We start from the raw sequence: 288,358 nt of genomic DNA on the forward strand, positions 1-288,358 counted from the left end.
GTACAGCACAGATATTACCAGTGCAGCACAGATATTACCAGTACAGTACATGTGTTAGCAGTGTACAGTACAGATATTACCAGTACAGTACAGATATTACCAGTACAGCACAGATATTACCAGTACAGTACATGTGTTAGCAGTGTACAGCACAGATATTACCAGTACAGCACAGATATTACCAGTACAGTACATGTGTTTGCAGTGTACAGCACAGATATTACCAGTACAGCACAGATATTACCAGTGCAGTACATGTGTTAGCAGTGTACAGCACAGATATTACCAGTACAGCACATATATTACCAGTGTACAGCAGATATTACCAGTGTACAGCACAGATATTACCAGTACAGTACATGTGTTAGCAGTGTACAGTACAGATATTACCAGTACAGCACAGATATTACCAGTACAGTACATGTGTTAGCAGTGTACAGCACAGATATTACCAGTACAGAACAGATATTACCAGTGTACAGTACAGATATTACCAGTGTACAGCACAGATATTACCAGTGCAGCACAGATATTACCAGTACAGTACATGTGTTAGCAGTGTACAGTACAGATATTACCAGTACAGCACAGATATTACCAGTACAGCACAGGTGTTAGCAGTGTACAGCACAGATATTACCAGTACAGCACAGATATTACCAGTGTACAGCAGATATTACCAGTGTACAGCATAGATATTACCAGTGCAGCACAGATATTACCAGTACAGTACATGTGTTAGCAGTGTACAGCAGATATTACCAGTGTACAGCACAGATATTACCAGTACAGTACATGTGTTAGCAGTGTACAGCAGATATTACCAGTGTACAGCACAGATATTACCAGTACAGTACATGTGTTAGCAGTGTACAGTACAGATATTACCAGTGTACAGCACAGATATTACCAGTACAGTACATGTGTTAGCAGTGTACAGCACAGATGTTACCAGTGTACAGCACAGATGTTACCAGTACAGTACATGTGTTAGCAGTGTACAGCATAGATATTACCAGTGCAGCACAGATATTACCAGTACAGTACATGTGTTAGCAGTGTACAGTACAGATATTACCAGTACAGTACAGATATTACCAGTACAGCACAGATATTACCAGTACAGCACAGATATTACCAGTACAGTACATGTGTTAGCAGTGTACAGCAGATATTACCAGTGTACAGCACAGATATTACCAGTACAGTACATGTGTTAGCAGTGTACAGTACAGATATTACCAGTACAGCACAGATATTACCAGTACAGTACATGTGTTAGCAGTGTACAGCACAGATATTACCAGTACAGAACAGATATTACCAGTGTACAGTACAGATATTACCAGTGTACAGCACAGATATTACCAGTGTACAGCACAGATATTACCAGTACAGTACATGTGTTAGCAGTGTACAGTACAGATATTACCAGTACAGCACAGATATTACCAGTACAGCACAGGTGTTAGCAGTGTACAGCACAGATATTACCAGTACAGCACAGATATTACCAGTGTACAGCAGATATTACCAGTGTACAGCACAGATATTACCAGTACAGTACATGTGTTAGCAGTGTACAGCACAGATGTTACCAGTGTACAGCACAGATATTACCAGTACAGTACATGTGTTAGCAGTGTACAGCATAGATATTACCAGTACAGAACAGATATTACCAGTGTACAGCACAGATATTACCAGTACAGTACATGTGTTAGCAGTGTACAGTACAGATATTACCAGTACAGTACAGATATTACCAGTACAGCACAGATATTACCAGTACAGTACATGTGTTAGCAGTGTACAGCACAGATATTACCAGTACAGTACATGTGTTAGCAGTGTACAGTACAGATATTACCAGTACAGCACAGATATTACCAGTACAGTACATGTGTTAGCAGTGTACAGCACAGATATTACCAGTACAGAACAGATATTACCAGTGTACAGCAGATATTACCAGTGTACAGCATAGATATTACCAGTGCAGCACAGATATTACCAGTACAGTACATGTGTTAGCAGTGTACAGTACAGATATTACCAGTACAGCACAGATATTACCAGTACAGCACAGATATTACCAGTACAGTACATGTGTTAGCAGTGTACAGCAGATATTACCAGTGTACAGCACAGTTATTACCAGTACAGTACATGTGTTAGCAGTGTACAGTACAGATATTACCAGTGTACAGCACAGATATTACCAGTACAGTACATGTGTTAGCAGTGTACAGCACAGATGTTACCAGTGTACAGCACAGATGTTACCAGTACAGTACATGTGTTAGCAGTGTACAGCATAGATATTACCAGTGCAGCACAGATATTACCAGTACAGTACATGTGTTAGCAGTGTACAGTACAGATATTACCAGTACAGCACAGATATTACCAGTACAGCACAGATATTACCAGTACAGTACATGTGTTAGCAGTGTACAGCAGATATTACCAGTGTACAGCACAGATATTACCAGTACAGTACATGTGTTAGCAGTGTACAGCACAGATATTACCAGTACAGCACAGATATTACCAGTACAGTACATGTGTTAGCAGTGTACAGTACAGATATTACCAGTACAGCACAGATATTACCAGTACAGTACATGTGTTAGCAGTGTACAGCACAGATATTACCAGTACAGAACAGATATTACCAGTGTACAGTACAGATATTACCAGTGTACAGCACAGATATTACCAGTACAGTACATGTGTTAGCAGTGTACAGCACAGATATTACCAGTACAGAACAGATATTACCAGTGTACAGTACAGATATTACCAGTGTACAGCACAGATATTACCAGTACAGTACATGTGTTAGCAGTGTACAGCACAGATATTACCAGTACAGCACAGATATTACCAGTACAGTACATGTGTTAGCAGTGTACAGTACAGATATTACCAGTACAGCACAGATATTACCAGTACAGCACAGGTGTTAGCAGTGTACAGCACAGATATTACCAGTACAGCACAGATATTACCAGTGTACAGCAGATATTACCAGTGTACAGCACAGATATTACCAGTACAGTACATGTGTTAGCAGTGTACAGCACAGATGTTACCAGTGTACAGCACAGATATTACCAGTACAGTACATGTGTTAGCAGTGTACAGCATAGATATTACCAGTACAGAACAGATATTACCAGTGTACAGCACAGATATTACCAGTACAGTACATGTGTTAGCAGTGTACAGTACAGATATTACCAGTACAGTACAGATATTACCAGTACAGCACAGATATTACCAGTACAGTACATGTGTTAGCAGTGTACAGCACAGATATTACCAGTACAGCACAGATATTACCAGTACAGTACATGTGTTAGCAGTGTACAGCACAGATATTACCAGTACAGTACATGTGTTAGCAGTGTACAGTACAGATATTACCAGTACAGCACAGATATTACCAGTACAGTACATGTGTTAGCAGTGTACAGCACAGATATTACCAGTACAGAACAGATATTACCAGTGTACAGTACAGATATTACCAGTGTACAGCACAGATATTACCAGTACAGTACATGTGTTAGCAGTGTACAGTACAGATATTACCAGTACAGCACAGATATTACCAGTACAGTACATGTGTTAGCAGTGTACAGCACAGATATTACCAGTACAGCACAGATATTACCAGTACAGTACATGTGTTAGCAGTGTACAGTACAGATATTACCAGTACAGTACATGTGTTAGCAGTGTACAGCACAGATATTACCAGTACAAAACAGATATTACCTGTACAGCACATGTGTTAGCAGTGTACAGTACAGATATTACCAGTACAGCACAGATATTACCAGTACAGTACATGTGTTAGCAGTGTACAGTACAGATATTACCAGTACAGCACAGATATTACCAGTACAGTACATGTGTTAGCAGTGTACAGCACAGATATTACCAGTACAGAACAGATATTACCAGTGTACAGTACAGATATTACCAGTGTACAGCACAGATATTACCAGTGTACAGCACAGATATTACCAGTACAGTACATGTGTTAGCAGTGTACAGTACAGATGTTACCAGTACAGCACAGATATTACCAGTACAGCACAGGTGTTAGCAGTGTACAGCACAGATATTACCAGTACAGCACAGATATTACCAGTGTACAGCACAGATATTACCAGTGTACAGCACAGATATTACCAGTACAGTACATGTGTTAGCAGTGTACAGCACAGATGTTACCAGTGTACAGCACAGATATTACCAGTACAGTACATGTGTTAGCAGTGTACAGCATAGATATTACCAGTACAGAACAGATATTACCAGTGTACAGCACAGATATTACCAGTACAGTACATGTGTTAGCAGTGTACAGTACAGATATTACCAGTACAGTACAGATATTACCAGTACAGCACAGATATTACCAGTACAGTACATGTGTTAGCAGTGTACAGCACAGATATTACCAGTACAGCACAGATATTACCAGTACAGTACATGTGTTAGCAGTGTACAGCACAGATATTACCAGTACAGTACATGTGTTAGCAGTGTACAGTACAGATATTACCAGTACAGCACAGATATTACCAGTACAGTACATGTGTTAGCAGTGTACAGCACAGATATTACCAGTACAGAACAGATATTACCAGTGTACAGCAGATATTACCAGTGTACAGCATAGATATTACCAGTGCAGCACAGATATTACCAGTACAGTACATGTGTTAGCAGTGTACAGTACAGATATTACCAGTACAGCACAGATATTACCAGTACAGCACAGATATTACCAGTACGTACATGTGTTAGCAGTGTACAGCAGATATTACCAGTGTACAGCACAGTTATTACCAGTACAGTACATGTGTTAGCAGTGTACAGTACAGATATTACCAGTGTACAGCACAGATATTACCAGTACAGTACATGTGTTAGCAGTGTACAGCACAGATGTTACCAGTGTACAGCACAGATGTTACCAGTACAGTACATGTGTTAGCAGTGTACAGCATAGATATTACCAGTACAGCACAGATATTACCAGTACAGTACATGTGTTAGCAGTGTACAGTACAGATATTACCAGTACAGTACAGATATTACCAGTACAGCACAGATATTACCAGTACAGCACAGATATTACCAGTACAGTACATGTGTTAGCAGTGTACAGCAGATATTACCAGTGTACAGCACAGATATTACCAGTACAGTACATGTGTTAGCAGTGTACAGTACAGATATTACCAGTACAGCACAGATATTACCAGTACAGTACATGTGTTAGCAGTGTACAGCACAGATATTACCAGTACAGAACAGATATTACCAGTGTACAGTACAGATATTACCAGTGTACAGCACAGATATTACCAGTGTACAGCACAGATATTACCAGTACAGTACATGTGTTAGCAGTGTACAGTACAGATATTACCAGTACAGCACAGATATTACCAGTACAGCACAGGTGTTAGCAGTGTACAGCACAGATATTACCAGTACAGCACAGATATTACCAGTGTACAGCAGATATTACCAGTGTACAGCACAGATATTACCAGTACAGTACATGTGTTAGCAGTGTACAGTACAGATATTACCAGTACAGTACAGATATTACCAGTACAGCACAGATATTACCAGTACAGTACATGTGTTAGCAGTGTACAGCACAGATATTACCAGTACAGTACATGTGTTAGCAGTGTACAGTACAGATATTACCAGTACAGCACAGATATTACCAGTACAGTACATGTGTTAGCAGTGTACAGCACAGATATTACCAGTACAGAACAGATATTACCAGTGTACAGCACAGATATTACCAGTACAGTACATGTGTTAGCAGTGTACAGTACAGATATTACCAGTACAGCACAGATATTACCAGTACAGTACATGTGTTAGCAGTGTACAGTACAGATATTACCAGTACAGTACATGTGTTAGCAGTGTACAGCACAGATATTACCAGTACAAAACAGATATTACCTGTACAGCACATGTGTTAGCAGTGTACAGCACAGATATTACCAGTACAGCACAGATATTACCAATGTACAGCACAGATATTACCAGTACAGTACATGTGTTAGCAGTGTACAGCACAGATATTACCAGTGTACAGCACAGATGTTAGCAGTGTACACCACAGATGTTAGCAGTGTACACCACAGATGTTAGCAGTACAGTACATGTGTTAGCAGTGTACAGCACAGATATTACCAGTACAGAACAGATATTACCAGTGTACAGCACAGATATTACCAGTACAGTACATGTGTTAGCAGTGTACAGCACAGATATTACCAGTACAGCACAGATATTACCAGTACAGTACAGATATTACCAGTACAGTACAGATATTACCAGTACAGAACAGATATTACCAGTGTACAGCACAGATATTACCAGTACAGCACATGTGTTAGCAGTGTACAGTACAGATATTACCAGTACAGCACAGATATTACCAGTACAGCACATGTGTTAGCAGTGTACAGTACAGATATTACCAGTACAGCACAGATATTACCAGTACAGCACAGATATTAGCAGTGTACAGTACAGATATTACCAGTACAGCACATGTGTTAGCAGTGTACAGTACAGATATTACCAGTACAGCACAGATATTACCAGTACAGCACAGATATTACCAGTACAGTACATGTGTTAGCAGTGTACAGCACAGATATTACCAGTACAGCACAGATATTACCAGTACAATACATGTGTTAGCAGTGTACAGCACAGATATTACCAGTACAGTACAGATATTACCAGTACATGTGTTAGCAGTGTACAGCACAGATATTACCAGTACAGCACAGATATTACCAGTACAGTACAGATATTACCAGTGTACAGTACATGTGTTAGCAGTGTACAGTACAGATATTACCAGTACAGCACAGATATTACCAGTACAGTACATGTGTTAGCAATGTACAGTACAGATATTACCAGTACAGAACAGATATTACCAGTGTACAGCACAGATATTACCAGTACAGTACATGTGTTAGTGTACAGTACAGATATTACCAGTACAGCACATATATTACCAGTACAGCACAGATATTACCAGTACAGCAGATATTACCAGTACAGCACAGATATTACCAGTACAGTACATGTGTTAGCAGTGTACAGCACAGATATTACCAGTACAGAACAGATATTACCAGTGTACAGTACAGATATTACCAGTGTACAGCACAGATATTACCAGTACAGTACATGTGTTAGCAGTGTACAGTTCAGATATTACCAGTACAGAACAGATATTACCAGTACAGCACATGTGTTAGCAGTGTACAGTACAGATATTACCAGTACAGCACAGATATTACCAGTACAGTACAGATATTACCAGTACAGTACATGTGTTAGCAGTGTACAGCACAGATATTACCAGTACAGCACAGATATTACCAGTGTACAGCACAGATATTACCAGTACAGTACATGTGTTAGCAGTACAGCACAGATATTACCAGTACAGTACATGTGTTAGCAGTGTACAGTACAGATATTACCAGTACAGAACAGATATTACCAGTACAGTACATGTGTTAGCAGTGTACAGTACAGATATTACCAGTGTACAGCACAGATATTACCAGTACAGTACATGTGTTAGCAGTGTACAGCACAGATATTACCAGTACAGCACAGATATTACCAGTACAGCACAGATATTACCAGTACAGTACAGATATTACCAGTACAGTACATGTGTTAGCAGTGTACAGTACAGATATTACCAGTACAGTACATGTGTTAGCAGTGTACAGCACAGATATTACCAGTACAGAACAGATATTACCAGTGTACAGCACAGATATTACCAGTGCAGCAGATATTACCAGTACAGTACATGTGTTAGCAGTGTACAGTACAGATATTACAAGTACAGCACAGATATTACCAGTACAGCACAGATATTACCAGTACAGCACATGTGTTAGCAGTGTACAGTACAGATATTACCAGTACAGCACAGATATTACCAGTACAGTACATGTGTTAGCAGTGTACAGCACAGATATTACCAGTACAGCACAGATATTACCAGTACAGTACATGTGTTAGCAGTGTACAGCACAGATATTACCAGTACAGTACAGATATTACCAGTACAGTACATGTGTTAGCAGTGTACAGTACAGATATTACCAGTACAGTACATGTGTTAGCAGTGTACAGCACAGATGTTACCAGTACAGAACAGATATTACCAGTGTACAGCACAGATATTACCAGTGCAGCAGATATTACCAGTACAGTACATGTGTTAGCAGTGTACAGTACAGATATTACCAGTACAGCAGATATTACCAGTACAGCACAGATATTAGCAGTGTACAGTACAGATATTACCAGTACAGCACAGATATTACCAGTACATGTGTTAGCAGTGTACAGTACAGATATTACCAGTACAGCACAGATATTACCAGTACAGTACATGTGTTAGCAGTGTACAGCACAGATATTACCAGTACAGCACAGATATTACCAGTACAGTACATGTGTTAGCAGTGTACAGCACAGATATTACCAGTACAGTACATGTGTTAGCAGTGTACAGTACAGATATTACCAGTACAGCACAGATATTACCAGTACAGTACATGTGTTAGCAGTGTACAGCACAGATATTACCAGTACAGAACAGATATTACCAGTGTACAGTACAGATATTACCAGTGTACAGCACAGATATTACCAGTACAGTACATGTGTTAGCAGTGTACAGTACAGATATTACCAGTACAGCACAGATATTACCAGTACAGTACATGTGTTAGCAGTGTACAGCACAGATATTACCAGTACAGCACAGATATTACCAGTACAGTACATGTGTTAGCAGTGTACAGCACAGATATTACCAGTACAAAACAGATATTACCTGTACAGCACATGTGTTAGCAGTGTACAGTACAGATATTACCAGTACAGCACAGATATTACCAGTACAGTACATGTGTTAGCAGTGTACAGTACAGATATTACCAGTACAGTACATGTGTTAGCAGTGTACAGCACAGATATTACCAGTACAAAACAGATATTACCTGTACAGCACATGTGTTAGCAGTGTACAGCACAGATATTACCAGTACAGCACAGATATTACCAGTACAGTACATGTGTTAGCAGTGTACAGCACAGATATTACCAGTGTACAGCACAGATGTTAGCAGTGTACACCACAGATGTTAGCAGTGTACACCACAGATGTTAGCAGTACAGTACATGTGTTAGCAGTGTACAGCACAGATATTACCAGTACAGAACAGATATTACCAGTGTACAGCACAGATATTACCAGTACAGTACATGTGTTAGCAGTGTACAGCACAGATATTACCAGTACAGCACAGATATTACCAGTACAGCACAGATATTACCAGTACAGTACAGATATTACCAGTACAGTACATGTGTTAGCAGTGTACAGCACAGATATTACCAGTACAGAACAGATATTACCAGTGTACAGCACAGATATTACCAGTACAGCACATGTGTTAGCAGTGTACAGTACAGATATTACCAGTACAGCACAGATATTACCAGTACAGCACATGTGTTAGCAGTGTACAGTACAGATATTACCAGTACAGCACAGATATTACCAGTACAGCACAGATATTAGCAGTGTACAGTACAGATATTACCAGTACAGCACATGTGTTAGCAGTGTACAGTACAGATATTACCAGTACAGCACAGATATTACCAGTACAGCACAGATATTACCAGTACAGTACATGTGTTAGCAGTGTACAGCACAGATATTACCAGTACAGCACAGATATTACCAGTACAATACATGTGTTAGCAGTGTACAGCACAGATATTACCAGTACAGTACAGATATTACCAGTACATGTGTTAGCAGTGTACAGCACAGATATTACCAGTACAGCACAGATATTACCAGTACAGTACAGATATTACCAGTGTACAGTACATGTGTTAGCAGTGTACAGTACAGATATTACCAGTACAGCACAGATATTACCAGTACAGTACATGTGTTAGCAATGTACAGTACAGATATTACCAGTACAGAACAGATATTACCAGTGTTCTGCACAGATATTACCAGTACAGTACATGTGTTAGTGTACAGTACAGATATTACCAGTACAGCACATATATTACCAGTACAGCACAGATATTACCAGTACAGCAGATATTACCAGTACAGCACAGATATTACCAGTACAGTACATGTGTTAGCAGTGTACAGCACAGATATTACCAGTACAGAACAGATATTACCAGTGTACAGTACAGATATTACCAGTGTACAGCACAGATATTACCAGTACAGTACATGTGTTAGCAGTGTACAGTTCAGATATTACCAGTACAGAACAGATATTACCAGTACAGCACATGTGTTAGCAGTGTACAGTACAGATATTACCAGTACAGCACAGATATTACCAGTACAGTACAGATATTACCAGTACAGTACATGTGTTAGCAGTGTACAGCACAGATATTACCAGTACAGCACAGATATTACCAGTGTACAGCACAGATATTACCAGTACAGTACATGTGTTAGCAGTGTACAGTACAGATATTACCAGTACAGAACATGTGTTAGCAGTGTACAGTACAGATATTACCAGTGTACAGCACAGATATTACCAGTACAGTACATGTGTTAGCAGTGTACAGCACAGATATTACCAGTACAGCACAGATATTACCAGTACAGTACAGATATTACCAGTACAGTACATGTGTTAGCAGTGTACAGTACAGATATTACCAGTACAGTACATGTGTTAGCAGTGTACAGCACAGATATTACCAGTACAGAACAGATATTACCAGTGTACAGCACAGATATTACCAGTGCAGCAGATATTACCAGTACAGTACATGTGTTAGCAGTGTACAGTACAGATATTACAAGTACAGCACAGATATTACCAGTACAGAACAGATATTACCAGTGTACAGCACAGATATTACCAGTGCAGCAGATATTACCAGTACAGTACATGTGTTAGCAGTGTACAGTACAGATATTACCAGTACAGCACAGATATTACCAGTACAGTACATGTGTTAGCAGTGTACAGCACAGATATTACCAGTACAGCACAGATATTACCAGTACAGTACATGTGTTAGCAGTGTACAGCACAGATATTACCAGTACAGTACAGATATTACCAGTACAGTACATGTGTTAGCAGTGTACAGTACAGATATTACCAGTACAGTACATGTGTTAGCAGTGTACAGCACAGATGTTACCAGTACAGAACAGATATTACCAGTGTACAGCACAGATATTACCAGTGCAGCAGATATTACCAGTACAGTACATGTGTTAGCAGTGTACAGTACAGATATTACCAGTACAGCAGATATTACCAGTACAGCACAGATATTAGCAGTGTACAGTACAGATATTACCAGTACAGCACAGATATTACCAGTACATGTGTTAGCAGTGTACAGTACAGATATTACCAGTACAGCACAGATATTACCAGTACAGCACAGATATTACCAGTACAGTACATGTGTTAGCAGTGTACAGCACAGATATTACCAGTACAGCACAGATATTACCAGTACAGTACATGTGTTAGCAGTGTACAGCACAGATATTACCAGTACAGCACAGATATTACCAGTACAGCACAGGTGTTAGCAGTGTACAGTACAGATATTACCAGTACAGCACAGGTGTTAGTGTACAGCACAGATATTACCAGTACAGTACATGTGTTAGCAGTGTACAGTACAGATATTACCAGTACAGCACAGATATTACCTTTGGAGTACATGTGTTAGCAGTGTACAGCACAGATATTACCAGTACAGCACAGATATTACCAGTACAGTACATGTGTTAGCAGTGTACAGTACAGATATTACCAGTACAGTACATGTGTTAGCAGTGTACAGCACAGATATTACCAGTACAGAACAGATATTACCAGTGTACAGCACAGATATTACCAGTGCAGCACAGATATTACCAGTACAGTACATGTGTTAGCAGTGTACAGCACAGATATTACCAGTACAGCACAGATATTACCAGTACAGCACATGTGTTAGCAGTGTACAGTACAGATATTACCAGTACAGCACAGATATTACCAGTACAGCACATGTGTTAGCAGTGTACAGTACAGATATTACCAGTACAGCACAGATATTACCAGTACAGCACAGATATTACCAGTACAGTACATGTGTTAGCAGTGTACAGCACAGATATTACCAGTACAGTACAGATATTACCAGTACATGTGTTAGCAGTGTACAGCACAGATATTACCAGTACAGCACAGATATTACCAGTACAGTACAGATATTACCAGTGTACAGTACATGTGTTAGCAGTGTACAGTACAGATATTACCAGTACAGCACAGATATTACCAGTACAGTACATGTGTTAGCAGTGTACAGTACAGATATTACCAGTACAGCACAGATATTACCAGTGTACAGCACAGATATTACCAGTACATGTGTTAGCAGTGTACAGCACAGATATTACCAGTACATCACAGATATTACCAGTACAGTACAGATATTACCAGTGTACAGTACATGTGTTAGCAGTGTACAGTACAGATATTACCAGTACAGCACATATATTACCAGTACAGCACATATATTACCAGTACAGCAGATATTACCAGTACAGCACAGATATTACCAGTACAGTACAGATATTACCAGTACAGTACATGTGTTAGCAGTGTACAGCACAGATATTACCAGTACAGAACAGATATTACCAGTGTACAGTACAGATATTACCAGTACAGCACAGATATTACCAGTACAGTACATGTGTTAGCAGTGTACAGCACAGATATTACCAGTACAGCACAGATATTACCAGTACAGTACAGATATTACCAGTACAGTACATGTGTTAGCAGTGTACAGTACAGATATTACCAGTACAGTACATGTGTTAGCAGTGTACAGCACAGATATTACCAGTACAGAACAGATATTACCAGTACAGCACATGTGTTAGCAGTGTACAGTACAGATATTACCAGTACAGCACAGATATTACCAGTACAGCACAGATATTACCAGTACAGTACATGTGTTAGCAGTGTACAGCACAGATATTACCAGTACAGCACAGATATTACCAGTGTACAGCACAGATGTTACCAGTACAGTACATGTGTTAGCAGTGTACAGCACAGATATTACCAGTACAGAACAGATATTACCAGTGTACAGCACAGATATTACCAGTACAGTACATGTGTTAGTGTACAGTACAGATATTACCAGTACAGCACAGATATTACCAGTACAGTACATGTGTTAGCAGTGTACAGTACAGATATTACCAGTACAGTACATGTGTTAGCAGTGTACAGCACAGATATTACCAGTACAGAACAGATATTACCAGTGTACAGCACAGATATTACCAGTGCAGCAGATATTACCAGTACAGTACATGTGTTAGCAGTGTACAGTACAGATATTACCAGTACAGCACAGATATTACCAGTACAGCACAGATATTAGCAGTGTACAGTACAGATATTACCAGTACAGCACAGATATTACCAGTACAGCACATGTGTTAGCAGTGTACAGTACAGATATTACCAGTACAGCACAGATATTACCAGTACAGCACAGATATTACCAGTACAGTACATGTGTTAGCAGTGTACAGCACAGATATTACCAGTACAGCACAGATATTACCAGTACAGTACATGTGTTAGCAGTGTACAGCACAGATATTACCAGTACAGTACAGATATTACCAGTACATGTGTTAGCAGTGTACAGCACAGATATTACCAGTACAGCACAGATATTACCAGTACAGTACATGTGTTAGCAGTGTACAGTACAGATATTACCAGTACAGTACATGTGTTAGCAGTGTACAGCACAGATATTACCAGTACAGATATTACCAGTGTACAGCACAGATATTACCAGTGCAGCAGATATTACCAGTACAGTACATGTGTTAGCAGTGTACAGTACAGATATTACCAGTACAGCACAGATATTACCAGTACAGCACATGTGTTAGCAGTGTACAGTATAGATATTACCAGTACAGCACAGATATTACCAGTACAGTACATGTGTTAGCAGTGTACAGCACAGATATTACCAGTACAGCACAGATATTACCAGTACAGTACATGTGTTAGCAGTGTACAGCACAGATATTACCAGTACAGTACAGATATTACCAGTACATGTGTTAGCAGTGTACAGCACAGATATTACCAGTACAGCACAGATATTACCAGTACAGTACATGTGTTAGCAGTGTACAGTACAGATATTACCAGTACAGTACATGTGTTAGCAGTGTACAGCACATATATTACCAGTACAGAACAGATATTACCAGTGTACAGCACAGATATTACCAGTGCAGCAGATATTACCAGTACAGTACATGTGTTAGCAGTGTACAGTACAGATATTACCAGTACAGCAGATATTACCAGTACAGCACAGATATTAGCAGTGTACAGTACAGATATTACCAGTACAGCACAGATATTACCAGTACATGTGTTAGCAGTGTACAGTACAGATATTACCAGTACAGCACAGATATTACCAGTACAGCACAGATATTACCAGTACAGTACATGTGTTAGCAGTGTACAGCACAGATATTACCAGTACAGCACAGATATTACCAGTACAGTACATGTGTTAGCAGTGTACAGCACAGATATTACCAGTACAGCACAGATATTACCAGTACAGCACAGGTGTTAGCAGTGTACAGTACAGATATTACCAGTACAGCACAGGTGTTAGTGTACAGCACAGATATTACCAGTACAGTACATGTGTTAGCAGTGTACAGCACAGATATTACCAGTACAGCACAGATATTACCAGTACAGTACATGTGTTAGCAGTGTACAGTACAGATATTACCAGTACAGTACATGTGTTAGCAGTGTACAGCACAGATATTACCAGTACAGAACAGATATTACCAGTGTACAGCACAGATATTACCAGTGCAGCACAGATATTACCAGTACAGTACATGTGTTAGCAGTGTACAGCACAGATATTACCAGTACAGCACAGATATTACCAGTACAGCACATGTGTTAGCAGTGTACAGTACAGATATTACCAGTACAGCACAGATATTACCAGTACAGCACATGTGTTAGCAGTGTACAGTACAGATATTACCAGTACAGTACAGATATTACCAGTACAGCACAGATATTACCAGTACAGCACATGTGTTAGCAGTGTACAGTACAGATATTACCAGTACAGCACAGATATTAGCAGTGTACAGTACAGATATTACCAGTACAGCACAGATATTACCAGTACAGCACATGTGTTAGCAGTGTACAGTACAGATATTACCAGTACAGCACAGATATTACCAGTACAGTACATGTGTTAGCAGTGTACAGCACAGATATTACCAGTACAGTACAGATATTACCAGTACATGTGTTAGCAGTGTACAGCACAGATATTACCAGTACAGCACAGATATTACCAGTACAGTACAGATATTACCAGTGTACAGTACATGTGTTAGCAGTGTACAGTACAGATATTACCAGTACAGCACAGATATTACCAGTACAGTACATGTGTTAGCAGTGTACAGTACAGATATTACCAGTACAGAACAGATATTACCAGTGTACAGCACAGATATTACCAGTACAGTACATGTGTTAGCAGTGTACAGCACAGATATTACCAGTACAGCACAGATATTACCAGTACATGTGTTAGCAGTGTACAGCACAGATATTACCAGTACAGCACAGATATTACCAGTACAGCACAGATATTACCAGTGTACAGTACATGTGTTAGCAGTGTACAGTACAGATATTACCAGTACAGCACATATATTACCAGTACAGCACAGATATTACCAGTACAGCAGATATTACCAGTACAGCACAGATATTACCAGTACAGTACAGATATTACCAGTACAGTACATGTGTTAGCAGTGTACAGTACAGATATTACCAGTGTACAGCACAGATATTACCAGTACAGAACAGATATTACCAGTGTACAGTACAGATATTACCAGTGTACAGCACAGATATTACCAGTACAGTACATGTGTTAGCAGTGTACAGTACAGATATTACCAGTACAGCACAGATATTACCAGTACAGTACATGTGTTAGCAGTGTACAGCACAGATATTACCAGTACAGCACAGATATTACCAGTACAGTACAGATATTACCAGTACAGTACATGTGTTAGTGTACAGTACAGATATTACCAGTACAGTACATGTGTTAGCAGTGTACAGCACAGATATTACCAGTACAGCACAGATATTACCAGTACAGCACAGATATTAGCAGTGTACAGTACAGATATTACCAGTACAGAACAGATATTACCAGTACAGCACATGTGTTAGCAGTGTACAGTACAGATATTACCAGTACAGCACAGATATTACCAGTACAGTACAGATATTACCAGTACAGTACATGTGTTAGCAGTGTACAGCACAGATATTACCAGTACAGCACAGATATTACCAGTACAGTACATGTGTTAGCAGTGTACAGCACAGATATTACCAGTGGACAGCACAGATGTTAGCAGTGTACACCACAGATATTACCAGTACAGAACAGATATTACCAGTGTACAGCACAGATATTACCAGTACAGTACATGTGTTAGCAGTGTACAGTACAGATATTACCAGTACAGCACAGATATTACCAGTACAGTACATGTGTTAGCAGTGTACAGTACAGATATTACCAGTGTACAGCACAGATATTACCAGTACAGTACATGTGTTAGCAGTGTACAGCACAGATATTACCAGTACAGCACAGATATTACCAGTACAGTACATGTGTTAGCAGTGTACAGTACAGATATTACCAGTACAGTACATGTGTTAGCAGTGTACAGCACAGATATTACCAGTACAGAACAGATATTACCAGTGTACAGCACAGATATTACCAGTGCAGCAGATATTACCAGTACAGTACATGTGTTAGCAGTGTACAGTACAGATATTACCAGTACAGCACAGATATTACCAGTACAGCACAGATATTAGCAGTGTACAGTACAGATATTACCAGTACAGCACAGATATTACCAGTACAGCACATGTGTTAGCAGTGTACAGTACAGATATTACCAGTACAGCACAGATATTACCAGTACAGCACAGATATTACCAGTACAGTACATGTGTTAGCAGTGTACAGCACAGATATTACCAGTACAGCACATGTGTTAGCAGTGTACAGCACAGATATTACCAGTACAGTACAGATATTACCAGTACATGTGTTAGCAGTGTACAGCACAGATATTACCAGTACAGCACAGATATTACCAGTACAGTACATGTGTTAGCAGTGTACAGTACAGATATTACCAGTACAGTACATGTGTTAGCAGTGTACAGCACAGATATTACCAGTACAGAACAGATATTACCAGTGTACAGCACAGATATTACCAGTGCAGCAGATATTACCAGTACAGTACATGTGTTAGCAGTGTACAGTACAGATATTACCAGTACAGCACAGATATTACCAGTACAGCACAGATATTAGCAGTGTACAGTACAGATATTAGCAGTACAGCACAGATATTACCAGTACAGCACATGTGTTAGCAGTGTACAGTACAGATATTACCAGTACAGCACAGATATTACCAGTACAGCACAGATATTACCAGTACAGTACATGTGTTAGCAGTGTACAGCACAGATATTACCAGTACAGTACAGATATTACCAGTACATGTGTTAGCAGTGTACAGCACAGATATTACCAGTACAGCACAGATATTACCAGTACAGTACATGTGTTAGCAGTGTACAGCACAGATATTACCAGTACAGCACATGTGTTAGCAGTGTACAGTACAGATATTACCAGTACAGCACAGATATTACCAGTACAGTACATGTGTTAGCAGTGTACAGCACAGATATTACCAGTACAGTACAGATATTACCAGTACATGTGTTAGCAGTGTACAGCACAGATATTACCAGTACAGTACAGATATTACCAGTGTACAGTACATATATTACCAGTGTACAGTACATGTGTTAGCAGTGTACAGTACAGATATTACCAGTACAGCACAGATATTACCAGTACAGTACATGTGTTAGCAGTGTACAGTACAGATATTACCAGTACAGAACAGATATTACCAGTGTACAGCACAGATATTACCAGTACAGTACATGTGTTAGTGTACAGTACAGATATTACCAGTACAGCACAGATATTACCAGTGTACAGCACAGATATTACCAGTGCAGCAGATATTACCAGTACAGTACATGTGTTAGCAGTGTACAGTACAGATATTACCAGTACAGCACAGATATTACCAGTACAGCACAGATATTAGCAGTGTACAGTACAGATATTACCAGTGTACAGTACAGATATTACCAGTACAGTACATGTGTTAGCAGTGTACAGCACAGATATTACCAGTACAGAACAGATATTACCAGTGTACAGCACAGATATTACCAGTGCAGCAGATATTACCAGTACAGTACATGTGTTAGCAGTGTACAGTACAGATATTACCAGTACAGCACAGATATTACCAGTACAGTACATGTGTTAGCAGTGTACAGTACAGATATTACCAGTGTACAGCACAGATATTACCAGTACAGTACATGTGTTAGCAGTGTACAGCACAGATATTACCAGTACAGCACAGATATTACCAGTACAGCACAGATATTACCAGTACAGTACATGTGTTAGCAGTGTACAGCACAGATATTACCAGTACAGAACAGATATTACCAGTGTACAGCACAGATATTACCAGTGCAGCAGATATTACCAGTACAGTACATGTGTTAGCAGTGTACAGTACAGATATTACCAGTACAGCACAGATATTACCAGTACAGCACAGATATTACCAGTACAGCACATGTGTTAGCAGTGTACAGTACAGATATTACCAGTACAGCACAGATATTACCAGTACAGCACAGATATTACCAGTACAGTACATGTGTTAGCAGTGTACAGCACAGATATTACCAGTACAGCACAGATATTACCAGTATAGTACATGTGTTAGCAGTGTACAGTACAGATATTACCAGTACAGTACAGATATTACCAGTACAGCACAGATATTACCAGTACAGATATTACCAGTACAGTACAGATATTACCAGTACAGTACATGTGTTAGCAGTGTACAGCACAGATATTACCAGTACAGTACAGATATTACCAGTACAGCACATGTGTTAGCAGTGTACAGTACAGATATTACCAGTACAGCACAGATATTACCAGTACAGCACAGATATTACCAGTACAGTACATGTGTTAGCAGTGTACAGTACAGATATTACCAGTACAGCACAGATATTACCAGTACAGCACAGATATTACCAGTACAGCACAGATATTACCAGTACAGATATTACCAGTACAGTACATGTGTTAGCAGTACGGTAGGTATGTGTTAGCAGTGTACAGAACATATGTGCACATTACATAGTGTGACTGCGGATAGAATGCAGGCTGCGGCACCGGCAGGACAGCCTGGGTCACATGACATCGCTACCAGAAGTTACTTTAGGATTTAGCGCCAAAAACTTTAAACATCGGAGACGCCTCTTGTTAGGCGACACAAACACCGCCCTCTCTGGTGACGTCACAGCCGCTCTCTCACCTGGGTGCCGGTCACGGTCTCCTCTCCGTCTCCGAACATGGTCGCTGCTGGCTTGAGTCCTCAGTAAACACCCGGTTCCGGGATGAGAGTGCAAGTCTTCCGACTACAACCGGCAAATGCACAAGATGGTCAGCTGACTGTGTGTGAGCGCCGCACTGCCGGGTCACGTGGTGAAGTTTGTGGCTAGGTCGGTTCTGCTTGTTAGATAATCACGTGACTGACGTAAAACCTTTGAGAAATGTATCCCTCTGAGTGCTGAGCGCAGTCCGAGAGTGCCGACAGCGCTGCTCAGTGAGCACTACAGAGGACAGTGCAGAGGCGCCTGGTCCGGCCGCACTGGAAACAAGGGAGGCCGATTTACTTCACCAGACCTTGAGCAGGCACTTTGTGGGGCTTTTTATAACATACACTTTTAAAGGGGACCTGTCAGGTCAGATAACCCTGTTACCCTGCAGGTAATAATGTGCAGGTGCTCCGCTGCTATGTGCGACACCTGGGAGAAAATGGACTTTATTCCTCCTGGGAGCCGCCAGCTATCAGTCAGTCATGTAGGAAGAGCGGCAGCTGTACCCTCTGACATTGACTGACAGCCGGCTCCGTACTAATGTCCTGTGGACATGGCGGCTCCCAGGAGGTTAACCCAGAAGTTCCCCTTCTCCCTGGTGGGCAGCCTCAGCCCCTATTATCTAGCAGAATAACCCTATATCTATCTGCTGGCTAATAGCGGATCTGGCCTGACTGGTCCCATGTACATAACACTAATTTGTTTTGATTACTTCTAGTGACTTGGCTTTGATATCGCCATGTGCTTTTCCATGGCTCGACCGCACTAGAAACATGTACGGTTTTATTTTGTTAACCCCTTTACCCCCGAAGGCTGTTTGCACCTTCATGACCAGGCCAATTTTTACAATTCTGACCACTGTCACTATATGAGGTAATTACTCTGGAACGCTTCAACGGATCCCACTGATTCTGAGATTGTTTTTTTGTGTCATATTGTACTTCATGATAGTGGTAATTTATTTGATATGACTTGCATTTATTTGTGAAAAAAATCGGAAATTTAGTGAAAATTTAGCAGTTTTCAAACTTTGAATTTTCATGCCCTTAAATCAGAGCGATATGTCACACCAAATAGTTAATAAATAACATTTCCCACATGTCTGCTTTACATCAGCACAATTTTGGAACCAAATTTTTTCTTTGTTAGGAAGTTATAGGGGATGAAAGTTGACCATCGATTTCTCATTTTTACAATAAAATTTACAAAACCATTTTTTTTAGGGACCGCATCACATTTGAAGTGACTTTGAGGGGTCTATATGACAGAAAATACCCTAAAGTGACACCTTCCTAAAAAATGCACCTCAGAAGGTGCTCAAAACCACATTCAAGAAGTTTAACCCTTCAGGTGCTACACAGGAATTTTTGGAATGTGGCAGAAAACCATGAACATTTAACTTTTTTTTCACAAAAATGTTTCTTTAGACCCAATTTTTTTTTATTTGCACAAGGGTAACCGGAAAAAATGAACCCTAAAATTTGTTGTGCAATTTCTCCTGAGCATGCCAATACCCCATATGTTGGGGAAAACCACTATTTAGGTGCACTGCAGGGCTCGGTAGAGAAGGAGCGCCATTTGACTTTTTGAATGTAACATTTTCTGGAATAATTAGTGGACGCATGTTGCGTTTGGGGAGCCCCTGATGCGCCTAAACAGTGGAAACCTCCCACAAGTGACCCCATTTTGGAACCTAGATCCCTTAGGGAACTTATCTAGATGTGTGGTGAGCACTTTGAACCCCCAAGTGTTTCACAGAAGTTTATAACGTAGAGCCGTGAAAATTAAAAAAAAAAAAAAACTTTTTTTCCCACAAAAATGATCTTTTAGCCCCAATTTTTTATTTTCTCAAGGGTAACAGGAGTAAATTGGACCCCATGAGCACGCAGATACCCCATATGTGGTCAAAAACTACTTTTGAGGCACAATACAAAGCTCAGAAGAGAAGAAGCGCCATATTGGAGTTCATATTTTGCTGGGCTGGTTGATGGTGCCATGTCACATTGGCAGAACATCCCCATAAGAGACTCCATTTTGCAAACTTGAATTTATCTAGGGGTGCAGTGAGCATATTGACACCACATGTGCAACACAGAATTTTACACAATTGGGCGGAGAAGAAAGAATAATTACATATTTACTACCAAAGGCAAATGGCAGCAAAATTTGTCACACAATTTTTGCTGGATGTAGAAATAACCCATATGTGGCTGTACAGTACTGCTTAGCCATACGGAGAGACTCGGGAGGGACACAGCACTATTTGTCTCCTGGAGCGCAGATTTTCCTAGAATATTATGCAGACTCCATATATACAGCTCCTACGTAATTCAGATGACCCCCGAGGGATTCGTTCACTACAATGAGGCAGCAGAGTTAGACCTCTTTCACACGTCAGTGTGTCCAGTATGTGTGGTGACAGTTTACGGAGACACATACACGCGCAGACCCATTCAAATGTGTGTCCGTGGGCAAAACATGTTGACATGTCCATTTTTTTTTTGCGCTGCACGGGCCGCAAAACGTCCCACGCTGATGACTCACGGATGACATCCGTGTGTCATCAGTGTGACACATCCCGGCGCCTGGTAATCAGTGTACAGTTAGCGCTGTTCCCAAGCGCCAGGTGCTGAACGCTGCCCTCATCATTGTCCCCTGCTTGTGCTGCGATCAGCAAAAAGGACAATGATGAGAGTAGTATTCTGCTCCCCCTGGTGTAAAAATAAGAATAAAATAAAAAAATCCTTATACTCGCCAGTCTGAAGATGTTCCCCACTGTAATCCACCTGACCACTGAAGCAGAGGAGCTGGAAAGAATGACTCGCTCCAGCGAGCGGGCCACGGAGCTGCGCTGAGCTCAGTGAGTGACAGTACACCGCTTGCTGAGCGCAGCTCCGGGGCCCACTCTCTGGAACGAGTCATTCTCCCTGGCTCCTCGGTGTGAGCAGTCACATGGATTACAGCGGGAGACATCTTCGGACAGGTGAGTATAAGGATTTTTTTTATTTTATTCTTATTTTTACACAGGACACAGCGGGAGCAGAATACTACTCTCAACATTGCCCCTTACTCTGATCGCAGCGCCTGCAGGGGACAATGATGAGGGCAGCGTTCAGCACCTGGGAAAAGCGCTAACTGTACTGCTTTTTCCTAGGCGCCAGTATGTGTGCTCCTGATGTGGCATACGGTTGCCACACAGGTGCACACGGATATGTCTGGTACTGGTTTTTCCAGTACCGGAAATATCAGGACGTGTGAAACCAGCATTACTCTGGACTCCGTCTGGCCTCTCTTTAGCGGTGTCCTTTTTTTTAGAGGTTCACAAAACTGTGGCGGACGGCACTTTTATGCACCCCTAATAAAAATGGACACTGTGAGATCACAGGCCAGACGGTGTCCACGGTGCTTCCATCTGCCTCATTACAGGGAATTATCTGCCTGGGATTCCGTCTGAATCACGTATATCAGAGATTTACACAGAAAACCCTGTGTAAGCGCAGAGCGCAGGATATATGTGAGCCAAGCAATACTGCGATCTTTGGGAGGCTGTATGAACAAATCACCAGCAGGTGAAGAATTGGTTTTACTTATATTAAACATATTAAGCTTATAATGCTTACTAGAGTCTATCTTATCCTATGGTCACTACCTTATGTCATAAAACTCAACCTATGTATTATATCACTTATCTTACAGAAAAAATATATTGTTATGAATTGTGGTTCTGTGCTCCCACCTCGTAATGGAGCTGGTCCGGTACGGCGCTACTCCAGTTGCAAGCGCCGCCATTGTCCTGACTCGAGAGGTGGAGTTACGTGTGAAGGGAAATTGTCCCAATCTTGTGGAGTGTCAAGTTCTGGTGTTGTGGGATGTGTGAAGACACAGGGCGCCGTGTCCCTCACTGATTTCTCTGCCCAGGGAAGATGGGACACTGTCTTCCCTAGTTGCCAAGCAACGCAGGACACTGTTTTGTTTGGCAATAAGCCATGGTGGGATTTTGTCTAGACTGCTGTTGATTGGGAGGTAGTCAGCACCTGAGAATAAGGTGGGCTATATAATCCTGCTCCCTGCTCAGTCTTTTGCTGTTTATTGCAGTTTCCCATGTGCTTGGTAGTTTGTGGTGTTCGCATTAGGTTTTGCTATCACAGCAGGGTTTTCTCATTTTCTATTTTGGTTACATTTTCTGGGGTTCCAGAGGTACTCACCTGGTCATAGACTGGGCGCCAGCCGCGTCACCATACACCAGCTGTCCGGCGACAGTGGGCCTGGGAATGGCTCTGCAAAAATCCCCCTTCCGTTTAATGGAAGCTGGGTGAAGTGTATTCCCGGCCCCCAAGTACTCGTCTAGCTGGCAGCTTGTGCCAAGTGCTTCTGTGGCTGCGCCTTTGGTTTGGTGCCAATCTTTTTGGGTCCCTCTTTGAAGCGCATAACATATACTGTATATCTTTTTACCATGTTAGCCAGTAAATAGAAGAATATTAGTATTTGAGAGTCCTCAGTGGTTTATACCCTTTAATGGCTAACTGGAAAGATGGTAACAAGTTGCAAGCTTTTGAGACTGCTCTTCTATGCCTGATGAAGAGACCCTAATAGTCTCAAAAGCTTGCAATTTGTTACCATCTTTCCAGTTAGCCATTAAAGGGTATAAACCACTCCGTGGAGCTGTAGCACAAAAACACCAGAATAGCAGACGGCGACTATGCGATGTGTGGTCTCTAAATGAAGGTAAAATCATAACAGAAATTATGGTTACCACTTTTGGGCTTCTGGGATCAACAAGCGATAAGTTATCCCAAAAAACAGATTTTTAATACAAACATGAAGGGTGGAGCCCCAGCCCCTGTGATGTCGGCACAAGGGGGTGTGGACAGGTCTCTCCCTTCAGCATAAAATGGTTTGCTGGGGCTGGAGCTTGATTCATTGCCAGAGGGGTAAAAGGACTATAAGCAACGGATCCTGTTCGACAACAGTCTAATCAAATAGGGGAGCCCCTCCTCCACCTATATTGAATCGTCTCGGCAATTGTATAGTAAGTTTCCTCCACTGCTTATGTATTTTAATGTCTCCTTTGTAAAATCCTTGTATATATTTTTCTTAAACACTGCCTCCCTTTTGGATTAAATATAAAATTTAATAGTTCTGTTTCTTTTGTCCTGTAATCATTCCCTCCCCCGAAGCCATACGCTACCAGAACACAATACGCTACCAGAACGCAGGCATCCGCCCAGGCCTGTACTATATTTCAAAGCTGGACGGTGGTGGCAGCAAATAATATTAATAATCGGACTATAGTGAAGCTGACAGTGACCGTACGGAGGGCGTAAACACATATTCCATGCGTTGGAATCCGGAGGTGTGACGCCATACGCTCACTGGTCGCTTGCCGATGCCTAAGTAGAGAATAGTCTGGGTCGTGTGCTCGTGATTCCGGACAAAATCCATGGCACAGTGATGGCACGGTGAGATATTGCGTGATCTCCCCGGTGTCGTCGATGTGGAATACCCGACACTATTCACATTACAATATATCGCACAGCACGATTGGTGTCTTCAGGTGTAGGAATACAATAGTACAGTCCACCACACTTGCACACGTACAAGGGCTTGTTTGGTGTGTGACAAGTTGTACTATTAAGTGACCATATTCATTTTACGGTCCTCCCAAGACCTTCTTCTCTCTTCCACACCTATATGTCCCTCACCCAATCACCTAAAAAACTTCTCCCGAGTATCCTGCATCCCCGGGAATTCTGTACCCCAACACATCTTATTATCCATCACATTCGGAATTTTCAGACGGAACTTGAAAACCCTTCTCTTCAAGAAAGCTTACAGCCAGCAATGACCCCACTGCCACCTCACCACCACCACCGGAGCTCCTGCGATAGCCCAGATTTCCCTTATTATAATCCGCCTGGTGCCTGGGACTCTGGGGGGTGGCCCATGGCCAGCTTTCATGGAGCTATGCTGCAGATGATTCAGAATAGCAGTGCAGCTCCAGGGAAGCTCCCGTTGCCTCTGCTGTGATGTGCAGCGCGACAACGTCATCAGCCGGCGCGCACCAGCATGTTTGCACCACGAGTATAAGTGGAGCATCGGGAATGGGAGAGAGGTGTGTGTGTGTGTGTGTGTGTGTGTATATATATATATATATATATATATATATATAATATAATTAGTACAGACCAAAAGTTTGGACACACCTTCTCATTTAAAGATTTTTCTGTATTTTCATGACTATGAAAATTGTACATTCACACTGAAGGCATCAAAACTATGAATTAACACATGTGGAATTATATACTTAACAAAAAAGTGTGAAACAACTGAAAATATGTCTTATATTCTAGGTTCTTCAAAGTAGCCACCTTTTGCTTTGATGACTGCTTTGCACACTCTTGGCATTCTCTTGATGAGCTTCAAGAGGTAGTCACCGGAAATGGTTTACACTTCACAGGTGTGCCCTGTCAGGTTTAATAAGAGGGATTTCTTGCCTTATAAATGGGGTTGGGACCATCAGTTGTGTTGTGCAGAAGTCTGGTGGATACACAGCTGATAGTCCTACTGAATAGACTGTTAGAATTTGTATTATGGCAAGAAAAAAGCAGCTAAGTAAAGAAAAAAGAGTGGCCATCATTACTTTAAGAAATGAAGGTCAGTCAGTCCGAAAAATTGGGAAAACTTTGAAAGTGTCCCCAAGTGCAGTTGCAAAAACCATCAAGTGCTACAAAGAAACTGGCTCACATGAGGACCGCCCCAGGAAAGGAAGACCAAGAGTCACCTCTGCTTCTGAGGATAAGTTTATCTGAGTCACCAGCCTCAGAAATCGCAGGTTAACAGCAGCTCAGATTAGAGACCAGGTCAATGCTACACAGAGTTCTAGCATCAGACACATCTCTTCAACAACTGTTAAGAGGAGAATTTGTGCAGCAGGCCTTCATGGTAAAATAGCTGCTAGGAAACCACTGCTAAGGACAGGCAACAAGCAGAAGAGACTTGTTTGGGCTAAAGAACACAAGAAATGGACATTAGACCAGTGGAAATCTGTGCTTTGGTCTGATGAGTCCAAATTTGAGATCTTTGGTTCCAACCACCGTGTCTTTGTGCAATGCAGAAAAGGTGCACTGATGGACTCTACATGCCTGGTTCCCACCGTGAAGCATGGAGGAGGAGGTGTGATGGAGTGGGGGTGCTTTGCTGGTGACACTGTTGGGGATTTATTCAAAATTGAAGGCATACTGAACCAGCATGGCTACCACAGCATCTTGCAGCGGCATGTTATTCCATCTGGTTTGCGTTTAGTTGGACCATCATTTATTTTTCAACAGGATAATGACCCCAAACACACCTCCAGGCTGTGTAAGGGCTATTTGACCAAGAAGGAGAGTGATGGGGTGCTATGCGAGATGACCTGGCCTCCACAGTCACCAGACCTGAACCCAATCGAGATGGTTTGGGATGAGCTGGACCGCAGAGTGAAGGCAAAAGGGCCAACAAGTGCTAAGCATCTCTGGGAACTCCTTCAAGATTGTTGGAAGACCATTTCCGGTGACTACCTCTTGAAGCTCATCAAGAGAATGCCAAGAGTGTGCAAAGCAGTCATCAAAGCAAAAGGTGGCTACTTTGAAGAACCTAGAATATAAGACATATTTTCAGTTGTTTCACACTTTTTTGTTAAGTATATAATTCCACATGTGTTAATTCATAGTTTTGATGCCTTCAGTGTGAATGTACAATTTTCATAGTCATGAAAATACAGAAAAATCTTTAAATGAGAAGGTGTGTCCAAACTTTTGGTCTGTACTGTGTATATATATATATATATATATATATATATATATATATATATATATATATATGTATAATGTATAATGTATGTATATACCTCTCTCCCATTCCCGAGGCTCCACTTGTACTCGTGGTGCAAACATGCTGGTGCGCTCCGGCTGATGACGTTGTCGCGCTGCACGTCACAGCAGAGGCAACTGCAGCTGCACTGCTATTCTGAATCATCGGCTGCAGAGCTCCATGAAAGCTGGCCATGGGCCACCCCACAGAGTCCCAGGCACCAGTACTTTTATATACAGGGTGGTCCAAAAGTAGGTGGACAGAAAGTGTAATAAGGTTATTGTAACGGGTCTGGGAGGCGGAACCTCTGAGCTGCTATACAAGGGGGCAGTCCTTGTAAGGGAGTGGGTGGCGACCAGGGAAGACGGGCAGGAGGTCACAGCAGGTGACCGGGACAGTCTCTGGATGAACGGGCTGATGGTCACGGCAAGTGACCGGGGCAGTCTCTGAATGAACGGGCAGATGGTCAGGGCAAGTGACCGGGGCAGTCTCTGAATGAACGGGCAGATGGTCACGGCAAGTGACCGGGGCAGTCTCTAGGTAAAGGGTTGGTACGACCTGTGGCGGCTGATGATAGACGTGAGCTCCCAGGTGAGCAGGCGAGAGTCTCTGGATGAACGGGTGGTCACAGCACGTGACGGCGGAGCCTCCAGGAAGACCAACAGACAGGCGGCAGATGAGCGCTCCCAGGTGAGCGGGCAGAAGTCTCTGGACAGGCGGGTGGTCACAGCACGTGACGGCAGAGCCTCCAGGTAGGCTAGCAGACAGGCAGCAGATGAGCGCTCCCAGGTGAGCGAGCAGGAGTCACTGGACAGGCAGGTGGTCACAGCACGTGACGGCGGAGCCTCCAGGTAGACTAGCAGGCAGGTAGCAGGTGTGTGCTCCCAGGTGAGCGGGCAAGCTGGTCCATAGACAGACTGACAGGAGTTGGAAGGCAGACCGTCGGACCTCGGGCAAGCAGGCAGGTGGCTGATGTGCGCTCCCAGGTGAGCGGGCAGACTGGTCCTTAGACAGACTGACAGGAGTAGTAAGGCAGACCGTCGGACCTCAGACTAGCAGGCAGGTAGCGGATAATCAGGCAGGAATCTGGCAGGTAACTGGCAACGGGACCTGAGGGCTGAAGCAGAGTAGTAAACAGTGCAACAACATTGCTCGGGCACCTCCATTTTGGAGGAGGTGCTTTATATATGGTGAAGTCCTCCGGCCATTGGCCGGGGACTCCTTAGGACGGCGCGCGCGGCCCCTTTAAGAGGGAGGGAGAGTGCGCGCGCGCGCCCTAAGCACAGTGGACGGGAAGGAGCGCGCGCTGCCAGCAGAGCGGGAGGAGGACGCCGGGCACGGAGCAGGGAGGTGAGGGGAACAGCGTCCCTGCCTAGCAGAGGGCAGGGACGCCGGCGCTACAGTTATGAAGGGGGAGATTTATCAAACATGGTGTAAAGTGAAACTGGCTCAGTTGCCCTTAGCAACCAATCAAATTCCACTTTTCATTCCTCACAGACTCTTTGGAAAATGAAAGGTGGAATCTGATTGGTTGTTAAGGGCAACTGAGCCAGTTTCACAGATCTAATTTGCACAGATAGATGTCCCCCAAATCTGTTTTCTTTTCAGATAATTCAGATAACGCATAATGGCAAATAAATTAAATACAGATCAAAGAAAATAGATTTTAACAGAGTATTGGAAATCTCAAAATGCTGAAACTGTTAGAGCAAATTGGGTTGAAACATTTGGTACTCAAGCCCCAAAGAGACAAACCATTTACCTCATTTGCGACAAATTCAATACCACTGGCTCAATCCTTAATGCTCCAAAAACTGGTCGACCCAAAACAGTCTGTACAGAAGATAATAAACAACTTGTTGCTGAAACATTTGTTCAGAGTCCAAAAAAGTCAACCACAAGAGCCTCTTTGGAATTGGGAATTTCACGAGCTTCTATCATGCGAATCCTGAAATCTATTGGGTGGAAAGCTTATCGTCCACGTCTAATTCATGGTTTATTGGCGGATGATCCAGACATGCGGCTGCAATTTAGTGTTTGATAAATCTTCCCCTTCATAACCTTATTATACTGTCTGTCCACCTACTTTTGGACCACCCTGTGTATGTATGTGTGTGTATATATATATATGTATATATGGGGTTCTTTATATTGGAAGCTATGTGACGGCTTGTCCTGTTTATAGATTGCTATATGGGGGATTCATACTGTATATAGGGAACTATGTGGGGGCTCATGCTGTATATAGGGAGTTATGTGGGGGCTCATACTGTATATAAGAAGCTATGTGAGGCTTGTACTGTATATAGGTGGCTATGTGGCTCATACTGTATCTAGTTAGCTATGTGGGGTCTCATACCGTATATACGAGGCTATATGGGGGCTCATACTGTATATAGGGAGTTATGTGAGGGCTCATACTGTATGTAGGGAGCTATGTGGGGGCTCATATTGTATGTAGGGGGCCATGTGGGGGCATGTTGCCTGGGCCTGTGAGCTTTTATGCTCATTGCAGTATGGCTTATGGTCTCCTTTTCTTGTCCTGATTGAAGGAATTCCACGATGAACCCCTGAATGACCAAAAGAGGGGGGAAACACGTTGGAAGAAGGTGCCATTAAGCTAAGTACACAACTCTTCACCCCATATAGGGTCTATATATAGTCCATGTCCATAGAAACGTGACTATGAGGTATATGGATGTTTTATAGTTTGTTATGGGTCCGGGTGGTGTAACCTCTGTGCCGAGGTGCAAGGAGGGACCCAGAGGGGCGTGACTAAGTATCCACCCGAACCGACCCTGGTCGTACGGCAGCTAACGACACCGTGACCAGGGAGGATCCGGGCAGAGGGACCAGGTGCTACTCTGGGGACGACCTTGTAAGAGAGCAGGTGGCTCCCACGGGTCAGATGGCTGGGACTGACCGGTATGGTGGATGGACACGGCAAGCAGGCAGAAGTCTCTGGTAGCTGACAGGTGGTCACAGTTCGAGAAAGCAGGGCAAGTAGCAGTCTTTAGGTTTACCAGGAAGGTGGTCACAGCAAGTGACAGCAGGGTCTCCAGGCAGGCTGGCAGAAAACAGGCAGCTGCTCCCAGGTGAGCGGGCAGACAGACGAGGCGGGTAACTGACAGGTAATTGGTGGGCACTCCCAGGTGAGCGGGCTGACGGAGACAGCAGGTAACAGGCAGGTAACTGGTGGACGCTCCCAGGTGAGCAGTCTGACAGACAAGTAAGGTAACAGGTGGACGCTCCCAGGTGAGCGGTCTGACAGACGGGGCAGGCGGATGCTCCCAGGTGAGTGGGCAGATAGCCAAGGCAGGTAACAGGTGAGCGCTCCAGGTAAGCAGGCTCAGCAGGTAACGGACAGATAACAGGCTGGCAGGCAGGACGAGAAGTCAGGCTAGCAGCGGAACCTGAGGGCTGAAGCACAGGTGAGACACAGTGCAAACAACTTTGCTCGGGCACCTCCATTTTGGAGGAGGTGCCTTATATATGGGAAGTCCTCCGGCAATTGGCCGGGGTCCCCTTAGGACGACGCGCGCGGCCCCTTTAAGAGATTGGGAGCGCTCCTTAAGCTCAGTGCCCGGGAAGGAGCGCGCGCCGGCAGCAGCGAGGGAAGGAGCGCTGGAGGACGCCACGCGCTGAACAGGAAGGTGAGAGGGACGGCGTCTCTGCCTAGCAGGAGGCAGAGACGCCGATGCTACAGTACCCCCCCCCTTTAGGCCCCCCTTTTTTAGGCCAGAGAGAAATTTCTCAAGGAGAAGCGGAGCGTTGATGTTCTCCCTGCGTTCCCAAGTTCTTTCCTCAGGACCAAACCCCTTCCAATCCACCAGAAAAAAGGTTCTCCCTCTTTCCCTCTTGGTGGCCAGGATACTCTCCACTTCAAAGACGTCCTCAGCAGAAACCGGAGTAGGAGGAGTACCTGGATTGTCGGAACAAGTGTTAAGGACAACGGGTTTGAAGAGGGATACGTGGAAGGAGTTGGGAATGCGTAGGGTGGCCGGGAGTTTTAATTTGTAGGCCACTGGGTTAATTTGCCTGAGGACTTCGAAGGGTCCGATGAACCGAGGGCCCAACTTGTAGGAGGGTACTTTGAGCCGCACATATTTGGAAGAGAGCCAAACCTTGTCTCCCGGACGGAATTGAGGTGGATCCAGACGTCTCTTATCAGCATATCTCTTCATCCGCTCGGAGGACAGAAGAAGAGCGGACCTGGTACTCTCCCAAATAGTAGAAAATTCGCTGACAAGAGGCTCTGCGGCAGGGTTGTCCACAGAAACGGAGACAGGAACTGGAATCCGGGGGTACTGGCCATAGACAATAAAGAACAGGGATTTGGAAGAGGATTCGCTCTCATGGTTATTATAAGAGAACTCGGCCCATGGTAGTAGATCCGAATGGTGGGCATTAACGAAGTGCCAGAGGTAGCTGGTCAGGATCTGATTGATCCGCTCCACTTGACCATTGGACTGTGGGTGGTAAGCGGAGGAGAAATCCAGGGTGACGTCTAGCAGCTTACATGTGGCTCTCCAGAAGCGTGAGGTGAACTTAACCCCACGATCCGACACGATGTGAAGGGGTAGGCCATGGAGACGGAAGATGTGGCGGATAAAGTCTTTAGCCAGCTCGGGTGCAGATGGGAGACCAGGCAGGGGAATGAAGTGGGCCATTTTAGAAAAGCGGTCAACGACCACCCAAATGACTGTACAACCGGCAGAAACAGGAAGATCGGTGATAAAGTCCATAGCAATGTGCTGCCATGGAGCAGCAGGTACGGGCAGGGGCAAGAGATGGCCAGCTGGTAGATGTCTAGGAACTTTGTTACGGGCACAGGATGAACAGGCCGCGACGGTCTACAACGTCCTTACGCAGGGTAGGCCACCAGTAATGCCGGGCAATGAGCTGGAAGGTCTTCTTTTGGCCAGCATGGCCAGCTAGTTTAGAAGAATGTCCCCAGCAAAGAACCCTCTCCCGATCTGCTACAAATGTCTTACCGGGTGGAAGATGAGTCAGATCCAAGCAGGCCACATTCATCACCTTGGAGGAGTCAATGATGTGGGTAGGCTCCTCCTCTTGATCAGAGGACAGAAAGGACCGGGACAAGGCATCAGCTTTGACGTTCTTATCCGCCAGCCGGAAATGAAGAATGAAGTCGAAGCGGGCAAAAAACAACGACCACCGGGCCTGGCGAGGATTGAGTCTCTGGGCATTTTGGAGATATGCCAGGTTTTTGTGATCCGTGTAGATAATTACCGGATACAGGGCCCCTTCAAGCAGATAGCGCCACTCCCCCAGTGCCAATTTGACGGCTAGCAGTTCACGGTCTCCTATGGAGTAGTTGCGCTCAGACGAGGAGAAGATTTTGTAGAAGAAGCCGCAGGTTACCATTCTCCCGGTAGAAGATTTTATGGTGATTACTGCTTCGGCTCCGGAGGAGGAGGCATCAACCTCCAGGTAGAATTGTTTATTACAGTCAGTACGGTGCAGGACGGGAGCAGAGGCGAAGGCTTTCTTTAAAGAAAGGAAGGCCTCCTCGGCTTCAAGCGACCATACCTTGGGATTTGCCCCCTTACGGGTAAGCGCAGATATGGGAGCAGTCCTTGACGAGAAGTGTGGGATGAAAAGACGATAGTAATTGGCGAAGCCCAGGAATCGCTGTATCGCCTTCAAACCTTCTGAACGGGGCCATTTTAGAACGGAAGAGAGCTTCTCGGGATCCATTTGCAGACCTGTCTGGGAGATAACCTAGCCCAAGAAAGGTAGGGAGGTCTGGTCGAAGAGGCACTTCTCGTATTTGGCATAGAGGTGGTTCTGCCGAAGCCTAAGCAGGACCTGACGAACATCCCTTCGGTGTGTGGGGAGATCCGGAGAGAAGACCTAGATATCGTCCAGGTATACCACTACGCAGGAGTACAGGAGGTCACGGAAGATGTCGTTGACCAGCTCTTGAAAGACAGCGGGAGCGTTACAGAGACCAAAGGGCATCACAAGGTACTCATAGTGACCGTCCCGGGTATTGAATGCTGTCTTCCACTCGTCTCCTTGACGGATACGGACCAGGTTATATGCTCCTCGTAGATCCAGCTTGGAGAAGATCCTGGCGCCCTTAAGACGGTCAAACAATTCGGAGATGAGCGGCAGGGGGTATTTGTTTTTTACAGTGATTAGATTGAGTCTTCTGTAGTCAATACAGGGACGTAGCGAGCCGTCTTTCTTTTTAACAAAGAAGAATCCGGCTCCAGCTGGGGAGGTAGATTTTCGGATAAATCCCCTAGCCAGATTTTCTTCAATGTATTCAGACATGGCCCGGGTCTCGGCTGCAGACAACGGGTAGATACGCCCACGGGGAGGAGTGGCGCCAGGTACCAGGTTGATCGGTCAGTCATATGGCCTATGGGGTGGCAACGTCTCAGCTTCCTTTTTACCGAAGACGTCCGCATAGGGCCAGTAAGGAGCCGGGAGACCTGGTAGATTAGCTGGAGTAGGCGGAGGGCGAGCTGGGCGGACTGGGACCAGGCAGGTCTTATGGCAGTCTGGACCCCACCGGAGTACTTCACCGGATCGCCAGTTCAATACGGGTTCGTGTGTCTAGAGCCAAGGTAGACCTAGCAACAGGGAGTGAGAGAGTCCGGACAGCACATGGAATGAAATTTCCTCAGAGTGCAGCATTCCCACCTGCAGGGTTATGGGTTCAGTGATGAGCAGGATGGTCACCGGGAGACTTCCATCCACGGAGGCGTTTGACAATGGTTCAGCCAGGGGCTTGGTGGGAATACGGTATCTCTCTACCAAAGACTGGGAGATGATGATTTCCAGCAGCTCCAGAATCCAGGTGGGCGAGTTCAAAGTGACGGTTTTCTCCCCAAGCAATAGAGACCGACAAAGTCAGAGACGGAGAGGGCTTGCTTTTGTCTAGGACGACCTCTCCAAGTGGTCCTAGACACTGGCGTTTCCCGGCTTCTCCGGACAGGAACGGATGGAGTGCTCCATACTGCCACAATAGAAACAGCTTCCCTCGGCTCAGCGAGATTCTTGGCGAGATTTGACCATCTTGGTCTGGTCGATCTACATAGGTTCAGGCTAGTGCGCCCGGGGAGTGACTGGTTGAGAGGCTGGTCTCAGGGAAGTAGGAGCAGAGCGAGAAAAGTCTCTCTCCCAGGCAGTCTCTTTGGCACGTTCTTGGAACCGGATGTCAATCTGGGTAGCTAGTGACACCAGGTCATCCAGAGTGGTAGGAATGTCCCGACCAACTAACTCGTCCTTAATCCGGCCGGAAAGACCCTCCCAGAAGACGGACACCAGGGCCTCATTTTCCCAGGGAAGCTCAGAAGCGAGGGTGCGGAACCGTATGGCATATTGGCCCATGGTGAGACTCTCTTGGCGGAGACGTAGCAGAGAGGAGGCAGAAGAGGTTTTCCGTCCAGGTTCATCGAAGACTTTCAGGAAAGCAGCGAGGAAAGACGGCAGGTCGGACACTTGGGGGTCCCCTCTTTCCCACAGGGGATTTAGCCATGCCAGTGCCTCCCCAGTGAGATGGGACATGATGAAGGCCACCTTGGCCCGGTCGCAGATGAACTGGTATGCCAATAGCTCAAAGTGCCGGGTGCACTGGTTTATGAAACCCCGAGCTAAAGCAGGTTCGCCGGCAAAGCGTGGAGGTGCCAGAAGCCGAGGTCCATAGCCAGGTGCAATGAAGGGACTGGATTGCGGTACCGCAGGAATAGGCACGGCTGGGCCAGAGGTAGACATAGACGAGTCACACAATACGCCTAGACGAGAGTTAACGGACCGTAGATAGACCAGTACCACATCCTGCTGAGTTTTCTGACGTAAGACTTCCTGGTGCAGATCGGAGATCTGGAGGCCACCGGGTTCCATGGCCCGAGCAAACTGTTACGGGTCCCTAATGGTGGAACCTCTGTGCTGAGGTGCAAGGAGGGACCCAGAGGGGCGTGACTAAGTATCCATCCGAACCGACCCTGGTCGTACGGCAGCTAACGACACCGTGACCAGGGAGGATCCGGGCAGAGGGACCAGGTGCTACTCTGGGGACGACCTTGTAAGAGAGCAGGTGGCTCCCACGGGTAAGATGGCTGGGACTGACCGGTATGGTGGATGGACACGGCAAGCAGGCGGAAGTCTCTGGTAGCTGACAGGTGGTCACAGTTCAAGAAAGCAGGGCAAGTAGCAGTCTTTAGGTTTACCAGGAAGGTGGTCACAGCAAGTGACGGCAGGGTCTCCAGGCAGGCTGGCAGAAAACAGGCAGGTGCTCCCAGGTGAGCGGGCAGACAGACGAGGCGGGTAACTGACAGGTAATTGGTGGGCACTCCCAGGTGAGCCGGCTGACGGACACAGCAGGTAACAGGCAGGTAACTGGTGGACGCTCCCAGGTGAGCAGGCAGACAGACGAGACAGGTAACAGGCAGGTAACTGGTGGACGCTCCCAGGTGAGCGGTCTGACAGACCGGGCAGGCGGATGCTCCCAGGTGAGCGGGCAGATAGCCAAGGCAGGTAACAGGTGAGCAGGCTCGGCAGATAACGGACAGATAACAGGCTGGCAGGCAGGACGAGAAGTCAGGCTAGCAGCGGAACCTGAGGGCTGAAGCACAGGTGAGACACAGTGCAAACAATTTTGCTCGGGCACCTCCATTTTGGAGGAGGTGCCTTATATATGGGAAGTCCTCCGGCAATTGACCGGGAACTCCTTAGGACGACACGCGCGGCCCCTTTAAGAGAGGGGGAGCGCGCGCCCTAAGCACAGTGCCCGGGAAGAAGCGCGCGCCGGCAGCAGCGAGGGAAGGAGCGCTGGAGGACGCCGCGCGCTGAACAGGAAGGTGAGAGGGACGGCGTCTCTGCCTAACAGGAGGCAGAGACGCCGATGCTACATAGTTGTTTTTTTTTTTTTTTTTTTAAATCAGATATTTTTTAATAAAATATTTTTCAACATTACAAATAAACAACGGTGAGATGAGACATCACCAAACTGGTAGTGCCTCTCAAAACCCACCCATTACAACCCCAAGAACCATATGACAAGAGCAAATTTTGTTATTACAGACCGTGTACTATCATATAGCTTATTTGACCGTTAAGGCATTGATAAATTGATCCAAGGATATATAGCATAACATCCAACAATCAGCAATTAGTTATACAGAATATGGGAGACCACAACATTTCAATCTCAAGTGATATTTAAATTAGACATGACATAATGACCATGAAACATGCTCCATTTACCCCAGATTTTGTCAAATTTACGTATAGCCTTCCGTTTTTTGTTCACTCCCTCTTCTAATCTTAGTAAAAGACGCATTCTATCCCGGAATTCTTGGAACCTGAGAGGGGAGGGATCCAGCCAATGTGCGGCTATAAGCTTTCTGACCTGGTATAGAGTCCTCTTAATGGCTGTTATTTCATCCTCTTCACAGCCTATTATTTCCACATGGCCTAATACACATACTTTAGGATGTAGGGGTAAATTACACTCAAACACAATATTAATATATTGCACACACTCATTCCAGAATACAGCGACCCTCCTACACGTCCACATCATATGCATAAGATCTGCTCCTTCCTCTCCACATTTCGGACACATACTGTCATTCCTTACCCCAATGCGCTGTAGAAATTTGGGGGTTCTATATACTCTATGTAATAAATACAACTGTGAAAGTCTATGTGCTTCACATGTAGATAATGTCGGGACACTCTCCACCACATCTTCCCACTCCTCTGAGGATATAGTACCAATGTCACATTCCCATCTCTCCTTGACATTTAAGGGTCTGTCCCACTGAAATTGCTGCATAAGTATCCCGTAAATTCTGGATATCATTCCCTTCCCACCTCTATGGCATAGTAGCGTATTAAACAGTATATGATGTTGGATTTTACTCTTCATATGTCGTGGCTGTACAAACCATGCGTGCCTCAATTGGAGACAAAAGTAGAAAATGGTTTGTGGGACACAATATTCGTCTTTAATCTGTTGGAACGATTTAAGTATTTCCCCCTCTAATATTTGCGCCACATTAGTTATTCCCAATTTTTCCCATATTCCGAATCCTTTCAATTTATGGATCTCTGGAAGGCACGCATTATGCCACAGTGGAGTAAACGGGGTAAAGCCTTTCATTCCCAACAACAGTTTGATTTTCTGCCACGTTTTCTCCATAAGTGTTAGGGTCGGGAGGTGTCGCCTAGCATCCCACCCCAAGATTCCTGTTTCTAAAAAGGAGATAATCGGCAGATTGTGTGAAAGTAGGCGTATCAGTTTATCCAGGTTCCCCTGAACCAACCCGAGCTGTTGAGTCTGAGAGGCCAGAAAGTATATCCATGGATTAGGTGCGGCTAGTCCCCCCTGATCTTTGGGCCTTTGAAGTGTATTCAAACTAATTCTGTCCACCCCTTTTTTCCAGATCCGCTCCCGAAACAATGCCTGAAACTTATAAAATATTCTCATGGGGATCCAAACTGGTGAATTATGAAGGATATATAATAATTGGGGCATTAACACCATTTTAATTACATTAGTTCGACCTACCACTGATAAGGGAAGTTTACTCCAAGTATTGGCCTTTTGTTGAAACTTGGCTAGCAGTTCAAGTAAATTTAAAGGAATATAATCTCCGATAGATGCGGTCACTCTAACTCCGAGATATTTGAATTCCCGCACAACCTTCAAGCTGGTACTCCCTACCTTCTTATTCTGAGACAAACCATCAACCGGCATAAGGACTGATTTGTCCCAAATCATCCGCAAGCCAGAATAATCTCCAAACTCCGTTATTAGATTCATAGCCGCCATCAGAGATTGCTCCGTGTCACCCAGAAACAACAGCAGGTCGTCGGCATATAAGGCCCGCTCCTCCAGTGTTTTGTAGCAGAACCCCTGTATTTCGCTGCTGGAACGAAGCTTAACAGCCAACGGCTCCACAGCCAGGGCGAATAGTAGGGGGGACAACGGGCAGCCTTGACGCGTGCCTCTGCCCATTTCAATGTTACCAGAAAGATTGCCATTAATTATTTTGCGAGCTACCGGATTGCTATATAAAAGTTGCACCCAGGCTCGAAATTCAGCACCAAATCCCATCTTTCTCAAAACAGACCATAAGTACTCCCACTCGACACTATCAAAAGCCTTAGCGGCATCAAGCGATAGCACTGCCCTACCACCCACATGGTGTGGCTGCATTTGTAGGTTAAGGAAAAGCCGACGCAAATTAATTGCCGTTGACTTGGCTGGTATAAATCCAGTCTGGTCTTCTGCAATCAGGTGCGTAATAACCGCCCCCTATCTGGTAGCCAGGATCTTAGCTAGAATTTTTACATCTACCGAGAGTAAGGATATTGGCCTATATGATTCAGGGTTTAGGGCATCCTTTCCAGGTTTAAGCAAAAGAACTATGCTAGCCTCCCTCATTGAAGTCGGCAAGGTCCCCCTCTCCTTTGCTTCCCTAAAGACTTCCAGTAACCTGGGAAGTAAAACCCCCTCCAGCCTCCTTATAAATTTCCGCGGGGATCCCATCCGCACCAGGGGCCTTGTTATTTTGAAAATCTTTTAAAGCTTCCTGCATCTCCTCCAGTGTAATTGGTGCATCTAATTGTTCTCTTTGGCTCTCTGTTAGGCATGGTATTTGCATATTATGAAGGTATAGATCTATGTCCCTTTGCTCGTTAGTCTGTTTGGAGGCATATAATTGTCTGTAAAACTGAAAAAATTCTTCCATTATAGCTTTTGAGTCAGTAATTACCGCACCCCTAGTATCCCTGATGGCTGAAATCATAGGAGCCCCAGTCTGGGCCTTGGCTATAGTGGCCAGCAAGTGTCCTGCACTTTCTCCCTCCACATAAAACTGTTGTTTAAGAAAGAATTGTTTATATTCTGCTTGTTTCAATATATGATCATTCAGTGTATCCTGTGCCCGTATCCAGTGTTCCCTATTCTCTATAATTGGGGACCCAACATACCTCTGTTCCAGTATGTCTACTTCTCTCCGCAACTCCTGGGTACGAGCCCTGTTTCTGGATTTAACCACGGAAATCTCCTTAATCAGGATCCCCCTTAAGAACGCCTTCATGGTTTCCCATACCATATTTAAAGGAGCAGCCACTCTGCACACTAGGCACACATACCTACCCTCCCTGTCACAGATACTTTTTTCACATTCAAAGGGTAAATTCGGATGAATCAATATACTAACCCCCCTAGAGTAAGTACTATGTGTAGAATGATATGCTGGCCCCCTCCAAAGCTTGCTCAGTGCTGTAGCGGCCTCCATATTGCAATGCGTCTCTTGCAGACAGATTATCGAGTCCCGATATTCCTTAAGATATTTAAGTGCCGCAAATCTTTTGCCGTGATCTCCCATACCCCTGACATTCCAGGATACTACATTAATCTGCTTGACCATGCTTCAACAATTGAAAATGGACCGTTGCATACATCCCTCCGCACCCACTCGTGCGTCTGACCATCAAGATTAGAGTATTGTATTAATACACAGTCTGAACCAAACAAAGTAAATTCTGTTCTTTTACCCCCCCTCACTACCTCATTTAACATCCCACCCCCTTAATCAAATGAATACCAACAGCCGTACTATGTAGAGTCTGGTGTTTAGCCCCATGCAGCCTAGTAGGCCTTAAGCACACGAGGCGCCGCAGCATGAGTTGCATCAGAGACTCCCTCATTTCCCCCCCACATAACGTTCCCAGAACATTCAAACGGCAGAGTGTCTTATCCCTTCTTATACATTGTAGGTGAAACCAGCACCTCAACAACTATATAAGTATATTGGCCTGCCCGAGGTATATATGAGAGCCAGGTTATGAGCAGTATACAATAACTGTAAAATAACAATCAGAACATTTATGGACATAAATTCAGTAGGCAACAGATAAGTATTATCCACTAGAATTCAAAATCCCTGGATTATTATATTATATTCTGTCAAGGATCTTAACAAAATTGGCGTCAGCCCGCCCGGATTTGTCTCTCTTTTAAGTCCAGCCACTTTACAGCCTCCTTTGATGAATCAAAAAAATGAGTTTCACCCAGTGCTGTGACCCGCAGCCATGCAGGATATAGCATTGCATAGGGTACTTGCAGTGTTCTCAATCTGCGCTTCACATCTTGAAATTGGGCGCATCTCTTTTGAACCTCCACAGAGAAGTCAGGATAGAAGGATACTCTCACCCCCTCTATACATAAGTCATTAGCCGACCGCGCCAATTGCAGGATTTTATCTCTATCACGAAAATGCAGCATTTTAATTAAGACTGTACGTGGCATTGCCCCAGGAGCTGGAGGTCTGGTGGGGACCCTGTGTGCCCTTCTCAATAGCGAACATTTTAGAGAATGTATCTTTTCCAAAGGATTTCAGCAGCCATGTCTCAAAAAAATCCACCACCTCTCTGCCCTCTGCTTTCTCAGGCACACCCACAATACGCACGTTATTTCTTCTTAGGCGATTTTCAAAATCATCCGTTTTGTTGAGTAAATAGTTGATAGTCAGTAGCTGTTTTAAGTGTTTTAGTCATAGGAGTCACAGTATCTTCCAAATCCCCCACTCTACCTTCTGTTGCAGTGAGGCGCTCCCTTTTTTTCTTCAAGTCATGGCGTATATGAGATATGTCTATTTTCACAGAACCTATATGTTCAGTGAGATCTGCTTTACTATGTGCGATGGCCAGCAGCACATCTTTTAAAGTAGGCTCATCATCCTTTGTCACTGTGTCAGCATCACTGGTAACCTGAGCCTCTCTGCTGGGGGCAGTAGTTGGATTGGGAGTCTGTATTTTCCTTTGATATGGCTTCTCCTGTGCCTCCCCTGCTGCCCTCTCCACATCCCCCTCCGTTACCGTGCTTTTTAATGACTGCACATTCTGATCGGGTGCAGGCTCCTCAGCTCCTCCGCCGTGTGCATATTTGGAAAGCCGGATCGCCGTCTCCATGCGCTTCTCCCGCTGCCTTGGAGTCTCTGTCCCTGCCTCAGAGGCCGCGGCGCCATTTTGGCCCTCGTGCTGTGATGCGCTGGCCGCCTGTCTCTGCTTGCTGTCTTGCCGGGTCATCCCGTACTGCACCGCCGATTGCTCCCCCGCACTCCTGAGACACCAGGCCACCTGGTAAGTCCTCTCAAATGTAGTATTTCCCTCGGGCAGGAAGGATTACAGGACAGGGTTACAGGAGCTCCTCTGCCTCACGTCTGCTCACATACTCGGCCAGGCTACGCCCCCCGATGCTACATAGTTTAATTGCATTACCACTTGACTGGCCATTTATGATCTGAAGGGCTATTTGTTTGACAAGGACATAATATAAGTTTCTTCTTGGCCTTTGTTAGGGTTTTTTTCTGGTCAGATTGATAAAAAATATTGATGATATACCCCTCAGCCCACTAGTATATATTGTATATATTTATATATGTTCATTACATATTATCTGATCACCTATTGAGGATGCCTGGTCAGTTAGAGTAGTGGAAGGGCTACATAGGGGTAGTCAACGGGGAGCTGGGGCGCCATACCGTTTCAACTTAGGGGCCGACCTCTGCAGTCAGGAAGGGAATTGTGAAGGACAAAATTAGTCCCTATCCTCCCTCATTTCTGCTTTTTTTTTAAATCACTGTTTTTCTGTGCAAATGTGTGTGCACTTATGTCGAAATGTATACGATACGATAAGATACGATATACTTTATTGAGCCCCAGGGAAATTACAGTATAACACCAGCAGAACATAGACATGAATTACAACATAACAGTAGAATTTTGCAGGTACAATCTCATACATTCCTATTCATGACTGGTCTTTACGATATACCATTAGAACACCAATAATACACCAGTCACTTGGAGAATTTCACACTTGGGTAGTTGTTGTACTTTCCCATACCAGTCGGCACAAACGATTTCCTGTATCTTTCCTTCTTATTCCTTAGTAGGATTAGACGGTTACTGAAGGTGCTCCTCTGCCTCATGAACAGCTCATATAATGGGTGTGCATTATTGCTCAGTATTGACAAACACTTCTGAATTCTTTCCTCCACTACCTCCTCAAAAGTGGCAAGATGGCAGCCAACAGCTGAGCTTGTCTTCTTGTTAAGCTTGTTTAGCTTATTAGCATCAGACACCCACATACTACTTCCCCAGCATATGATTGCACAAAAGATGGCAGTAGTTAGAACATGTCTAACATTTTGCTGCAAATATTAAACAACCTTAAGAAATCTGTGCTTCCTACAGAAATTATCTCCTTCTCTCTATGGCACCTCCAGTCCAGTTTGCTGTCCAAGTGGACCCCCAAATATTTGTAACGCTCAACCTGCTCCACTTCCTGACCAGCAATAGTGACATGTGAACAGTCCATCATTCTCCTGCTATAATTCACCACCAGCTCCTTAGTTTTCTTCATGTTTAGCTGTAAATAGCCTGGCACCAATCCACAAAATCCAACACCACCCTCCTATATTCCTCCTCACCAAGGCGTCCCCTAATGCATCCAACTACCATGGAGTCATCTGAGAATTTTTGGAGGTGGCAAAAACCTGATTTATACTGTAAATCTGTGTTACACGCACGCCGCCTAAGTTCAGATAGGGGCGAGACCGGTTACATGAATTCGTTGGAATCGTGGCGGAACCTTTATTCCGGGCTACCATAGGCTCCAGCTTCTCTCAGGCACAGGACAGATTCAGTTGCTGACCACACACATTTGAAAGAGTCCTCATAAACGGTAGAACAGTAACATTTAAAGAAGCATGGCCAGTGCAATGCAAATGTCTCTTTGAGCAACAGGCTCCAGTAATGACAGTACAGTCTTCTTTGCAGCACAGCAGTACACAGTCTATTATCCTGTAGCACAGTACAGCACAGTTTTAATGCATACACAACCACAGGCTTTTCCTTCACAAGGACTCAATAGTACACAGCATTCTTTATCCTGCATGGAGATGGAGGGTTTGATGAGGGAGATGATCCCTATGACAGGATTCCTTCCAGTCCTTATCTTCCTGGCCGACAATACTCCACACTGTTAGCTCAGGGAGTCTGTCTGACCTGTGTTTAACGTCGCTCTTGACCTGAATTCTGTTCCCTTATGCCACTTTTACGGACTCACAAAACATACAAAAACAAAACCAAAATGGATTTTCCTGGGAAAAATGTTAAGGAACATCCTTACCAGGGTAGTGACTTGTATATAAGGCAAAATAAATAACCAAACACAAAAATGCTCCTACACACCTTAGGCTATGTTCACGTGGCGTTTTTGATGCATTTTTGCACTTTTGCATTGCTCTCAACGGAGAAAAATACATTCACCAGTAAATGTCATTTTAAAATTTTATTACCTTTATCTGACCATGTTGTGTGTGAGACATGATCAGACACATCCTGTTTCATTTATGAAGGTGGGACTCTGAAAATCACAAAGCCTATTTTTATAGGGCCATCAGGCGGCCCTTACTATTCTTAAAGGACCAGCAGTCAGCCCTCGCTATTAGAGAGCCATCAGCTGGCCATGCTTTGTTGTTCCCATTATTAACAAGTGGGTCTCCTATACTGTTATTGCATATGCAGTGACTGCAATGGCTGCCAAAAATTTGGACGCACTCCAATACCACTTTGAAGAGAGGGCCTCAGTAAAAAAAAAAAAAAAAAAAAAAAAATGTTCTCATTATAAAGGAGTCGGTCTCCTATAGTGGTAATGCCCATGCTGTGACTGCAAGGGCTGCCTAAATTTGGGAAATACCCCAATACCAATTTAAAGACACATAGAGGTGGGCCTCCATTACAACATGTTCCCTTTAGAAAGGAGCGGTTCTGCTATACAGTTATTGCGCATGCAGTGAGTACAACGGCTGCCAAAATTTGGGAAAAACCCCAATACCAATTTAGGGTATGTGCCCACGATGCGCAATTGAAGCGGAAATTTCCGCTTCATTTCCGCATGTCCTTTTTCCTGGAAAACGCATGCGGAATTTGGCATGTGTTTTTCGCGCGTAAGTTGCGTGTTTTGCACATGCGGAATTGCCTTGCGTTTTCTACTGCATTGTAGATGGCAATTCCGCATGCGTAAACGCACAAATAAATGACATGCTGCAGAATTTTCCGCACATCAAAAACGCTGCGGAAAATTCCACAGCATGGGCATTACAATTGCGGAATGCCATAGGGGACCATGGCCGAAGGCTAACATGCGTATAACATGCGTATACGCTGCGGAAATTTCCGCACAAAATACGCATGAAATACGCATCGTGGGCACATACCCTTAAAGACACAGAGGTGGGCCTCAGTAAAGATATGTTGTCACTAGAAAAAAGCAGTTCTGCTATACAGTTATAGGGTATGCAGTGAGTACAACGGCTGCCAAAATTTAGTAAAAACCCCAATACCAATTTAAAGACACATAAAGGTGGGCCTCAGTAACGACATGTTCCCATTAGAAAGTAGCTGGTCTCCCATACTGTTCTTGCGTATGCAGTGACTGCAAGGGCTGCCAAAAATTTGGACGCACTCCAATGCCCCTTGCAAGAGACGTAGAGTAGGGCCTCATGAAAAAAATGTTCCGATTATTAGGAAGTGGGTCTCCCATACTGTTATTGCCTATGCAGTGAATGCTACGGCTGCCAAAAATTTGGAGGCACTTCAATGCCTCTTGCAAGAGATGTAGATATGGTGATGTGGTGGAGGATGAGGAGAAGGAAGAGGACAACAGCGAATAGACAAAATCAGGAAACATATTCCCATGTCTGGGTGTGAAGACAGAGGTGCATGGGAATAGTTAGACCTAACAAAAAAAAGACTCTGTATTTGAGTTTGTTACGCTGCTATCATTAGGTGGTGTTAAGAAGTCTGGCCCAATCCAACCCTTGCACATTTTGATAAATCAGCCTGTCAACATTTTCAGTTGACAGGTGGATGGGCCTATCATTTATAATTCCCCCGGCAGCACTAAAAACCCGCTCTGCCCTGCCGCTAGCGTTTTGTCAGGCCAGGACCTCCAAGGCATAGAGAGCCAGTTCATGCCACGTGTCCAGCTTGGATACCTAATAATTATAAGGCACAGAGGAATCACGGAGGACGTTGGAACGGTCAGAAAGGTACTCCTTCAGCATCTTCCCAAACTTTTCCCTCCTTTTGAGACTACCCTGCGCATCAGGGCTTGCGATGGGAGGGTCTGAGAAAACTGTCCCAGAACTTTGACAGTGTTCCCCTGCTTCTGCTGGGTTGGATTTGTGTCTCTCTCACCTGTACTCCTTGGTTGTCCAACAAACTGTGACCTTTGCCGCCAGTGTTTTCAGATGGGAATTTTTTTAAAAATTCCGCAACAAGGGCCTTCTGGTACTGCCCCATTTTAGCAGACCTGTCCGCCGTGGGATTAAGAGATAGAAAATTCTCCTTGTAGCGTGGGTCTAGAAGTGTCACCAACCAGTAATGACTGTCACCCAAAATTTGGAGAATGCGAGGGTCACGGGAAAGGCAGCCTAACATAAACTCAGCCATGCGTGCCAGACTGCTAACAGGCAAGACTTCCATGTCCTCACCAAGAGGACGACTGACCATGCTCTCCTCTTCCTCTCTCTCCTCAGGCCATCCATGCTAAACAGACAGTATGACAGTTGTGCAGGAAGTACCGTCTATAGCGCAGGAAAGTAGCTCCTGTTCTTCCTTCTCCTCTTCCTCATTGTCACCCAAGCCACGTTGTGATGAGATGAGGCTGGGCTGTGTGTAATCACCCTGTATGGTTCCTTGCTCCATCTCATAGTGCTCCCCCTGCAATGCATCCTCTTTAATTGTGAGCAGAGAGCGTTTCAGAAGACAGAGAAGCGGGATGGTGATGCTAATTATGGCGTCATAGCCGCTCACTATGTTGGTAGAGTCCTCAAAGTTTTGGAGGATGATACAAATGTCTGACTGTTATGATCTGCAAACAAGTACTAAGGAAAGAAGGGGAAAGCTTTCCCTACAGTAAGAGAGAACGAGCCAAAAGACGGATGTCTCCCAGTACAACAAAAAAAAGAACACCCAGCAGAGGAGGATGTATGATTGTTAAGAGCAAATTCTGCGAGAGGCAGAAACTCAGACCACACCTCTTGATTGTCCGCCACAAAACAACGCAAAAACTGTTCTACATGTTGGTTCTTTCTTTCAGTCTGTCCATTAGGCTCAGGATGATGCCCAGATGAAAATGACAAATGGACTCCCAACCTGTCACAAAAAGCACGCCAAAACTTGACAATCTCCTTAACAAACGCCTTAACAAGTGTCTTGGCATAGGGCAACTTATTGAATGGAACCAAATTTCACATCTTACTAAAACAGTCCACGACCACCCAGATGACAGTAAAACCCTCGGACACGGGCAGATCGGTAATAAAATCCATTGTGTGATGCGTCCAAGGCGCACTAGGAACCTCCAGAGGGCAAAGCAACCCCGCAGCAGGAGTATGTGAAGCCTTTGACCTAGCACACACCGTACATTGACCCACCCACTTGATGACTTCTTTCTGCCATCCAGGCCACCAAAAACTGCGACTGATAAGTCTCTTAGTCTCAGAAATTCCTGGATGACCTGCCAACTGAGACTCATTACACTCCACGAACAAATCTCTCCTCAAAGGTTATAGGCACGAACAACCTCCCATGGGGAGTGTTAGATGGAGCATCACCTTGAGCTTTTTTGAATCCCATTCTCCAAAACGGAGTCCAGTGCCGCCACCACAACTCCTTTCTGTAAAATGTTCTCCTCCTCCTCGGCACCGACCGCAGGAGAGAAGCTGCGAGATAAAGCATCGGCTTTAACATTCTTAGTACCAGGGATATAGGTAACAGAAAAATGAAACCGAGAAAAAAAAAGTGCCCACCTAGCTTGACGGGCATTGAAGCGCTTGGCAGCATCCAGATAGATCAAATTCTTTTGATCTGTGAAAACCTGAATAGGAAATCTAGCGCCTTCCAAAAAATGACGCCAATGTTCAAACGCGAGTTTAATAGCCAGCAACTCCCGATTTCCAACATCATAATTCAATTCGGCTTCCGAAATTTTTTTCGAAAAGAAAGCACTAGGATGTACTCCATCCCTATTCTCCTGTGACAAAATTGCTCCGACCCCCACCGATGAAGCATCGACCTTGACCAAAAAAGGCTTGGTCTCATCAGGCTGCATAAGGATAGTGGCAGAACCTCTCTTTGAAATACTTAAATGCTTCAATGGCCTCAGTAGTCCACTGGACCGTATTCGCACCTTTCCTGGTGAGATCGGTTAGAGGCTTAACAATTACAGAAAAATTCTTAATGAATTTCCTGTAATAATTGGCAAAACCCAAAGATCTCTGTATAGATTTCAAACTAATAGGCCTAAGCCATTCCTGCACAGCCTGAACCTTCACCGGGTCCATCTCAAAGCCCTCGCTGGAGACAATGTAGCCCAAAAAACGAATTTTCTGCACAGCGAACTCGCATTACTCCAGCTTAGCAAAGAGTGAATGATCACTCAATAACTGCAAAACTTCACGTACACTCTACCAATGGGACTCCAGATCTGCCGAATAAATCAAAATGTCATCCAAATGCACAACCACATTCTTACCAATCAAAGGTCTCAAGATGTCAATAATAAGGTTCTGAAAAAATGCAGGTGCATTGGTAAGACCAAAAGGCATCACCAGATTCTAAAAATGACCTACCGGAGTGTTAAAAGCAGTTTTGCATTCATCACCCTCCTTCACTCGTAACAAATTGTATACCCCCCGGAGATCAATCGTAGAGAACCACTTGGCCCCCACTAACAGGTTAAACAGTCAGGAATTAACGGCAATGGGTAGAAATTGCGTACGGTAATCTTATTAATTTCACGAAAATCCATACACGGACGCAAACCCCCGTCCTTTTTTTTCAAAGAAAAATCCAACTGCCACAGGCAACTTAGAAGGTCTAATGTGACCAGCAGCCAGGCTAGTCAATATGTACTCCTCCAAGGCCTTTCTTTCAGGGATAGTTAGATTAAACAAGCGACTCTTGGGAATGTTAGCTCCCGGAATAAACTCAATGGCGCAATCATAATCCCTATGAGGAGGTAAAACTTGCGACTCCTCCTCCGAAAAAGCCCTCCAAAAATCTTGAATAGGACCAGGTAATTCCCCTTTTCCCACAGCCGCAATGCGATCATTACAACATTTATCATAGCATTTCGGACTCCAAGACTTTATCATATTAGTAGACCAGTCCAGCAAAGGATTGTGCAGTTTTAACCAAGGCAATCCTAGAACGACCTGAGAGGGTAAATTATCTAATACAACCAAGTCCTAAATTTCTTGGTGAAGACCATTGATAGTGAGGGGAAATGCAGCAACCTTGTGAGTAATACATTTCAAGGGAGTGTTATCAATTGCAATCACAGAAATAGGTGATGACAAAGGTTTGGATTTCAATTTAAGTTTTTCCAAAAACCCTTTATCAATCACATTAAGTGTTGAACCACAATCCACAAATACCTGAAATTCAAGCAATTTTTCCTGCAAAGTACTACTCCCTGAAAGAAATACTCCTGCAGAGCATGAACAAGCTATACGGGCATACCTGACCTTTTTTTTTCTTTACTTAAACGAAACTCGCAATGCTTAATCAAATAGTCAGCTTTACCACAATAAAGACACAATCCCTCGGCGAACTTCCAGTCTCTTTCCTGAGAGGAGAGCGACTTCGCCCCAACCTCCATCAGTTCTCTACAGTCAGAGCAGATTTTCTGGGGACTAGGACCTGGCATTACAGGAGTCTTTACCTCATTCTGCCTAAATCTCAGCCTCCTATCCACAATAACAGCTAATTGCATGGCATTCTGCAGAGTCTCAGGTGCGGGGAATGCAATTAGCAAATCCTTAACCCTTTCACTCAGATCAGCAAGAAATAGACATTTCATAGCAGGATCATTCCATTTGACTTCTGAAGCCCATCTTCTAAAGTGTGTGCAATAATTTTCAACATCACCTGACCCCTGATTCAAACGCCTGAGTTCTGCCTCAGCAGATGAGATTTGATCAGGATCGTCATATAATAGACCCATAGCCGAAAAAAATTCTTCTACAGACCTTAAGCATGCATCATTAGGTTGGAGGGAAAAGGCCCACCCCTGTGGTTCTTTGCGCAAAAGTGACATAATAAAACCAATGCGCTGTGATTCGTTCCCAGAGGACCTTGGTCTCAAACGAAAATATAACAAACAAGCATTTTTAAAGGAAAAAAAATCTTGCTGTTTACCATAAAAAACATCAGGCAGTCCTACCTTGGGTTCCACAAAATGCACTGCCGAACAGCTACTTACGTGTTGCTGGAGCTCGGCCACCTCCAGAGACAATCCTTTCAAACGTTGAGCCAAAACTTAGACAGAAGCCATACTGATCCCCGAATTTCTTTCCTTTAGTTTTTTTTTGGGGCTGGACTTACTGTTATGATCTGCAACATGTACTAAGGAAAGATAGGGGAAAGCTGTCCCTACAGTAAGACTAAGCTGAATCCCTACGATGTAGCGGGCTGCCTGTTCCTAGCGAAGAAACCCGTCTTAGTCCTCGGCTAGACTGAACGAAGACCTATAGCATAAGGGGAAGGGTCCCTAAAAGAACTAAGGACTGGAACAATGAGACCCCTCCTAAACAGAGAACACAAGAAGACAAACAGACAAAAAGGTACTAGAGGTCCCAGAAGGACAAAGTAAATTGACAGAGATAGGCACCAAAGCATCTGGTTAGAAAGACTGTCAAACACTGAAGTCCAGCACAGCCAGAAGAGCGGAGCTGGAATATAAAGGCAGGTGGTCACGTGACCGCAAAACACAAGATGGAAAAAACAAAAAGGGTTCTAACAGAAAGATCAGGTGGAAAAGATATATATGAGATGGGGGAAAGATGATGAGTTCAGTTTTGTCCACATTGAGCTTGAGGAAGCGGGAGGAGAAGGAGGATATGGCTACTAGACATGCTGGGATTCTGGACAGCAGAGAGGTGACATCTGGGCAAGAGAGGTAGCTCTGGGTGTCATCAGCCTACAGATGGTACTGGAAGCCATGGGATTTTATGAGCTGTCCCAGGCCAAGGGTATTGATTGAGTAGAGTAGGGGTCCTAGGATAGAGCCTTGAGGGACTCCAACAGAGAGGGGGCGAGGTGAGGAGGTAGTGTGGAAGTGGGAGACGCTAAATGTGCGGTTAGAAAGATATGAGGAGATTCTAGATAGGGCAAGGTCTTTGATGCCAAAGGAAGAGAGGATCTGTAGTAGGAGGCCGTGGTCAACTGTATCGAAAGCAGAGGACAGGTCAAGAAGGAGTACAGAGAATTGTCTGTTAGCTTTGGCTGTAAGTAAGTCATTGGTGATTTTGGTAAGGGCAGTTTCGGTGGAATGGTGGGGGCAGAAGCCGGATTGTCGGTTGTCGAAGAGAGAGTTAGATGAGAAGTGGGTGGAAAGTTCAGCGTGAACTAGTTGCTCAAGCAGTTTGGAGGCAAATGGGAGCAGCGATATGGTTCGATAGCTGGACAAGGCGGTAGGGTCAAGGGATGGCTTTTTGAGGCTGGGCGCGATTGTGGCATGTTTGAAGGCAGTGGGGAAGGTACCAGAAGTTAGTGATAGGCTGAAGAGATGGGTTAGGGCGGGGATGAGTGTGGGGGTGAGGTTGGGGAGGAGGTGGGATAGGATGGGGTCTAGAGCACAAGTGGTGAGGTGTGATTTGGAGAGGAGATGAGTAAGGTCTTTTTCATGTGATGTTGGGAAGGGAGGTTATGGGGGAAGGGCAATGGTGTGGAAAACAAAGGGGTTGTGGTATTTGGGCAGTTAAGACTTGCCGTGTTTGGTCAATCTTGTTTTTGAAGTGTGTGACAAACTCCTCAGCAAAGATGATGGATGTCGGAGGGGGCAGTGGAGGGCGGAGGAGAGAGTTAAAAGTGTTAAATAGGTGTTTGGGGTTGTAGGATAGGGAAGATATGAGGGTTGTGTAGTAGGCCTGTTTAGCAGAGGTGAGTGCTGATTTGAATGCGAGTGTTGCTTGTTTGAATGCAGTGAAGTCATCTTGAAAATGTGTTTTCTTCCAACGTCGCTCCGCAACCCTGGACCCTTGTTGAAGCTGCTTAGTGAGGTTGTTGTTCCAGGGATGCCTATTGACTCGTCGTGCTCTGCCATGTATAAGAGGGGCGTCAATAGCTGATGCGAGAGTGGCATTTTAGAAAGCAGTGGCGCTCTGTGTCGAGGAGTGAAGATATAGATGTCAGTGGTAGAATAGAGTCAGAGTGTGTGGGTGTCTATATGTGCAAGGTTTCTGCGGGGGGTGTGATAGTTGCTGGACATGGGTGACAGGTGAGGAGGACAGGGATTAGAAAGTGAGTAGATGGTGGTCATATAGCGGAATGGGGGAGGTTGTGAGGTTAGATAGGGAGCAGAGTCAGGTGAAGATGGGGTCTAGTGTGTGTCCATCTGTGTGGGTGGCTGATGAGGACCACTGAGTAAGTCCAAAGGATGAAGTAAGCGACAGGAGTTTGGATGCTATTGACTGGCGAGTGTCAGTGGTAATGTTGAAATCGCCCATGATGATTGTGGGAATGTCAGCAGAGAGAAAGTAAAGAAGCCAGTTGGAGAATTGGTCAATAAAGGCAGTGACGGAGCCTGTAGGTTGGTATATGACAGCCACTTGGAGGTTGGAGGGAGAGTAGATGTGGACAGAGTGGACTTCAAAAGAAGGGAGAATAAGGGAGGGTAGAGGGGGAGTAGGGCTAAAGGTTAGAAAGGAGAAGACCCACTCCTCCACCATGTCTGTTACCAGGGCGAGGAGTATGGGTGAAGTGCAAGCCACCGTAACACAGCGCAGCAGGGGATACAGTGTCGGAGGGTGTCAGCCATGTCTCTGTGATGCCCAGTAAGGAGAGATTGAGACAGGTAAAGAGGTTGTGGACAAAATGGAGCTTGTTGCAGACAGAGCGGGCATTCCAGCGTGCTCCAGAGAGAGGGAGCTGATGGGCGGGCGTCAGGGGCACGGGTTTTACTTAGAGGTTGTGGTAGTTTGCAATTGGTTTGAAGCGATACGTGGGGGAATTGGTGGAAGGTGCAAGCTGTGGCGGTCCAAGATAGGGAGAAATGTCGCCAGCAGTGAGAAGCAGAGAGGCAGAGCCGTGGGAGAAGGAGAGTGTCCGGCTTGTGTTATGTTTTGGTAAGATAGACCTGAGGTTGAGGAGCAGGTCTGTAGATGAGGTCACGTGGGGAGGTAAGAGGGATGGAGAGACGATGATTTGGTTAGAGGGTGCTGGGGTTTGGGGATAGCGAAGGATAGTGAGGATTAGTGGGGCAAAACAATAAGGGCGTATGTAAGCATAATGAAGGTTAAGTGTGAATGAGAAAGAGAATCTAAGTACAATTAGTAGATAGTTATTCGTACATTCTGGTAATTTCTGGCCCATATCTGGCATATTTCATTTTTAGACCCTTAAAAAGTGACCCTTTAGAAGCCATACCCGTCTGTGCCAGATGTGGCTCACTTGATTTATGGAGCTCTGAATAGCACATGGGATGGCTCAGGTGTGTGCAGGAGAGGAGGAGCCGCAGGAAGACTACTCACAAAAGCATGGTTGGAGGGGGGGGAGTAAATAGGACACAGAGGCTAAATGTATTCAGGAAACAAACAGTCAGAGACCAGTGTGTATTGGGATCAAAGGATTGAGATGATGAACGTGCTGATGGGATCAAATATACCAAAGACAGATAGAATGAAATTAGCAGGGATCAGTGGATACACAGCAGATATTGGATGCAGGAAACATACCAGGAGACAGATAGATACAGTTTGGAAAAGATGGTCAAATATGCAGCGTGGGGTTTGCAGATGGGGTCAGACGATGTACCGGGAGACAGATACAGTTTGGAACATTCTTTCCATAAGGCCAAAGAAATTTAAAAAAATAAAGTTATGAACTGTGGAAGACATTTATGCGACCAGAATGAACACTCATGTGTAGATGATGATGATACCACCAAGCAGCAGCACCTGTTCCTATTGTAAATGTATCTGATAGCGTTATCGATAGGGAATAGAATAGATTTTAAATTTTTTTGGGCAGGAGCACGCAGTATAAGACAATAATACCTGGCTGGATAAGCATAATACACTATCCATACTGCGATACCTCACCTGTAAAAAAATTTCAGATAAGACAGTTAATATTCTAGAACATAGAATCTATTTGAATTGTCCTTCCCATTATTAATGAGTGTGTCTCCTATACTGTTATTGCATAAGCAACAATTTCAAGGGCTGCCAAAAATTAGGACGCACTCCAATACACATTTGAAGAGACGTAAAAAATAAATAAATAAAGAAAAATCTTTCTTTAGTATAAAAAACAGACTCTCCGATGTAACCTCAATGTAATCACATTGTTCAGCTCCTGCACAACCTCCTCCGGTTCGGCCTCCTTCTCCAAAATGACCACATCAGTCACAAGCTGGAAGCACTGCTGCACTGCTTTGGCCAAGTGGCAACAGGCTGTGCTAAAGATAATATGCTTAATGCTTAGGTGACAAACCGCCCACCGCTGCAGAGTTGTTGAAAGCTGTAACACAGCAGCCTGATCTGTGACTTTCACCGCTGAACATACAGCCAGGCATGGTCGTGTGTGACAATGGGTGGAACCTGGTGGCGGAGAAATAACAGTCGGAGTAGATACGGTTTCCCTCTATGACAGTCCTTTCACCGAGCTAAAGAATATAAAGAATATGGCTGTGGTGAAATACAACTCTCACCGAGAAGCAGTGTCAGTGAAAAACATTGGGCCCACCAGAGGATTTGATTTTGAGGGCTCACCTTTCTACCCCGCTCAAGAGCCCCATAGCAGCTGCAAAGTTTGCGCTATCATGAACTCACCTGATGGAAAAGCCAGGGACCACCTGAGGATTCTCTGGTTCTCTGGTGGGCCCGTCCCACCCTGCTGAGAAGCAGCCCTGGCTAAGAAAAGTGTGTGGGAAGGTTCCTGGACAATCTATGGCTGCTTTTTTTACTGAGGGGGAAACCCACGCAAACAACAAAATCCTTGCAGATGTTGTCCTCTCTGTTCTTTCTCTGATATCTAACATGCTGGACAAACTTGCACCTACTGCCACTCAGTATCTTCAGCTCCTTTGTGAGAAACTAATTTGGGCAGCCACTCAGTCTGCCATATAAAATTCCTGAGAAGGAAATTGTGGATGGCTTCTCTTCTGGTACTGGGTGCCAATACCAAACCACTGGAAATAATCCAGGCTGGTTGGAGCTGATTCCCACAGAAAATTACCAGCAGCAAGCTAAGGAGATGGTGGCCTCTATAATCATCACAACCTCACCTCGGCAGTGTGAACTCTCCTGATGGAGAAGCCAGGGCCCACCGGAGGAGTCTCCGGTACTCTGGTAGGCCCGTCCAACCCTGCCGAGAAGCAGCCCTGGCTAGGAAAAGTGTGTGGGAAGGTTCCTGGACATTCTTTAGCTGTTTTTTTTATTACTGTGGACTAGCTCCGTACCGTCCCTGGCCACATTGACCTGTCGACGTGTTTATGGTTAAGCGGTCCTTCCCACTAAGTGCACTGGGGAGGACACGGGTAATTTTCTGGGACCCGTGCTTGAGGAAGGCAGAGACGATACCTGGGAAAATAGTGGTGGCTGGGGACCGAGTATGGACACCCGGCCACCGCCGCCATGAGGTTGTGGAAAGCTTCTGCCTCCACGAGCCTAAAAGACAACATTTCAAGTGCAAGCAAGCAGTCCAGAAATGTGGCAGATTAGTATTGCAGCCTGTAAGTAGGTGGGTGGTTGACTGCATACTTGCGCTTGTATTCCAAGTAACACAAAGCTAAGGAGATGGATGATCCAACCATCAGGAATAATTTGGTCGTTGTCTAGGAGACCGAGCACAATATTAACCCATGCGTCAATGAGATGCCATATTCACTTGTCCACGTGTTTGTGGTTAGGCGCGGTCCTTCCCACTTAAGGGTACTGGAAAGGGCACGGGTAATTTTATGGGACCCGTGCTTGTGCAAGGCGGAGACGATACCGGGAGAAATAGTGGCGGCTGGGGACCGAGTATAGACACCCGGCTGCCACCGCCATGAGGTTGTGGAAAGCTTCTGCCTCCACGAGCCTAAAAGGCAACATTTCAAGTACAAGCAGTCCAGAAATGTGGCAGTTTAGTATTGCGGCTGGTGGGTAGCTGGCTTCATACTTGCGCTTGCATTCCAAGAACTTTGGTAGGGACAACTGAACGCTGCAAAGGTACAAGGATGATGACTGTGATGGTTGCAAGTCTGCAATGACAGGTGCAGGGTGGGAGGCATCTTCGCATGTGCAATGGACAGGGCATTGGCGTGCATGCACAACAGTGGAAGAGGCAGTGGTGTCACCCGCAGACACTGTTTCTGGACCTTGGTGTTTGGCCCAGCTTGTCAGGTGCTTTGCTGTCATGTGCCTGAGCATTATGATGGTGGTCAGGCTGGTAGTTTTGGTGCTCTTGCTGATGCTGGCCTGGGAGATGTTGCAAATGGCCTTTTGGGGGTTATCTAAACAGTCTTTAAAAAAGAACCAGACTCAGGAAGACCTAACAGTTCTACTGCAACCTCCTCCGTATTGCTGTTCCGGGGAGCAATTACCCGCATTTGTGTCTGTGACCACCAGACTGCTTGTTCCTGCATGTTGTGGTGCTACGCCTCCCTCCCCATGTGTGCTGCTGTCCTCGCTCTACATGTCCCTTTGCCAGGTTGGGTTAGTGACTTCATCGTCCACCACTTCATTTTCCACTTCCGCTCCCTGGTCCTCCTCGTGACTTCCTGTCCATTGTGTCTCATCATTATCCACCCTTTGCGACAGTATTTTCACTTTCTCACTGTCACCTTCGGGTGACCATGGCTCCTCAAATCGCTAAATGTGATTTTCTGTTGCCCTGCTTGAAGCTGGCCGGTCGAGAGGCCAACATTTATTAATGTTAAAGTGAACAGCTCTTGGAGTAACCCTGGACTCTAATCTCTCCTTTCAAACCAAATATCCAAACTCTTTCCACTTCCAAGCGAACTGAGCAAAAGGCCAGAATCTATAAATGGAAAGATGAAGAAAACAGCTCTTCAAAGTGTTCAAGTGTGGGATCAGTTGTCTCAGGGCACTCGGAATGGTGGGAGGAAGGAGGATCAGGGTGAGGAAGATGCCGACTCCAAGTAAAAAAAAATCTCCCGGATCTGCACATTCCTCAACCACAAATCTACAAAACACTAGTGCATGCGCTCATCATCTCCCTTCTCGATGACTGCAACCTCCTCCTCTGTGGCCTCCCTTCTAACATTCTCGCATTCCTCCAATCTATCCTAAACTCTGTTGCCCGACTAATCCACCTGTCCCCTCGCTATTCCCTGGCCTCTCCCCTCTGTTAATCCCTTCACTGGCTCCCCATTATCCAGAGACTCCAGTTCAAAACCCTAACCTTGGAATGCAAAGCTATCCACAACCTGTTTCCTCCATACATCTGTGACCTAGTCTCCCGGTACTTACTTGCACGCAACCTCCAATCCTCACAAGATCTCCTTCTCTAATCCCCTTTTATCTTCTCTTCCCACAATCGCATACAAGATTTCTCCCGTGCATCCCCCCTTCTCTGGAACTCTCTACCCCACCATTTCTGACTCTCGCCTATTGTTGAAAATTTTAAAAGGAAGCTGAAGACCCACCTCTTGTGACATGCGTAAAACCTGCAGTAACCCTCGCTCCGCCATACCGCTGCAAGACCAGCTCTATCCTCACCTACTGTATACTCACCCATGCCTTGTAGACTGAGCCCTTGCGGGCAGGGTCCTCTCCTCTCCTGTACCAGTCGCTGTCACATTTTTGTTCAAGATTATTGTAATTGTTTTTGCGATATATACCCCTTTTTCACATATAAAGTGCCATGGAATAAATGGCTATAAAGTAATAATAATAATGTGATCCAGACTCGCATCTACTGAGACTGGACCATAAGGAACACAAGGTGGTGGCAAACTGACTGGAAGCTTTACCTGCTGTCTAACCAACAACCTTTTCACACTGCTCTGGCTTCAATAATGGTGTTCTGCTGCCCCCTAGAAATTGGGACAGGAAGGTAGTTCGACATGACGTGTTTGTTGTGCTCCCTCAACAGGCACAGTTTCATCTTGCCCACGGCCTCTGCGTGCACTATCACCATCACCATAACGTCCCCTTCCCAGTCCCTTGGCACACCTTGCCCATTTTAAATGGAGTTTAAGATTTGTCACATTGCCAAAAATGTCTGTATTATTACCGCAGTAATATAGGATCACGTCTGATGAGATGACCACAGTTTTAGGCAGTGCCCTGGGAGTCAGAGATGCTTCCAGCCCCAGGGGTCTTCCCCATGCTGTTCCCATGTCACACACCACATGGCCAGATAAGGTTGTAAAATGTTAAAATTACATTTCCCGGTGAATGTGACGCGCCCCCTGGGCCAGTGCTGTTTGGGGATTACCCGGAGCCGGATCAGATGGGGGTTGTAGTCTCCGAGTGGCGGCGACCCGGTCCGTGCCCAGGGTGTCAAACTCAGTGTGTGGCAGTCTTTACAGATGTTGTTAAATGTTCTTAGTGTCGACTACGCCACCCGTTGATTTGCGGTCAAAAGGCCGCCGCTGCAGAAGGGTCCGCTGAGGCTGGTGGTATGTGTGCAGCTGTGGTAGTATAACCCCCAACGGGAGGGGTATAGCCTCAGGGGGTCAGATGTAGAGGATGGTGGTTGTAAAGGTGCAGGATGATCAAGCAAGAAGACTCAGAGTCGGGCTGTGCAGTTCAGGGGTTTTTACTTACGGGTGTTCTTATGGTCACTCTGGCCTGAAGCGACCACCCGAGCCGTGCTGCGTCCACCAGGTCCTGGACTCGGCCAACCCCCAAGCAATTCTGGAGCGTGGTCCTGAGCTCCTGTCTGACTTTCCCTCTCTTCTGGCCGTTCTCACCAGGGATCCACTTATGTCCGGCTCCCTCGGGTCTCTTGGTGGGTACACCTCTTCTGGGTTCCCTGACCCTATACTTGGTATGCCTTCCTAGTAGATTTAGTGAGGGTCGTGGCAGATCCTGCCCACGACCTCCGGTCTCTGGCTGAGAATTAGTGGCCTCCACCAGCTTGGGATCCGGTACCCTGGGTGCCAACCCTTCACCCTGCTGTTTGTATTCTGGGGTCTTGGGGTTCCTTCTTCTTCTCTCTGGGTCCTTCTGACTCCTCCCTCTCTCTCTCAGACTTGGCCTTGGAGCTGGGCCCAGCCGGAACCACAACTCCCTGTCAGCCCTTCTGGCTGAGCTTCTCTGCTCTGCTCCTCAGGACTGATTCACTCTACAAAAGACCCTGTCCTAAGATGGTGCCCACCTTATATACTCCCTCTATGTGTGAGCTCAGGTGACCAGCACCCAATGAGCTCCTAGCCTTACCCAGACTGCTCCCCCTATCTGCCCCTACACTACTGGGATGTTCCACCCCCCTCCCACTCCAGCCAGGGACAGACACTATCGTACCTGCACATATATTGGTGGGAGTACCGTCGATCTGTCCCCCGGAAATGGGATGTATGTAGTGTATGCAGCTATCTGAGCTCAGTTCCACACTCCATCCTTACCCGGGAGTGGAATACCACACCTCTGGAGTGAGGTGCAATACCCCTGTAGCAGCCGAATCCTCAGGGTGCTACAAATGCATTTGTCTTGGTTGAAAGCAATGCAAAAGTGCAAAAACGCATCAAAAACGCTACGTGTGAACATAGCCCAAGGTGTGGAGGAGCATTTTTGTTTTTGGTTATTTATTTTGCCTTATATACAAGGTATTAACCTGGAAAGGATGTTTTTTAGCAAGTTTCCCAGGAAAATCCATTTTGGTTTCATTTTTGTATGTTTTATTGTGAGTCCGTAAAAGTGACGTAATAGCTCTGACAACGTTGTTGACAGCAGTGACCTGGAGTCAGAAATGCTTCCAGGGGTCTTCCCCATGCTGTTCCCATGTCATTTGAGCACTGTTCCCATCGATTTGGGCAATTTTTAGGCCCTCTGCAGACCGCCGGGGAGAGCCACCAGAAAAATGCTCGAGCATTCCAATTTGCTCAACTCGAACAACGAGTACCCGAGCATTTTAGTGCTCGCTCATCACTAATAATTATACAAAATTGTCCTATGTGTTCTTTTTCATCATCTTTCACTTTGTGGTTTTTGATAATTGATTGAACATCATCTATTGGGTGTATATATTTTTAGCCCTCTATGCACTTTATTTAACTACTGCCCCTTGTTTTAGGGACGAGGTCAATGATACAGCAGTTTTCACATTATTGATATAGCTGTGATTTGGGGTATATTTTAATATATCTGTATTAAGGTGCATTAACTTTTGGTTTCCTAAATTTACCTTTTTGACAGACAGGTTAGATCCAAGCACTATAGAGTTGTGGTCTGGAAAATTCATGTAACAGCCATTTGTGCTTTTTAAATGTTTTTAATATGTCTTGTTTGGTTTGTTTGTTAATAAACATTAACTATTTTTAGGTAATCCCTCTTTTTGCATACTTCTTTTTCTGTGTCTTTGTTGAATTTTTTGGCATGCTGTAGGTTGATCCCAACTATTATTTGGTGGCACCGTCTTATTCCTTTGTCTCAGCAGCGTTTTACAGCACTCCTGCGATTCTAACCGCCCATCAGCACCTCAGGTTCAAGTACCCTATGGACTTCAAAATACAGTAAAAAAAAAATAAAAAAAAATCCCACCTTTTCTCCAATTAAAAATAAATATATAAAAAATACACATGTGGTGCTATCGCTTCATCCAAACTATCAAAATATAAAATTAATTAACCCGATTGGTTAACGTTATAATGTGATACCTGTTTTGCAAAGCGAAAATAGTGTGCCAGTGATATTGCATAAGGGATGATGGTGTGGTTGTCATAGCTCACAAAGGGTATGGTGTGGCAGTTATAATTCATAAGGGAGAAAGGTGTGGTTGTTATAGTTTATAAGAATTTCATAAGGAGGGACTGTTTGGTGGTCAGAGTTCACAGTGTGGAGGCAGTATTATAGGAGAAGATACTGTGAAGCTCATGTACCCTAAACGGGGCAGTATGGGGCTCATATGTTGTTCAATTGGCTTGGTGAGTGGCAATTATTTACTTAGAGGGAGAGCATAGGTGAATACTAGTGAAGAGCAAGCAGGCAATCCATGTATGTGTTGCAGCTGTTGAACAGACATGCAACATGCAGCATACAGCTGCGGCTACTCAAACCTATTTCTCGAGTATGCCGAAGATACTCGGTTAGCACCCGAGCATGCTCGGATAACCCCTTATCTGAGCACGCTTGCTTATCACTAGTAAATAAGTATTTTCTCTTTGTGTACAGATGTAATAATCGATAACTTTATCTATATATATAATCATCTTATCCCGTCTGTCTGTCCTGGAAATCCCGCGTCGCTCATTGGTCAGGCAGCGGCCAATCAGCGACGCGGGATTTCAGAAAAAAGATGGCGGCCGTTAGCGGCTCATCTGCGGGACGGAGATGCAGCCGGGAGATGACCGGCGCGAGGCGATCATCTCCCGGCCGGTAGCAGCAAAAGGACCTTGACCGCCTGCGCCGCTGACCTCCATGCGGAAGGGAGGACCGGGGAGCGGCGCTGCGGGTCAGGATACTTCTGCTGCGAGCAGTCGCTCATCTCCCAGCTTCTCGCAGCGGAAGTAGCCGCACAGGCAGCGCCGCTCCCCGGTCCTCACTAAAGTTTCCGCTCCCCGGGCCTCACCAATATGATTCACTGATTGGTCGCGCTCTCCGGCCGCGGCCAATCAGTGATCTTGGCGCAAAAGTTAAACACCGCTGTGTTAATCACCGATTTGAGCGCCACATTTAAATAGCGGCCGCGACCAATCAGCGATCTTGCCGACATATTTAAACACTGCTGTGCTGATTGGTCGCGGACGCTGCCCGCGACCAATCAGTGAGATTGGCGCCAAAATTAAACACCGCTCTGCTGATTGGCCGCGGCCGCCAGCCGACCGCGACAAGTTAGCGAGATTGGTGCCAAATTTAAACCCCGCTCTGCTAATTGGTCTCGGATGCTGGCCGCGACTAATCAGCATTATTGGTGCCAAATTTAAACTCTGCTCTGCTGATTAGTCGCGACCGCCGGCCGTGACCAATCAGCGATAGTCGCAAAATTTAAACACCGCTTTGCTGATTGGTCGCGGTTGCCGGCCGCGACCAATCAGCGATTTTGGCGCCAAATTTAAACACGCTCTCCAGTCCTCACTAACACGGTTTGCTGATTGGTCGCGGCCGCCGCCTGCGACCAATCACCGATTTTGGCGCCAAATTTAAACACCGCTCTGCTGATTGTGCCCGGTCTGCCGCATACATATTCTAGAATACACGATGCGTTAGAATCGGGCCACCATCTAGTATGTTATATGTATATAAGTTAAAGGGAACCTGACAGACCCATGTCCTCCAAACCACCAGCATGTGTACATGCATAAATACCCTGCTTAACAAGCCCCTTCTACTGTATAACTCATTGACATTTGTGTCAAAAAACTATTTTTAAATTCCGTTTTCTAAATGCAAGTAAGATTCAGACTAGTCGGTGGAGTATTGGTTTCCCCAGATTTGTCCCTCCTGTGGGCATGATAACATTATTTGCAAGAGCTGCTGTCATCGACTACTTTTCTGCAAATCTCTTGCATGTGCACATGTGCTGGGTGTACTGCGCATGTCCGGTAGCAAAGAAGAAGCCTGACTGCAGAAGAACAGAGCTTGCAGAGATGTCTTTCGGCAAGTTGGCGACTGATCTTCGGCTCCTCCGTGGATGTCAGGCTTCTCTGTTTCTGGATATGCCAGGACCTGTCAGATTCCCTTTAATGATTACTACTTCTGTATTTATATTAGAATTGCATTTTGTTTCCTACTTTCATATGCTCTGTGATATGTGTAGATTCAGTAATCTCGTGAAAGTTCTTGCATAACACCTTCTACATTATCTGTACTCTAAGTGGTATCACTGTATGTTATTTGTAGTGTTACATAGAACTGTAAGGAATATCTACTATATACTACCGATCAAAAGTTTGGGGTCAATTTTGTGTTTTCCATGAAAACTCATACTTTTATTTATCAAATGAGTTGCAAAATGAATGAAATATAGTCCAGACATTGACAAGTTTAGAAATAATGATTTTTATTTGAAAGAATACTTTTCTCCTTCAAACTTTGCTTTCATCAAAGAATGCTCCCTTTGCAGCAATTACAGCATTGCAGACCTTTTGGCATTCTAGCTGTTAATTTGCTGAGGTAATCTTGAGAAATTTCACCTCATGCTTCCTGAAGCCCCTCCCACAAGTTGGATTGGCTTGATGGGCACTTTTTGCGCACCATACGGTCAAGCTGCTCTCACAACAGCTCAATGGGGTTGAGAACTGGTGACTGCGCTGGCCTCTCCATTACAGATAGAATACCAGCTGCCTGCTTCTTCCCTAAATAGTTTATGCATAATTTGGAGGTGTGCTTTGGGTCATTGTCCTGTTGTAGGATGAAATTGGCTCCAATCAAGCGCTGTCCACAGGGTATGGCATGGCGTTGCAAAATGGAGTGATAGTCTTCCTTATTCAAAATTCCATTTACCTTGTACAAATCTCCTACTTTACCAGCACCAAAGCAACCCCAGACCATCACATTACCTCCACCATGCTTGACAGATGGCGTCAGGCACTCTTCCAGCATCTTTTCAGTTGTTCTGCGTCTCGCAAGTGTTCTTCTGTGTGATCCAAACACCTCAAACTTTGATTCGTCTGTCCATAAAACTTTTTTCCAATCTTCCTCTGTCCAATGACTGTGTTCTTTTGCCCATATTAATCTCTTCCTTTTATTAGCCAGTCTCGGATATGGCTTTTTCTTTGCCACTTTGCCCTGAAGGCCAGCATCCCGGAGTCGCCTTTTCACTGTATACGTTGACACTGGCGTTTTGCGTGTACTATTTAATGAAGCTGCCAGTTGAGGAGCTGTGAGGCGTCGATTTCTCAAACTAGAGACTCTAATGTACTTGTCTTGTTGCTCAGTTGTGCAGTGGGGCCTCCCACTTCTCTTTCTGCTCTGGTTAGAGCCTGTTTATGCTCTCGTCTGAAGGGAGTAGTACACTCCGTTGTAGGAAATCTTCAGTTTAGACTGTCGAGTTTCACATTAAAGTTATCTTTTTCTGGCCATTTTGAGAGTTTCATAGAACAAACAAATGTAATGCTCCAGATTCTCAACTAGCTCAAAGGAAGGTCAATTTTATAGCTTCGCAAATCAGCCAAACCGTTTTCAGCTGGGCTAACATACTTGTGCAAGGGTTTTCTATGGTTTTCTAAACATCCATTAGCCTTCTTACACAGTTGGCAAACACAATGTACCATTAAAACACTGAAGTGGTGGTTGTTGGAAATGGGCCTCTATACACCTATGTAGATATTGCAAACAAAACAAGACGTTTGCAGCTAGAATAGTCATTTACCGCATTAACAATGTATAGAGTGTATTTCTGATTCATTTAATGTTAGCTTCATTGAAAAAAGAGTGCTTTTCTTTAAAAAATAATGAAATTTCTAAATGACCCCAAACTTTTGAGCGGTAGTGTATATGCAAAAAGGGTAATGTGCCTTTAATTTTGGTTACCATTGCTCTTATTCGATGGTTAAGGGGCACTCAGTGATTTTTCATCAGTGTTTGTATGCCAAAATCAGGAGTGTTTCCAAATCATAGAACAGGTGAACAATAGGTATCAATCTTTCAATTATAACTTTTGTCTGTATGTACCACTCCTGGTTTTGGCATTCAAACACTGATGAAAAATCACTGACGTCTGAATGAGCCCTTAAGGAGGAGTGTGTAATTTGGTATTCACTTAAAAAGAGTTCACAGTGTCTGCAAATTGAGTTTCTGGTATTGGCTTTTTATCCTAAGTCATGTGATAAGGCTCGTTAAAGGGTCCCTATTAACTTTTAGGATTGCTACTTCCTGTAGATGGCACTAGTTCTAGTCCTCTTCCTCGCTGAAGAGACAATTTGCATATTTCCCAGAGGAGCATTTAAAAGTCTCCTCACCTAATGCGCTTAACACGTCACTCTCCACAAGGAGAAATATTACCTCTTGATACCGGTCTGATGCCTCTCATCCAGCCAAACCAGAACTCACACTTTGCACTGACAAGGGGCAGTACCCTGAAACACAGGGTCTGCAAACTGAGTTTCTGGTCTTGGATTTTTATCCTAAGTCATGTGATATGGCTCCTTTAAAGTACCATTGACTTTTAGGATTGCTACTTCCTGTAGGCGGCATAAGAGTTCTAGTCGTCTTCCTCTCTGAAGAGACAATTTGCAAAAAAGAGTGTGATGTGAAAAATGTTGTGGCTTCCCTAGCACAAATAGGGAAACTGTTATTAAAAACTTGAATCACACCTTTGCTTCAAATTAACTAGGAAGAATGGTTATGCTTTATTCTAATTGAAGACAATCTTGGACTGATTGGTATTTAGATTGCATTACCAAAATGGAGGCGGCCAAACACCCCAAATGCAGAAAACCTAGACTATTGTTCCTATAGAATCAGATGAATACACCTTTGCATGTACACTGCAGTCTGATATTGCTCAGTGTAGGATTCCATGTGAAAGAGGTCACTAGTAAGGCCCTTATACTTTCAGGCCTTCTTCAGACGTCCATATAAAACACATATATAAAAAAATGATATCTGTGCGATCACAATTTTTCATCAGTGTGTCTGTTTTTACCATCGATGTGTCACCTGTGTGTACATTTTTACCATCTTTACCTTCAGTGTGGTGATCAAGTGTTTTTCATAGATGGATAAAGAAACTACAAAGCTTCTCCTATACTTTGCAATGTTTAACACGGACGGCACACTGATGCCATACGTGTGCTGTACGTGTTTTTTACGGTCACATAAACTTGTATTGGTACTTGTCATCTGTGCTGCTGGAAAAAAAAGGACATGTCGCTGTGTGTTTTTGCACAGACACGGTCCGTGTAAAAACACAGATACAGTTGAAACCAGAAATTTAAAGGCATAGTAATCTTAGTGTATGTAAACTTTAGACTTTGCAGTAAGTAATAAAAATGCCTTAAAACATTATCTCTCTCTCGTTATTCTGACATTTGGCAAATATTAAAAATTATGATAATCCTAATTGACCTTAAACGGGAAAGGTTTATTCTGATTTCATGTCAGATATTGAGAAAAACATGCATATGTGTCTCTTTATATAGTGTATTTAAACTTCTGGTTTCAGCTGTATGTGCATAGCACGATAAGTTATAATGAGTACGTGTGGTATCCGTGAAAAAAAACGGATACCACACGTGCTGGAAAGACGGACGTGTGAAAGAGGTTTTATGTGTATAGCAATGATATAATTCGTATATAAAATATTTGCGGAGTGCCGTTATGTCTGAATTTGCAGATAAAGAATATATTTACAATACAACAATTTTTATTTGGCATATCTCCTTGCTTTTCTTGGTGATAGCTGTTTAATAATCATTGCTTCACGTAAGCATTTTAGAAAACTTGATGCAGGAGGAAAATAAAGTGACATGTCAGGTGTGAGCTAAAATGTGTGAAAAGTCAAATGTATCACTTGTCGCTTTCTGCAATTCTGTCAATTACAATTGCTGAGAGTTGTAATGTTGAATTTAAAATACATGACAAATGTAATGAATCCCTTGAGGACAAACTCAATTTGGACCTTTAGGACACAACATTTTTTTACATTGTGTGGTGTTTTTCTTTTTAATTTCTCACATTTCAGCAGATATAGTATTTTTATTTTTGTCAACGTTACTATATGAGGATTTATTTTATTTGTCAGCGGTAACATTTTGTTACTTAACTAATAAATTAAACTCTTTATGGGAATAAATAGAAAAAAAAAACAGCAGTTCTGTTGGTTTTTTAACCCCTCTACCCCGACCCTGTTTTCACCTCTCTGACCAGGCCAAATTTTACAATTCTGACCATCATCACATTATGTAGTAATGACTCTGGAACGCTTCAATGTATCCCAGTGATTCTGAGATTGTTTTCGTGTCATATTGTAATTTATGTTAGTGATAAATTTAGATCAATATTTTTTTGCGTTTAATTGCGAAAAGATTGGAATTTTGGTGAAAATTTTGCTATTTTCAAACTTTTCATTTTTCTGCTCTTAAACCAGGTAGTTATTTATCACACAAAATACATAATAAATAACATTTGCCAAATGTCTACTTTACATCAGCATAATTTTTTAAACATATTTTTTTGTTAGGAAGTTAAAAGGGTTAAACGTTTATCAGCAATTTCTCATTTTTCCAAACAAATTTACAAACCCATTTTTTAGGGACCACATCACATTTGAAGTAACTTTGAGGGGCCTATATGACAGAAAATACCCAAAAATCATGAAAAACAAGAAAAAAGTATGCATATACAGGGATCACCGAAATGAGAACAAATAGTTTTTATTAAACATATAACAAACCAAATCATATAAAAACATTTAAAAGCATTTTAAGAACCATAGGGTGCAAATTAGAAATAGCCGGATAGGGCTGAAATGGAAAACTCCCCAAGACCCAACTGTGTGTAAGACTAATATACAGAATAGATAGGAGCAAAATGCTAAGTTTAGAAGCTGTCAACAATTATAGACAGTGACCAATTTTCTGCCCTCACCTAGATAATCTAGATTGGATAAATCAGGTAAATCCTAAAAAGACATGAGGCAATTACAAACACTTGATACAAGATTCCATATGAGCAAAAATTGGTCACTATTACTTACCCCTGAGGAAGACACATTGTGTTGATAAGCGTGGGGTTCATCTTTCCTTCCCTGACCCGTTTGTGTTCTGATTTTTTTTAGGGGTGGCTATGTATGGAGTGCTAAGTATTTATTTATTTTACTCACTTATACAGCGCCATTAATTCCACAAACATTATAATCAAAGTCTCCATTGGGGCTCACAATATGGATTCCCTATCAGTATGTCTTTGGAGTGTGGGAGGAAACCCACGCAAACACTGGTAGAACATACAAGCTTCTTGCAGATGTTGTCCTAGGTGGGATTTGAGCCCTAGGACCACAGCGCTGCAAGGCTGCAGTGCTAACCACTGAGCCACTGTGCTCTTATTTTCCTTGCTTTGCTCTCCATGTACATGGATCACCTCATCCGATTTGTGATATATGTGTTTATTGGTTTCTGCACTTTACTGGCAATTTTTGCTCATATCGAATCATGTATCAAGTATTTGTTGTTTGTAATTGCCATATTGGAGTACAGATTTTGCTGGAATGGTTTGAGGGTGTCATGTCACATTGGCAGCGCCCCTGAGGTGCGAGAACAGCGGAATCCCCTATACGCTACTCCCTTTTATAAACTGTACCCCCAGTGAATTCATCTAGGGGTGAAGTGAGCATGTTGACACCACATGTGCCTCACAGAAGTTTATAACATTGGGCGGTGAAGAGAGAATAATTAAATTTTTGTCACTAAAATGTTGTTTTAGCCCCAAGTTTTTACTTTTTATAACGGCTAGTAGGAATAAATGTTGTGCAATTTCTCCTGAGTGCTCCAATTCCCTACATGTAACAGGAAAGTACTTTTCAGGCACAGTGGTAAGCTCAGAAGAGAGAGAGCGCCATATTCCAGTTCAGATTTTGTTGTTATGGTTTGCAGGTGCTATGACCCACTGGAAGAGCCCCTGAGGTCCCAGAACAGCGGAACTCTCCAATACAAGACCACATTTTACAAACTACACATCTCAATGAATTCATCTAAGGGTGCAGTGATGATATAGACACCACGGGTATGTCACAGAATGTACCATTGGGCAGTGAAGAAAAAAATATTTACATTTTTAACCACAAAAATTTTGTTTTGGCCTTAGATTTTACATTTCTACACAGGGAAATGAGTAAAAATTGCAGCAAATTGGTCACACAATTTCTACTGAACGTGGGAATACCCCATATGTGCCTGTCCAGTACTGTGAGACTCAGGAGGGACAGAGAGCTATTTGACTCTTGGAGAACAAATTATCGTAGAATAGTTTGCGAACTCCATATACAAAGTGCCAGAAGAAAAGAATCCCCCCTCAGGTGGCACCATTTTAGCAATTACACTCCTCTGTGAATTTATCTGCAGGCGTAGTGATGATTTTGACTTCATGTGTTTTTCCCAGAAAAAATCAGCAGTGGATGTTGGTAAGTAAAAATTGCAAATATACCATTGTTGTACTTGTACACTGCAGTGCCTAGTATGTTGTAGTGTCCTGTACGTTGTAGTTCCCAGTACATTATGCCCAGCTCGTGCCCAACTCACAACACCCATAGCATCATTTTCTGAATGAGGGCCCCCACAATCACACTGACAGCTATGCACTCATTGTACATGAGTATACACATTCATATACGTGGTAGACCGGCTAACTCAACAGCACACGGAGGTAGATAAAGGAACACTGTCTCTTAAAATTATTCCCAGGTTTAATATACAGGTAGCATAAACCGTGGTGAAGTAAAAATAAACATGGCCTTTTGGGAAAAAACAGGAAAACAAAGCAAAGTGGTAGCACAAAGCACAGTCTTTGTGGTAGCGAAGATCCGCCTGCTCAGAGTTTGACAAACAAACGGTTCAGCTTTTCCTTGTCAGGACACAAAGCACTGGAGTTCCTCTCTTCAACCCTACTGAACACTAAATGATTCAAAAGGCTGGCTATTTATAACCCAGGCCACACCCTGGGGTGGAGATATGGTGAACAGCCGCCCACCTGCTCTACAGTTGTTCGCATAAAATCTTAACCCATTAAAATGGCTGATTAACCCCTAGACACATAGTGTGCTGGAGCAAACTTCCAGGTTTCAACTCACTGAATAGCCTCAGTGAAACATATCTCCCCTCCAGTACTTTGCCAATAACTTTGTCATATATCCCTCCCCCCTCTGCCCAAAGCCGGGGGTTTTGGGACCTTCAGCCATCAAACAGGGAAGTCTAGACAGAGCATATGCATTACCATGTAGCTTCCCGGGCCTGTGATCCACATGAAAACTAAAGTCCTGGAGGGCTAGAAACCACCTAGTTACCCGGGCATTCTTCCCCTTTCTTTCCCTCATCCATCTCAGGGGCACATGATCTGACGCTATCCTGAACTTTCGGCCAAATAGGTAGTACCTCAGGGTGTCAATTGCCCACTTGATGGCTAAGCATTCTTTTTCCACGATGGCGTAGTTTTTCTCACAGTTAGTTTTCTAATCAAGTACAGGATGGGATGTTCCTTCCCGTTTACTTCTTGGGTCAACATGGCTCCTAATCCGACTTCTGACGCGTCCGTCTGGACTACAAACACCTTACCGAAGTCCAGTGCAACAAAGACCAGCTGCTTACACAAGGTGAGCTTCAACTCTTTGAATGCCATCTCTGCTTCAGAAGACCATTTGGCCATCGACGTTTTTGTGCCTTTAATAAGGTCAGTTAAGCGGTGCAGCTATGATGGCGAAAGTCGGGATAAATCGGCGATAGTATCCCACAATTCCCAGAAACGCCCGAACCTGTTTCTTCGAGGCCGGTTGCTGCCAATTTTGGATTGCCTCCACCTCTTTCACTTGCGGCTTTATTTCGCCTTTTCCGACGATGTAGCCCAAGTATTTTGCCTTTTCTTTTCCTGTGGCACACTTCTTTGGGTTTATAGTAAACCCTGCCTTCCACAGAGCATCCAGTACCGCCTGGACCTTCTGCAGGTGACTTCCCCAATCCGGGCTGAAGATCACAATGTCGTCCAGATAAGCTGCGGCGTACGTTTTGTGAGAGACTAGGATCCGGTCCATGTCCTTCTGGAAGGTAGCTGGGGCTCCTTGCAGACCGAATGGCATCCTAGTGTATTGAAAGCACCCATCAGGTGTAGAGAAGGCTGTCTTCTCCTTGGCACTTGGAGATATGAAAATTTGCCAGCACCCTTTCGTTAGGTCCAGAGTGGTGATGAATCTGGCTGGACCAAGCCTCTCAATGAGTTCATCCACGTGGGGCATCGGATACATATCGAACTTGGAAACCTCATTTAGCTTCCTGTAATCATTGCAAAAGCACCACTCTCCATCAGGCTTCGGCACTAGGACAATGTGGCTGGACCTGCCACTCTTTGATTCCTCGATGACGCCCAGTCTCAACATTCTCCTCGCCTCCTTTGAGATTACCTCGCGGCGTGCTTCAGGAATCCGATATGGCCTGAGGTTCACCTGCGGTTCCATCAGGTTTTCATGCTCCACAACCTGCGTACATCCTTGCAACTCCAAAAACAGGTCATGGTTCTGCTGAAGCACTTCTCAGCACTGTTGCTTCTGTACTGGTGACAGTGTCTTAGCCACTGTGACATCCTCGATCCTGGCTTCCGGATTGGCAACCAGACAAATATCTTCCATCGATTCCCTGTCTCGCCACATTTTAAGTAGGTTGATGTGGTATACCTGGTATGGCTTTCTTCTCCCTGGCTGGTGGATCTTGTAGTTGACATCACTCAACTTTTTGACCACCTCGTATGACCCTTGCCACTTGTCCAGGAACTTATTCTCCACCATGGGGTTCAACACCACCCCCCGGTCTCCAGGGCTAAACTGGCTCTTGGGATTGAAGGAGGCTCTCCCTCACAATCGGCATCACCTTTGCGATCCTGTCTTGCATCTGTGCTACCTGTTCAATGACGCTCCGGTGGGGTGTTACCTCGGCTTCCCAGGACTCCTTCACAATGTCCAGAAGTCCCTGAGGGTGCTGTACGTAAATCACCTCGAAGGGGGAGAATCCCGTAGAGGCCTGGGGAACTTCCCTGATCGAGAATAGCAGGTAGGGGAGTAGGCAATCCTAGTCTCTGCCATCCATCTCCACAACCTTCTTCAGCATGGATTTAAGGGTCGTCTTGTTGAACCTCTCTACCAGGCCATCTGTCTGCGGATGGTACATGGACGTCCTGAGCTGTGTAATTTGGAGATCCTTAAACAACTCCCCCATCACATTGGATATGAAAGGAGTTCCTTGGTCTGTCAGGATCTCCTTTGGCAGGCCCGTCCGGGAGAAAATATGCACTAGCTCTCGGGTTACACTCCTGGCAGAAGAGTTTCTCAGGGGTACCGCCTCCGGGTACCGTGGTGCGTAGTCCTTCACCACTAAAATGTACTGGTGCCGCCTGGTGGACTTAACCAGGGGTCCAACAAGGTCCATGGCAATCCAGTTGAATTAGACCTCTATAATGGACAACGGCACTAGGGGACTGCGGAAGTGGGATACTGGAGCAGTTAGCTGACAGGTAGGTCAGGATCGGCAGAAATTAACAAAGTTTCTGTGACTTCCAGGCCAGTAGAACCTCTGCAGGACCTGCTTTTGGGTTTTTTCTACTCCCAGATGCCCACCCAAGACATGAGAATGGGCCAAATCTAATACCCTACACCTATAGGGACCCGGCACCAACAACTGCTTTATCACTTCTCTTAGTTTAGTGATCCAATATAGCAGCTCCTCATTTAAAGCAAAATGTGGAAACCTGGTGTCAGCCCACGGCTCTTCAGTGAACCCATTTATCACAGACACATGGTGAAATGCCCCCTTTAAAGTAAGATCCTGCATTTGAGCAGTCCTAAAATTTCCCCCAGAAATCCACAATTCAGGAATCTTGGGCTGATTGGTCACTTTCTCATCCTCCTCATCACCACCAAGGACACACACCAAGAACTCATCTGCCTCCGACATCGATGGGGACTCATCATGGTTGACCCGGCTACTATCTGAGTTACTTGGCACTCTCCCCTTCTGCCATAAATCCCAGAACAAGCTAAAGTCCTGCCCTATTATCACTGGGTGTAGAAGGTCTTTAGCCACTCCAACCTCATGGGACTCAGCACAGCATTTCATTTTTACTATCACTATGGCAACAGGGTAGCCCTTGGCGTCTCCGTGAATACAGCGGACACCCACGTTTTTCCCGGAGATCAACTGGTGGGGAAGTATGGCCCTTATCAGAGCCACCAAATTCCCTGAGTCCAAAAGTCCCATCACCAGTATCTGATTTATTGTTACAGGACATGTATGTGGCTCCTCACCGAGCTGACAGTCCACACTGCAGGCTGGATAGGCATAATACGAACAGCGCCTCCCCATGCTGAAGTCCATCTGTTCGGAGGACATAGGACAATGGACGGCTATGTGTCCAGGACCGTGACATCTCCGACAGGTCAAGTCTTTACCAGCGTTTTTTGGCAACCCCTCAGCAACCCCTTGGGACCACGAACTTCCCCTAGTTAGTAACATAGTTTTTAAGGTTGAAGGAAGACTAAGTCCATCTAGTTCAACCCATAGCCTAACATGTTGATCCAGAGGAAGGCAAAAAAAAAATACGTGGCAAACACTAAGCTCCACATTGGGGAAAAAAATTCCTTCCCGACTCCATACGACAATCAGACTAGCTCCCTGGATCAACGCCCTATCAAGGGGGCTAAAAAGAAAGAAAGAAATGTTTATTAAATGGAAAGAGGGAGGCATATCTAAAGAAGATTATAATGCAGTCTGCAGATCCTGCAGGGCACGTATCAGGTTAGCTAAAGCTGAAAATGAATTAAGGCTTGCAAGAGATGTCAAAAGCAATAAAAAAGGATTTTGGGGGTATGTCAAAAGTAAAAGAAAAGTCAAAGATGCTATAGGATTTTTACAGGATGAAAATGGAGAAATGGTAAGAGAGGATGTTGAGAAGGCCGAACTTTTTAATTCCTATTTTGCATCTGTTTTCTCTCAGAAAGAAAATGTAACATCAACTGATTTTCACTGTCCTCTTAAAGGAATAGAAGAATCCAAGTTATCTGTAAACAGAAAGATTGTGAGGGAATATTTAGCTAACATAAATGAGTTCAAGTCTCCAGGTCCAGATGAATTACACCCCAGAGTACTGAAGGAGATCGTAGAAGAAATTTTAGAACCACTCTCCATAATCTTTGAAAATTCTTGGAGAACAGGAGAAGTCCCAGAAGACTGGAGAAGAGCAAATGTTGTTCCTATCTTCAAAAAGGGGAAGAAGGTGGACCCAGGAAACTATAGGCCGGTGAGTCTGACTTCTATACCAGGAAAGATCTTTGAACAAATTATTAAACATCATGTATGTAAGTACCTGGATAAGAATGAAGTGATTAACCAGAGTCAGCATGGGTTTGTAACTAACAAGTCATGTCAGACTAACTTAATTTCCTTCTATGACAGAATCACTGACTGGGTGGATCAGGGAAATGCTGTAGATATAGTATATCTTGACTTCAGCAAAGCATTTGACAAAGTATCTCACACCATCCTTATTGAAAAAATGACCAAGTATGCAATGGACCAGGCAACTGTTAGGTGGATTCATAACTGGCTTAGTGATCGGACTCAAAGGGTGGTTGTAAATGGCTTCACATCCAGCTGGATGAATGTCTCAAGTGGGATACCACAGGGCTCTGTCCTGGGACCTGTATTGTTCAACATCTTCATCAATGATTTAGATGAAGGAATTGAGGGTAAACTGATTAAATTTGCTGATGACACAAAGCTAGGAGGGATAGCTAATACTAGAGAAGAGAGAGAGAGGATTCAAAAAGACCTAAATAAACTGGAGCAGTGGGCAGCAACCAACAGAATGGTTTTTAACAGGGAAAAATGCAAGGTACTACATCTGGGCAATAAAAATGAAAAAAGCATATACAGAATGGGAGGAATAGAGCTAAGCAACAGTACATCTGAAAAAGACTTAGGTATACTAATAGATCATAGACTGAACATGAGTCAACAGTGTGATGCAGCAGCAAAAAAGGCAAATACAATTCTGGGATGTATTAACAGAAGCATACAGTCTAGATCACGTGAAGTCATTATCGGTCTTTACTCCTCTTTGGTCAGACCTCATCTGGAATACTGTGTACAGTTTTGGGCACCACATTTTAAAAAAGACATAGACAAACTGGAACAAGTTCAGAGAAGAGCGACCAGAATGGTGACTGGTCTGCAAACCATGTCCTATGAGGAACGGTTGCAGGATTTGGGAATGTTTAGCTTGCAAAAAAGAAGACTGGGAGGAGACTTAATAGCTGTCTACAAATATGTCAAGGGCTGTCACATTGTAGAAGGATCATCTTTATTCTCATTTGCACAGGGAAAGACTAGAAGCAACGGGATGAAACTAAATGGAAGGAGACACAGATTAGATATTAGAAAAAACTTTTTGACAGTTAGGGTGATTAATGAGTGGAACAGGCTGCCACGAGAGGTGGTGAGTTCCCCTTCAATGGACGTCTTCAAACAGAGGCTGGACAGACATCTGTCTGAGATGATTTAGTGAATCCTGCTTTGAGCAGGGGGTTGGACCAGATGACCCAGGAGGTCCCTTCCAACTCTACCATTCTATGATTCTATGATTCTATGATTCTAAGGAATCTAGTATATATAACTTGTAATATTATACTTTTCAAGAAAGGCATCCATGCCCTTCTTAAATAACCCCACTGTTAACTGAGACCCAGTCTGAGTGTTTTCCATTAATAACCACCCTTTGTTTCCTATCACTGAGCCAATTCTTAACCCATATACATATATTTTACCCTATCCTCATTGTTCTCATTTTATGTATCAACCTTTTGTGTGGAACCATATCAAAAGCTTTTGAAAAGTCCATATACACAACATCCAATGCATTTCCTTGGTCCAGTCCGGAACTTACCTCTTCATAAAAGCTGATCAGATTAGTTTGACAGGAACGGTCCCTCGTAAACCCATGTTGATATTGGGTCATGAGGTTATTCTTCTTCAGATACTCTAGTATAACATCTCTTAGGAAACCCTCCAGGATTTTACCCACAGTAGAGGTTAAGCTTACTGGCCTATAATTTCCAAGTTCAGTTTTTGTCCCCTTTTTGAATATTGGCACCACATTTGCTATACGCCAGTCCTGTGGTACAGACCCTATTATTATGGAATCTTTAAAGATTAAAAATAATGGTCTATCTATGACGTTACTTAATTCCTGCAGTACTCACGGGTGTATCCCATCCGGGCCCGGGGATTTGTCAACTTTAGTGATTTTTAGACGCCGCCGTTCTTCCTGCTGGGTTAAGCAAGTGACATTTAATGGAGAATTTTTGTTATCACTAATCATGTTTTCTGTCATGCGATTTTCTTGTGTAAATACGGTTGAAAAAAAATCATTTAGCATATTGGCTTTTCCCTCATCCTCATCCACCATTTCACCCAGACTATTTTTAAGGGGGTCAACACTATCGTATTTTAGTTTTTTACTATTTATGTAGTTAAAGAATATTTTGAGATTATTTTTACTTTCTCTGGCAATGAGTCTCTCTGTTTCAATCTTTGCTGCCTTGATTTGGTTTTTACAGAATTTATTTAATTTTCTGTATTTATTTAATTCCTCATCACTACCTACTTGCTTTAGTTCTCTAAATGCTTTCTTTTTGTCACTTATTGAACCCCTTACAGCTCTATTTAACCATAGTGGTTTCCTCCTATTTCTAGCATGTTTATTCCCATAGGGTATATATTGTGCACAGGTCCTATTCAGGATGCTAATAAATGTCTCCCATTTGCTTTGTGTAGCTTTATGTCTCAGGATATCGCCCTAGTTTATTGCACTAAGATCATCTCTCAACCGTTGGAAATTTGCCTTCCTGAAGTTTAGTGTCCTTGTAACCCCTCTACTACACATCTTATTAAAGGTTACATGAAAACTTATTATTTTGTGATCACTATTACCCAAGTGACCCCTAACTCGTATATTTGATATGCGGTCTGGCCTGTTGGGTAATATTATGTCTAGCAGTGCCCCCCTTCTTGTTGGGTCCTGAACCAGTTGTGAAAGGTAATTGTCTCTCATAGTTGTCAAAAACCTATTACCTTTGCTTGAACTACAGGTTTCTGTCCCCCAATGTATTTCAGGGTAGTTGAAGTCCCCCATAGTAATGACTTCTCCTTGAGTCGCTGCTTCATCTATTTGCTTTATGAGGATATTCTCCGCTGCTTCCATTATTTTTGGAGACTTATAACAAACCCCTATCAGTAATTTATTATTTTTTCCCCCTCCCCTGATCTCCACCCACAGGGACTCTACATTTCCATTAGATTCACATATATCCTCCCGCAAGATGGGTTTTAAGGATGATTTTACATATAAACACACACACCCCCTCGCTTGTTTGTGCGGTCATTTCTGAACAGACTATAGCCCTGTAAATTAACTGCCCAGTCATGGCTCTCGTCCAGCCACGTCTCAGATATCCCCACCATGTCATAATTATTTTCCAACAAAATTAATTCTAATTCCTCCATTTTGTTGGTGAGGCTTCTGGCATTAGATACATGCATTTATGTATCTCTCTGTACCTCTATTCCTTCTTACTTTATTGACTGTTCTAACCCCACCCCCAATTTCTTTATTTGTGCCCAGGTCACTATCTGCACTATCTTCCCCACCTATAAAATGAATACCCCCCCCAATCCCTAGTTTAAACACTCCTCCAACCTTCTAGCCATTTTCTCCCCAAGCACAGCTGCACCCTCCCCATTGAGGTGCAGCCGGTCCCTAGCGTAGAGTCTGTAGCCAACTGAGAAGTCGGCCCAATTCTCCAGGAACCCAAATCCCTCCTTCCTACACCAGTTCTTGAGCCACTTATTTATCTCTCTAATCTCCCGTTGCCTCTCTGGCGTGGTACGTGGTACAGGTAGTATTTCAGAGAATACCACCTTGGAGGTCCTTGCTTAAAGCTTGCAGTCTAATTCCCTGAAATCATCTTTAAGGACTTCCAACTACCTCTAACTTTGTCATTTGTGCCAATGTGCACCATGACCGCTGGGTCCTCACCAGCCCCTCCCAGTAATCTGTCAACCCGATCAGCGATGTGCCGGACTCGAGCTCCAGGTAGGCAGCACACTGTTCGACGATCCCTGTCTTTGTGACAGATTGCCCTATCTGTTCCCCTAATAATTGAGTCCCCCACTACCAGCACCTGCCTGGCCTGCCCTGCTCTCCTATTTCCCTCCTTACTGGAGCTGACACTCCTCCGGCTTTCAGGGGACATGCCTTGCTGCAGCAGTGCTACCCCTGTACCGTCACCCCCCCTCATCTGCCAACTTTGCAAACTTATTGGGGTGTGCCAGATCAGGACTAGCCTCCCTGGCACTCTTCCCTCTTTCCCCCCTTCTAACTGTCACCCAGCTAGCTTCCTCACTGTCCTGCAGCTCCCTACTACCACCCTCCCCCCACATCTACCCCAGTGAGCAGCTGCTCAGTGAGCAGCAGACTCCTTTCCATATTGTCAATGGATCTCAGTGTTGCCAGCTGGTCATTTAGATCCAGTACCTGGGCTTCCAAACGCACAACGTGCACACATCTCGTGCAGCAGTATGCAACCCCGACCGGCTGTTCAAGGATTGCATAGATGTGGCAAGATGTACACTGGATAGCATTGTCAATAATGGAGCTCATTTCCTAATGGGGATTGCACTAGACAGAAATGTTAAGTAAAAAGAAATGTAAAGAATTAATAAAATACAGACAGCAATTCAGTCCAAATTCCTCCCTTCCAAACTCCCTGAATCCAAAGTCACTGAAAAACAAGTCACACACTTACTTCCTTTTGCACTTACGCTCCGGTCACACTCGGCTCGTTCACACTCGCGCAATTCGCACAGGTATTTTCTGCAGGATTCCCAAATACCTCTTCATACCGTTTGCACTTACGCTCCGGTAACACTCAGCTCGTTCACACTCACTAAGGAAGAAGATTTAAAGAGGTTTTTACTTTTTTTCCCCCCTTTTGCAGCAATGCACCCTACAGCACAATGCACTTCCAAAGGACTCAGTAGTTGTGGCTCTACTACCCCTCTTTTGAGATTCGGGCTCCTTCTGGGTACCCCAGTACAGGGATGCAACAACGTCCCCTTTCCTTAGGACCTCTCGACCACCTGGTACCTTTCTACTAGGCCAACTAGGTTGTCTGCATTTCAGGGGTCCTCCTGGGCAACCCAGGTCTGCACTGACCTTGGAAGGGAATGGATAAATCTGTCTATAACAACTCGCTCGACCCGGGCTGGAGTACAGGACTCCGGCTGAAACCACTTTTGTACCATATGCATTAAGTCGAACATCTGGGAACGAGGGGGTTTGTCACCACATTACGCCCAGTGGTGAATTCTTTGGACTTTGACTGACATAGTCACTCCGGTGCTTGCCAAAATTTCAGTTTTTAATTTGGCATACTCCTCTGTATCCTGTAATGCCAGGTCATAATAAGCCTTTTGGAGCTCGCCAGTTAGATAGGGGGCCAACACCTCCGCCCACTGCTCTAGCGGAAGCTTCTCTCATTCTGCTACCCATTCAAAAACAGTCAAAAATGCCTTCACATCATCCCCTGGGGTAATCTTTTGCATGGCTCATTTTACCACTTTCCGGACATCACCTAGACTTTGGGCAAGGGCCGCCGGCCTCCCATGAACCGCCTCTGTGAGCAACTCAATCTGCTGCTGCTGTTGTCGGTACTGGTCTTGTTGCTGCTGCTGCTGTTGCTGCTGTTGTTGGATCTGTTGCATTAGCAGCTTACTTTTCTCCTGATGTGCCAGCTGTTGCTGCTGTTGGGCCAGCTGTTGCTGCTGTTGAGCTTTCACCAAGAGCTTAATCAGGTCCTCCATGCTGTCTAACTTCGCTTACTAGCTCACTGCTAGTTACCACTTTCTGGTTTAATACCTCAGACCCTGTAGTCAGTTATAAATTTGACCTGTGTAACATGGTCTCCTGGCTTACGGTGGAGTGGCAGGGTGGGGAAATCTATAGACTCACTCAAAAGTATATATGTGTCACCACCGCCAATACTGGCTATGGGTCTGATTGTAAGTCCTGGAATATGGTGGGGTGGAACACTGGGGAAGATTGGGCCTATAATCCTTCCATAGCCCAAGGGAAGTCAGACAGCAAGGGTAGAAGTCTCTATCACGGTCTCCACACTTTCCTGTTATGTTACTATTGTGTGGAGGCTGTCAGTCTGTTTTGTTTTTTTGGGGTTGGTTCTGCAATCATCTGTGTTCACTTCCCTTGATTAGTCTTCTACTTAAGCATGCTTGAGCTCCTTCACCCAGTGTCAATTGTACACTTGCTGTTGCCTGTGTAGGACTGATCTCTCTGTGCTCTGTGCCTGACCCAGCCTGCCTATTTTCCCTTACCTGGATTTTGACCATTTGCCTGTTATCTGACTATTCTTTTGTCTGCTCCCTGTGTACTGCCTTGTCTTTCTGGTTTTCCTGACCACGGCTTGTGTTGTGGATGACGTCTCTGACTTCTCCTTGTTGTACTGCGCCATTTTCCTGGACTCGACTTTGGATCGTTTGACCTCCCTCTATTTATCCAGTAAGTAGTACTTACGTAATATTTCTTTCAGTAATATTAGTCTCTCCTCTTTTCCTCTGGGATTGTTATTTCTGTAGTGACTCGCGTTACAGTCTCCTTACTAGAATGACTCTGTTACAACCAGAATACGTGTCCAAACGTTGTAGAGTAGGGTCACGTTTTACTTGTAAGTTTGGCAACTGTCTTCCCCTATACTTGACGATAGAGAACCCCTCTGTTACGGACGCCGGACTATATGTAATGGGCATAAATATCCTAGGGGGCACTAACCAATTAGGACACTTTTATCTTAAGGATATCAGGGACCGACCTGTTCTAAATAAAACTAAGACCCCGCAACCTAATACTTTCAAAGACTCATTCCTAGTGCCCCTAATGTACGAGGATAAACGATCAGTGGAAACTGGATACTCTGAGACCAATTATTGGTTGGAATGGGTAAAATACTCTTCACTAGCTATGAGCAAGAGTGATTGTATAGTCTGTGCCCTAGTCAGACCCCATCTTGGCATGGTGCCCTTTCCTATAAGCAACCAAATAAACCCCATTGCTTTTTCCTGCCTAATTCAGCTATTTTCTGCTGCAGAAGGAGAAAATACTTTGGAGTGTAATCTGCTCCAACAGTTGTATTCCCCCATAAACCCTAAACATGTAAGGGCCAATGGAGTTAGCCCCTATCCTGGGAATTACACGCTTTTCCAGAGTTTAACAAGTACCATAGACCTAAAGCATTTAGGTTCCTCATACTTGCAGTCCCACCATGACCACTAACTTGGTACAAGGCCATGCCCTCCTAAATCAGATGGTAGCTAGGGCTGACTTGTGGTGGATGTGTGGAAATGGTGACTTTTATCCAATACTGCCAGTGGGATGGGGAGCACATGTGCCAGTGTAAAATTCCTAATACTATTTCAGATTGTGACTCCAAACACAGACAAGCTCCACGAATATGCAACAGAAAATCAGAGACACAATAGTGACACCAGCATTCCTACTTCTTTCGACCCTCACATGTACATTGACTCTATTGGGGTTCCAAGTGGAGTACCGAATGAGTTCAAAGCCAGAGATCAAGTAGCAGCGGGATTTGAATTGATATTTCCCATCATTACAGCGAATAAAAATATGGACTGGATAAACTATATCTAGTATAACCAACAGAAATTTGTTACTTTTCATAGGGATGCATTCCGAGGGATAGCAGAACAGTTGGGTACCACCTCGACCATGACCTTTCAGAATAGACTCGCCCTTGACATGATTCTGGCAGAGAGGGGAGGGGTCTGTAAGATGGTTGGAGCATCATGCTGTACCTTTATTCCCAACAACACTGCTCCGGATGATAGCATAAGTAAAGCCCTGAGAGGAATTGATGCCCTGTCTAACGAATTAGCTGAAAACTCAGGTATTAACCACCCCTTCACTAAATGGTTAGAAAACATGTTTGGTAAATGGGGATCCCTTCTTAGGGAGTGTGTACTTTGGTGATAGTTCTGGTGGCTATTGCGGTACTTGTTGCCTCATACCCTGTGTTCAAGGCATTGTTTCGAAAGCTATAGACAAGGCCACAGAGACTAGACCTGCTGCTGGGTTGCACCCTGTGATAGGGAAAGATGGCGAGTACTATGATCAACTGACTCAATTCAGTAAAAAATACTGTAGTAGATGACAATTACTACAGTATATTTTTACTGTCCCTATTCTAATCCTATCAACTAATCTAAATTTTTTTACCCAATTTATTTTTTCACAAAAAACAAACAAAAAATAACCGGTGGCCGATCACTGATGTGCGTCAGTGATCCGAGCTTGACCACTGTAGGACGCATGCACTAATATGGTGCAAAAAGGAAATAAAAAAAAATTGATAGAAAATAAAAAGTCCTTGCCAAAAGCAAGTACGGGTGCTAATCAGTGGTGTGCGCCTGATCAGTGACTCGGCAGCTGTAGGATGCACACATGGAGTGGTGCAAAGGGGGGTGGAGAGAAAAAATTGACAAGAACAAAAAAATACATTAAAAACAGCGAGCACAAGTGTGGGTCAGTGATTTGCATCACTGATCAGCACTCAACGGCTGCAGGATGCACCAGAAGGAAATAAACTGCCAAAATTTGAACGATTAAGTACTGATCAGCGCTCAGCGGCAGAAGGGGGTGTGAGAAGGGGGGCAGAGGGTGACAAGGGGTGTAAAAAGGTGTGAAAGGGGGAAGAGGGGTATTGAGGTGGATTAGGAAAGATCAGGAATGGATAAAGGAAGGATCAAGAAGTCTTCTTTCTTCAGCAGCAGCAATAAAAGGGATGGAAGAGGTTTTGTGGCACCAGAAGGCCTAGCATGGTACCCAGAACGACAGTGTCTGCCCTGTACAAATCCGCAGATAGAATGACGAAGTACAGGACGGTCACCGTGGAATCAGATCACGTCTGTGTACTCTTATTGGTGTGATCTACGTCATCGTTCATCGCACCAATCATAGCTGACCCTGGTGACACCAGCGTTGCTAGGCTCCAGTCTATGATCGGTGCTCATACAGCACAGATCGTGGGCTGGACATCAATCTTTCAGGCAATCTGATTGCCTGAAACACTGAAAATGCTGCGACTGGCTGTTTGGAATTGAACAGCCAATCACAGCGATCGTAGTTGCGGGGGAGCATTGCCACCCCCGGGACGACGACGCAATATACCCTGCTGTAAGAAACAGCAGGCACCTTCATACAATCACAGTGCGCTTAGTCAAGTCCTTCCCGACCATGACGTGTATATATATACTACAAATGTCGTGAAGAGGTTAAAAGGACTGCGCGCACCCTCTTGATTTGTGCCCAGCCAATAGCTGGGAGACACTAAGTCCTTCCCCTGTAGGGAGGTTCCTGACCAACAATTGTCTTAGTCAGTCTGCAAGCTGCTAGTCTGTTGTTAGGCCCCGGAACCTGTCCAATTTACCTGTACCAGTACCAGCCTTGTCTGCATCAGTACTTGAACCTGAAACTGCACCTGCAGTAACTGAATCTGGAACCACTCCTATGGTACCTGATCCTGAAGCTGCTCCAGTGGTAACTGATTCTAAAACCACTCCGGTGGTATCTGACCCTGAAGCAGCTCTTGTGGTATCCGATCCTTAAGCAGCATCTTTGGTAACCGAACCTGAAAACGCACCCACGGTACCTGAACCTGAAACCGTTCCGGCAGTCCCTGAACCAAGACCTATGCTTTAGATCTGCATTATCCATACCAGCTCCAGTGTGGCCCTGTCTGAACCAGCACTAATATCTGTTCCATCAGAATCCGGTCCTGCCTTGGACTTCGAGTCCGTGTCTACTATCCTGACCCTTGCGGTCAGCTGCTGCACGGGGATCTGTCCTGGAGTGGCACCTGGGGTCCACCTGAGGCTGAAGTCTAATCCCACCACCAGGGGCTCTAGTGTAAGCCCAGGTGTTTGCTTAGTTACACCCATCCAGGGTCTCCCCAGTCCGTCGCGCATTGGATTCACGATCCACTAGTATGACATGTACTTGTATTTACAAACCTAAAATTTTATTATTATTATACTGGTTGCTCTGCTACATTATTGGGTAAGTATGAAGCTAAGTCACTACTCACGGACAAGCCGTGAGAAAGGGTAGTCAGGAGGTCTGACTGAGGTCAGATACCAGGAGGGCTCGTAGTACAGATGGGTCAGTCAAAGACTTGGGCAGGAAACAGTCCAGGGTCAAATGCCAGAAGAGCACATCAAGACAAGGGAGTAAAACAAATGAATAAGTCAGAGGCCAAGTCTGGGGTCAGATACCTGAAGTCAGAGAGTGTCAAGAGCACAAGGGATAATCTACAAGAATAGTCACGACAAATCCTAGGTCCGGCAACAAGGTCAGAGGAAAGAGACACAGGGCTAAGCAAACACACCTAAATTAAGCAAAGCTACAACTGACACTGACTACAGTTAGCCAGATAATGTCACGCAAGGTGTGTGAAAGACTAAGTGCAACACAAAGGGAAGCGGGAAAGGGAGCCCAGACTCTAGGGAAAGAGGGGAGCGGAGACCTCCTAGGCTGATCTGATATCACACTGTCTCCACTGACGTCCCTATATTGGTTCTTCACCAATCACTGCACGCAAACCTAAATCCTGTATTTCACTAATGCTTGGCCCTGGATAGGGAAGGGGGGAGATGAGCCCTAGTCAATCCCAACTAACAACTAAAGACAACAAGGGAGACAAACACGGGGGAAAGTAGCTTAGCTTAAGCAGACTTCAGAGAGATAGCTCCAAGCGTTCTCCTAGCACACGGAGGAAGATAGCAGTCTCAGAGCTCCAAGCATTCACAAGGCAACATGTGAGTATCACCGGCACCTCCCTGCTGCAAAGTGAAACTATTTAAACACCCAGGCCAGGGTGTCAATTAGTAGAAAGGAGATAGCTGCTGGGTCCTAGAGTGAAACAACTAAGAAGGTGTCTGTAATGCCAAACAAAGAGATTTTCTGCAACCAACTGCAGGGCAACTGTCTGTCACATCTGACACACCCATGGCAGATAAATACCTTGCAAATGATTAAGGATGGGAGGCACCTGGGGAAATGCCCGTAGACTAAACCAAATTGAGCAGCAGTGTTAGCAATAAAAATGTTGACAACCCAGCATGCCCCAGGGCCAGATTGGATAACTGGACTGTCACTCACAAAACTGACAGTCCAGCACACTCCAGATCCCATAGGGCGGCTGAGCTGTCACTCAGTTTCAACATCTGTGGCCAAGGAACACTATGACAGCAAGTAGGAGATTGTGGGTCCATTCTATTAGAATGGTGCCTTTGTGCTGTACATGTTTTAATTGTGTGTTGTCCTGTTTCTGATATGTGTTTAGACATTTTGCAAAGATATTCTGGAGAAGCATATGTTTATGATCCTCTATTTTTCTTCTTTGGTATACAGTCATGGCCAAAAGTGCTGACACCCTTGAAATTGTTCCAGAAAATGAAGTATTTCAACAATAAAATTATTGCAATTACACAAGTTTTGTTACACACATGTTTATTCCCTTTGTGTGAATTGTAACAACGCAAAATAAAATGAGAACAAAATTGTTGGCACCTTTCCAAAATTGTGGGTAAACAACTTTGTTTCAAGTATGTGATGCTCATTGAAACTCACCTGTGGCAAGTAACAGGTGTGGGCAATAAATGAAAATAACACCTGAAATCAGATAAAAAGGGGAGAAGTTGACTCAATCTTTGCATTGTGTGTGCCACACTAAGCATGAAGAACAGAATGAAGAGAAGAGAACTGTCTGAGGACTTGAGAACCAAAATTGTTGAAAACTATCAACAATCTGAAGGTTACAAGTCCATATCCAGAGATCTTGATGTTCCTTTGTCCACGGTGCGCAACATAATCAAGAAGTTTACCCATGGCACTGTAGTTAATCTTCCTGATCGTGGACGTCAGAGAAAAATTGATGAAAGGTTGCAATGCAGGATAGTCTGGTTGATGGATAAGCTAAGCAGCCCTAATAAAGATCAAAAAAAATGCAAGCTGTCCTGCAGGCTCAGGGTGTATCAGTATCAATGTGAACTATCCTTCAACATTTGAATGAAATGAAATGCTATGGCAGGAGACCCAGGAGGACTGCTGACACAGAGACATGAAAAAGGTAGACTGCAGTTTACCAAAATGTACATGAGTAAGCCAAAATCCTTCTGGGAAAGCGTCTTGTGGACAGATTAAACCAAGATAGAACTTTTTGGTAAAGGACATCATTCTACTGTTTAACAAAAACAGAATGAGGCCTACAAAGAAAAGAACACAGTACCTACAGTCAAAAATGGTGGAGGTTCAAAGAAGTTTTGGGGTTGTTTTGCTGCCTCTGGAACTGGGTGTCTTGACTGTGTGAAAGGCATCATGAAATCTGAAGAGTATTAAACGATTGTGTCCAGTGTCAGAAAGCTGGGTTTGCGTCCTAGGTCATGGGTCTTCCACCAAACATGCTTCAAGAAGCACCCAGAAATGAATGGAAACAAAGCACTGGAGAGTTCTGAAGTTGCCAGCAATGAGATCTTAAAATTGCTTCTGGGAGAAGGCAGCCTTCTAATACGAGAGACCTGGAGCAGTTTGCAAAAGAAGAGGGTCCAAAATTCCAGTTGAGAGGTGCAAGAAGCTTGTTGATAGTTATAGGAAGCAATTGATTGCAGTTATTTATTCCAAAACGTGTGGAACCATTTATTAAGTTTAGGATGCCAACAATTTTGTCCAGTCCATTTTTGGGGTTTTGTGTAAAATTGTGTCCAATTTGTCTTCTCTGTTTTTTTTTTTGTATTGTTCCAATACACATAAAGGAAATAAAAATTGTGACAAAGTCATTAACATAGTACTGGAGGGGAGATATGTAGCACTGAGATTGTTAGCTCCAGTAATATAAACACAGAGAAAATGTTCCAGCAGACAAAGTGATCAGGGGTTAATCAGCCATGTTTACTGCTAGGGTGATTAAACACCTGTAGAAAGGGAGGAGGTCAGAGTATAAATTCCCAGTCTTTTAGACCATTTGGTCTGGGGTGGGATTGGAGGAGAAAGCTCTGAAGCTGTTTTTGACATGTGAAGGAAAGCTAAACATTGGGTTGTTTGTTCCTGAAACAGGAAATAATAAAATGGTCAAAGTGGTATGGTGCCAAGATTATTTTTTTTAAAGAAAGTATTTTTATTTTTTAACACTGTATTATATCATTACTAATATATCTGACAGACAAATTTCCACTACTATTGCTGGGACTTGGTATCAGCCAGTGTTGCTTTTTTGTCTCCCAAGGTCTGTTCCTCCTCCTATTTTTTTATTTTTACATATATATTTTTTGTGCCTAAGAGCTAACAGTCAGGTAGTTGCTAACTACCTGCCTGTTGTGCCCGGTGTCGATCTCTGAGAGCACAGAGTGGTCACTGACCGCCCCTGCCAGCGATTCAGTGATTTCTGCTGACGTCACATTGACTGAGCATTGGTTTCTTTCACACTCTGCTCTGTTGACAGGGCGTGACTGCCGACATCATCCTGATTGACAGCCAGCTCCCCACTGCATAACTGCAGTCACCCTGTTGTCATTCAACATGATCTCATAAGTCACGCCCTGTCAATAGAGCACAATGGAAGAGAAACAGCTGTTGATGTGGAGCAGCTGAATTGCCAGCAGGAGAGGTCAGTAACGGCTCTGAGCCAGTGCCGGGTAGATCAGGCATGTAGTTAGCAACTACCTGCCTGTTAGGTTTTAGGCCCAAAGTAAAAAAAAAATCCTGAATAACCTCTTTAACTACGCAAACACAGGGGTATTGAGAATAGCCAGGTTACCCTCAAAATTGGACCAATCAATGTGACAGGCTACTTCTGCGGTGACTGCTGGCAGCTGTTTTTTTGGTGTGAAGGGAATGATATCCATGGATCTTCCCCCCCTGATAGTGTCAGTTTGCTGCTGTAAGTTTTACCTTAGTTGGTCATGTGAAATAAGCAGAACCCATGTTATTTTTTTTTTCTAACTATTCATTTATGCAGAATCGAACAGTTTGTATCCAATATACTGGGGTCACTTATTTCTATTTCTTTTGAATAAAAGCAGTTAATTTTGCCTTCTTGAGCCCCTGGTTATGTTTTCAAGATAACATAAGATAAAATGTTAACATTTGAAACAGCATGGGAAGATCCTTAGATGCTGGTTACTTTTTAATCTAAAAATAATAACTTGCAGCAATCCCCGGCACAAACAATCATACAGGATGGTCTATTTCTGGGGGAAACCAACTCCTTCCCAATTTCCATGGTGCATTAGGCAGTGACTTAATAGTGGTGGGTGTCAATTTTTGAGGCAACAAAACAACTCTGACTGACATTAAGCCCCAATGAGAACAATTTAAAGGTGTCTGTCAGATACCTCCATTACTAATGCTACAATAATAAAGTGTTACAAAAAATAAAAATGTTTTATTAAAAAACAAACAAACAAAACCACTACCCTATACCATCCTCCTTTGATCATTTTATTAACCAATTAGATCCCATGATGGTCCAACGCAGTCCATCAAATCCAATGTAGTCCATATAGTGATAATAAAAATTATAAAAATCTCTGATATTTAGTCTCATATGCTTTATCTCAAAATACACAGTGCAGTCCTCCTTTTTGCTACAGACTTTTGCATCTCTTATTTCGAGAGATAAATGGATGGCCAGCCCCAAGAATGATGTTCTCTGGTGGGCACTGTATTCTTCAGTCCTGCACTGGTTAGACTTCAGGGGTTTTAGATCACTAGTGAGCTGTAACCTGTTTCTGGATACACCCGCTGAGACCTCATTCACACGTCCACTTTGCATGCAAGTGTTGTATCTGTTTTTTTTCATGGATAGAACATGTAGCCATTATTGTATATGGGACTGTTCGCATGTTCATGTTTTTTCACGGACCATGTGTCCGTGCAAAACACACAAAGGCATGTCTGTTTTTCTCCAGGTATCAGAGAAAAAGAGCCAATACAAGTGTATGGGTGCATGAAAAACACATACGGCACACGGATGGCATTTGTATGTCATCCATGAGTTGTCCATATTTAACACTGCAAGTATAGGAGAAGCATTGCAATTAATTTATCTTTCCTTCCATGAAAAACATTGATGACATACTGATGGTAAAAACGAACACACAGACAAAACACTGATGATACACTGATAGTAAAAACGGACACATGGACCATACACTGATAATACACTGATGGTAAAAACGGACACATGGACCATACACTGATGATAAAAAAGGACACGCGGATCGTACACTGATGATACACTGATAGTAAAAATAGACAATGACACACTGATACAAAACACTGATGTCACCAGTACCATTTTTTTATGTACGTGTTTAAATACATACAAAAAGAGAACACAGCAGCACTCTTTATGGGCCAAGATATATGCAAACACTAAAAACATGGGATGTAAACTACATTGTTGCTAAATAAAATATACTTACAAAAAATGAACATTCTTATCACATAAATTGGCCAAGAAAACTTGGGGTCTGAGAAAACTCTCCCAGAACTTTGACAGTATTCCCCTGCCTCTGCTGGATTGAAGTTGTGTCTCTCTCGCCTGTACTCCTTGGTTGTTCAACGAAGTGTGCCCTCTGCCGCTAGCATTTTCAGATGGGAATTTCTTTAATAGTTCCGCAACAAGGGCCTTCTGGTACAGCCCCATTTTTGTAGACCTGTCCGCCTCAGGAATAAGAGATAGAAAGTTCTTGTAGCGTGGGTCTAGAAGTGTCACCAACCAGTAATGACTGTCACCCAAAATTTTGAGAACACAAGGGTCATGAGAAAGGCAGCGTAACATAAACTTAGCCATGCGTGCCAGACTACTAACAGGCAAGACTTCTGTGTCCTCACCAGGAGGATGACTGACCATGCTCTCCTCCACCTCCTCTCTGTCCTCTGGCCATCCACGCTGAACAGACGGTATGACAGCTGTGCAGGTAGTACAGTCTATAGTGCAAGAAACTAGCTCCTGTCCTTCCTCCCCCTCCTCTTCCTCATTGTCACCCAATCCACGTTGGGATGAGATGAGGCTGGGCTGTGTGTAATCACTCTGTATGGTTCCTTGCTCCATCTCATCATGCTCCGCCTGAAATGCATCCTCTTTCACTGTGTGCAAAGAGCACTTCAGAAGACAGAGAAGTGGGATAGTGACGCTAAATATGGCGTCATAGTCTCTGACCATCTTGGTGGAGTCCTCAAAGTTTTGGAGGATGGTACATATGTTTGACATCCATGTCCACTCCTGAGGTCTTATGTGTCGAGTCTGAACTGAATACCGACTGCCTTGTTGATGCTGGTACTCAATAACTGCCCTCTTCTGCTCACAAATCCTTCCCAACATCTGCAGTGTAGAGTTCCAACGCGTGAGGACATTACACACCAGTCTGTGAGCCGGAAGCTGCAAACGCTGCTGAAACACGGCAAGGGCGGCGGAAGCTGTAGGTGACTTTCTAAAATGGGCACACAGGCGGCATACTTTAACAAGCAGATCTGGCAGCTCCGGGTAGGATTTGAGAAACCACTGAACCACGAGGTTAAGCACATGGGCCAGGCATGGTACGTGTGTGAGCTCGCCTCGCCTCAGAGCCGCCACCAGGTTCCGGCCATTGTCACACTCGACCATGCCTGGCTGTAGGTTCAGCGGTGTGAGCCACAGATCTTGCTGCTCTTTCAGAGCTGTCCACAACTCTTCAGCATTGTGCAGTTTGTCACCTAAGCATATTAGCTGCAGCATAGCCTGTTGCTGCTTGCCCGAGGCAGTGCTGCAGTGCTTTCAGCTTGTGATTAATGTGGTCATTTCAGATATGGAGGCTGAAGAGGAGGAGGAGGCTGAGGAGGATGAGGTGCAGGAGCTGTAGACTGTGGGGGTAACCCTGATTGACCTAGTGCCCGCAATCCTTGACGTTAGGAGGACGTGTTCTGTCCCAAAGTCCGACTGGGTCCCGGCTTCAGGTTGCGTAATGCTTCCATCTCCATGAGCCGAAAAGGCAACATTTCAAGCGCAAGCAGTCGCGAAATGTGGGAATTTAGTAGTGTGGCCTGTGGGGCGTTGGCTGCGTATTTGCGCTTGCGTTCCAAGGACTGGGGTATGGACAACTGAACGCTGCGTGGGACAAGGACGTGGATGTGCTTCCTGATGCTGCTACTTGAGAGTGTGCAATGACAGGTGCAGGGCAGGAGGCATCTTCACATGCACCATGGACAGGGGATTGACTTGCATGCTCAACAGCAGAAGAAGCAATGGTGCCACCCGCAGACACTGTTTCTGGACCCTGGGGTTTGGCCCACAAAGTCGGGTGCTTTGCTGCCATGTGCCTGATCATGCAGGTGGTGGTCAGGCTGCTGTTTTACCACCCCTGCTGACGCTGACCTGGCAGGTGGTGCAAATGGCCTTTTTGGGGTTATCGGCAGAGTCTTTTAAAAAAAACAGACTCGGGAAGACCTCACAGTTGTACTGGCAACTTCCTTCGTGTTGGTGTTATGGGGAACGGTTGCCTTCCCTCTGTCTGCGGCCACCACACTGCTTCTTCCTGCCTGTTGGGATGCTCTGCCTCCCTCCCCCTATGTGCTGCTATCCTCACTCCGCATGTCCTCCTGACAGGTTGGGTCAGTTACTATATCATCCACTACCTCGTCTTCCACTTCTGCACCCTGGGACTCCTTCTGACTTTCTGGCAATTGTGTCTCATCATCGTCCACCTCTTGTGACACTTTCCCACCGTTGCCTTCGTGTGACCGTTGCTACTCAAATATTTGGGCATCGCTACATGCGATCTCCTCTTGCCCCGCTTCAAGTGGACCGGGAAAGAGGCCCGAATCTATAAATTGAAAAGTGAACAGCTCTTCAGAGTGTCCAAGTATGGGATCAGTTGTCTCTGGGCACTCGGCATGGTGGGAGGAAGGAGGATCAGGGTGAGGAATATGCGGTCCAGACTCACGGTTACTGAGACTTGACCGTGTAGAAGACAAGGTGGTGGTGGTGGTGGCTAAATGACTGGAAGCATTATCCGCTATCCAACCAACAACCTTTTGACACTGCTCTGGGTTCAATAGTGGTGTTCTGCGGTCCCCTAGGAATTGGGACAGGAAGGTCGGGCGAGAAGATTTGGGTGTTTGTTGTGGCACAATTTCAGCTTGCCCACGGCCTTGGCCTCTGCATACACCATCACGATCACGCCCAGTTCCCAGTCCCTTGCCACGATCCTTTCCCATTTTAAATGGAGGACAATATCTTCCACGCTCACTACAAATGGCTGAATTTGGAGCAAAGTTATATGTAATCCGTGTGATGGAAACTACAGTTTTAAATACCTGGCCTGTAGGTAACTATTTTGAACAGCAAACCGGTGTCAAAAACTTTGCTGACACACTGAAAAAAAATTTGAATGGAGGCCAAAAATGGCAGTATTTTCAGCGCAATTATATGTGATCCATGTGACGGACAAATCACAGTTTTAAATAGCTGGATTTCTAGCGTTGTAATATGGAAAGGATCTGGCTGTATTCTGCAGTGCCAACAAGCAAATGGCGCAGAAAAACTGTTTTCTCTGGTTTGCTTTTTAAGAAAATAAAGAGGATTAAGATCCAAAAAAAATTATTCCTGGCCCCTGAGACCTGGGCCTTTGTCTAGAAATATCTAACAGCAGCAGAAGGCAGAATTGGAATGGAGCCTCTTATGCTTTATGCACTGCAGTCTGCTATATACACTGCCTGCCTATACACCCTGCCTGCCTGATATCTCTGCAGATGGATTAGTCCTCAGAAGGACTGTTTTTTGAGATAGATATGTGTAATGTATTTGTTTTCTCCCTACACTACCTAATACACAACCAAATCTCTCCCTAGCTCAGCAGCACGTCTCCCTACACTGCCTGATTGCGGAGTAGACTGACGAGCACAGCGGCGCCAGGTCTGATATAGACCTGATGATGCTGTGCGGCCAGCCAGTCACTGTAATGCCACAACCAACATGGCTGCGGCATTACAATGAGTGGCAGGCAATCCCTGCATGTTGATTGGCGCTCTAAAGAGCACCAAACATGCAGGTAGGGGTCCAGAGCATCCGCCCGAGCATGTCGCAAGTACTCGGCGAGCTCCGAGCATCTTGAGTACTGAGATGCTGGGGCGAGTACCAAGTACTTGCGGGTTTGCTCGCTCATCACTAATGACAACTGAAAGAAGTGCAAGGCAGTCTATAAATTCCCAAATCATGGGATATAACAGAAGAATTGAAACTGATTCTGGAGTTTCTTATTGTATACTAACCCATATACCTATGTTATATAATTGCTTGTCAAATACTCTGTAAATATTGTCTTTTTGTGATTTCTCAATTTCAGTATCCCTGTTCCCATTTCATATTGTTAATCCAAGAAATAAATTGTTGTTTCCACTTGGTGCCTCCGCTGTTGCACCTAGTCACCTGCTTTACACGTGCGCACTACAGCCGTCGATAGCTGATCACTAATACGTAAGAAAACTTGGCACTCAGAGTAGATGAAATTAAATAAATGATTTAACCACTTTACAGCCTGTGCCGTATTAGTACGCACAGGCTGTAATCCTCCGATTCAGTGGGGGCTCCGGCGCTGAGCCCGCACTGAACGAGCACATGTCAGCTGATTCTTACAGCGGCATTTAGCAGCGCCGCACCGGAAGCGCGTCACTTACCCCGCCCATCGGTGACCCCGTCAAGTGATCGCAGGTCAACGATGGGTGGTCATGACAACCTTGGGTTTGCAGCAGACTCCATTGGTTGTCATGAGCTGGTCGCTATGAGCGCCACCTAGTGGTCGGCGCTCATAGCACAGGACCATTTCTGCTACATACATGTGATCTGCTGATCATCTGTATGTAGCAGAGGCGATCAGACAAGTGCTGCTTCTAGTCTCCTATGGAGACTATAAAAGCAAGCAAAAAGTGAAAAAAAAAAAGTTTTTATAAATATCAAAAAAAATTTAAAAAAATATAAAAGTTTAAATCACCCTCCTTTCGTCCCATTCAAAATAAAGTAATAAAAAAAAAGACCTACATACACATATTTGGTATCGCCGTGTTCAGAATCGCCCGATCTATCAATAAAAAAAAATAATTAATCCAATCGGTAAAGGGCGTAACGAGAAAAAAATTCTAAATGCCAGAATTAAGTTTTTTGGTCGCCGCAACATTGCAATAAAATGCAATAACAGGCGATCAAAACATTGGATCTACCCCAAAATGATATCAATAAAAACTTCAGCTCGGTGCGCAAAAAATAAGCCCTCACCCGGCCCCAGATCCCAAAAAATGGAGACACTACAGGTCTTAGAAAATGGCGCTATTTTTTTTTTTTTTTTATTAAACTTTGGATTTTTTTTCACCACTTAAATGAAAAAGTACCTATACATGTTTGGTGTTTACGAACTCGTAATGACCTGGGGAATAATAATGGCAGGTCAGTTTTAACATTCAGTGAGCGTGGTAAAAGAAATAAAAAAAAAAAACATCTGTGGTATTGCACTTTTTTTGCAATTTCACCGCACTTGGAATTTTTTTTTCCCGTTTTCCCATACACGATATGGTAAAACTAGTAATGGCATTGAAAAGTACAACTCGTCCCGCAAAAAGTAAGCCCTGACATGGCCATATTGACCAAAAAATAAAAACGCTATGGCTCTGGGAACAAGGGGAGCAAAAAACGAAAATGCAAAAACGGAAAATCCCAGGGTTGCGAAGGGGTTAATATGCAATCCAACAATAAAAGTTCACAAATGGTTTGGTCTACATTAGACCTTACTCAATGTGCCTATTGTCCAATTGAAAAGATATGAGATTGCGCTTTATCCCGTTTGAACCAGCGGTGGACACTGCATTTCGAACTTCCTAGCTGACCAAGGGGATATGATATCTTTTCAATTAGACAATAGGCACACTGAGGAAGGTCTAATGTAGAGCGAAATGTTTGTAAACCTTTATTGTTGGATAAAATATTAAATCATTTATTTAATTTGATCTACTATAAGTGCCAAGATTTCTTACGTATCATTGAAGGGGATTGGATCCTACTTGTGCACGATTATACAGTAGTGCGATGGTCATCTCTAGAGCGCTGATCACTGACGCACATCAGTGATTGGCCTCCAGTTATTTATTTTTTTTTATGAAAAAGAATCAAAACAAATGATTTAGATTAGTTGATATGACTAGATTAGGGATAGTAAAAAATATACAGTAGTAATATGTGTCTACTACAGTAATTTTTCCTGAATTTAGTTAGGGCTAGTGTCAGCGCAGGAAAAAAGAATAACCTCCGTGCGCGCTGATCACTGATGCACATCACTGATCCAACTCCGGTTGTTGCTTTTTTTGCGTGTGTGAAAAAAAGAATAAAACATTTTTTAGATTAGTTGATAGGACTAGATTAAGGACAGTAAAAATATACCATAGTAATCGGCGACTACTACAGTATTTTCTACTGAATATTATCAGGGTTAGTGTCAAATAGTTGAGGGCGCTCGGTAATTTGTTTTTGACTGATGTCCGGTAAGTAAGTTTGTTTTTTATTTTAACAAATTTTTATATTCTTTTTATTTAATTTTTATCTTTTTCTTTTTTAATTCTTTTCTTTTTTTTTTGGTCCCTTCTAAATAAAAAAAAGTTTACACCAAACACACACACACACCCCTGAATAAAATTTGGTACACACACAAACACGGCATACGTGAAAAAATGTTGTCCTGCTTGTCCCAAACCCGTATTCAGCGGGTCTCCGACACTGATAGTGAGGAAGAGGATCCCACCTTCCTTTATTTTTCCGACTCCTCTTCCTCAAGTCATACTAAATAGAGATGAGCGTTGTTCTACTCGAACTGTTCGCCAATCTCAAATTCGAGCTGTTTTGGGCGGTGTTCGAGCCGTTCGGCAAACACGAACGATTTGAGAAAAATTCGGCTGTTCGAGGTTATGTTCGATAACTGTTCGTGCACCAAAATCATAACTGGATTTTTTCTCAGTAATGATGAAAATTAATGTTAATACGCAGTTTGAGTGTACAGCGGGGTGGGGGGAGGAGCAGGGGATGGATCTCTGCAGGAATAATGAAGATCTCCATTTTTTTTTTCTCTTTCCCGCATTTGCAGTGGGGAGGTGCAGTCTGTCAGCCTATCAGCAGCGCACACACGGAGCGAACTGCTGTTTTTCACACAAGCAAGGGCATGTGTCATTGGCAGTGTATGTCACATGTCCTTGCCCTATAAGACCAAGCCATTTTCTCACTGCTGCAGCTGCGTGTTAGACGGCACCGCTGTTGCTCTGTGCGCTATACCTTGTTAATTTCAAGCCAATTTTCGCACAAATCTACAGATAGCTTGGGAGTAGGGAATAGTTGTGATTGCAGTCCTTTTAAGGACTAGGTTACAGCATTTCCTACGACTTTTATCAGGCAGGTCTGTGCTCTTAAATAGATAGATTGTGGGAGTAAAGACTAATTGTAATTGCAGTCCTTTTCATGACTAGGTTACATCAGTTCCTATCAGTTTTTGCCAGGCAGGTCTGTGCCAGTGCTGTGCAAGTTTTTTTCACAGCATTTGGCTGAATCTAGCAAAGCTAATCCTTTTTGGCCTATTGCAGAGTGTGTTAGTCAGTGGAGTAGCCTATCTGTGTTGCAAGATATACCACCTGTGTATAGAATACCAATTTTTTTACTGCACCTAGTGAAGTAAAATCTTTTGGGCATAGCATCATTCTATTGGTCCATCTATACTGACCTCCATCAGGTTGCAAATTGAATATAATTTTTTTCTGCATCTAGCTCTGAAAAAATATTTGGGCTTCTAGCAGTGTGTGGGACTTGATCTATTAGTCCATCTATACTGACCTCCATCAGGTTGCAAACTGAATATAATTTTTTTCTGCATCTAGCTCTGAAAAAATATTTGGCCTTCTAGCAGTGTGTGGGACTTTCTCTATTAGTCCATCTATACTGACCTCCATCAGGTTGCAAATTAAAAATAATTTTTATCTGCATCTAGATCTGAAAAAATATTTGGCCTTCTAGCAGTGTGTGGGACTTTCTCTATTAGTCCATCTATAATGACCTCCATCAGGTTGCAAATTAAAAATAATTTTTATCTCCATCTACCTCTGAAAAAATATTTGGGCTTCTAGCTGTGTGTGGGACTTGTTCTATTAGTCCATCTATACTGACCTCCATCAGGTTGCAAACTGAATATAATTTTTTTCTGCATCTAGCTCTGAAAAAAATATTTGGCCTTCTAGCAGTGTGTGGGACTTTCTCTATTAGTCCATCTATACTGACCTCCATCAGGTTGCAAACTGAATATATTTTTTTTCTGCATCTACCTCTGAAAAAATATTGGGCTTCTAGCTGTGTGTGGGACTTGTTCTATTAATCCATCTATACAGACCTCCATCAGGTTGCAAACTGAATATATTTTTTTTCTGCATCTACCTCTGAAAAAATATTGGGCTTCTAGCTGTGTGTGGGACTTGTTCTATTAATCCATCTATACAGACCTCCATCAGGTTGCAAACTGAATATAATTTTTTTCTGCATCTAGTTCTGAAAAAATAGTTGGCCTTTTAGCAGTGTGTGGGCCTTTCTCTATTAGTCCATCTATACTGACCTCCATCAGGTTGCAAATTAAAAATAATTTTTATCTGCATCTAGCTCTGAAAAAATATTTGGCCTTCTAGCAGTGTGTGGGACTTTCTCTATTAGTCCATCTATACTGACCTCCATCAGGTTGCAAATTAAAAATAATTTTTATCTGCATCTAGCTCTGAAAAAATATTTGGCCTTCTAGCAGTGTGTGGGACTTTCTCTATTAGTCCATCTATACTGACCTCCATCAGGTTGCAAATTAAAAATAATTTTTATCTGCATCTACCTCTGAAAAAATATTTGGCCTTCTAGCAGTGTGTGGGACTTTCTCTATTTGTCCATCTATACTGACCTCCATCAGGTTGCAAATTAAAAATAATTTTTATCTGCATCTAGCTCTGAAAAAATATTTGGCCTTCTAGCAGTATGTGGGACTTTCTCTATTAGTCCATCTATACTGACCTCCATCAGGTTGCAAATTAAAAATAATTTTTATCTGCATCTACCTCTGAAAAAATATTTGGGCTTCTAGCTGTGTGTGGGACTTGTTCTATTAGTCCATCTATACTGACCTCCATCAGGTTGCAAATTAAAATTAATTTTTTTTCTGCATCTACCTCTGAAAAAATATTGGGCTTCTAGCTGTGTGTGGGACTTGTTCTATTAATCCATCTATACAGACCTCCATCAGGTTGCAAACTGAATATAATTTTTTTCTGCATCTACCTCTGAAAAAATATTTGTGCTTCTAGCTGTGTGTGGGACTTGTTCTATTAGTCCATCTATACTGACCTCCATCAGGTTGCAAACTGAATATAATTTTTTTCTGCATCTAGCTCTGAAAAAATATTTGGCCTTCTAGCAGTGTGTGGGACTTTCTCTATTAGTCCACCTATACTGACCTCCATCAGGTTGCAAATTCAAAATAATTTTTTGTCTGCATCTAGCTCTGAAAAAATATTTGGCCTTCTAGCAGTGTGTGGGACTTTCTCTATTAGTCCATCTATACTGACCTCCATCAGGTTGCAAACTGAATATATTTTTTTTCTGCATCTACCTCTGAAAAAATATTGGGATTCTAGCTGTGTGTGGGACTTGTTCTATTAATCCATCTATACAGACCTCCATCAGGTTGCAAACTGAATATATTTTTTTTCTGCATCTACCTCTGAAAAAATATTGGGCTTCTAGCTGTGTGTGGGACTTGTTCTATTAATCCATCTATACAGACCTCCATCAGGTTGCAAACTGAATATAATTTTTTTCTGCATCTAGCTCTGAAAAAATAGTTGGCCTTTTAGCAGTGTGTGGGACTTTCTCTATTAGTCCATCTATACCGACCTCCATCAGGTTGCAAATTAAAAATAATTTTTATCTGCATCTAGCTCTGAAAAAATATTTGGCCTTCTAGCAGTGTGTGGGACTTTCTCTATTAGTCCATCTATACTGACCTCCATCAGGTTGCAAATTAAAAATATTTTTTATCTGCATCTACCTCTGAAAAAATATTTGGGCTTCTAGCTGTGTGTGGGACTTGTTCTATTAGTCCATCTATACTGACCTCCATCAGGTTGCAAACTGAATATAATTTTTTTCTGCATCTAGCTCTGAAAAAATATTTGGCCTTCTAGCAGTGTGTGGGACTTTCTCTATTAGTCCATCTATACTGACCTCCATCAGGTTGCAAATTAAAAATAATTTTTATCTGCATCTAGCTCTGAAAAAATATTTGGCCTTCTAGCAGTGTGTGGGACTTTCTCTATTAGTCCATCTATACTGACCTCCATCAGGTTGCAAATTAAAAATAATTTTTATCTACATCTAGCTCTGAAAAAATATTTGGCCTTCTAGCAGTGTGTGGGACTTTCTCTATTAGTCCATCTATACTGACCTCCATCAGGTTGCAAATTAAAAATAATTTTTATCTGCATCTACCTCTGAAAAAATATTTGGCCTTCTAGCAGTGTGTGGGACTTTCTCTATTAGTCCATCTATACTGACCTCCATCAGGTTGCAAATTAAAAATAATTTTTATCTGCATCTAGCTCTGAAAAAATATTTGACCTTCTAGCAGTGTGTGAGACTTTCTCTATTAGTCCATCTATACTGACCTCCATCAGGTTGCAAATTAAAAATAATTTTTATCTGCATCTACCTCTGAAAAAATATTTGGGCTTCTAGCTGTGTGTGGGACTTGTTCTATTAGTCCATCTATACTGACCTCCATCAGGTTGCAAATTAAAAATATTTTTTTTTCTGCATCTACCTCTGAAAAAATATTGGGCTTCTAGCTGTGTGTGGGACTTGTTCTATTAATCCATCTATACAGACCTCCATCAGGTTGCAAACTGAATATAATTTTTTTCTGCATCTACCTCTGAAAAAATATTTGGGCTTCTAGCTGTGTGTGGGACTTGTTCTATTAATCCATCTATACAGACCTCCATCAGGTTGCAAACTGAATATAATTTTTTTCTGCATCTACCTCTGAAAAAATATTTTGGCTTCTAGCTGTGTGTGGGACTTGTTCTATTAGTCCATCTATACTGACCTCCATCAGGTTGCAAATCGAATATAATTTTTTTCTCCATCTAACCCAGCCAATAGTTTTGGCCTAATACCACAGTTTGGCCACTCAGCTCTGCTCTGTTCCCATCCATTGTTTTTTTGTGCAAACAACTCCAGAGTTGTGAATTAGTTAACCACCAAAATGAGTGGAAAAAGGCCTGCTGCTGGTGGAAAGGGGAATAGGCGTGTTGGGAAGGGGAAAAAAGGTTGTGTCCGTGGGGTAGGTGTTAAAGCAACAGTAACATCTGCAGAAGAAAGACCATCTTCCAGCCAAACTAAAATGTCTACTTCTTTTAGCGGACAATGTGATAAGATCCCTTTCTTACGGCCACGCCAATCGCTACAAATTCCAGATGAGGCACAAAAACAGCAGGTGCTTTAACGGATATCAAGTGCTCCTTTAAGTGGGCTCTCCTCCACATCAACTTCAACATCACAAATACTCCAGTCCTCAAAGGTGTCACCCCAATCGCACTTGCTTCCTCACAGCTCCCAAATCTCCAGCTGCCCGTCTGAGTATGAGGTAGAACAGATGGTTGAGTCTGCAGAGCTGTTTACTCATACTATAGCCTGGGAATCAGAGGTCGACTCCAGCGCTTCTGTGAATCCAGACGAGGAAATGATCTGCACTGATGCCCAGAATCTTTATGAGTCGGATCCAGGACCAAACGCAGAAGGTTCTGACCATAATGTAGACCCTCATTCCCAAACTGTAACTCCTGTTGGTGGAGACAATGAGGAAGACGATGATGAGACTCAAATACCTGATTGGAGCGACAACTTTAGTTTTTTGTCAGGGCAGGAACAGGTTGGCTCTGAGGACGACGGGTGTGATAACGCACAGCGTGATGATGATGAGGTTGGAGATCCCACTTACTGTCAACCCACAGTCAGCCAAGAGATGAGGTCAGCAGAGGAGGTGGAGGAAGATGCTAGTGACGACGAGGTCAGGTTGCGCCTTCCTGGACAGAGACGTAGTACTGGAAGCACGTCAACAACTGCATCCTCAAACACAACTCTGCCTCTCACCACAAGTCGTGGTGGCTCTTCAGGTCGCATGGGTGCTAAGCCTTGCATAGCCTGGGCATTTTTTCAGATCGATAAAGATGACCCAACTCGTGTTATCTGTAACATTTGTCAGCAAAAGCTAAGTAGAGGCCAAAAAATACATAGTTTGAGTACTTCATGCATGAACCGGCACATGGACATGAAGCATAAGTTGCAGTGGGAAGCTCAGTGTGCTACAATGCGGCCTAGCTGGCCGGGCCAACCACCGTCTGCCATATCTTGTGCATCCGCGGCCTCTTCATCCTCTGTGACTGGGGGGACAGCAGTCACACCTGTTTAGGGGCGCAGACCTGCCACCTCTTTACCCGCAACAGCCAGCGTGATTGGCAGGTCATCATTTTCTTTGGAGGTGGTAACACCAGCTGGTGTTGAGCGCTGTCCGACATCGATAGCACCACCTTTGGATCAAGGCAACCTAACATGTCCGCCTGCATCTTCCTCACAGACCGGCAGTTTGCCGGGGACACCCTTATCAACCCCATCTAAGCACAATAGCCAGCCCTCGGTCCCTCAGATGTGGACAAGTAAAAGACCATTTCCTCCTAGCCATGAGAAAGCTAAGAGGTTGAATTTCACCATCTGCAAGCTCTTGGCTACAGAAATGCTGCCTTTTCGCCTGGTGGACACAGAGGATTTTCGAGACCTTATGTCCGTCGCAGTGCCCCAGTACCAGATGCCCAGTCGGCACTACTTCTCAAAGAAAGGTGTGCCTGCGCTCCACCAGCATGTCGCACACAACATCACCGCTTCTTTGAGAAACTCTGTGTGTGACAGGGTGCATTTCACCACAGACACTTGGACGAGTAGGCATGGAGAGGGGCGTTACATGTCGCTGACTGGGCACTGGGTAACTATGGTGACAGCAGGACAAGGGGCTGCTGTCCAAGTCTTGCCGTCCCCACGAGTTGTGCGTCAATCCTCTTTATGTCAAAGTTCCTCCACTGCTTCTGCCTCCTCAACCTCCTCTCGGTCTTCCACCTGCACCCAAAGCCTTTCTGGTCATGCCACAAGCTTTCTAACTGCGCAGAAGGGATCCTGCACACCTCCTTACTATGCTGGCATTAGGGCTCAATGTCATCAGGCGGTTTTTACATTGAAATGTCTGGGAAATGTGAGTCACACAGCTGAGGAGTTGTGGTCAGCTCTGGGCAATGTCACACACGTGCCTTGTATGGCTCACGTGTTGAACCTGGTTGTCCAGCAATTTTTAGCCCACTATCCCAGACTAGATGGCCTTCTGCAGAGGGCACGGTCGCTGTGTGCTCACTTCCGCCGTTCGCATCCCGCAGCTCAGCGACTTACATCTCTACAAAAGTCGTTGGGCCTGCCACTTCACCGGCTAAAATGCGATGTGCCTACCCGGTGGAATTCAGCTCTGCACATGTTGCAGCGACTGTGGCAGCACAGACAAGCCCTGGTGCAATACGTTCTGACGTATAGCCTGGGCCAACGAGATCCAGAGGTGGGGCAAATCACGCTGGAGGAGTGGTCTCAGATCAGGGACCTATGCACCCTTCTGCACAGTTTTGAAATGGCGACGAAGATGTTTAGTGCTGACTATGCCATTATCAGCATGACTATTCCGGTGATTTACATGCTGGAGCACATGTTAAACAGAATTCGGAGTCAGGTGGTGGCACAAGAGGAGGTGGAGGAAGTAGAGGAGGAGGAGTTGTATGCGGAAGGGCTAACATCTGCAAGGTCCAGACGGTCGGCAGCACCAAGGCGGCAGGCATGTGAGGGTGGGGGAGATGGTTTTACCAGGGCGCATGGTAGCAGCCAAACTAGTGAGGAAGGTGCAGGAGCCCAGGAAGAAGTGGAGGACGAACTGATGGAAGACTCATCAGATGAGGGAGACCTTGATCACATTTCTGTTGTGCGAGGTTGGGGGGAGAGGACAGAGGAAGGAAGCATGATTGTTACCTCGCCACCAACACAACAGGGACTTGGTGCTCCTGGATGCGCAACACACATGAGTGCCTTCTTGCTGCACTACCTGCAACATGACCCTCGAATTGTGAGAATTAGAAATAATCCTGACTACTGGGTTGCCACACTGTTAGATCCCCGGTACAAAAGTAAATTTGCCGAAATTATTCCTGCCATAGAAAGGGATGCACGCATGCAGGAGTATCAGCAGAGACTGTTGCAGAATCTTACATGTGCTTTTCCACAAAACACCAGTGGTGCACGTAGTGAATCTCACAGTTCCAACTTGCCAACCGTGGGACCGTCAAGTGTTCAGCACTCAAACCGTAACAGAGCCACAGTATCTGCTGGTAACATCAATTTTGCGGAATCATTTCACCACTTTTTTAGCCCATTCTTTGCAAGGCCACAGGAGACAAGAAGTCTGACACATAGTCAACACCTAGAGACGATGGTACAGGAGTATCTCTAAGTAAACATTGAAGCCATGACTGTGTCACTGGACCCTTGCTCTTTTTGGGCTTCCAATCTGGATAAATGGCCGGAGCTAGCCACTTACGCCTTGGAGATCTTGTCATGCCCCGCAGCCAGCGTTCTGTCTGAACGTGTGTTCAGCGCTGCTGGTGGTGTGCTGACAGATAAGCGCACGCGGCTCTCCACTGATAATGTAGACAGACTCACGTTCATAAAGATGAACAAATCATGGATCCGAATCGACTTTTCTACCCCTGTGTCATCCTGGGGAGAGTAAAAGCTTGATGATTGGTTAAAATCACCCTACCAACCGTTTTAAGCTTTCAAATTACTAATCATGTTTATCTGTATCTTGGCTGGAAAATAATTTGGGCTTTGTAGCAGTGTGCAGCACTGATTCTATTAGGCCATCTATAATAAGCTCCACCAGATTTAAAATTACTAATCATGTTTATCTGTATCTTGGCTGGAAAATAATTTGTGCTTTGTAGCAGTGTGCAGCACTGATCCTATTAGGCCATCTATACTAAGCTCCACCAGATCTAAAATTAATAATAATTTTTAGCTGCATCTAGCCCGGAAAATAATTTTGGGGCTCCGAGATGCGCAAGACACATAAGTGCCTTCTTGCTGCACTACCTGCAACATGACCCTCATATTGTCAGAATTCGAAGTAATCATGACTACTGGGTTGCCACACTCTTAGATCCCCCAAACTTTTCGATCAACCTTTTCATTTTAATAAAGACCAAAAGAATGGTCATTTTTGAAATTATAAGCATTAGCAGGTTATTAGAAACTGAAATCAAACAGTTTTCAACTCAAAACTTTATTCTAGGTGATGTTACATTTTCACATAGGACCCCTTGTTCGAAAGGAGCTTCTGAACTCTCTCGTCCATTGAATTTGTCAGGTTTTGGATGGTTTCTGCTTCAATTGTTTTGCATGAGGACAGAATACCCTCCCAGAGCTGTTGCTTAGATGTGAACTGCCTCCCGCCATCATAGACACTCCTTTTGATGATGCTCCAGGGGTTCTGAATGGGGTAGAGGTCAGGGGAGCATGGGGGTCACACCATAAGTTTGTCCCCTTTTATGCCCATATCAGCCAGAGATGCAGATGTTTTATGTGCAGCATGAGATGGTGCATTATCATGCAAAAAAATGATCTTGCTGTGAAATACACGGTTCTTCTTCTTGAACCATGGCAGGAAGTGCTGTTTGAGAAAATCCACATACATTATGGAGTTCATCTTTAGCGCCTTCAGGGATCCTAAAGGGGCCGACAATCTCTCTCCCCATGATTCCAGCCCAAAACATTACTCCACCTCCTCCTTGTTGGCGCTGTAGCCATGTTTGCGTGGGGTGTCCATCAACCAGCCATCCTCCACTCCATCCATCTGGACCATCGAGCGCTGCACGGCACTCATCCGTGAACAAAACAGTTTTGAAATCAGTCTTCATGTAATGTTTGGCCCACTGGAGCCGTTTCTGCTTGTGTGAAGTGGATAGAGGAGGTCGACAGGATGGCGTATGCACAGCTGCAAACCTCTGAAGGACCCTGCATCTTGTTGTTCGGGGGACGTTGGAGGCACCAGCAGCTTCAAAAACTTGTCTGCTGCTATGACAAGGCTTTTTTGCCGCTGCTCTTTTAACCTGACGTAATTGCCTGTAGGAAAGAGTCCTCAATTTGCCCTTATCAGCACGCACACGTGTGTACTGTGAATCAGCTACATACTTCTTGATTGCCAAGACACTTCATCCTGATCATCGCACAATGTTGATTGTAGTCATGCCTTGACCTAAACACTCCACAATTTGTTGCTTCTCAGCAGCCGACACATCCTTTTTCTTTCCCATTTTGGCAGAAAATGTAGGCTGCTTAATAATGTGAGACAGCCTTCTTAAGTAGTCTTGCCTTTCATTGGACACACATGCCAAACTAATTAGCACAGGTGTCTGCAATTGCTTACAGTGATATAAAGAGCCCTGACACACATCACCATCAATGAGTTTAACTGACAAACAAACAAATTCTTCCCTTATCACTCCTAAACACTTTTTGCAAAATAATTTGGAACGCAGTGTACATGTGCTTTTCCACAAAACACCAGTGGTTCACGCAGTGAATCTTACAGTTCTAACTTGCCAACCGTGGTCTGTATGGAGTTGTTCAATAAAGGGCCCAAAATTAAGATAACATAGATGGGAGAGGTCTCTATGAATAGGAATTCCTAAGTATTTGATACCCTGTGAGGGCCAGGCAAAGGGAAAGTTGGACTGGATGGAATCCTATATGGATTTGGGGAGGGAGACATCGAGGGCCTCAGACTTCGCTGCATTGATTTTAAAATTTGACCATGTAACAAAGTGATCTATTTCAGCCATAACAGCATGGATGGATATATGTGATTGAGTGATATATACTAGGACATCATCAGCAAATAGAGAGCACTTGTACTCGGTGCCTCCCACCTCAATCCACCTAATATTGGGGTTATGGCGAATTGATGAGAGCAGGTGCTCCGTCACTAGGATGTATAAGAGAGGGGACAGAGGACATCCCTGCCTTGTCCCATTGGTGATTGTGAAAGGTGATGAAAATGTTCTGATGCACCCCCTGGGCCTTGGGACACCCGGAGCCGGACCCTTTTTGGTGGATGCTGGTGGTTGTAGTCTTCGTGGCGGCGACCCGGTTCCGTGGCTCAGGGTGGTCAAACCAGTGGCGGAACTATTTATGTGGTTTTGATGTTTAAATGTCCGACTACGCCACCCGTGGATTGCGGTCAGAGTGAACCGCCGCTGCAGGGCAGACCGCTGAGGCTGGTGTTGTGGGTGCAGCAGAGCGTAGCATAACTCCCCACGGGAGGAGTATAGCCTCAGGGCAGTGTATGCGGAGGATGGGGGTGATGGTGCAGGGCAGCAGCAGTAACGACACGGAGTCAGTGATGCAGTCCAGGGCCTTTACTCACAGTTCTTATTATCCAGACCACGTCTGCAGGTAACGGCTGCCCACGTCGTACTGTGCTCACCAGGTGAGGGGCTCAGACAACTCCCAGATAACTTTGGAGCGCTGCACAGGACCCCCTTTGTGTGTCCTTTGTCTGGCCTTTCTTACCAACCCTTCTGTCTGGCTACCTCGGGCCTCCTCTTGGTAAACTTGGCGCCAGTTTCCCTGACCCTATGTGGTGCCTTCCTAGCGGGTGTAGCGAGGGGCTGCGCCACATAAAATGTCAGAGCCTCCGGTTTCTAGCTGAGGGTCGTTTCCTGCCTCCACTAGTTTCGGGGACCGGTCTCCCCCTTTGGCCTGACCCCTCCACGCAGGTGGATTCGGGCGTGCGGTGGCGACTCGCCCGTCCGCACCCCTGGGATCCCTTCATTCCTCGTTCCTGGAGCCTTCTCCGCTCCTCTTCCTTCCTTCTCCCTCTTCCAGGCCTGGGCCTCTGTTACTAGGCCCGCCTCCGGAGCAGAGCTCATGCAGAGCCCCTGCTCCCTGCCACTTCTGCTCAGACTTCTCTGCACTGAACTAAGATGGTGCCCGCCTTTTATACTCCCTTCTCAATGCACCCAGGAACTGCTTCCTCCCTGCTCCTGCACTACAGGGTTCCCCTTCCTCAGTGTTCCCTCCCCCCACTCCAGCCAGGGACAGGGACTGTCGTGCCCATCTCAGAGGCATATTGGTCGCCCTGCCCCACGGCAATGTGGTGTAATGCATGCAGGTGTCGGGTCCTGATCCACACTCCATCCTTACCTGAGAGTGAGATATCACACCTCTGGGTGAGGTGCAATACCTCTGTAGCAACCGAGCCCTCAGGGTGCTACAGTTCCATTTATCTTCAGCCTAGGTGACGTATTGTGATACAGGGCCGTGATTTTGGCTATAAAAGGGTCCCCTAGACCCCTACCCCAAGCTTTTTAAGAGAATCATATATATAGCGTGCCAGGAGACTCTATGGAATGCTTTCTCAGCATCCAACGAGAGTATCTAATTACAAATTTTTAACTGCATCTAGCCCAGGAAATACTTTGTGCCTAGTAGCAGTGTCTGCTAGTCAGCGGATTATCCCGGCTGTTAAGCAAGCTACACCACCTGTAGTTTGGACACTTAATTTTTTCAAAGGAAATGCTTCGGGACCACGGGATACTCAGTGAAGAGCATCAGGAGGCACCCCAAGGCATAGGGGCTGGGACTGGTAGTAGGATGCCTTGCGGTGGACAGCCGAGCTCGATCCTTATAAAAGCTTTTTAACTGCAGCAGCTTTAGTGGACGCTACTGGAGCTGGAATTACGCGGCTGCTGGCATGAGACTTGCCCTCCAATAGATCCTTGTAAATGGATTTAAAGTGTATTCATTCAAATTAGAGAGACAATTTAAATGAAAAAGCTTAGAGCTGCCTCCACCACAGGGGGGCTCGCTTGACCCACCAGCGGACAGGCACCAGTATTGGGAGAGGGGGGCTGGCCGTCAGGGTTCACCGCGGCTCTGGCACAAACCCGGCGACACGGAGGTGGCACGGGCAGGAGCGGACTGAACGTGTCGGCTTCTCACTTTTTGGATTTTAGAAGGGCATGACATGCCTATATTTGTGTCTCCCCCTCCTTTTACTCCTCCACGTCTTTTCTTTTCGCATGACTATATGTACTTGTCACTTTTCCATGTGTTAGTTGTGTCTTCTGAGCAGTTTGTCAGCTTTTGGACCCCTTTGAAGGTGTTTTCTATGTGTTTCTATGTGTTTTTGTTTGCCTGCCATTGGTTTTAACGGTGTTCGAAGGTGTTCGGCGAACACACGGGTGTTCGACGAACCGAACCGAACTCGAACACTACGGGGGTGGCTCAACACTAATACTAAACAACCATGCAGATGCCCCAAGACAGAAAATGAACCAGCACCTACCGTTAGTGACCTTCTATGGACCTCACCTCCCGAAAATTATGAGCCACAGATTCTTGATTTTGTGGCGCAATCAGGAATCCAATTTGACACTACCAGCCTCACAGAAATTGACTTTTTCAAAGTCTTTTTCTCTGAGGATTTTGTAAACCTCATGGTGTCGCAGACAAATTTGTACGTGCAACAATTTTTATCCCAAAAATCCCACTTTATCATTTGCCAACTGGATCCCTGTAAATGCTGTAGAAATTATGAAGTTTTGGGGCCTGCTTCTTCACATGGTGATAGTGAAGAAGCCAGAAATTCATCAATATTGGAGTGTTGACATTTTGTATAACACTCTACTGTCCCGCATGGCTATGCCCCAGACATGCTTTGAGGCCATCCACAAATTTTTGCATTACAGTGATAATGCACAATGTCCTCCCCAAGATGACCCCAACTTTGACTGACTTTTCAAAGTTCAGCTGGTCAGTGACCATTTCTGCAACAAGTTCGATTCCAGCCAATTTTGCTTTCAAAAAGTCAAACAGTGCTCCTCGCCTTCCGAGCCCTGCCATGCACCCAAACAGTAGTTTTCCCCCACATATGGGGTATTGGCTTACTCAGGGGAAATTGCACAACAATTTTGGGGTCCATTTTTTCCTGTTACCTTTGTGAAAATAAAAAAAATTAAGGTCTAAAGTAAAAATTTTATGAAAAAAATTTACATATTCATTTTTTCCTTCCACATTTCTTCAGTTCCTGTGAAGCACCTGAAGGGTTAATAAAAACTTCTTGAATGTGGTTTTAAGCATCTTGAGGGGTGCAGTTAGAGTGATGTAACTTTTGGGTATTTTCTGTCATATAGACCTCTCAAAGTCACTTCAAATGTGATGTGGTCCCTAAAAAAAATGGTTTTGTAAATTTTGTTGGAAAAATGAAATTCGCTGGTCAACTTTTAAGCCTTCTGACTTCCTACCAAAAAAATTATGTTTCAAAAATGTGCTGATGTAACGTAGATATGAGCTATGTTATTTATTAACTATTTTGTTTTACATAACTCTGATTTAAGGGTATAAAAATTAAAAATTTGAAAATTGCAACATTTTCACCAAATTTCCGATTTTTTTCACAAATAAATGCAAGTCATATCGAACAAATTTTACCACTATTATGAATACAATATGTCATGAAAAAACATTCTCACTATCAGAGGGATCCGTTGAAGTGTCCCAGAGTTATTACCACATAAATTGACACTGGTCAAAATTGTAAAATTGGGCCTGGTCATGAAGGTGAAAACAGGCTCTGAGTTAAGGGGTTAGGCAAAAAAAAATTGTCATTTTTCACATTTTAAAAATTACAAAAAGGAAAATAGGCCTATGCAAAAGTTTAGGCATCCTGCATGGTTTGTACCTAGTGGCATCCCCTTTTGCAAGTATCACAGCTTGCAAATGCTTTTTGTAGTCAACCAAGAGTCTTTCAATTCTTGTTTGAGGGATTTTCATCCATTCTTCCTTCAAGAATTCTTCCAGTTCTGTGAAATTCCTGTGTCGTCTTGAATGCACTGCTATTTTGAGGTTTAGCCACAGAATTTCAATGATGTTCAGATCAAGGGACTGTGAGGGCTATTGTAAAACTTCAGTTTGCTCCTTTAGTTAAGTCTATTGTGGATTTTGATGTGTGTTTAGGATCATTATCCATTTGTAGAAGCCATCCTATTTTCAACTTCAGCTTTTTTACAGATGATGTTATGTTTGCATCAAGAATTTGTCGAAATGTCATTGAATCCATTCTTCCCCCTACCCATGAAATGTTCCCCGTGCCATTGGCTGCAACACAACCCCAAAGCATGATTGATCCACCCACATGCATTATGGTTGGCAAGATGTTCTTTTCCCAAAATTCTGTGCCCTTTTTTGTCCACACATACTTTTGATCATTGTGACCACAAGAGTTCTATTTTAACCTCATCAGTCCACTTGAATTGTTTCCAAAATGCATCAGACTTGTTTAGATGTTCTTGTGCATACTTCTGATGGTGAATTTTATGGTGAGATACAAACTAAAAAAAATTAAACTATAGAAAAGAATTAAGTTGCACCCTGAATTGTTAAGAGACAGGAGGGAAGTCATTCACCCTATCTCCACCTCAGGGTGTGGCTAAGCAGGGTTAAATTCTCAGTCACTGTTTTTATTCTGTTGTTGGGAGTTTGGAGAGGCTAGTCTCCAGACTGTGGAACTTCAGCTTAGGAGGAGCTGAAGTGTGCTGCAAATTGGTGCAGGTGAACCCGCACACATGTGGACTGTGTTATCCTTTGTTTTGTTGTTTTACCTTTATGCCAGCAAGGCGGAGTTTATTTTGCTGAAGTCTGCAGTGCTTTATGCTGACATAATAAACCTGCAGACGAAACCGTTCCTGTGTCTACTTCCGACTGCAGCCGAGCGGGCCATCTTGCCACAATACATTATGTAGCGCTCTCCTATTTTTCTATGGCAACAATGCAGTTTCAATGAATTTTATAGTAAGGACACATGAGAGGTTTTCTTCTGAGACTCTTCCATGAAGGCCATATGACGCGCCCCTGGGCCTGCTGTGTCGCGCAGCGTCTCGCGCACGGGGGCTTACCCGGAACCGGATCAGATGAGGGTTGTAGTCTCCGAGTGGCGGGGACCCGGTCCGTGCCCAGGGAGTCAAACTCAGTGTGTGGCAGTCTTGATAGGTGTTATTTGAGTGTCGACTACGCCACCCGTTGATTTGCAGCTATGGAGCTGCCGCTGCAGGGCAGACCGCTGAGGCCGGTGTAGAATTGTGCAGCGTGATAGTATAACCCCCAACGGGAGGGGTATGGCCTCAGGGCAGCCGACGTGGAAGATGGGGGTAGCAGGAACCACTCAGAGACGGTGCGGTGTAATTCAGGGTCTTTACTGGTAACAACGATAGACCCTCCCGGAGTACTTGCTAGCGAACGGGGCCTGGTCAGTCCTTGAGCAGATGGGATCTCCCCTGGCCAGGCGGAGTTGTAGGCCTCCCAAACTGACTGTACTCTTCTGGCTACCTTGCTAGAAGCGGATATAAGTAGCCCACGTCCCTGAGTGTGCCGTGTGGTGCTCACCCGTATGGCCGGTGACTCGGGGCCTTCTAATGGCTTCCGCTCCGCGATGGCGGTGCTGGTCCCACGCGTGTGACCTTGCCTTCGGGTTTCTGGGCCTGAGGACCTGAAATCCCCTGCCGGTCGGCTTCTGCTGCTGGGTAAGAGTTAGTCCCCACAGCCTCGGACGCCGGGTCCGGTAAGAAAGCTTCTCAGTCAGGGCGAGCTCTGTAGCTGCCAGCCCCTGACTCGTAGTAGTATTGCTCCCACTGAGCTTCTGCTGTTTCTTCCTATGACTGTTTCTCGTCTCTACTCTCCTTGACTCCTAACCCTGCCTCAGCCCCGGGTTTTTATAGGGGAAGTTCTTCCCCTCCCAAGACTGGGCAGGAGGTGTGGCATGCACAGGATCCCTGACCAAAGGACCTCCCACCTGATCTCAGACATAACATTACATTACTGTGGAAACCAGACCCCTGGGGTGCCACACATATTTGTGCAGGTGTCTCTGAACAGTAGAACAATGTACCACAACTCCAGAGTCTGCTAACTCTTTCTGAAGGTCTATTGCACTCTTATTTGAATCTCTAGCAAGCCTGCAAGGATTGCTATTTATATGACATGCTTTTAAAATGATGTAATAATAAAAGTAATATATTTTATCTACTGAAAGTGTGACGCATTGTTTTGGTATGGATATTATAAAGGACACACATATGCAACAATGCAAATAAACAATTCGTGTAGAAAATGAAACAACTTTACATTAAAATTCTGCCTAGTTATCAGAGTTTTGTATGCCGATATAAAAAAAATATTTTTATTTGCTTACAGGTTGATATCTTTTTCCAAACTTTTACATGCCACTGTATTGTTATCAGAGCACTCTTTTTCCAGGACCTTCATCACCTAGACCAGCCACCTCGGTGACACAAATTGAACCTTCCATCCAGAACCTTACTTCCTGCTTTTCTACATAGAAGTTTTAACTTTTGTACTTTGTACTGGAGGATTATTTTTGTCTTACCCACCAAAGTTTATAACTCTGGTTTAACTCATGTTTTTTTAATTTGTTCTTTTAATAAAGCCTATTTTTAATATGAATTTATACTTGCCCTGCCTTCCTTTCTGTTATTTCTATTGAAATCATTATGCTTTCTGGTCTATTATTTTGCTGGTATGTCACAAAATAGGTTTCTTTATGCGTGTTGTAATAAAATCACTAGCAAAGTACTGGAGGGTAGATATATAGCACTGAGATTAATAGCTGCAGTAATTATACATAGGAAAAAGGTTTAGTGCTAGGGGGATTAAACACCTGTAGAAAGGGAGGAACTCAAAGGATAAAATCACAGCCTTTCAGAGCATTTGGTGTGGGGCGGGCCTGAAGGTACAAGCTCTGAAGCTGTGGTGTGCATGTTAAGGAAAGCTAAACCTTGAGTTGTTTTTGTTCCTGAAGTGGGCAGTTACCCGTAACAACAAGGACTGTGCCATATGTGGCACCCCAGGGGTCTGGTTTCCCACAGTAATGTAATGTTATGTCTGAGAGCAGGTGGGAGGTCCTTTGGTCAGGGATCCTGTGCATGCCACACCTCCTGCCCAGTCTTGGGAGGGGAAGACCTTCCCCTATATAAACCCGGGGCTGAAGCAGGGTTAGTCAGTCAAGGAGAGTAGAGACAAGAAACAGCAGAAGCAATACCACTACGAGTCAGGGGCTGGCAGCTGCAGAGCTCGCCCTGACTGAGAAGCTTTCTTACCGGACCCGGCGTCCGAGGCTGTGGGGACTAACTCCTACCCAGCAGCAGAAGCCGACCGGCAGGGGATTTCAGGTCCTCAGGCCCAGAAACCCTAAGGCACGGTCACACGCGTGGGACCAGCACCGCCATCGTGGAGCGGAAGCCATTAGAAGGCCCCGAGTCACCGGCCATACGGGTGAGCACCACACGGTACACTCAGGGAGGTGGGCTACTTATATCCGCTTCTAGCAAGGTAGCCAGAAGAGTACAGTCAGTTTGGGAGGCCTACAACTCCGCCTGGCCAGGGGAGATCCCATCTGCTCAAGGACTGACCAGGCCCCGTTCACTAGCAAGTACTCCGGGAGGGTCTATCGTTGTTACCAGTAAAGACCCTGAATTACACCGCACCGTCTCTGAGTGGTTCCTGCTACCCCCATCATCCACATCTGCTGCCCTGAGGCCATACCCCTCCCGTTGGGGGTTATACCATCTACGCTGCACCATCCATCCACCGGCCTCAGCGGACTGTCCTGCAGCGGCAGCTCCATAGCTGCATTCAACGGGTGGCGTAGTCGTCCTGCATCTACCGCTGTTACATCGCCGCTCAGTTTGACTCCCTGGGCACAGACCGGGTCACCGCCACGAGACTACAACCCTCAAGAGATCCGGCTCTGGGTAAGCTCCCGCGTGCGCAACGCAGCGCGACACAGGCCCAGGGGCGCGTCAACTTTGGCGTAGTCGGCAGGATTTCGTGCCCGCAACCACCGGGTACTGCGTGCCTGAAAAAGAGACTTTTCAAACTTACCTGTGGTGAAGATTCCCGCCATCCGGCGCCATCTTCAGCCTTCTTCCCGCCATCGGTGAAGTTTCCCGCCATCCGGCGCCATCTTCTGCCTTCTTCCCGCCATCCGTGGAGTTTTCCCGCCATTGGACGCCATCTTGAGGACGCCGCGCGGGAAGAAGAGGGGCGTGGACTCCGAAAGCGCGCGAGAACTGAAGCCCCGCCTCACGTCCGGACGTTGCGTAAGGTCCTGGAAGGAGCCCAGCAGACGCCGACGTCACAGGAGCGCGACGGAAGGTCCTCAACCCTGACGATCCACTGCGGAGCCGCGGCCTACGGAAGAGGATCATCGCAAGGTAGGCCACGGTCCACTAGGGGGGAGGAAGATGTCGGATACGGAGGAGAGCTTCACTGCCTCAACCCCCGCCAGCGCTACCGCTGCTGCAGTTATGCCCTTCACCATGCCCTATATCCCGGGAGCAGCTTGGCTACCCCAGTACTCAGGGGAGTCACATACCCTGCATGACTTTAGAGAAAAGCTGGATAGCCTCTTCCAGGTGTACCCCCTCACAGAAGAGCAAAAAGTGAGCATCCTGGTGGCCCAACTAACCGGGGCAGCCAAAAGGGAAGTAAAATCCTGGCCACCTGGGAGGAAGACTGTCGCAGGGATACTAACCCGGCTGAAGGACACCTTTGATACCCGCACCTCAGCCGAGATTAAGCTTAGATTCTACGGGTGCAAGCAGCGAGCGCATGAGAGTATAAGGGACTATGCACTAAACCTACAAGAGGCCCTGAGGGCCATTAAGCAGACCGACCCTGATGGAGTGGGAAACGAGGACAGGCTGTTGACCGAACAGTTTATAGAGGGACTGTATTGTAATACCCACCGAACCCAGTTGCGGGCAATGGCCTTACAGGATCCCCATCTGGGCTTTGCACAGTTCAAGGACAGAGCCATCCGGGTGCTCCGAGAACCGGCACCGGGTGGCGTTGTGACCCACAAGCGCCCTGCTATCACTTACCACCAGGAGGCGGCGCCCTTGTCGGCAGGGCCTGTGGGAGCTGATGCGCAGGCTTTGGACAATGACCCGGCTCCAGACCTACACCATCAGGTCCAAGAGCTAGCTAAGAGCGTTGCTGCGCTAACCCGAACTGTGCAGTCTTTACAGGCTTCCACCCCAGGGAAGATCCAGCTGGCATCCGGACCGGAGGACATCCCGTGGCGTCGACCAAGGAGGACCCCACTGGCCAGAGGAAGACCCAGTGACCGATACAGCGAGGACGGACGACCCATCTGCCGCCGCTGCAATCAACCTGGACATATGGCAAGGTACTGTTCTTTAAACGGGCACAACCTGGGGTAGAGGGCCAACCCCCAGGAAAAAGATCACCAGGCCCATCGAACTGGCGCGACAGATATGTGGGAGGACGTCCAGTCTTGCCTGTGGTACTGGATGGCATTCCCATGAGTGCCCTACTGGACACCGGATCACAGGTCACCACCATCCCGTACGTGCTCTTTAAGCAGTACTGGAATGACTCGGATATTACCCGCTACCCTGACGACGACTTGAGTATCATCGCCAGCAATGGCCAGCCCGTGCCACAGATCGGATTTAAAGAGGTGACCATCAAAATCGGTAGAGTCGAACTGGCAGCACAGGGACTGATCATTGTAGATATTGACAAACATGAGAGTCACCCAAAAATAACTCTAGGAACTAATGTAATTGAAAATTGTCTTGCAGAGGTGATTTTCCTTTTACAGCAGGTTGCCAAGAACGCCAGCTCCGGCGAGCAGCGGGTGCTCCAGAAAGAGATCCGGGCACTGATGCGACGGCAACAGGTGGAACTCTCCGGCGGTGAGATTGGTAGCGTAAGAATGTGTTTCCTATTGCCATGCCCCCAAAAAGTGAAATGATGATTTGGTGCCGGGCAGCTATTGGTCTGAGAGGTAGAGATTACCAGGCAATGGTAGAACCAGTTTACTCGGACAGTAGGCCCACCATTTTGACAGCACCGGGGGTGGTTGATGTACGCCATGGGAGGGTGCCCGTTCGCATAATAAATATCGGGGAGAGGGAAGTGTACCTGCCCCGGTATGCCACGCTAGCCAAATTATATACCATTAACCAAAATTCTATACAATCTGTGGAACCCTTGCCTCCATCTCACCCGGAGGAAGGTAACGGCTCTAAGAAAAACATGGAGGACTGGTGTCAGCAACTACATCTGGGTACTGACTCCACTCCCGCACACCAGAAACAAGGAGTCTATCGGGTGGTTCAGGAGTACGAGAGAGTGTTCAGTAAACACCCGTTAGACTTCGGGCGAGTCAAGGGGGTAGAACACCACATCCCCACGGGAGACCATCCTCCTCTAAAAGAGAGGTATCGACCCGTACCCCCTGCCCACTACCAACACGCCAAGGGGATGCTTAGAGACATGAAGGAGGCTGGGGTGATCAGGGATAGCTGTAGCCCCTGGGCAGCTCCACTAGTCTTAGTCCGAAAGAAAGACAACACCATGAGGATGTGTGTAGATTACCGGAAAATCAATCGTATCACACACAAGGATGCGTACCCCTTACCAAGGATAGAGGAGTCATTGGCTGCTTTAAGATCTGCTAACTTCTTCTCTACCTTGGATCTCACTAGCGGGTACTGGCAGGTTCCTGTAGCAGAGGCGGACCGGGAGAAGACCGCATTCACCACCCCGATGGGACTTAGCGAGTTCACCTGCATGCCGTTCGGACTCTGCAACGCACCGGGAACCTTCCAACGACTAATGGAGTGTTGTCTGGGCCACAGAAACTTCGAGACGGTCCTGTTGTACCTGGACGATGTCATCGTATATTCCAAGACGTATGAGGACCACCTGAAACACCTGGCAGAAGTGTTCGAAGCTCTGGCGAGTTACGGCCTAAAGGTGAAACCCTCCAAGTGTCACCTCCTGAAACCAAAGGTGCAGTACCTGGGACACGTGGTGAGCGCTGACGGAGTGGCTCCCGACCCTGATAAGATCACCGCAATTAAGGAATGGCCAAGCCCCTCCAGCGTAAAAGAAGTGCGGCAGTTCCTCGGGTTGGTAGGCTACTACCGAAGGTTTATTCCCGGTTTCACCAAAAAGGCAGCACCTATGCAGGACCTCCTGATAGGCCAGTCCCGGAAGGCCAAGAACCAGAAGCCGCCCTTCAAATGGGAGGAGCTGGAAGAAGAGTCCTTCCGCCAGCTGAAGATGGCCCTCACGGGGGACGAAATCCTGGCGTACCCGGATTATAGCCAGCCCTTTATCCTCTACACCGACGCCAGTAACATCGGGCTAGGAGCCGTACTGTCCCAGATCCAGCAGGGGAAGGACCGAGTAATCGCCTACGCCAGCCGAAAGCTGCGACCCACCGAAAGGAATCCCGAGAATTACAGCTCATTTAAGCTAGAGTTCCTGGCCGTAGTATGGGCAGTCACCGAGCGCTTTAAGCATTACCTCGCTTCTTCCCGGTTCACCGTGTACACGGATAACAACCCGTTGACACACCTGGACACGGCAAGACTCGGTGCCCTGGAGCAGAGGTGGATGGCCCGTCTGTCCAACTACGAGTTCACAATCAAATACCGGGCCGGACGCTCCAATACCAACGCGGACGCCCTGTCCAGGATGCCCAACCTGCCGGACGAAGGAGAAGATCCGGAGGGACTGGAAGAAGTTGAACTCCCTGCGTTCCACCGTCATGGGACTGTCCAGTAGTCCCACCGGGTAAGGAGTAAGCAGGCTGCTACGTTGAACCCCTTACCTCACTACAACTGGGCGGAAACGCAAGACAGCGACCCTGCCGTCCGACTGGTGAAGGAGATGCTGACTCGCCCGGAGGCTTGCCTTGAACCAGACGCTCCGGAGGAAGCCAAACAACTATGGGCAGAGAGGAGTCGACTGTTCCTTTACAAAGGGAAGTTGTGCCGCAGAATGGTTAACTCACGGACGCATGAACTACTCTGGCAAGTAGTGGTGCCACGAAGAGACGCAGCCATGGTGATGGAGGCATACCACGACGGAGCTGGACACTTCGGGTGGAAGAAGCTGGAGTTCCTGCTGCGCGAGCGATTCCACTGGGTAGGCATGAGGGGAACCATTGAGAAGTGGTGCAGAGACTGTGGCCCGTGCAACCTAAGAAGGAAGGATCGTGCCAGCCAGAAGACTCCCCTGCAGTCCATCGTCACCCGGCAACCGTTGGAACTGGTAGCCTTGGATCATGTAAAACTGACCCCAAGCAGAAGTGGCTACGTCTACGCACTAACCATCGTGGATCACTACTCCCGGTTCTTGGTTGTCGTCCCCGTCAAGGACTTAACAGCTCGAACAGCAGCTAGGGCCTTCCAGCAGCATTTCTGCCGTCCACACGGGTACCCGGACCAAGTGTTGACAGACCAGGGACCTGCCTTTGAAGCGGAGGTCTTCCAAGAATTCTGCACTCTGTATGGCTGCCGGAAGATAAGGACGACACCCTATCATCCGCAAACTAATGGACTTTGTGAGAAAATGAACCAGGTGGTAATGGATCTTCTAAAAACGTTGCCCCTGGAAGAACGCAGTCTGTGGCCTGAGAAGTTGCCCGATCTGGTGGACCTATACAACCACATCCCGGTAGGTTCCACCAACTGTACCCCGGCTTACCTAATGAGGGCAAGACCTGGTAAGTTACCTGTTGACCTGGAAATGGGAGTCCTGACACCCGAGGACACTTCACCAGAAACAGACTGGGACACAGAGAGGCAGCAGCAGTACCGGAGAGTACAGGAGAGCGTGGAGCGAAGTCTCTGTCAGGCTAGGGAAAGACAAGAGAAAACTTACAACCAGTATGCTCCCGCTGTTCCCCTGGTACCCGGAGAGCAGGTCTTGAAGAGGAAGAGACGGCTCCACAAGTTGGACGACCAGTGGGAGAAGGACCCGTACACCGTACTGCCCTCAAGCCACGAGAACCCGAAGGTTTGTACCATCAGTAAAGACGGAGGGGAAACCACAGCCATTGTATCCCGGGACCACCTGAAGAAGTGTCCCGAACAACTGAGGAACCCTGAAGAGGAACAAGAAGACCATCGACCCGTAGAGGAAAGGGAAGATATGGTTAGTACTGTGCTCGGGGACTTCCCTCGGTCTTGGACTCAAGTCAATGGTGCAGTTGTGGTACCCGTACTCACCTTCCTCCAACCAGCATCCCAAGCACCTACGGAGCAACAGGTAGAGCTGGAAGAACAGCCGGTCCAGGAGGCAGAAGACTCCACACAAGCAGAACAGGAGGATCAACCCTCTGCTTATAGTGAGCCTGCCGTACCCCTAGTGAGACAAAGAGCCGGTAGACAGCTGCCCAGTTTACCCTTGACAGCTCCTACACCCTGTAGTTCAGGGCCAGACAGTCAGCTCCGTAGGTCCACTAGGGCCACTAGAGGCCAGTTACCCGCACGCTGGAGGATTTGAAGTGTATAAATTGTTTTATTTATGTTTATATGTGTATTGTTGCTTGTGTATAATTTTGTGTTTCCAGTTATTTTTAGGAATCCTTGGTGGATCTACCGGGAATCCTTGTACAATTAGTTGGAGCATAACCCAGGATGGACTAGAGACTGCTAAGGACTCGGGGTAGGACAGACCCCTACCTGGTTACGTCTCCCTGTTTTGGTGAAATGGACACCTTGCTTTCTTCAAAGACTGCACCCGGTTACGGACATGCCGTGACCACCTTTATGTGTTTCTTCTTATTGTACTATTATTGTTGTTATATCTTGTTATGTTTTTCTAAAATATGTTTAGTCCCGGAGTACTAAATTTCACTAGGGGGGAATGTGGCACCCCAGGGGTCTGGTTTCCCACAGTAATGTAATGTTATGTCTGAGAGCAGGTGGGAGGTCCTTTGGTCAGGGATCCTGTGCATGCCACACCTCCTGCCCAGTCTTGGGAGGGGAAGACCTTCCCCTATATAAACCCGGGGCTGAAGCAGGGTTAGTCAGTCAAGGAGAGTAGAGACAAGAAACAGCAGAAGCAATACCACTACGAGTCAGGGGCTGGCAGCTGCAGAGCTCGCCCTGACTGAGAAGCTTTCTTACCGGACCCGGCGTCCGAGGCTGTGGGGACTAACTCCTACCCAGCAGCAGAAGCCGACCGGCAGGGGATTTCAGGTCCTCAGGCCCAGAAACCCGAAGGCACGGTCACACGCGTGGGACCAGCACCGCCATCGTGGAGCGGAAGCCATTAGAAGGCCCCGAGTCACCGGCCATACGGGTGAGCACCACACGGTACACTCAGGGAGGTGGGCTACTTATATCCGCTTCTAGCAAGGTAGCCAGAAGAGTACAGTCAGTTTGGGAGGCCTACAACTCCGCCTGGCCAGGGGAGATCCCATCTGCTCAAGGACTGACCAGGCCCCGTTCACTAGCAAGTACTCCGGGAGGGTCTATCGTTGTTACCAGTAAAGACCCTGAATTACACCGCACCGTCTCTGAGTGGTTCCTGCTACCCCCATCATCCACATCTGCTGCCCTGAGGCCATACCCCTCCCGTTGGGGGTTATACCATTTACGCTGCACCATCCATCCACCGGCCTCAGCGGACTGTCCTGCAGCGGCAGCTCCATAGCTGCATTCAACGGGTGGCGTAGTCGTCCTGCATCTACCGCTGTTACATCGCCGCTCAGTTTGACTCCCTGGGCACAGACCGGGTCACCGCCACGAGACTACAACCCTCAAGAGATCCGGCTCCGGGTAAGCTCCCGCGTGCGCAACGCAGCGCGACACAGGCCCAGGGGCGCGTCACATACGTTATGTTAGGTTTTTCCTGTTAGGCCCGGAAGGCCGTGTTTGTTTTGCTAACAATGCTGTGGCTTATGCAGTGCTCTTAATAAACCACAGTAAATTTAAAGAGACAGTGTTCCTGTGAACCTCTGTGTGCAACAATGTAAGCCGATCTACCACAGTTGGTGCTAGAAGTGTGAGAAAGATCACCCCAGGAAACAAGTTTGATGGCTGTGGACAGACTGCATGTTCTGGGTTAAGGCAGCTATGAGCATTGAACAGCGGTTGGACAAAATGGAGGAGCTGATCAAGCACCTGGTCCAAAGCCAACACCAACAGCATCTGCAACAGCTACAGCAGCAGCATTGGGAGCAGCAGCAGCATCGGGAGCAGCTGCAGCAGCAACAGCTGGCACAACAGGAGACAAGTAAGCTACTTATACAACAGCTGCAGCAATACCAGCAACAGAGTCAACAACAGCAGCAGCAGATTGATTTACTCACAGAGGCAATTTGTGGCACAGCAGCGGCTCCGACTCCAATGTCAGCTGATTATTTCTCTGTCCAAAAGGCGGTGAGGAGAGCCTTGCAGAAAATGACCCCGGGTGATGACATAGAGGCCTTTTTAACCATTTTTGAAAGAGTCGCCGATAGAGAGAAACTCTTGCCAGATCAGTCGGCAGAAGTCCTGGCGCCATAGTTATTGGGGGAGCCACATATGGCCTACTATGATTTGGCTTTACAGGATGCCAAAGAATATGACAAATTGAAACCAGAAATTTTGGCACACTTGGGGGTGACAATGTCTGTCAGGGCACAACGAGTCCACCGCTGGGCATATCACAATTGACAAAAATGTCTTATCTGCTGCATCTTATCCAAAAGTGGTTACAGCTGGAGTCCTCCACCCCAGCACAGATGGTGGAGCGATTTGTAATGGGCCAGTTCATTACTCCCTTCCGTGCCTGATACAGACTTGGGTTGTCCAGGGAAATCCCCAAAACACCGATGACTTGGTTGGACTGGACGAAAGGTATCAAGAGGGTGGGCGTGTCCAAAGTCCAAGGGGGTGGCAGAGGTCATGCCAAAGCCCTCATCAGGTGTGTAATTTGCTGGAGATGTCACAGTCTAGGTCATATAGCAGCCCATTGTCCCCTGACCACCAAGCAAATGGACTGTAGCATGGGACGCTGGTGTTCCTTCTATGCATATCCAGCTTGCAGTGTGGACTATCCATCCGGTAAGGGGCCCCAAACTTGTCCTGTAACAGTGAATGGCCTGCAAATGACTGGACTACTAGACTCAGGAAGTTTGGTGACCCTTGTGAAGGCCACACTCCCTCTCCAATTGATCCCTGGGAAGAAGGTTGGCATTCGCTGCATTCACGGGATTGCTAAAGACTATCCGGTGGCCAGAGTGGTCATTGAGATGGCCCAAGGTACTGAGTCTCATGAGGTCGGCATGGTCCCGGATTTGTTGCACCCAATCATCATAGGCCGTGACTTTGTATTGTTTTGGGACTTGTGGGGAGGGGGCGGAGACCTGGATTACTCGGGTAAGAAACGGATTGGCCCTAAAAAAGTCTCACCAACTCCAGAGTCTGACGGGTTTCCCTTCTGTGTAATGGGAAAAGAGGAGAAAGTAGTATTCCCTGAGGCAGACATTCCTGAGATAGGGGTGACCAGACAAAATTTGGGGCTCACCCAACATAGAGACCTATCACTAAAAGAAGCGTTCAATAAGGTAACTGTCAAAAATGGCATAGCACAGGAGTCCGGAGTTGACACCAGGTTTCCCTATTTTATGTTGAGTGGGGATTTATTGTACCGAGTTAATAAAGTGAGGGAGGAGATAGTGGAGCAATTATTGGTTCTAGGTCCCTATAGACAAAGGGTATTGGCTAGGGCCCATTCACATGTGGGTGGCCATCTGGGGGTGGACTAAACTCAACAACGGGTCATGCAGAGGTACTATTGGGCCAGATGTCACCGTGAGATCCTAAAATATTGTAAGTCCTGTCTCACCTGCCAGTTAACTGCTACCTCCTCTCTATTCCAAAATACTCTCATGCCGCTATCCGTCAAGGCTGGGGAACAGAAAAACCAAATTGAAACTCCATGTGAGCTGGACAGACCAGAAGGCAGAGACACTGTCACCAGCCCAGAAACAACAGTGCCGAGAACTTCTTCAGCGGAACTGGGACCTGTTTTCGGAGTTACTAAAACGTACATAGGTTGATAAACAAGGAATCCTGATGGAACCACATGTGCAGGTGAGCCAAAAGCCCTATAGAATCCCTGAAATCCACCGCAAGGTGATTTAGAAGGAAGGATTTAAAATGACACGTATCCAATATCCCGTGACATACTCATATCAAAACTAGGGTCAGCGAGATACATCACCTCCCTGGACCTAACAAAAGGTTACTGGCAAATCCTGTTCTTTCAAAGTGCCAAGAAGAAGACAACCTCTTTTACTCCTGATGGTTGCTTCCAGTATACCAGAAGCCCATTGGGCCTGCAAAGAGACCCAGCTACCATCCAGAGGGCCATAGACTGGGTCTTAGCCCCTCACAAAAAGTATGCCACAGCTTACCTCGATGATATTGTGATATTCAGCCCGGATTTGGGAAGTCATCTGCAGAAGGTCCAGGCCATGCTGGATGCACTGAGGAAAGGGGGGTTTACCATAAACCCAAAGAAGTGTACCATTGGGAAAAAGAAGGAAAAATACCTGGGCTACATCGTTGTAAGAAGCAAAGTAAAGCCGCAAGTGAATAAGGTGGAGGCAGTCCAAGAGTTGAAACTCAGGGCTACAGGACTTCATCTTTCATGTGAACACAGGCCTGGGAAGCTGCATAGTAATGCAGATGCCAGTTTAGACTCCACTGTTTGGTGAGTGAAGGTGCCAAAACCTACGGCTTTGGGCAGAGGGGGGAAATATGTGAGAGGAGAGATATGGAGGGGAGATATGTAGCACTGAAACTAATAGCTGCAGAAATTATACATAGGAAAGGTTCCCGCACACGAGTGGGTTAATCAACCATCTTAGTGCTAGGGTGATTAACCCCTTTACCCCCGAGGGTGGTTTGCACGTTAATGACCAGGCCAATTTTTACAATTCTGACCACTGTCACTTTATGAGGTAATTACTCTGGAACGCTTCAACGGATCCCCCTGATTCTGAGACTGTTTTTTCATGACATATTGTACTTCATGATTGTGGTAAAATTTCTTCGATATCACTTGCGTTTATTTGTAAAAAAAATGGAAATTTGGCGAAAATTTTGAAAATTTTGCAATTTTCTAAATTTGAATTTTTATGCCCTTAAATCAGAGAGATATGTCACACAAAATACTTAATAAATAACATTTCCCACATGTCTACTTTACATCAGCACAATTTTGGAACCAAAATTTTTTTTTGTTATGGAGCTATAAGGGTTAAAAGTTGACCAGCGATTTCTCATTTTTCCAACAAAATTTACAAAACCATTTTTTTTAGGGACCACATCACATTTGAAGTCACTTTGAGAGGTCTTTATGACAGAAAATACCCAAAAGTGACACCATTCTAAAAACTGCACCCCTCAAGGTGCTCAAAACCACATTTAAGAACTTTATTAACCCTTCAGGTGCTTCACGGGAATTTTTGGAATGTGGAAGAAAAAAATGAACATTTAACTTTTCTCACAAAAATGTTACTTTAGACCCAATTTTTTTTATTTTCACAGGGGTAACAATAAAAAATGGACCCCAAAATTTGTTGTGCAATTTCCCCTGGGCACGCAGATACCCCATATGTGGGGAAAAACCACTGTTTGGGCGCACGGCAGGGCTCGGAAGGGAAGGAGAACCATTTGACTTTTTAATTGTAAAACTTGCTTGAATAATTAGCGGACCCCATGTTGCGTTTGGAGAGCTCCTGTGTGCCTAAACATTGGAGCTCCTCCACAAGTGACCCCATTTTGGAAACTAGACCACCCAAGGCACCAATCTAGATGCATAGTGAGCACTTGGAACCTCTAGGTGCTTCACAAATTGATTCGTAAAAATGAAAAAGTGTTTTTTTTTCCACTTTTTCATTTTTGCGAATCAATTTGTGAAGCACCTGGGGGTTCCAAGTGCTCACTATGCATCTAGATAGGTGCCTTGGGGGGTCTAGTTTCCAAAATGGGGTCACTTGTGGGGGGAGCTCCAATGTTTAGGCACATCAGGGGCTCTCCAAACGCAACATGGTGTCCGCTAACAAATTGAATGGAAAATTGGCTCAAATTGTTAGAGGAACACCATGTTGCGTTTGGAGAGCCCCTGTGTGCCTAAACATTGGAGCTCCCCCACAAGTGACCCCATTTTGGAAACTAGACCCCCCAAGGCACCTATCTAGATGCATAGTGAGCACTTGGAACCCCCAGGTGCTTCACAAATTGATTCGTAAAAATTAAAAAGTGTCACTTTATGACACTTTTTACACTTTTTTACTTTGTCCCACTATGGGACTTTCACTTTTTTTTCTCTGATCGCCTGCATGGCACAGGAATGCAGCACCATCCCTGTGCCATGCTGGCTGTCAGCGCTGGATAGGGAGAAGATAGTTTGGAGCTGCACTGCGCATGTCCAAAAAATCTTCCTGCTGTCTGGTGACCCGGATGTTGTCATGACAACATCGGGTCGTCATGGCAACATCCTGGAAGCCACGGCAGACAGCGCTGGAGGCCGGAAGAGGAGGTGAGTATCGGCGATCACCTCCCCTTGCCACCGCAATGCTGCGATCGACTTCGATCGCAGCATTGCGGGGGTTAATGTGCCGGGAGCGGTGCGGGACCACTCCCTGCACATAGCACCGGGTGTCAGCTGTGACAATCAGCTGACACCCGGCGGCGATCGTGCCCGCACAGCCTGTGTGCCGGCGAAATCGCCAGGGCGTATAAATACGTATCTGGTCCATAAGTCCCAGGGCACAGATACGTACTAATACGCCCTATGTCGTAAAGGGGTTAAACACCTGTCGAAAGGGAGGAACTCAGAGGATAAAATCACAGCCTTTCAGAGCATTTGTTGTGGGGAGGGCCTGGAGGCGCAAGCGCTGGAGCTGTGGTGTGCTTGTTAAGAAAAGCTAAACCTTGGGTTATTTTTGTTCCTGAAGCGTGCAGTTACCCGTAGCAACAAGGACTGTGCCATACGCTGTGTTTTGTTTTTCCTGTTAGGCCGGAAAGGCCGTGTTTGTTTTACTAACAATACTGTGGCTTATGCAGTGCTCTTAATAAACCACAGAAGATTTAAAGAGACAGTTTTCCTGTGAACCTTTGTGTGCAACCAAGTGAGCCGATTTACCACAGTGTGTCTAGAGAGAAGACCAGTCAGTCTGTGTTTCGAGCAAAGATAAACCTCAGATGACTTGCTTCAGACTAGTCATCCATGGCCAGCTTTTTAAATGATGTTTTATTTGAAACACTGCAGCATTTCAGAGTAAAACATAAACGTCTGCAATAACTCACTCAGTCTCTGATTCAGGCTGCTCGTGGTTCAGGCAGCATTAATCTAGTGTCAGGTTCCCTTTAAAGTGGACCTCAAGTACTATGGTTGGCTTTGACAGATATAATACATACATAAAACTTTGTAGGCGGGATAGGTTACCTATCCCATACATAGCCCTGTGTTGTGCTTCGGCAAAATGGCCGCCGGAGGATACGCAGATTGAGATCTCGGGAGACGAGATTTTGGGATACGAGATTTCGTCTCTCGAGATCTTGATCTGCGCATGCTCCGGTGGCAATTTTGCCGAAGCACAGCACAGGACTATGTACGGGTTAGGGAACCTCACCTCCGCTCACTGCCGACTTCTGAGGACGGGGCCGCAGCATCGCCCCGCCACCACCAGGGCTGCAGCATCACCCAGCTACCGCTGCCACCACCACTACCGCCTTGAATCAGTGACACTTCTTCTGAGGATGGCGCCCCAGCATCGCCCCTCTACCGCTGCCACCACCACCGCCATGAATCAGCAACACTTCTCCTGAGGATGGGGCACGCAGAATCGCCCGACTCCTGCCACAGCCGCCTCCACCGCCAATCTCCGGTATGCTCCACCACCGCTGCCCCACAGGTAAAAAGGATTAAAAGGCACATCATTTCCTTTAAAAAAATACAACATTTCTCCTATTTTGCACCCCAAAATTTGGGGTGCGTCTTACAATCCAGTGCGTTTTATAATCCGCAAAATATGGTATGTTATTTTTCGTTCTCCATAAACTAAAAAAAGCATGATTTAAAAAAGGCATTGAAAATAACATAAAAACACAATTTTAAAGAACAATGTGCTTTTTTTTATGGTATTTTCATGTTTGGACAACAAGAAAATACTGTGATTTATTAAAACACGGTATCATAAAAGTGACATTTGATAAAAATCATGCAATCCATCCATTTCTATAGAAACTGTATTGTAATCTGAAAGTTTTTTTTTTCTTTAAATAACACATTGATAGAACAATGGAGACGAAATTTTGATTTTATATTGCTGCTTCAAAATGACATTTACATCCATATAGATAGGCCTAGGGACACTGTGATTGATCGCTCAGCTGCCCTTTAGGATATGGAGTATGCTGGACTATCAGAATTGTGAGTGACAGCCCAGTTTTCCAATCTGATGCTTGGGCATGCTGGGCTGTCAGCATTTTGATTGACAGCCCTGCTGCTCAATCTGTCCTAACCTACGGGTGTTCCTCCAAGTGCCTCCCATCCTTGATTATTTGCTAGATATTTAGCTGGTAAGCTATGAGCAGACCTTTGTCAGCTGTAGCTTTGCTCTGTTATGTGCGTGTTTTGCTCTGTTTCTGATTCCCTGATCTTGTTGGCGGACCTAGGATTTGTTGTGACTATTCATGTGTGTTATCCCTTTTGCTCTTGATGCTCTCTGACCTCAGGTACCTGACCTTGGACTTGGCCTCTGACTATCTGTTTGTCTTATCCCCTTACCTTGATGTACCCTCCTGGCATTTGGACCCCGGACTGTTACTTGACCACACATTTGTATTGCCCCTCTGTACTACGAGCCCTCCTGATATGTGACCACCTACCTTCTGAATACCCTGTCTCATGGCTTGTCCATGAGTTGTATCTCAGCGTCACATCTCCAAGATGTTTGGAACAACCTCCTTGCAGTACTCCTTCAAAAACCGTACAAATGTAACAGGAGAAATTCATGCTGTTTTGAAGGCAAAGTTTCGTCACACCTAATATTGATGTGATTAAGATTTATTTTTTGTTCATTCACTTTGTATTTTGTTGATTGATAAAAATGAACTATTGACACTTACATTTTGAAAATATCCTTACATTGCAGCATTTTTTCCATTAAAATTTTTGCACAGTAGTGTGTGTGTTTCTTCAGATACTTTGTTATACCATGCGTGATGAAAAGAACTACCGTAAGTAGTCGTAAAAGCTCGCTTTGTAAGATCACTTATTTTATTTTTATTAGCCGTTTACAGATCTCATATCTGCAAAACTATTATTTTGTTTCTCTAAGGGCACATTCAGTAGTGCACATTGGTCCGAGATTGGACAGCAATGAACGGACTGGCCATGGGTCTCCTAACACGAGTGTGTAAGCTTCGTATATTTCTATGAAGAGACCCAAAGCCAGTCCGTGCATTACAGTCCGATCTCGGACCGATTTGCACGCACGTCATAGTGCGCCCTTACTGAAAGCCATTAGTCTTCTTTCAGCTAGCTAATACAGTAAGAAATCCTTTTTTTCTTTAAGTTCATCTCAAGAAGCTCTGTGGCCCCAATGGTGAACAATGCTTGTTTTGATGAGGGAGGTGTGCTAGAGTCAGTCATTCCTGATTCATGAAGTGCATGCATCTTAATGAATCAGAAACGTCTGACAAGTGGTATGCATCTCTGTGCACAACATCACAAATTTTACTTCAGTTAGGAACTGGAATAAGATTTGTAGGACAAGGAACGCCGCCACTTGTCATGAATTTGATGAGTGGGAGTTAACAGACCCTTGTGCTCCACCTCTGCCCGCATTTAGGAGTCAGGCGGAAATGGAAAATGCGTGAGGTTGCAAATTTTAGCACAGCTTCGCATTGTGTCAAAATTTGTGACTTTTCAAAGCTTTTTTGCCATAATTCTTGTGTAAATGCTGTGAAATAGGGCCCAATATGCACAAAGTGGAGAGGGGAGAAGTGAGTTCCAACAGTGAAACTAAACAGTCTCTCCATCAAACCCCACAAAATAACACTTTGTTTCAGAATTTGAAGATTGGACAAGTCTATATAAATAAAATAGCAAAATTTTGCACAGTATTACTAATGCGTAGTTACTCCATGTGAGGAATCATGAGCACCAGGAAGGTTCCATCTTTTTATTTGCTGGGAACTTTAAATGGCAGGTCAATTTTTTGTGTGTGTGCTTTTAATTTGTCCTTTCCTTCCAAGAGTCATAACGTTTTTATTTTTCCTTTGACATAGCCATATGAGGCCTTTTTTTTTGCAGGACGAGTTGTCGTTTTGAATATACAGTATATATTTGGTATTGTTGTATCAGGAATTGGATGTTTCGCCCCCAGCAATTCGCCCCCGGCTACATTTCGTCCCCGCACATTTCGTCTCCAGCATTTGGCCCCCAGGATGTTTTGCCCCCGCACATCTCACCCCCGCACATATCGCCCCCAGTTCGAAACGTCCGAGGGCGAAACGTGCGGGAGCGAAATGTGCGGGGGCAAATCTTCCTGGGGGCGAAATGATAGAGGCGAAATGTGTGGGGCGAAATGTACCTGGGGGCGAACAAATGGGGGCAAACTGCTGGGGGCAAATTGCTGGGGGCGAAACTTCCTATAACCTGTTGTATCTGTATTTTTGTATCCGATGTATTAGAATACAAAATTATTTAAACAGTAAACGCCGAAAAATAAAACAAAATAAAATGTCAGAATTCAGGTTTTTATTTCCGCACTTCCCCAAAAAATGCAATAGAACCAATATGGTATCAACTAAAATATTAGCTGGTTGCACAAATAATAAGCTTTCACATACACTCCCTGACAGAAGTTATGTCGCTTATCCATGTTATGTAAATAAAAGCTTATAACCTGACGTTAAATTCATCCATTGGTTTTATAAATTACTCTTTTGAAAGCTGATTTTGTCTTGCCAAAATCTGACCATTCTGTGTTCATTAAATGATCAATATTTCAGCATTGATGCCAATTTATTTTCTTAACCGAAACCAAATTTGGGAGAGTTTCAGCTTTCAAAAGAGTAATTTATAAAACCAATGGATGAATTTAACGTCAGGTTATAAGCTTTTATTTACATAACATGGATAAGCGACATAACTTCTGTCAGGGAGTGTAGTGCTATCGATGGAAAAATAAAAGAGTTACGGGTCTCAGAAAATGGCAACACAAACAAGTTCTGGTCTTTTTTTTAAGCACCAATCACAACCTTTGAAGTACATGTAGGTCAAAGGTCATACCCCTGCCTTTCATGCGGCCTCACGTGCCAAGTGTGCATCTTTCCCAGCAGATGATTTAATCTGCGGCTGTTAATTTGTTAAATGCCACTGTCAATCTCTAACAGCAGCATTTAACACACGCTGGCAGGGGGCCACATCATTCCACCCGCCCATCAGCACGCCCGTGACGTGATTGCGGGGTGCAGATGGATTGCCATGACAGTCAGGGGGTTGCTCATGACCCCCGTTCCTGTCATTTCAATACTCATGTGAAAACCAGCATTTAGTTGGCCTTCGTAGGAGATTGTGATTTTAACTTTACATTGGCATGTAAAAGTTTGGGCAAATTACTGTTATTGTGAAGTAAGTTGAAGATGAAATGATCTCTAAAATGCCTAAAGTTAAATATGACACATTTCCTTTGTATTCATCTTTTACATTTTAAAAATTACAAAAAGGAGAATGGGCCGATGCAAAAGGTTGGATACCCTGCATGGTTTGTACCTAGTAGCACCCCCTTTTGCAAGAATCACAGCTTGTAAATGCTTTTTGTAGCCAGCCAAGAATCTTTTAATTCTTGTTTGATGGATTTTTATCCATTCTTCCTTGGAAATTTTTTCCAGTACTGTGAGATTACTGGGTCGCCTTACTTGCACTCTATTGTGTGGTCTAGCCACAGATTTTCAATGATGTTCAGATTAGTGGACTGTGAGGGCCATTGTAAAACCTTCAGCTTGCACTTTTTGAGGTAGTCTATTGTGGATTTTGACATGTGTTTAGGATCATTATCCATTTGTAGAAACCATCCTCTTTTCATTGAATCCATTCTTCCCTCTACCAGTGAAATGTTCCCTGTGCCATTGGCTGCAACACAACCCCAAAGCATGATTGATCCACCCACATGCATAATGATTGGTGAAATGTTCTTTTCTTGAAAATTTGTACCCTTTTTTCCACACATACCTTTGATCATTGTGGCCATCATCATTGTGTGCTTTTATTTTAACCTCATAAGTCCACAGGACTTGTTTCCAAAATGCATCAGGCTTGTTTAGATGTTCTTTTGCATACTTCTGATGCTGAATTTTATGGTGAGGATGCAGGAGAGGTTTTCTTCTGATGACTTTTCCATGAAGGCCATATTTGTGCAGGTGTCACTGAACAGTAGAACAATGCACTACAACTCCAGAGTCTGCTAACTGTTTCTGAAGGTCTATTGCAGTCAAGCGGGGTTCTGGTTTGCTTCTCTAGGAATCCTGCAAACAGCTCTTACTGAAATTTGCCTGGTCTTCCAGACCTTATCTTGACCTCCACTGTTCCTGTTTACTGCCATTTTTTAATTACATTTCGAACTGAGGAAAGGGCAACTTGAAAGGGCTTTGCTATATTTTTATAGCCTTCTCCTGTTTTGTGGGCCTCCACCATTTTCATTTTCAGAGGGCTAAGCGGCTGCTTAGAAGAACCCATTGCTGCTGTTCTTTGGCACAAGGTTAGAGGAGGCTGGGTTTTTGTAAAGCTGGGAAATTTGCATCGCTGGTCTTTCCTAACAATGAGAGTGAACAAACCCAGGGCCATATTTGCCACTAGGCACTGGAGGTGCAGTGCTTAGGGCGGCAGCAAGTGGCATTTGGCGGCACCAGTCAGTGATAACCATAAATATATATTTTTTTTACAATACCGTCACTTGCGTCTCACTGGACTTTCTCTTGGAGTGTGTTTGGCAGAAGGTGACAGGTGCAGAGGCTCAGGATTTTCTGTCGGCACTAATTAGCAAACGCAACAGAACTCTGTGGAGACAGTGGGAGGGAGACAGGCCAGTGGCATACCTGTGCACTGCTCAGATGCCGACATGAGCTGCTGGCAGACAGGACGCAGCACTGGAGCAGAGGTGAGGAAGGAAGATGAGTATAAGTGTGTTACGCTCGCGCTCGGACTGACTGGCGTGAGCGTGATTAGTGATCCCACTGTACCATGAACCAAGGAGTGCCTGGAGGGGCGTAACTAAGTATCAACCCGATCTGACCAAGGTCGCACGGCGGCTCAGTCGACTCCGTGAACCAAGGAGGAACCGAGCAGAAGGACCAGGTGCTACTCCAGGTCAGACCCCGGTCACAGCTGTTGGCCCACACCGGAGAATGCAGGAACAGGCAGGTTAGACTGGCATACAGACAGGTGGGTATTGGCAGGCACAGCAGGTATGCAGACAGGTGGATACTGGCAAGCACGGCTGGTATGTAGACAGGTGGGCACTGACAAGCACGGCTGGTATGCAGACAGGTGGGCGCTGACAAGCACGGCTGGTATGCTGACAGGTGGGTACTGGCAAGCACAGCTAGAGGGCAGACAGGGAGATACTGGCAAGCATGGCTGGGGAGCAGACAGGGAGGTACTAGCAGGTTGCAGCGTAGGCTGGATAGGGTCCAGTACAGACTGGGAGACAGGAACAGAGCCGCAGATGCGGTAGAGAAGCAGAGCGGAGCGAAACCGCAGGTGCGGTGGACAAGGCAGAGCAGAGAGGAACTGCCGGAGCGGTGGGCAAGACAGAGCAGAGGGAAACTGCTGACACAGTGAGCAAGCAGAGCAGAGTGAAACCGCAGGTGCGGAGGACAAGGCAGAGCAGAGAGGAACTGCCGAAGCGGTGGGCAAGACAGAGCGGAGGGAAACTGCTGACACAGTGAGCAAGCAGAGCGGAGTGAAACCGCAGGTGCGGTGGACAAGGCAGAGCAGAGCAGGGCTGAAAGTGCAGGTAGAGAGGACAGGGCTCTGTTCACATGGAACAGACTGGAAAATGCAGGAAGATGGCTAGAGCACAGGAGGTAGATTCGGAGGAAGAGAAAAGGGACAAGCAGAACCAGATTCACACAAGGTACTTACTATGAAGTAGCGAGTGGACACAAAACTAACAAACAGAAATACAGAGACAACGAGTTGGAGTTAGGTGCAGGTTCAGATACTGCAGGAAAAGGGAAGGTACGGACATAGAGACAAACAGGTAACAGGCTAGGATACTGTTCAGACAGGAACTGAACCAGGAATAAGATACAGGAACGAGCCTGGGAACTCAGCCCCCAGGGTGGCGGAAACAGACTAGGAGTCAGAGATACAGGTAGCGGCCCTGGGTACTCGGCCCCCAGGGTGGCAGAAACAGAGTCAGGACAGGACCTGGCAACAAACAGTTGCACAGAAAGCAGACTGTAAGAAAGTGTTGCTCAGGCACCTCCTTCTGGGTGGAGGGGGTTTAAATATCCAGTGACTCACAGCAATAGGCTATGGACGCATTAGGAGCGCGCCCACAGCAGCTATAAGAATCAGGAAGTAACCGGGCCACCGCCCTAAGCAATCAGACAAGAGATATGCACACAGCATGAACTGGAGCAAGGTTTGCAGGCTGGACTGATGGGTAAGATTGCGATCTTGAATAGTGGGAGGTGGTGCACTATGCAAGCACACCGCTAGGGATGTTACAAAGTGTTTATTTGTTTTATGTGTAAAGTGATTGGGCCACACATACCAGGATTGGGGGATGAGGGGGCCACACATACCAGGATTGGGGGATGAGGAGGCCACACATACCAGGATTGGGGAATGATGGGGCCATACATACCAGGATTGGGGATGAGGGGGCCACACATACCAGGATTGGGGGATGAGGAGGCTACACATACCAGGATTGGGGGATGAGGAGGGCCACACATACCAGGATTGGGGGATGAGTGGGGGCCACACATACCAGGATTGGGGGATGAAGAGGTCACACATACCAGGATTGGGAGATGAGGGGTCCACACATACCAGGATTGAGGGATGAGGGGGGCCATGCATACTTGGATTGGGGGATGAGGAGGCCATGCATACCAGGATTGGGGGATGAGGGGGGCCACGCATACCAGGATCGGGGGATGAAGGGGCCTTGCATACTAGGATCGGGGGATGAGGGGGCCATGCATACCAGGATCGGGGGATGAGGGGGGCACGCATACCAGGATTGTGGAATGAGGGAAGACACACATACCAGGATTGGAGGATGAGGGGGCCACGCATACCAGGATTGGGGGATGAGGGGGCCATGCATACCAGGATTGGGAGATGAGGGGGCCACACATACCAGCATTGGGGGATGAGGGGGCCACATATACCAGGATTGGGGGATGAAGGGGCCACATATACCAGGATTGGGGGATGAGGGGGGCACACATACCAGGATTGGAGGATGAGGGGGCACGCATACCAGGATTGGGGATAAGGGGGCCATGCATACCAGGATTGGGGGATGAGGGGGCCACGCATTCCAGGATTGGGGGATGAGGGGGCCACGCATACCAGGATTGGGGGATGAGGGGGCCATGCATACCAGGATTGGGGGATGAGGGGGCCACGCATACCAGGATTGGGGGATGAGGGGGCCACGCATACCAGGATTGGGAATGAGGGGGCCACACATACCAGGATTGGCAGATGAGGGGGCCACACATACCAGGATTTGGGGATGAGGGGGCCACACATACCAGGATTGGGGGCTGAAGTGGCCACACATACCAGGACTGGGGGATGAGGGGGCAACACATACCAGGATTGGGGGATGAGGGGCCACACATACCAGGATTGGGGTATGAGGGGCGCCACACATACCAGGATTGGGGGATGAGGGGTGCTGTACATACCTGGACTGGGGGATGAGGGGTGCCGTACGTACCAGGATTGGAGGATGAGAGGTGCCATACAAACCAGGATGGTGAAATTTACCAGTAGCTGCTGCATTTCCCACCCTAGGCTTATACTCAAGTCAATACGTTTTCCAAGTTTTTTTGGTAAAATTAGGGGCCTCGGCTTATACTCGGGTCAGCTTACTTAAAATATACAGTATTTTAAAATCAGTGAGTACGTGGTGCCCATAACACTGCAGGACTGTGGGGTGCATTATACTATATGGGGACTGCATTTTACCCTAAGGGGTGTGCAATATACTATATAGAGGACTATGGGGAGTGCATTATATTCGATGGAGGAACATGGGAAGTTCATTATACTATATGGAGGATTATGGGGGGGGTGCATTATACTATATGGAAAATTATGGGTGGTGTATTATACTAAATTGAAGGCTATTTGGGGCCATAATAATATTTTGAGGGCTATGTAGGGGGCCATTATACTGTATGAAAGCAATTATATGGTGTGAAGGTTTGTGTGGGGTCCATCATACTGTTTGGAGGGCTGTGTGGGGCCATTGTACTGTTTGGATGGCTAGTGCGGGCCATTATACTGTATGTAGGCCCATTAAACTGCATGGAAGGCTGTGTGGGCCATTATACTGTTTGGAGGGCTAGTGCAGGCCATTATACTGTATGTACGCCCATTATACTGCATGAAGGGCTGTGTGGGGGTCACAGTTGGGGGATCATAACGTGTTAGGGTCAGCATACTTTGCCTTGGGAGTTGAAATGGGGTACAATAGGGTTATTATACTGTGCATGTGGAGGAATGTACCATGGGGGTATCATACTGTGTTTGGGGGGCACTGTTATTGGCATCATACTTTATGGGGGCAATGAAAGAGGAATCTAGGACTGCAGCTGGAGGAAAATTACTATGCAAAGCCTGGAAAGTTGTGATATCTGCTCTTCTGTGACACAGATGTGACACCCCAGGGGTCTGGTTGCCACAGTGATAGAGATATTATGTCTGAGAGCAGGTGGGAGGTCCTTTGGTCAGGGATCCTGTGCATGCCACACCTCCTGCCCAGTCTTGGGAGGGGAAGAACTTCCCCTGTATAAACCCGGGGCTGAGGCAGGGTGAGTCAGACAAGGAGAGTGGAGAAGAGAAGCAGCATAGGAAACAGCAGAGTTACAAGGAGTCAGGGGCTGGCAGCTACAGAGCTCGCCCTGACTAAGAAGATTCTTTACCGGACCCGGAGTCCGAGGCTGTGGGGACTAACTCCTACCCAGCAGCAGAATCCGTCGGGCAGGGGATTTCAGGTCCTCTGGCCCAGAAGCCCGAAGGCACGGTCACACGCGTGGGACCAGCACCGCCATCGTGGAGCGGAAGACATTAGAAGGCCCCGAGTCACCGGCCATACGGGTGAGCACCACACGGTACACTCAGGGACGTGGGCTACTTACATCAGCTTCTAGCAAGGTAGCCAGAAGAGTACAGTCAGTTTGGGAGGCCTACAACTACGCCTGGCCAGGGGAGATCCCATCTGCTCAAAGACTGACCAGGCCCCGTTTGCTAGCAAGTACTCCGGGAGGGTCTGTCGTTGTTACCAGTAAAGACCCTGAACTACACCGTACCGTCTCTGAGTGGTTCCTGCTACCCCCATCATCCACGTCGGCTGCCCTGAGGCCATACCCCTCCCGTTGGGGGTTATACTATCACGCTGCACAATCCTACCACCGGCCTCAGCGGTCTGCCCTGCAGCAGCAGCTTCCTGGCTGCACTCAACGGGTGGCGTAGTCATCAACTATTTACTACTAATAGACTGCCGTCTAGTTTGACTGCCTGGGCACGGACCGGGTCACCGCCACGAGATTACAACCCTCCACGGATCCGGCTCCGGGTAAGCTCCCGCGTGCGCACCGCAGCGCGACACAGGCCCAGGGGCGCGTCAACTTTGGCGTAGTCGGCAGGATTTCGTGCCCGCAACCACCGGGTACTGCGTGCCTGAAAAGCAAAGACTGTTCAAACTTACCAGTGGTGAAGTTTTCCCGCCATCCGGCGCCATCTTCGACCTTCTTCCCGCCATCCGTGGAGTTTTCCCGCCATTGGACGCCATCTTGAGGACGCCGCGCGGGAAGAAGAGGGGCGTGGACTCCGAAAGCGCGCGAGAACTGAAGCCCCGCCTCACGTCCGGACGTTGCGTAAGGTCCTGGAAGGAGCCCAGCAGACGCCGACGTCACAGGAGCGCGACGGAAGGTCCTCAACCCTGACGATTCACTGCGGAGCCGCGGCCTACGGAAGAGGATCATCGCAAGGTAGGCCACGGTCCACTAGGGGGGAGGAAGATGTCGGATACGGAGGAGAGCTTCACTGCCTCAACCCCCGCCAGCGCTACCGCTGCTGCAGTTATGCCCTTCACCATGCCCTATATCCCGGGAGCAGCTTGGCTACCCCAGTACTCAGGGGAGTCACATACCCTGCATGACTTTAGAGAAAAGCTGGATAGCCTCTTCCAGGTGTACCCCCTCACAGAAGAGCAAAAAGTGAGCATCCTGGTGGCCCAACTAACCGGGGCAGCCAAAAGGGAAGTAAAATCCTGGCCACCTGGGAGGAAGACTGTCGCAGGGATACTAACCCGGCTGAAGGACACCTTTGATACCCGCACCTCAGCCGAGATTAAGCTTAGATTCTACGGGTGCAAGCAGCGAGCGCATGAGAGTATAAGGGACTATGCACTAAACCTACAAGAGGCCCTGAGGGCCATTAAGCAGACCGACCCTGATGGGGTGGGAAACGAGGACAGGCTGTTGACTGAACAATTTATAGAGGGTTTATATTGCAATGCCCACCGAACCCAGTTGCGGGCAATGGCCTTACAGGATCCCCATCTGGACTTTGCACAGTTCAAGGACAGAGCCATCCGGGTGCTCCGAGAACCGGCACCAGGTGGCGTTGTGACCCACAGACGCCCCACTACCACTTACTACCAGGAGGCGGCGCCCTTGTCAGCAGGGCCTGTGGGAGCTGATGCGCAGGCTTTGGACAATGACCCGGCTCCAGACCTACACCATCAGGTCCAAGAGCTAGCTAAGAGCGTTGCTGCGCTAACCTGAACTGTGCAGTCTTTACAGGTTTCCACCCCAGGGAAGATCCAGCTGGCATCCAGACCGGAGGGCATCCCGTGGCGTCGACCAAGGAGGACCCCACCGGCCAGAGGAAGACCCAGTGACCGATACAGCGAGGACGGACGACCCATCTGCCGCCGCTGCATTCAACCCGGACATATGGCAAGGTACTGTTCTTTAAACGGGCACAACCTGGGGTAGAGGGCCAACCCCCAGGAAAAAGATCACCAGGCCCATCGAACTGGCGCGACAGATATGTGGGAGGACGTCCAGTCTTGCCTGTGGTACTGGATGGCATTCCCATGAGTGCCCTACTGGACACCGGGTCACAGGTCACCACCATCCCGTACGTGCTCTTCAAGCAGTACTGGAATGACTCGGATATTACCCGCTACCCCGACGACGACTTGAGTATCATCGCCAGCAATGGTCAGCCCGTGCCACAGATCGGATTTAAAGAGGTGACCATCAAAATTGGTAGAGTCGAACTGGCCGCACAGGGACTGATCATTGTAGATATCGATAAACATGAGAGTCACCCAAAAATAACTCTAGGAACTAATGTAATTGAAAATTGTCTTGCAGAGGTGATTTTCCTTTTACAGCAGGTTGCCAAGAATGCCAGCTCCGGCGAGCAGCGGGTGCTCCAGAAAGAGATCCGGGCACTGATGCAACGGCAACAAGTGGAACTCTCCGGCGGTGAGATTGGTAGCGTAAGAATGTGTGACCCTTTTCCTATTGCCATGCCCCCAAAAAGTGAAATGATGATTTGGTGCCGGGCAGCTATTGGTCTGAGAGGTAGAGATTACCAGGCAATGGTAGAACCAGTTTACTCAGACAGTAGGCCCACCATTTTGACAGCACGGGGGGTGGTCAATGTACGCCATGGGAGGGTGCCCATTCGCATAATAAATATCGGGGAGAGGGAAGTGTACCTGCCCCGGTATGCCACGCTAGCCAAATTATATACCACTAATCAAAGTTCTATACAATCTGTGGAACCCTTGCCTCCATCTCACCCGGAGGAAGGTAACGGCTCTAAGAAAGACATGGAGGACTGGTGTCAGCAACTACATTTGGGTACTGACTCCACTCCCTCACATCAGAAACAAGGAGTCTATCGGGTGGTTCAAGAGTATGAGAGAGTGTTTAGTAAACACCCGTTAGACTTCGGGCGAGTCAAGGGGGTAGAACATCGCATCCCCACGGGAGATCATCCTCCCATAAAAGAGAGGTATCGACCCGTACCCCCTGCACATTACCAACACGCCAAGGGGATGCTTAGAGATATGAAGGAGGCTGGGGTAATCCGGGATAGTTGTAGCCCCTGGGCAGCCCCATTAGTTTTAGTCAAAAAGAAAGACAACACCATGAGGATGTGTGTAGATTACCGGAAAATCAACCGTATCACACACAAGGATGCGTACCCCTTACCAAGGATAGAGGAGTCATTGGCTGCTTTAAGATCTGCTAACTTCTTCTCTACCTTGGATCTCACTAGCGGGTACTGGCAGGTTCCTGTAGCAGAGGCGGACCGGGAGAAGACCGCATTCACCACCCCGATGGGACTTAGCGAGTTCACCTGCATGCCGTTCGGACTCTGCAACGCACCAGGAACCTTCCAACGCCTAATGGAGTGTTGTCTGAGCCACAGAAACTTCGAGAAGGTCCTGTTGTACCTGGACGATGTCATCGTATATTCCAAGACGTATGAGGACCACCTGAAACACCTGGCGGAAGTGTTCGAGGCTCTGGCGAGTTACGGCCTAAAGGTGAAACCCTCCAAGTGTCACCTCCTGAAACCAAAGGTGCAGTACCTGGGACACGTGGTGAGCGCTGACGGAGTGGCTCCCGACCCCGATAAGATCACCGCAATTAAGGGATGGCCAAGCCCCTCCAGCGTAAAAGAAGTGCGGCAGTTCCTCGGGTTGGTAGGCTACTACCGAAGGTTTATTCCCGGTTTCACCAAAAAGGCAGCACCTATGCAGGACCTCCTGATAGGCCAGTCCCGGAAGGCCAAGAACCAGAAGCCGCCCTTCAAATGGGAAGAGCTGGAAGAAGAGTCCTTCCGCCAGCTGAAGATGGCCCTCACGGGGGACGAAATCCTGGCGTACCCGGATTATAGCCAGCCCTTTATCCTCTACACCGACGCCAGTAACATCGGGCTAGGAGCCGTACTGTCCCAGATCCAGCAGGGGAAGGAACGAGTAATCGCCTACGCCAGCCGAAAACTGCGACCCACCGAAAGGAACCCCGAGAATTACAGCTCATTTAAGTTAGAGTTCCTGGCCGTAGTATGGGCAATCACTGAGCGCTTTAAGCATTACCTCGCTTCTTCCCGGTTCACCGTGTACACGGATAACAACCCGCTGACACACCTGGACACGGCAAGACTCGGTGCCCTGGAGCAGAGGTGGATGGCCCGTCTGTCCAACTACGAGTTCACAATTAAATACCGGGCAGGACGCTCCAATACCAACGCGGACGCCCTGTCCAGGATGCCCAACCTGCCGGATGGAGGAGAAGATCCGGAGGGACTGGAAGAAGTTGAACTCCCTGCGTTCCACCGTCATGGGACTATTCAGTATTCCCACCGGGTAAGGAGTAAGCAGGCTGCTACGTTGAACCCCTTACCCCACTACAACTGGGCGGAAACGCAAGACAGCGACCCTGCCGTCCGACTGGTGAAGGAGATGCTGACTCGGCCGGAGGCTCGCCTTGAACCAGACGCTCCGGAGGAAGCCAAACAACTATGGGCAGAGAAGAGTCGACTGTTCCTTTACAAAGGGAAGTTGTGCCGCAGAATGGTTAGCTCCCGGACGCATGAATTACTCTGGCAAGTAGTGGTGCCACGAAGAGACGCAGCCATGGTGATGGAAGCATACCACGACGGAGCTGGACACTTTGGGTGGAAAAAGCTGGAGTTCCTGCTGCGCGAGCGGTTCCACTGGGTAGGCATGAGGGGAACCATCGAGAAGTGGTGCAGAGATTGTGGCCCGTGCAACCTGAGAAGGAAGGACCGAGCCAGCCAGAAGACTCCCCTGCAGTCCATCGTCACCCGGCAACCGTTGGAACTGGTAGCCTTGGATCATGTAAAACTGACCCCAAGCAGAAGTGGCTACGTCTACGCGTTAACCATCGTGGATCATTACTCCCGGTTCTTGGTTGTCGTCCCCGTCAAGGACTTAACGGCTCAAACAGCAGCTAGAGCCTTCCAGCAGCACTTCTGCCGTCCACACGGGTACCCGGACCAAGTGCTGACGGACCAGGGACCTGCCTTTGAAGCGGAGGTCTTTCAGGAATTCTGCAATCTGTATGGCTGCCGGAAGATAAGGACGACACCCTACCATCCGCAGACTAATGGACTTTGTGAAAAAATGAACCAGGTGGTAATGGATCTTCTAAAAACGTTGCCCCTGGAAGAACGCAGTCTGTGGCCTGAAAAGTTGCCCGATCTGGTGGACCTATACAACCACATCCCGGTAGGTTCCACCAACTGTACCCCGGCTTACCTAATGAGGGCGAGACCTGGTAAGTTACCTGTTGACCTGGAAATGGGAGTCCTGACCCCCGAGGACACTTCACCAGAAACAGACTGGAACACAGAGAGGCAGCAGCAGTACCGGAGAGTACAGTAGAGCGTGGAGCGAAGTCTCTGTCAGGCTAGGGAAAGACAAGAGAAAACTTACAACCAGTATGCTCCCGCTGTTCCCCTGGTACCCGGAGAGCAGGTCTTGAAGAGGAAGAGACGGCTCCACAAGTTGGACGACCAGTGGGAGAAGGACCCGTACACCGTACTGCCCTCAAGCCACGAGAACCCGAAGGTCTGTACCATCAGTAAAGACGGAGGGGAAACCACAGCCATTGTATCCCGGGACCACCTGAAGAAGTGTCCCGAACAACTGAGGAACCCTGAAGAGGAACAAGAAGACCATCGACCCGTGGAAGAAAGGGAAGATATGGTTAGTACCGTGCTCGGGGACTTTCCTCAGTCTTGGACTCAAGTCAATGGTGCAGTTGTGGTACCCATACTCACCTTCCTCCAACCATCATCCCAAGAACCTACGGAGCAACGGGTAGAGCTGGAAGAACAGCCGGTCCAGGAGGCAGAAGACTCCACACAAGCAGAACAGGAGAATCAACCCTCTGCTTATAGTGAGCCTGCCGTACCCCTAGTGAGACAAAGAGCCGGTAGACAGCTGCCCAGTTTACCCTTGACAGCTCCTACACCCTGTAGTTCAGGGCCAGACAGTCAGCTCCGTAGGTCCACTCGGGCCACTAGAGGCCAGTTACCCGCACGCTGGAGAATTTAAAGTGTATAAATTGTTTTATTTATGTTTTTCTGTGTCTTGTTGCTTGTGTATAATTTTGTGTTTCTAGTTATTTTTAGGAAACCTTGGTGGATTTACCGGGAATCCTTGTATATAGTTGGAGCGTAACCCAGGATGGACTAGAGACTGTTAAGGACTCGGGGTAGGACAGACCCCTACCTGGTTACGTCTCCCTGTGTTGGTGAAATGGACACCTTTGCTTTTCTTCAAAGACTGCATCCGGTTGCGGACACGCCGTAACCATCTTATGTGTTTTTCTTATAGTATTGTTATTGTTATACTTTGTTATGTTTTTCTAAATGTGTTTAGTCCCGGAGTACTAAATTTCACTAGGGGGGAATGTGACACCCCAGGGGTCTGGTTGCCACAGTGATAGAGATATTATGTCTGAGAGCAGGTGGGAGGTCCTTTGGTCAGGGATCCTGTGCATGCCACACCTCCTGCCCAGTCTTGGGAGGGGAAGAACTTCCCCTGTATAAACCCGGGGCTGAGGCAGGGTGAGTCAGACAAGGAGAGTGGAGAAGAGAAGCAGCATAGGAAACAGCAGAGTTACAAGGAGTCAGGGGCTGGCAGCTACAGAGCTCGCCCTGACTAAGAAGATTCTTTACCGGACCCGGAGTCCGAGGCTGTGGGGACTAACTCCTACCCAGCAGCAGAATCCGTCGGGCAGGGGATTTCAGGTCCTCTGGCCCAGAAGCCCGAAGGCACGGTCACACGCGTGGGACCAGCACCGCCATCGTGGAGCGGAAGACATTAGAAGGCCCCGAGTCACCGGCCATACGGGTGAGCACCACACGGTACACTCAGGGACGTGGGCTACTTACATCAGCTTCTAGCAAGGTAGCCAGAAGAGTACAGTCAGTTTGGGAGGCCTACAACTACGCCTGGCCAGGGGAGATCCCATCTGCTCAAAGACTGACGAGGCCCCGTTTGCTAGCAAGTACTCCGGGAGGGTCTGTCGTTGTTACCAGTAAAGACCCTGAACTACACCGTACCGTCTCTGAGTGGTTCCTGCTACCCCCATCATCCACGTCGGCTGCCCTGAGGCCATACCCCTCCCGTTGGGGGTTATACTATCACGCTGCACAATCCTACCACCGGCCTCAGCGGTCTGCCCTGCAGCAGCAGCTTCCTGGCTGCACTCAACGGGTGGCGTAGTCATCAACTATTTACTACTAATAGACTGCCGTCTAGTTTGACTCCCTGGGCACGGACCGGGTCACCGCCACGAGATTACAACCCTCCACGGATCCGGCTCCGGGTAAGCTCCCGCGTGCGCACCGCAGCGCGACACAGGCCCAGGGGCGCGTCACAGACAAATATGTATTTATTTTTTTTGGGGGGGGGGGGGGCATTTAGAGCTTCTGCTATGGGTCCCCATGATTTCTATGTACGCCTGAGACCGGCCCTCTCCTCGGCATTACAGTGCTCACTGTGCTGATTGGTAGAGAAAAAATCAGCATGAGCTGCTCCACCAATCATAGAGCTGGGTGCACACTGTGTTACAGGAGAGGATAGCAGCATCTTGCAGGAAGGAAGAAGCTCCGCTGCACTGATGGGGCACACTTTTAGTAGAGAACTTATATTGTGCTAAAGACCCTGTCCTCTTGAGTTTGGGGCTGGTGAGAGTGTGCAGCCAGGGCCCCTGGGAGGGCAGCGTTGTACACTTGCATGGGTGCCCAGGTGATATAAAGCAGCAGAGGCCCAAGGATCCTCTATTTTTAATGTTTTTTTGTATTACAATGGATTGTAGCCTGTAACAGGAAATATCAAAATGTTTCCTCTAACATTGCCTGGAGATCAACAGGGGCAGAGAGAACAGCAGCTTCCAGCAAATCGGTGTGTCTGTTCACATCTGAGTGTTATCTGTCTGTCTATCAAATCTCTGTCTAGTATCTATCTATTTGCATAACTATTATCTGTCTGTCTATCTAGATAAATAAAAAAAGAAGCAACACTAGCAGGCAATATGAAGTCAACATGGATGCAAAATCTTTCAGGTAATTACTAGTGTTGAGCGAACATGCTCGACACTGCTCGGTACTCGCCCGAGCATCACGCTACTCAGGATGTTCGGCGAGCACCGAGCATTTCCGGGTTACTCGGGCGGGAGCTCGGGTCTCCGCCCTGCATGTTTGGCGCTCTTTACAGAGCCAATGAACATGCAGGGATTGCCAGCCAGTCACTGTAATGCCGCAGCCATGTTGTTTGTGGGCATTACAGTGATTGGCTGGCCGCACAGCGTCACCTCGAGTATTTAAAACCGGGCTCCGCCATCTTGGACACAGTCGCTCCGGATCAGACAGTGTAGGGACAGCGCTGCTGATTTAGGGAGAGATATATCCTGCAAAATAGTTAGTGTAGGGTCTGTAAAGGCTGCCAGATCAAACAAACAGTCCTTCTCAGGACTAATATCCATCCCAGATATCAGGCAGGCAGGCAGGCTGTATAGGAGACGCAGTGGTTATACCAGCAAACGCTGCATTACAGTCCTGTGTGCTGCTCCTGTTGCTGAAATTGCTGGACTTAGCTCCAGGTCCCGGGGGCCAGGAAAAATCCTTTTTTTAATCTAAATCCTCTTTTTTTTTTCCTCCTTCACAATGTACAAATACCCATCTTATTAACCTTTTGGTGCCCCCCCCCCCCCCAAAAAAAAAGGTGTGCCTCTGATTTTTCAGACACAAATATATCTGTTGAAAATAGTCTGGTGTAGGCCAGAGAAATAGAAGTGTGGTTTTGCAGTTCTATGGGCCATTTGTATCTAAAAAAAATAGTTTGAGTGTGTCGCTCACTGTTCAGCCGCAAATATATATATATTTTAAAAAGCCTGGTATACACCAGTAAATTATTACTGTGGTTTTGATGTTCCACGGTAAAACATCTCTATTATCCTGTTTTTGGCATTTTTTACTGTATAAAAATAATAAGTGTCTCCCTGATTTTTCAGACACAAATATATCTGTTGAAAATAGTCTGGTGTAGGCCCGAGAAATACAAGTGTGGTTTTGCAGTTCCACGGTACAAACCTCTGTATTATCCACTTTTGGGCCATTTGTATCTAAAAAAAACAGTTTGAGTGTGTCGCTCACTGTTCAGCCGCAAATATATATATATTTTAAAAAGCCTGGTATACACCAGTAAATTATTACTGTGGTTTTGATGTTCCACGGTAAAACATCTCTATTATCCTGTTTTTGGCATTTTTTGCTGTATAAAAATAATAATAGTGTCTCTCTGATTTTTCAGACACAAATATATCTGTTGAAAATAGTCTGGTGTAGGCCAGAGAGACAGAAGTGTGCTTTTGCTGTTCCACGGTAAAAAATCTCTATTATCCTGCTTTTTGCATTTTTTGCTGTAAAAAAAAAAAAATAGTGTCTCCCTGATTTTTCAGACACAAATATATCTGTTGAAAATAGTTTGGTGTAGGCCCGAGAAATACAAGTGTGGTTTTGCAGTTCCACGGTACAAACCTCTGTATTATCCACTTTTGGGCTATTTGTATCTAAAAAAAACAGTTTCAGTGTGTCGCTCACTGTTCAGCCGCAAATATATATATATTTTAAAAAGCCTGGTATACACCAGTAAATTATTACTGTGGTTTTGATGTTCCACGGTAAAACATCTCTATTATCCTGTTTTTGGCATTTTTTGCTGTATAAAAATAATAATAGTGTCTCCCTGATTTTTCAGACACAAATATATCTGTTGAAAATAGTCTGGTGTAGACCAGAGAGACAGAAGTGTGCTTTTGCTGTTCCACGGTAAAAAATCTCTATTATCCTGCTTTTTGCATTTTTTTCTGTAAAAAAAAGTAAAAAATAGTGTCTCCCTGATTTTTCAGACACAAATATATCTGTTGAAAATAGTCTGGTGTAGGCCCGAGAAATACAAGTGTGGTTTTGCAGTTCCACGGTACAAACCTCTGTATTATCCACTTTTGGGCCATTTGTATCTAAAAAAAACAGTTTGAGTGTGTCGCTCACTGTTCAGCCGCAAATATATATATATTTTAAAAAGCCTGGTATACACCAGTAAATTATTACTGTGGTTTTGATGTTCCACGATAAAACATCTCTATTATCCTGTTTTTGGCATTTTTTGCTGTATAAAAATAATAATAGTGTCTCCCTGATTTTTCAGACACAAATATATCTGTTGAAAATAGTCTGGTGTAGGCCAGAGAGACAGAAGTGTGCTTTTGCTGTTCCACGGTAAAAAATCTCTATTATCCTGCTTTTTGCATTTTTTGCTGTAAAAAAAAAAAAATAGTGTCTCTCTGATTTTTCAGACACAAATATATCTGTTGAAAATAGTCTGGTGTAGGCCCGAGAAATACAAGTGTGGTTTTGCAGTTCCACGGTACAAACCTCTGTATTATCCACTTTTGGGCCATTTGTATCTAAAAAAAACAGTTTGAGTGTGTCGCTCACTGTTCAGCCGCAAATATATATATATTTTAAAAAGCCTGGTATACACCAGTAAATTATTACTGTGGTTTTGATGTTCCACGATAAAACATCTCTATTATCCTGTTTTTGGCATTTTTTGCTGTATAAAAATAATAATAGTGTCTCCCTGATTTTTCAGACACAAATATATCTGTTGAAAATAGTCTGGTGTAGGCCAGAGAGACAGAAGTGTGCTTTTGCTGTTCCACGGTAAAAAATCTCTATTATTCAGGTTTTGGTAGTTTTTTCCGTAAAGAAAAACAGTAGTGTCTCCTGACTGTTGTGACACAAAAATATATCTGTTGAAAATAGTCTTGTGTAGGCCCGACATCCCAGTGTGGTTTTGCAGTTCCACGGGTCAAATCGCTGTACTATCCAGTTTTGGGCCTTTGGTATCTAAAAAAAAAGCAGTTTGAGTGTGTCGCTCACTGTTCAGCCGCAAATATCTCTATTTAAAAAAGTGTGGTACCCCAGTAAACAATAACTGTGGTTTTCCTCTTCCACGGTTCTAACCTACTCTTTATTACCCTTTTACCATTGATAGTGCAAGTGTAAGCTATTTTACTTCATTTACAATGGGCAAGGCGCGTGGCAAGGGACGTGGAAGTGGACGTTCTGGTGATGGTTCGTGCAGAGGACGGGGCCGTGGCCAAGGTGAAAATGTGCCACAACCAACAGCCACATCTTCTCGCTCCCACTTCTTGACCGAATTACTAGGGAAGCACAGAACAACACCAGTATTGAGAACTGATCAGTGTGAACAGGTTATTAATTGGATAGCAGACAATACTTCCAGTTACCTGGGCACCACCACCTCCGGTCTGTCTTCCACACGGTCAACTCTTAGTAGCCGTGAGTCTCGACCGCATACTCCTCCTCACCCTGATGCTCCTTCCTCCCACCATGCCGAGTGTCGTCAGACAGCAAGTGATCCCACACTTGGACACTCTGAAGAGCTGTTCACTGGTCCATTTCCATATTTGGGCCCCTCGCCTGATACGCTGGAAGTGGTGGAAGAGGAGATCCCATGTTGCGATGCCCAAATATTTGAACAGCCACGGCCACAGGAAGTCGACATTGGCAATCTGTCACAAGAGGTGGACGATGACGAGACACAATTGCCAGGAAGTGAGGAGGAGGATCGTGGTGCGCAAGTGGAAGAGGAGGAGGTGGTGGATGATCTAGTAACTGACCCAACGTGGAAGGAGGACATGCAGAGTGAGGCCAGCAGCACACAGGGGGAGGGAGGAAGAGTACCCCAACAGGCAGGAAGAAGCAGTGTGGTGGCCGCAGACAGAAGGCAGGCAACCGTTTCCCGTAACACCAACATGAGGGACGTTGCCAGTACAAGCGGTAGGTCTTCCAGAGTCTGGAATTTTTTTAAAGACTCTGCTGATAACCCCAAAAAGGCCATATGTTCCACCTGCCATGCCAGCATCAGCAGGGGTGACAAAACTACCAGCCTGACCACCACCGGCATGATCAGGCACATGGCAGCAAAGCACCCGACTTTGTGGGGCGAAACCCAGGGTCCACGACCAGTGTCAGCGGGTGTCACCACTGCTTCTTCCACTGTTGTGCGTGCAATAGAACCCCCTGTTGTGTGTGCAAGGCAATCCCCTGTCCATACTGCATGTAAAGATGCCCCCTCCTCTCAGTCTTCACTTGTTATGGCAGTTTCTCAAGAAACAGCATCAACGTCCACATCCACGTCCCACCGCAGCGTTCAATTGTCCATATCCCAGACCTTTGAACGAAAGCGGAAATTCGCAGCTAACGCCCCACAGGCCACAGTCCTAAATTCGCACATTTCACGACTGCTTGAATTGGAAATGCTGCCTTTTAGGCTGGTGGAGACGGAATCCTTCCGCAATCTTATGGCGGTGGCCGTCCCTCGGTACTCGGTCCCCAGCCGACACTATTTTGCCCGGTGTGCCATCCCCGCACTACACAAGCATCTGCCGTGCCCTCAACAACGCAGTTACTGGGAGAGTCCACCTGACAACGGACACGTGGACAAGTGCTTGTGGCCAGGGACGGTACATCTCTCTGACGGCACACTGGGTAAACATAGTGGAAGCCGGGACCAGTCGGACCTTGGGACGAAACACATCCTCCCCACACCGAGGATTGCGGGCCCTATGTCAGTCAGAGTTGCCTCCACAGTGTACAGCTCCTGCGCATCCTCCTCCTCCTCCTCCTCCTCATGTTCAGCCTCCATCTCAGATATCACCACATCAGTTACAAGCTGGAAGCATTGCAGTACTGCCTCCGCCAAGCGGCAACAGGCTGTGCTGAAACTCATAAGCTTAGGTGATAAACCTCACACTGCTTGTGAGTTGTGGACAGCTGTGAAAGAGCAGGCAGATCTGTGGCTGAGACCGCTGAACCTACATCCCGGCATGGTCGTGTGTGACAATGGCCGTAACCTGGTGGCGGCTCTGAAGCGAGGTGAGATCACACACGTACCATGCCTGGCTCATGTGCTTAACCTCGTGGTTCAGCGGTTTCTTAAATCGTACCCCGAGTTGCCAGATCTGCTCGTGAAAGTACGCCGCCTGTCAGCTCATTTTCGCAAGTCGGCTACAGCTTCCGCCGCCCTTGCTGTGTTGCAGCAGCGTTTGCAGCTTCCGGCACACCGACTGGTGTGTGATGTCCCCACACGTTGGAACTCTACCCTCCACATGTTGCAAAGGATTTGTGAGCAGAAGAGAGCAGTTGTGGAGTACCAGCTGCAACAAGGCCGTCGATATTCAGGTCAGACTCCACACATAAGACCTCAGGAGTGGACCTGGATGTCTGACATATGTACCATCCTGACAAACTTTGAGGAGGCCACCAAGATGGTGAGTGGCGATGACGCCATCATTAGTGTCAGCATCCCACTTGTCTGTCTTTTGCAACGCTCTCTGCAGAGAATTAAAGAGGAGGCATTGCAGCCAGAGTATGATGAGATGGATCAAGAAGCCGTAGCGGGCGATTACACACAGCCCAGCCTCATCTCATCCCAACGTGCATTGGGGGACAATGAGGGAGAGGAGGAGGAGGAGGAGGAAGAACAGGAGCTGCTATCATGCATTGTAGGCGGTAGTACCTGTACAAGTGTCATTCCGTCGGTTCAGCGTGGGTGGCCTGAGGACAGGGGGGAGGAGGAAGATGAGGAGGAGGAGAGCATGGTCAGTCGTCATCTTGGTGAGGACACGGAAATCTTGCCCATTACCAGTCTGGCACGCATGGCTAACTTTATGTTACGCTGCCTTAACCGTGACCCTCGCGTTGTCAAAATGTTGGGTGACAGTCATTACTGGTTGGTGACACTTGTAGACCCCCGCTACAAGGAGAACTTTCACTCTCTTATTCCTGAGGTGGAGAGGTCTACAAAAATGGGGCAATACCAGAAGGCCCTTGCTGCAGAACTCTTAAAAAAATTCCCATCTGAACACGCTAGCGGCAGAGGTCACAGTTCGTTGCCCAACCAAGGCGTACAGGCGAGAGAGATGCAACTCCAATCCAGCAGAGGCAGGGGAACACTGTCAACGTTCTGGGACAGTTTTCTGACACCCGCCCAGCTTACAGGCCCTGAGGCGCGGGGTACTCTCACAAGGAGTGGAAAGTTTCAAAAGATGGTGAGGGAGTACCTTGCCGATCGTACCAGCGTCCTCCGTGATTCCTCTGTGCCTTTTAATTATTGGGTATCCAAGCTGGACACTTGGAATGAACTCGCTCTGTACGCCTTGGAGATCCTGGCGTGCCCTGCCGCTAGCGTGTTATCGGAGCGTGTTTTTAGTGCCGCTGGGGGAATTATAACTGATAAGCGCACTCGCCTGTCAACTGACAATGCTGACAAGCTGACCCTTATCAAAATGAACAAGGGCTGGATTGGGCCAGACTTCTCATCACCACCAAATGACAGCAGAGTAACATAAAGTCAAATCCACTGTGTTATTTCGGGAGGTGTATTCCCATGCACCGCTTCACACCCACACATGGGTATACGCTTGCTCGTTTCGGCTGTTTAATCTTCTTCTCCTTATCCTCAGCCTCCACCACCACTATACCACCAGGGTGCCAGCATTGCAAGTTCCTCCGTCCTAATTTTTGGCAGCTTTTGGGAAAGCATAAGCAAATACCATGGGACACCCACTCCCCAATAATGGGACTTATGTTTGTAATATGCTGTACTGCATGGCTCTTGTAAGGGGCATTGCAAGTTGCTCCGTCCTAATTTTTGGCAGCTTTTGCTTGCAAGGCATAAGCAAATACTATGGGACACCCACTCCCCAATAATGGGACTTATGTTTGTAATATGCTGTACTGCATGTGACGCGCCCCCTGGGCCGTGTGTACACGTGTGTGGGATACCCGGTGCCGGGTCTCTGTGGTCTGTAGTCTCCGTGGCGGTGACCCGGTCCCGTGGCTCAGGCTGGTCAAACCAGTGGCAGTCTTTCTTAGGTTTTGAGGTTAATTATCCGACTGCGCCACCCGTGGATTGCGGTCAGGGAGTACCACCGCTGCGAGGCAGACCGCTGAGGCTGGTGTTGTGTGCGCAGCATAGAATGGGATAACTCCCCTCGGGAGGAGTATAGCCTCAGGGCAGTGAGTGTGGATGATGGGGGTGATGGTGCACGAGCGCAGCAGGAACGACTCAGAGTCTTTGCAGTGCAGTTCAGGGTCTTTACTGATGATTATAAGGTAGACCCTCCCGGGAGTACCGGCTAGCATAAGAGGCCTGGTCAGTCTGTGAGCAAGCAGGAGTTCCCCTGGCCAGGTGGAGTTGTAGGCCTCCCCGTCTGTCTGCATTCTTCCTGGCTACCTTGCTGTAAGCGGGTAGAAGTAGCCCACATCCCTGAGTGTACCGTGTAGTGCTCACCCGTATGGCTGGTGACTTGGGGCCTTCTGTTAGCCTCCGCTCCACGACGGCGGTGCTGGTCCCTTGCTTGTGACTGAGCCTCCGGGCTTCTATGGCCAGAGGACCTGAAATCCCCTGCAGGCTGGTTTCTGCTGCTGGATATATAAGTCCTCACAGCTTCGGACTCCTGTGTCCGGTTCCTATTGTCTTCTGCCAGGGCGAGCTCTGCTCAGCTTCCAGCCCCTGGTCTTTAGCTCCTAGCTCCTACAGAGCTCCTTGCTGTTACTTTCCCTTGCTCTCACTCTGACTCTGACTGTTCTCTGACTCACTCAACCCCGCCCCAGATCCAGTTTATAAGGGCAGAATTCTCCCCTCCCAGGACTGGGGCAAGAGGATGTTGCATGTTTAAGGGATCCTGACCAGGAAACCTCCCACTTGCTCTCCGACGTAATATCTCTATTACTGTGGTGACCAGACCCCTGGGGTGCCACACATGGCTCTTGTAAGGGGCATTGCAGTTCCTCATAATTTTTGGAAAGCCTTCCATTCACTGCTTAGGCCAACAGTGCACGGGAGACCCAGTTGCTATAAATCGAAAAAAAGGTTTAGTTAACGCCCTCTGACCTCCATGTCATTTCCAAGGGGCATTGGAGTGGCTCGAAATTTTTGGTAGGCATTGCACTCACTGTATGCCCTATAACTGTGTAGCCGAACCGCTCCTTTTGTTACAGAAACATATCCTACAAGACATATCTGGTTGACTGGCCTGATATTGATGTGAATGGTCCCTGTTCCTCCTGCTCTTTCTCCTTTGCCACCACCTCATCCATCATTTATCACCTGAAGCTTTGTTTTAACGGGAGTCATAGAACTGGGATAGTAGCAGGAAAACATCCAGCAATCCTCGGAGGAGGTAGGATATGCGCCAAAACGCGGACCACCTCAGGCCTAGCCGCTACTACATACATGCGCTTGCATTCCAAGAAAACAAAGCAGATGCTAACTTCTATCATCATCATCATGCTCCTCACCTAGGCACTCTCAACTCCCCTGATGGAGAAGCCAGGGCCCACCGGAGGAGTCTGGTTCTCTGGTGGGCTCGTCCAATGCTGCCCTAAAGCAGGCCCGGCTAAGAAAAGTGTGGGGGAAGGTGACAGGAGAAATCAGGGCGGCTGGGGACCGAGTATGGACACCTGGCCGCCACCTGGCGGCTGGGGACCGAGCGTGGACACCCAGCCGCAGGGCGGCTGGAGACAGAGTATGGATACCTCGCTGCCGAAGCGGCCATGAGGTAGTGGCCAGCTTCGGCCTCCTCCAAACTAAAAGGCCCCATTTCAAGTGAAAGCTAGCAGTATGGTATTGCAGCCTGCGGGTGGGTGGGTGGTTGGCTGCATATTTTCGCTTGCATTGCAATGGGGGAGGTACAATTGAACACTGCCCTGGGACAAGGACTTGCACGGGGATAGTTGCAAGTCTGCATCTTCTGATGCGGCAAAGATCACTTCTGATGGGCACACTTTTAGACAGTGACCTGGGGGTCAGAGATGCTTCCAGGGGTCTTCCCCATGCTGATCCCTTGTCTTTTCAGCACTGTATGCATGTGTCACACAGCACATGGCCAGATAAGGTTGTAAAATGTTAAAATGACATTTCCGGGTGAACGCATTTGTCACGGTTGAAAGCAATACAAAAGTGCAAAAACACATGAAAAATGCTACTTGTGAACATAGCCCAAGGTGTGGAGGAGTATTTTTGTTTTTGGTTATTTATTTTACCTTATACACAAGTTTTTACCCTGGAAAGGAAATTCCTTAACATATTTCACAGGAAAACCGTTTCAGTTTCGTTTTTGAACGTTTTATTGTGAGCCCGCAAAAGTGGCTTAATACCTCTGACCACGTTGTTGACAGCAGTGACCTGGGGGTCAGAAATGCTTCCAGGGGCGATCCCCATGCTGCCCCCATGTCTTTTGAGCACTGTCACTATCATTTTGGGCACTTTTTAGGCTTTCTACAGACTGCCGGGGGTGCTGCCGCAAAAATGCTCGGGTCTCTCATAGACTAACATTGGGCTCGTTGCTCGGGTCGAGCACCCGAGTATCACGGTAAGCTCGGCCCGAGCTTCGAGCACCCGAGCATTTTAGTGATCGCTCAACACTATCAGTCGTCATCTTGGTGAGGACACGGAAGTCTTGCCCATTACCAGTCTGGCACCCATGGCTGACTTTATGTTACGCTGCCTTAACCGTGACCCTCGCATTGTCAAAATGTTGGGTGACAGTCATTACTGGTTGATGACACTTTTAGACCCCCTCTACAAGGAGAACTTTCACTCTCTTATTCCTGAGTTGGAGAGGTCTACAAAAATGGTGCAGTACCAGAAGGCCCTTGCTGTAGAACTATTGAAAAAATTCCCATCTGAACACGGTAGCGGCAGAGGTCACAGTTCGCTGCCCAACTAAGGCATACAGGCGAGAGAGACGCAACTCCAATCCAGCAGAGGCAGGGGAACACTGTCAATGTTCTAGGACAGTTTTCTGAGACCTGCCCAGCTTACAGGCCCTGAGGCGCAGGGTACTCTCACAAGGAGTGGAAAGTTTCAAAAGATGGTGAGGGAGTACCAGCGTCCTCCGTTATTCATCTGTACCTTTTAATTATTGGGTATCCAAGCTGGACACTTGGAATGAACTCACTCTTTATGCCTTGGAGGTCCTGGCCTGCCCTGCCGCTAGTGTGTTATTGTCACGGGTGTGTCGCCACGAAGATCGTCACGATTACACAGCCTGACTTCTCGCAGCTGACTTTTTGGTGCTTTGTGTTTTCGGCAGTGAGGGAGTTAATTCTCTCTCTCTCTGTGCTAGACGAGGTCCAGCCTCGCCCAGCTGCAATCAATGCTGCTGTAGTGAGTCTCCTTCAAATGCCTGCTGGTCTGTTTGGGAAGTGTCGGTGAAAGCATTTCATACAGACTTACAGAGCGGATCGTGGTATTTGGAGTTTCTGAGATAAGTGTATTTGGAGTGTTTTTTCCCTTCCTCGCTTTATCATTTATCTCCTTTCCCGTTGGTGTTCCCTCTGTTGTAGTTGTGTAGTTTTTGTATGCAAGGTGGTTTTGGTTTTTCCCTTGTACTGTCTCGTTCGTCTAAGTACTGTGTGTGGGCATATTATTACTTGTCCTCTTTTGTTGTGATCGGGGTCCTTCTCAGGACTAGATTACTTAGGTGCAGGGATCCTCAGGAGGTAGGGGTTACGCTGGCGGCCTGGACCTCTGTACCTTTAACAGTACCTCCAGGTTGAGGGATTAGTCAGGGCCCCAGCTTAGGGTCAGCTTAGGCCCCCTACCTCCAGTATACAGAGACAGCGTGACATTTTCACCGACCCACTTAGTTTTTCTCCAGCTACCATGGATCCAGTAGCCGGTCTAGCTCGGCAGTTGCAGAGTTTGTCCATGGAGCTGGCGGACGTTAGGTCCAAGGTTTTGCATCCTCAGGAGCAAGCCGGACCAGAACCTAAAGTAGCTCTCCCTGACAGGTTCACTGGGGGGCGGGACAAGTTTTTTGTTTTCCGGGAGGCATGCAAATTGTACTTTCAGCTGCGGCCTCGGTCATCGGGGAGTGAAGAACAAAGGGTGGGAATTGTCATCTCGCTCCTACAAGGGGACCCACAATCTTGGGCGTTCTCTCTTCACCCGGGCTCCCCGGCTCTCCAGTCAGTGGATAGGTTTTTCGCTGCTCTGGGACTCGTATATGATGACCCAGATCGGATCTCCCTTGCTGAGTCTAAGTTACGTAGGATCCAGCAGGGAGATCGTCCGGCGGAGGAATTCTGTTCGGAGTTCCGTAGGTGGGCCACGGACACCCAGTGGAATGACCCGGCTCTTAGGAGCCAGTTTTGTCAAGGTTTATCCGACAAATTACAGGATGTGTTGGCACAGTATGACTCTCCCGCGTCACTGGAAGCCGCTATGGCCCTGGCTATTCGCGTTGACAGACGGCTTCGGGAGAGGTGCGGGATAACTCGACCCCCTGTGATGACTCCACCTCCTACAAGGTCCCCTCATATGGTGGTTCCCCTGGTCAGTCCAGAGGAGCCTATGCAATTAGGAGGGACATCATTTCGGGGGAGGGGACCGGTGGTGCGCCATAAGACAGGAAGGTGTTTCTTCTGCGGGAGAAAGGGACATTTTATTGGGGGGTGTCCATCCCGTCCCTTGCAGAGTGAAGAGTCGTCGGAAAACTGTTGATCCCAGGTTGTGTGGTGGACGGCAATCTGGGAGTAGGTATTTCGTCCCTAGGTTCGTCTCAGTTTCTCGTACCGGCGGAGGTGGTGGTGGGTACGAGAACTGAGAGGATATCTGTTCTTCTGGATAGTGGGGCCGGGGCTAATCTGGTTGATGCTCGGTTTGCCCGGGTTCAAGGTATGCGATTGAGTGAGTTGGCTAAACCCATCCCCATATTCTCGATCGATGCCAGGCCTCTCGGTCAGGAAAGTTTTTTGCAAGCTGTGCATGACGTAAAACTTCAAGTGGGGGCGATACATAAAGAACTGTTGTCTTGCTACGTGTTGGAGGGTCTTCCCACTCCTATAGTGTTGGGCCTTCCTTGGTTAACTAAGCATAACCCGGTTATTAATTGGCAAACCAGAGAGATAAGCCAATGGAGTAAATTCTGTAATAAAAACTGCATGAACACGGTCATCGGTGCGGTTACTCCTTGGGTCTTACCTCCATTTCTGGCGGACTTTGAGGATGTATTCTCGGAGAAAGGGTGTCAGGAACTACCTCCTCATCGCGAGTATGACTGTTCTGTAAAACTGCTCCCTGAGGCCAAGTTACCTAAAGCTAGGTTGTATAACCTTTCTGGTCCTGAGAGGCAGGCCATGAAGGATTATATTTCAGAAAGTCTGGCTAAGGGGCATATTAGACCTTCATCTTCACCGGTGGCTGCGGGGTTCTTCTTTGTTAAGAAGAAAGATGGAGGCCTACGCCCTTGCCTGGATTTCCGTGAACTTAATCGGATTACGGTCCGAGATCCGTATCCACTCCCACTTATTCCCGATCTCTTTAATCAGATCGTGGGCGCCAAATGGTTCTCTAAGTTGGATCTCAGGGGGGCGTACAATCTGATTAGGATGAAGGAGGGGGATGAGTGGAAGACGGCGTTTAACACTCCGGAGGGGCATTATGAGAACCTTGTCATGCCATTCGGTCTGACTAATGCCCCGGCGGTGTTCCAACACTTTGTTAATGACATTTTTCGCCGCCTGGTGGGACAGTTTGTTGTCATATATCTGGATGATATCTTAATTTACTCGCCGGATCTGGTGTCTCATCAGGAGCACGTTAGGCAGGTGTTACAGATCTTGCGGGATAATAAACTGTATGCCAAATGGGAAAAGTGTGTGTTCGCCGTACAGGAACTCCAGTTTTTAGGCTTCCTGGTTTCAGCGTCCGGTTTTCGTATGGACCCTGGGAAAGTGCGGGCAGTTCTTGAGTGGGATCGGCCAGAGAATCTTAAGGCACTACAACGTTTCCTGGGGTTTGCTAATTATTACCGTAAGTTCATTCGTAATTTCTCGTCCATGGTTAAGCCTCTCACAGACATGACTAAAAAGGGGACGGATTTTTCTAGGTGGTCTGACAAGGCTTGTCAAGCATTCTCCTGCTTGAAAAAATGTTTTGCCTCGGCACCCATACTCATTCAACCTGATGCGTCACAGCCATTCATTGTAGAGGTAGACGCTTCCGAGGTAGGGGTGGGAGCAGTATTGTCACAAGGTTCGTCCCCTGGTAAGTGGCATCCGTGCGCCTTTTTCTCTAAAAAATTGTCGTCCGCTGAGAGGAATTACGATGTCGGCAATAGGGAACTCTTGGCCATTAAGTTAGCTTTTGAGGAGTGGCGCCATTTTTTGGAGGGGGCAGTCCATCCGGTCACCGTCATCACCGATCACAAGAACCTGCTATATCTGGAGTCCGCGAAACGTCTGAATCCCAGACAAGCTAGGTGGTCATTGTTTTTTACCAGGTTTAATTTTGTCGTTACATATCGTCCTGGGTCAAAAAATGTAAAGGCGGATGCCTTATCTCGCAGTTTCCCTGGGGCCGGGAATACGGACGACCCGATTCCTATCCTTCAGGAGGGGGTGGTGGTTTCGGCAGTATGCTCTGAGCTGGAGGAGGAGGTATTGGAGGCTCAGGGGGACGCCCCTGTTGGACCTCCGGGGAGACTGTTTGTTCCAGATCAGTTGCGACAAAAGGTGATCGAGGCACACCATAACTCAGTTTTGGCAGGACACCCGGGGAGTAAAGCAACTGTGGATCTCCTCTCGCGTCGGTTTTGGTGGCCTAACTTACATAAGGAGGTGGTAACTTTTGTCGCGTCCTGTGGGGTTTGTGCGCGCTCTAAGACCTCACATACCCGTCCGTCTGGGGCCCTCTTACCTTTGAAGATCCCGGAGCGTCCTTGGACTCATCTGTCTATGGACTTTATTACGGACCTCCCTCCGTCTTCGGGTAAAACGGTCATACTCGTTGTAGTGGACAGGTTCAGCAAGATGGCACATTTTATCGCTCTTCCGGCTCTCCCTAATGCTAAAACTCTTGCGCAGGTGTTCATTGGGGAGATTGTGAGGCTTCACGGGGTACCCTCCGATGTGGTGTCTGATCGGGGGTCTCAGTTTGTGTCCAAGTTCTGGAAGGCGTTTTGTGCACGGCGGGGGATGCATTTGTCATTCTCATCGGCTTTTCACCCTCAGACCAATGGTCAGACGGAACGTATGAACCAGAGCTTGGAGACATATCTCCGGTGTTTTGTGTCAGAGAACCAGGAGGACTGGGCTTCTTTCTTACCTCTGGCAGAGTTTGCTCTTAATAATAGGCGGAGCGAGTCCACTGGTAAGTCCCCGTTTTTTGGGGCATATGGTTTTCACCCCCAGTTTTGTACTTTCAGTAGGGGGGGCTCTTCGGGGGTTCCTGAGGAGGAACGATTTTCCTCATCACTCGCTTCAGTATGGAGAGGGGTGCTGAAGAATCTGAATACTATGGGGAACCGATACAAACGTATGGCTGATAGGAGGAGAGTGTCTGGTCCGGACCTAAGTGTGAACGATCGGGTATGGTTGTCTACCAGGAATATTAAACTTAAGGTTCCCTCCTGGAAACTGGGTCCCAGGTTCATCGGGCCGTACAGAATCAGTTCTATTATTAATCCGGTGGCATTCCGTCTTGACCTCCCCCCTACGTTTAAAATTCACAACGTGTTCCACAGATCGTTGCTTAAGAGGTATGTGGCGCCGGTGGTACCGTCACCTTTACCTCCCCCTCCAGTGGTGGTCAATGGTAACTTGGAGTTCCAGGTATCAAGGGTCATCGATTCACGTTTTAATCGCCGGTCCCTTCAGTACCTGGTTCATTGGAAAGGGTATGGTCCTGAGGAGAGGATGTGGGTTCCTGCGTCGGATATTAACGCAGACCGATTAGTTCGGGCCTTCCACACGACTCACCCGGATAAACCTGGCCCTGAGGGTCCGGAGGCCCCTCGTAGAAGGGGGGGTACTGTCACGGGTGTGTCGCCACGAAGATCGTCACGATTACACAGCCTGACTTCTCGCAGCTGACTTTTTGGTGCTTTGTGTTTTCGGCAGTGAGGGAGTTAATTCTCTCTCTCTCTGTGCTAGACGAGGTCCAGCCTCGCCCAGCTGCAATCAATGCTGCTGTAGTGAGTCTCCTTCAAATGCCTGCTGGTCTGTTTGGGAAGTGTCGGTGAAAGCATTTCATACAGACTTACAGAGCGGATCGTGGTATTTGGAGTTTCTGAGATAAGTGTATTTGGAGTGTTTTTTCCCTTCCTCGCTTTATCATTTATCTCCTTTCCCGTTGGTGTTCCCTCTGTTGTAGTTGTGTAGTTTTTGTATGCAAGGTGGTTTTGGTTTTTCCCTTGTACTGTCTCGTTCGTCTAAGTACTGTGTGTGGGCATATTATTACTTGTCCTCTTTTGTTGTGATCGGGGTCCTTCTCAGGACTAGATTACTTAGGTGCAGGGATCCTCAGGAGGTAGGGGTTACGCTGGCGGCCTGGACCTCTGTACCTTTAACAGTACCTCCAGGTTGAGGGATTAGTCAGGGCCCCAGCTTAGGGTCAGCTTAGGCCCCCTACCTCCAGTATACAGAGACAGCGTGACAGTTATCGGAGCGTGTTTTTAGTGCCGCTGGGGGAATTATAACTGATAAGCGCACTCGCCTGTCAACTGACAATGCTGACAAGCTGACCCTTATCAAAATGAACAAGGGCTGGATTGGGCCAGACTTCTCATCACCACCAAATGACAGCAGAGTAACATAAAGTCAAATCCACTGTGTTATTTCGGGAGGTGTATTCCCATGCATCGCTTCACACCCACACATGGGTATACGCTTCCTCATTTCGGCTGTTTTTTGCTCTTCTCCTTATCCTCAGCCTCCACGACCACTATACCACCAGGGTGACCGTGGTCCATGTTGCCAGCATTGCAAGTTCCTCTGTCATAATTTTTGGCAGCTTTTGCTTGGAAGGCATAGGCAAAGAATATGGGAGACCCACTCCCCAATAATGGGAATAATGTTTTTAATATGCTGTACTGCATGGCTCTTGTAAGGGACATTGCAAGTTCCCCCTTCCTAATTTTTGGCAGCTTTTGCTTGGAAGGCATAGGCAAAGACTATGGGAGACCCACTCCCCAATAATGGGAATAATGTTTTTAATATGCTGTACTGCATGGCTCTTGTAAGGGGCATTAAAATCGTCTTGTTAAGCTACTGTGACCTCCACGTCTCTTCCAAGGGTCGTTAATATTGTCTTTTTATTCCACTGCGACCTCCACCAATCTTCCAAGGGGCATTAAAAGCGTCTTGCTAAGCTACTGTGACCTCCACGTGTCTTCCACAGGGCGTTGATATTGTCTTTTTATTCCACTGTAACCTCCACCGCTCTTCCAAGGGGCATTGATATTGTCTTTTTATTCCACTGCGACCTCCACCACTCTTCCAAGGGGCATTAAAACCGTCTTGTTAAGCTACTGTGACCTCCACGTCTCTTCCACGGGGCATTGATATTGTCTTTTTATTCCACTGTAACCTCCACCACTCTTTCAAGGGGCATTAAAACTGTCTTGTTAAACCTCTCTGAACTCCACGTCTCTTCCAAGGGGCATTAAAACCATCTTGTTAAGCTACTGTGACCTCCACATCTCTTCCAAGGGGCATTAAAACTGTCTTGTTAAACCACTCTGAACTCCACGTCTCTTCTAAGGGGCATTAAAACTGTCTTGTTAAACCACTCTGAACTCCACAGCTCTTCCAAGGGGCATTGACATGTTGTTTTTAATTACCTCTAACCTCCACGACTCTTGCAACGGGCATTGCATTTCCTCCTAATTTTTGTCAGCTTTTGCTTTTCAATGCATAGGCGAACACTAAGGGAGACCCACTCCCCAATAATGGGTAGAAGGTTTTTAATACGCTGTAATCCACATCTGTTTCAAGGGGCATTGCAGTGCCTAATAATTTTTGGAAAGCCTTCCATTCCCTGCTTAGGCCAACAGTGTACAGGAGACCCAGTTGCTATAAATGGAAAAAACGGTTTAGTTAAGGCCCTCTGACCTCCATGTCACTTCCAAGGGGCATTGGAGTGCCTCGAAATTTTTGGTAGGCATTGCATTCACTGTATGCCTTATAACTGTGTAGCTGAACCGCTCCTTTTGGTACAGAAACATATCCTACAAGACATGTGTGGTTGGCTGGCCTGATATTGATGTGAATGGTCCCTGTTCCTCCTGCTCTTTCTCCTTTGCCACCACCTCATCCATCATTCATCACCTGAAGCTTTGTTTTAACGGGAGTCATAGAACTGGGATAGTAGCAGGAAAACATCCAGCAATCCTCGAAAGAGGTAGAATATGCGCCAAAACGCTGACCACCTCAGGCCTAGCTGCTACTACATACATGCGCTTGCATTCCAAGGAACAGAAAGCTAAGGAGGTGGATGGCCTCATGATCATGAATAATTTACTCGTTGTGTAGGAGGCCGACCACTGCTGCTGTCTACCTTCTGAATAGTGTTGAGCCACCCCCGTAGTGTTCGAGTTCGGTTCGGTTCGTCGAACACCCGTGTGTTCGCCGAACTGTTCGTCGAACTGTTCGTCGAACACCTTCGAACACCGTTAAAACCAATGGCAGGCAAACAAAAACACATAGAAACACATAGAAAACACCTTCAAAGGTGTCCAAAAGCTGACAAACTGCTCAGAAGACACAACTAACACATGGAAAAGTGACAAGTACATATAGTCATGCGAAAAGAAAAGAGGTGGAGGAGTAAAAGGAGGGGGAGACACAGATATAGGCATGTCATGCCCTTCTAAAATCCAAAAAGTGAGAAGCCGAGACGGCCAGTCCGCTCCTGCCCGTGCCACCTCCGTGTCGCCGGGTTTGTGCCAGAGCCGCGGTGAACCCTGACGGCCAGCCCGCCTCTCCCAATACTGGTGCCTGTCCGCTGGTGGGTCGAGAGAGCCCCCCTGTGGTGGAGGCAGCTCTAAGCTTTTTAATTTAAATTGTCCCTCTAATTTGAATGAATACACTTTAAATCCATTTACAAGGATCTATTGGAGGGCAAGTCTCATGCCAGCAGCCGCGTAATTTCAGCTCCAGTAGCGTCCACTAAAGCTGCTGCAGTTAAAAAGCTTTTATAAGGATCGAGCTCGGCTGTCCACCGCAAGGCATCCTAGTGCCAGTCCCAGCCCCTATGCCTTGGGGTGCCTCCTGATGCTCTTCACTAAGTATCCCGTGGTCCCGAAGCATTTCCTTTGAAAAAATTAAGTGTCCAAACTACAGGTGGTGTAGCTTGCTTAACAGCCGGGATAATCCGCTGACTAGCAGACACTGCTACTAGGCACAAAGTATTTCCTGGGCTAGATGCAGTTAAAAATTTGTAAGTAGATACTCTCGTTGGATGCTGAGAAAGCATTCCATAGAGTCTCCTGGCACGCCATATATGATTCTCTTAAAAAGCTTGGGGTAGGGGTCTAGGGGACCCTTTTATAGCCAAAATCACGGCCCTGTATCACAATACGTCACCTAGGCTGAAGATAAATGGAACTGTAGCACCGAGGGCTCGGTTGCTACAGACGTATTGCACCTCACCCAGAGGTGTGATATCTCACTCTCAGATAAGGATGGAGTGTGGATCAGGACCCGACACCTGCATGCATTACACCACATTGCCGTGGGGCAGGGCGACCAATATGCCCCTGAGATGGGCACGACAGTCCCTGTCCCTGGCTGGAGTGGGGGGAGGGAACACTGAGGAAGGGGAACCCTGCAGTGCAGGAGCAGGGAGGAAGCAGTTCCTGGGTGCATTGAGAAGGGAGTATAAAAGGTGGGCACCATCTTAGTTCAGTGCAGAGAAGTCTGAGCAGAAGTGGCAGGGAGCAGGGGCTCTGCATGAGCTCTGCTCCGGAGGCGGGCCTAGTAACAGAGGCCCAGGCCTGCAAGAGGGAGAAGGAAGGAAGAGGAGCGGAGAAGGCTCCAGGAACGAGGAATGAAGGGATCCCAGGGGTGCGGACGGGCGAGTCGCCACCGCACGCCCGAATCCACCTGCGTGGAGGGGTCAGGCCAAAGGGGGAGACCGGTCCCCGAACTAGTGGAGGCAGGAAACGACCCTCAGCTAGAAACCGGAGGCTCTGACATTTTATGTGGCGCAGCCCCTTGCTCCACCCGCTAGGAAGGCACCACATAGGGTCAGGGAAACTGGCGCCAAGTTTACCAAGAGGAGGCCCGAGGCAGCCGGACAGAAGTGTTGGTAAGAAAGGCCAGACAAAGGACACACAAAGGGGGTCCTGTGAAGCGCTCCAAAGTTATCTGGGAGTTGTCTGAGCCCCTCACCTGGTGAGCACAGTACGACGTGGGCAGCCGTTACCTGCAGACGTGGTCTGGATAATAAGAACTGTGAGTAAAGGCCCTGAACTGCATCACTGACTCCGTGTCGTTACTGCTGCTGCCCTGCACCATCACCCCCATCCTCCGCATACACTGCCCTGAGGCTATACTCCTCCCGTGGGGAGTTATGCTACGCTCTGCTGCACCCACAACACCAGCCTTAGCGGTCTGCCCTGTAGCGGCGGTTCACTCTGACCGCAATCCACGGGTGGCGTAGTCGGACATTTAAACATCAAAACCACATAAATAGTTCCGCCACTGGTTTGACCGCCCTGAGCCACGGAACCGGATCGCCGCCACGAAGACTACAACCACCAGCATCCACCAAAAAGGGTCCGGCTCCGGGTGTCCCAAGGCCCAGGGGGTGCGTCAGAACATTTTCATCACCTTTCACAATCACCAATGGGACAAGGCAGGGATGTCCTCTGTCCCCTCTCTTATACATCCTAGTGACGGAGCACCTGCTCTCATCAATTCGCCATAACCCCAATATTAGATGGATTGAGGTGGGAGGCACCGAGTACAAGTGCTCTCTATTTGCTGATGATGTCCTAGTATATATCACTCAATCACATATATCCATCCCTGCTGTTATGGCTGAAATAGATCACTTTGTTACATGGTCAAATTTTAAAATCAATGCAGCGAAGTCTGAGGCCCTCGATGTCTCCCTCCCTAAATCCATATAGGATTCCATCCAGTCCAACTTTCCCTTTGCCTGGCCCTCACAGGGTATCAAATACTTAGGAATTCCTATTCATAGAGACCTCTCCCATCTATGTTATCTTAATTTTGGGCCCTTTATAGAACAATTCCATACAGACCACGGTTGGCAAGTTAGAACTGTAAGATTCACTACGTGAACCACTGGTGTTTTGTGGAAAAGCACATGTAAGATTCTGCAACAGTCTCTGCTGATACTCCTGCATGCGTGCATCCCTTTCTATGGCAGGAATAATTTCTGCAAATTTACTTTTGTACCGGGGATCTAACAGTGTGGCAACCCAGTAGTCAGGATTATTTCTAATTCTCACAATTCGAGGGTCATGTTGCAGGTAGTGCAGCAAGAAGGCACTCATGTGTGTTGCGCATCCAGGAGCACCAAGTCCCTGTTGTGTTGGTGGCGAGGTAACAATCATGCTTCCTTCCTCTGTCCTCTCCCCCCAACCTCGCACAACAGAAATGTGATCAAGGTCTCCCTCATCTGATGAGTCTTCCATCAGTTCGTCCTCCACTTCTTCCTGGGCTCCTGCACCTTCCTCACTAGTTTGGCTGCTACCATGCGCCCTGGTAAAATCATCTCCCCCACCCTCACATGCCTGCCGCCCTGGTGCTGCCGACCGTCTGGACCTTGCAGATGTTAGCCCTTCCGCATACAACTCCTCCTCCTCTACTTCCTCCACCTCCTCTTGTGCCACCACCTGACTCCGAATTCTGTTTAACATGTGCTCCAGCATGTAAATCACCGGAATAGTCATGCTGATAATGGCATCGTCAGCACTAAACATCTTCGTCGCCATTTCAAAACTGTGCAGAAGGGTGCATAGGTCCCTGATCTGAGACCACTCCTCCAGCGTGATTTGCCCCACCTCTGAATCTCGTTGGCCCAGGCTATACGTCAGAACGTATTGCACCAGGGCTTGTCGGTGCTGCCACAGTCGCTGCAACATGTGCAGAGTTGAATTCCACCGGGTAGGCACATCGCATTTTAGCCGGTGAAGTGGCAGGCCCAACGACTTCTGTAGAGATGTAAGTCGCTGAGCTGCGGGATGCGAACGGCGGAAGTGAGCACACAGCGACCGTGCCCTCTGCAGAAGGCCATCTAGTCTGGGATAGTGGGCTAAAAATTGCTGGACAACCAGGTTCAACACGTGAGCCATACAAGGCACGTGTGTGACATTGCCCCGGCGAAGGGCCGCACCCAGGTTTGCAGCATTGTCGCACACGGCCTTCCCTGGTTTCAGGTCCAGTGGAGACAACCATTCATGAAATTGGTTCTCCAGAGCTGACCACAACTCCTCAGCTGTGTGACTCACATTTCCCAGACATTTCAATGTAAAAACCGCCTGATGACGTTGAGCCCTACTGCCAGCATAGTAAGGAGGTGTGCAGGATCCCTTCTGCGCAGTTAGAAAGCTTGTGGCATGACCAGACAGGCTTTGGGTGCAGGTGGAAGACCGAGAGGAGGTTGAGGAGGCAGAAGCAGTGGAGGAAAAATGACATAAAGAGGATTGACGCACAACTCGTGGTGACGGCAAGACTTGGACAGCAGCCCCTTGTCCTGCTGTCACCATAGTTACCCAGTGCCCAGTCAGCGACATGTAACGCCCCTGTCCATGCCTACTCGTCCAAGTGTCTGTGGTGAAATGCACCCTGTCACACACAGAGTTTCTCAAAGAAGCGGTGATGTTGTGTGCGACATGCTGGTGGAGCGCAGGCACACCTTTCTTTGAGAAGTAGTGCCGACTGGGCATCTGGTACTGGGGCACTGCGACGGACATAAGGTCTCGAAAATCCTCTGTGTCCACCAGGCGGAAAGGCAGCATTTCTGTAGCCAAGAGCTTGCAGATGGTGAAATTCAACCTCTTAGCTTTCTCATGGCTAGGAGGAAATGGTCTTTTACTTGTCCACATCTGAGGGACTGAGGGCTGGCTATTGTGCTTAGACGGGGTTGATAAGGGTGTGAGGAAGATGCAGGCGGACATGTTAGGTTGCCTTGATCCAAAGGTGGTGCTATCGATGTCGGACAGCGCTCAAGACCAGCTGGTGTTACCACCTCCAAAGAAAATGATGACCTGCCAATCACGCTGGCTGTTGCGGGTAAAGAGGTGGCAGGTCTGCGCCCCAAAACAGGTGTGACTGCTGTCCCCCCAGTCACAGAGGATGAAGAGGCCGCGGATGCACAAGATATGGCAGACGGTGGTTGGCCCGGCCGGCTAGACCGCATTGTAGCACACTGAGCTTCCCACTGCAACTTATGCTTCATGTCCATGTGCCGGTTCATGCATGAAGTACTCAAACTATGTATTTTTTGGCCTCTACTTAGCTTTTGCTGACAAATGTTACAGATAACACGAGTTGGGTCATCTTTATCGATCTGAAAAAATGCCCAGGCTATGCAAGGCTTAGCACCCATGCGACCTGAAGAGCCACCACGACTTGTGGTGAGAGGCAGAGTTGTGTTTGAGGATGCAGTTGTTGACGTGCTTCCAGTACTACGTCTCTGTCCAGGAAGGCGCAACCTGACCTCGTCGTCACTAGCATCTTCCTCCACCTCCTCTGCTGACCTCATCTCTTGGCTGACTGTGGGTTGACAGTAAGTGGGATCTCCGACCTCATCATCATCACCCTGTGCGTTATCACACCCGTCGTCCTCAGAGCCAACCTGTTCCTGCCCTGACAAAAAACTAAAGTTGTCGCTCCAATCAGGTATTTGAGTCTTATCATCGTCTTCCTCATTGTCTCCACCAACAGGAGTTACAGTTTGGGAATGAGGGTCTACATTATGGTCAGAACCTTCTGCGTCTGGTCCTGGATCCGACTCATAAAGATTCTGGGCATCAGTGCAGATCATTTCCTCGTCTGGATTCACAGAAGCGCTGGAGTCGACCTCTGATTCCCAGGCTATAGTATGAGTAAACAGCTCTGCAGACTCAACCATCTGTTCTACCTCATACTCAGACGGGCAGCTGGAGATTTGGGAGCTGTGAGGAAGCAAGTGCGATTTGGGTGACACCTTTGAGGACTGGAGTATTTGTGATGTTGAAGTTGATGTGGAGGAGAGCCCACTTAAAGGAGCACTTGATATCCGTTGAAGCACCTGCTGTTTTTGTGCCTCATCTGGAATTTGTAGCGATTGGCGTGGCCATAAGAAAGGGATCTTATCACATTGTCCGCTAAAAGAAGTAGACATTTTAGTTTGGCTGGAAGATGGTCTTTCTTCTGCACCTACCCCACGGACACAACCTTTTTTCCCCTTCCCAACACGCCTATTCCCCTTTCCACCAGCAGCAGGCCTTTTTCCACTCATTTTGGTGGTTAACTAATTCACAACTCTGGAGTTGTTTGCACAAAAAAACAATGGATGGTAACCGAGCAGAGCTGAGTGGCCAAACTGTGGTATTAGGCCAAAACTATTGGCTGGGTTAGATGCAGAAAAAAAATATTTTTAATTTGCAACCTGATGGAGGTCAGTATAGATGGACTAATAGACCAAGTCCCACACACCGCTAGAAGCCCAAATATTTTTTCAGAGCTAGATGCAGAAAAAAATTATATTCAATTTGCAACCTGCTGGACGTCAGTATAGAAGGACTAATAGAACAAGTCCCACACACTGCTAGAAGCCCAAATATTTTTTCAGAGCTAAATGAAGAAAAAAATTATTTTTAATTTGCAACCTGATGGAGGTCAGTATAGATGGACTAATAGACCAAGTCCCACACACTGCTAGAAGCCCAAATATTTTTTCAGAGCTAGATGCAGAAAAAAATTATTTTTAATTTGCAACCTGATGGAGGTCAGTATAGATGGACTAATAGACCAAGTCCCACACACCGCTAGAAGCCCAAATATTTTTTCAGAGCTAGATGCAGAAATTTTTTTTATTCAATTTGCAACCTGATGGAGGTCAGTATAGATGGACTAATAGACCAAGTCCCACACACTGCTAGAAGCCCAAATATTTTTTCAGAGCTAGATGCAGAAAAAAATTATTTTTAATTTGCAACCTGCTGGAGGTCAGTATAGATGGACTAATAGACCAAGTCCCACACACTGCTAGAAGCCCAAATATTTTTTCAGAGCTAGATGCAGAAAAAAATTATTTTTAATTTGCAACCTGATGGAGGTCAGTATAGATGGACTAATAGAACAAGTCCCACACGCTGCTAGAAGCCCAAATATTTTTTCAGAGATAAATGAAGAAAAAAAATATTTTTAATTTGCAACCTGATGGAGGTCAGTATAGATGGACTAATAGACCAAGTCCCACACACTGCTAGAAGCCCAAATATTTTTTCAGAGCTAGATGCAGAAAAAAATTATATTCAATTTGCAACCTGCTGGAGGTCAGTATAGAAAGACTAATAGAACAAGTCCCACACACTGCTAGAAGCCCAAATATTTTTTCAGAGCTAAATGAAGAAAAAAATTATTTTTAATTTGCAACCTGATGGAGGTCAGTATAGATGGACTAATAGACCAAGTCCCACACACTGCTAGAAGCCCAAATATTTTTTCAGAGCTAGATGCAGAAAAAAATTATATTCAGTTTGCAACCTGATGGAGGTCAGTATAGATGGACTAATAGAATGATGCTATGCCCAAAAGATTTTACTTCACTAGGTGCAGTAAAAAAAATGGTATTCTATACACAGGTGGTATATCTTGCAACACAGATAGGCTACTCCACTGACTAACACACTCTGCAATAGGCCAAAAAGGATTAGCTTTGCTAGATTCAGCCAAATGCTGTGAAAAAAACTTGCACAGCACTGGCACAGACCTGCCTGGCAAAAACTGATAGGAACTGATGTAACCTAGTCCTGAAAAGGACTCCAATTACAATTAGTCTTTACTCCCACAATCTATCTATTTAAGAGCACAGACCTGCCTGATAAAAGTCGTAGGAAATGCTGTAACCTAGTCCTTAAAAGGACTGCAATCACAACTATTCTCTACTCCCAAGCTATCTGTATATTTGTGCGAAAATTGGCTTGAAATTAACAAGGTATAGTGCACACAGCAACAGCGGTGCCGTCTAACACGCAGCTGCAGCAGTGAGAAAATGGTGGCGACGGGGAAAATGGCTTGGTCTTATAGGGCAAGGACATGTGACATACACTGCCAATCACACATGCCCTTGCTTGTGTGAAAAAAAGCACTTCGCTCCGTGTGTGCGCTGCTGATAGGCTGACAGATTGCACCTCCCCACTGCAAATGCGGGAAAGAGAAAAAAAAATGGAGATCTTCATTGTTCCTGCAGAGATCCATCCCCTGCCCCTCCCCCCGCCCCGCTGTACACTCAAACTGCGTATTAACATTAATTTTCATCATTACTGAGAAAAAATCCAGTTATGATTTTGGTGCACGAACAGTTATCGAACATAACCTCGAACAGCCGAATTTTTCTCAAATTGTTCGTGTTCGCCGACCGGCTCGAACACCGCCCAAAACAGCTCGAATTTGAGATTGGCGAACAGTTCGAGTAGAACAACGCTCATCTCTACTTCTGAACTTTGTGTTGAAGCCTGATTGACCCAGGACCCGCAATCCTCTATGTCTGGAGGACGTGTTGCATCCCAGTGTCCAACTGTGTCCCGGCTTCCACAATATTAACCCAGTGTGAAGGCTTCAGTGGGATGGACCATTCCTGGCCACATTCACTTGTCCACGTGTTTGTGGTTAGGCTGTCCTTCCCACTAAATGCACTGGGGAGGGCACAGGTAATGTTTTGGTATGCGCGCTTGTGTATAAGGCACACCGGGACAAATAGGGGCGGCTGGGGACCGTTTATGGACACCCGGCCACCCCCACGCGGCTGGAGACTGTGTGTGGGCACCCGGCCGCGAGGCGGCTGGGGACCAAGCGTGGACACCCGGCCGCCGGGCGGCTGGGGACTGAGTATCAATACCAGGCTACCGATGCAGCCATGAAGTGGTGGCCAGATTCCACCTCCACATGCCTAAAAGGCCCAATTTCAAGTGCAAGCAAGCTAGCAGTATGGTATTGCAGCCTGGGGGTGGGTGGGTGGCAGGCTGCATACTTGCGCTTGTATTGCAAGTTATGGGGGAGGTACAATTGAACACTGCCCTGGGACAAGGACTTGCAAGGTGATAGTTGCAAGTCTGCATCTTCTGATGCGGCAAGAATCACTTCTGATGGGCACACTTTTAGGCAGTGACCTGGGTGTCAGAGATGCTTCCAGGGGTCTTCCCCATGCTGTTCCCTTGTCTTTTTAGCACTGTATGCATGTGTCACACAGCACATGGCCAGATAAGGTTGTAAAATGTTAAAATGACATTTCCCGGTGAATGCATTTGTCACGGTTGAAAGCAATACAAACGTGCAAAAACGCATAAAAAATGCTACTTGTGAACATAGCCCAAGGTGTGGAGGAGTATTTTTGTTTTTGGTTATTTATTTTACCTTATACACAAGTCTTTACCCTGGAAAGGATGTTCCTTAATCCCTTTCCGACCTGGTCAGTAATAGTACGCACCAGGTCGGGAAGGCCGGTTCAGCGGGGGCTCCGGCGCTGAGCCCGCACTGAAGCGAGCACATGTCAGCTGATTATTGGAATCGCAATCCACCCGCGGCTATTAACATGTTAAATCTCTGACAGTGGCATTTAACTCGCCACTTCCGGGAGTCCTAAGCCCCGCCCATCAGTGACCCCGTCACTTGATCGCGGGTCACCAATGGGTGGGCATGACAACTCAGGGTCTGCAGCAGACGCCTGTGGTTGTCATGTCTCAATTGCTATGATCGCCACCTAGTGGTCAGCGCTCATAGCAAGTGAGCATTTCTCCTGCATACAAGCGATCTGCTCATCGCTTGTATGCAGTAGAAGCAATCAGACAACTGCCGCTTCTAGTCTCCTCTGGAGACTATAGAAGCAAGCAGAAAGTGTAAAAAAAAAGTTTTTAAAAAAATTAAAAATATATAAAAGTTTAAGTCACCCCCCTTTCGCCCCATTCAAATTAAATATATTTATATAAAAAAAACCCACATACACATATTTGGTATCGCCGCGTTCAGAATCGCCCGATCTATCAATATAAAAGAAGAATTAATACAATCAGTAAACGGCGTAACGAGAAAAAAATTTTAAACGCCAGAATTAAGTTTTTTTGGTCGCTACAACTTTGCAATAAAATGCAATAACGGGCGATCAAAACATCGGATCTACCCCAAAATGGTATCAATAAAAACGTCAGCCCAGCACGCAAAAAATAAGCCCTCACCTGGCCCCAGATCCCGAAAAATGGAGAAGCTAAGGGTCTATGAAAATGGCGTCATTTTTTTTTGTTTTTTTAGCAAGCTTTGGATTTTTTTTTCACCACTTAAATAAAAAAGAACCTATACATGTTTGGTGTCTATGAACTCGTAACGACCTGGAAAATAATGATGGCAGGTCAGTTTTAGCAATCTGTGAACGTGGTAAAAAAAGGACCCAAAAAACAACTGTGGAATTGCATTTTTTTTGCAGTTTCACTGCACTTGGAATTTTTTTCCCATTTTCCAGCACACGATATGGTAAAACCAGTGATGGTGTTTAAAAGTACAACTCGTCCCGCAAAAAATAAGCCCTCACATGGCCATATTGAACGAAAATTAAAAAAGTTCTGGCTCTGGGAAGAAGGGGAGCAAAAAAGGAAAACACAAAAACAGAAAGACCCATGGTCGTTAAGGGGTTAACATATTTCACAGGAAAGCACTTTCACTTTCATTTAATACCTCTGACCACGTTGTTGACAGCAGTGACCTGGGGGTCAGAAATGCTTCCAGGGGCGATCCCCATGCTGTCCCCATGTCATTTGAGCACTGTCACTATCGTTTTGGGCACTTTTTAGGCTTTCTACAGACTGCCGGGGGAGCCGCCGCAAAAATGTTCGGGTCTCCCATAGACTAACATTGGGCTCGTTGCTCGGGTCGAGCACCCGAGTATCACAGTGAGCTCGGCCCGAGCTTCGAGCACCCGAGCATTTTAGTGCTCGCTCAACACTAGTAATTACCAAGCCTCCAGATAGCTCTTAAAAATGAAAGCAGCACTCCATCAAGAATTGAGGAAAAATTGTGATTTAGTAGCCCGTTGGGCCTCAACAACATTTGATTTTATTAAGAAAGGTTCTCAACAGAACCGAAATGTTGTTGAGCCTCAGTGAGCTACTAAATCACAGTTTTTCCTAAATTCTTGGAGTGCTGCTTTAATTTTTTATCTATCTATCTATTCATCTATCCCTCTCGCTATCTATCTATCATCTATCCAACTATCTATCATCTATCATTTATCTATCACTATGTCTCTGCATGTATATATATATATATATATATATATATATATATATATATATATACACTGCTCAAAAAAATAAAGGGAACACTCACATAACACATCATGTGCTGACAACAAAATCACACAAAAATCATCAATGGAAATCAAATTTATTAACCAATGGAAGCCTGGATTTGGAGTCACCTCCAAAATTAAAGTGGAAAAACACACTACAGGCTGATCCAACTTTGATGTAATGTCCTTAAAACAAATCAAAATGAGGCTCAGTATTGTGTGTGGCCTCCACGTCCCTGTATGACCTCCCTACAACACCTGGGCATGCTCCTGATGAGGTTGCGGATGGTCTCCTGTGGGATCTCCTCCCAGACCTGGACTAAAGCATCATCCAACTCCTGGACAGTCTGTGGTGCAACGTGACATTGGTGGATGGAGCGAGATATGATGTCCCAGATGTGCTCAATCAGATTCAGGTCTGGGGATCGGGCGGGCCAGTCCATAGCTTCAATGCCTTCATCTTGCAGGAACTGCTGACACATTCCAGCCACATGAGGTCTGGCATTGTCCTGCATTAGGAGGAACCCAGGGCCAACCGCACCAGCATATGGTCTCACAAGGGGTCTGAGGATCTCATCTCGGTACCTAATGGCAGTCAGACTACCTCTGGCAAGCACATGGAGGGCCCTCCAAAGAAATGCCACCCCACACCATTACTGACCCACTGCCAAACCTGTCATGCTGAAGGATGTTGCAGGCAGCAGATCGCTCTCCACAGCGTCTCCAGACTCTGTCACGTCTGTCACATGTGCTCAGTGTGAACCTGCTTTCATCTGTGAAGAGCACAGGGCGCCAGTGGCGACTTTTCCAATCCAGGTGTTCTGTGGCAAACGCCAAGCGTCCTGCACGGTGCTGGGCTGTGAGCACAACCCCCATCTGTGGACATCAGGCCCTCATACCACCCTCATGGAGTCGGTTTCTAACCAATTGTGCAGACACATGCACATTTGTGGCCTGCTGGAGGTCGTTTTGCAGTGCTCGGTCAGTGTTCCTCCTGTACTTCCTTGCACAAAGGCGGAGGTAGCGGTCCTGCTGCTGGGTTGTTGCCCTCTTACGGCCCCCTCCACTTTTCCTGGTGTACTGACCTGTCTCCTGGTAGCGCCTCCAGCCTCTGGACACTACGCTGACAGACACAGCAAACCTTCTTGCCACAGCTCGCATTGATGTGCCATCCTGGATGAGCTGCGGTACCTCAGCAACTTCTGTGGGTTGTTGAGTCCGTCTCATGCTACCACGAGTGTGAAAGCACAACCAACATTCAAAAGTGACCAAAACATCAGCCAGAAAGCATTGGTACTGAGATGTGGTCTGTGGTCCCCACCTGCAGAACCACTCCTTTATTGAGGGTGTCTTGATAATTGCCAATAATTTCCATCTATTGTCTATTCCATTTGCACAACAGCATGTGAAATTGATTGTCAATCAGTGTTGCTTCCTAAGTGAACAGTTTGATTTCACAGAGGTTTCATTTACTTGGAGTTATATTCTGTTGTTTAAGTGTTCCCTTTATTTTTTTGAGCAGTGTATATATATCTGTATATAAATGTATAGATATGTGTGTCTTATCTATTTGTTATTTGTCTATTATTATGTAACTAGATGGAGGCCCGATGTTATCGCATCGGGAGGGCGGCAATGTCACAATGGGGGCAGGCTTTGCAGCGTTGAGAATCTCTCACCCCCATGTGCTCACCCACCTATCCACTCTCTCTTTCCCCCATGTGCTGACTTCTCCCATCTGTGCTCTCTTCTTTGACCTGTCTACTCCATGTGCTATCCCCCTTGTCTGCTGTCTCTCTCCTTCCTGTGCTGTATTTTCCCCTCATGTGCTGTCCCGTTTGAGCTGTCTCCCCCCTGTGCTCTGTCTCTCTACCCCCTGTGCTCTTTCTCTCTCCCCCAACTCTTCTTTGACCTGTGTACCCCATGTTCTCTCCCCCTTGTCTGCTCTCTCTCTCCACCCCTGTGCTGTCTTCTTCCCTCATGTGTTCTCTCATTTGACCTGTCTCCCCGCGCAGTAAATCAGACCGCCGCCATCTTTGTCCAGGCAGATAGCGGCAGTCACATTAAAACTGCGCATGCGCTCCTCCTGTACAAAGATGGCGGCGGTCAGTGAATCATTCGGCTGATCCTGGCGGCGACATGTGTGGCGGGTATGGTGTGTTTGCGACGGTGTTCCGCTGGTGGTACCGTGGAAGAGGCTGCGTTCGGCGTATACAGTGTGTGTGTGTGTGTGTGTGTGGTGCGTACGGTGTATACAGAGTGTGTGGGTGTGTGTGGTGGTGCATACGGCATATACAGTGTGTGTGTGGTGCATACGGTGTATACAGTGTGTGTGTGGTGCATACGGCGTATACAGTGTGTGTGTTGCGTACGGCGTATACAGTGTGTGTGTTTGTGTGGTGCGTACGGCGTATACAGTGTGTGTGGGTGTGTGGTGTGTATGGCCTATACAGTGTGTGATGCATATGGCATATACAGTGTATGTGTGGTGGTGCGTACGGCGTATACAGTGTGTGTGTGGTGCATACGGCGTATACAGTGTGTGTGTGTGTGGTGCGTACGGCGTATGCAGTATGTGTGTGGTGCGTACGGCGTATACAGTGTGTGTGTGGTGCATACGGCGTATATGTAGCACCCTGAGGATTCGGCTGCTACAGGGGTATTGCACCTCAAGCCAGAGGTGTGGTATTCCACTCCCGGGTAAGGATGGAGTGTGGAACTGAGCTCAGTAGGCTGCATGCACTACATACATCCCATTTCCGGGGGACAGATCAATGGTACTCCCACTAGGTATATGTGCAGGTACGACAGTGTCTGTCCCTGGCTGGAGTGGGAGGGGGGTGGAACATCCCAGTAGTGTAGGGGCAGATAGGGGGAGCAGTCTGGGTAATGCTAGGAGCTCATTGGGTGCTGGTCACCTGAGCTCACACATAGAGGGAGTATATAAGGTGGGAACCATCTTAGATCAGGGTCAGACAGGCAGACAGTTACCAGTCAGTCTTTTGTAGAGGGTCAAGTAGTCCTGAAAGAAGAGAGAGAGGAGAAGAAAAGGACCCAGAGGGGAAGAAGAGGGAACCCCAAGAGCCCAAATACAACCAGAAGGGTGAAGGGTTGGCACTAGGGTACCGGATCCCAAGCTGGTGGAGGGCACTAATCCTCAGCCAGAGACCGGAGGTTGTGGGCAGGATCTGCCACGACCCCCCACTAAATCCACTGCGAAGGCACACCAAGTATAGAGTCAGGGAACCCAGAGACAAGGGTTTTACCAACAAGAGGCCAGAGGGAGCCGGACATAAGTGGATCCCTGGTGGGGAAGGCCAGAGAAAAGGAACGTCAGAGAGGGAGCTCAGGATCACGCTCCAGAATTACCTGGGGGTTGGCCGAGTCCAGGACCTGGTGGACGCAGCACGGCTCGGGCGGTCACTCAAGGCCGGAGTGACCAGCACAACAGCAGTAAGTAAAAACCCTGAACTGCACAGCCCGACTCTGAGTCTTATTACCATTCTCACTGCACCACCACAACCACCACCCTCTACAACTGACCCCCTGAGGCTATACCCCTCCCGTTGGGGGTTATACTACCAGAAGCTGCACACACACCACCAGCCTCAACGGACCCTGCTGCAGCGGCGGCCGTATTGACCGCAAATCAACGGGTGGCGTAGTCGACACTAAAGAACATCCAGCAACATCTGTAGGACTGCCACACACTGAGCTTGACACCCTGGGCACGGACCGGGTCACCGCCACTCGGAGACTACAACCCCCATCTGATCCGGCTCCGGGTATCCCCCAAACAACACTGGCCCAGGGGGCGCGTCATATACAGTGTGTGTGTGGTGCATACGGCGTATACAGTGTGTGTGTGGTGCGTATGGAGTAAACAGTGTGTATGTGTATGTGGTGCGTACGGCGTATACAGTGTGTGTGTGTGTTGCGTACAGCATATACAGTGTGTGTGTGTGTGGTGAGTACGGCATATATAGAGAGTGTGTGTGTGGTGGTGGGTACAGCGTATACAGTGTGTGTGTGTGTGGTGCGTACGGCGTGTACAGTGTGTGTCTGTGTGGTGTGTATGGTGTATACAGTGTGTGTGGGGGGTGCGTACGGCGTATACAGTGTGTGTAGTGCGTACGGCGTATACAGTGTGTGTGTGGTGCGTATGACGTATACAGAGTGTTTGTGTGGTGGTGTGTACAGCGTATACAGTGTGTGTGTGGTGCGTACTGCGTATACAGTCTGTGTGTGTGTGGTGCGTCCAGCGTATACAGTGTGTGTGTGTGTGTGTGGTGCGTATGGCGTATACAGTGTGTGTGTGGTGCATACGGCAAATACAGAGTGTGTGTGTGGTGCGTACAGGGTATACAGTGAGTGTGGTGCATACGGCGTACACAGTGTGTGTGAGTGGTGCGTACGGCGTATAGAGTATGTGTGTGTGGTGTGTACGGCGTATACAGTGTGTGTGTGTGGTGCGTATACAGTGTGTGTGTGTGTGTGGTGCGTACGGTATATACAGTGTGTGTGTGTGTGTGGTGCGTACGGCGTATACAGTGTGTGTGTGTGTGGTGCGTTTGGCGTATACAGTGTGTGTGTGGTGCATATGGCGTATGCAGTGTGTTTGTGTGTGGTGCGTACGGCGTATACAGTGTGTGTGTGGTGCATACGGCGTATACAGTGTGTGTGGTGCGTATAGCGTATACAGTGCGTGTGTGGTGCGTACGGCATATACAGAGTGTGTGTGTGGTGGTACGTACAGCGTATACAGTGTGTATGGTGAGTACAGTGTATACAGTGAGTGTGGTGTGTACGGCGTACACAGTGGGTGTGTGGTGCGTGCGGCGTATAGAGTATTTGTGTGTGTGTGGTGCCTACGGCGTATACAGTGTGTGTGTGGAGGTGCTTATGGCGTATAAAGTGTGTGTGTGGTGCATACGGCGTATACAGTGTGTGTGTGTGGTGCATACAGTGTATACAGTGTGTGTGTGTGTGGTGCGTACGGCGTATAAAGTGTGTGTGTGGTGCATACGGCGTATACAGTGTGTGTGTGTGTGGTGCATACAGTGTATACAGTGTGTGTGTGTGGTGCGTATGGCGTATAAAGTGTGTGTGTGGTGCCTACGGCGTATACAGTGTGTGTGTGGAGGTGCGTATGGCGTATAAAGTGTGTGTGTGGTGCATACGGCGTATACAGTGTGTGTGTGTGTGGTGCATACAGTGTATACAGTGTGTGTGTGTGGTGCGTATGGCGTATAAAGTGTGTGTGTGGTGCCTACGGCGTATACAGTGTGTGTGTGGAGGTGCGTATGGCGTATAAAGTGTGTGTGTGGTGCATACGGCGTATACAGTGTGTGTGTGGTGCATACAGTGTATACAGTGTGTGTGTGTGTGGTGTGTACGGCGTATACAGTGTGTGTATGTGTGGTGCATATGGCGTATGCAGTGTGTTTGTGTGTGTGGTGCGTACGGCGTATACAGTGTGTGTGTGTGTGGTGCATATGGCGTATGCAGTGTGTTTGTGTGTGTGGTGCGTACGGCGCATACAGTGTGTGTGTGTGGTGCATATGGCGTATACAGTGTGTGTGTGTGGTGCATATGGCGTATGCAGTGTGTTTGTGTGTGTGGTGCGTATGGCGTATACAGTGTGTGTATGTGTGTGTGGTGTGACGGTGTTGCGCTGGTGGTACCGCGCAAGAGGCTGGTACCACCAACGGTTTCCATATTGAGACATCCATCACTTGGGTGTCCCAATATGGCGGACGGCGAACTTCCGCCTCTTGGAATTCTGGGATCTGGACACATCTGGACGAAACAGGATGTGAAGACATTACAAGGTAAGTATATATTAGATCTCATATCTATCTTTTTATCGGTCTGTTTTCTATAATATAGATATATACATATACTGTATATATATGTGTGTGTATATGTATATATATATATATATATATATATATATATATATATATATATATATACTCCTATTAATGTGTACATGTACAGTTGAAACCAGAAGTTTACATACACTATATAAAAAGACACATATGCATGTTTTTCTCAATATCTGACATGAAATCAGAATAAACCTTTCCTGTTTTAGGTCAATTAGGATTACCATAATTTTTAAAATTTGCCAAATGCCAGAATATTGAGAAAGAGAAAATGTTTTAAGGCATTTTTATTACTTACTGCAAAGTCAAAAGTTTGCATACATTTCATTAGTATTTGATACCATTGCCCTTAAACTGAATGACTTGGGTCACATGTTTGGGAAATCCTTCCACAAGCTTCTCACAAGAGTTGGTCGGAATTTGGGCCCATTCCTCCTGACAAAACTGGTGTAACTAATCCAGGTTTGTAGGTCGCCTTGCTCGCACCTGCCTTTTCAGCTTTGCCCATAAATTTTCAATAGGATTAAGATCAGAGCTTTGTAATGGCCACTCCAAAACATTGACTTTGTAATCCTTAAGCCACTTTGTTACCATTTTGGCAGTATGCTTTACGTCATTGTCCTTTTGGAAGACCCATTTCCACCCAAACTTTGACTTCCTGGCTGATATCTTGAGATGTTGCTTCAGTATTGCCACATAATCTTCTTTTCTCATGATGCCATCTATTTTGTGAACTGCACCAGTCCCTCCAGCAGCAAAACAACCCCAAAACATGATGCTGCAACCACTGTGTTTCCCTTTTGGATGGTGTTCTTGGGCTTCCAAGCTTTTCCCTTTTTCCTTCTAACGTAATGATGATCATTATGCCCAAAAAGTTCAATTTTAGTTTCATCAGGCCACAGGATATGTCTCCAAAAATTAAGGTCTTTGTTCCTGTGTGCATTTGCAAACATTAATCTGGCTTTTTATATTTCTTTTGGAGTAATGGCTTCTTCTTGGCAGAGTGGCCTTTCAGCCCATGTTGATACAGTACCCGTTTCACTGTGGATATTGACACAATCTTACCAGCTTCCGCCATCATCTTCACAAAGTCTTTTGCTTTTGTCCTTGGGTTGATATGTACATGTCGGACCAAAGAACGTTCATCTCTGGGACACAGAACCCGTCTCCTTCCAGAGCGGTATGATGGCTGGACATTCCCATCTTGTTTGTACTTGTGTATATGTTAGAACCCTCCTGTTTGTTTTTTCCATCTTGTGTTTTGCGGTCACGTGACCATCTGCCTTTATTTTCCAGCTCCGCCCTTCTGGCTGTGCTGGACTTCAGTATTTGACTGTTTCTCTAGCCTGGTGCTTCTGTGCCTTTTTCTGTCAAGTTCGCTTGGTCCTCTGGGACCTCTAGTACTTTTTGTCAGTTTGTCTTTTGTGTTCTGCAACAACTTCTCTGTTTAGGAGGTGTCCCATTTTTGTCCCAGTCCTTAGTTCTTTTAGGGACTCCTTCCTTAATTCTATAGGTCTTCGTTCAGACTAGCTGAGGACGAAGGCGGGTCTGTTCACTAGGAACAGGCAGCCCGCTACATCGTAGGGATTCAGCTTAGTCTTACTTTAGGGACAGTTTTCCCCTATCTTTCCTTAGTACATGTTGCAGATCATAACAGTAAGTCCAGCCCAAAAAAAAAACTAAAAGGAAAGAAATTCGGGGATCAGTATGGTTTCCGTCCAGGATTTGGCTAAACGCCTGCAAGGATTGTCTCTGGAGGTGGCCGAGCTTCAGCAACACGTGAGTAGCTGTTCTGGAGCGCATTTTGTCGAACCCAATGTAGGACTGGCTGATGTTTTTTATGGTAAACAGCAAGATTTTTTTTTCATAGTGCATTGGTTTTATTATGTCACTTTTGCGCAATGAACCACAGGGGTGGGCCTTTTCTCTCCAGCCTAATGATACGTGTTTAAGGTCTGTTGAAGAATTTTTTTCTGCTATGGGGCTATTATATGACGATCCTGATCGAATCTCATCTGCTGAATCATCATCAGGGGTCAGATGATGTTGAAAATTATTGCACACACTTCAGGAGATGGGCTTCAGAAGTTAAGTAGAATGATCCTGCGCTGAGATGTTTATTTCTTGCTGGTCTGAGTGAAAGGGTTAAGGATTTGCTAATTGCATTCCCTGCACCTGAGACTCTGCAGGAGGCTCTGCAGTTAGCTGTTCGTGTTGACAGGAGATTGAGGTGCAGGCTCAATAAGGTAAAGACTCTTGTAATGTCAGTTCCTAGTCCCCAGAAAATCTGCTCTGATGGCGGAGAACCGATGGAGGTTGGGGGGATGTCACTCTGCTCTCAGGAAAGAGATCGGAGGTTCGCCGAGGGATTGTGTCTTTATTGTGGTAAAGCTGACCATTTGATTATGGATTGTAAGCTTCGTTTAAGTAAAGAAAAAAAAAAGGTCAGTTACGCCCGTATAGCCTGTTTACGCTCTGCAAGAGTATTTCTTTCTGGGAGTACTACCCTGCAGGGAGATTTGATTGAATTTCAGGTATTTGTGGATTGTGGTTCAACACTTAATGTGATTGATATAGGGTTTCTGGAAAACCTTAAATTGAAATCCAAACCTTTGTCGTCACCTATTTCTGTGGTTGCAATTGATAGCACTCCTTTGAAATATATTACTCACAAGACTGCTGCATTTCCCCTCACTATCAATGAAGTTCACCAAGAAATTTTGGACTTGGTTGTTTTGGATAATTTGCCCTCTCCAGTTGTTCTAGGATTGCCTTGGTTAAAATTGCACAATCCTTTTTATTGGACTGGTCTACTAATGTGATTAAGTCTTGGAGTCCGAAGTGCTATAATAAATGTTGTAAAGGTCGCATTGCGGCTGTGGAAAAAGGAGAATTACCTGTACCTATTCAAGATTTTTGGAGGGTCTTTTCGTAGGAGGAGTCGCAAGTTTTACCTCCTCATAGGGATTAAGATTGCGCCATTGAGTTTGTTCTGGGTGCTACTCTTCCCAAAAGTCGCTTGTTTAATCTGACTATCACTGAAAGAAAGGCTTTGGAGGAGTACATAGAGACTAGCCTGGCTGCTGGTCACATTAGACCTTCTAAGTCGCCTGTGGCAGTTGGATTCTTCTTTGTTAAAAAAAAGGACTGGGGTTTACGTCCATGTCTGGATTTTCGTGAAATTAATAAGATTACCGTACTCAATTCCTACCCATTGCCGTTAATTCCTGACTTGTTTAACCAGTTAGTGGGAGCCAAGTGGTTCTCCAAAATTGATCTCCGGGGGGCATACAATTTGTTACAAGTGAAGGAGGGTGATGAATGGAAAACTGCTTTTAACACTCCGGTAGGTCATTTTGAGAATCTGGTGATGCCTTTTGGTCTTACCAATGCACCTGCATTTTTTCAGAACCTTATTAATGACATCCTGAGACATTTGATTGGTAAGAATGTGGTTGTGTATTTGGATGACATTTTGATTTATTCACCAGATCTAGAGTCCCATTGGCAGAGTGTACATGAAGTTTTGCAGTTATTGAGTGATAATTCACTCTTTGCTAAGCTGGAGAAATGTGAGTTCGCTGTGCAGAAAATTAGTTTTTTGGGCTACATTGTCTCCAGCGAGGGCTTTGAGATGGACCCTGTGAAGGTTCAGGCTGTGCAGGAATGGCCTAGGCCTATTGATTTGAAATCTATACAGAGATTTTTGGGTTTTGCCAATTATTACAGGAAATTCATTAAGAATTTTTCTGTAATTGTTAAACCTCTAACCGATCTCACCAGGAAAGGTGCGAATACGGCCCAGTGGACTACTGAGGCCATTGAAGCGTTTGAGTATATCAAAGAGAGGTTCAGTTCTGCCCCTATCCTTATGCAGCCTGATGAGACCAAGCCTTTTTTGGTGGTGGTCGATGCTTCATCGGTGGGGCTCGGAACAGTTTTGTCTCAGGAGAACAAGGGTGGAGTACATCCTTGTGCCTTCTTTTCGAAAAAAATTTCGGAAACCGAACTGAATTATGATGTTGGAAATCGGGAGTTGCTGGCTATTAAACTTGCGTTTGAACATTGGCGTCATTTTTTGGAAGGCGCTAGATTTCCTATTCAGGTTTTCACAGATCATAAGAATTTGATCTATGTGGATGCTGCCAAGCGCTTGAATGCCCGTCAAGCTAGGTGAGCACTTTCTTTTTCTCGGTTTAATTTTTCTGTTACCTATATCCCTGGTACTAAGAATGTTAAAGCCGATGCTTTATCTCGCAGCTTCTCTCCTACGGTCGGTGCCGAGGAGGAGGAGAGAATTTTACAGAAAGGAGTTGTGGTAGCGGCTTTGGACTCCGTTTTGGAGAATGGGATTCTGAAAGTTCAAGATGATGCTCCATCTAACACTCTCCATGGGAGGTTGTTCGTGCCTAGAGTCTTTAGGAGAGATTTGTTTGTGGAGTGTCATGAGTCTCGGTTGGCAGGTCATCCAGGAATTTCGGAGACTAAGAGACTTATTAGTCGCAGCTTTTGGTGGCCTGGATGGCAGAAGGAAGTCATCAAGTGGGTTCGTCAGTGTACTGTGTGTGCTAGGTCAAAGGCTTCACATACTCCTGCTGCAGGGTTGCTTTGCCCTCTGGAGGTTCCTAGTGTGCCTTGGACGCATCTCACAATGAATTTTATTACTGATCTTCCTGTGTCCGAGGGTTTTACTGTCATCTGGGTGGTCGTGGACTGTTTTAGTAAGATGTGTCATTTGGTTCCATTCATTAAGTTGCCCTGCGCCAAGACACTTGCTAAGGCGTTTGTTAAGGAGATTGTCAAGCTCCATGGCGTTGCCACTGATATTGTTTCTGATAGAGGACCTCAGTTTGTGGCTCACTTTTGGTGTGCTTTTTGTGACAGGTTGGGAGTCCATTTGTCATTTTTGTCTGGTTATCATCCTGAGTCTAATGGACAGACTGAAAGAAAGAACCAGGATGTTGAACAGTTTTTGCGTTGTTTTGTGGCGGACAATCAAGAGGTGTGGTCTTAGTTTCTGCCTCTCGCAGAATTTGCTCTTAACAATCATACATCCTCCTCTGCTGGGTGTTCTCCTTTTTTTTGTTGTACTGGTAGACATCCGTCTTTTGGTTCGTTCTCCAAATTGGGGTCGGCGGTGCCAGAGGAGAATTTTTCCGGTGATTTGGAGAGAGTTTGGACTAATGTACGTTGCAACCTTCAAGAGGCTAACAAGAAATCCAAGAAGTATTTTGACAGGAAACGTAAAGAGGTTTTGTTTACTGTGGGTGACATGGTTTGGTTGTCCTCGAAGAACCTGCAGTTGAGGATTCCCTCTAAAAAACTGGGTCCTAAGTTTGTGGGTCTATTTAAAATGCTTCAGGTTGTTAACCCGTCTGCTGTTAGGTTGGATGTCCCTACTTCCTGGAAGATTAATCCTGTGTTTCATGTTTCCTTGTTGAAAAAGGCTGACGTATCTGATAGGGACGACACTGTCACAGTTCCTCCTGTGGTGGAAGACAGCGAATATGAAATTTCTCGTATCTTGAATTCTAGATGGCATAAAGGGAGATTACAGTATCTTGTCTCCTGGAAGGGTTTCGGTCCCGAAGACAACTCCTGGGTAAGGACGGATGATGTCTCTGCTCCTAGGCTTGTTAAAGCTTTCCACAGGAGGTTTCCGGATAGGCCGGGGCCTGGAGGATCCGGAGGATCCTCATAAAAGAAGGGGTACTGTTAGAATCCTCCTGTTTGTTTTTTCTATCTTGTGTTTTGCAGTCACATGACCATCTGCCTTTATATTCCAGCTCCGCCCTTCTGGCTGTGCTGGACTTCAGTGTTTGACTGTTTCTCTAGCCTGGTGCTTCTGTGCCTTTCTCTGTCAAGTTCGCTTGGTCCTCTGGGACCTCTAGTACTTTTTGTCAGTTTGTCTTTTGTGTTCTGCAACAACTTCTCTGTTTAGGAGGTGTCCCATTTTTGTCCCAGTGCTTAGTTCTTTTAGGGACCCCTTCCTTAATTCTATAGGTCTTCATTCAGGCTAGCCGAGGACGAAGGCGGGTCTGTTCACTAGGAACAGGCAGCCCACTACATCGTAGGGATTCAGCTTAGTCTTACTGTAGGGACAGCTTTCCCCTATCTTTTCTTAGTACATGTTGCAGATCATAACAGTATAATTGTTTGTACAGATGAACGAGGCACCTTCAGGTTTCTTGAAATTGTAACTTGTGACTTGTGCAAGTCCACAATTCTCTTCCTAATATCTTGACTGATTTCTTTAGACTTTCCCATGATGCTACACAAAGAAGCAGTGTGTTTCAGGTGTGCAATAAATACATCAACAAGTGTGTCTCTAGTTAACTCAGATGTTCAAAACACATGAGGTCATCAAATGGGCAGTCCAGATCTTAGTATATGTAAACTTTTGACTTTGCAGTAAGTAATAAAAATGCCTTGAAACATTCTCTCTCTCTCATTATTCTGGCATTTGGCAAATATTAAAAATTATGGTAATCCTAATTGAGCTAAAATGGGAAGGTTTATTCTGATTTCATGTCAGATATTGAGAAAAACATGCATATGTATCTTTTTATATAGTGTATGTAAACTTCTGGTTTCAACTGTACAGTGGGGGAAATAAGTATTTGATCCCTTGCTGTTTTTGTAAGTTTGCCCACTGACAAAGACATGAACAGTCTATAATTTTAAGGGTAGGTTAATTTTAACATTGAGAGATAGAATATATAAAAAAATCAAGAAAATCACATTGTATAAATTAAATATTTTTTTTTGCATTTTGCAGTGAGAAATACGTATTTGATCCATCTGGCAAACAACACTTAATACTTGGTGGCAAAACCCTTGTTGGCAAGCACAGCAGTAAGATGTTCTTTGTAGTCAATGATGAGGTTTGCGCACATGTCAGGAGTAATTCTGGTCCACTCCTCTTTGCAGCTCTCTAAATCATTAAGATTTTGAGGCTGTTGCTTGGCAACTTGGAGCTTCAACTCCCTCCATAAGTTTTCTATGGGATTAAGGTCTGGAGACTGGCTAGGCCACTCCATGACCTTACTGTGCTTCTTTTTGAGCCACTCCTTTGTTGCCTTGGCTGTATGTTTTGAGTCATTGTCTTGCTGGAAGACCCAACCACGACCCATCTTCAATGCTCTTACTGAAGGAAGGAGGCTGTTGGCTAAAATCTCGCGATACATGACCCCATCTATCTTCCCTTCAGTACGGTGCAGTCGTCATAATCCCTTTGCAGAAAAGCACCTCCAAAGTATAATGTTTCCCCCACCATGTTTCACGGTCGGGACGATGTTTTTAGGGTTGTACTCATCCTCTTTCTTCCTCCAAACACGGCGAGTTGAGTTAATGCCAAAGAGCTCAATTTTTGGCTCATCTGACCACAGCACCTTCTCTCAATAACTCACACAATCATCCAGGTGTTCATTGGCAAACTTCAGATGGGCCTGCACATGTGCCTTCTTGAGCAGGGGGACCTTGCGGGCACTGCACGATTTTAAACCTTTAAGGCGTAATGTGTTACCAATGGTTTTCTTGGTGACTGTGGTCCCAGCTGCCTTGAGATCATTAACAAGTTCCCCCGTGTAGTTTTAGACTGATCTCTCACCTTCTTCAAGATCAAGGCTACCCCATGAGGTATGATTTTGCACGGTGCCCCAGATCGATGTCGATTGACATCATTTTGTATTTCTTCCATTTTCTTACAATTGCTCCAACATTTGTCTCCTTCTCATCCAGTGTCTTACTTATGGTTTTGTAGCCCATTCCAGCTTTGTGCAGGTCTATGATCTTGTTCCTGACATCCTCAGAAAGCTCTTTGGTCTTGCCCATCTTGTAGAGGTTAGAGTCTGAATGATTAATTGAGTCTTTTATACAGGTGAGTATGTAAGACAGCTGTCTTCAATGCAGGTAACGAGTTGATTAGGAGCGTCTAACTGGTCTGTAGGAGCCAGAACTCATAATGGTTTGTAGGGGATCAAATACTTATTTCTCACTGCAAAATGCAAATAAATTGATCTAATTTATACAATGTGATTTTCTTGATTTTTTTTAGATATTCTGTCTCTCAATGTTAAGAGGAACCTATCCTTAAAATTATAGACTGTTCATGTCTTTGTCAGTGGGCAAACTTACAAAAACAGCAAGGGATCAAATATTTATTTCCCCCACTGTATATGAATTTTTGATTATTAGATTTGTGCTTTTACATGTGAGTGTTTGTGCCTATATGTTTTAAAAAAAAAATATATATATATATATATATATATACATATATATCTACTATATAATCGGCTTATCCCGTCTGTCTGTCCGTCCAGGAAATCCCACGTCGCTGATTGGTCCGGCCGCGACCAATCAGCGACGTGGGATTTCAGAACAAGATGGCAGCCGTTAGCGGCTCATCAGCAATATTGATAATCAGCGATATTGACGCGAAATTCAAAACACCGCTGTCCTGATTGTTCGCGGCCGGCACCAATCAGCATTGAGCGCAGTCCGGCCGCGAATTGGCGCCGGATTTGAAACACGCTTCGCTGATTGGTCGCACCCGCCCAGCCGCGACCAATAAGCGATATTGGCGCGAAATTTAAAACACTGCTTCTCTGATTGGTCGCGACCAATCAGCGACTGGCGCAGCCCGGCCGCGAATTCGCGCCGGATTTGAAACACGCAGGCCACCGTTGGGAGATCAGCGGCGACGCAGCCAGGAGATGACCTGTGCTAGCCGGTCATCTCCCGGCTGCTCGTAGCAGAAGTACCCCGACCGGCGGCCTCGCTCCCCGGTCCTTCCTTCACACTTGCCGTCGGGAGATCAGCGGCCCTAGCTGCTGATCTCCCGATGGTAGCCGCATGGAGGTCAGCAGCGATGCAGCCGGGGGATAACCCCGCCCACAGCCCGTCATTCACCGTGGTACGCGGAACAGGAGACTCCTGGCTGCTGCCACAAATAGTCGTGATGTAAGCGGAAGCAAGAGCCGGCTTCTGCCAGGGGAATTATGCGCTGGCTGTGCGTGGTCAGCGATGTTGTGACAAGCAGTATTGACAACATGACATAATTACAAAATTCATTAGGGGCCCCGGGGGGATACATTGGGGGGTTAATTTAAAGTAGTGCACAACCCATTTAAACACTGCTTCGCTGATTAGTTGCGCCCGGTACCCGATGCGTTAGAATAGGGCCACCATCTAGTGTATTTATATATATATCAAAAAAGAAAAAGGAGAGCATGCTACTACGCAGTGATCACACCCTATAATCAAAAATCAATCAATATGTAGAAAATTAGACAATTTATTTATTACGGAAACATGCAGGACATATCAAATATGTTAAAACACAAGTAAAAAATCTTGTGGTATTACCCACTGATTAAAGACCCATATACTTCAGAAACCTTCCCAAATAAATGCAATAAACAAAGGTGAGGCATCAATATACCAAAGCAGGCTTAAGTCAAAGGTTATCTCTGGTGACCAATATTGCACAGAGGACACATATTATGTGGAGACACTAATTCAAGAGTCCAATACCTATATAACAATTCATGAGGTGAAAGAAACATGTATATAATAAATTCAAAGATGTAATACCACTGTTGTCCCCACCAAATGAAACATATGCAGCAATAATCTATACAATGAGGCCCATTTATTCTAAGAATAAATAAAAGCCTGTACCCAAAGGGGTGTGTGGGCTGGTAATGCCCCAGGCTGAATTAGAAGTTCTCTCCAATAGGCAATATTTCAGAAAATCTGCATGTAAACTTCTTGGGGTATGCCCAGAAATTGCATAATATATAAGGGCAGTGATTAAGGAGTATAATACATGTATAGCAGTTGATGACAGCAAAGATAGGGTTAAAAAATGAGATACCACTATCGTCTCCACCTGGTTGAAAGTGTGTGGAGAACTAGACAATACCCCCATTCATCAAACAATACCCCAGCAGTGTCCTATGCAATACGGCCAGTAAATCCTTGAAGGTAGGAAGGAGCCTGTACCCGGGAGGGTGTATATGGGCTTGAAGTGCCCAACGCGTGTCGCCACACACCGTGGCTTCGTCAGGAGCTTGTAAAATGTATGTCGCGGCGCTGTTATATATATAGTTCAAAAATGATACGGTTACCAGTGGATCAGCTATGGGAAACAGCCCGGAGCTGTACGCGGCAGTCGCAATGGCGTGAACCTGAAGCCGGAAGTGGTCACCACAGAGCATGCACAGACCATAGTAGCGCATGCAAGGAGGAGGACGCCGTGATCGTCATGGAGACCACAACAGCCCCTAGGGCTCCGTGTCTCTGCCAATAACCCAATCTCAAAGATGAGTGTTTGGCGCATGCGCAGGACGTAGCCTGCCCTATCTTGGAAGAAACATTTATTAGACCCCAGAGCCCACAAACAGCCAGAGAATTGTTTCTCAATGAGTTACGCACTCCCATACAGCAGGTCTCATGAGGGACACTAACTAAGGGAAAAAAAAGTTTATTAGCCATTACCTCAAAAGACAATATATGATAACTAAAGGTGGGTGGTCCACCATTATCCAAAGGGCACAAGGTGCTTATTTAAGTTAGTTAATATACATAATTTAGTTTGACCAAAGAGATCAAACATTTGGAGAACTCCATATATAATTTATAGTTTATGAACAGTATGGTGTAACGGGTCTGGGAGGCGGAACCTCTGAGCTACTATACAAGGGGGCAGTCCTTGTAAGGGAGCGGGTGGCGACCAGGGAAGACGGGCAGGAGGTCACAGCAGGTGACCGGGACAGTCTCTGAGTGAACGGGCTGGAGGTCACGGCAAGTGACCGGGGCAGTCTCTGAATGAACGGGCAGCTGGTCACGGCAAGTGACCGGGGCAGTCTCTGGATGAACGGGCAGATGGTCACGGCAAGTGACCGGGGCAGTCTCCAGGTAAAGGGTTGGTACGACCTGTGGCGGCTGATGATAGACGTGAGCTCCCAGGTGAGCAGGCGAGAGTCTCTGGATGAACGGGTGGTCACAGCATGTGACGGCGGAGCCTCCAGGAAGACCAACAGACAGGCGGCAGATGAGCGCTCCCAGGAGCGGGCAGAAGTCTCTGGACAGGCGGGTGGTCACAGCACGTGACGGCAGAGCCTCCAGGTAGGCTAGCAGACAGGCAGCAGATGAGCGCTCCCAGGTGAGCGAGCAGGAGTCACTGGACAGGCAGGTGGTCACAGCACGTGACGGCAGAGCCTCCAGGTAGGCTAGCAGGCAGGTAGCAGGTGTGTGCTCCCAGGTGAGCGGGCAAGCTGGTCCATAGACAGACTGACAGGAGTTGGAAGGCAGACCGTCGGACCTCGGGCAAGCAGGCAGGTGGCTGATGTGCGCTCCCAGGTGAGCGGGCAGGCTGGTCCTTAGACAGACTGACAGGAGTAGTAAGGCAGACCGTCGGACCTCAGACTAGCAGGCAGGTAGCAGATAATCAGGCAGGTAACTGGCAGGTAACTGGCAGGTAACTGGCAACGGGACCTGAGGGCTGAAGCAGAGTAGTGAACAGTGCAACAACATTGCTCGGGCACCTCCATTTTGGAGGAGGTGCCTTATATATGGTGAAGTCCTCCGGCCATTGGCCGGGGACTCCTTAGGACGGCGCGCGCGGCCCCTTTAAGAGGGAGAGCGCGCGCGCGCGCCCTAAGCACAGTGGCCGGGAAGGAGCGCGCGCTGCCAGCAGAGCGGGAGGAGGACGCCGGGCACGGAGCAGGGAGGTGAGGGGAACAGCGTCCCTGCCTAGCAGAGGGCAGGGACGCCGGCGCTACAGTACCCCCCCCTTTAGGCCCCCCCTTTTTTAGGCCAGACAGAAATTTAGCTAGGATAAGAGGGGCATGGATGTTCTCCCGGGGCTCCCACGTTCTCTCCTCAGGACCAAACCCCCTCCAATCTACTAGAAAAAAGGTCTTTCCTCTTACCCTTTTGGTGGCAAGAATGTTCTCTACCTCAAACTCGTCCTCAGCAGAAACCGGAGCAGGAGGCGTACCTGTAGACTTGGAAAAAGAGTTAAGTTCCACAGGTTTGAGGAGAGATACATGGAAGGAGTTAGGGATCCGTAAGTTGGCCGGGAGTTTTAATTTATAGGCCACCGGGTTGATCTGACTGATGACCTCCAGAGGACCGATGAACCGAGGCCCTAACTTGTAAGAAGGTATCTTGAGTCGGACATATTTAGACGAGAGCCAGACTTTATCTCCAGGACGAAATTGTGGAGGATCCAGGCGTTTTTTGTCAGCGTGTCTTTTCATCCGTTCGGACGACTGAAGGAGTGCGGATCGGGTACTCTCCCAAATGGAGGAAAATTTGCTAACGAGAGATTCCGCAGCCGGGTTGTCCACAGAGGTGGAGACAGGAAAAGGAATCCGAGGATGCTGACCGAAGACTACAAAAAACGGGGATTTGGAGGAGGATTCGCTCTCGTGATTGTTATAGGAGAACTCGGCCCATGGTAGGAGATCCACCCAGTCAGAATGATGGGCATTAACGAAGTGCCGGAGGTAACTGGTCAGGTTCTGATTGATCCGCTCCACTTGACCATTGGACTGTGGGTGGTAAGCGGAAGAGAAGTCCAGGGTGACGTCTAGCAGTTTACAAGTGGCTCTCCAAAAACGTGAGGTGAACTGTACCCCACGATCCGACACGATGTGGAGGGGCAGGCCATGAAGACGGAAGATGTGGCGGATAAAGTCTTTAGCCAGCTCGGGTGCAGACGGGAGGCCAGGCAGGGGAATAAAGTGAGCCATCTTGGAAAATCGGTCAGCGACCACCCAAATGACCGTACAACCGGCAGAGACGGGGAGATCAGTTATGAAGTCCATAGCAATATGCTGCCAGGGGGCAGCAGGCACAGGAAGCGGAAGAAGGCGACCGGCTGGCAGGTGTCTCGGGACTTTGTTGCGGGCGCAGGACACACAGGCAGAAACAAAGTCTATTACGTCCTTGTGCAGGGTAGGCCACCAGTAGTGCCGGGCAATAAGCTGGAGGGTCTTTTTCTGACCGGCGTGGCCAGCTAGTTTAGACGAGTGACCCCAGTGTAGGATCTTCTCCCGATCAGGTACTGATACGAACGTCTTACCGGGAGGGAGACGATTTAGGCTCACAGGAGCCACCTGCATTACTCTGGCGGGATCGATGATATGTTTAGGTTCTTCCTCGAGATCGGACACCAGAAAGGATCGGGACAAGGCATCTGCTTTGACGTTTCTGTCAGCCGGGCGAAAATGAAGAACAAAATCAAAGCGAGCAAAAAACAAGGACCACCGGGCTTGGCGCGGGTTAAGTCTCTGGGCATGCTGGAGGTAAGCCAAGTTCTTGTGGTCAGTGTAAATTTTTACCGGGTGAAGAGCCCCCTCGAGTAGGTAACGCCACTCCTCCAATGCCAGTTTGATGGCCAATAACTCTCGGTCTCCTATGGAATAGTTGCGCTCAGAAGAGGAGAAGAGTTTGGAGAAGAAGCCACAAGTTACCATTCTCCCGGAAGATGATTTTTGAGTAAGTACCGCTCCGGCTCCAGAGGAGGAGGCGTCAACTTCCAGGAAGAACTGCTTGTTGCCGTCCGGGCGATGCAGCACCGGGGCGGAAGAGAAGGCCTGTTTTAGGGAAAGAAAGGCCTCCTCTGCTTCGGGCGGCCACTCTTTGGGATTAGTACCCTTACGGGTGAGCGCGGAAATTGGGGCAGTCCGGGAAGAGAAGTGCGGTATGAAGAGGCGGTAGTAGTTGGCGAAGCCCAGGAATCGCTGAATGGCCTTCAACCCCTCCGGTCGAGGCCATTTCTCGATGGCAGACAGTTTCTCTGGATCCATTCGTAGGCCGGTCTGAGAAATAATATAGCCCAAAAACGGAAGCGAGGTCTGCTCAAAGAGGCACTTCTCGTATTTAGCGAAGAGGTGATTCTGCCTGAGCCTGAGCAGGACCTGACGAACGTCCCTCCGGTGTGTCTGGAGATCCGGAGAGAAGACCAAGATGTCGTCCAGGTACACCACTACGCAGGAGTAGAGAAGGTCCCGGAAGATGTCATTGACCAACTCTTGAAAGACGGCAGGAGCGTTACAGAGACCAAAGGGCATTACCAGATATTCATAGTGGCCGTCCCGGGTGTTGAATGCCGTCTTCCATTCATCCCCCTGACGGATACGAACCAGGTTGTACGCCCCACGGAGGTCCAGTTTGGTGAAGATTCTAGCCCCCCTCAGACGATCAAATAACTCCGGAATGAGCGGAAGGGGGTACTTATTCTTCACCGTGATCTGGTTAAGGCCTCTATAGTCTATACAGGGACGGAGAGAGCCGTCCTTCTTTTTGACGAAAAAGAAGCCTGCTCCCGCCGGGGAGGTAGATTTCCGGATGAATCCCCTGGCCAGATTCTCCTCAATATATTCGGACATCGACCGGGTCTCAGCAGCGGATAAAGGATAAATACGCCCACGGGGAGGAGTAGTACCAGGTAACAGGTCGATAGGGCAGTCGTATGGTCTATGAGGAGGTAGTGTCTCTGCTTCCTTTTTATTAAAGACATCAGCATAAGACCAATAAGGAATCGGAAGCCCAGGTAGATTAGCTGGGGTAGGAGAAGGACGGACGGGATGGACGGGAACCAGACAGGTCTTATGGCAGTCCTGTCCCCAGCGAAGGACTTCTCCGGTCTGCCAGTCAAGCATGGGTGCATGTCTCTGGAGCCAAGGTAGGCCTAGCAAGAGGGCGTGAGAGAGTCCAGGCAGAACATGAAAGGAGATACTCTCAGAATGCAGCATTCCCACCTGCAGAGTAATGGATTCGGTGATGAGTTGGATGGGGCGTGGTAAGAGGCCCCCATCCACGGCAGCAACAGACAAGGGTACAGCCAGAGGTTTGGTGGGGATGCGGTATTTCTCTACCAGGGACTGTGAAATAAGATTCCCGGCTGCTCCAGAGTCAAGTTGGGCTAGTTCGAAATAACGGTTCTCCCCGCAGACGATTGAGACTGACAGCAGCAGAGATGGAGAGGATTTATTCTTGTCTAGGTTGACCTCTCTGAGCGAACCTAGACACAGGCGTTTCCCGACCTCTCCGGGCAGGCACGGATCCGGTGCTCCTTACTGCCACAGTAGAAGCAGCTCCCCTCGGCACGGCGTAAGTCCTGACGGGTTTTCACCATCTTGGTCTGGTCGACCTGCATAGACTCAGGAGTGTGTACCTGGGTAGAGACGGAGGGAGTGACGGGTTTCTGAAAAGTAGGAGCTAGACATGGTAACCTCCTCTCACGGGTGACCTCTTTGGCACGCTCCTGGAACCATAGGTCAATCCGGGTGGCAAGAGTTATTAGGTCATCGAGAGTGGTAGGAATGTCCCGACCGGCAAGTTCATCTTTAATACGGCCGGACAGACCCTCCCAGAAGACGGATACCAGAGCGTCGTTATCCCAGGCCAGCTCCGAGGCAAGGGTACGGAACCGTATGGCATATTGGCCCACGGTGAGACTTCCCTGACGGAGGCGTAGCAGTGATGATGCGGATGAGGTCTTCCGTCCGGGTTCGTCGAAGACTTTCCGGAAAGCCGTGAGAAAAGCAGGCAAGTTGGACACCAGGGGGTCTCCTCTCTCCCATAGAGGATTTAGCCAGGCCAGGGCCTCCCCGGTGAGATGGGACATGATGAATCCAATTTTGGCCCGGTCGGAGTTAAATTGGTGGGACAATAGTTCAAAGTGCAGGGTGCACTGATTTATGAAGCCCCGAGCCTGGGCGGAGTCGCCTCCGAAGCGAGGAGGTGCAGAAAGCCGGGGTCCGGGGTAGGATACCATGGTATTAGTGGGCAGCGGAGCTGCCGGATTGCGAGACATGGCACTGGCGGAGGTTGCTGGTGGAGCAGTCAGAGTGTCCAGGCGAGTATTGACATTCCGCAGGTGACCCAGGATGGACTCCTGTTGGGACCTTTGACGGGACAGTTCATGACACAGGTCCGAGAGCGAGGGAGCTTGGGTGCCACCGGGTTCCATGGCCCGAGCAAACTGTAACGGGTCTGGGAGGCGGAACCTCTGAGCTACTATACAAGGGGGCAGTCCTTGTAAGGGAGCGGGTGGCGACCAGGGAAGACGGGCAGGAGGTCACAGCAGGTGACCGGGACAGTCTCTGAGTGAACGGGCTGGAGGTCACGGCAAGTGACCGGGGCAGTCTCTGGATGAACGGGCTGATGGTCACGGCAAGTGACCGGGGCAGTCTCTGAATGAACGGGCAGATGGTCACGGCAAGTGACCGGGGCAGTCTCTGGATGAACGGGCAGATGGTCACGGCAAGTGACCGGGGCAGTCTCCAGGTAAAGGGTTGGTACGACCTGTGGCGGCTGATGATAGACGTGAGCTCCCAGGTGAGCAGGCGAGAGTCTCTGGATGAACGGGTGGTCACAGCATGTGACGGCGGAGCCTCCAGGAAGACCAACAGACAGGCGGCAGATGAGCGATCCCAGGTGAGCGGGCAGAAGTCTCTGGACAGGCGGGTGGTCACAGCACGTGACGGCAGAGCCTCCAGGTAGGCTAGCAGACAGGCAGCAGATGAGCGCTCCCAGGTGAGCGAGCAGGAGTCACTGGACAGGCAGGTGGTCACAGCACGTGACGGCAGAGCCTCCAGGTAGGCTAGCAGGCAGGTAGCAGGTGTGTGCTCCCAGGTGAGCGGGCAAGCTGGTCCATAGACAGACTGACAGGAGTTGGAAGGCAGACCGTCGGACCTCGGCAAGCAGGCAGGTGGCTGATGTGCGCTCCCAGGTGAGCGGGCAGGCTGGTCCTTAGACAGACTGACAGGAGTAGTAAGGCAGACCGTCGGACCTCAGACTAGCAGGCAGGTAGCAGATAATCAGGCAGGAATCTGGCAGGTAACTGGCAGGTAACTGGCAGGTAACTGGCAACGGGACCTGAGGGCTGAAGCAGAGTAGTGAACAGTGCAACAACATTGCTCGGGCACCTCCATTTTGGAGGAGGTGCCTTATATATGGTGAAGTCCTCCGGCCATTGGCCGGGGACTCCTTAGGACGGCGCGCGCGGCCCCTTTAAGAGGGAGAGCGCGCGCGCCCTAAGCACAGTGGCCGGGAAGGAGCGCGCGCTGCCAGCAGAGCGGGAGGAGGACGCCGGGCACGGAGCAGGGAGGTGAGGGGAACAGCGTCCCTGCCTAGCAGAGGGCAGGGACGCCGGCGCTACATATGGTAACAAAATTACGTCTTTGAGAACCTTTGGTTTACTATAAATGTGGTCAAATATGCCAGACATGGAAAAAAAAGTTCTTCAAAGACAGAGTATAATGTATAGATGTTATTATGAATACATGATTTTTATATGTATATACGTACAGGGTGGTCCAAAAGTAGGTGGACAGAAAATAATAACATTTATTTTGATTTATATATAAAATTGTATTTACTAACACAAGCATAACATTGACAATTAAATTTTATTCTGAACAATCATACAAAAGCCCTTAAATTTTATCAACGCAGGTGCTCAAACTTACAATTTGCACAGCTTTGAAGTCTGCCTCTTACGCTTCAACAAACTTTTTTGCACAAGTCTCTTTGGGTATTAATTTCATGAAATGCATCTCTTATGTAATTTTTCAAATTACTGACACTTTTTGGTTTTCGACTATAAACTTTGTCCTTGAGTACTCCCCAAAAGAAAAAATTCCAAGTCTGGTGAACGCGCCGGCCAATCAAGTGGGCCTCTTCGGCCAATCCATTTATTAGGAAATGTTTCAAGATACTCGCGGACTACTCTTGAATAATGTGGAGGGGCCCCATCTTGTTGGAAATAAAGGTCATTTGAAATAGGCTGTTGCTGTAACTGGGGAACAACTTGATTCATTAGAATTTCGAGATACTTATCTCCTGTGACTGTTCCATCAAAAATATTGGTCCTAAAACACCAAAACTTGAAATACCATTCCAAACATTGACACCAGGCTCAAATTAGTTGTTGCTCTGATGTTAAATGCATGTTCTCATTATACCAGTAAATACAATTATGTCTGTTAATATGGCTCGATAATTTGAAAGAAGCTTCATCACTCCACATAATGTTATTTAAAATTACTGGATTTCGTTTGATAAATCTCCCCCTTTATAACCTTATTACACTTTCTGTCCACCTACTTTTGGACCACCCTGTATATATAAAAACAGTGCCCTGTGAATCTGAAAGTGAATATGAGACCCCATACGCCCATTGGTCACCAGAGATATACTCCATTGGAGGCTAAATTCAAAAGATTTTTTTTAAAAATACCTCACTTCAAGGCGAAATATATACCTCAGTTACATAGCCTATTGACCCACATAAAGCCCCCATATATAACAAAGACCTTTTTCATATATATGATAATCTCACATCTCTTAATCATATTGGGATGTTATTTTTATATAGCTTATACATATGGTCTTCCAGTCCTTTGGGCCACCCGAAACAAAAGTGGAGCAATAGAGCCTTCTCGTTCCAAAAGGTCACTGTTATTGGATATACCGTCCATGGGTCACTGGGCATTTCTTTTGGAATTACAATATAAAAAATGTGTATAAAGCATATACAACATGATGTTGTGCTTGACAAAACACAGTCCTCGATTCCCCCATCCTAAGGATTTAACCATGATCCAGGTAAGTGTCCTACCCAAGGGTATTCAAAAGTTGATAACCCCATATATGCAGACAATCGCTGATGAGAGATTCCAAAAGATCTTTTGGTTTCAGGGCTCCTGGTGAGCCTTCAAATGATGCCAAGGTAGATGCCCTAGAACCAAGAGAGAAAGATGGTATAAGGAGCCAACAGTGGAGTGTATTACAGCTGTTTATAGAACCCTGTAAATAACAGTTCTCCATTTAAACCCTGGGGAGCAAGGCTATGCAGGTTGAAGATCCATTTCAACTCGCATCTCAAAAGGGCACCAGTGGCATCACCTCCCCTTATATTTGTTCTTATTTGTTCTAATCCCATTACCTCTAGTCCCGACAAGCTGCTGTTGTGGACCTCCAGGAAATGTGCAGCTACTGATGTGATTGTCTTGTCTTTATCGCGATCTCTCTTAGCTGTTGAAATGTTCGAGAGATGTTGTTGAATGCTTTTTCTCAATTTCTGTGTTGTCTGGCCGACATAAATCTTCGGGCATCCACAGACCAAACCATAAACCAGGTTCCGTGATCTACAATTAAAATATGCCTTAGGTCGAATCTGATAAGGAGTAGTCGGAAGGGTAATGCCATCCCGTGCCACCACAAATTGACAGATATTACAACTGCCACAGGGATATGTTCCGTGGATCTTGCCACCTCTTGTAAGCCTGACAGAAGGACGCATATAGTGACTCCGGCAAAGGCTATCCTTTAAATTCCTTGCTCTACGTGCAGCCATACTCGGAGTCGTTGAGATATGTTTAGTAACTTTCGGCTCACTAAGTAAAATACCCCAGTTTTTTGTAAGGATCCTTCGAATATCTTGCCACTGATTGTTGAATGTGGTAATCAGGCTAAGGGGCTTGTGTGGTTTGCATACCTGTGTTTGTAAAAGGTCCTCCCGATTTCTTCTTGCCTCCTGAAATGCATCCGAAATCACACGTCGTGGATATCCCCTCTTAATGAAGCATTGGGTGAGGTCCTTAGATTGCCGCTGGAATTCTTCAACCATGGTGCAATTCCTCCTGAGTCGAAGAAACTGCCCCTTTCTGAGGCTGGTGACTCGGATAAACTTATCCTCAGAAGCAGAGGTGACTCTTGGTCTTCCTTTCCTGGGGCGGTCCTCATGTGAGCCAGTTTCTTTGTAGCGCTTGATGGTTTTTGCAACTGCACTTGGGGACACTTTCAAAGTTTGCCCAATTTTTCGGACTGACTGACCTACATTTCTTAAAGTAATGATGGCCACTCGTTTTTCTTTACTTAGCTGCTTTTTTCTTGCCATAATACAAATTCTAACAGTCTATTCAGTAGGACTATCAGGTGTGTATCCACCAGACTTCTGCACAACACAACTGATGGTCCCAACCCCATTTATAAGGCAAGAAATCCCACTTATTAAACCTGACAGGGCACACCTGTGAAGTGAAAACCATTTACAGTGACTACCTCTTGAAGCTCATCAAGAGAATGCCAAGAGTGTGCAAAGCAGTCATCAAAGCAAACGGTTGTTTCACACTTTTTTTGTTAAGTATATAATTCCACATGTGTTAATTCATAGTTTTGATGCCTTCAGTGTGAATGTACAATTTTCAAAGTCATGAAAATACAGAAAAATCTTTAAATGAGAAGGTGTGTCCAAACTTTTGGTCTGTACTGTATATGTACTGTATATACATATAAAAATCATGTATTCATAATAACATCTATACATTATACTCTGTCTTTGAAGAACTTTTTTCCATGTCTGGCATATTTGACCACATTTATAGTAAACCAAAGGTTCTCAAAGATGTTGCAATATTTTTGTTACCATACTGTTCATGAACTATAAATTATATATGGAGTTCTCCAAATGTTTGATCTCCTTGGTCAAACTAAATTATGTATATTAACTAACTTAAATAAGCACCTTGTGCCCTTTGGATAATGGTGGACCCACCTTTAGTTATCATATATTGTCTTTTGAGGTAATGGCTAATAAACCCTTTTTTTCCCTAGGTTAGTGTCCCCCATGAGACTTGCTGTATGGGAGTATGTAACTGATTGAGAAACAATTCTCTGGCTGTTTGTGGGCTCCGGGGTCTAATAAATGTTCCTTCCAAGATAGGGCAGGCTACGTCCTGCGCATGCGCCAAACACTCATCTTTGAGATTGGGTTACTGGCTGAGACACAGAGCCCTAGGGGCTATTGTGGTCTCCATGATGATGACGGCATCCTCCTCCTTGCATGTGTGGCGCCGCTGAGGTACTGCATCTCACCCAGAGGTGTGGTATCTCACTTTCAGGTAAGGAAGGAGTACTGCCCGGGACCCTAACACCTGCATCCAACACTACACTATTCCAGACCAGCTGGAAGGGCAAGATGTGTCGTGCTTCCTGCTGAGCCCTGTCCCTGGCTGGAGTCGGGGGAACGAAAGAAGGGGGACCATGTAGTGGGTGTGGGTGGAGGACGTAGATCAGGGGAGCATTGAAAGGAGTGATATAAAAAGAGGGTGAACATTCTAGAGCGAGAGAGTCTACAGTGAGAGGAGTTGGGAGCAGGAGCTCTGTAGGAGCTCTGCTCAGGAGGAGGGCCTGAGGAGAGGCCCAGGACTGAAGAGAGAGAGAGAGAGGAGCAGGAGAGGTTCCAGGGACGTGGAAGGGACCCCGGGGGTACGGGAAGTGCTGGAGGCCACCCGTACGCCCGAATCTGCCCGGTGGTGGAGGGGTCAGGCCGCACAGAGGGGACCGGTCCCTAAACTAGCAGAATTCTTCAAGTCTCAACTAGGAAACCGGAGGCTGTAGTATTTCAGGTACTGCAGCCACAATCCACATTAGTCTCACCAAGAAGGTAACCATAGAGGACCCAGGAGACAGAGAAGACGTCGCCTGACAAGGTCCGCGGTCACTGGATTGGGACACTAGGTGTGAGGTGTAGGGAGACGGCCAAGAGGAATACACAGAAGGGGGTCCTGCTATGTACTCTGGAGGTACCTGAGGGTTAGCTGAACCCCTTGCCTTGTGAACGCAGCGCGACGTGGGAAGTAACGCCGGTACCTGTAACTTGGATTGCAACAACTGTGAGTAAACTCTGAAGACTGCACCCCACTGTCTCTGTGAATTACTGCTGCGCCATTACCCCCTGCACTTCACCGCAACATTCATAACAACTCAGCATGGCCCTGGAGCTAGGCTCTACCTGTGGAGGGCTAAACCAACTCTGCAGCATTTACACCCGCTCCAGGGGACCTGCTCCGCAGCGGCGGCTCCATGTAGCCGCATACCACAGGTGGCGTCACGAACTATATATAATAACTCTAAATCCCCTGTAAATATCCCCCCTTTTGATTGACCGCCCTGGGTCACGGACCGGGTCACCGCGACTGTGACATCTTCCCTAGCAACGACCGGCCCGGCACCGAGTACCACACGGCCCAGGGGGCGCGTCACATGCGCTACTATGGTCTGTGCATGCTCTGTGGTGACCACTTCCGGCTTCAGGTTCGCACCATTGCGACTGCCGCGTACAGCTCCGGGCTGTTTCCCATAGCTGATCCACTGGTAACCGTATCATTTTTGAATTATATATATAAAAGCGCCGCGACATACATCTTACAAGCTCCTGACGAAGCCACGGTGTGTGGCGACACGCGTTGGGCACTTCAAGCCCATATACACCCTCCCGGGTACAGGCTCCTTCCTACCTTCAAGGATTTACTGACCGTATTGCATAGGACACTGCTGGGGGTATTGTTTGATGAATGGGGGTATTGTCTAGTTCTCCACACACTTTCAACCAGGTGGAGACGATAGTGGTATCTCATTTTTTGACCCTATCTTTGCTGTCATCAACTGTTATACATGTATTATACTCCTTAATCACTGCCCTTATATATTATGCAATTTCTGGGCATACCCCATGCAGTTTACATGCAGATTTTCTGAAATATTGCCTATTGGAGAGAACTTCTAATTCAGCCTGGGGCATTACCAGCCCACACACCCCTCTTTGGGTACAGGCTTTTGTTTATTCTTAGAATAAATGGGCCTCATTGTATAGATTATTGCTGCATATGTTTCATTTGGTGGGGACAACAGTGGTATTACATCTTTGAATTTATTATATACATGTTTCTTTCACCTCATGAATTGTTATATAGGTATTGGACTCTTGAATTAGTGTCTCCACATAATATGTGTCCTCTGTGCAATATTGGTCACCAGAGATAACCTTTGACTTAAGCCTGCTTTGGTATATTGATGCCTCACCTTTGTTTATTGCATTTATTTGGGAAGGTTTCTGAAGTATATGGGTCTTTAATCAGTGGGTAATACCACAAGATTTTTTACTTGTGTTTTAACATATTTGATATGTCGTGCATGTTTCCGTAATAAATAAATTGTCTAATTTTCTACATATTGATTGATTTTTGATTATAGGGTGTGATCACTGCGTATTAGCATGCTCTCCTTTTTCTTTTTTGATATATATGGGCCCACTTTAGCGTGCTGCAAGCAGATCCACAACATTTGGATAGTGCCCTCCATATGTGTTACTATATGTGTATATATATATATATATATATATATATATATATATATATAATGATATCTGTAAAGCGCTGTGGAATACAATAGCGCCATATAAAGGAGTGCAATTAAAATAGTATACACTATGTATATATACTGTACAATAAGGGTACATTCACATTGGGCAGATTTGCAGTGGATTTTTCTGTTACAAAACCGTGGGATATATACAGCATGTGGAAAAATCCACACTTTTTACATGTGATTTTGGTTTTGCTGCAGATTTCACCAGAAGAGCAGGTGCAAACGGCTGTAGACTCTCTCATCCAAGAGAATGGGCAATTATGCAAATCACAGTCTGATCAGAGGGTGATAACAGTGTGATCCAATTCACTTGGATGAGGAGAAGATGGAGTGAAAAAAAAATTGTCCATCTTCTCCATTTTGTCAGTCCGTGAAACTCGGAATGCACTCAGATATCATCCAAGTGCAGTTCGATGTCTCCCACGCATTCATTAACTTGCAAGGCCGAGTGCGATCCAATAGTTGGATATACAGTAACTCTGGTAAACTGGAATTTTTCTCCCCTGATGGGCTCTGTCCAAGGTAAAATTTGGAGTTCTGCTCAGTCCCATAAACTAACATTTGAACGAGTGCAATGAGATGTTTTGTTGGATCGTACTCTGACCAAAAATACGCTTGTGTGCACAAGCCCTAATCATTACAAAGAGTAAAATCTGAGTTGAAAATGTGCAATATAAATTGATATATGGCATATTTAGAATCCTCGCCACATGACAAATTCCACTCTACTATATTTTTTTGCAGCACAAGGATGAAATTTAAGATGTCGTCATCAACTTCACTACTACTGTAATTTGCTTTTATAGCTTTTATATTCTCTGCCGGCAAATCTAGATAGAAAATGCGCTGTGTAACGGCTACTTGTGAACATACAAGTGCTTCTCGCTAAAGCATCAACATTAACAGAAATAAACACTTGAAATAGATCACTCTGTTTGTAATGACTCTATATAATGAGCTTCACTTTTTGGATTAAAGAACTGAAATAAATTAACTTTTTGATGATATTCTAATTTAGTGAGAAGCACTTGTACATATAATACACAGACGTTTCTGTGGAGTCCAGAATCATTTTTCTCATCTAAATATTTGTACTTCTATTTTCTTTCTTTGGTTCTAGAATTTTTCTGTGTCTCTCCAGGTTTTTGTTCTTTGCAGATGGTGAGGGCCTTGTGTAGTTTAGTTGCAGGAGCTCTCTACTGTCTACGTCAACATATTTATTGTAAACTAGATGGTGGCCCGATTCGAACGCATCAGGTATTCTAGAATAGGTATGCGGCCGACGGGGTGCAATTAGCAGAGCGGTGTTTAAATTTGGCGCCAAAATCGCTGATTAGTCGCGGCTGATGGCCGCGACCAATCAGCAGAGCGTTGTTTAAATTTTGCGCCAATACTGCTGATTGATCTCGGCCAGCGACCGCGATCAATCAGCAGAGCGTTGTTTAAATTTGGCGCCAATCTCGCTGATTGGACGCGTCTGGCTTCCCGCGACCAATCAGCAGAGCGTTGTTTAAATTTGGCGCCAAGCTCGCTGATTGGTCGCGGCTGGCGTCCGCGACTAATTAGCACAGCAGTGTTTAAATGTGGCGGCAAGATCGGTGATTGGTCGCGGCCACTATTTAAATGTGGCACCCAAATCGGTGATTGGTCGCGGGCAGCGGCCGCGACCAATCAGCAGAGCGGTGTTTAACTTTAGCGCCAAGATCACTGATTGGTCGCGTGCGGAGAGCGCGACCAATCAGCGAATCGTATTGGTGAGGAGCGGGGAGCGGAATCGTATTAGTGAGGACCGGGGAGCGCCGCTGCCTGTGCGGCTACTTCCGCTGCGAGAACCCGGGACATGAGCGACTGCTCGCAGCAGAAGTATCCCGACCCGCAGCGCCGCTCCTTGGTCCTCCCTTCACACCTTAGCCGCTGATCTCCCCACAGTATCCGCATGGTGTTACAAAGGTCCGGACATTTGTGTTAAAAATCGCTGATTGGTCGCGGGCGCTGCCCGCGACCAATCACCGATTTGGGCGCCAAATTTAAATATCGGCCGCGACCAATCACCGATCTTGGCTCCACATTTAAACACCGCTGTGCTGATTGGTCGCCGACGCTGGGCGCGACAAATCACCGATTTTGGCGCCACATTTAAATAGCGTCCGCGACCAATCAGTACAGCGGTGTTTAAATGTGGAGCCAAGATCGGTGATTGGTCGCGGCCGATATTTAAATTTGGCGCCCAAATCGGTGATTGGTCGCAGGCAGCGCCAGCGACCAATCAGCGAATTTTAACACAAATGTCCGGATCTTTGTAACACCATGCTGATACTGTGGGGACATCAGCGGCTAGGGTGTGAAGGGAGGACCGGGGAGCGGCGCTGCAGGTCGGGATACTTCTGCTGCGAGCGCCCGCTCATGTCCCTGGTTCTCGCAGCGGAAGTATCCGCACAGGCAGCGCCGCTCCCCGGTCCTCCCTTCACACCCTAGACGCTGATGTCCCCACAGTATCCGCATGGTGTTACAAAGGTCCGGACATTTGTGTTAAAAATCGCTGTTAAAAGCCCGCGACCAATCACTGATCTTGCGGCTAAAGTTAACCACTACTGTGGTGCGCGGCCGATATTTAAATTTGGCGCCCAAATCAGTGATTGGTCGCGGGCAGCGTCCGCGACCAATCAGCACAGCGGTATTTAACTTTTGCGCTAAGATCAGTGATTGGTCAGGTCCGAACACCGCGACCAATCATCGAATCGTCTTGGTGAGGACCGGGGAGCCGCGCTGCCTGTGCGGCTACTTCCGCTGCGAGAACCCGGGACATGAGCGGGCACTCGCAGCAGAAGTATCCCGACCCGCAGCGTTGCTCCCCGGTCCTCCCTTCCGCATGGATGTCAGTGACGCCGGCGGTCCTTCCGCTGCTACCGGCCGGGACATGAGCGCCTCGCGCCGCTCATCTCCCGGCTGCATCTCCGTCCCGCAGATGGGTCCGGCGGTCAAGGTCCTTCTGCTGGTACCGGCCGGGAGATGAGCGCCTCGCGCCGCTCATCTCCCGTCTGCAACGCCGCTGAGCTCCGTCCCGCAGATGAGCCGCTAACGGGCGCCATCTTTTTTCTGAAATTCCGCGGCGCTGATTGGCTGCTGCCGGACCAATGAGCGACGCGGGATTTCCTGGACAGACAGACAGATAGACAGACAGACAGACAGACGGGATAAGACAATTATATAGTAGATCTTAGTAAATGACAGTAATTTGTTGGTATTGTGTTTAAAACAAAATATAGTGTAATAATTTTTTTAAAATCACACTATTGATGAGTTTTGCTGATAACCCGGAATACAGACCACGCAAAGTGACCCGCGGACTATACTAAAGTAGGCAGCGTCCTCCTCATCTTTCTTAGATCCTGTCTTCAGTAGGAGAGTAAGTGGTGTAAAATCCTCTGACACTCACTCCCACCATAAAGACAAAAGCCGGAGTGACTTATAAACTTAAAGTGACTTAAAGTACTTATAGAGAAATATTAACTTTTACTTAATGTCTTTACGATATACAGTACAGACCAAAAGTTTGGACACACCTCATTTAAAGATTTTTTTGTATTTTCATGACTATGAAAATTATACATTCACACTGAAGGCATCAAAACTATGCATTAACACATGTGGAATTATATACTTAACAAAAAAGTGTGAAACAACTGAAAATATGTCTTATATTCTAGGTTCTTCAAAGTAGCCACCTTTTGCTTTGATGACTGCTTTGCACACTCTTGGCGTTCTCTTGATGAGTTTCAAGAGGTAGTCACTGGAAATGGTCTTCCAACAATCTTGAAGGAGTTCCCAGAGATGCTTAGTACTTGTTGGCCCTTTTGCCTTCACTCTGCGGTCCAGCTCACCCCAAACCATCTCGATTGGGTTCAGGTCTGGTGACTGTGGAGGCCAGGTCATCTGGCGTAGCACCCCATCACTCTCCCCCATGGTCAAATAGCCCTTACACAGCCTGGAGGTGTGTTTGGGGTCATTGTCCTGTTGAAAAATAAATGATGGTCCTACTAAACGCAAACCGGATGGAATAGCATGCTGCTGCAAGATGCTGTGGTAGACATGCTGGTTCAGAATGCCTTCAATTTTGAATAAATCCCCAACAGTGTTACCAGCAAAGCACCATCACACCTCCTCCTCCATGCTTCACGGTGGAAACAAGGCATGTAGAGTCCATCCGCTCACCTTTTTTGCGTCGCACAAAGACACGGTGGTTGGAACCTAAGATCTCAAATTTGGACTCATCAGACCAAAGCACAGATTTCCACTGATCTAATGTCCATTCCTTGTGTTCTTTAGCCCAAACAAGTCTCTTCTGCTTGTTGCCTGTCCTTAGCAGTGGTTTCCTAGCAGTTATTTTACCATGAAGGCCTCCTGCACAAAGTCTCCTCTTAACAGTTTTTAAAGAGATGTGTCTGCTGCTAGAACTCTGTGTGGCATTGACCTGGTCTCTTATCTGAGCTGCTGTTATCCTGTGATTTCTGAGGCTGGTGACTCGGATAAACTTATCCTCAGAAGCAGAGGTAACTCTTGGTCTTCCTTTCCTGGACAGGTCCTCATGTGAGCCAGTTTCTTTGTAGCGCTAGATGGTTTTTGCAACTGCACTTGGGGACACTTTCAAAGTTTTCCCAATTTTTCGCACTGACTGACCTTCATTTCTTAAAGTAATGATGGCCACTCATTTTTCTTTACTTAGCTGCTTTTTTCTTGCCATAATACAAATTTTAACAGTCTATTCAGTAGGACTATCAGCTGTGTATCCACCGGACTTCTGCACAACACAACTGATGGTCCCAACCCCTTTTATAATGCAAGAAATCCCACTTATTAAACCTGACAGGGCACACCTGTGAAGTGAAAACCATTTCCGGTGACTACCTCTTGAAGCTCATCAAGAGAATGCCAAGAGTGTGCAAAGCAGTCATCAAAGCAAAAGGTGGCTACTTTGAAGAACCTAGAATATAAGACATATTTTTAGTTGTTTCACACTTTTTTTGTTAAGTATATAATTCCACATGTGTTAATTCATGGTTTTGATGCCTTCAATGTGAATATACAGTTTTCATAGTCATGAAAATACAGAAAAATCTTTAAATGAGAAGGTGTGTCCAAACTTTTGGTCTGTACTGTATATGAACATATAGGACAAAACATCATCTTCCTAATCAGTCTCACAATCTTTCTCCTACCTGACAAGTGGAGGTTGGCACCCTATTCCTGCACAGTGGCGCCCCCACTCAACAGTGGCTCTCCCTGCTTTCCCTATTAGGCTATATAGGAAGAGGAGGGGGGGGCAGGATACATATCAAAATTTAATGAGAGAAATGTTTTTTTTCTCTTTCAGGCATTATAAATAGGAGAAAAGACAAAAATATGACCATTAATCTTTGAACATATACAATACTGTAGACATGTATTCATTTATCACTTGGTCCAGAAGACTACAAGGCATGTCACAAATCTAGTATGAACCTTTTGATGAGATTCATTATCTGGGGTCAAAATCTCAACCATATGCTTGAAAGACTTGCAAACACTAGCTGGAAATGTTGGCATATAGAGTCATATGTGTCGCAGAGTCCATCTTCTTACAGTCACCACTGTACTTACAAGAGCTTCAATCAGCAAGATATCTTGAGTAAATAGTATTTACTTCATACTGGTTAAACATGAGATACAATTCAGTGTCACACAGTCCGTGTGCTGCTTACATAACACATTCAGGAAAGAGAAAAACACAGGAAGTAAAAACAACCAACAATTGAGAGCTTTCCTCCCACCATTTTACACCAAGCATATAACTATACACTATCGCCATCTGCTATCTTGTTAGTATAAAGTCCTCCTTTCACTTATAATAAGTTCTAATCTGTTGCATATGCCAACAATATGTATACGGAGTCCAAACCATATAAACTAGATTCTAAAGTTCATAGTTATGAGTAAAAGTGCTCAATACCATATTTAGCATTCCCATACGTAGATTGAACTCTATCAGGTATATATAGGGTTCAGACAATATGAACTAGATTATAGAATTCATATTTATAAATAAAGTGCTTGTTGCTATACAGTGGGGAAAAAAGTATTTAGTCAGCCACCAATTGTGCAAGTTCTCCCACTTAAAAAGATGAGAGAGGCCTGTAATTGACATCATAGGTAGACCTCAACTATGAGAGACAAAATGAGAAAACAAATCCTGAAAATCACATTGTCTGATTTGGAAAAAAAATTTTTTTTACATTTTGGTGGAAAATAAGTATTTGGTCAGTTACAAACAAGCAAGATTTCTGGCTCTCATAGACCTGTAACTTCTTCTTTAAGAGGCTCCTCTGTCCTCCACTTATTACCTGTAGTACTGGCACTTGTTTGTACTTGTTATCAGTATATAAGAAACGTGTCCGCAACCTCAAACAGTCACACTCCAAACTCCACTATGGCGAAGACGAAAGACCTGTCAAAGGACACCAGAAACAAAATTGTAGCCCTGCACCAGGCTGGGAAGACTGAATCTGCAATAGGCAAGCAGCTTGGTGTGAAGAAATCAACTGTGGGAGCCATAATTAGAAAATGGAAGACATGCAAGACCATTTTTTTCTCCACACAAGATCTCACTCTGTGGGGTCAAAATGATCTCAAGAACAGTGAGCAAAAATCCCAGAACCACACGGGGGGACCTGGTGAATGACCTGCAGAGAGCTGGGACCAACGTTACACAGGCTACCATCAGTAACACACTACGCCGCCAGGGACTCAGATCCTGCAGTGCCAGATGTGTCCCCCTGCTTAAGCCATTACATGTCCGGACCCGTCTGAAGTTTGCTAGAGAGCATTTGGATGATCCAGAAGAGTATTGGGAGAATGTCATATGGTCAGATGAAACCAAAGTAGAAACACAAAGTAGTTGTGGTAGAAACACAACTCGTCGCGTTTGGAGGAGAAAGAATGCTGAGTTGCATCCGAAGAACACCATACCTACTGTGAAGCATAGGGGTGGCAACATCATGCTTTGGGGCTGTTTCTCTGCCAAGGGACCAGGATGACTGATCCGTGTACATGAAAGAATGAATGGGGCCATGTATTGTGAGATTTTGAGTGCAAACCTCCTTCCATCTGCAAGGGCATTGAAGATAAAACGTGGCTGGGTCTTATAGCATGACAATGATCCCAAGCACACCGCCAGTGCAACGAAGGAGTGGCTTTGTAAGAACCATTTCAAGGTCCTGGAGTGGCCTAGCCAGTCTCCAGGTCTAAACCGTAAAGAAAACCTTTGGAGGGAGTAGAAAGTCCGTGTTGCCCAGCGACAGCCACAAAACATCACTGCTCTAGAGGAGACCTGCATGGAGGAATGGGCCAACATACCAGCAACAGTGTGTGCCAACCTTGTGAAGACTTACAGAAAACGTTTTATCTCTGTCATTGCCAACAAAGGATATATAAAAAAGTATTGAGATGAACTTTTGTAATTGACCAAATACTTATTTTCCACCAAAATTTGAAAAAAAATTCTTTCCAAATCAGACATTGTGATTTTCAGGATTTGTTTTCTCATTTTGTCTCTCATAGTTAAGGTCTACCTATACTGTCAATTACAGGCCTCTCTCATCTTTTTAAGTTGAAGAAGTTGCACAATTGGAGGCTGACTAAGTACTTTTTTTCTCCACTGTACATATTTAGCCCTATAAGGGATGAAATTTAAAGTATTCTTTTGGGTAATAGCGCACAAATCATAATGATTGAGGGTACTTTTGTTGAATTCTGCTATGGATTCATGCTGATATGGATAAATGTTAGTTTGGTCCTTTAGTAATATGGCGCTGTATGTATTAAAAACATATTGCGCATGCGCGAGTACGCTATTTGGCATCTGTCCACAAGAAAATGGCCCCTTGGGCTACAATTTTGGTGACGCGCATGCGCAGAAGAAAATAGTGTCATTTCCTTATATGGATTCCAAGCATGCGCCCTGCGACTTCTGTTTCTAAATCATTAATGGTGGGGTGAGTCATGATGATTTTTGTTATGAATTGTGCACATATGTGATAAATTATATAATTTAAGTGAAATATGGATATGTGATGATTGCTAATATGAAATGTATGTTATTTGAGAAATACATGTATCATAACACAAATGTACTGCACTATGCACTTTTTGCACTTATGTACTTTGTAGATATGAATTTATATATTAATTATTATTTAAATGGGATACCTATTTATATATCTATTGTACTGTATAATGATTCACTGCTTGAAAAAAGTTCCACATTTGGAACGAAACGTTGCCCTGACATGAGTCAATAAACCGCTAATCATTTAACTATGGAGTGCTGCCTTTGTCTTCTTTGGATATCCGTCTATCTATCTATCTATCTATCTATCTATCTATCTATCTATCTATCTATCTATCTATCTATCTATCCATATCTATCTATCTATCCATTGTGAGACAGTGAGGGGAATTATATGCGAGGGACGGTATGTATCCCCCCAGGATGTTCATAGAGGATTATTGAACAGCTGTGGTTGCAGTGCAAAATAAAAGTAAAGTTTGGACTTGGTCAAGCTATTGGACTAAGTTGGATTTAAGAAAACCCGGCATGGGCTTTTATTTTTGGAGTGATCTACAGGATGGCAGTGGGGCAGATCACTCCCTCCAGCCTGGGTTCTACAAGTGTCTCATGGCCACAGTTTTCCATTTAATTCTGCAGCAAAGGTTTGGGTGTGTCAGTGGTTTGTTTGCTAGCTGCAGAGCAGGAGGCTCTGTGCACTGCAAGCCTGTGTGAAGGCACAACACAGGCCAGTGAAGGCAATGTAACTGGCGCACCTCAGAATGAAACGGTGCGGCCGTCTCCCACGGCAACAGGTTTACACGGACTGTTTGGATCACCGGGCTGCGGTCTGGAGGACATCTTTTGCATTTGAGTTGTGAGTTTTTGCAAATAAAGACATTTAAGTTGAACTTTCCTTGGGTCACTGCCTCATTACCGCACAGTGTGAACACCGTTGCACTGCACTATCCATATATCTATCAGTATCTATCTATCCATATCTAACTATCTATCTATCCATATATATCCATCCATCTATCTATCCTTATCTACCTATCTATCTTATTGATGCACCATTTCTGGAGCCGCTGAGGGCTGATATTATTAGCCTATGAGGTGGCCAGCATCCAAGGACCCTTCCCTGTCTATTAATATCAGCTCACAGCTGTCTGTTTAGCCTTTGCTGGTTAGAATTTATAGGGGGACCACACATCAATATCTTTCTGAGGTCCCCCTGTAATCTAGACAGTAAAAGCTAATCAAACAGCTGTGAGCCAGGGAACATTTTGGGCTAATGGCCCTTTTCCCTGGCTAGTAATATCAGCCCAGTGGGAAGCTTTCACTCTGCTAGTTATGAATAATCGGAGGGTTCACATTCTGTTTTTTTATTTCATTCTTTATTTTACTCGTAATGTACCAGGTGGCTTGAACTCAGTTAACCTTTCAGGCTACTAGAGTTCAAGACCAACGGGTCTCCAGGTAGTGGCGAGGCTTGGAAAACTCATGGGAAACTTTGAGGGACATTTAGGGTATGTGCGCACGATCAGTATTTGCTTGCAGAAATTTCTGCACCTCTTTGCATCAAAAACGCTGCGAAAATTGCGCTAATTTTTTTGCTTTTTTTTAATTTTCTTGCGTTTTTTGTGCATTTTTGCCTGCGGATTTGCCATGCTTTTTTTTTCCAATGTATTGTATAGGAAAAACGCATGCAAATCCAGACAAAGAATGGACATGCTGCTTATTTAAACACACATGAAATCCTGTCAGGAAAATTCCAGATCAAGTGCACAGATCTTCCAAGTTCTCATAGAATATTCTGGCAATCTGTATTTGGGGCCAATTCCAAGTGGATTTACCGCATCAAAAATGCATAAAAAATGCACTTTGTACACCTTAAAGTTTACTGGAGTTTCTACGTACTGGAACACCTGGAAGTTGTGAACTAAGGTTACCTTAGATGTGTATTATACTGTACTTGTACTGCAATGGCGGTGCAGTAAGTGAGATCACCGGAGCTCATCAGCTGATTAATTCCTGTGACCTCTCTCACTGAAGCTCAGCGCTATACACTGCGGGAGCGATTGCGCTCCTGTCAGTGTGTAGCTCGTGGCTGGGTAGAGCAGTCACACCTCCTGATGTGACCGTTCTACAAGTGAGATCACCGTGGGACACCCTTGATTACGACGGACAGGTGAGGAATATGGTGGTTTATTATTTTTTCTTTTTTACATGTGACATGGGCATCGGGGATTAGGCATTAATGTGTGTATTATGGTGTTTTTTATTTAAATTTTTTTACAATGGACAAGGGCATCGGGGATTAAGTGTAGGTGAGTATCATGTGTTTTTATTTTTACTTGAATATTTATTTATTTATTAATTTTAACTTTTTTTTTTTACTTGAAGCACAGGCGCCGGCTGATGAGAAACTACTCCTCCCATCAGCGGCACCTGGGGTCACTGTTTACAGTGACAGCAGGCGTCGACTGATGGGGGTAGTAGTCTCATCAGCCGTAGCCTGTGACCTGCAGTAAGCTTTTTACCGCAGGTCACAGTCACAGATGTCATGCTGACATCTGACGCGATCCCACGGAGCTCTGAGCGGGGTAACGATGTTACCACTGGTCAGAGACCCTGTTTCCTGTGCTGATGACAGCGTGGAAAACCATGGATGTTTGGGGCCTCATTCGGGATTGGGTTTGGTATCGGGTGCCCGGACACAAACTTTTATTAGCTATTCAGCAAAAGTCAACAAACCCGAACATCAAAAGGTTCACTCATCTGTACTCTTTGGTAATAGGACTAATATCCTATAGCAGTTTGAGGACAATATCGCTAATTATCCTAAGGCTACGTGCCCACGATGCAGAAATGCTGTGTATTTTTTCCACATCTCCCTGGCAGGAAAAACGCATGCGGATTTTACATGCGTTTTTCCCGCCAGGTAGAGGCGTTTGTCAAGCGTCTTTGCATGCATTTCTGCATGTGGGTTATCAAGCGCTTTTCCAAGCGATTTTAGCATCACTTGGAAAAGTGCTTGACAACTTGGTCACACTATATAAATCCATGCAACGGGCATGGATTTATATAGTGTGACCAAGTTAATAGTTAAAAAAAAAGAATAAAAATGGTAAAAAATAAAAAATAAAGATTATACTTACCTTCCGATGGCCCTCTGTGTTTTCGCCGCTCCGTCCGGTCTGTTGTATGGCTCACGATGGTCTAAAAGGACCTACGGTGACGTCATTTAGTCATGTGATAGGTCACGCGACCGCCGACGTCAGCGGTCGTGTGACCTGTCACATGACTAAATGACATCATGACAGGTCCTTTCACACCACCGCGACCCATACAATAGACTGGACAGAGCGGAGAAAACACCAGGGGCCATCGGAAGGTAAGTATAATCTTTATTTTTTATTTTAAATGCTTTTTTTTAACAGGTTCTATGGTACCCGAGTCTGGAGGAGAGTGTCCTCTTCTCCAGACCCGGGTACTATCCGCACATAAAATCGCATAATATCCGCATGTACAAATGTGCTCATGCAGATATTATGCGTTTCAATGCAAGTCGATGGCGGCAATTACGCTGTGTGTCCGCAAAATTAATGGACATGCTGCTTATTTTTCTGCAATGATAATCCGCAGTGCAAATTTCTGCAGCATGTGGACAGCACATGTGGATTATCATTGGGGACCATGGGGTACGTATTACTAAGCGTTTTTTAAGCGTTTTCGCTGTGGAAATTCCACGGCAAAAACGCTTGAAAAATGCATAGTGGGCATGCAGCCTAAGGGCTGTTATAGTGCTCATATTAGTCCATATTATATAGGGACCTCAAAATATGAGGCCAAAGAACTATTTAAGATATTAAGACTGGTACTCTCATATTGTTGAAGGCGCAATACCTTATTGTTGAAAGTATTCTCACTAACTCACCAAAAAGAGCTGTTGTTTCTCGCCCTTACCAGGTATAAGCTTTACCCTGAAGCTTGAAGTTTTAATCTTTTGAATTGTTTGGCGCACTACATCCATTGTTTTGGTATAAATGATTATAATAATAGTTAAAGTGAACCTGTCATCAGGCTTGTGCTAAGTAAACTACATACACTATTATGTTGACGTCATTACACTGATTAAAATGATACCTGGGTTGATGAAATCCGTCCTGTGGTTGCTGTTTAATCTTTATTTGCAGTGTGGAGATAATTAGATTCTTGTGCTTTGGGGCGGCCTCTGTGCCGGGCTTTCTTTGGTGCTCTGGCATTATCTTCATCATTGTGGCTTAAATGATAGGTCACTGATCCTTCAGTGACCTGCCTCCTATTTTAAGTACTATGCTTGCACAGATCATATTGTGGTCTTTAAAAAAAAAATTTGTGCTCCAACAAAATGGTGATGGCGCCTGCACATGCGCAGTAGCATCAATTGCTTGCCGATAGATGCTACTGTGTAAACGCCACGGCCATTTTGTTGGATGAAAAAAAAAATTTGGCTCCAGCAAAATGGCCGTGGTGCGTGCGCAATAGCATCTATCGGTAAGCGATAGATACTACCGCGCAGGCGCAGACATCGGTGCCATTTTATTGGAGCAAAAACATTTTTTAGCTCCAGCAAAATGGCCACGACGCTTGCTCAGTAGCATCTATCGGCAAGCGATAGCTGCTACTGTGCATGCGTGGGGTGCCATTTTGCTAGAGTTAAAATTTTTTTTTAAAAGACCGCAATATGACCTGCGCAGGTGCAGTATTTAAAATAGGAGGCAGGTCACTGAAGGATCAGTGACCTGTCATTTAAGCCACAATGATGAATATGAGAACAGAGCACCAAGAAAAACCCTGCACAGAGGCCACCCCAGAGCACGAGCATATCATTATCTCCAAACTGCAATCAAACAATAAACAACAAGCACAGGACGAATTTCAACAACTCAGGTATCATGATAATCAGTGTAACGACGCCAACCTGACACTGCCTGTAGTTTACTTAGAACAATCCTGCTGACAGGTTCCCTTTAAGTAGTAGATACTCTTCATTCTGTGATTCTTTGCATGATTCTGTAAAGTATGAACTGTTTGGATTGCAGCCCTGTTCTTGTATACTGATCCTTTTTATATGATTACCGTATATACTCGAGTATAAGCCGACTTTTTCAGGCCATTTTTTAGGCTGAAAAAGCCCCCCCCCCGGCTTATACTCGGGTATATACTCGAGTATATACATAGTCTGGTTGTAGATAGTGGGGGAGGGGTGGTTGTGGCTGCGGAGGAGCGGAGCACACACAGTAGTGGACAGCTGCAGCTACCACTGTGCCCCCTGCTAAAGAGAAATTAATATTCACCCTTCTCCACTCCCATGGGCATGGAGAAGGGTGAATATTTATTCTCTTTAGTAGAGGGCAGACAAGACAGCTGAGCCGCAGCTGGAGCTGTGGCACTGCTGACACTGTGCGCACGCCATTAAAGAACAGGGATATTCACTCTTCTCCACGCACTTAGTCCTGGCGTGGAGAGGAGTAAATATCCCCGCAGCTCACCTCGGCATCTGAGAGCGCATGGCAGTGATGTCAAACAATGCTCAGACGTGGAGGCAAGCTACTGCTGGCAGAACAGGACACAGCGCTGGAGCACAGGGAAGGAAGGTCAGTATGAGTGTTTATTTTTTTAATGTGTGCAGTGATGGGGGGCCATGCAAACCAGGATAGGGGGCCATACATACCAGGATTGGGATGAGGGGGCCATGCATACCAGGATTGGGTCTGAGGGGGCCATGCATATCAGGATTGGGGATGAGGGGTCATGCATACCAGGATTGGGGGTGATGGGGCCATGCATACAAGGATTGGGGATGAGGGGTGCCATGCATACCAGGATTGGGGATAATGGGGCCATGCATACCAGGATTTGGGATGAGGGAGCAATGCATACCAGGATTGGGGATGAGGGAGGCATACATATCAGAATTGGGGATGATGGGGCCATGCATACCGGGATTGGGGATGATGGGGCCATGCATACCAGGATTGGGGATGAGGGAGCAATGCATACCAGGATTGAGGATGATGGGGCCATGCATACCAGGATTGGGGATGATGGAGCCATCCATGTCAGGATAGGGGATGAGGGGGCCATGCATATCAGGATTGGGGATGAGGGGATCCATTTATACCAGGATTGAGGATGATGGGGCCATGCATACCAAGATTGGGGGGGATGAGGGGGCCATGCATACCAGGATTGGGCATGAGCGGGCAATGAGTACCAGGATTGGGGATGAGGGGGCAATGAATACCAGGATTGATGATGAGTGGGCCATACATCATTGGGGATGATGGGGCCATGCATACCAGGATTGGGGATGAGGGGTGCCATGCATACCAGGATTGGGGATGATGCGGCCATGCATACCAGGATTGGGGATGAGGGAGCAATGCATACCAGGATTGGGGATGAGGGAGGCATACATGCCAGGATTGGGGATGAGGGGGCCATGCATACTAGGATTGGTGATGAGTGGGTAATACTTAACAGAATGGGGAAATTTACCAGTAGCTGCTACATTTTCCACTCTAGGCTTATACTCAAGTCAATAAGTTTTCCCAGTTTTTTGTGGTAAAATTAGGTGCCTCGGCTTATATTCGGCTCGAGTATATACGGTAACTCGCCTGCAATTAATATCATGCAATCAAGTTGCAGGCCTCTCATGGGTTAAACACACCCTTTGAAACTACTATTATCCTGTGGTCACTATTGACTCCAGCATCTAAGAGGTTTCCTCTGATGGCGACTATTAGAGCAGGATCCCAGCTTTCATTAGACAACCACCCATCTGCCGGGTTACTTCAAAGGTCTGTAAAAAGACTATGTGTTACGGGTCCGGGTGGTGGAAACTCTGTGCCGCGGTGCAAGGAGGGACCCAGAGGGGCGTGACTAAGTATCAACTCAGACTGACCCTGGTCGTACTGTGGCTAACGACTCCGTGACCAGGGAGGGACCGAGCAGAGGGACCAGGTGCTACTCTGGGCACGACCTTATAAGAGAGCAGGTGGCTCCCACGGGTCAGCAGACTGGGACTGACCGGTATAGTGGATGGACACAACAGGCAGGCAAGAGTCTCTGGATAGTTGACAAGTGGTCACGGCAAGTGACTGCAGGAGCCTCCAGGTAGGCTACGGCAAGTGACAGCCAAGCAGGCTGAAGTCTCTAGGTTAGCAGGCGGGTGGTCACGGCAAGTGACAGGAGGAGCCTCCAGGTAGGCTTTCAGGTAACAGGCAGGTAACAGGCAAGCACTCCCAGGTGAGCGGGCTAGCAGGCACGGCAGGTAGCAGGCAGGTAACTGGCAGGTGCTTCCTGGTAAGCAGGTGGACTTGCCCATAGACAGACTGGCGGGTAAAACGGAAGGCAGACTATCGGGCTGGAGAGTAGTCAGGCTGGCAACTGGACCTGAGGGCTGAAGCAGAGGTAAGTATACTGTGCAACAACTTTTGCTCGGGCACCTCCATTTTGGAGGAGGTGCCTTATATATGGGAGGACCCTCCGCTATTGGCTGGGGACTCCTTAGGACGGCGCGTGCGGCCCCTTTAAGAGAGAGGGAGCGCGTGCGCGCCCTAAGCACAGTGCCCGGGAAGCTGCGCGCGCCGACAGCAGCAGGAAGAGGAGCGCAGGAGGACGCCGCGCGGGGAGCGGGGATGTGAGAGGGACGGCGTCTCTGCCTGGTAGGGGGCAGAGACGCCGATGCTACAGTACCCCCCCCCTTTACGCCCCCTCTTTTTTAGGCCAGAAAGAAATTTTTCAAGGAGAAGCGGGGCATGGATGTTCTCTCTGGGTTCCCAAGTTCTCTCCTCTGGGCCAAACCCCTTCCAATCCACCAGAAAAAAGGTTTTTCCTCTTACCCTCTTGGTGGCCAGAATATTCTCTACCTCAAAAACGTCCTCAGCGGAAACCGGGGCAGGGGGAGTACCTGGATTGTTGGAAAAAGAATTAAAGACAACTGGTTTGAGGAGAGATACGTGGAAGGAGTTGGGAATCCGCAAGGTGGCTGGAAGCTTTAACTTGTAGGCCACTGGATTGATTTGTTTAAGGAATTCAAATGGACCGATGAACCGAGGACCCAACTTGTAGGAGGGTATTTTGAGCTGAAGATGTTTGGAGGAGAGCCAAACCTTGTCTCCCGGACGGAATTGAGGCGCATCCAGACGTCTTTTGTCAGCAAATCTCTTCATCCGCTCAGAGGACTGAAGAAGTGCGGACCAAGTATTCTCCCAAATAGTGGAAAATTCGCTGACCAGAGACTCCGCAGCAGGGTTGTCCACAGAAGTGGAGACGGGAAACGGAATCCGGGGATGTTGACCATAGACTATAAAGAATGGGGACTTGGAAGTCGATTCGCTCTCATGGTTGTTGTAGGAGAATTCGGCCCATAGTAGGAGATCCACCCAATCAGTATGGTGAGCATTAACAAAGTGCCGGAGGTAGCCGGTAAGGATCTGGTTGATCCGCTCCACTTGAGCATTGGACTGTGGATGGTAAGCGGAGGAAAAATCTAGGGTGACATCCAGCAGCTTACACGTAGCTCTCCAGAAACGTGAGGTGAACTGAACCCCACGATCCGACACGATGTGGAGGGGTAGACCATGGAGGCGGAAGATATGAAGGAAGAAGTCCTTAGCTAGCTCTGATGCAGACGGGAGACCAGGCAGAGGGATGAAGTGGGCCATTTTAGAAAAGCGGTCGGTGACCACCCAAATGACTGTACAACCGGCAGAGACAGGGAGATCTGTAATAAAGTCCATAGCAATGTGTTGCCACGGGGCATCAGGTACGGGAAGAGGTAGGAGATGACCGGCTGGTAGATGTCTGGGAACTTTGTTGCGGGCACAAGACGAACAGGCTGAGACGAAGTCTACCACATCCTTGCGCAGGGTAGGCCACCAGTAATGTCGGCTAATGAGCAGGAAGGTCTTTTTCTGGCAAGCATGGCCGGCTAGTTTAGATGAATGACCCCAGTGAAGAACCTTCTTCCGATCTGGTACTGCTACAAACGTCTTACCGGGTGGAAGACGAGTCAGATCCAAGGGGGCCACATTCATAACCTTGGAGGGATCGATGATGTGCATAGGCTCCTCCTCTTGGTTGGAGGACAGGAAGGATCGGGACAACGCAACGGCTTTGACATTTTTGTCCGCCGGGCGGAAATGTAGGACGAAGACGAAGCGGGCAAAGAACAAAGACCACCGGGCCTGACGCGGATTGAGTCTTTGGGCATTTTGGAGATATGCCAGATTTTTGTGATCTGCATAGATGATCACCGGGTATAGAGCCCCTTCAAGCAGGTAACGCCACTCCTCTAGCGCCAATTTAACGGCTAACAGTTCTCGGTCTCCTATAGAGTAGTTGCGCTCAGAGGAGGTGAAGAGTTTGGAGAAGAAGCCGCAGGTTACCATCCTCCCGGAAGAAGACTTTTGGGTGAGCACCGCTCCGGCTCCGGAGGAGGAAGCATCAACCTCCAGGTAGAACTGTTTGTTGCTATCCAGACGGTGCCGCACTGGGGCAGAGGAGAAGGCTTGCTTTAAGAAAATAAAGGCCTCCTCAGCTTCGGGCGACCAATCCTTGGGATTTGCTCCCTTACGGGTGAGCGCAGATATGGGAGCAGTCCGAAAAGAGAAGTGCGGGATGAAGAGACGATAGTAGTTGGCGAAGCCCAGGAATCGCTGAATCACCTTCAACCCCTCCGGACGGGGCCACTTTAGGACAGCAGAGAGCTTCTCAGAATCCATTCGTAGGCCTGTCTGGGAGATAACATATCCCAGGAATGGAAGAGAGGTCTGCTCGAAGAGGCACTTCTCGTATTTTGCATAGAGGTGGTTCTGCCTGAGCCTAAGCAGGACCTGACGAACATCCCTCCGGTGTGTGGGAAGATCCGGAGAGAAGACCACGATATCGTCCAGGTATACCACCACACAGGAGTAAAGAAGATCACGGAAGATGTCATTGACCAATTCTTGGAAGACAGCGGGAGCATTGCAGAGACCGAAGGGCATCACACGGTACTCATAGTGACTGTCCCGGGTATTGAATGCCGTCCAGGTTATACGCTCCACGAAGATCCAGCTTGGAAAAGATCCTGGCGCCCTTAAGGCGATCAAAGATGATCAAAGATCGGAGATGAGCGGCAGGGGATATTTATTTTTTACCGTGATCTGATTGAGTCCTCTATAATCAATACAGGGGCGTAGCGAGCCATCCTTCTTCTTGACAAAGAAGAATCCGGCTCCAGTCGGGGAGGTAGATTTCCAGATTAATCCCCTAGCCAGATTCTCCTCAATGTATTCGGACATGGCCCGGGTTTCGGCCGCCGACAATGGATAAATACGCCCACGGGGTGGAGTGGCGCTAGGTACCAGGTCGATCAGGCAATCATATGGCCTATGGGGTGGCAGTGTCTCTGCTTCCTTTTTACTGAAGACATCCGCATAGGACCAGTAAGGAGCCGAAAGACCGGGTAAATTAGCTGGGGTAGGTGGTGGATGAGTCGGGCAAACTGGAACCAGGCAGGTCCTGTGGCAGTCCTGACCCCACCGGAATACTTCACCGGATTGCCAGTTCAGCACGGGTTCATGTGTCTGGAGCCAGGGTAGACCTAGCAATAGGGAGTGGGAGAGTCCGGGTAGCACATGGAAGGAGATTTTCTCAGAGTGCAGCATTCCCACCTGCAGGGTTATGGGTTCAGTGACGAGCAGGATGGTCATCGAAAGGAGTCTTCCATCCATGGAGGCGACAGACAATGGTTCAGCCAGAGGTTTGGTGGGAATCCGGTATCTCTCTACCAGGGACTGGGAAATGAGGTTTCCAGCAGCTCCAGAATCCAGGTGAGCAATTTCAAAGTTTTCACCCCAGGAGATAGAGACGGACAAAGTCAGGGTTGGAGAGGGCTTACTTTTGCCTAGGACGACCTCTCCGAGCGGTCCTAGACACTGGCGTTTCCCGGCTTCTCTGGGCAGGAACGGATGAAGTGCTCCTTACAGCCACAATAGAAACAGCTTCCCTCTACTCGGCGTGACTCTTGGCGAGATTTGACCATCTTGGTCTGGTCGATCTGCATAGGTTCGGGCGAGTACGCCCGAGGAGTGACTGGGTGAGAGGCAGGTCTCTAGAAAGTAGGAGCAAGGCGGGAAAACTCTCTGTCCCCAGTAGTCTCTTTGGTACGTTCTTGGAACCGGATGTCGATCCGGGTAGCTAGTGACACCAGGTCATCCAGGGTGGTAGGAATGTCCCGACCGGCTAACTCATCCTTAATCCGACCGGAAAGACCCTCCCAGAAGACAGACACCAGAGCCTCGTTCTCCCAGGCAAGCTCAGAAGCGAGGGTACGGAACTGTATGGCATATTGGCCCACGGTGAGACTCTCTTGGCGAAGACGTAGCAGAGAGGAGGCAGAAGTAGTCTTCCGTCCTGGTTCATCGAAGACTTTACGGAAAGCAGCGAGTAAAGGCGACAGGTTGGACACCAGGGGATCCCCTCTCTCACACAGGGGATTTAGCCATGCCAGTGCCTCCCCAGTGAGATGGGACATGATGAAAGCCACCTTGGCCCGGTCGGAGATGAACTGGTATGCCAAGAGTTCAAAGTGCAGGGTGCACTGGTTTATGAAACCCCGGGCTAAAGCGGGGTCGCCAGCAAAACGTCGAGGCGCCAGGAGCCGAGGTCCATAGCCAGGTGCCATAATGGGACTGGATTGCGGTGCCACAGGAACAGGCACCACTGGACCGGAAATAGACACAGACGAGTCAGACAATGCGCCTAGGCGAGAGTTAACAGACCGTAGAAAGGACAGGACCGATTCCTGTTGAGCTCTCTGACGTAAGACTTCCTGGTGCAAGTTGAAGATTGCGGGGGTCTGGGGGCCACCGGGTTCCATGGCCCGAGCAAACTGTTACGGGTCCGCGTGGTGGAACCTCTGTGCCGCGGTGCAAGGAGGGACCCAGAGGGGCGTGACTAAGTATCAACTCAGACCGACCCTGGTCGTACTGCGGCTAACGACTCCGTGACCAGGGAGGGACCGAGCAGAGGGACCAGGTGCTACTCTGGGGACCACCTTGTAAGAGAGCAGGTGGCTCCCACGGGTCAGCAGACTGGGACTGACCGGTATAGCGGATGGACACAACAGGCAGGCAAGAGTCTCTGGATAGTTGACAGGTGGTCACGGCAAGTGACAGCAGGAGCCTCCAGGTAGGCTACGGCAAGTGACAGCCAAGCAGGCTGAAGTCGCTAGGTTAGCAGGCGGGTGGTCACGGCAAGTGACAGGAGGAGCCTCCAGGTAGGCTTTCAGGTAACAGGCATGTAACAGGCGAGCGCTCCCAGGTGAGCGGGCTAGCAGGCAGGGCAGGTAGCAGGCAGGTAACTGGCAGGTGCTTCCTGGTAAGCAGGTGGACTTGCCCATAGACAGACTGGCGGGTAAAACGGAAGGCAGACTGTTGGGCTGGAGAGTAGTCAGGCTGGCGGACTGGAACAGTAGTCAGGCTGGCAACTGGACCTGAGGGCTGAAGCAGAGGTAAGTATACTGTGCAACAACTTTTGCTCGGGCACCTCCATTTTGGAGGAGGTGCCTTATATATGGGAGGACCCTCGGCTATTGGCCGGGGACTCCTTAGGACAGTGCCCTAAGCACAGTGCCCGGGAAGCTGCGTGCGCCAGCAACAGTAGGAAGAGGAGCGCAGGAGGACGCCGCGCGGGGAGCAGGGGAGGTGAGAGGGACGGCGTCTCTGCCGAAACGCCGATGCTACACTATGGAAATAAAAGACTGTTAGAGCCTGCCTTAAAAGGCGTATTGTCGGTTACTAACAGAATTGAGCATTAGATTCTCCATGTACTGCCCATTTGGACCAGCTTACTTTGCTTTGTAACTCACAAGTAGTTAAGCAGTCTAACCAGCCCTTATAGGGCTCCTGTGCCCCCTGGGTACACTGTATCTCACTGGTCTTAACTGGTGCTTTAATGACAAATACACTGATCCTGCCACCTGCTACTTGTCCAAATGATTAATTGCTGTGAACTGACTGCCCATCCTGGTAGGTGCCTCACAGAGAGCCATACATTTTCCTGGATTGAAGGTTGTATATAACGTAGTAAAGAATAGGCTAAAATCCTGAAATATGCTGTTTGCACTAATGCAAATCATGGAGCCCAGACTGACGGTAATATAGATACATCCTATATGTAAGCATGTTGAAAATATTCGACCTACAACACAAACAAGAGTAAACACCCCACACACATACTTTTCCTGACCAAAAAGGACAGCTGGCTGCTTGATTTAGAAAATAGAAAAATCCATTTGCTATTGTAACATGTGTAAGGTGGCTGCCGGACAGGTCGTGGACGGGAGGTATGTGTCCTCGAAGTGCCAAGCTTCGGTGATGTAGGACCCGGAGAATCAGGCTCAAGCACACATAGTGCTGAGAGGAATTTAATGGGCCCGGATTACAGGGCCAGTTTTTATGAGCAGCTGAAAGAGCTGGGGGGGAACAGCTGCTCACTTACCTCCAGTCCAGGTGTTGGAAGGCTGATTTAAGACAGCTCCGCCTGTCTCAATCTGTCAGTGTGTGTTGGGCAAGGTGAGCAGACCTTGCATGTGTTGCTTAGACTCTGCACTTTGTTTAAACGGCTCAGGTTGTGCTGCATGGACTTATTATTTTGAGCTTTGTTCTGTAATTCCTTTTTTGTGCCAGGAAAAGGCTGTTACTTTTGTTTCCTCACTGGTGTATGGACACTAAATAAACCACCAGTTTGTTTGAACCCGCGGACTGCATCACTATGTGAACCTGTGCCTACCTCCAACGCGGCTCAGTGAGTACAAATCCCTACACATGCTATAGGTACATTTTGGTATTTTTTTCTGTTTCAGCTGACCAAAATCAATATTTTTAGTATAAACCATGCTGGTGACTCAGTTACAGGCTAATATATATCTTCCAATCTGCATATTTGTGTGCATACACGCTCTCCTCCAGAATGAAGACAGCTATCTAATATTAGCCAAACCAGACGTCCATCTGAAAACTGCCATTTTGGATTCTTGGCCTATGTTAGTGTGGCACCCCTGCAGGGAATTACCACAGGATCCATAGGTGTAGGGGGAGATGTACGCTTGGGCACACACAACACCTTCCACCCCAGGTCTGAGGGGAGGAGTCAGTTTCCAGGGAGACAGCAAAGCGGCAGTTAGTCTGGAAAACGGGGGTGAAGGAAGGATGAAAAAGGAGAGCTGTGGGCCGGGGACCAGTTAAGCCCTGAACTAGGAAACCAGTCTGTGTTGTGAAAGCGCCCTAGAGAGAGGGACGGAGGCTAGAAAGAGAAAGAAAGAGATAAAACGATTATCCCTTTAGCTCACCCGGACACCGGAGTCCGAGATTGCTATTAATTTAGGAATAGCATAGAAAACCCGGACAGATCAGGAGGATCTATATCCCCCTGAAGAAGAAGGGGAAAGAGTTGCCAAACTTGACCAAGTATAGGACCAGGGGCTCAAAAAGAGAATTGGTAGCCCCAAGGAAAGGTCCTCATTGGGGTCCTTCTCCACAACTGACAAAGAAAGTCAAGGTGGCAGGTTCAGCTTAAGGCAGGACTGACCCCAAACAACGCACACAGTGTTAGAGGAGGCCTCACAAATCCCCAAGGTGAATAACTCTACCTGCACCGAAAACCTGGTTACCCTCCTGAACTGTACTTGTTACCGGACATCAGTAAAAAAAAGGTACTGAAACAAAGACTTAATGTGTGTGTGTGTGCCTACTTTGTGATTATTGCCTATAGCGTTTGGACTAGCCGTATCCCGATCACCTCAGCGACCGTTCACAGCGTTGGTAACCGATTTTACCAGTTACCACAGGAGGTGTCACGACACAGTACTCCCATCATCCTAACCCCCATCACTTCACTGAGGGTCCAGGGCACGGAACCGGGAACCGACCAACCGTGATCCTCACCGAAGTAGCCCATCTATCCCGGTATCCGAGTACCCCTACCCTGTCGACCGAATCAGATTGGCATCACGAACAGGATACCGGGCCCGGTAGAACCGGGTACTGTGTGCTTAAATTGGACTTTATTGAATGTTTGTGTACTGTAAAAAGGGCCATCATTACTGCACCATAGAGAAATTAAACTGCGTCACAGAGCGGGGAGAGAGTCGCGGGGGCGCGGCTAAAGGAGCGCGAGGATAGCCCCCCCGTTTTTAGAGTCACCGGTTACCGAAGGAGTTGATCATAGCGGCTGGCAACGGTTAACTAGGGGGGCACCGTCATGAGTGAAGCAAATGACGCACCCCCAGGGCTGTGGGGTACTCGGTGCCGCACCTATCGATGCTGGGGAAAGCATATGTCACAGTGGCGGCGGCCCAGTCCGTGGCCCAGGGCGGTCAACAAAAAGGGGGATGAAATATTTATATGGGATTTGTAATTCTTAGAAAGTGTTCGTGACGCCACCTATGGTTTCTGGTAATAGATACCAGCGCTGCTTCAGACCTCTGGGGCAATTGGTAGGGCAGCTGAGTTGTAACGGCTCCCCACAGGTAGAGCGGGCCCCAGGGCAGTGTAGCATGGATGGTGGTGATGCTGGGGCTTGTAGTGCAAGAGAGAGATGGCGCAGCGGAAATAACTAACGGAGGCCGGGGAGTGCAGTCATCCGAGTTTACTCACAGTTCTGTTTAAGTTCCTCAGGTACACTGTATGGGTGTCAGCCTCCCACGTTGCACTGCGTCTACCAGACTAGGGGTTCAGCACTTTCTCAAGCATATCAGGAGCGCTTGACGGAACCCCGCTTTTGTATATTCCTTTCTAAACCGACTTCCCGCTGGGTCTTCTCCCTCCTGCCCTGCGCTTCCCCACACAAAGTCCCGATCGGGTACTCTGGGATCCCTCTGGGTAACGTGGAGTTCCCGCACCTATTTGGTGCCCTTCACGGCGGCTAGGGTGAGGTCATGGCAATTGCACCATCGAAGTGCAGAAGCCTCTGGTTTTCCAGCCAAGACCTGGAGTAACACGGCTGGTCCAGGGACCGGTTCCCTTCCTGCGGCCTGATCCCTCTGATGCTTGGCAGATTCGGGCGTAAGGGTGCCGTCCTGCACTCACCGTACCCCCTGGGATCCCTTATGTTACTGGAGTCTTTCTCCTCTGCTCCCCTCCTGGCCTCCCTTACTAGGCCCCTGTCATGGAGCAGAGCTCCTGAAGAGACTCTGCTCCCCTCCTCTCCTTACTACTCACTCACTGCACAGTACTGCACTGCACTGACCTAATTAACTAAGATGGCTTCCCTTTTTATATACCTCCTATAAAAGTGCTCCCCAGTTCTGCATCCTCCACCCACACCCACTACTGGTTCCCCCTCTCTTTGGTTCCCTCCACTACAGCCAGGAACAGGGCAGCAGAGGAAGTGCATAATGCCCTTCCAGCCAGCCTGGAGTAGTGTTGTGTTGAATGCGGGTGTTGGGGTCCAGGGCAGCACTCCCTCCTTACCTGAGAGAAGGAGACACCACACCTCTGGGTGAGGTGCAGTACCCTGTGGCGACTGAACCCCCTAGGGGTGCCACACAAACAATATCCGAGACCTTGAGGAAGGGGATGCCCAAGACGCAGCAGCAGCCGGTTCCTCAGCTGGTGAGGGAGCCGCAGCATCTGGAGCGATGGCCCCAATAATGCCAATTGCCTTGCCGTATGTACTGGGAACCAAGTGGTTACCGATGTATGAAGGTAAACCCGGTACCTTAGCAGCTTTCAAACGTAAAATGTGTGCGGTGCTGGACATGTATGCGATGACAGGAAAGCAGAGAGCCTCCGTTGTGCAGGGACAATTAATAGGTGCAGTGGAGCTAGAAGCTGAGACTTGGAGTGATGCTGATGGAGACGCTATAAAAAATGTGTTTGATAAGCTCAAAGCTTCTTTTGAAAAACGCACACAGTCTGAACTAAGGATGCTATTCTACCAATACAAGCAGAAACCGCAAGATACCTTCAGAGACTTTGCCCTACTTTTACAAGCGGCACTCCGGTCCATATAACAGGTCGATCCAGCAAGTGTGCAAGTTGAAGATAAATTGCTTGCAGAACAGTTTATGAATGGGTTGAGATCAGACTTTCACAGTCAGCAGGTGCACATGTGGGTCCTAGATCATCCAGATATGGATTTTAATACCTTAAAGAACCGTGCTATAACTGTACTACGAGACCCATTACCTGCAAAACCTGCAATTCCATCCTGGCAGGTTAATACCTCTCACATGAACTTAGAGCCTACCCCTAAAAACTCTGTAGAAGCGGTAGGACAAGCAGTCGCACCCGAACCTGCTGATGACCTACGTAATCAGGTGTTACAACTAACCAAAAACATGGACTACGTGTTAAAACTCTTGCAAGCCAGACCGGAGGCACAACCACCAAGCAAAATCCAGTTAGCTGAATCCTCTGAGGATGTTCCATGGATGAGGAGAAAGCTCATGTCGCCCGTGCAGGGGACCAACGCACCATTCCGACGCAGAGCCATGTCGCCCGTGGAGGGGATCTGTTATGTTCTGCTACCAGAGCTAAGGAAAGAGAGGAGATCTGTCCCTACGATAGAACTCAGCTTGATCCCTACGATGTAACAGGGGACCTGATCCTGCGATCAGACCTGCTAAAGTCCTCAGCTAGTCTGTACGGAGACCTATAGATGTGGGGAAGGAATCCCTACAAGTTCTAGGGACTGGAAGCAAAATGGACACCTCCTAACAGAAATAGTAGCAGACAGACGAACAAACAAATAATATAGAACACAGAGGTCCGAAGACCAAGCAAACTAACAGAGTTAGATACTGAGCACCGGCTAGCTAAAGAGTAGTAATACAATGAAGTCCAGCAAAGCCAGAAGGGCGGAGCAGGACTAAATAGGCCAACAAGGTCATGTGACCAGCAATAGAAAAAACCTAAGAGCAAGGTTCTAACAGTACCCCCCCTTCTAAGAGGATCCTCCGGATCCCCTAGGACCAGGCTTATCAGGAAATCTCCTGTGAAACGCTCTGATAAGTCTGGACGCGGAAACATCATCCGACCTCACCCATGAGTTATCCTCGGGACCGAAACCTTTCCAGGCCACGAGATACTGCAAACTACCTCTATACCGTCTAGAATTAAGGATGCGAGAAATTTCATATTCCCCGTCCTCCACCACCGGGGGAACAGAGGCAGAGGCGTCACAATCCGACACAACAGCTTTTTTCAACAGAGAGACATGAAACACGGGATTAATTCTCCAGGAGGTAGGAACCTCCAACCTAACAGCAGATTGGTTGACAACCTGAAGCACCTTAAAGGGCCCTACAAACTTGGGACCCAATTTCTTAGAAGGAATCCTCAACCGCAGATTCCTAGAGGACAACCAAACCATGTCACCAACAGCGAACAAAACCTCCTGTCGTTTCCTATCAAAGTAGTCTTTAGATTTTCTGTTAGCCTCCTGAAGATTACCACGCACATCCGTCCAAACTCTCTCCAAATCGCCGGAAAAATTCTCCTCCTCAGGCACGGCAGAAACCAACTTGGAGAACGACCCAAACGACGGATGTCTCCCAGAACAACAAAAAAAAAGGCGAACAACCAGCAGAAGAAGATGTATGGTTGTTAAGAGCAAATTCAGCAAGTGGCAGAAACTCAGACCACCCCTCTTGATTGTCTGCCACAAAACAACGCAAGAACTGCTCAACATCCTGGTTTTTCCTTTCTGTCTGGCCATTAGATTCAGGATGATATCCGGATGAGAAAGACAAATGAACTCCCAACCTGTCACAAAAGGCGCGCCAAAAACGAGCCACGAACTGAGGTCCCCTATCAGAAACAATGTCAGTAGGAGCGCCATGAAGTCTGACAATTTCCTTGACAAAGGCCTTAGCGAGAGTCTTAGCGCAGGGCAGTTTGACGAAGGGAACCAAGTGACACATCTTGCTAAAACGGTCCACGACCACCCAGATGACAGTAAAACCCTCAGAGGGGGGAAGGTCAGTTATAAAGTCCATAGCCAAATGTGTCCAAGGAGCACTGGGAACCTCCAGAGGGCAAAGCAACCCCGCAGCAGGAGTATGTGAGGACTTAGATCTAGCACATATAGTACATTGACGCACCCACTTAATGACTTCCTTCTGCCATCCAGGCCACCAAAAACTGCGACCCACCAGTCTCTTGGTCTCAGAGATTCCGGGATGACCTGCCAACCGAGATTCGTGACACTCAACAAACAAATCTCTCCTAAAGGTCCCAGGCACAAACAACCTCCCATGGAGAGTGTTAGATGGGGCATTCTCCTGTGCTTTAAGAATCTCATCCTCCAAAACGGAGTCCAAAGCAGCAATTACAACACCTTCTTGTAAAATGTTCTCCTCTTTCTCAGCACCGACTATGGGAGAAAAACTGCGAGACAAGGCATCCGCCTTAACATTCTTAGTACCTGGGATGTAAGTAACGGAAAAATTAAACCGCGAGAAAAACAGTGCCCACCTAGCCTGACGGGCATTCAGGCGCTTGGCAGCATCAAGATATATCAGATTTTTATGATCCGTAAAAACCTGAACGGGAAATTCAGCACCTTCCAAGAGGTGGCGCCAGTGTTCAAATGCGAGTTTAATAGCCAATAATTCCCGATTACCAACATCGTAATTCAGTTCAGTCTCTGAAATTTTTTTTGAAAAAAAGGCACAGGGATGTACTCCATCCCCGTTATCCTGAGACAATACTGCGCCAACCCCCACAGAGGAAGCATCAACCTCAACCAAAAACGGCTTAGTCACATCAGGCTGCATAAGGATGGGAGCAGAGGTGAACCTCTCCTTGAGATACACAAAAGCTTCAATGGCCTCAGAAGTCCACTGAACCGCATCAGCACCTTTCCTGGTGAGATCGGTCAGAGGTTTGACAATAATAGAAAAATTTTTAATTAATTTTCTATAATAATTGGCGAAACCCAAAAACCTCTGTATCGATTTCAAACCAATAGGCCTAGGCCATTCCTGCACAGCTTGAACTTTCACCGGGTCCATCTCAAAACCTTCACTGGAGATAATGTAGCCCAAAAAACTAATTCTCTGTACAGCGAACTCACATTTCTCCAGCTTAGCAAAAAGCGAATTGTCAATTAATAACTGTAATACTTCACGTACGCTCCGCCAATGAGATTCCAGATCCGGCGAATAAATCAAAATGTCATCCAAATACACAACCACATTTTTGCAGATCAAAGGTCTAAGGATGTCATTAATAAGATTCTGAAAAAATGCAGGAGCATTAGTAAGACCAAAAGGCATAACCAAATTCTCAAAATGACCCACAGGAGTGTTAAAAGCAGTCTTCCATTAGTCACCCTCCTTCATGCGCAACAGATTGTATGCCCCCCGAAGGTCAATTTTAGAGAACCACTTGGCCCCCACTAACTGGTTAAATAAATCGGGAATCAATGGCAGTGGGTAAGGATTGCGTACAGTAATTTTGTTAATCTCACGAAAATCCAGACAAGGACGTAAACCGCCGTCCTTTTTTTTTACAAAAAAAAATCCAACCGCCACAGGAGACTTAGAGGGCCTAATGTGACCAGCGGCCAAGCTTGTCTGTATGTATTCCTCCAAAGCCTTTCTCTCAGGAATAGTAAGGTTAAATAAACGACTTTTAGGAAGAGTCGCTCCAGGGACAAATTCAATAGTACAATCATAGTCTCTATGGGGAGGCAAAACCTGCGATTCCTTCTCAGAAAAAACTCTCCAAAAATCCTGAATAGGAACAGGCAATTCTCTCCTATCCAAAGCTGCAATACGCCCGTTACAACACTTGTCATAACATTTATGGCTCCAGGATTTAATTTCATTGGTAGACCAATCCAGTACAGGATTGTGCAATTTTAACCAGGGCAATCCCAACACCACCGGAGAAGGCAAGTTATTCAAAACTACCAAATCCAAATTCTCATGGTGAACACCATTAATAGTGAGGGGAAATTCACAGACCTTGAGAGTAACATTCTTCAAAGGGGAGCCATCCACAGAAACCACAGCAATGGGGGATGACAAAGGTTCGGGTTTTAAATTGAGTTTTTCCAAGAATCCCCCATCAATAACATTCAGAGTAGACCCACAATCGACAAACACCCGAAATTCCATTAATTTTTCCTGAGCAATAGTGGAAGCAGCTAAAAATACACCCTTGGAATTTAAACAGGCAATACGGGCATGACTGACCATTTTTTTTTCTTTCTTCATACGAAGCACACAGCTTTTAATGAAATGACCAGAATTTCCGCAATAGAAACACAAACCTTCAGAAAATCTGCGGTCCTTTTCTTGAGAGTGAGGTGCCATCGCTCCAATCTCCATCGGCTCTCCACTGTCAGTACACACATTCTCATGACCAGAAACTGACATAGCAGAGGATTTGCTCTCATTAACCCTTGCACGCAGTCTCCTATCCACCCGTATAGCTAATTGCATAGCCTGTTGCAAATCTTCAGGTGTGGGATAAGCAATTAGCAAGTCTTTAACCCTTTCACTAAGCCCAGCAAGAAACAGACTCTTCAGAGCAGAATCGTTCCACCCTATTTGAGTAGACCACCGACGGAAATGAGTACAATATTTTTCCACATTACCTGATCCCTGTCTCAAACGTCTCAACTCAGTCTCAGCAGATGAGACACGGTCAGGATCATCATATAATAGCCCAAAGCAGAAAAAAAACTATCCACTGATCTAAAGCATGAATCACTAAGTTGCAAAGAAAAGGCCCACTCCTGAGGCTCTTTGCGCAAAAGTGACATTATGAACCCTATGCGCTGGGATTCATCCCCAGAGGACCTGGGTCTCAAATGAAAATACAATAAGCAAGCATTTTTAAATGAAAAAATTCTTGATGTTCACCAAAAAATAAATCAGGCAAACGTACCTTAGGCTCCAAGAAATGTGCTCCAGGACAGTTACTCACGTGCTGACGGAGCTCGGCCACCTCCAGAGAGAGTCCCTGCAGGCGTTGAGCGAAATCCTGAACCGACACCATGATGGAACAGAAAAATCTTTCCTAAGAGAATTTGCAGGCTGGACTTACTGTTATGTTCTGCTACCAGAGCTAAGGAAAGAGAGGAGATCTGTCCCTACGATAGAACTCAGCTTGATCCCTACGATGTAACAGGGGACCTGATCCTGCGATCAGACCTGCTAAAGTCCTCAGCTAGTTTGTACGGAGACCTATAGATGTGGGGAAGGAATCCCTACAAGTTCTAGGGACTGGAAGCAAAATGGACACCTCCTAACAGAAATAGAAGCAGACAGACGAACAAACAAATAATATAGAACACAGAGGTCCGAAGACCAAGCAAACTAATAGAGTTAGATACTGAGCACCGGCTAGCTAAAGAGTAGTAATACAATGAAGTCCAGCAAAGCCAGAAGGGCGGAGCAGGACTAAATAGGCCAACAAGGTCATGTGACCAGCAATAGAAAAAACCTAAGAGCAAGGTTCTAACAGGATCAACAAAGAACGAGCTCAAAGAACACTGGATTTTGGCCGTTGGAGCTGAAAGGAGGACATCGGTGAACCTTTCACCTCGGTGAATTTTGGAGCGTTTTTCACAGTTTTCATAACATATCAACAATAAGAACATGGAAGAGTCCAGGAGCCATTTGGTGAGCTGCATATCCTGCTACATGTTCACAGACTTGTCAGTGGAAAAGCCAAACTTCACATGCCAGAAATGCAAGCTTGTGTCCCTGTTGGAGGAAAAGTTGCGAAATCTAGAAGAGCGGTTAACTACCTTGAAAATCATTAAGGAAAGTGAAGAGTTCTTAGACAGAGCAGAATTATCTCTTCATGATACAGAAAGAGAAGAAATTCGAACTGCACCTGACGAAACAGAGGAATGGAAGCATGTGACCCAGAGAAGCAGGACGATCGAGAGGCAGTCAGCGCCTATACTGCTCAGGATCCAGTACCAGGCTCTCACGCAGGAGAACCATGAAAAAATACAGCAAGATAAGACTTTGCCCATAATGAATAACCTTGTAAGCCCTCAGAATCCTCCTGGATGGAGAAAGAAAAATGTTGTGAAGAAAAAACGGAGAGTGGTGGTCATGGGGGATTCCCTGTTGTAAGGAACAGAGGCCGCTATCTGCAGACCAGACATAACCTCAAGAGAAATGTGCTGTCTTCCAGGAGCAAAAATTAAAGATGTGTCTGACAGGATATCAAGACTCTTCAGACCTACAGATCACTACCAATTCCTGCTAATACATGTGGGGACAAATGGCACCACAAGAAAGGACCTGGAAACCATCTGCAGTGACTTTGAAGACTTAGGCAAGAAAGTGAAAGAATTGGGAGCGCAGGTGGTCTTCTCATTCATCCTCCCAGTGGATGGCCATGGAACAATGAGGTGGAATACGATTCTACAGGTGAACAACTGCCTACGTCGATGGTGCTGTCAACAAGGATTTGGATTTCTGGATCACGGAATGAATTACCTATATGATGGACTACTTGCTAGAGATGGGGTGCACCTTGCGAAGACTGGAAAACATGTATGTGGAAGTCGCCTTGCTACACTCATCAGGAGAGCTTTAAACTAGAACAATGTGGGAAGGGAAGCAAACGGCCAGAAAAAGATATACAGCTGACAAATACTATTGAGATCTCTGCTACTGGAAGTGGAAGGGAAGAACAAAGACAAAAAAATTTAAATAATAAAAATATGGGAGGAAGAGAAACCAATCACAAACTAAAATATTTTTATACAAATGCACAAAGCATGGGCAACAAACAAGGAGAATTGGAACTACTAACGCAGGAAAAGGAATATGATGTCATTGGAATCACTGAAACTTGGTGGGACGATACCCATGATTGGAATACAAGGCTAAAAGGATACAACTTATTTGCAAGAAACAGACTTGATAAACAAGGAGGAGGTGTCTCATTGTATTTTAGAAAAGTGTATATCTGCACAGAGATTGAAGCAGAGACTGGGAGTTCTGTGGAAACTGTTTGGGTAAGAATACAAGGAGAGAACAACGGAAAGGATACCATTGTAGGCATTTACTACAGGCCACCTGGGCAAGCTGAAGATATGGATGAACTCTTTATATATCAAATGACCAAGTTCTCAAAAAAAAATATGACGTAGTGATCATGGGAGATTTCAACTATCCAGACATTTGTTGGGAATCTCTCTCTCAAGTAAAGCTAACAGGTCAAGCAAATTCTTATCCTCTCTTGCTGACAACTTTATCTTCCAAAAGGTAGGGGAGAAAACAAGGGGATCTGCTACTTTGGATCTAATCCTTGTAAACAGAGAGAACATGGTTGAGGAGGTAAAAGTGGCTGGAACCCTTGGAGGCAGCGATCCTGCTATTATAGAATTTTGGATAACTAGAGGAGGAAGACATGTGAAGACTCAAACTTCAAGGTTAGATTTCAGAAAGGCAGATTTTAAGCGACTCAGAAAGAGAATAGGAGGGATCCAATGGCTGGATGTCCTTAAGGACAAAAATGTCCAGGAAGGATGTAAAATTTTTAAAAATGAGATTCTCAAAGCAGAATCGTTAACAATCCCGAAAAGTAGGAAGAATGGGAAGCATTTAAGGAAACCAGGATGGATGAACACAGAACTTAAACACATGCTAAAAAGAAAGAAAGAAATGTTTATCAAATGGAAAGAGGGAGGCATATCTAAAGAAGATTATAATGCAGTCTACAGATCCTGCAGGGCACGTATCAGGTTAGCTAAAGCTGACAATGAATTAAGGCTTGCAAGAGATGTCAAAAGCAATAAAAAAGGATTTTGGGGGTATGTCAAAAGTAAAAGAAAAGTCAAAGATGCTATAGGATTTTTACAGGATGAAAATGGTGAAATGATAAGAAAGGGTGTTGAGAAGGCCGAATTTTTTAATTCCTATTTTGCATCTGTTTTCTCTCAGAAATAAAATGTAACATCAACTGATCTTCACTGTCCTATTAAAGGAATAGAAGAATCCAAGTTATCTGTAAACAGAGAGATTGTGAGAGAATATTTAGCTAACATAAATGAGTTCAAGTCTCCAGGTTCAGATGAATTACACCCCAGAGTACTGAAGGAGATCGTAGAAGAAATTTTAGAACCACTCTCCATAATCTTTGAAAATTCTTGGAGAACAGGAGAAGTCCCAGAAGACTGGAGAAGAGCAAATGTTGTTCCTATCTTCAAAAAGGGGAAGAAGGTGGACCCAGGGAACTATAGGCTGGTGAGTCTGACTTCTATACCAGGAAAGATCTTTGAACAAATTATTAAACAACATGTATGTAAGTACCTGGATAAGAATTAAGTGATTAACCAGAGTCAGCATGGGTTTGTAACTAACAAGTCATGTCAGACTAACTTAATTTCCTTCTATGACAGAATCACTGACTGGGTGGATAAGGGAAATGCTGCAGATATAGTATATCTTGACTTCAGCAAAACATTTGACAAAGTATCTCACACCATCCTTATTGAAAAAATTACTAAGTATGGAATGGACAAGGCAACTGTTAGGTGGATTCATAACTAGCTTGGTGATCGGACTCAAAGAGTGGTCGTAAATGGCTTCACATCCAGTTGGATGAATGAATGAAGTGGGGTACCACAGGGCTCTGTCCTGGGATCTGTATTGTTCAACATCTTTATCAATGATTTAGATGAAGGAATTGAGGGTAAAGTGATTAAATTTGCTGATGATACAAAGCTAGGAGGGATAGCTAATACTAGAGAAGAGAGAGAGAGGCTTCAAAAAGACCTATATAAACTGAAGCAGTGGGCAGTAACTAACAGAATGGTTTTTAACAGGGAAAAATGCAAAGTTCTACATCTGGGCAATAAAAATGAAAAAAGCATACACAAAATGGGAGGAATAGAGCTAAGCAACAGTACATGTGAAAAAGACTTAGGTATACTAATAGATCATATACTGAACATGAGTCAACAGTGTGATGCAGCAACAAAAAAGGCAAATACAATTCTGGGATGTATTAATAGAAGCATACAGTCTAGATCACGTGAAGCCATTATCGGACTTTACTCCTCTTTGGTCAGACCTCATCTGGAATACTGCGCCCAGTTTTGGGCACCACATTTTAAAAAAGACATCGACAAACTGGAGCAAGTTCAGAGAAGAGCGACCAGAATGGTGACCGGTCTGCAAACCATGTCCTATGAGGAACGGTTACAGGATTTGGGAATGTTTAGCTTGCAAAAAATAAGACTGAGAGGAGACTTAATAGCTGTCTACAAATATCTCAAGGGCTGTCACATTGTAGAAGAATCATCTTTATTCTCATTTGCACAAGGAAAGACTAGAAGCAGTGGGATGAAACTGAATGGGAGGAGACACAGATTAGATATTAGAAAAAAACTTTTTGACAGTTAGGGTGATCAATGAGTGGAACAGGCTGCCACGAGAGGTGGTGAGTTCCCCTTCAATGGACGTCTTCAAACAGAGGCTGGACAGATATCTGTCTGAGATGATTTAGTGAATCCTGCTTTGAGCAGGGGGTTGGACCAGATGACCCAGGAGGCCCCCTCCAACTCTACCATTCTATGATTCTATGATTCTAAGTCGCCCGTTCAGGGGACCAACGCACCATTCCGATGCAGAGCCACCGACCACACGGATTCTTCAGGACAACCCGTTTGCCTTCGTTGCAACAAACCGGGCCACTTTGCAAGAGGATGTCGTTTAAACCCGAGATTCCTGGGTCCCAGGGCCAATCCCCAGGAATAAAACGGCAGGGCCATATGACTGGCGTAGTTGGTATGTGGGAGGCCATCCGTACCTCAACATTACCCTAGAAGGAATCCCCACATCGGCCCTATTGGACACTGGGTCACAAGTCACCACCATCCCACATATCCTTTACAAGCAATTTTGGTCTGATGCTGATCTTAGCCCCCCAGACTCTAGTCTTGTCATTTTAGCAGCTAATGGTCGACCACTGAGTCAGGTGGGGTTTAGAGAAGTGACAATAAAGCTGGGGAGGGTGGAGTTGAGGGACCAAGGATTATGTGTGGTAGAAGATGACCCCAATAACAAATATCCTTACATGGTGCTTGGTACTAATGTGATTGAAAACTGCCTTGAAGGAGTGCTGTTTTTACTCAAACAGATTACAGAGACTGCTAGCATGGGCAGAGGAGAGTCCTTCAAAGAGAAATCCGTGCCTTAATTCACAAGCAACAGGTAAATCTGTCTGGGGGGGAGATTGGCAGTGCACGGGTAACAGACCCATTTCCCATTGTATTACCACCAAACAGTGAAATGATGATATGGTGTCGAGCAGCTATGGGTATCAGAAGAAAGGAATATCAGGCAGTTGTAGAACCAATATATTCAGAGCATAGACCTACACTGCTGACAGCTAGAGGGGTTGTGGATGTACGCAGGGGAAGAGTACCAATCCGTGTGTTGAATTGTGGGGAGGAAGAAGTGAAACTACCCCAGTATGCTACTGTAGCTAAGCTGTACACTGTCAGTAATAACAACATACAGACACTAGAGCCCTTGCCCCCTTCAAGTCAGGCGGAGGACAACAACCCCAAGGGACAGCTGGAGGAGTGGTATAAGCAGTTGCACATAGGGACGGATGCCACTCCCTACCACCAGAAGCAAGGAGTTAACCGGGTGGTACAAGAGTTTAGCCAAGTATTCAGTAAGCATCCATTAGATTTTGGGAGGATAAAAGGGGTACGCCATCACATACCCACAGGAGATCATCCCCCGATTAAAGTGAGACATAGACCCATCCCACCAAACCACTACCAGTGTGCTAAAGAGATGCTGTAGGACATGAAGGAGGCCGGGGTTATAAGAGATAGCTGTAGTCCCTGGACGGCCCCCTTAGTCTTAGCCAGAAAAATGGCTAAGACTAAGGGGGCACTATGAGGATGTGTGTGGATTACAGGGAGGTCAATAAGATCACTCACAAAGATGCTTACCCGTTACCCCGGTAGAGGAGTCTCTTGCTGCATTAAAGACTACTAAGTATTTCTCCACATTAGATCTCACAAGTGGGTATTGGCAGGTCTCCGTTGCAGAAGAAGACCGGGAGGAAACAGCATTCACAACGCCAATGGGCCTATGCGAATTCAATAGCATGCCATTTGGGTTATGCTATGCACCGGGGACGTTTCAGAGACTCATGGAGTGCTGCCTGGGGCACTGGAATTTTGTGACGGTACTTTTATACCTGGATGACGTCATCGTGTATTCCAAAACCTATGAAGAACATCTGGAACACCTGGTAGAGGTATTTACAGCTCTAACAAAGTATGGAATGAAACTCAAACCATCTAAATGTTACCTGCTGAATCCAAAAGTCCAATACCTAGGGCATGTGGTCAGCACGGATGGCGTAGCACCAGATCCGGAAAAAGTGACAGCTATCCAGGACTGGCAGAGGCCGACCACCGTCAGAGAGGTACGTCAGTTCTTAGGTTTGGTTGGGTATTACAGAAGATTTATTAAGGGCTATACGAAGATGGCAGCGCCCCTACAAGATCTTCTAGTGGGCCAAGCTAAGAAGACAAGGTCTTCAGAGCCGCCGTTGGAATGGGGAAAGAAACAAGAAGACTCCTTCCAACAAATGAAACAGGCCCTGACCGGTGAGGAAATCTTGGCATACCCAGATTATAACCTACCATTTGTCCTCTACATGGATGCAAGTAATGTAGGCCTGGGAGCAGTACTGTCCCAAATACAAAAAGGCAAGGAAAGAGCAATTGCCTATGCCAGTAGAAGACTTCGACCTACCGAAAGGAACCCGGAAAATTACAGCTCTTTTAAGTTGGAGTTTCTGGCCTTGGTCTGGGCAGTCACGGAGAGGTTCAAGCATTACTTAGCAGCTTCAAAATTTACCATCTTTACAGACAACAATCCGCTAGCACACTTGGATACTGCAAAACTTGGTGCATTGGAGCAGCGCTGGATGGCCCGGCTATCGAATTACGACTTTACCATCAAGTACTGATCAGGACGTGGAAATGCAAATGCTGATGCCCTCTCCAGAAACCCTCAAGTACATTTGCAAGGGATTGAAGAAGAAGCAGATGACTTGGAGGAAATAGAGCTTCCAGCTTTCCATAAAAGTAGAAAATGGAAAATGACAGAAATCCATATCTATCAGAACTGTCAGGATGTTGCACTAAACCCGCTGCCTCATTATAGATGGAAAGAGACCCAAGATAGTGATCCAGCAGTGAGCCTAGTGAAGAGGCTGGTAACCCAACCGGATTCCAAACTTGAGAAGAATGCTTCCCCAGAGGCCCAATACCTGTGGTAAGAAAGAAGCAGGTTATTTATCTATAAAAACTAATTGTGCAGACGGTAAATCAATCCAAGGACACATGAAATGGTATGGCAAGTTGTGGTTCCAAAGAGAGACGTCCAAATGGTATTGGAAGCGTACCATAATGGAGCAGGACACTTTGGATGGAGAAAACTGGAAATACTGTTATGTGAGAGGTTTTATTGGATTGACGTGAGGTCTTCCATAGAAAAATGGTGTAAAAATTGTGGCCCATGCTGATTAAGAAGAGGAGATCGTAACAATCAAAAAGCACCACTCCAGCCTATCATAACCAAACAGCCCTTGGAACTAGTAGCCTTGGATCATGTCAAACTCACACCCAGTAGATCAGGCTATACTTATGCTCTTACTATGGTGGACCACTATTCCAGATTCCTAGTGGTAGCCCCTGTGAAGGACTTGACAGCTCAGACAACAGCAAAAACCTTTCAAGCTTATTTCTGAAGGCCACATGGATATCCAGAACAGGTATTGACAGATCAAGGTCCTGCCTTTGAAGCAGAAATATTTCAAGAGTTCTGTAGCTTGTATGGATGCAAGAAAATTCGTACCACGCCTTACCATCCCCAAACTAATGGAATGTGCGAAAAAATGAATCACGTGGTATTAGAATTGCTGAAGACTCTACCCTTGGAAGACAGAAACAGATGGCCAGAGAAATTACCAGATCTTATTGACATCTATAACAACATCCCCATAAGCTCAACTAATTATACCCCGGCATACTTGATAAGAGCGAGACCAGTAAAATTGCCAGTGGACTTTGAAATGTGCATTGTAGTTCCTGAGGAAGACCCCTCAAATGCAGATTGGGATACTAGAAGAACAGAACAATACAAGAAAATACAGGAGTGTGTTGAGAAAAGTCTAGCAAAATCCAGAGAAAGACAAGAAACCAATTTCAATAAAAACGCACAAGGAATCCAACAGTGTCCTGAGACCACTTAAAGAAGTGTCCTCATCCCTTACAACAAAAAGAATATATCCCTTGTCCTATACCAGAAGAAGAGACGCCAAGGACAATTAAGACAATCTTAGGAGAGTTACCCGCAGATTGGCCCCAAATAGAAGGAGCATATTTAATTCCCATGTTGACATTCCCACAACCAGTAGAAGGATCAAGAGCAGAAGAACCACCTGCTGCAGCCGAGTTAGGGAATCCTGCAATCGGTGTACCTGCCATTCCCACTAGGGGAGTGGGAAGACACTCCGGCATACCTGTGCTACATAGACCAACGCAGGAGTCAGTAAGTAGTGTTCGCTCCACACCAGGCTTACGCACCAGTGGGATACCAGTTTTACGGAGGTCATCACGTATTAATTTTGGACACCTACCACTCAGATACAGGGAGTAAACCATAACAAGTGGGAAATGTAAATAGGTTCAAAAATGTAAATATGTGGTTAAAGTCAGTATATAGAAGGGTGACGAGTAGACCAAAACAGGTTACACCTGGTACACAACATAAAAAAGGGGTGAGTAGAGTGGGTGTAAGAAGCTGTCTAGGGAGAGCAAAATCTTGGCCAATAGGTGACCCCAGGGCCAAAAGGCCTGCAGTGCTTATGACCAGTAGAGGCCCCTGCAGTACCTAGGACTCTTGCGCCAAGGCTCACGTAGTAAATGTTTTGTTGTGTATTGTGAATTATTAAGTCTATTTGAATCTTTAAGCCTACAGAGACTTTACCTATTTGGACATCTGAAAGTTTTTGCAAATTTTTAAGAATGGACTGAAGCCACAGGATTGGTGGTAGCAAAAACACATTCCCTTTAACAGCCTGCAGCAGATCGGCTAGCGTTGTATGGACTGGTTATCCTTTTTTCCCTTTTTCCTTGGTTATTGTAAATTTTATTTTTGGGACTCTGTTCAAATTACAAATGTAAATGTTAATGTTATGTTATCTTTGTTAAAAAAAAAAAAATGTTTCAGTCCCGGAGGACTGAAGTTAACTAGGGGGGAATGTGGCACCCCTGCGGGGGATTACCACAAGATCCATAGGTGCAGTTAGAGATGTACGCTTGGGCACACACAACACCTTCCACCCCAGGTCTGAGGGGAGGAGTCAGTTTCCAGGGAGGCAGCAAAGCGGCAGTTAGTCTAGAGACGGGTGAAGGAGGAGAGAGACAGAGAGCTGTTGGCTGGGGACCAGTTAAGCCTTGAACTAGGAAACCGGTATGTGTTGTGAAAGCGCCCTAGAGAGAGGGACGGAGGCTAGAAGGAGAAAGAAAGAGATAAAACTATTATCCCTTTAGCTCACCCGGACACCGAAGTCCGAGATTGCTATTAATTTAGGAATAGCATAGAAAACCCGGACAGATCAGGAGGATCTATATCCCCCTGAAGAAGAAGGGGAAAGAGTTGCCAAACTTGACCAAGTATAGGACCAGGGGCTCAAAAAGAGAATTGGTAGCCCCAAGGAAAGGTCCTCATTGTCAGTTGTGGAGAAGGACCCCAAAGAAAGTCAAGGTGGCAGGTTCAGCTTAAGGCAGGACTGACCCCAAACAACGCACACAGTGTTAGAGGAGGCCTCACAAATCCCCAAGGTGAATAACTCTACCTGCACCGAAAACCTGGTTACCCTCCTGAACTGTACTTGTTACCGGACATCAGTAAAAAAAACTTACTGAAACAAAGACTTAATGTGTGTGTGTGTGCCTACTTTGTGATTATTGCCTATAGCGTTTGAACAAGCCGTATGCCGATCACCTCAGCGATCATTCACAGCGCTGGTAACCGATTTTACCAGTTACCACAGGAGGTGTCACGACACAGTACTCCCATCATCCTAACCCCCATCACTTCACTGAGGGTCCAGGGCACGGAACCGGGAACTGACCAACCGTGATCCCGACTGAAGTAGCCAATCCATCCCTGTATCTGAGTACCTCTACCCTGTCGACCGAATCATTAGTACAAAGCAGAATGCTGGGTGACAGAATGCAATGCTTGTGACACAGCTGTGAAGCAGCGCTGGTTCTCATAGAAATTCTCAGATTTCTCACGTTTCTTTTTTATAAGCAGACGTCTACCAAAGAGACTTCTGGATTAAAAAGGGAAATTGTCTCTTCAGAGAGGAGGAGGACTAGAACTCTAGTGCCACCTATAGGAAGTTGCAATCCTAAAAGTGACTATCGACTAACGAGCCATGTCACATGACTTAGGAAAAAAGCCAAAACGAGAATCTCAATTTACAGACACTGTGTTTCGGGGTACTTTGCCCCTCATCAGTGCAAAGTGTGAGATCTGGTTTGGCTGGGTGAGAGGCATCTGACCAGGATCCAAGGGGTAACATTTCTCCTTGCAGAGAGTGACATGTCATGGATTAAAAAGGGGTTATCATCAGTCGGGTACATGTTAAATTGCCAATACTGCAAGCACTGTAAGATTTCCTTTTTTTGCCATTGTATATGTTTCATTACAGGACTACACTATAGACCAGGGATGGGGAACCTCCAGCCAGTGGGCCGTTTGTGGCACGCAATATTCTTTTCTGCAGCCCCCAGACAGATTCCAAGGGACCGCAGTGCTCAGGTTAGGGGATGTATTTTGCAGGCCCTTTAATTGCTCCAGTCACAGCAGTTACGCACACACAGCGTTCATTTCAGAACGCTGCTGCACACGCCATGAAGGATTACATCCAAACGCTGGCCAGTGTCAACATCAGGATGTACTGACCAGTGACGTACTTTGTGGGGGGAGTCACCGCGCTCTGCGCTCCTCCACCTACAGCTACAACAGCAGTAGCAGCCCCCATGTCTCCTGTTTTGTATGTGCTCCAAGCCCCTTCTGTGATGTGTATATGCTCCAGCCTCTCCTGTGATTTATATATGCCCCCAGCCTCTCCTGTGATTTATGTATGACCCCACCCCTTCCAGTGATGTACATATGCGCTCAGCCCCTCCTGTGATGTACATATGCTCCCAGCCCCTCCTGTGATGTACATATGCTCCCAGCCCCTCCTGTGATGTACATATGCTCCCAGCCCCTCCTGTGATTTATACTATTCAAAAAAATAAAGTGAACATTTAAACAACAGAATATAACTCCAAGTAAATCAAACTTTTGTGAAATCAAACTGTCCATTTAGGAAGCAACACTGATTGACAATCAATTTCACATGCTGTTGTGCAAATGGAATAGACAATAGATGGAAATTATTGGCAATTATCAAGACACCCTCAATAAAGGAGTGGTTCTGCAGGTGGGGACCACAGACCACATCTCAGTACCAATGCTTTCTGGCTGATGTTTTGGTCACTTTTGAATGTTGGTTGTGCTTTCACACTCGTAGTAGCATGAGACGGACTCTACAACCCACAGAAGTTGCTCAGGTAGTGCAGCTCATCCAGGATGGCACATCAATGCGAGCTGTGGCAAGAAGGTTTGCTGTGTCTGTCAGCGTAGTGTCCAGAGGCTGGAGGCGCTACCAGGAGACAGGCCAGTACACCAAGAGATGTGGAGGGGGCCGTAAGAGGGCAACAACCCAGCAGCAGGACCGCTACCTCCGCCTTTGTGCAAGGAGGAACAGGAGGAGCACTGCCAGAGCCCTGCAAAATGACCTCCAGCAGGCCACAAATGTGCATGTGTCTGCACAAACGGTTAGAAACCGACTCCATGAGGGTGGTATGAGGGCCTGACGTCCACAGATGGGGGTTGTGCTCACAGCCCAACACCGTGCAGGACGCTTGGCCCACAGCCCAACACCTTTGTTCTAAGGGGAACTGTTTGTTCATATGCCTCTTCATTAGATTCTTTGGACAAGTTACTGACAGGTAATGCTGCATCTACTGTTTTGGCAATTAAACTCTTGACACAGGGAATCACACAGATCAGCAATACACTAATTAGAATTATCACACTTAGTAAAATAATTCCCCCTTGGATTAACCAACTCTTCCAATCTCTCATCCAAGAAAAATATTTATCCCAGGGATCAGTCACACCCGAATTCCTTTCCAGCTCTTTACTTAAATTTTTTGAGAGCCTTAGTAACTTGTTTGGCCGTTATTGTCTGGGATATAAGTACAACAATGCTCACCTATCATTTTGCATACCCCTCCTTTTTCTGCAAGTAACATATCCAGAGCTATTTTGTTTTGGAAGGCCATGGTAGATGTGGGTGCTAATTGGTCAGCTATCCCTTGTAAGGCATCTTTGGTGTAATTGACAAATCTTTGTTGGTTATAATATATGTAATTTATCCAATCTACGTTCTTGTTAACGGTTATTATGGGTATTATGGTCTCAAATCCTGCCCTCACTTGGTCTCGGGCCTTGAATTTGTCTGCCCCCTCCCCCCCCATGCACTCCGAGAACATCTATAATATAATGCGGGATGCGTCCCTCTGTCTGAAGCCTTTATAGACTGCGCATGTGTGACGCGCAGTCTGGCTCCAGACAAAAGAACGCATCAGCCGTTACAGGCTGGTGTATGGCGCCGGAGATCGCGGTATGTGTAGACACTGAAAGCATACCGCGATCTCCGGCGCCATACTTACATACTTACCTGACCGGGAGGAGTGTTGCCGCGGCGCCTCTCTTCTCACCGGAGACCGGGGCAGGAGTGAGGCGTCGGATCGGCGCATGCGCAAAGCGCTATCCGGCGCCATTTTACTGAAGACACATTTGCAGTGTCTCCAGCAAAATGGCGCCGGACAGCGCGGTGCACTGGTGCAGCGCTCCTCCCCGTCTTCCGGCAGAACAGGATGCAGCAGCGCTGGGGCACAGGGAAGAAAGGTGAGTATAAGTGTTTATTTTTTTTGGATGTGTGTACAGCGTGAAAGGGATGCGAGGGCTACACATACCAGGATTGGGGTGAGGGGTACCACACATACCAGGATTGGGGTGAGGGGTACCACACATACCGGGATTGGGGGGATGAGGGGTGCCACGCATACCGGGATTGGGGGGATGAGGGGTGCCACGCATACCGGGATTGGGGGGATGAGGGGTGCCACGCATACCAGGATTGGGGGGATGAGGGGTGCCACGCATACCGGGATTGGGGGGATGAGGGGTGCCATGCATACCAGGATTGGGGGGATGAGGGGTGCCACGCATACCGGGATTGGGGGGATGAGGGGTGCCACGCAAACCGGGATTGGGGGGATGAGGGGTGCCACGCATACCGGGATTGGGGGGATGAGGGGTGCCACGCATACCGGAATTGGGGGGATGAGGGGTGCCACGTATACCGGGATTCGAATGAGGGGGGCCACGCACACTGGGATTCGGATGAGGGGGGCCATGCATACCACGATGAGGAATACCATACATACCAGGATAGGGATGGGATACCATGCATACCAGGATAGGGATGAGGTATGGGGTACCACGCATACCAGGATTGGGGTGAGGGGTACCATGCATACTGGGATTGGGGTGAGGGGTACCACGCATACCGGGATTGGGGTGAGGGGTACCACACATACCAGGATTGGGGTGAGGGGTACCACACATACCAGGATTGGGGTGAGGAGTACCACACATACCAGGATTGGGGTGAGGGGTACCATGCATACCAGGATTGGAGTGAGGGGTACCACGCATACCAGGATTTGGATGAGGGGTACCACGCATACCATGATTGGGGTGAGGGGTACCACGCATACCAGGATTGGGGAGAGGGGTGCCACGCAAACCAGGATTGGGGTGAGGGGTACCACGCATACCAGGATTGGGAGATGACGGGTGCCACGCATACCAGGATTGGGGCGAGGGGTGCCACGCATACCAGAATTGGGGGTTAGGGGTGCCACGCATACCAGGATTGGGGGGGGTGAGGGGTGCCACGCATACCAGAATTTGGGGTGAGGGGTGCCACGCATACCAGGATGAGGATGAGGGGTGCCATGCATACCAGGATTGGGAGTGAGGGGTGCCATGCATACCAGGATGAGGATGAGGGGTGCCATGCATACCAGTATAGGATGGTGGGGACAGGATGGGGGCATCAGAAATACCAGGAGGGGGGCAGCACATACCAGCATGGGAGACCATATACCAATAAAAATGCTCGCCACCCAGGCGTAGAACGGGTTCAATAGTTAGTCAATATATATATGTGGGTGCATGTCTGCGTGCATATTTGCATGTGTGCCTATGTTTGTGTCTGCGTACATGTCTGTGTGTGTGTCTTTGTGTGTATCTGCATGTCTACATATACACTGCTCAAAAAAATAAAGGGAACACTTAAACAATACAATGTAACTCCAAGTCAATAACACTTCTGTGAAATCTACCTGTCCAGTTATGAAGCAACACTGATTGTGAATCAATTTCTCCTGCTATTGTGCAAATGGAACAGACAACTGGTAGAAATGATAGGCAATTAGCAAGATACCCCCTATAAAGGAGTGGTTCTACAGGTGGTGACCACAGACCATTTCTCTGTTCTCATCCTTTTTGGCTGTTGTTTTGGTCACTTTTTCATTTTGCCATTGCTCTCACCCCTAGAGGTACAGTAGCATGAGGCGGTGTCTACAGTACGACCCACAGAAGTTGCTCAGGTAGTGCAGTTCATCCAGGATGGCACATCAGTGCAAGCTGTGGCAAGGAGGGTAGCTGTGCCTGTCAGCACAGTGTCCAGAGCATGGAGCAGATACCATGAGATGTGGAGGGAGCCATAGGAGGGCAACAACCCAGCAGCAGGACCGTTACCTCCGCCTTTGTGCAAAGAGGAACAGGAGGAGCACTGCCAGAGCCCTGCAAAATGACCTCCAGCAGGCCACAAATGTGCATGTGTCTGCACAAATGGTTAGAAACCGACTCCATGAGGGTGGTATGAGGGCCCGACATCCACAGATGGGGGTTGTGCTCACAGCCCAACACCGTGCAGGATGCTTGGCATTTGCCACAGAACACCAGGATTGGCAAAGTCGCCACTGGCACCCTGTGCTCTTCACAGATGAAAGCAGGTTCACACTGAGCACATGTGACTGATGGAGACGCCGTGGAGAGCGATCTGCTGCCTGCAACATCCTTCAGCGTGACCAGTTTGGCAGTGGGTCAGTAATGGTGTGGGGTGGCATTTCTTTGGAGGGCCGCACAGCCCCCCATGTGCTCGCCAGAGGTAGCCTGACTGCCATTAGGTACCGAGATGAGATCCTCAGACCCCTTGTGAGACCATATGCTGGTGCGGTTGGCCCTGGGTTCCTCCTAATGCAGGACAATGCTAGACCTCATGTGGCTGGAGTGTGTCAGCAGTTCCTGCAAGATGAAGGCTTTGAAGCTATGGACTGGCCCGTCCGTTCCCCAGACCTGAATGCGATTGAGCACATCTGGGACATCATGTCTCGCTCCATCCACCCACGTCACGTTGCACCACAGACTGTCCAGGAGTTTGGGAATGCTTTAGTCCAGGTCTGGGAGGAGATCCCACAGGAGACCATCCGCAACCTCATCAGGAGCATGCCCAGGCGTTGTAGGGAGGTCATACAGGCACGTGGAGGCCACACACAATACTGAGCCTCATTTTGACTTGTTTTAAGGACATTACATCAAAGTTGGATCAGCCTTAATTTTGGGGGTGACTCCAAATCCAGGCCTACATTGGATAATAAATTTGATTTCCATTGATGATTTTTGTGTGATTTTGTTGTCAGCAGATTCAACTTTGTACAGAACAAAGTATTCAATGAGAATATTTCATTCATTCAGATCTAGGATGTATTATTTGAGTGTTTCCTTTATTTTTTGAGCAGTGTATATAACCCCAGCCCTTCCTGTGATGTACATTCACACGTGGTCAAAATTGTTGGTACCCCTCGTTTAATGAAAGAAAAATCCACAATGGTCACAGAAATAACTTGAATCTGACAAAAGTAATAAATTAAAAATCTATGAAAATGAACAAATGAAAGTCAGACATTGCTTTTCAACCCTGCTTCCACAGAATTTAAAAAAAAAATAAACTCATGAAATAGGTCTGAACAGAAATGATGGTACCCCTGAAAATAATGTGACAAAAGGGACATGATTAATCAAGTTGTGTCCACTAATTAGCATCACAGGTGTCTACAATCTTGTAGTCAGTCAGTGGACCTGTATATAGGGCTACAGATACTCACTGTGCTGTTTGGTGACATGGTGTGTACCACACTCAACATGGACCAGAGGAAGCAAAGGAAACAGTTGTGTCAGGGGATTAGAAAGAAAATTATAAACAAGCATGTTAAAGGTAAAGGTCATAAGACCATCTCCAAGCAGCTTGATGTTCCTGTGACTACAGTTGCACATATTATTCAGAATTTTAACTGTAGCCAACCTCCCTGGACGTGGCCACAAGAGGAAAACTGATGACAAATCAAAGAGACGGATAATGTGAATGGTAACAAAAGAGCCAAGGATAATTTCTAACGAGATTAAAGGTGAACTTCAAGCTCAAGGAACATCAGTGTCAGATCGCACCATTCGTCGTTGTTTGATCCAAAGTGAACTTCATGAGAGATGACCAAGGAGAACACCATTGTTGAAAAAAATCATAAAAAAGACAGACTGGAATTTGCCAAACTACATGTTGACAAGCCACAAAGCTTCTGGAAGAATGTCCTATGGACAGATGAGACAAAATTAGAAGTTTTTGGCAAGGCACATCAGCTCTATGTTAACAGATGGAAAAATGAAGCATATCAAGAAAAGAACACTGTCCCTACTGTGAAACATGGAGGAGGCTCTGTTATGTTCTGGGGCTGCTTTGCTGCATCTGGCACAGGGTGTCTTGAATCTGTGCAGGGTACAATGAAATCTCAAGACTATCAAGGGATTCTAGAGAGAAATGTGTTAGAACCCTCCTGTTTGTTTTTTTTTCTTCTTGTGTTTTGCGGTCACGTGAGCATCTGCCTTTATATTCCAGCTCCGCCCTTTTGGCTGTGCTGGACTTCAGTGTTGTTTGACTGTTTTGCTAGCCAGGTGCTTCTGTGCCTATCTCTGTCAGTTCGCTTGTGTTATGTTCTGCTACCAAAGCTAAGGAAAGAGAGGAGATCTGTCCCTACTATAAGACTCAGCTGAATCCCTACGATGTAACAGGGAACCTGATCCTGCGATCAGACCTGCTAAAGTCCTAATCTAGTCTGTACGAAGACCTATAGATGTGGGGAGGGAATCCCTACAAGTACTAAGGACTGGGAGGAATATGGGACACCTCCTAACAGAAATAGTAGCAGACAGACGAACAAACAAAATAGATAGAACATAGAGGTCCGTAGACCAAGCAAACTAACAGAGTTAGATACAGAGCACAGGCTAGCTAGAAAGTAGATATACAATGAAGTCCAGCAAAGCCAGAAGGGCGGAGCAGGATTAAATAGGCCAACAAAGTCATGTGACCAGCAAAGGAAAAAAAACCTAACAGCAAGGTTCTAACAGTACCCCCCCCTTCTAAGAGGATCCTCCGGATCCCCTAGGACCAGGCTTATCAGGAAATCTCCTGTGAAACGCTCTGATAAGTCTGGACGCGGAAACATCATCTGACCTCACCCAAGAGTTATCCTCGGGTCCGAAACCTTTCCAGGCCACAAGATACTGCAAACTACCTCTATACCGTCTAGAGTCAAGGATGCGAGAAATTTCATATTCCCCGTCCTCCACCACCGGAGGAACAGAGGCAGAGGCGTCACCATCCGACACAACAGCTTTTTTTAACAGAGAGACATGAAAGACCGGATTAATTCTCCTCCTCAGGCACGGCAGATCCCAACTTGGAGAACGACCCAAACGACGGATGTCTCCCAGAACAACAAAAAAAAGGCGAACAACCAGCAGAAGAAGATGTATGATTGTTCAGAGCAAATTCGGCAAGTGGCAGAAACTCAGACCACCCCTCTTGATTGTCTGCCACAAAACAACGCAAGAACTGCTCAACATCCTGGTTTTTCCTTTCTGTCTGGCCATTAGATTCAGGATGATATCCGGACGAAAACGACAAATGAATTCCCAACCTGTCACAAAAGGCACGCCAAAAACGAGCCACGAACTGAGGACCCCTATCAGAAACAATGTCAGTAGGAACGCCATGAAGTCTGACAATTTCCTTGACAAAGGCCTTAGCGAGAGTTTTAGCGCAGGGCAGTTTGACGAAGGGAACCAAGTGACACATCTTGCTAAAACGGTCCACGACCACCCAGATGACAGTAAAACCCTCAGAGGGGTGAAGGTCAGTTATAAAGTCCATAGCCAAATGTGTCCAAGGAGCACTGGGGACCTCCAAAGGACAAAGCAACCCCGCAGCAGGAGTATGTGAGGACTTAGATCTAGCACATATAGTACATTGGCGCACCCACTTAATGACTTCCTTCTGCCATCCAGGCCACCAAAAACTGCGACCCACCAGTCTCTTGGTCTCAGAGATTCCGGGATGACCTGCCAACCGAGATTCGTGACACTCAACAAACAAATCTCTCCTAAAGGTCCCAGGCACAAACAACCTCCCATGAGGAGTGTTAGATGGGGCATTCTCCTGAGCTTTAAGAATCTCATCTTCCAAAACGGAGTCTAAAGCAGCTATCACAACACCTTCTTGTAAAATGTTTTCCTCTTTCTCAGCACCGACTATGGGAGAAAAACTGCGAGACAAGGCATCCGCCTTAACATTCTTAGTACCTGGGATGTAAGTAACGGAGAAATTAAACCGCGAGAAAAACAGTGCCCACCTAGCCTGACGGGCATTCAGGCGCTTGGCAGCATCAAGATATATCAGATTTTTATGATCCGTAAGAACCTGAACGGGAGATTCCGCACCTTCCAAGAAGTGGCGCCAGTGTTCAAATGCGAGTTTAATAGCCAATAATTCCCGATTACCAATATCGTAATTCAGTTCAGTCTCCGAAAATTTTTTTGAAAAAAAGGCACAGGGATGTAATCCATCCCCGTTATCCTGAGACAATACTGCGCCAACCCCCACAGAGGAAGCATCAACCTCAACCAAAAACGGCCTAGTAACATCAGGCTGCATAAGGATGGGAGCAGAGGTGAACCTCTCCTTGAGATACACAAAAGCTTCAATGGCCTCAGAAGACCACTGAACCGCATCAGCACCTTTCCTGGTGAGATCAGTCAGAGGTTTGACAATACTAGAAAAAATTTTTATGAACTTTCTGTAGTAATTGGCGAAACCCAAAAACCTCTGTATCGATTTCAAACCAATAGGCCTAGGCCATTCCTGCACAGCCTGAACCTTAACCGGATCCATCTCAAAACCTTTGCTGGAGATAATGTAGCCCAAAAAACTAATTCTCTGTACAGCGAACTCACATTTCTCCAGCTTAGCAAAAAGCGAATTGTCCATTAATAACTGTAATACCTCACGCACGCTCCGCCAATGAGACTCCAGATCTGGCGAATAAATCAAAATGTCATCCAAATACACAACCACATTTTTACCGATCAAAGGTCTAAGGATGTCATTAATAAGATTCTGAAAAAATGCAGGAGCATTAGTAAGACCAAAAGGCATAACCAGATTCTCAAAATGACCCACAGGAGTGTTAAAAGCAGTCTTCCATTCATCACCCTCCTTCATGCGCAACAGATTGTATGCCCCCTTAAGGTCAATTTTAGAGAACCACTTGGCCCCCAATAACTGGTTAAACAGATCAGGAATCAATGGCAGTGGGTAAGGATTGCGTACCGTAATTTTGTTAATCTCACGAAAATCCAGACAAGGACGTAAACCGCCGTCCTTTTTTTTTACAAAAAAAAATCCAACCGCCACAGGAGACTTAGAGGGCCTAATGTGACCGGCGGCCAAACTTGTCTGTATGTATTCCTCCAAAGCCTTCCTCTCAGGAATAGTAAGGTTAAATAAACGACTTTTAGGAAGAGTCGCTCCAGGGACAAATTCAATAGAACAATCATAGTCTCTATGGGGAGGCAAAACCTGCGATTCCTTCTCAGAAAAAACTCTCCAAAAATCCTGAATAGGAACAGGCAATTCTCCCCTATCCAAAGCTGCAATACGCCCATTACAACACTTGTCATAACATTTATGGCTCCAGGATTTAATTTCACTGGTAGACCAATCCAGTACAGGATTGTGAAATTTTAACCAGGGCAAACCCAATATTACTGGAGAAGGCAAGTTATTCAACACTACCAAATCCAATTTCTCATGGTGAACACCATTAATAGTGAGAGGAAATTCACTGACCTTGAGAGTAATATTCTTCAAAGGGGAGCCATCCACAGAAACCACAGCAATGGGGGATGATAAAGGTTCAGGTTTTAAATTGAGTTTTTCCACGAATCCCCCATCAATTACATTCAGTGTAGACCCGCAATCAACAAACACCCGAAATTCCATTAATTTTTCCTGAGCAATCGTGGAAGCAGCTAAAAATATACCCTTGGAATTTAAACAGGCAATACGGGCGTGACTGACCATTTTTTTTTTCTTTCTTCATCCGAAGCTCACAGCCTTTAATCAAATGACCAGATTTTCCGCAATAGAAGCACAAGCCTTCTGAAAAACGACGGTCTTTTTCTTGAGAGCGAGGTGCCACCGATCCAATCTCCATCGGTTCACCACTGTTAGTACACACATTATCATAACCAGAAACTGACATAGCAGAGGATTTGCTCTCATTAACCCTAGCACGCAGTCTTCTATCCACCCGTATAGCTAATTGCATAGCCTGTTGCAAATCCTCAGGTGTAGGATAAGCAATTAGCAGGTCTTTAACCCTTTCACTGAGCCCAGCAAGAAATAGACTTTTCAGAGCAGAATCGTTCCACCCTGTTTGAGTGGACCAACGACGAAAATGTGTACAATATTTTTCCACATTACCCGATCCTTGTTTTAGACGTCTCAACTCAGTCTCAGCTGATGCGACACGGTCAGGATCATCATATAATAGTCCCAAAGCAGAAAAAAAACTATCCACTGATCTGAAGCATGAATCACTAGGTTGCAAAGAAAAGGCCCACTCCTGAGGCTCTTTGCGCAAAAGAGACATTATGAACCCTACGCGCTGGGATTCATCCCCAGAGGACTTAGGTCTCAAACGAAAATACAATAAGCAAGCATTTTTAAATGAAAAAAATTCTCGGTGTTCACCAAAAAATAAATCCGGCAAACATACCTTAGGCTCCAAGAAATGTGCTCCAGGACAGTTACTCACGTGCTGACGGAGCTCGGCCACCTCCAGAGAGAGTCCCTGCAGGCGATGAGCCAAATCCTGAACCGACACCATGATGGAACAGAAAAATCTTTCCTTAGAGAATTTGCAGGCTGGACTTACTGTTATGTTCTGCTACCAAAGCTAAGGAAAGAGAGGAGATCTGTCCCTACTATAAGACTCAGCTGAATCCCTACGATGTAACAGGGAACCTGATCCTGCGATCAGACCTGCTAAAGTCCTAATCTAGTCTGTACGAAGACCTATAGATGTGGGGAGGGAATCCCTACAAGTACTAAGGACTGGGAGGAATATGGGACACCTCCTAACAGAAATAGTAGCAGACAGACGAACAAACAAAATAGATAGAACATAGAGGTCCGTAGACCAAGCAAACTAACAGAGTTAGATACAGAGCACAGGCTAGCTAGAAAGTAGATATACAATGAAGTCCAGCAAAGCCAGAAGGGCGGAGCAGGATTAAATAGGCCAACAAAGTCATGTGACCAGCAAAGGAAAAAAAACCTAACAGCAAGGTTCTAACAGCTTGGTCCTTCTGGGACCTCTAGTACCTTTTTGTCAGTTTATCTTTTTTTGTTCTGCAACAACTTTCTCTGTTCAGGAGGTGTCCCTTTTTTGTTCCAGTCCTTAGTTCTTTTAGGGACCCCTTCCCTTTATGCTATAGGTCTTCGTTCAGACTAGCCGAGTACTAAGGCGGGTCTGCTCGCAAGGAACAGGCAGCCAGCTACAGCGTAGGGATTCAGCTTACTCTTACTGTAGGGATAGCTTTCCCCTTTCTTTCCTTAGTACTTGTTGCAGATCATAAGAAAATGTGCTGCCCAGTGACAGAAAGCTTGGTCTCAGTCGCAGGTCATGGGTCTTGCGACAGGATAATGACCCAAAACACACAGCTAAAAACACCCAAGAATGGCTAAGAGGAAAACATTGGACTATTCTGAAGTGGCCTTCTATGAGCCCTGACCTAAATCCTATTGAGCATCTTTGGAAAGAGCTGAAACATGCCAGCTGGAAAAGGCAACCTTCAAACACGAGACAACTGGAGCAGTTTGCTCATGAGGAGTGGGCCAAAATACCTGTCGAGAGGTGCAGAATTCTCATTGACAGTTACAGGAATCGTTTGATTGCAGTGATTGCCTCAAAAGGTTCAACAAAATATTAAGTTAAGAGTACCATCATTTCTGTCGAGGCCTATTTCATGAGTTTAATTATTTTAAAAATTCCGTGGAAGCAGGGTTGAAAAGCAATGTCTGACTTTCATTTGTTCATTTTCATAGATTTTTAATTTATTATTACTTTTGTCAGATTCAAGTTATTTCTGTGACCATTGTGGGTTTTTCTTTCATTAAACGAGGGGTACCAACAATTTTGACCACGTGTGTATGCCCACATATGCCCCCAGCCACTCCCATGATGTACTTATGCCCCCAGCCCCTCCTGTGATGTACATATGCCCCCAGCCTCTCATGTGATGTATTTGACGCGCCCCCAGGGCCGTGGGGTACTCGGCAGCTGGGCCTCTGGCTGTTTGCAAGGGATATCACAGTGGCTGGCCCTGTCCATGCCCCAGGGCGGTCACTCAAAAGGGGGATATGTATGGTTGGGGAAAATTGTCGTGACACCACCTGTGGTGTCTGGTGAGGATCACCAGCGCTGCGGCAGTCCTCTGAGGCAGATGATAGGGCAGCTTAAGATGAAATGACTCCCCACAGGTGGAGCAGGCCTCAGGGCAGTGTAAGAGAAAATGGAGGAGGTGCGCTGGGCGTTGTAGTGCAGGGAGGGAAAAGGTACCGGCGAAATGAAGGAGCGGAGGCAGTTCAGTGCAGTCATCCGAGTTTATTCACAGTTCTGTTCAAGTTCCTCAGGTGCACAGTACTGGTGCAAGCCTCCCGCGTCGCACTGCGTTCACCGGGCAGGGGTTCAGTCCTTCCTCAGGCAGCTCGGGTGTACCTGGCAGAACCCCACTTTCATATGTACCTTCCTAGACCGACTTCACGCTGGGTCTTTACTCCCTCCTGCCCTGCGCTTCTCACTGTGAATCCTATTCGGGTGCTGCGAGGTCCCCCCTGTCCATCGGAGTTGCTCAGACCTGCTCGACCTTACTCTTGGAGTGAAGTGAGAGTTTGGCTCCTGCTATAGAAGTCAGAAGCTTCCAGTTTTTCCAGCCGAGGCTTGAAGCTGCCTCCCCTTCTTGCGGCCTAGATCCTCCTGACACCTGGCAGGTTCGGGGTGTACGGGTGCCGCCTGCACTCGCCGTACCCCCTAGGATCCCCTCAGTAGAACGGAGCCTACTCTCTGCTCCCCTCCTGGGCCCTACTTGGGGAGCAGAGCTCTGACAGAGACTCTGCTCCCTGACTGTCTTCACTCTCTCCTCTCACTGACTGGACTGCACTATTCTAAGATGGCTTCTTTTTATATCTTTACTGTATGAGTGCTCCCCTAAGCTACTTCCTCCATCCACACCCACTACTGGTTCCCCCTACCTTTGGGTTCCCCCCACTCCAGCCAGGGACAGGGGTCAGCAGCTGCGCTCTGCATGTTGCCCCTCCACCCGACCTGAAGCAGTGTAGTGTTGGATGCAGGTGTTTGGGGTTCCGTGCAGCATTCCCTCCTTACCTGAGTGAAGGGAGGCACCACACCTCTGAGTGAGGTGCAGTACCTCTGTAGCGACTGAACCCTCAGGGGCGCCACATATATATGCCCCCAGCCCCTTCCGTGATTTAGGTATTACCCCAGCCCTTCCTGTGATGTACATATGCTCCCAGCCCTTCCTGTGATTTATAAATGCTCCAGAGTCTCATGTGATGTAGATATGCCCCATGTCTCCTGTGATGTACAGTTTCCCCGGGGTCTCCTGTACTGTATATATGCCCCCAGCCCCTCCTGTGATGTATACATGCCTCCAGCGTCTCCTGTGCTGTATATATTCCCAGCGGTCTCCTGTGCTGTATATGCCCCAGCATCTCCTGTGATGCATATGCCCCAGCCCCTCCTTTAATGTATATGCCCCCAGCCTCTTCTGTGATGTATATATGCCTCAGCGTTTTCTGTGATGTATATATTATATCCTCACCCCCCCTTCTAGATTGTGAGCTCTTGCGGGCAGGGTCCTCTCTCCTCTTGGACCAGTCGGTGACTTGTTTTTGTTGAAACTATTGTACTTGTTGTCTGCTACGTATACCCCTTTTTCACATGTAAAGCGCCATGGAATTAATGGTGGTATAATAATAAATAATAATATGCCCCCAGCCCCTCCTGTGATTTAAATATGCCCCGGGGTCTCCTTTTGCTTTATATATCCCCAGTGTCTCCTGTGCTTTATATACCCTAAGGTCTCCTGTGTAGAGATGAGCGGTGTTCGACTAGAACTGTTCGCCAATCTCAAATTCGAGCTGTTTTGGGCGGTGGTCGAGTTGTTCGACGAACCCGAACGATTTGCAAAAAATTCGGCTGTTCGAGGTTATGTTCGATAACTGTTCGTGCACCAAAAGCGTGTCCTGCATGTCTGGCGCTATTTAGAGCACGAATCATGCAGGGATTGTCTGCCACTCACTGTAATGCCACAGCCATGGTGGTTGTGGCATTACAGTGATTGCCCAAATCGATGGGAACAGTGCCACATGAAAAGCCGGCAATTCAGCAGCGGCATACACCTGTACCCGACAATTTAGAACCGAAAGAATAGAGCTTCACACATAGATTAGATAGATATAAACATGTCAGCCACATATATACGAAGTACAGTGAAAGTGCTGCTTACTGTACTTGTCATTTAGCGTAAAGGATTTATCAAAAAAAATAATAGTGTTTTCATGCACCGTCTCTTTAAAAAAGCCGGCCGGCAATTCAGCAGCGGTACCCGACAATTTATAACAGACAGAATAGAGCTTCACACATAGATTAGATAGATAGAAACATGTCAGCCACATATATACAAAGTACAGTGACAGTGTTGCTTACTGTACTTGTCATTTAGCGTAAAGGATTTATCAAAAAAAATAATAGTGTTTTCATGCACCGTCTCTTTAAAAAAGCCGGCCGGCAATTCAGCAGCGGTACCCGACAATTTATAACAGACAGAATAGAGCTTCACACATAGATTAGATAGATAGAAACATGTCAGTCACATATATATGAAGTACAGTGATAGTGTTGGTTACTGTACTTGTCATTTAGTATTAAAATAAAGGATTTATTATTAAAAAAATTGGCGTGGGGTTCCCCTTAATTTTAGGCTCTAGCGGAGGTTAAGCAGACGGCTGGGGCAGATGTTTGAAGCCTGGGAAGGGGGTAATACCCACGGAGCTTCCCAGGCTACTAATATCAGCCCCCAGCTGAATACATAGCCTTTACTAGCTATTAAAATGGGGGACACCCCAAAAAAAATGACGTGGGGTCCCCCCTAATTTAATAGCTAGCAAAGGCTAGGCAGACAGCTGGGGGCTGATATTAATAGCCCAGGAAGGGAGCCATGAATATTGGCCCCCTCCCAGGCTAGAAACACCAGCCGTCAGCCGCCCCAGAAATGGCGCATTCATAGGATGCGCCAATTCTGGCACTTAGCCTCGCTCTTCCACGCTGCCCTGGTGCGGTGGCAGGGGGTAATAGGGTTGGGGTTGATGTCAGCTTATAATGCCAGCTGACATCAAGCCCAGGTTAGTAATGGAGAGGCGTCTATAAGACACCCCCATTACTAACCCCATAGTCAAAGTTAAAAAAAACACAAACACCCAGAATAAAGTCCTTTAATTGAAATAAAGACACAATCCTTTATTGTTCTAAATTAAACCATACTTACCGTCACGCCCATTCCAGCTGAAGCCAACGATCTCCTGCAATAAAAGAAAAATAATAAACCAACCTCATCCTTACCTTTCCATGGTTCCCACGACAGCTTCAGCTCTGCTACATCGAGATGACTGGCTGGACCGCAGCAGAACGCTGCCATCCAGTCTGTCATCCCGCAGACACTGAGAAGCGCAGGCATGCTTGCGCTCCTCACTGTCTCGCTGTGACGGCATCCAGATGAGCCGAGGTCATGTCCAATGAACTCGGCTCACCTCATGCACGTCACTGACAGCGTGGGAAAATTCTCACGCTGAAGTGCTGAGTGCAGGAGAATTCTCCCACGCTGTCAGTGATGTGCATGAGGTGAGCTCATGTCCAATGAACTCAGCTCACCTCCTGCACGTCACTGACAGCGTGGGAAAATTCTCCTGCAATCAGCGCTTCAGCGTGAGAATTTTCCCACGCTGTCAGTGACGTGCATGAGGTGAGCCGAGTTCATTGGACATGAACTCGGCTCATCTGGATGTCGTCACAGAGAGACGCTGAGCAGCGCAAGCAAGCCTGCGCTTCTCAGTGTCTGCGGGATGACAGGCTGGATGGCAGCGTTCTGCTGCGGTCCAGCCTGTCATCTCGATGTAGCAGAGCTGAAGCTGTCGTGGGAACCATGGAAAGGTAAGGATGAGGTTGCTTTATTATTTTTCTTTTATTGCAGGAGATCGTTGGCTTCAGCTGGAATGGGCGTGATGGTAAGTATGGTTTAATTTAGAACAATAAAGGATTGTGTCTTTATTTCAATTAAAGGACTTTATTCTGGGTGTTTGTGTTTTTTTTAACTTTGACTATGGGGTTAGTAATGGGGGTGTCTTATAGACGCCTCTCCATTACTAACCTGGGCTTGATGTCAGCTGGCATTATAAGCTGACATCAACGCCAACCCTATTACCCCCTGCCACCGCACCAGGGCAGCGTGGAAGAGCGAGGCTAAGTGCCAGAATTGGCGCATCCTATGAATGCGCCATTTCTGGGGCGGCTGACGGCTGGTGTTTCTAGCCTGGGAGGGGGCCAATATTCATGGCTTCCTTCCTGGGCTATTAATATCAGCCCCCAGCTGTCTGCCTAGCCTTTGCTAGCTATTAAATTAGGGGGGACCCCACGTCATTTTTTTTGGGGGGTCCCCCATTTTAATAGCTAGTAAAGGCTATGTATTCAGCTGGGGGCTGATATTAGTAGCCTGGGAAGCTCCGTGGGTATTACCCCCTTCCCAGGCTTCAAACATCTGCCCCAGCCGTCTGCTTAACCTCCGCTAGAGCCTAAAATTAAGGGGAACCCCACGCCAATTTTTTTAATAATAAATCCTTTATTTTAATACTAAATGACAAGTACAGTAACCAACACTATCACTGTACTTCATATATATGTGACTGACATGTTTCTATCTATCTAATCTATGTGTGATGCTCTATCTTTCTGTTCTAAATTGTCGGGTACCGCTGCTGAATTGCCGGCCGGCTTTTTTAAAGAGACAGTGCATGAAAACACTATTATTTTTTTAAATAAATCCTTTACACTAAATGACAAGTACAGTAAGCAACACTATCACTGTACTTATTATATATGTGACTGACATGTTTCTATCTATCTAATCTATGTGTGAAGCTCTATTCTTTCTGTTCTAAATTGTAGGGTACAGATGCTGAATTGCCGGCCAGCTTTTTTAAAGAGACAGTGCATGAAAACACTAATATTTTTTTTAATAAATCCTTTACACTAAATGACAAGTGCAGTAACCAACACTGTCACTGTGCTTCTTATATGTGTGACTGACATGTTTCTATCTATCTAATCTATGTGTGATGCTCTATTCCTTCTTGTCTAAATTGTCGGGTACCGGTGTATGCCGCTGCTGAATTTGCCGGCCGGCTTTTTTAAAGAGAGTGTCTTCTGAGCAGTTTGTCAGCTTTTGGACACCTTTGCAGGTGTTTTCTATGTGTTTCTATGTGTTTTTGTTTGCCTGCCATTGGTTTTAACGGTGTTCGACGGTGTTCTAAGGTGTTGGACGAACAGTTCGACGAACAGTTCCTCGAACATCCCGGTGTTCGACGAACCGAACCGAACCCGAACACTACGGGGGTGGCTCAACACTACTCCTGTGCTTTATATATGCCCCAGCATCTCCTGTGATGCATATGCCACAGTCCTTTGATGCATATGCACCCAACCCCTCCCGTGATGTATATGCTCCTGGGTCTCCTGTGCTGTATATGTGGCGCCCCTGCAAGTTCAGTCGCCACAGAGGTACTGCATCTCACCCAGGGGTGTGGTACCCCACTCTCAGGTAAGGACGGAGTACTACACGGGACCCACACACCCACATCCAATGCACTCCACTTCAGTAGGGAAGGGCGAGATTGCTCATAAGGGAGAGCACAGTCCCTGATCCCTAGCTGGAGGGTGGAACTAGGTAAAGGAGGTGGGTGCAGGAAGTAGATCAGGGGAGCACCGACAGAAGGAGTATAAGAAGGAGGGGAACCATCTAGAAGCAGTCAGACAGTTGAGGACAGTACAGAGGAGAGAGCTGGGAGCAGGAGCTCAGGAGGAGCTCTGCTCAGGAGGAGTGGATAGAGGATCAGGGCCCAGTCAGAGAGGCCCAGGAGGAGAGAGAGAGGATGGGAGCAGAGAGAAAGACTCCAGAGACAGAAGGGATCCCAGGGGCACGGCAAGTGCAGGAAGCCACCTGTGCGCCCGAATTCACACGGACGTGGAGGGATCAGGCTGCAGAAGGGGAACGACCCCTAACTAGTGGAGAACAACCAGGCTCAGCTAGACAACCGGAGGCTGCTGCATTTTCAAGGTCCTGCAGCCAACAACCACAATTACATCGCCGAAAAGGTGGCCGCATAGGATCCAGGGGACTGCAGGTCGCCCGACAAGGCCCGAGGCCACTGGCTTGGGACACTGATTGTGAGGCGCAGGGCAGGAGGGTGAGAGCCAGCGCAGTGAGACAACTGGGAAAGGCACATAGACCGGGTCCCGTTTAAGTACTCTTGAGATACTTGAGAGATTGCTGAACCCCTTCCCCGGAGGACACAGGACGATGTGGGAGGTTACACACTGGCCAATGTAGCCTGGAGGAATTGAATAACTGTGAGTAAAACCTGAAGACTGCACCCCACTGTGTCCTTGAATTATTGCTATGCCATCACCAGCCCTGCACTACACAGCACCAGCAACATCTACCTCATACAATTCTACATATACTGACCTGGAGCTTAGCTCTGCCTGTGGAGAGCTGAACTAACTCTGCTGCGTCACCACCAGCTCCAGAGGATCTGCACCGCAGCAGTGGCCCCATATCGCCGCATACCACAGGTGGCGGCATGAACATTATCTCTAAAACCTTTATTCCCCCTTTTATTTTCCTTTTAATTGACCGCCCTGGGTCAAGGACCGGGTCACTGCCACCGTGACATCCCCCAGCTCCGACCGGTCCAGCTACCGAGTACCCCATGGCCCAGGGGGCGCATCATATATATGCCCCAGCATCTCCTGTGATGAATATGCCACAGTCCCTCCTTTGATGTATATGCACCCAACCCCTCCCGTGATGTATATATGCCCCGGGGTCTCCTGTGCTGTATATATGCCTCAGAATCTCCTGTGATGTATACAGGGCCGCCATCAGGGCATTACTGCTCTTACTGCTGTATGGGGCCCGGTGAGCAGAAGTCCAGACCCCCTCCTCTTGTGCTTCTGCTCATCGGGTCCTGGGGTGTAATAGAGTGCTGTGCGCCAGAGTGCCGCCTTCGGCGGCGCACACCTTGGCGCTGGGAGCTTTTTCCTGGACCTCCACAGGTGTCAAACCTGAATGCTGCACAGATTCAGCTCCCTCTGGACTTCTGGTCAGGTGACGGCGTGTACGCAATGTCATCGCGTATGCTCGCCACTGGCAGTTGCCAGGACGCCAGAAGCAGAGCTGCACCTGCAGGGGATCATCAATGTGGTAAGTATTAAAAACCTTTTTTTTTTTCTTTTTTTTCTTTATAAAATGAATTCAATGGGTGAGGGGATGAGGGGAGAGGGACTGCAAATGATGAAGTGAGAAGTGGAGGGGGCCTGCACATGATGAAGTGAGAAGGGGGGGCTGCACATGATGAAGTGAGAAGGGGGGGCTGCATATGATGAAGTGAGAAGGGGGGGCCTGCGCATGATGAAGTGAGAATGGGAGGGGGCCTGCACATGATGAAGGGGAAGAGGGGACGGGGGACTGCAAATGATGAAGTGAGATGGCTAGGGGGACTGCAAATGATAAAGGGGAGGTGAACTGCAAATGATAAAGGGGGAGGTGGACTGCAAATGATGAAGGGGGGAGGGGGACTGCAAATGATGAAGGGGAGGGGGACTGCAAATGATAAAGGGGGAGGGGGACTGCAAATGATAAAGTACGAGGGGAGGGGGACTGCAAATGATGAAGTGGGAGGGGGACTGCAAATGATGCAGTGGGAGGGGGACTGCAAATGATGAAGTGAGGGGGGAGACTGCAAAATATGATGTGAGGAGGGGTGAGGGTGTCCGCAAATGATGACTTGCAGGGGCTGGGAGAAAGCAAATAATGATGAATTTTGAGGATGGGGACAGTAAATGATGATGAATTGAGGATGGGGGGCAACAAATGATGAATTGGGGATGGGGCAGCAAATGATAAATTGAGGGTGGGGGAGAGTAAATGATGTATTGAATGTGGGGGAGAGTAGTTGATTATGAATAGAGGGTGGGGGTGGGAAAGAGAGAGGACATGACATAATGAATTTTGGCGGAGGGGGGCATGCAAATAGAATGATTGTGGGGGGCGTTGAGGATTCAGGAGTGTGACTGGTATTGAATTGGGGGAAAAAGTACAGGTGCAAAGTAATTTATATATTTATTGGGTGGGGAAAGTGCCTATTTATAGTTAGTGGGGGTGCTGTAGTGGATTACAATTTATATTTGGAATGGTGGGTTGCTTAATAACTAATTATATATTAATGGTGGGTGCACATCAGCTGTGTAGTATAGAAGTTGGGGAATGTGCTCTAGATAACTGTTATTTTTGGCAAAGCTGAGTCCTGGCTGGAAGAAGTGATGGCGGTCTGCACTGGATGAAGAAAAGCGAAAATGAATATCTTCAACTAGAAACGTCACTGGTGAGCTAGTGTGTTATCTGTACACTTACACTATATTGTATATACAGAGCTCCAGTGTATAATGTCACTGGTGATCCGTGTATTACCTGTACACTGACACTATATACAGAGCTCCTGTGTATAATGTCACTGGTGATCACTGTATTACCTGTACACTGACACTATATACAGAGCTCCTGTGTATATCACTGGTGATCATTGTATTACATGTACACTTTATACAGAGCTCTTGTGTATAAGGTCACTGGTGATCACTGTATTACCTGTACACTACTGTATATACAGAGCTCCTGTGTATAATGTCACTGGTGATCCCTATATTACCTGTATACTGACACTATATACAGAGCTTCTGTGTATAATGGCACTTAGTATTGTGTTTTTTGATTAATGATCAGTATTGTAATATTCAGTTACTATGTGGTGGTAATATGTAGTCTGGTGATGGTGTGGCGGTATTTGTCCCTTGTACATGGTATTATTCGGTCACTATGTGGTAGTAATATGTGGTCTGGTCATGGTGTGACGGTATTTGTTCTACTTGTTCCTTGTATGTGGTATTATTCGGTCACTATGTGGTCGTAATATGTGGTGTGGTCATGATGTGACAGTATTTGTCCTTTGTATGTGGTACTATTTCTTATTTTAAAAAATGTATGTGACACATTCCCTTAAAAAATATATATATATACCAAAAAAGAGAAAGAAATGTTTAATAGGTTAGAGTAGATTAGGGCCTGGCCAAAAGAGTCTCATTGTCATGGTGGCGGCTTAAAAAATCTGTTGGCCAAAACAAATTCTTATGGCTACGTATGTGATATGGTGTTTGATGGGAACTGTTAGGTTATGTGCGCATGATCAGGAATTGCTTGCAGAAATTTCTGCAGCGTTTCTGCAAGGTTCTGCACCTCTTGGCATAAAAAATTCTGTGTGAATTCCTCGCGTTTTTGATGCGTTTTTTTGCATTCACATGTGTTTTTTGTGCGTTTTTGCCTGCAGATTTGCCATGCGTTTTTTCCAACGCCTTGTAATAATAATAATAATAATTTTTATTTATACAGCGCCAACATATTCCACAGCATTTTACAATTAAGCGGGGACATGTACAGACAATAAATTCAATACAAGGTAAGACAGTTTAAACAGTTACATTAGGAGTGAGGTCCCTGCTCGCAAGCTTACATTCTACAAGGAAATGGGGGGACAAAATAGGTGAAAAGTGCTTGTTATTTCAGGTCTAGCAATTATAATAGGTATTTTCATATAAGGCTGCATGATCCATTCATCAGCCCGTATGATTAAGTGCAGTAATCAAGTATCGGGTGCAGTTATCGTGTACAAAGGGGGTGTGGAGACAGATGACTAGTAGGTTGCAGATTCTGAATAATATTTGGAAGAAGGGAACAGGGAAAAGTTAGTTTACTGAGTAGTTGAGGTGGTAGGCTTGTTTAAAGAGATAGGTTTTTAAAGCGCGCTTGAAGACGTGGGGGCTAGGCATCAGTTGGATCGTCTGGGGAAGTTCATTCCAGAGAACTGCCGCAGCACGAGATAAGTCTTGGAGACGGAGGTGCGAGGTTCGGATTATGGGCGATGTTAGTCTTAGGTCATTTGTAGAACGGAGGGCACGTGTAGGGCGATAGACAGAGATAAGAGAGGAGATATAAGGCGGTGCAGAACTGTGGAGAGCTTTGTGGGTGAGAGCGATGAGTTTATATTGGACCATGTAGCGAATGGGCAACCAGTGTAATGACTGGAACAAGATGGAGGCATCGGTGAAGCACCTGGACAGAAATATGACTGGAACAAGATGGAGGCATCGGTGAAGCACCTGGACAGAAATATGACCCTGGCTGCCACATTCAGGACGGATTGGAGAAGAGAAAATTTGGTAAGAGGGAGACCGATCAGAAGAAAGTTGCAGTAGTCCAGACGAGAGTGAATAAAGCCCCTGTCTCACATAGCGAGATCGCTAGCGAGGTCGCTGCTGAGTCACGGTTTTAGTGACGCAACAGCGACCTCACCAGCGATGTCACTATGTGTGACACTTTGCAGCAATCAAGCCCCTGCTGTGAGGTCACTGATCGCTGCAAAATGTCCTGGACCATTTTTTGGTCTTCGCCCTCCCGCTGGTCAGCACACATCGCTGTGTGTGACCAGCGGGACCAGCAATCAGGCTGGTAACCATGATAAACAGCGGGTTACTAGGGGCACACGCGCACCTAGTAACCCGCTATTTATCATGGTTATGAGCCTGCTATGGTGAGCGGGAGGTTACCGCTCACCGTAGCAGAGTGGTAACCATGATAAACAGCGGGTTACTAGGGGAACACGCGCAGTTAGTATTCCGCTGTTTATCATGGTTACCACTCTGCTCTGTGTGACCAGCGGGACCAGCAATCAGGCTCGTAACCATGATAAACAGTGGGTTACTAGGTGCGCGTGTGCCCCTAGCAACCCGCTGTTTATGAAGGTTACCAGCCTGTTCCTGCTTCAGCAGGCTGGTAACCAGGAGCAGGACATCGTGGAAAGATTCTTTCCACGATGTCGCTGCTCCCCTGATCGTTGGTGAGCCTGCCTGTTTGACAGCTCACCAGCGATCACATAGCGACGTAGCAACAATCCCTGACAGGTCGTATCGTTGTCGGGATCACTGTAGCGTCGCTAAGTGTGATGGGGCCTTAAGAGTGATAGTAACAGTTTTAGCAGTTTCAAAGGTGAGAAAAGGTCGGATTCTGGAGATGTTTTTAAGATGCAGGTGACAAGAGCGGGTGAGTGATCGTATATAGGGAGTAAAGGAAAGTTTAGTGTCGAATATGACCCCAAGGCAGCGGGCATGCTGCTTGGGAGTTATGGTTGAACCCTCCTTGTATAGGAAAAACACAAGCAAATCATAACAAAGAACGGACATGCTGCTTCTTTTTACGCACATTAAATCCTGTCACGAATTTTTTTCTGATCATGTGCACAGATCTTCCAAAATCCCATAGAAAATGCTGGGATAAGATTTGCAATGCGTTTTTGGGGCCAAATTCGCACGGATTTGCTGCATAAAAAACGCACCGTGTGCACATGCCCTTAATATGTGAGGACGTGGTACAAAAGTGGAGTTTTTCCAAGAATGGGTGGTGGGACTGTGGAAGACTCAAGGGATGGAGGTGGAGCTGAGGTGGAGTCTCAAGTTGGCTCGAAAATTTTGCCAGCATGGGACCCTGAAATTCCTGGTGGCAGCCCTGGATGTATATTCCCCTAGCCCCTCCTATGATGTATATATGCTCCCAGCCGCTGCTGTGATTTATATATGCCCTGGGGTCTCCTATGCTGTATATATGCCCCAGGATCTCCTGTAATGCATATGCCCCAGCATCTCCTGTGATGCATATGCCCCAGCCCCTTCTTTGATATATATATATATGCTCCCAGCCCTTCGCCAAAGAGTTACCTGCGCTATAGACCAATGCAAACCTGGAAAAGCAGTTGTGAGTAGCAACATCATCAATACCACAGGAAGCTGCCAATCAGGGGTGTGGGCAGACCTATACACAGGTCAGTATTCTACATCTACAACAGAGAAAACAAGGATTCTAGCAAAACTGCACCAAGCTGTCCATTAACCCTCCATCACATACAATATCGGTTCTAACGAGTTCACATACAATGTGACTGTCAGGCGCAGGCTAGAAAAATACCTATAATATCTAATGTTTGCAATTTCAGTGCTCTAAAAGTGATCAGTGACCTTCATAGGGATGTAATAAAAGAGACTACACATAATCAGGTGCAAAAAAAAACCCATTTACTTAACATAAAACTAATAACTCTGAAATACAAACATTTCAAAACTCCCGCCAAATAGTCCCCAGTTCGACTCTGTCCAAAAACTCTACAAAGAAAATTTATGGAAACAAACTTAATTTTAAGGTACCTTAAGTACTATTAAACACATATTCAATCAGAATTAGATCCTGAAGTTTCCCCAGAAAAATTACACTTGCAGAGCAAAGAGCAAGAATTACACATCATTTTTGCATGTGTCAGGCAGATTGCATTATGACATTTGTGACATTCATAATTAGAAAGCCTTCTGATTCCGCTTTCCGTGGTGCAGGAAGTGCCTCTCCTTCTTTTGGGAGGTGGTGCAGGTGGTGAATTTTCACTGTCATCTTCTGGGCGGAATCTTTTGAGCTGAACTTGAAGACGAGAGGGGATACCGATTGTTTTCATACTTCTCCTGTGTAGCTCTCCAAGCACTAGTTCATGGGCCAATTTTTTCAGATAGAATCGTCTACGGAGTGGTTCAAGCTTGTTTTCAAGGTAAATGACTTGTGAATTTATACCACCCAAATTCAACATAGCAAAAAATATGACTATTGGCCAGCGTTTGGTGTTTCTGCTGACGTTGAAAGTTGAGCACATCTGATCAGCTGTATCAACACCCCCTTTGGTTGCATTATAAAATGTAATTATCTCCGGGTTTTTTTGTGCCTCAGTCCCAGGATCGATGGCATCATCATCATGAAGTGTTGATAGAAGAAGTACAATTTTTTTTGCTTGTGGTACATAGGAAACCAAAACCTTTCCATTATGGAATGCAAACATACTGCTGTACTGTTGTCTCCCTTTCACACTTACAAACTGTGTAGGCAATTCTTTTTTATTTTTTCTTACAGTTCCGACATATGAAAGCTTCTGCATTTTCAGATAATCAATCAGATCACAATTTGAAAACCAATTGTCAGCTGTTATATTGTGACCCGATCCAAATAAGGGCTCAGCCAGTCTTTTTACAACGTCACTGGGTTTGTTGCTGACACAGTAAGGACCTTCTGGTTGTTTTCCTGCATAAACTTCCAGGTTGTAAGTGTAGGTCTTACTGGCATCAACAAGGGCATACATTTTTGTTCCATATTTGTTAGGCTTTGATGGAATATATTGACGAAAGGCGCATCTACCACGAAAACCAGGGAGCATTTCATCAATAGTGAGATTCTCCCCAGGGCAATAGCTTTTTTTACAGTTTTCAACAAATTTTTGGAATATATCACGAATTGGAGCAAGTCGGTCATGTGTTTTACGTTCGGTTCGGGTAGTTCTGTCGTCAAACCGAAGGCAACGAATTAGAAGCTTGAATCTGTTTATGGACATAACAAGGCCAAATTTTTCAACTCCATCCCCATCTTTACTCCAAAGTTCCTCCAAACTTTGTCTATTTGCCCTATAAGCTCCTGCAAGGTATAATAATCCAAAAAAAGCACGCAGTTCTATTTCATCTGTGGCCTTGATGGTTCTGTTGCAGATGAACTTGTCCTTTATAATGTCTATATATTGGTTGGTATATGTGACAATAGAGTCCAGAATGTCATCTGTGAATAAACTATTCCAGCATTCAACTGCAGTTTTTGCATTACTTGCAGTTCCTATAACTGCAGGAAGGTGAGTAATAATGTTTTGAGGTTCCCTACGTTTTTTCTGGAGTGGCTTCTTGTTCCATTGTTTTTTTTTTATCTTTTCCCATATAATAAGATTCTACATGTTCATCCTCATCACTGTCACCATCTTGCTCTGTTTCAGAATCCACTTCACATACTTCCACCTCATCATGAGAATCAATCTCACTTTCCTCTCCTAAATCCTCATTCAGTGTGGGGTCTGCATCATCTAACAGCATGTTTGTTACTTCCTCAACATCAAGGTTTTTTGATAAATTGTACATTTTCCTCTCCATTTCAGCAGATAATCTGAAGCAAGAGAAGGAATATGTGTTAGGGAACTACTGTATATGCCTGAGCAGCACACTTTCTTTTTTAATCTGCCTTATTTCTATGAAATATCCTCACACTTTGTGCTATACATTCATAAAACAAGCTAAATAAACAATTGTGATGAATAAAAACATAAAATACCAACCTTATTGAGTGTGACGTGTTCACATACAATGAGCCTGAGAGATTAGCGCAGTTATATCTGTCCTCCTGAAGCTCTGCAATCCAACTGTGGTATGAGGTTTCACAGAGCTGCTAGAGACAGCAGACTACCTGGAGGGAGGGGATTTCCTCACAATCTGGTGAGGAAGGAGAAATGAAAGTAAAAGAGATGTGCCTGTCAGGCCTATTGTATGTGACGGAGGGTTAAGTGATACATCATTGGAATCAGGGTCACTGTCTCCACATTATGTTGCTCTCAGATTCCATAGCAAGAACCCACTGGCAGATTTCCTTAAAAGGTTATCATCAGAAAAATTTTAAGGACAGTGACTCTCGGGCCCATGGGATTGTTACAGCCCTGGATATATTTTTGTAAGTAAAAGAGCGATTTTTCAGAATAAAACTATAGGGAAGAAATATAACATAGAAGAAAGAAACGGAATATATCATGTGTGCTCCAGCAACTTAACACAATGTTGCTTTTTCTTCAACCAGTAACTCTGCCGTTCAGAGGCATGAACTTTCATCAGGGTTGGAAAAGTAAATAAGTAGGAGAAAGAAATCCATCTTAAAAGTTCCCACATATTCTAAGAGTGCTGGTTTATCAATACAGTCCTATTACCACCTTAAAGGGTTTCTCCCATCTTCTCTTTTCAGGAGCGGGATCCATCGCCAACCTGTTTCTTGCTTGCACTACTGTTTGATTGACAGTTTAAGCCAGCAGCATAGTTGTGCTGCTCATCAGGATTGTATGCTTTCCGATGCTGCTCTTGTAGCCAGCCTTGATTCTGCAGTACCGGAGGAGCGGAGTAGCACTGATGCTCTCCAGGAAGCTAACAGCATTCTCCAGAGATCCCAGCCAGCTTCAGTGCAATGCTTACTGCGCATGTTTAGCCACTATTAGTAGATCTCAGGTATCCTAAACAATGAGCTATACACAATAAAAATACAATAGTAATTATCAGGAAAAAGAAGCCTAATTTTAGTTATAAGTAAATTAGAAAGTTGCTGATTTTACAGGCACTTTCAAATTATACTCATCTTTTAAGATAGGAATAACCATTTAACATTTCCTATGACTAAAAAGAGAAATCCATTTATATGAAGTGTTGAAAGCTTGAGGCATTTCTGTAACATTTATAAGCAGGGAGTCAATCATATCAAGCCACTGTGTGATTTAATGCTGCAATCATCTCTTATAGCCATATATTCTGTATATTGTGTTGATGTTAAGCCAGCAGTATTTCTTTCTTGGTTTTATAGCATTTTTCAACTTTTTTGGAATAACATTTTAAAAATTTTCTATAATGGAGTGTTAGGACTTGGCCACAACTCACTACTAGCCTACATAACCTAACTCAGGATGGACATTCTTTTCTCAGTGGTTAAGACAGAAGATTTTCAGAGTTTTCTCACTAGCAACGCGTGAAATTCAGCTACTAAAACTGATGATGAGCATTCAGCAGGAGAGAATATTAAATATAGATACAGTGCCTACAAGTAGTATTCAACCCCCTGCAGATTTAGCTGGTTTGATAAGATGCAAATAAGTTAGAGCCTTCAAACTGCAAACGAGAGTAGGTTTTATGAACAGAAGCATAAATCTTACAAACCAAAAAGTTATTTTGCTCAGTTGAATTTTATTAAATTTTAAACATAAAAGTGTGGGTCAATTATTATTCAACCCCTATGTTTAATATTTTGTGGAATAACCCTTGTTTGCAATTACAGCTAATAATCGTCTTTTATAAGACCTGATCAGGCCGGCACAGGTCTGTGGAGTTATCTTGGCCCACTCCTCCATGCAGATCTTCTCCAAGTTATCTAGGTTCTTTGGGTGTCTCATGTGGACTTTATTCTTGAGCTCCTTCCACAAGTTTTCAATTGGGTTAAGGTCAGGAGACTGACTAGGCCACTCCAACACCTTGACTTTTTCCCTCTTGAACCAGGCCTTGGTTTTCTTGGCTGTGTGCTTTGGGTCGTTGTCTTGTTGGAAGATGAAATTACGACCCATCTTAAGATCCTTGATGGAGGAGCGGAGGTTCTTGGCCAAAATCTCCAGGTAGGCCATGCTATCCATCTTCCCATGGATGCGGACCAGATGGCCAGGCCCCTTGGCAGAGAAACAGCCCCACAGCATGATGCTGCCACCACCATGCTTGACTGTAGGGATGGTATTCTTGGGGTCGTATGCAGTGCCATCCAGTCTCCAAACGTCACGTGTGTGGTTGGCACCAAAGATCTCGATCTTGGTCTCATCAGACCATAGAACCTTGAACCAGTCTGTCTCAGAGTCCTCCAAGTGATCATGAGCAAACTGTAGACGAGCCTTGACATGACGCTTTGAAAGTAAAGGTACCTTACGGGCTCGTCTGGAACGGAGACCATTGCGGTGGAGTACGTTACTTATGGTATTGACTGAAACCAATGTCCCCACTGCCATGAGATCTTCCCGGAGCTCCTTCCTTGTTGTCCTTGGGTTAGCCTTGACTCTTCGGACAAGCCTGGCCTCGGCACGGGAGGACACTTTCAAAGGCTGTCATGGCCGTGGAAGGCTAACAGTAGTTCCATAAGCCTTCCACTTACGGATGATGCTCCCAACAGTGGAGACAGGTAGGCCCAACTCCTTGGAAAGGGTTTTGTACCCCTTGCCAGCCTTGTGACCCTCCACGATCTTGTCTCTGATGGCCTTGGAATGCTCCTTTGTCTTTCCCATGTTGACCATGTCTGAGTGCTGTTCACAAGTTTGGGGAGTGTCTTAAGTAGTCAGAAAAGGCTGGCAAAAGAGATCTTTAATCCACACATGTGAAGCTCATTATTCTTGGTGCCTGAACTACTTCTTAATACTTTTGGGGGACCAAACAGAATTCTTGTGGTTTGAGGGGTTGAATAATAAATGACACTCTGAATTAACTTTTAACGTTTTTAAAAAAAAAAAAAAAAATTTGCTGCAGTGCATTTCCCACTTCCAGGCTGATCTACAGTACAAATGTCACAATGCCAAGTTAATTCCGCATGTGTCAACCAGCTAAATCTGCAAGGGGTGGAATACTACTTGTAGGCACTGTATAAGATAAAATGGAACTTTTAATAATATGTATTAAAAAGACAATACTTTAAAACAAACTAAACAATTCTTAAAGTGCAATTGCCTAAAAATATCAACCAGTGCTCAATAAAAAAATGGTTTGATTTCACCACTTAGTATGGAATTTTCCAGAGGCAGGAGAATCATGTAGCAGGAAATAAATGGTATCCAGATAGTTCAGGGAGAGTAATGTAAATCTTAGCTCAATCTCCCTAGTCGTGCCCCTGCATTTCTCCTGCCCTGACAAGGGCAGCCCCCAAGTATAAAGCTCTACTAATGTACCCCACCAATTCAAGAAGATATGTACTATACGCGGGTATGATCCCTACGCGTTTCTTCCCCCGTGTGGAGGATTCATCAGGGGATATTAAGAAACAGGGGCAGGAGGATCCCCTATGTCCCCTTAGCCAACCTTTATATCCCCATAGCCAGCCCCTCTTGTAATGTCCTCATAGCCATCTTCCTTTTGTAATGCCCAATAGCTAGTCCTACTTGTAATGTCCCCATAGCCAGCCCTTTATATCTAGATGGCAAGCCCCTTATGTCTCAATAGCCAGCACCTCCTGGAATGTCCCCATAGCCTTTCTTGGAATGTCTCCATAGCCAGCCCCTTCTTGTAATTCCCCCATAGCCAGCCCCTCTTGTAATGTCCCCCTAGCCAGCCCCTTATATTCACATAGCAATCCCCTCTTGGAATGTCCCCATAGTCAGCTCTTCTTGGAATATCCCCAGAAGCCCTAGGTATAATAGCCTTCATTCTATTAAATGGAAAATAATAGAATGAAAAAGCTTATGCTCACCAAATCCAGGTTCCCTGTCCAGCGCAGCTCCATCTCCTCTTCCATCTGGTGCAGCAGTAGATGCTGGATGGTGCAATGACGTCCGCGATGTCCGACGTCCTCTGCGGCGCCAATATTAATTGTCTTCGGATCTTATAGACGCAAATACAATTGAGTGTGGGGAAGAGCAACGGACGGGGCGCAGGCAGAGAGAGGGGTGAGCGGTGTCAGTGACTGACACAGGTCCCCTGCGTTGCACTCCCGACTTGCAACTTTTCAGCGCACCGGAGAACAATGGAACTGGAAGTGACAGCGAATCTTTGGCACCTGTGCACAAAAAAATTGAAGTCACTGCCCTGAGAAGGGTGGATCAGTGCACAGGAGAGACGGCAGGCAGAATGTGCAGGGGCGGGATTTACAGCCATGCACCTGATGTCAAAGGCAAGCAGGGAAGAGAGGGAAGGAGAAATCCAGTCTTATCTTCCGGGCAGGCTACGCTCCATAGCCTGGAATATAAAAATGAAAAAGATGATTTTTAATGAACAAGGCATCATCAAGGAAGCATAAAGGTATGACTAGTTTCAGCTTTATTCATCCTGTATACCCATATTTTTTAGCTAAAAACGCTAAAATGGGGTGACACATTCCCTTTAAATACTGAGTATGTCATTGACATAGCTTTTGGTAATTACTTTATCACACTCTTACCTTCAGTGGCTTGTAATAGTTTGGGCACCCCTGGTAAACATTACAAAAAGGAAAATTCACCAATGCAAAAGTTTGGGCACCCGGCATGGTTATTACCCAGTAGCACACCTTTTTTGCAAGAATCACAGCTTGTAAATGCTTTTTGTAGCCAGAAAAGAGTCTTTCAGTTCTTGTTTGAGGGATTTCATCCATTCTTCCTTGGAAAATTCTTCCAGTTCTGTGAGATTCCTGGGTCGTCTTGCATGCACTGTTATTTTGAAGTCTAGCCACAGATTTTCAATTAAGTTCAGAGCCAGGAGACTGTGAGGGCCATTGTAAAACCTTCAGCTTGAGTCTATTGTGAATTTTGACGTGTGTTTAGGATCATTATCCATTTGTAGAAGCCATCCTCTTTTCAACTTCAGCTTTTTTACAGATGGTGTCATGTTCGCATCAAGAATTTGTTTAAATTTCATTGAATCCATTCTTCCCTCTACCCGTGAAATGTTCCCAGTGCCATTAGCTGCAACACAACCCCAAAGCATGATTGATCCACCCCCATGCTTAATGTTAATGTTTAGCTAGATGTTCTTTTCCTGAAATTCTGTGCCCTTTTTTCTCCACACATATCCTTGATCATTGTGGCCAAAGAGTTATATTTTAACCTCATCGGTCCACTGAACTTGTTTCCAAAATACATCAAGTTTGTTTAGATGTTCTTTTGCATACTTCTGACACTGGATTTTATGGTGAGGACACAGGAGAGATTTTCTTCTGATGATTCTTCCATGAAGGCCATATTTGTGCAGGTGTCTCTGAACAGTAGGACAATGTACCACAACTCCAGAGTCTGCTAAATCTTTCTGAAGGTCTTTTGCAGTAATGGGGGGATTCTGATTTGCCTCTCTAGCAATCCTACGAGAAACTCTCACTGAAATTTTGCTTGGTCTTCCACACCATATCTTGACCTCCACTGTTCCTGTTAACTGCCATTTCTTAACTACTTTTCAAACTGAGGAAAGGGAAACTTGAAAACGCTTTGCTATCTTCTTATAGCCTTCTCCTGCTTTGTGGACCTCCACCATTTTCATTTTCAGAGTGCTAGGCAGCTGTTTAGAAGAACCCATGGCTGCTGATTTTTGGAACAAGGTAGGAGGAGGCTAGATTTTTATAAAGCTGGGGAATTTGCATCACCTGGCAGTTCCTAACGATGATAGTGAACAAGCCATAACCCTAACTGGCTAATTAAGGTCTGAAACCTTGGTCAAAGTTATCTGAACACACAAATCTCCAAAGGTGCTCAAACTTTTGCATCGGCCAATTTTCCTTTTTATAACTTTTAAAATGTAAAACATGACAACATATATGTAATATATATATATATATATATATATATATATATATATATATATAGGGTGGGCCATTTATATGGATACACATAAATTAAATAGGAATGTCACAGCATATCTTCACTGCATAGACAATTGCCTTCAGATGACTCCAAAGATAACAAAGATAAAAGTCTAAGGGGGTCAGATCGGGAGACCTTGGTGGCCATTCAACTGGCCCTCGATGACCAATCCACTTTCCAGGAAACTGTTCATGTAGGAATGCTCGGACCTGACACCCATAATGTGGTGGTGCACCATCTTGTTGGAAAAACTCAGGGAATATGCCATCTTCAGTGCATAAAGAGGGCAACACATCATCATGTAGCAATTTCAGATATCCTGTGGCATTGAGGTTTCCACTGATGAAGAATGGCCCCACTATCTTTGCAGCCCATATACCACACCATACCATCAAGATATGAGATGTGCAGCATCTGAAGCAACGGATACTGGAAGCCTGTGCTAGCATTTCTTCTGTGGTGTTGCTATCAGTGTGTCAAGAGTGGGAGAAGAGGGTGGCATTGACAATACAACACAATGGGCAGCACTTTGAGCACATTTTATAAGTGGTCATAAACTTGTAAAAAACTCATGAAAGAATAAAGTTACGTTAAAACCAAACACACCATTGTTTTTCTTATGAAATTCTCAATAAGTTTGATGTGTCACATGACCCTCTTCCCATTGAAAAAAATAAAGTTGGATCCAAAATGGCTGACTTCAAAATGGCCACCATGGTCACCACCCATCTGGAAAAGTTTTCCCCCTCCCATATACTAATGTGCCACAAACAGGAACTTGATATCACCAACCATTCCCATTTAAGTTAGGTGTATCCATATAAATGGAACATCCTGTGTGTATGTATGTATGTATATATAAATATATATATACAGTACAGACCAAAAGTTTTGACACATCTTCTCATTTAAAGATTTTTCTGTATTTTCATGACTATGAAAATTGTACATTCACACTGAAGGCATCAAAACTATGAATTAACACATGTGGAATTATATACTTAACAAAAAAGTGTGAAGCAACAGAAAATATGTCTTATATTCTAGGTTCTTCAAAGTAGCCACCTTTTGCTTTGATGACTGCTTTGCACACTCTTGGCATTCTCTTGATGAGCTTCAAGAGGTAGTCACCGGAAATGCTCTTCCAACAATCTTGAAGGAGTTCCCAGAGATGCTTAGCACTTATTGGCCCTTTTGCCTTCACTCTGCGGTCCAGCTCACCCCAAACCATCTCGATTGGGTTCAGGTCTGGTGACTGTGGAGGCCAGGTCATCTGGCGTAGCACCGCATCACTCTCCTTCTTGGTCAAATAGCCTTTACACAGCCTGGAGGTGTGTTTGGGGTCATTGTCCTGTTGAAAAATAAATGATGGTCCAACTAAACGCAAACCGGATGGAATAGCATGCCGCTGCAAGATGCTGTGGTAGCCATGCTGGTTCAGTATGCCTTCAATTTTGAATAAATCCCCAACAGTGTCACCAGCAAAGCACCCCCACACCATCCCACCTCATCCTCCATGCTTCACGGTGGGAACCAGGCATGTAGAGTCCATCCATTCACCTTTTCTGCGTCGCACAAAGACACGGTGGTTGGAACCAAAGATCTCAAATTTGGACTCATCAGACCAAAGCACAGATTTCCACTGGTCTAATGTCCATTCCTTGTGTTCTTTAGCCCAAACAAGTCTCTTCTGCTTGTTGCCTGTCCTTAGCAGTGGTTTCCTAGCAGCTATTTTACCATGAAAGCCTGCTGCACAAAGTCTCCTCTTAACAGTTGTTGAAGAGATGTGTCTGCTGCTAGAACTCTGTGTGGCATTGACCTGGTCTCTAATGTGAGCTGCTGTTAACCTACGATTTCTGAGGCTGGTGACTTGGATAAACTTATCCTCAGAAGCAGAGGTGACTCTTGGTCTTCCTTTCCTGGGGTGGTCCTCATGTGAGCCAGTTTCTTTGTAGCTCTTGATGGTTTTTGCAACTGCACTTTTGGACACTTTTAAAGTTTGCCCAATTTTTCGGACTGACTGACCTTCATTTCTTAAAGTAATGATGGCCACTCATTTTTCTTTACTTAGAATTTGTATTATGGCAAGAAAAAAGCAGCTAACAGTCTATTCAGTAGGACTATCGTCTGTGTATCCACCTGACTTCTGCACAACACAATTGATGGTCCCAACCCCATTTATAAGGCAAGAAATCCCACTTATTAAACCAGACAGGGTACACCTGTGAAGTGAAATCCATTTCCGGTGACTACCTCTTGAAGCTCATCAAGAGAATGCCAAGAGTGTGCAAAGCAGTCATCAAAGCAAAAGGTGGCTACTTTGAAGGACTTAGAATATAAGACATATTTTCAGTTGTTTCACACTTTTTTGTTAAGTATATAACTCCACATGTGTTAATTCATAGTTGTAATGCACACGCCCGTGCTGAGTGGCGTGTGCGTGTATATGTAGTGATTCCACTGGACCGTGCCGGAGAGTGAATGCCTGGAGGGGCGTAACTAAGTGTCCACCCGATCCGACCAGGGTCGCACGACGGCATACGATGCCAGTGCACCAAGGAGGAACCGAGCAGACGGACCAGGTGCTACTCCAGGACAGACCCCGGACACGGCTGTTGACCCACACAGGGGAATACAGGAACAGGCAGGTTAGGCTGGCACACAGACTGCTGGGTATAGGCAGACACGGCTGGTATGCAGACTGGCGGATGCTGGTAGGCATGACAGGTTGGAGCACATAGTGGATAGGACCCAGTACAGACTGGGACTCAGGAACAGAACCGCAGATGCGGTGGACAAACACAGCAGAGTGAGGCCGCCCAGAGCAGCAAGCAAGAGCAGAACAAGATGAGACCGCCTGGAGCGGTGAGCGAGAGAAGAGCAGGACAAGGCCGCCTGGAGCGGTGAGCGAGAGAGGAGCAGGACGAGACTGCCAGAGCAGCGACCAAAGGGTCAGAGCAGAGCGAGACTGCCGGAGCAGCGAGCAAAGGGTCAGAGCAGAGCGAGACTGCCGGAACAGCGAGTAAAGGGTCAGAGCAGAGCGAGACTGCCAGAGCAGCGAGCAAAGGGTCAGAGCAGAGCGAGACTGCCGGAGCAGCGAGCAAAGGGTCAGAGCAGAGAGAGACTGCTGGAGCAGCGAGCAAAGGGTCAGAGCAGAGCGAGACTGCCGGAGCAGCGAGCAAAGGGTCAGAGCAGAGCGAGACTGCCGGAGCAGCGAGCAAAGGGTCAGAGCAGAGCGAGACTGCCGGAGCAGCGAGCAAAGGGTCAGAGCAGAGCGAGACTGCCGGAGCAGCGAGCAAAGGGTCAGAGCAAAGTGAGACTGCCGGAGCAGAGAGCAAAGGGTCAGAGCAGAGTGAAAACCACCGGAGCGGTGAGCAAGGCAGAGCAGGCAAGAACCACCGGAGTGGTGAGCAAGGCAGAGCAGAGGGACAGGGCTCTGTTCACATGGAACAGACTGGAAGGGAAAGGCAGAACCAGGTACACACAGGATACTTGCAATGAAGTAGCGAGTGGACTCTAAACTCACAAACAGGAGTACAGGGACAATGAGTAGGAGTTAGGTACGGGATCAGATTCTGCAGGAAAAGGGAAGGTACGGACATAGAGAAAAACAGGTAACAGGCTAGGAGAGTATTCAGACAAGAACAGACACAGCAGCAAGATACAGGAGCGGGTCTAGGTATGCGGCCCCTAGAAGGCGGAACGAAAAGGCTAGGAGCGTGTTCAGACAGGAACAGGCAAGATACAGGAATGGGTCTAGGTATGCGGCCCCTAGAAGGCGGAAAGAACAGGCTAGGAGCTTGTTCACTCTGGCCTGGAAATACAGTCTCCAGGATAGGCAGAAGACAACAGGCTAGAAGATAGTTCAGACAGGACACAGTTCAGACACGGGAACTGATACTGCAAGGCAGGAAGCATAGACAGGACCTGGCACATCAGTGACCGGAAGCCAACTGACAGAACACAATGCTCAGGCATGGATTCCAGGGAGGAGCTGGGTTAAATACCAGGTGACAGACAGCAATAGGCTGATGACGCATAAGGGGTGTGTCAGCAGCAGCTACAAGAAGCAAGAAGTGATCGGGCACCGCCCTAAAGCAGCAGAAACAGAGGCAAGCAGACAGCATGGAGGGAAGCCAGGCTAGCAGACTGGACTGGAGATCAAGTGCACGCTCTTGCACAGTGGGAGATGGACCACTATGCAAGGACGCCGCCAGGTATGTTACAGTACTCCCCCCTTACGCCCCCTCTTCTTCAGGCCTGCCAGAATCTTCCGCAGGGAATTTGAGGGCCAATCCTTCACTTCAAGGAGATTACTTCTGATGTCCACAGAAAAAAACTGATCTCATCTGGGTAGCTAGGATGCTACCTCCTATCCAGCCATCCTCAGCAACAGACGAAACGGGTGGAGTACCAGGTACAGCATACAAGGAAGTCTCTCTCCACATATTTACAGGTGGCACCCCAGAGGGTACAGAAGACAACTGGAAGTCCTCCGCCGGGTCGGAAGAGTGCAGAGACTCGGGGGTAACCTCTGCCTCGGAGTACACTAGGTTGGACTCACTGGGCGAAGTGGGCGAGGTATCAGGTACCGAGTATAGTAAAGTCTCTGTCCATTTACTACCAGGTAGCTCCCCGAAGGGTTCTAGAGATAACTGGAGGTCCTCTGCCTCATCGGAGGGGTGTAGAGACTCGGGGGTAACCTCTGCTTCGGAGTACATTAGGTCGGACTCACTGGACGAAGCGGGCGAGGTATCAGGTGCAGAGTATAGGAACGTCTATGTCCATTCGCTACCAGGTAGCACCCCGAAGGGTTCAGGAGACAACTGGAGATCCTCCGCCTGGTCGGAGGGGTGTAGAGACTCGGGGGTAACCTCTGCTTCGGAGTACACTAGGTCGGACTCAATGGACGAAGCGGGCGAGGTATCAGGTACCGAGTATAGGAGAGTCTCTGTCCATTCGCTATCAGGTAGCACCCCGAAGGGTTCTGGAGACAACTGGAGGTCCTCCGCCTGGTCGGAGGGGTGTAGAGACTCGAGGGTAACCTCTGCTTCGGAGTGCACTAGGTCGGACTCACTGGACGAAGCGGCCGACATATCAGGTACCGGGTGTAGGGAAGTCTCTCTCCATTTGTCATCAAGTGGTATCCCGGGGGATTCAGGAGGCAACAGGAGGTCCTCCGCCAGGATATAGAGGTGCACGGACTCAGCGGTAATCACTGCTTTGGAGTACCCTTGGACAGGCTCACCGGTTAAAGTGGGTGAAGTATCAGATACCGGGTGCAGGAAGTCCTCCTGTGTGGATTCTGGGTGGGCAGCAGTCTCTACGGGCAGGAGAACTGTTGCGCTACCCACACACATTACCCGTTGGCGCTGCTCCGGGATACTGGGAAGTGAAGCTTCAGCAGGGACTTCAAGGTTGGGGTCAGGACGTCTTTGGGAGGACAGACCCTGGCGTGACGGCTTGCCTCTACGCCTAGCACATCTGGACTGCCTCTTGAGGTTTGGAGAAGTATTCCGGAGAGCGTAGTCATCCGGTGTGGATACTGGGTGGGCAGTAGTCTCATCGGGCAAGAGGACAAGTGCGTTACCCACACACATTACCCATCGGTGCTGCTCCGGGATATTGGGAAGTGAAGCTTCAGCAGGAGCCTCCGGATTAGGGTCATCGAAGACCATTAGAAAGGCCACCAGGAAGGCCATTATGTCCAGGATGATAGGATCCTGTGCGTCCCAATAGGGGGTGATCCATTTCAAGGCATCACCCGCTAGGTAAGACATCATGAATCCCACCTTAGCCCAATCGGTGGGAAAACAAAAAGGGTAGAACTTGAAGTGTAGCATGCATTGCTCCACAAATGCACGACTCTGTCTTGGATCCCCATAATACCGTGGCGGATCCGCTGGAACGGGTGCAGAAAGCTCCATCTGGATGGGTGCGTAATTCCCCTGGAACTCAGCTAGTAGCAAAAACAAAAAAAATTTCTTCTAGATGCACGTATTCGCTGGAAAACGTCTCAGAGAGCGAAGGCCGTGGGGCTCAACGGGAACCATGGCCTGAGCATGCTGTAATGCACACGCCCGGGCTGAGTGGCATGTGCATGTATATGTAGTGATTCCACTGGACCGTGCCGGAGAGTGAATGCCTGGAGGGGCATAACTAAGTATCCACCCGATCCGACCAAGGTCGCACGACGGCATACGACGCCAGTGCACCAAGGAGGAACCAAGCAGAGGGACGAGGTGCTACTCCAGGACAGACCCCGGACACGGCTGTTGACCCACACAGGGGAATACAGGAACAGGCAGGTTAGGCTGGCACACAGACTGCTGGGTATAGGCAGACACGGCTGGTATGCAGACTGGCGGATGCTGGTAGGTATGACAGGTTGGAGCACCGAGTGGATAGGACCCAGTACAGACTGGGACTCAGGAACAGAACCGCAGATGCGGTGGACAAACAGAGCAGAGTGAGGCCGCCCAGAGCGGCGAGCAAGAGCAGAACAAGACGAGACCGCCTGGAGCGGTGAGCCAGAGAAGAGCAGGACAAGGCTGCCTGGAGCGGTGAGCGAGAGAGGAGCAGGACGAGACTGCCGGAGCAGCGAGCAAAGGGTCAGAGCAGAGCGAGACTACCGGAGCAGCGAGCAAAGGGTCAGAGCAGAGCGAGACTGCCGGAGCAGCGAGCAAAGGGTCAGAGCAGAGCGAGACTGCCGGAGCAGCGAGCAAATGGTCAGAGCAGAGCGAGACTGCCGGAGCAGCGAGCAAAGGGTCAGAGCAGAGCGAGACTGCCGGAGCAGCGAGCAAAGGGCCAGAGCAGAGCGAGACTGCCGGAGCAGCGAGCAAAGGGTCAGAGCAGAGCGAGACTGCCGGATCAGCGAGCAAAGGGTCAGAGCAGAGCGAGACTGCCGGAGCAGCGAGCAAAGGGTCAGAGCAGAGCGAGACTGCCGGAGCAGCGAGCAAAGGGTCAGAGCAGAGCGAGACTGCCGGAGCAGCGAGCAAAGGGTCAGAGCAGAGCGAGACTGCCGGAGCAGCGAGCAAAGGGTCAGAGCAGAGCGAGACTGCCGGAGCAGCGAGCAAAGGGTCAGAGCAGAGCGAGACTGACGGAGCAGCGAGCAAAGGGTCAGAGCAGAGCAAGACTGCCGGAGCAGCGAGCAAAGGGTCAGAGCAGAGCGAGACTGCCGGAGCAGCGAGCAAAGGGTCAGAGCAGAGCGAGACTGCCAGAGCAGCGAGCAAATGGTCAGAGCAGAGCGAAACCACCGGAGCGGTGAGCAAGGCAGAGCAGGCAAGAACCGCCGGAGCGGTGAGCAAGGCAGAGCAGAGGGGACAGGGCTCTGTTCACACGGAACACACTGGAAGGGAAAGGCAGAACCATGTACACACAGGATACTTGCAATGAAGTAGCGAGTGGACTCTAAACTCACAAACAGGAGTACAGGGACAACGAGTAGGAGTTAGGTACGGGATCAGATTCTGCAGGAAAAGGGAAGGTACGGACAGAGAAAAACAGGTAACAGGCTAGGAGAGTATTCAGACAAGAACAGACACAGCAGCAAGATACAGGAGCGGGTCTAGGTATGCGGCCCCTAGAAGGCAGAACGAAAAGGCTAGGAGCGTGTTCAGACAGGAACAGGCAAGATACAGGAATGGGTCTAGGTATGCGGCCACTAGAAGGCGGAAAGAACAGGCTAGGAGCTTGTTCACACTGGCCTGGAAATACAGCCTCCAGGATAGGCAGAAGACAACAGGCTAGAAGATAGTTCAGACAGGACACAGTTCAGACACGGGAACTGATACCGCAAGGCAGGAAGCATAGACAGGACCAGGCACATCAGTGACTGGAATCCAACTGACGGAACACAATGCTCAGGCATGGATTCCAGGGAGGAGCTGGGTTAAATACCAGGTGACAGACAGCAATAGGCTGATGACGCATAAGGGGTGTGTCAGCAGCAGCTACAAGAAGCAGGAAGTGATCGGGCGCCGCCCTAAAGCAGCAGAAACAGAGGCAAGCAGACAGCATGGAGGGAAGCCAGGCTAGCAGACTGGACTGGAGATCAAGTGCGCACTCTTGCACAGTGGGAGATGTTACTATAGTTTTGATACCTTCAGTGTGAATGTACAATTTTCATAGTCTTGAAAATACAGAAAAATCTTTAAATGAGAAGGTGTGTCCAAACTTTTGGTCTGTACTGTTTATACAGTGAAGGAAATAATTATTTGATCCCTTGCTGTTTTTGTACGTATCCCAACTGACAAAGACATGAACAGTCTATAATTTTAAGGGTAGGTTAAGTTTAACATTGAGAGATAGAATTGTTAGAACCTTGCTCTTAGGTTTTTTCCTTTGCTGGTCACATGACCTTGTTGGCCTATTTAATCCTGCTCCGCCCTTCTGGCTTTGCTGGACTTCATTGTATAACTACTTTCTAGCTAGCCTGTGCTCTGTATCTAACTCTGTTAGTTTGCTTGGTCTACGGACCTCAGTGTTCTATATATTTTGTTTGCTTGTCTGTCTGCTACTATTTCTGTTAGGAGGTGTCCCATTTTCCTCCCAGTCCTTAGTACTTGTAGGGATTCCTTCCCCACATCTATAGGTCTCCGTACAGACTAGTTCAGAAATTAAGCAGGTCTGATCGCAGGATCAGGTCCCCTGTTACATCGTAGGGATAAAGCTGAGTTCTATCGTAGGGACAGATCTCCTCTCTTTCCTTAGCTCTGGTAGCAGAACATAACAGTAAGTCCAGCCTGCAAATTCTCTAAGGAAAGATTTTTCTGTTCCATCATGGTGTCGGTTCAGGATTTGGCTCATCGCCTGCAGGGACTCTCTCTGGAGGTGGCCGAGCTCCGTCAGCACGTGAGTAACTGTCCTGGAGCACATTTCTTGGAGCCTAAGGTATGTTTGCCGGATTTATTTTTTGGTGAACACCGAGAATTTTTTTCATTTAAAAATGCTTGCTTATTGTATTTTCGTTTGAGACCCAAGTCCTCTGGGGATGAATCCCAGCGCATAGGGTTCATAATGTCACTTTTGCGCAAAGAGCCTCAGGAGTGGGCCTTTTCTTTGCAACCTAGTGATACATGCTTCAGATCAGTGGATAGTTTTTTTTTCTGCTTTGGGGCTATTATATGATGATCCTGACCGTGTCGCATCAGCTGAGACTGAGTTAAGACGTTTGAGACAGGGATCAGGTAATGTGGAAAAATATTGTACTCATTTCCGTCGATGGTCTACTCAAACAGGGTGGAACGATTCTGCTCTGAAAAGTCTATTTCTTGCTGGGCTCAATGAAAGGGTTAAAGACCTGCTAATTGCTTATCCTACACCTGAAGATTTGCAACAGGCTATGCAATTAGCTATACGGGTGGAGAGGAGACTGCGTGCAAGGGTTAATGAGAGCAAATCCTCTGCTATGTCAGTTTCTGGTTATGAGAATGTGTGTACTAACAGTGGTGAACCGATGGAGATTGGATCGGTGGCACCTCGCTCTCAAGAAAAAGACCGTAGATTTTTTGAAGGCTTGTGTTTCTATTGCGGAAAATCTGGTCATTTGATTAAAGGCTGTGAGCTTCGTATGAAGAAAGAAAAAAAAATGGTCAGTCATGCCCGTATTGCCTGTTTAAATTCCAAGGGTGTATTTTTAGCTGCTTCCACGATTGCTCAGGAAAAATTAATGGAATTTCGGGTGTTTGTCGATTGTGGGTCTACTCTGAATGTAATTGATGGGGGATTCTTGGAAAGACTCAATTTAAAACCCGAACCTTTATCATCCCCCATTGCTGTGGTTTCTGTGGATGGTTCCCCTTTGAAGAATATTACTCTCACGGTCTGTGAATTTCCTCTCACTATTAATGGTGTTCACCATGAGAAATTGGATTTTGTAGTTTTGAATAACTTGCCTTCTCCAGTAATATTGGGATTGCCCTGGTTAAAATTTCACAATCCTGTACTGGATTGGTCTACCAGTGAAATTAAATCCTGGAGCCATAAATGTTATGACAAGTGTTGTAACGGGCATATTGCAGCTTTGGATAGGGGAGAATTGCCTGTTCCTATTCAGGATTTTTGGAGAGTTTTTTCTGAGAAGGAATCGCAGGTTTTGCCTCCCCATAGAGACTATGATTGTTCTATTGAATTTGTCCCTGGAGCGACTGTTCCTAAAAGTCGTTTATTTAACCTTACTATTCCTGAGAGGAAGGCTTTGGAGGAATACATACAGACAAGTTTGGCCGCCGGTCACATTAGGCCTTCTAAGTCTCCTGTGGCGGTTGGATTTTTTTTTGTAAAAAAAAAGGACGGCGGTTTACGTCCTTGTCTGGATTTTCGTGAGATTAACAAAATTACTGTACGCAATCCTTACCCACTGCCATTGATTCCTGATTTATTTAACCAGTTAATGGGGGCCAAGTGGTTCTCTAAAATTGACCTTAAGGGGGCATACAATCTGTTGCGCATGAAGGAGGGTGACGAATGGAAGACTGCTTTTAACACTCCTGTGGGTCATTTTGAGAATCTGGTTATGCCTTTTGGTCTTACTAATGCTCCTGCATTTTTTCAGAATCTTATTAATGACATCCTTAGACCTTTGATCGGCAAAAATGTGGTTGTGTATTTGGATGACATTTTGATTTATTCGCCGGATCTGGAGTCTCATTGGCGGAGCGTACGTGAGGTATTACAGTTGTTAATGGACAATTCGCTTTTTGCTAAGCTGGAGAAATGTGAGTTCGCTGTACAGAGAATTAGTTTTTTGGGTTACATTATCTCCAGCGAAGGTTTTGAGATGGACCCGGTTAAAGTTCAAGCTGTACAGGAATGGCCTAGGCCTATTGGTTTGAAATCGATACAGAGGTTTTTAGGTTTCGCCAATTATTACATAAAATTCATAAAAAAAATTTCTAGTATTGTCAAACCTCTGACCGATCTCACCAGGAAAGGTGCTGATGCGGTACAGTGGTCTTCTGAGGCTATTGAAGCTTTTGTGTATCTCAAGGAGAGGTTCACCTCTGCTCCCATCCTTATGCAGCCTGATGTGACTAAGCCGTTTTTGGTTGAGGTTGATGCTTCCTCTGTGGGGGTTGGCGCAGTATTGTCTCAGGATAACGGGGATGGATTACATCCCTGTGCCTTTTTTTCCAAAAAAATTTCGGAGACTGAACTGAATTACGATATTGGTAATCGGGAATTATTGGCTATTAAACTCGCATTTGAACACTGGCGCCACTTCTTGGAAGGTGCGGAATTTCCCGTTCAGGTTCTTACGGATCATAAAAATCTGATATATCTTGATGCTGCCAAGCGCCTGAATGCCCGTCAGGCTAGGTGGGCACTGTTTTTCTCGCGGTTTAATTTCTCCGTTACTTACATCCCTGGTACTAAGAATGTTAAGGCGGATGCCTTGTCTCGCAGTTTTTCTCCCATAGTCGGTGCTGAGAAAGAGGAGAACATTTTACAAGAAGGTGTTGTGATAGCTGCTTTGGACTCCGTTTTGGAAGATGAGATTCTTAAAGCACAGGAGAATGCCCCATCTAACACTCCTCATGGGAGGTTGTTTGTGCCTGGGACCTTTAGGAGAGATTTGTTTGTTGAGTGTCACGAATCTCGGTTGGCAGGTCATCCCGGAATCTCTGAGACCAAGAGACTGGTGGGTCGCAGTTTTTGGTGGCCTGGATGGCAGAAGGAAGTCATTAAGTGGGTGCGTCAATGTACTATATGTGCTAGATCTAAGTCCTCACATACTCCTGCTGCGGGGTTGCTTTGTCCTTTGGAGGTTCCCAGTGCTCCTTGGACACATTTGGCTATGGACTTTATAACTGACCTTCCCCCCTCTGAGGGTTTTACTGTCATCTGGGTGGTCGTGGACCGTTTTAGCAAGATGTGTCACTTGGTTCCCTTCGTCAAACTGCCCTGCGCTAAAACTCTCGCTAAGGCCTTTGTCAAGGAAATTGTCAGACTTCATGGCGTTCCTACTGACATTGTTTCTGATAGGGGTCCTCAGTTCGTGGCTCGTTTTTGGCGTGCCTTTTGTGACAGGTTGGGAGTTCATTTATCGTTCTCGTCCGGATATCATCCTGAATCTAATGGCCAGACAGAAAGGAAAAACCAGGATGTTGAGCAGTTCTTGCGTTGTTTTGTGGCAGACAATCAAGAGGGGTGGTCTGAGTTTCTGCCACTTGCTGAATTTGCTCTGAACAATCATACATCTTCTTCTGCTGGTTGTTCGCCTTTTTTTTGTTGTTCTGGGAGACATCCGTCGTTTGGGTCGTTCTCCAAGTTGGGATCTGCCGTGCCTGAGGAGGAGAATTTTTCCGGTGATTTGGAGAGAGTTTGGACGCATGTGCGTGGTAATCTTCAGGAGGCCAACAGAAAATCTAAAGACTACTTTGATAGGAAACGACAGGAGGTTTTGTTCGCTGTTGGTGACATGGTTTTGTTGTCCTCTAGGAATCTGCGGTTGAGGATTCCTTCTAAGAAATTGGGTCCCAAGTTTGTAGGGCCCTTTAAGGTGCTTCAAGTTGTCAACCAATCTGCTGTTAGGTTGGAGGTTCCTACTTCCTGGAGAATTAATCCGGTATTTCATGTCTCTCTGTTAAAAAAAGCTGTTGTGTCGGATGGTGACGCCTCTGCCTCTGTTCCTCCGGTGGTGGAGGACGGGGAATATGAAATTTCTCGCATCCTTAACTCTAGACGGTATAGAGGTAGTTTGCAGTATCTTGTGGCCTGGAAAGGTTTCGGACCCGAGGATAACTCTTGGGTGAGGTCAGATGATGTTTCCGCGTCCAGACTTATCAGAGCGTTTCACAGGAGATTTCCTGATAAGCCTGGTCCTAGGGGATCCGGAGGATCCTCTTAGAAGGGGGGGTACTGTTAGAACCTTGCTCTTAGGTTTTTTCCTTTGCTGGTCACATGACCTTGTTGGCCTATTTAATCCTGCTCCGCCCTTCTGGCTTTGCTGGACTTCATTGTATAACTACTTTCTAGCTAGCCTGTGCTCTGTATCTAACTCTGTTAGTTTGCTTGGTCTACGGACCTCAGTGTTCTATATATTTTGTTTGTTTGTCTGTCTGCTACTATTTCTGTTAGGAGGTGTCCCATTTTCCTCCCAGTCCTTAGTACTTGTAGGGATTCCTTCCCCACATCTATAGGTCTCCGTACAGACTAGCTTAGGACTTTAGCAGGTCTGATCGCAGGATCAGGTCCCCTGTTACATCGCAGGGATAAAGCTGAGTTCT

At 46.4% G+C, this 288,358-nt stretch overlaps 1 protein-coding gene across 1 annotated transcript in view; it reads right to left on the reverse strand.

Moving 5' to 3' along the window:
- The window catches only part of LRMDA (leucine rich melanocyte differentiation associated), a 1,575,514-nt gene extending 1,555,514 nt beyond the window's left edge, over positions 1-20,000 (reverse strand). Inside the window, exon 1 of the mRNA XM_073681467.1 lies at positions 19,796-20,000. Coding sequence (XP_073537568.1) covers positions 19,796-19,834 — 39 coding nt within the window. The 5' untranslated portion in view covers positions 19,835-20,000. The remainder of the gene's footprint in view (positions 1-19,795) is intronic.
- Positions 20,001-288,358: the final 268,358 nt, after the last annotated feature.

The sequence above is a fragment of the Phyllobates terribilis genome, unplaced genomic scaffold (assembly GCF_046119375.1).
Source record: "Phyllobates terribilis strain yellow unplaced genomic scaffold, ASM4611937v1 Scaffold_5__5_contigs__length_657084704, whole genome shotgun sequence".
Classification (NCBI taxonomy): domain Eukaryota; kingdom Metazoa; phylum Chordata; class Amphibia; order Anura; family Dendrobatidae; genus Phyllobates; species Phyllobates terribilis.